We start from the raw sequence: 287,899 nt of genomic DNA on the forward strand, positions 1-287,899 counted from the left end.
TGTACTGTGTGTGCGCTAGTGTGTGCGCTGCATGCATGTGTGTGTATGTGTGCGTGTGCGTGTACACTGTATGTACGTGTAACGGCTTCTATCTTGTTCTTAACTGTATTTATTTTCATTTGCTAGACTGACGAATCCAAGTAACTCAACATTAGTTTATGTCCAAGTTAATGTAGTTCTTCGTCTCATCTTACCAAGTTCTGATATTTTAGGTTTTATTTCATGCCGTTGCCTTGCCGAAATTTGTTTAAAATGTCAACCAAATACAGCCCATTTATAATATCTGCTGGCAGTCACATAATTCATGAAAAGAATAGCCGCTGAATTTTTAACAGACGTTTATATACACGTTACTCATTTCGGTATTATAATGAGCGGCGGTAAATTGGTGACATTTGTCATGTTATGATCTTATTTTAGGAGAGGTCATAGGACCTAGTAAATTACCTTTCATACTACTGTGTGGAATATTCTGTGAAAAATTAACAATTACGAGGGAACAGGTTGTGGAATGTTCACTGCGAAATACATATGATCAGTTTATTATTAACAGTACGTCTTCTAAAATAGAATTTTTACGTATAATATTTTGTTCTGACAATGTATTGTGTTGAAATTTACGCGGCTTTATTTTCTATTTGATGATATTACTATGGAGAAAATCATGGATTTTTTAGCTGTCCATTTCCTAAAAAAAAAAGACCAAGATAAGAAATAAAATTCATAAGGTCGAATGAAGAATCCCACTGAAGTCGGGATTGTGGTAAAGAAGACCGCCTGCTACCACGTGACTGTTTAGTTCAGGGACGAATGAAGGAACTGTGCAAATATTTGTAAAGTAAAGAAAAAATACAAGTCTTAGATTAATCTCTCTCTTTCTCTCTTATATAATTATTTATTTATTTATTTGTTATTGCCGTTGTGCATTTACATCCGTATGGCAGTAAATCAATGTAGAAAAAGATGATTTAAATGATTTTGCAAATTTTTCTTTTTTCTTTTTTTTTATTTATTTATTTATTATTATTATTTTTTTTTTTACTTCTGCCCTAACGACAAAATGATCAAAAAAGATCTGTTAGACACACTCCGATACAAATAATCGTGGCAGAGTTTGGCATGACGAGAAAAACATCTAAAACGTGAGTTAAATCCGCTGCATTGATCATGGAGTGTTTTATGTAAACTAAATTATCGCGTTTCTTTCAGTCGTTGCTGCTTGTGAATAATGGACTGCGATTAGTCAAGGAAGCATTGAGGGCTATGCATACAACACAAAAGAGGCACACCTTCGCAAGAGCTTTTCATTGAAACCCACCCAAGGCTATAGCCTATTGTTCGTAAGAAGACCTCATTATATTAAACCTATCGATTTCACACCAATAAGTGCGCATGTCATGTCATGTCATGTGCGGCATGTCATAGTTCACAAGCCGCGATGCTGTTAAAGACGTTAAAAAGAAAGTCTAGTTAACGTTGGGCACACACGCCTAGGTAACGGGTTTGTATAACCTCTCTCTCTCTCTCACTCACATGCGCGCGCGCACACTCTCTCTCTCTCTCCCTCTCTCTCTCTCTCAACACATGCAGACACATACACAATCCACACACACGAACAAACACATTTACATGCAAATACTCACACGCACCTGTAGGCACACATGATCGCAGTTGTTTTGTACGTCTCTGATTAAGATATTGAATATTCCAAAAACAAGGGATAAAACATGGATTCACATTTCAGAGATGTCCCGCTTTCTGCTGTTAAACAACCAAGTTCGTCTGCAGAGGAAATGGCACGAGCTGTGTGACGGACTGGCCGGCGGTTTCGCCCTGTCCCTGGGGCAGCTGCTTGTCCAGAAGGGGGTACTGACGGTCCAGGAAAAAGACCAGATAAACCCAAAATGGACGACACTACAACAGAACGAGAAGCTGTTAAAGTTTATTCTGTATTCAGATGATGAGACGTATGAGAGGTTTCTGCAGGTGCTTGAGGACCACCTTCCTTGGATGGCGGATGAGTTGCATGAAGATGTACCAGAAGAAGAACTCCAAAGACACCAAGGTTGCTCTCTCTCTCTCTCTCTCTCTCTCTCTCTCTCTCATATACTGGTATATTAATTCTGTCATCCCTCTTCTGCTCTATAAACATGACATTCAGGAGTTAGGCGCATAATTTGAAAGGCCTTAAAATGCTTGTAAGTCGTTTTTCTGCAGTTTACATAGTAAAGTTTGATCGACCGATATAAATATTGAAAGCCTTTTATAAGATATGAAAGAGTCATTGTTGATTCACGCTTCACCAATGCTTATTCAAGTCTAGCTTTTTATTCGTTTTCTAAGAAGTGTTTATTCAACGCTGCATTGTTTAACACATATCGAATGTTCTGATTTTTTAATAATTTGTTTTCAACAGACGCTGTAAAGAGGACTTGCACGCTGCCATCAAAATTAAGCCATTTCACCGACCGAGAGGAGGAAAGACGACAGATAACAACCTGGCTAACGGACTCACGGAATACACGCACAGTGATAGTACAGGGTCATGGCGGCTTGGGGAAGACGGCTATCGCAATCCAAGTCGGCTATGAGCTCCTCCAATCATACGGTGTCCGAGTAGTGAGGGCAAGGTTGCAAAATGTCAAGACCACGTTCGACATCTTGTATTCCGTTCTCTCCAGTTTCAATGACGTCACCCTTGACCTTGCTGAAATTGGGTCACGGAACTCCATCCTGGAAGGAAAACTTCGTAATCTGCTTGTGGATTTCAGGGGAAATATTTTGTTAATCCTCGACGGATGTGAAGCGGTTGTAGAAAATGAAGAATGCAGTAAAGGATTTTGGGGCATCATTGCAATGCTTCAAGAGCAATGTCAAAATGCATTAATTCTCTGCACAACGCAGCGCGATATTCGCCCCCCTCCCTCACTCCCTACAAAAGTCCTTGTACTGACTGCACTATTAGAGAGAGACGCAAAGGTTGTCATTAATAAACTATGCCCGAGACTTAACGACGACCAGGCCCTCCAGATTGCAAAAGCGTGTGGGTGCATTCCGTCAATTCTCGAGTCGGCGTGTGATTTGCCCATAAACGCAAACATGGAGCCCACTAAATTAGTCGAGATCCTTTCGGTAAAGTTATCCCAAAAGTTCGACGCCTGCTTTGAGCTCGCTTATCAAAGCCTGTCCATTGAAGAAAAGCATTGCCTTCAGTACCTCTCCATTTTTCCGATTGGTTTCACGTGTAATGACGCTGAGCCGTTTCTGACCGATTCGGGCAAAACGCCTAGCGAGCTCTTGCAGTTTTACCAAAGAAGGACATTCATCAGTTTTGATGGCAGCAACGCCGAGCCTTTTTATACCATGCACGGAATCCTGAGATCCTTTATAAAGAACAAACTAACGGACCAGGAGATGGGGAGTATTGAGAAACACTTTATCCTTCATCTTCAGATCAAAATTCAGGAATTAAACACTCTTTGTGAATCTGATGAGCTTAGAAAAGCTAGTGAGCTCTTCAGCACGCAGCGAGAGAATCTCATGGAGGCTGTCGCCATATTTTGTAAACCGAGTTTCCAATACAAGCCACTGGTTGCAGAGACCGTTTCCACTCTTGCTCACGTCTTGTATACACTTGCCATCTATCGGGTGTCCCTGCAGGCATACTACGCCCTACTGTCCTTCAAGACTGAAGCCAGGGCTGTGAAGAATGAGAGGGAAGTGGCACACATCCGCAGGATGCTTGGGTGTATACATTACAAACTTGCTGAGTACAAAGAAGCCACAGAAAATGTTCTCAAAGCGCTCGAGTGGTATCACCAAGACCAAGGATCTTCCATTAATATCCCTCTGTGTTTTCACACCCTAGGGTTAATCCACGGAGAGAGCGGCAATTTGCCCCGCGCCCTCGAGATGTTTCAGAATACACTCCAATGGTGTGAAGCCCACGGCGACGAAGAAATCAAGATGGTTTGTTTCTTCAGTATCGAGATGGCCAAACTGCTCTGTGCTGCGTCAGATTTCGACAAGGCAGACGAAGAGTTCACGGCGTCCGTTCAGCAGCACCTTACCTTGTGTGACGAAAAGGTGGAACGCAACCAGGCCGGGGTCGGAATAGACTTTAACATCGGCAGAGCGAGACGGATGTCACGTGATTGTGACACCAGGGGGGCGGTGTTGGAGATGAGGAGGGGCTTTCGTAGAATTTTAGGAGATTATCCATACACGTCTCTAAACTTGATCGTGCTTGTCGAACTACTGTTTTTGCGACCAGAACATTCGGATTTTCACTCTCTTCTGGATTCTGCGTGCAAAGTGTTTCAAGAAGTATGCGACAACGAGGATACCGCCATCATGTTCTTGTTTAAGGCGCTCCATGCTGGCAAAGATGAAGCAATGTCGTACTACAACTACGCACTGGAGATTCTCCGGCAAATTTTGGGAGACCATCTGCTGACTGTGATTACGCTTCGCAACAAGGCTCAGTTTCTTCAAGGCATAAGGATGTTGGACGAATCCTGCTCAGCTTACAGGGAGTCTTTGTCAATGGTGTCCAGGTTCGTCTGCGATCACCCGCTCCACGCGACCGTACTTCACGAGCTGGGGCTCGTGATGGCCGACTTGGGGCTGAAAGACGATGGCCTCTGGCACTGCGAGCGAGCATTGGAAATGAGACAAAGAATCCTTGGAGAGGACCACAAGAGCACCATAGAATCTAAGAAGGCCGTCAGAAGTTTAGCTGATACATTTGAAGGTAAAAACAAAGATTATCACAGAGTTCTGTTCAAATCTCTGGATTTTCTTTTTAGCGTTTTCTTTTCCAAGAATGAAAACGTCACTTTTTGGTTATTATGAAACTTAACATGTAATTGCTTCTCGTGGATGTCAACAAAATAAATATCTGGGTAAAAATTTGAACGAATAAAACGTTATAGTCGTCCAAAATATTGGCAACAGTTGTAAGCTTTTTTGTTCTAATTTTGATTTAAAATGTAGTGTGCTGTCTTCTTACACAGGATAGCTTAGTAAAAGGAGCACATTAGAGAGCCATCATCGTTTCAAGTTCTTATTTCATTCTATGATTAATTTTTATGATAAATTATTCACCTGGCTTTTTTTCCATCTGCACTTGTCTTCCAGAGCTAGACCTTTGTGGTGACAGTGAAGACGAGTGATGAGACGCGGGTCTTACAGGAGCAGCTGACGTCTGAGACGCGGGTCCTGCAGGAGCAGCTGACGTCTGAAACGCGGGTCCTACAGGACCAGCTGACATCTGAAACGCGCTCAAGTTGTATTAAGACTTATTTTAATGGCTAATGATTGAATAGAACATGTTGATGCACACTTCAGATTAGTTGAAGCTTTTAAGAGAATGACAATAACATTGCCAGTCTGTGTGGCCTGGCTACAGTCCACAGAAAACCTGAAACTTCCTTCATTATTGTTTGTACGTATACGTACAGTTTGTATTAAGGCTGAAGGTTTTTAAAGTATGGTAATTTGGACAACGGCAGTCCTTGTGAACCAGAACACAAATTTTTGGTCCAAAGGAAACTTTAAACTTCAATCAATGTTTGTACTTTTGTATCAATACTTCACTTCAACACTTTAATGAACAATGAGGACATTTACAAGACGGAGTAGGCGGACGAGACTGGTCGGGACTAAAACCGTGAGTACCACCAACGCCAAGGCTGGTGGTGTATTCTAATAAAAACATTACCCAAACGCATGTGTGAGATGAAGAGGAATTCTATGTTATGGATAAAAATCCATTCAATATTTGTTAACCTGCTTTATACTAGTAGAGTGTTAGTTTATTAATGAGTGTCCTTAGAGTGTCGTTATATCTAGATAACATGTAAATAAAGCTGACGTAAGGGCATTGGCAGATGTTTTCTTGTGTAATATTGCCTTGTCATTAATATTCAATTGTGACAGTAAAGTTTCTGGCAGCTTTGAATTGAACATTCGTTACGGGAATACTTCATGCGAAACATCGAGAGGTGAGTACGATTATCAAAATTGGGATATATTATAGGATTTATACAAAACATCATAAATATGACTAGGAGTAGTTATGCCGGTTGTAAAAATACAAGAACAAAATAAATACATTGTGAAAAAAACTTAATAAGAAAATCTCTCTCTCTCTAAAGCCCGGTCAATTTTATCAGAAACCCAAGGAAAATATTTTAAAATCTGCATTTTCGGCGCAATTTATAGACACAAAATGTTCCATGAACTGATTTCGATAACATTTTACAGTTGTTAGTTTTTCCTTGATTTTAATCGAATTAATCTCAACTCTTATATCCATATCTTATATGAAATACTGTATCTAAACGGATTCACCTCATAATTTGCTTTTTTTATGGTCAGCATCGCAATTTATAATCTTTTCTCGCCGTGATTAGATCCGATCTCATCATGCCCTTCCTTCACATCAAGTTTAACAGATAAAACCAAGGAATACCTCGGTCTTTTGATAGTTAGCAATAAGAAAACGTACTGTTTTTTAAATATAAAATTTAGAGTACACGAAGAACTTGATCCTGTAAAAAAAATCTTCACTCCTAATATTATATAATGAGACGTTAAGAACCGTCTTCAATCAATATAATGAAGTGGACAGGCTTACATACCCCCTCCCCCTAATATATACTAAAACACGTATCATTACCATCTTTTATTTGAACCCTATCTGCAATAGCACTTATTCAACTTGGGTCGCTTCGTGGTTTACAACTCCTAACTCTTCCCCACATCTATTGCCAGCCTTTCTAATTTTTTCAGCACATTTCATGTCCATATTCCAGGGCATTGACCAGACACTTGTATACAAAACGATTTCTTCACAATATTTAATATTTTTTTGTCTGTAACAGTTTTTAGCAGAAGTAATGAGTTTTCATAAGAAGTAAACGTGTCTATCTGCACTGTATTTTTTATATCTCATTCTGACTATATTTTAGAAGAAATTTATTGTTAAGCTGTAGTATCTTTCAATATTGAAGGAAAGTTCATCACTGTGCTTCTATTAGAACATCCTCTAGTTTTCCCGACGTCTTCTCTGTACACGTCACATGGAGCGAACCTTCCCTGAAAATATACAGAAACTTCTACATAGCCAGACGCAAAATACTTTCATCAAAAAGTTGCCAGCAGCAAAATACTGAAAAAATTCAAATCTGATACTTCAGCCTCTAAAGAATGTATCGGAATAATACTAAAATATTTGCTAAAATTCATGCTAATTTCACTGATTTCAAATTTAAATCCACATATTAAATATGGTAACATCAAACTGAAATTCACATTCCAAATATAGTGATATTCTTATTAAAATCAAATTCATGCCTGATTACTTATATTCCAATATCTGAATTCATATGCCTATTGCAACATTTTTTAAAATTCTGATTTACAAGTCAAATAGACTGACATACATGCATTGATCTCTGGTTGTTAAAGTTTTGCTGGGCATGGGACCAATTTCAAGTTTTTATATATTTTATTTATGGGGTCATTTAGAATGAATAAGGTCACAACACCTATTGTGCACTACCTCCAGAGGGACACTCGCTGAATACAATCAGATTATGAGACTAACACACCTCCTTCTGGTATTGAGTAGGATACAGAAAAGCTGGTGGTTATACAAGTTAGTGTTTTGGAAACAAGAAGCATGTTAATGTGGAGTTAGTGCACACTGCCCCTATGATATTGTGTATGTACCCAGGCCCTCACCTCCTGATGTGGAAGACAGCTGTTATCTGACCATTCTCAGGCACCTCCTGCATTACCACCTAGAAACAAAGAGACAGAGAGACAATGATTATATTATACCCACAGACGTGTTTGTGTGTGTGTGTGTGAGAGAGAGGGGGGAAGGAGTTGGACATTACTGTTATCCACCATTTTGATTATCACTTAATTTGTTTTAAGTCTTCATTTAGGAAGGACATTTAAGTGTCTGAAATTGAGTAATTATCTATCAACCTAAATCCAGTGTTTGCTACTCATTACAATATATTAGGTTCTTGAATCTGAGCAGTAAAATATTACACTATCACAATATGTGTGTTTGCTTGTGTGTATGTGTGAGCATGCACGTATGCTAGTGTGAGTGAATCTCCATAAACACACACACACACAACATCATGTTCTCACAATTTTACTGTAATGATCAGGAGAAAATATTAATTTCAACTGGAATTGTTCATGGTAATGAATTCATACTTATGTTTTCCTTTGAACAATTTCAGAATTTCACGAAAATTAAATCTAAAATGAAATAATTAGATCCCCAGTCTAACATTAGCAAATAACACAACATAAAAGAAAATAAATATAAGTCAATATCTTTTATTCAAATGCAGAATCTTCTTTCCAACAAAGCAAAAGTACTCACCCTGCCTAGCAATACTCTATCGTTTATACTGTCATCTGCTTCAAAGATTTCCACACAAAATGTCGTCTGCTCTTGAGAGAGGTCAAATACGTGTTGCCGCCTCACTGGGATAGGAGTGAAGGCTGGAAATAGCACCTGAAGCTTGTCTTGGTCACTGTTGCTAGGCAACACCTATCAACATAAGCCAGGAAGAAATATCTTGAAATAATGGAAATTAAGTGGATGATACAGAACTTCATAGGTTATTTCTTTCTATTTTTTTTTCTTTTTGTTACAATTAAATGATTGTTAGTATTGTGGTATGATGATTTAGTTTCCAAATATCAGCATTTTTTTTATCTACATTTGCCCTCAAAAGAAACTAAATTCTAGTTTTTTCATTTTTGAATTGGACATATCACTGATATATTATCTTGAAATAATGTGGATGCTACTTTAAACACAACTGCAAAAACAGTCTTTAAAATTGACATCTGATCAACATGTACCTTGATGAGAATCTGTTTAGACAGACATTCCACTTCATTTTCCTGTTCATGTAATTTTGATTCTTCCTCATTCCCAGTTAATATGGCTGCCTGGAAAAGAAGCATGCACATGCAATAGGATTTGGTATAGATTTTAGACACTTTCTTCTTTTAACACTTCAGTTGAACAAATATTATGAACAGTTTTTAATTAATCTGAAATTTACCTAAAATAAATAACATAGAAAGAGACAAACACAGAGACCATAAACTTTGAAGTAGTCAACAGTATTAATATTTACATACACTGTCTTACACTCACAGAGAACACACACACAAAACAATCTCTCTTTTCTCTCTCTCAACCACACACACACACACACACACACACACACACACACACATGCTCAGATGCACACACAGCTGCATGCACCCTCTCTCTCTCTCTCACAGACACACACACACCTCAAAAAACAATACCTCTCTCTCTCTCTCTCTCACACACACACACATTCACACACACACACAACTAAAAGTTCATCCACCTGTTTGGCTGCCCCCAGTGCCACCACTTCATCAGGCACTATACTGTTTAGAAACTCAGCCTCGTTAAAGTAATCTTTTAAGGAACGTTGTAGAGCAGGAATCTTGGTGGTTCCTCCACACACGATGACCTAAATTATAGACAAGCATGGCTTATTAAGCACTGCCTCCATGTTTCAAAATAGTAACTTATTTGTTAGATACTTAGAAATCCAGTCTTTTAAATTCATGATTTTACCTATTATAAGGTTATTTGATTTATAATTATAATTTTTCAAATACCAGTAAATTTCTAAGGCAAATTGAAAATTGAATGGAATGAGCTGTTAGAATTAGCATTATTATTATCATTATAATAACAGTCCAGGGGTAAAAATCAATAAGAAAATTATTTTTAATTTCACTCTTTAAAAATCTTAAAATCCTTAGCTGAACACCTCTGTAAAAGACTACTGTACTTTCTTTAGATGCTAGCAATTCATGTAAGTAATAAGGCAAGAAATAAACTCACTTTGTGTATGTTCTCTTTGGTGAGTTGGGCCTCCGTCAGTACCTGCTCTACTGGCTGCAGACATTGCTGGAGAAGACTAGACACAAGACTTTCAAACCGCGCTCTGGAAGCAGACATGACTTGAAAGATATCAATATTTCAGAGGATTTTCCATAGTTTTTTTTTTTTTTTTTTTTTTTTTTTTTTTTACCTAATCAACATATCCTTGGTTATATTGAATAATACCTGTAGGTTTTTAAAATGCTTTAGACATTTCTTCATTTGTATCTCTGGCATAAAACTTGGTCAATGTACCCTTATCAAAACACTGGATTGAAATTCAATCTCTTATATTCCCTTTCATTTACAATCCCAAACCTCCTCCTCACATCCCATTTCAGGGGCGGATTCAGAGATATTTTCTGACAGTCTTCCAAATTATCTCTGTTGATCCGTCCTCCATTTTTGACCGTCTTCCAACAGAAAAAATTAGATACCCGTCAATGTAAACTTGAAAATCTGACCGTCTTCTGGAAGACCCAGAAGACGGCCTAAATCTGCCCCTGCCTTTCTAAAAACATTTCAATTCTTTATCAAAACTGATATCTGAGGTCTCATTTTTTCTTCATTTCTTAGCAACTCTTCAAGCCCTCCACCCTCTCATATCTTCATATATTTCTTTTCCAACAACATAACTTTTCTGAAGAAATCACATTCAAATTACTTCTAATTTTAAAATACCTCCTCCATTCTCATACTTTTCAATAACTAAACTGTAATTTAAATATCAAGCATCTCATCTTATATCACCCAATCCCTTCCCATGATACATCTTCCAATCAAATACCTTGGTCCTCACCTGGAGACACTTGACTGAAAATCGATCCCTTCGTGAAGAGACTCCACAGAGCACTGTGCTGTCGGCATGGTTGATAAAACATGTTTACAGTTCTCTGCGGCGTTCTTTAACTTGGCTACAGCACGCTTGTTTTCATGCACATCTGACTTCCACTGTCTGTAAGATGAAAAAAAAAAAAAAAAACATGAATTATTTTCATTTAAGAATGTAAAATATTTTGTCTGGAAAAAGAAAAAACCTTGCATTATTTCCAACAGTTACAGTGCTCCAGAGGGCATACACCAAGAAAAAGGCAATGCCATGCAATTACTGAAATGGATAACAGAAAATCACATTCCTTTTTATAATATTATATTAGATTCAGTTGAAATTTTAATCATTTCTTTGTAGTTAAAATTCAGATATTTTGGTTCATCAGATGCATCTTGTGGGCAATTAATGCATATCTGGATTGAATGTGTGCTATTATAAGAAAAACACTGAAATGAAGTACATAAAATTGAAAAATATCACTTGTAACTGAAATATTGTAGTACTAGTTTCCTATTGTTGCTTATTTCTGCTGCAATTTTTAAGTAGCAATGACAAGGAGACATCTTTTGGGCTAGAAGAAGTTGCTGAGAGGATGTGATGAGGTTGTGGTTTAACTAAAAAGTCCATGACAGTGGTGTTAATCTGAGAGTTTATGACACATGTCCCTTTGTCAACAGAGACAGCGAGTTTCTGTCAACAAAGAACCACTTAGTGATTGAGGAATGACATAATCACCAACTGACCATGCATTATTTATTATAATTAAGGTCTTGAACAAGGTGAAATATCCAAATATTTGTAAGACCATCATGACTGTGTTGTGTACATGTTATGGTGAATACTCACAAAGTTTGAATGAAAAAAGAATAATAAAAATGATAGAATTTTCCAAAAAATAATGTTTTATGGATGACACCTGAAAAGGATGTTTTTCAAGTTAATATAAAAAGTGCGACTTCATAAGGGAAATGGAACTGAGATCTTTGAAAAAATGAAATATTGGAATTTCTGGAGTATGCAAGTTGTGAGTGACTACCATATATCCAGCAAGGTGTTAACTCATTGCAGCCTGCTATAGAATCAGACTGTGAATTGTGTACACCTTCAACAAATCATGCTATGTTTCTAGAAATAACTAAAACTAGACAGCAAAGCTGGAAAATATACAGAAGCTTAACAGAAAAAAAGCCAATAAGCAATAACTTTTGTAAAGAAAAAATCCTAACATGCTAATTTTTTGAGGGGAACTTTTTACCAAACAAAGCCACTCAGTAAATTTAAAATTAAACAAAAACTTGGTTTAGCAGAAATAGGGTGAGCCAAAGATATGCTAGGAGGCAATGACATAGACATCCACATTGATCAAAATATAAATAAACATATGCAGTGTCTGTACATAAAACTCCTATCAGCCCCATGCACATCAACTTGTCTCTGTCCTGCCCCACCTCTTATCTTTAAGTAATCCTTTTGTTTAGACAACTATGATATCTCATCAACAGGTGCTTTGTTGCAGACAGTGGAATTCAGTGACAAAGGAGACCACCTAGTCAACGCAGACAAAATGGCCGTCTCTGCAATCAGATGCTCTCTTTTCTTGGGGATTGTTTTTGGTGCTTTTGTCACAGGACAAATTCATCCAGACACTGTTACTGAGCCAACAGGAAACCAGTGCACTCTTTCCTTCACAATACCCGAGGAGAGCTTTGGCGCCTCCTGCGACAAATATGATGACCAAATTGCCCTCCTTTCCTCTCAGCTGAAGAGTGCCACAGAAGAATATCAGACACAACTGAACCTGGAGTCAGACAAGAGGAGAGATCTGGAGACCCTGCTGCAGACAGAAATGAGCAAACGACAGGCGCTGGAGAACAAGACACTCATTCTGGAACAGAGGCTGCAACAGGAGGTTCTAAATCGGCTGACGTTGGAGAACCAGCAGCTGACAGACTCCAGTACGGTCAGATCAGAGCTGACTCAGCTACAGACGCAGCTTTCTAACTTCATCTGTGAGTACAGTACTGTTATGACTGCCATTTTTTATGATCATTCTGCTCAACTTTATATTTTCTTCTTTGATGCAATGTAACATATAACTATAAAATGAACGAATTAAAATTTAATCATAATGAATACATATGGATTATATGAAAACAAAGCATTGATACAGATACAAGAAATAAGCCAAAAAGATCATTACTTTAATAAATATTTTATGACAAACTTATGTCAGAATCAGAAAGAAATTTTGTAACTGATACTTTAAACTTTTGTCAAGGCGTACAAATGAAAACAAAAATGCCTTTTTTTTAAAAACAAATTTCTTAATATCTGACTGTAAAGTGTGACCCGAAAAATGACACCTCATGAAATGAGGCACCATTCAGATCTACAGATCTTCACGTCTTTTAGCATCACAATCAAAATGGACGCTGATGTTCAAGGCTGTCAAAGGTGCAGGTGGCGACCTCTATAGTCTGTGGACTTCCAACCAAGTACTGAATGAGGGTAACACTCTAGCTCAGTCATTGGAGCCAACCTTATTGGAGCACTACAAGACGTCTGTTGTCAATGACTGGGCCAAACATAACATCAAATATGTACGCATTTTTTTCTTTTTTTTTTTTTCCAAAAAGTATAAAAAGTACCAACATGGGCATGAATGTTATTTTTAAAAATTGGATATTATTTTCAAATGGATTTTGCAACACTATTACATACAGACTCTTTTAACATTGCTCTATGGGTACAAAATTGCAGTGATCCCCATAAACTACTGATGTCAGTGTGTCCATTTTCTAAAGTTAACTAGTGCTTTTATTCAATAAATTAATTTTAAGTCAAAACAGAAAGAAATATGAAAATTCAAAATGGTGATAATCTCCATTTGGCCTCTACAAATGCTTTCACATCAAATATGTCAACAAAATCATAAACAAGTGACGGGACTAACAATAATCTGTAACATAATATGAAACAAATTTGTACACTGAATCTCACCTCTTTTTCACAGGTAAAACTTGCTCTCTACCAGGGTGGCATTGAGCGTCTCACCCTGATTTTTAATGCTGTTGGAAGTGACAAGATGAACTGGTTTGCCAAAGACCGACTGATTTCTTCTCCTTATGTTGACATCTATACCTCCTCCATTAACTTCTTTAGCATCAGGGGAACTCCCAGCAGGTAGGGAGACCACTTCAGACATAATTTTATATATATTTTTTTTATATGAAGAGTGTTACCACAGATAAAATAACAGATCACCAACACTGACATGCAAGTTCAAATGAAAATGTCAGCTTAATAGATATACAGCCTTCAAAGTCTAAAAAAAATGTCCAATCAGCAGCTGAGTTTGAAGACTTCCAAGTCTTTGCTGTTAGCTGACGAATATTATAATTCTTTCAAGTATTCAAAATTAAAATCAGAATAATTTTAAATGTTTGCAGTGTAACAAAATTTAGTGTACGTGAAGTTGAATCAAAATCTAAATCTTGACTATGTTATTTTTTCAGCGTCAGTGGTCAATATGGCCGCTACTTCTACATCAGCCAGTCTCATAACGGCTGTCCCAAGGATTACGGCTGGCTGGCTGTACCTAACAATGCTTTTGTTTGTGCCTACGAGAAGTATCCTGCATATCCAGTCTTCCTGTATGCTCCCGGACACACAGCCATTAACTGGGCCAAAGGTCAGAGGTCACCAATGATAGTACCAAAAATAATACTGATAATTATTATTCATAATTAACTGAACCAATACCCTTGGGGCATTCATGTTGATGAAATCAAAAAGAGTGAAATTGTAGCTGCTTTATAAAAATTCTGTTCTAATTTTAAAGTAAATGCCTCTTTCTCTCCGATTCTCATCACCAAAATGTTACTAAATTCAATATATAAGAACCACTGTTTCACAGAAAGTATACTGAACCATTATAGTTATCCCTCCCCTCCACAAGTAGCAGGTCTTGGCAAATTCCAAGCTTCAGCAATCAGGAGATTAAGGGTATATGGAAAAACAATGCAGTTATAAATATTCAAACGTTATCCTGATATTATCAATATCTGTATTGTAGGAAAACATGGAGAGGCTGATGTGCTGGCCATTTTCATGGCAACAGAGTAAAAACCAGAGAGGGAATGATGTCGTTCTTCAGAGAAAATTGTGCACCCAAGGAAAGAAAGAGAACAATGGATCCAATGAAATAAGGAACAACTCTTTGTATGAGATTCATATTTCACAATAAATACACTGTAAACAACTCATTGGACCATGATACCTCCAAAGATGGCTATACTCTAACCGATCTTTAAAAAAGAAAAAAAAATGGACTAAATTTGAATGTCTGAACAGATTTATTAACTATTAATAAGTATCATTAATGGGAAAATTGTTGTTAACCCCATGATATCCAATTTTTGGCTAAAATGAACAGTTAACATCTCTTTAAATGCTGATTACAATAGCTGGTGTATTCAATGAACATGCAGGATAAAAAGTTTTCTTTCAAAAATCATAGCACTTCTCAGTATTGCTCCATCAGAGACAATTCTGTAATGATTTTATTTAAAAAAAGCAATTAATCTTGAGACAAATTACATTCTTAGCATAAAAACCTACAATGAGAATTTTATTATTTACGGTAATGACTTGGATGTTTTCAATGGGGGAAAATTGTGAATTTTTATTGATACTATTTTTCAAGTCTTAATTTTCTAAAATAAGAGCAATCCTATTGAGTGGTAGGAACAAAATTGAAAAGTAGACAACCTTATAGTTCTATTCTATGTATTAAAAGCACCACAAATGCTATACACAAATATAATTTTTATAATTTTAAAATGATGTATCTGAAAGTTTGATCATTTTTGCCCCTTGAAAAGATTGAGACATTACCTTAATAATGCATTTATCATCATGCATCTGATTAAATACAATTAAAATCGTTATCAAAATATAAAATATTGTCGTTCAAATTTTTTGTTGCTAAGCTTTAGCATAAGCACCTCAGAGTTTATCGTCATTTTAACAGCTTTTTAACATCATCCCCAAACAAGATCACAAAAATTGGCACAGGCGAAGACAGATGTATGGGGTTTAATCGTGTGGTCATTTTGGTTTACATGTTTTGTCATAGAGTAATGAGCCCCTAATTACAATGATTCATTGATCAAAGGCATTATTTTGACTTTTTGACGATAAAATTTGAACTAAAGCTTTGTAAGAAAAATCAATGGCAGGGTTTTAAAGAATTCAATGGTGTCATTAAATTAATGTTAAAATGGTGTTCATGGCTGCTCAGGTAAAAACTTGTCAATTTCTCAAATCATGTGCCTCAGAAGGCGTACAGACTATATCACTAAGACCCCATTCCCATAGATATTTAGATCGATCTATCCCCGCGGGGAGTCTCACTACAAGCTTTAAGGGGGTAATTAACTTTCGTGCCTGCTCGGCTGACAGCTATTTAGCATGAACCCCCAGGGAGTTAGGTCGATCTAAAGTAGATCGATATAATCTTTGGGAATGGGGTGTTACTATACCACTCAATGTGTAAAGGGCCTACTACTGCTAGTTCTAAAGGTTTGATTACAGTATTTGCATAGTTGTATATTAGCAGATGATAAGATAGGACTATTCAATTTTGAGAATACTATTTGATGCCTGTAAAAAGGTGAAGAAGACTATCATCAAAATAAATAAACATTAAGGGTTCCAGACAACAACCTTTAATCTAAATAAAAATTACTTACACCATATTAACCAAACTTCTCCTCAGAAATGTATGGTTATTGTTAGGGAATCAGTTGGGAGGGGAGGGAAGGGGGTACGGGAGGAGCAGGAAAGAAAAAAAATTGAACAGACTGAAATTGTCACCCCTTGTCTTGATAGCTTATAAACTCTTCTTATACAAACAAGCAAAAGTCCAAAGTCTCAGATAAGCTACATTTAAAAAGCATACTGAGGGATATTCAACGAAGGTGACCAAACTCAACATGAAGTCCACGCTTCCCACAGTTTTGGTCATTACTGTATTATGGTCAGCAAGGGTACACTGCCTGCCCCCTATACTTCTAAATGCCTCAGCACCAATACTCGGCTGTACCTGCCCAAAATATGAGGCACGTGCCACGGAAATGTCTCAAAAACTGCTAGATGTCAGCAACAAGTTCCACACACAAATATCCACCATGCAGACGTTATTGATGCAGGAAACACTGGCAAGTCAGACGCTTGAAAATAAGTATGCAGGGTTGGAGAAAAAAATGACTGAAGCCATTCAGAAGTTGAGCGCCATGATTTCTAGTCAACAGCAAAATATTACCATATTAAATGAGCTGATGGGTAAGTCCAATAACTGTTATATTTCTTTTTTATCATCATCTTCTTAAAATATCTCTCTCTTTTGTGAAACTATCATTATTTTTTGGATAAGAAACAGAAACACCAGTTATAGTTATACTTCAGTATAAGTTGATAGCATGGAAGTCTATGGTCTTAAAGCATTTCCAACCAGAAATAGGAAATATGTTTCTTTTCAAAGTAAAGAAAGAAAGAAAGTAAGGAAGGAAGAAAGGAAGAAATAACAACAAAGGTCCTTTTGTTACAGCTACCCTGAACAAGTGGACGTTGGTTTTCAAGGCAGTGGCGGGTGGCGGGGAAGACATGTATCAGCTATGGAGCTCAGATAGAACTCTGAATGAAAACATTCCCCAAGCCAAGTCCTTGACAAGCTCACTGAAAGTACACTACAAGTCTCACCTGGTCAACAACTGGAAGAATGAGAAGATTAAATATGTAAAATAATATTATTCCTTTTTAATTATTTAGTACCCATTTTACTTAAGTTGTCATTTAATAGATAGGAACTCCTTGTTCATCAACGTACCAGGTATTAAAATAAATAAATCACTAATGTGATATTTCATTCAAATATTTTATTCAACTGTGTGGATTTGAATATGGAATGACATTTCTTCCTCAGGTAAAAGTGGCCTTCTACAAGGGTGGTGTGGAGCGCATTGTTCTGATATTTGATGCTATTGGCAGCGACAAGATGTCATGGTTTGACAAAGGCAGATTGATATCTTCCCCATATTCAGACATTGACACTGCTTCCCCATCTACATTTGGCTACTATTTCAGCATTCAAGGCTTTGTCAGGTATTATGATCTGTGTAACTGTATATCATTTTATCAACTCCACAAAACATCAGTAAACTACAGTTCATATACCAGAAACAAAATATGCTGTAGATTAGTGTCAGAACAAATTGTTTTGTAAAGGTAAATTCACAATTCACAAATGTATGCTTTTTAAAAGTATATATACTTTTTAGGATCACTTCACTGATATCTGAATCCATCTTATTTTCTTCATTTCAGGCCACCATACGCCCGTCATTTTCACATCAATAAGTCCCACAATGGGTGCAGCAATGACATAGGATGGATAGCAGCTATCAACAAGCCTGGATGTGACTACGAAGCCTTCGACCGATATCCCGCCTTCCTGTATGCACCAGGTCACAATGCTGTTGTTTTTTCAAGACGTAGGTTTCTTTTTTTTATATTATTTATTCTGTCAATGAAGTACCATGGGTCAGTTTCACAAGCTTGATAATTAGCTTCAATTTTTTGACCAAAATATGGTCCATCTCTCTTAAAGAGAAACTAAAATTTTGTAAATGTGGTCATTTACTATCCACTAGCCATTTCATAATAATGATATTTATGAATCTGTCCAGAAAACTATCTTTCATGTTTACCTTACAGGTATGAAGAAATGGGTACATATTTTTATTTTATTTTATCAATCATTTAAAAGTCTTCAAATTTCCATTTTCAGAAAACCTTGAAGAGGCTGATGTTTTAGCCATCTTTACAGCAACAGAGTAACATAATACAGTAATACAATACAGTAATACAATACAGTATTACAATATTTTTCTTTCTTAGAATTCTTAGGATTCTTAGAATAGAGATTACAGCACTATATTGTGTGTACAGACTATAAATGTATATTGACTGATCTGAGAAATAATATGAAAAGGTAATTCACTAAATAAATTTAACTTTATTTTATCAAAATAAATCCTTAGTTTACTTATTCACTTTAGCACCTTGTCCCAATGACATTGTTTCAATTCTAAAAGGCTTTGAATTAAGTTTTATTTTGGTTAATTCCAATTCTTCTCAACATATGCACTAAGCGTAATAATTACTGTTCTGCAAGTAGTGTTTAGAATCATTCAGACAGGAAAATATCAGACAATTACATGAGACAATTATACATAGTACATATAAAGCACAGAAGTATATTAGTTTAGTATTTAAAGCTTCAAATTATGATTACAGTCAGGATTACAGCAGTTGCACTGACAGAACAGTTGCTAAAGAGTCAGTAGTAACAAATTAAAGTTAATCAGGAGTAGTACGTGCAACTACCTAAGCAGAAGATGGAAGAAACAAATGTTGTTGTTTAGAGATAAATTTATGGGAACTTGTTTTAAAGATAAACTTATACAGAAATGTAATTTAGCCAATCAATAAAAGAGAGTCAAAAAGAAAGAAATGTTGTTTCTGGTATTCAAAAAGGTGTTAAATAAAGTGCTTTCACAGCATTGATATCTACCAGAAAGAGGACAGTCAGGCACAAATAAAATCTCTCTATGATAAATTAATAATCATAAAAGAATATATATTTTCCTTTAAATATTTCAGTATGATGCTACCAGTATGTACATGTACGAGACAAGAAAATGTCCTCACGACTCTGTCATTATTTCTAATCTGCTGTCCTCCAAATCCTGTAAAGTCTCACTTGATTATAAGGTTATGTAAGTCTAATTAATAAACACTTTGTGCTATCTCAAATGATCCTGAGTAAAAACCCCTTACCTTTTGAATTCCCCAGCAAAATGCTCTGCTAGAACATCGGTGAAGCTGCTGCCCCCTATATCTGGTCTGGAGATGTTTGCCAGTATCCTGTACATACCACAGTTCACACTTATTACAGTGCAGTCACATGATGTGCCCCCAAGTCTGTAGACTAATACATTGCTGGAATAGAAACAGAGGCCTCATTCAGATTAGGGAACTAACTAGTCCGAGAGTCAAATATGGCAACCCACTACAAAACTTGACGTCTAATCCTCCATAGACACTGAATAGATATCCCATGGGGAAGTACTCAAGTGAGTCAGCCGTATTTGACTCTCGGACTAGTTACTTCTCTATTCTGAATGGGGCCAGAGGAATGTGACAGAAATAACAATATGATAAAACAATGAAATATAAACAGAAGTCAGTATGGTGTAAACATTTTAAAAAATGTCAAAATTCAAAGCAGATATTTTACAGCACACCCAAAGCATAGAAACTGACATTTTCATTTTGACACTTATAAAACAGTTTCTGGGGTAGCGCTAACACTCGCCAATTTGGCCAAATGCTAAAACTGACTTAAATTGGCTAAAGAAAAAGGGCTTGATTTGGCATGTTTTAGCGAAATTATAACCATTTTGATACCAAATTGACAAAAATGTGATGATTTGGCCAAGCGAAAAAAATTGCTAGCGCTACCCCAGAGTTTCTTATTATTATCTTTCTATTCTTATTTTGGAAAAAAACAGAAAGAAATGCATTTGTAGATGCTAATCTTACCAATATTCATGGATGTCTTTCTGTCCGAGGTCGTAAGCCAGTGCCGCGGCAGTTGGCTCATTTATCACTCGTAATACATGAAAACCTGCCGCCTCAGCGGACTGACTGAAATTTAATTGCAAAATTAAATAATAATAATAATAATAATAATAATAATAATAATAATAAATCCTCTTGTAGATCAGATGAGATTTTGAAAAGTATATCATTATAAATTATTCCAGTTTGATAAAAGATACTTGTCTCATGTAAATTATACTTAAAAATCAATATTTACCTCACTGGAAGTCAACTATATTGATATCCTAACATTCATTAATAATAACAACCCCTAATCCAATGTCAAGCTTATCTGATCATTTTCTTTTTATCTCCTCTGTGCTTTTCTGCCGTCTGGTTGGACTTTTGCTTAGAACATACCTTAGTGCGTTCCTCTGCTGTGGATTGTAATCGACAGGGCAAGTCACCACTGTGTCGTGTATCTCTCCATCTCCATGACTCTGAGCTATTTCTGAACACCAACATAAAAATACATTTTATAAAGAAAACTACGTATGCTGCGATCATATCTTTATCACTTTGCAGTTAAGACAGCATAAGGAGCAAAATATGTGCAGTCATATTATAAATTAATTACAATTCACAGACCTTGGAGTCACTTCAAAGGGGTGACATCAGTCAGAGGTGCTGGGAATTCGGGAACAGCATACTCCTGCATAACCTCAAAGTCCTGCTGACTAAGTGGGTGGGGGGTGGGGCTTCAAGATTTTGTCAATAGGGGGCACAACTGGTGTTGATTAGTAGACATGACAAATGCTGGTAAAATCTGCACAACATAAAATTGTCTGCAAATACCTTGCTGCTTATTACTTTTGTCTTTTCAACATAAACATGGGCATTGGAATTATGTGCCATATTTCACATAATTTAAACCAAATATATATACATACACCACTTATCCTGCACAAGTAAAAATTATACCAATTTAATTAATGTGGTAATTATATCACCGGGGGTTGGCTATAATATGAAGTGTTTTTTTCTTCTTAATATCAATACTCATATCTGAATGAGATTATGAAATACATAAAAAACTGCAACATAAATTGTAAAAGAAATGACTGAAATTTCACACACCTCTCATATTCTTGTAGACCAGTTCTGCTATTTGAACTGGAGTAAAAGTTGCCCTTTTTTCTTGAAACTCCACTTCATATGCTGGTTTTCCGTCTTTTTCAACAATCTGAGTAACAATATTGAAAGAAAGGCATCCTGAGTTATTTAATTTGGATGAAATAATAAACTCTTTTGATAGTCTACCTTGTCAACAAAATGACAAAAAGAAAGTAAATTTACGTAAATCAAATAAATTAAAAATCAAACAAATCTACCATTATAACATATATCTACAAGACAGTGTTATATGTCTTACCTTTACAGGAGAGCTTGCTGTTATTTGTTGAACAGCAGGATCTGTGAATTCTCTGCCCAAAGTTTGCTTCACATTGCATACAGTATTCTGTGCATTTCTTATGATACCTTGCTTAGCAGCCAAACCAACTGCCTACATATTAGCAAAGGAACAAGAAAGAAATCAATAAAATGCAATGATTTTTTTAAAAAAAATGCCCATACAAGACAAAGTATAATCATATATGACTGTCTTTATTTGTTTGTGATTATATATAACTAGAAATATAATTAGTGTATAATTTTTGGCGTTAAGTCTTATGTTTTTCTGTTTATTGTATGCAAACTTCAACTTAATGAGTTATAGAAATATAAAGTATCGATACATACTGTATGTTCCCAGACAGCCTCAGTAATCTGGCCCACGTCTGGCCCAGATCTGGCAACGTCTGGCAATATCTGGGCCAGATTTTGCCAGACACTTGCCAGATCTGGGCCAAGTCTGGCAAAGTCTGGCATTTATGCCACATTTTGCCAGACACTTGCCAGATCTGGGCCAAGTCTGGCAAAGTCTGGCATTTATGCCACATTTTGCCAGATGCTGCTCAGACTTGGGCCAGATATGGTACTTTCATTTTCAATATTTATTTATTTATTTTTTATTGACCAGTGAGCTGAATGCATTGAACTGACGTCATTTGATAAATTTTGATTTAATTTATCTCTCTCTCTTTTCTTCAAAGTCCCCTCATAAGTGTGCTATTTGTTTAATTTGACTTGACATTTGAATGAATTCACTGTTCTAAAACTTTTTTGAACTACTCGTTCCGCTGTTGTAAGATTCCGCTTTTTATGCTAAGCCGGTCAAGGACCCGGATGTAGCGTTTCTTAGAGTTATGGATGTGAAAAAAGCACAAGTGTATCAAACTGATACAATTCGTTGAGTGATTTGATTCGTGATGCGATTTATTTCGAAGGCATCAACACTGGTGACGAGGATTAACACTAGTGCAAAACTGTGAGCCAACTTTCTTTAAAAAAATGGAAGAAAAATGTGAAATTACGGAATTCGAACCGTACAGAAGTCCGGAGACATTAGGGTCACGCTCGACGCGATGGCTAGACAGTTTTAACCTCTTCGCTGACGGAAAAGATTGATCTTTTCAAAACCAACGGACGGCATGAATAATGAACAAAGATAGAAAATTAAAAATACATGACAGAGGAGACGCGCGCTTATGTTGTATTCAGCAGGGACAGGTGTACAAGATATTTTCAGGACTCTCCCAAACACAGGTTAGAAACATGAATATACATTAGACAGTTAACGCTTTGAATGAAATTGGAACACCAGAAACTGTGAGTATGATGAAACCGAAGTCATTTGACAAACCAAGCCAGTCTAAACATTACGAGTTTAGACATGAAAAACGAAGTAGAAACTCCCTGACTGAGAAAACATAGAACGTTGGATCACTTTGCAAAAGTCTGCAAAACTGAAACTATTATTCATGTAAATGACAGCTTTGAACATGATAATCCAGGAGTGCATATACATTTGGTGTGGGAACCAATGCAATATACACAGAAGACATGGAGGCAATAGAGGCGGTGTTAATCCCAGTGTATTACCAGATTCAGGTGCATATTGTAATATCATTGATGAAAATACATGGAGAATGCTGAAATCCAAGAAAAATAAATGTGGCTCTTGTGGAGGACTAGAAAACAAACAGTATTATTCATACACGTCTGAGAAACCTTTAAAAGTGAAGGGAACATTTGAATGTGACGTAAAGGAAGAGACCAGTAGTAGTGAAAGGACATGGGATTTGATGAGTTGATAAGTTTTGAGAATTTTCAGTGTGGTTTAAGGAATAAAAGTTGGAGTTCATATGCTATTCTGCAAATGTTTGAAAGGACATTTTAAAGACTGAACTGTCAATAAACATGTTTTGAAAGGACCGTTTCTGTCCAAGAAAGGAAGGGATGTTGTGTTTTGACTTGACATTTGAATGAACTGTTGTTAACTTGGTAGAGTTACTTGTTCCATATTGTTGATTCCATTAATAATTATAAGCTTGTCAAGGAGCCGGATGTATCATTTCTTAGTGTTGATCTTATGGATTTGAAAAAAGCGCAAACATTGCAAACTGGTTCAATTCATTGAGTGATTTGATTCATGATGTGATTTAATTCAAAAGCATTGATACTGGGGTTTGTTTTTGTGCACATGTAATTCTCTTTTAATTGTACATCTATATCTGTGCTGGAGTATACATATTTTTTTTTCAGAATTTACATGTATGTACAGTACTGTAGCCAGCATGCAAGTTGAATTACAGTTACTGCATGGTTATTTATAATTTTGTTATAACTCACCATCATCTAAAAAAACAATGTTTTTTCATTCATTATTCAAGATTTATTCATTACAAAACTATATTCATTAGTGATTATTATTATTATTAATGATATGTTTGAATTAGTTTAAAAATGACAGTGTGTGCAAAAATATTTCCCCCTCAAACCCCTCCCCCATGTACATGCATAATTAATTACAATTTTTGTAATTTGTGTTAATTCAGATTCGATGAGCAGCTTTGTGTTGAAAAAAAAATTGTTGTTATAACTGTTTTCTTTACATGTATGTAAGTGACATTTCCTCCTGTTAAGTGTCTGTATATTTACCTTTTTGCAGTGTAGTTTTTTTGTTTTTTTTCAAATATACATTGTTTTGTACAAAAAGACAAGAAGTGACCCTTAATTTGTTACATGTTAGTTGCCAGCAAGGTTATATAATGTGTAATAATTTTGTTTAGGGTTTTAGCACAGAATAAATACTTGAATCTTGAATCTTGTATGTCTTTTTTATAGTAATCTTATTGAATAATTAAAAATAATTAAAAAAAAGAAAAAAAAAAAAAACATTCTGGGCCATATGTGGTCCATGTCTGGCCCTAATCTGGCCCATTTGAATATGATCTGGCCCACATCTGGCCCACATCTGGCATGCCATACATTTGCCAGATATTGCCAGATCTGGGCCGACATCTGGCCATATGAGCAAATGTGGACTGGCAGACTGCCAGATCTGGCCCAAACATTGCCACATCTGGCCCACATGTGGCAAGCCATACGTGGGCCATACCTTTTGCCAGACATTGCCAGACGTTGCCAGATCTGGGCCAGACGTGGGCCAGATCACTGAGGCTGTCTGGGTTGTTTATATATTTTATACTTCTTTTAAGTTTAATATTGAGTATATAATTATGAGAGCTTTGTTCCTACTTTGTCATGGTCAGTAAATGCTACTATTGCAGGTGTCACTCGGTCTCCTGCTTCATTAGCAACCACGTCTGTTTTTCCATCCTAAATGAAGAAAAAATTATATATAATAATCATTTAATAATACATGAATATATAAATACAACTACATGCAATTCATTGGTACTTCAGTTGAAGGTTGACATTTTCATGAAATAAGGCAGTGGTCCTCATATACAAAATATGATGAAATGTTTTTTTTTTTTTTAATTTCATTACAATCATTACCAAAAATGTGATTAAAAATTTAACAAGGCAAAAATCATTCTTCTTTCATGCTGGCTGCTGACAGTCCAGAATTATAAAATCAATGTTGTTATAATATCCAAAATCGGTCTTAAACGTAAGACGGACTTAGAAATAACAACACTATATATTTATTAAAGGTTGTGTTTGACACTGTGATCGACTTTTATGTTTGAAAGCGTACAGGGAGACAACATTCTTCACATGACCTAGATTTTATTTTTGCTATTTTTAGTAACAGATACACGTGAAGTTGTCAGTCGCTTTGTTTATCAATTTACTTGTGTGAGCAGATCCCAAAATCTTAAGTGAAAATCAAGCGAGATGAGTCTCAAAGACACATGGGATAATTTCCTTCGGTCTGATCAATTTGAATTATTCCAGTGCTGACCTTATACACGGCTAAACAGGCTGAAGTTGAGCCGAAATGAACCCCAAAGGCAGCGGCCATTATGGTATCGCAATTTCTCGTTTCCAGACGAGAGGAATTTCAACCAATCAGAAGCCGACAACTCGCTTTCTTGAGCAACGTGGATGAATGACAAATCCTCATAGCAGTACCAAAAAGTTTAATTAGACGTGTGTGTTTCTCTCGACAGAACAAGCAAAAACGACTGTGATACAATCCAAAGGGAAAAGAAAAGAGAATTAGAAACAGACAGTACATTGTCTTGTGATAATGGATTTAAATATGACTTTACTGTACGTATGTGCCGGCGCTCTAGGAATCCTGGCTTTGACAAGTACGACAAATGCTCTAAAGGAAGAAGATTGCCCAGGTAAATAAAACTTCACAAGAATGATTAAGGACTGTGTGATTGAAATGAGAGGTATTTAGTTCATCAGGGTTTATTAAGTTAATCTAAGAGGTAAAATGCCCCTGTTAACACTAAACATCTAAAGACGAAAGTGGCATTTCATACAATATACCAGTACTTGAGTTCAGTTAGCCAAGTCAGAAGAATGACCTCGAAACAGTGTTATTGGAATGATGTGTGACATTAATATGAGAAAAGTGGCTTGTGTGATTATTTAGATATAAAAAGAATCATTTAGATCGAATGTCATTGTTGTCTATTAGAACAGTCTACCTCTACCATTCATTTCTGTTATTTATTAACTGTACGTATTGTTAAAAGTGTACTAAACTAAGTAAAGAAGCGTAATGGGTATTTATGTTTTATAAGAATCTGCTAACATGTTATATACAATTTTCAGTGACAAGATTACTGCTGTGCTAAACATTTTTCTTTAAATTTGTTGTAGAAATTTTTGGAATGGAATGGTTATCTTATACATTACTTTGAAAAAGCTTAGGCTCAACTATTTCTGTTTCATTAATTTTACATTTTTGTTTAGTTTAAACTACAAAAAGTTTTTATCTTTATTTTAGTCTGTATCAAGTTTCTAACAAAGTTTATGAACACACTGGAAGGTGAAGAAAAAACGGTTGAAAACATTGAGAAAAAGTTCAGGAAGTTTTGTAAATCTGCCAAGAACAAAGATGAAAGATTGGTGAGTACACTGCATTGTTAAACACAGTTTTATTATTAATGAAAAAACAAATTGGTTAAAATACACCCTTGTAGTAACATTAAATGTCTTCTCTATTTAAACCCTCATATGTTTACTAGTAAGTAACAAGTTTGTTTTAAGTTTATTTTGCTGCATTTCATAACAGGTGTCTGATTCTTCAGGGTATAATATCAATAAACAATTAACAACAATCAAGTGAAAAAGATTTAACCGGGGTTTATTATTATATACAATAATCCTTCTGTATTATATTTCAGTGTTACTATATTGGGGCCCTAGAAACCTCCGCCACTGGTATCCTTGGAGAGATGTCTAAACCCATGAGTTGGGGAGTACCTGCCGATAAAGTTTGTGAAAAACTGAACAGAAAAGATAGCCAAATATGTGAACTAAGATATCGTAAGTTATTTTCCTTTGTTTCATCTGAAAATAGATCAGCGTAATATGTAGAATAATGTAAGGATGATATGTAAATGTTTACATTAAGAGTATTCTCTTCAGTTATATTGCAGTGTTTTTCACTACCATAATGGGATTATTTCCACAAAATTTAATGAAAGCAATTAAACATTATGTCCTTTAAAAAAGGGAAATTTTTATGACATTTAACAATTTCTCCTTTTTTATTTCAGCAAAAGTAGTAGACCTGGCAACAGTAAACCTTAAAAAATTGAAAGTAAAAGATTTGAAAAACATCTTAAACAACTGGGGAGAGGAGTGCAAGGGATGTGCCGAGAAATCTGATTTTATTCGTAAGATTGAGGAGTTAATGCCAGAGCATGCCCCAGAGGCTCATGCTGCCAGAACGAAAGAGGAGTTATGAGAACATTTTGTTTAGGCGACATTAATAAATTATTTACAGCATCCAAATCTCGTTGACTTTGTTACAATCCATTGCAATAATTTTTTTTTTAAGGAAGGAAAAAACGATTTAGCTTTAACTGGTGCAGATCATATAAAGAACATTCATTGTGGCGTTTTCCATCGATTAGCAAATTCTCCCTTGTATAATTGGAGATGTTTATATTTTGTAACCATGTTCATATTGTACATATAATTATTACACGTTTCAACTTTTGTCATGATTACTGTTTTACTAGCTAAGTAAAATGGACCATTATTCTTGAATATTTGTTCGAGTTATGACTTCAATTATATAACCAAAAGAAAAATTGTAAATTATAGCTAAATAACCCTCATTTGCCTGCAATCCTGATTTGCTACTGTGAAATAAAAATCAAGAACAATGTACTATAAAAAGTTTTATTTTGGAACTGCTGGGTGACAAGTTAAAAGCAATGTCTACCCTAATTATTGTATTTTACAACAATGCTGTAATACCAGGTCAACAATACAGACTTGCCAATTAAGCAATTTCTCAGGTTTATATCCTTGATATTCCTAAGGAAATTTGCTTCACAGAACACTGTCATTTGACGCAATCTTGACTGTTAGTCAAACTGTTCAGCTCACTTGTCTTTACAATACACCAGGACTTAAGAATGTGCAGAAACGGGAAAATCTTAACAACCCATTAAAAGTTTCTCAGGTTTTTTTGAAAACTACCATCCACAAGCAGGCTTCTGCTGTCCAATAGGAATAGGAATGAATGCTTACCAATTTGCCCCTAGACTTGCATACACACTTCGGTGTGGCTCCATTGTCACTTTCAAAGCACATGATCATTATGAAGTACCCACTTTGAATCAATTAAGCAGAATATTTACAGTAACATACAGATGACAATGCTTTTGCCATTAATTTTAGTTCATCAATATCAATAATCCAACTTTTCAACTAATAACCATGAAATTGGTTTCAATCTGTCTATATAGAAGACTGTGTCAACTACAGTTCTGAATTCATGGAATGCAAACATTTTGCTTTAAGGAAGTCTTTGAAAATTAACAAAGAAAAATGAAATGACTATACTGCATGGGACGAATTTTGTAAAACAATTGTAATGTGTACATTTTTCAATTAAAAATGCCACTGCTGGAGCATCATGAAATAGATGCCTAAAACAATCAGCACACTAAGTTGAACATTCTGCTCTTTTTTTCTTTGACGTTTAATGAAATGATGTTTCCAGCAGATAAAGAGCAACTTTCAGAACATGAGTCTTTGGTAAAAATAAAAAAAACTTTTGCTAGTCTTTCATCTCTCCCTCTTCATCTTCTTCCTCTACACCTCTGATGTATAATACATTATTACACCTGAAATTGAGATAATAGTTTATATAATTATACATAAATTTCACTATTCAAAGGCCTACTCTGTTGCAGATGTGAAGCTTTTTTTATTATAAATGAAATGAAATAATTAAAATTTCTATTTTTACTAAAATGGGTTTCTGAAAACAAAATTCTGTTTTTTAAATTACACAGCTGTAATCGACTACTGATAACATTAAAATTACAAATAACAATTTTGCCACATTAAGAAAAAACATCTGATTTTATATTAAGCACAAGACCTATTTGCTAAAACAAAAATAATGCAAAAGGTATGTATTAGTATGAGAGTTACATCAAGGCCCACCTAATGAGAACTTCTCCAAGATTGCCTGATAAAGCTCCATCAATATATTCTTCTGTATTTGCAAGCTGAAATCAAATCAAACAAAAAATCTTATGTTTAAGTTCCTTTTTAAAAATAAAAAGACCAGGTTGCATGCAAATTTTCAAATGCACATTTTGGTATTTGTATTTTCTACATGTTACCCAAACTTCTCTGATAACTCACTTATTTTAAAACAATTTTCATTATCTTATCACTCAAAAATGGCAAACAAACTGTATATTGTTGTGACAAAAAAAAAAAAAAAAAAAAATTAAAACTACATAAATCCAAGAATGTTATTATCAAAGCAAAGCTGACACAAACACAGGGTCCACTCTAACCTGAAGATTCATGTATCCGTCTACTGAAACTAAGTATCCTTTATACTCCATTCCCCACTTTAGTTTCACCATGACTGGTTTTCCTGTTAACCCATTCAGGAAGGGTTTAGGGTTCATGGGAAGTGTCTGAAAAATAACAGAAAGGAGTAGGACATTTAAACAAATAGACAAGTAAGACCACCAGTGATTTGTCAATATATGTTATATATAATTGTTTCAATTTAGGGTTTGATAGAGAGCATACCTCACATAAAGTTACGCTGAGAACACAAACTTCTAGTAAAATGACTAGCGCCCAAAACAAATTTCATTCTATTTTATAAAAATTATTTTTAAAATTATTTCGTACTAGTAAAAAACCCAAATTTGTATGCTTTAGTGGGTGTTTAAGTGCCTCAGCATAATCATCGGATACCGTCATGTGTGCGACAATCTAAATTACCTCCAGTTTATGGATGGAGACATTGAGTAGAAATGAAAGAAAATGGATCATGCTACCATAACGTCAAGTGACTCGTGAACAACCGAGTCATATTCTGTCATCGGGAAAGCAACTTTAGCCAATATTTTTAAACACAGGGATGCACACCGATCTAAAGTGACTAATGCGATTACTCTTATTGAGTTCATAACTGAACTAGCATGCGAATTTCTCTTACCGAAGCCATCTCTTTCTCTTGCCGGTTCCTTTTTCGCACGCTTTCCACACGTTCTGCGCACGCGCAACACCGACTTCCGCGTAAACAAAAGTGCATTGTGGGACTTTATTCCAGCATGTGAATGAGAGAAGAAACTGTGTTTTTATATTTTTACTATGAATTTCTGAAAAATTAGGATACAATGGGGGTTGTATGGTATGTAAATGTGATTCAGTTGAATGAATATATATGTTAATAGTAGAATTTGAAGAGGCTTATTTGCTCTTGTATCGCGATTCACGAACTAAAAAACTGAAAGAAACATAAAGACAAACACGACATGCTGATGAAGCTTGCTTCTTTAAATAATGACCAGTTTTCTATCAGATACCATTGGGTGTCATCATTTCTAATACTTACAGACACTAACCCAACTTGCAAGAGTTGCCATTTTGGTAAGGATCTTATTTTAGGAAAAGTTGACAACATTCTTCATTGCTATTTTTGTGCGAAGAGTGAATATAAGTACATGAAATTAAATAAATTATGATAATATAATTTTGCGAGGCTATTTTTACGCAAAAGTGATACAAATTTTTTTATATAATACTTTAACAATATAGCTTTATATTCAATACTATATATGCAGAAGAGCAGGCCAACATACTGGTACCATAATTACTAGTTAGATTGATTATGATATTAAAAATGATAGAAAATATTTTACTTTATTCCATGTCAGTTATGCCTCCTCTATAATCTCACAAAAGGAGATTGACCATCAGTTATTGTATGTATTGTAATTTAGGAAACCCTCTGTAATGAAAATTAAAATATTTCTGTAATATATTTCCAGTGTTGCCTCCTATCCTGTACCAGAGGGCAAGAGTGGACAGCAGATAGTAGACGTGTTGCAGTCGAGATTGGAACAACTGGGCGCTGAAAAGAGTGGACAGTTTAATGTGGATTGTGAAACTTATCAATCTCAAGTTCCTTCAGGTAAAAAATTATTTCTGTTATTGTAAACTTAACAGTTTTGATGAAAAGTCTTACGAGACCTCACAGTCTGACTTAAATGTACCAGTATTGTAATCTGTTCTTAAAATAACTTTTAAGTGTGGTCAGACTTTTCATTAAGAGGCTTTATTCAGGCTGCAAATCACTTATTCTGAATGTAGGTTTTTATAGACTTTTGATTCCTATTTCACTCCAGATTTTGTTAACATATCGCAGGTGTATTTTACTCTTATTTCAGCTCAGAATAGACTGGTGCACCTCCTACACAACAGCGAGCAACCCGCGACGTGTTTTGCTGTCCTCGACACGGGCACCTGCTTAGTTGCAGACAATCTCTTCAATCTGCTCATGTTGAAGCTGAAAAATTTTTACCCCACAAGGAAAGGTTTTAAGATAGAATCCAAAGGACAGAGATATTCCCTGGGGGATTTTATCATTAAAATTGGATCTGTTACTTTTGGACAGAATATAAGCTTTAAGGGAATTTTGGTTGAGGTAAGTTTTACCTCTTATTTGTTGCTCGATTTTGCATAAGCAAATTTATTTTTACAGGTGCATATTAAAATATTAATGAGCTTAATTAAGTGGTAAATTTGTGATATTTAGGTATCGATTTGTCTTACCTGCTGTGCAGCAAAATTGTTCTTAATGTTACTGTAGTAAAATGAATCTTCTTTATCTACTTAGAAAACATTTTGCAAATTGAGACTACAATCATGTCAGAGACTTCAGACCTTTTTCTTGTATATTAAATTATCCAAGATCAGTGGGAAGTAGGGAACATAATAAATTATTGTTTGGATTGAATTATGTCATATATTATTTCAGTATTTTTGTATAATACATTGTACAAAATTAAATTGAAGTACTATTTGTGTTGCCTGCAGGTAGAGTATTGTCCGTGTATGGTCCCCGGGGACTGCTGGGACCTGATGAAGGAATTCATGCAGGGATTTATGGGCAACTGTGTGGAAAATCCCTCCAATTATCTCAAAACCAAGATGGACATAATGTACACCCCAGCAGATACCATACAGCAGTATTTAGAACACTTCAAAACTTTCAGGAAGGAATCCCTGGCAGTGACACGGTGAATGGTAGTCCTGTTCCACTGGATGTTCTTTTTTTCCTAGAAACTTTTATCTTTGAAAGAGTCATGCCATATTTCAGCTGTCACGGGTGCAGGGGTACTGCTACCTCTGTAGTTGAACAGTTTGGTGGCTGTGGTATAATGAACTTGATAATGATTGGAAACTTTACAAGCGGGAACAAATAATAAATTTGCTTACAAAAAGGGTTTTTGAAATTCAAGCAAACTCTAGTCTAACATTACAAAAAAAAATTCTGTGTTACAACACATCAGTTGACAGCCACCTTCAAATCCAATGACCTGTTATATTAGACAGTAAGGTTTGAAAGAAGGAGTTGAGATTTCAGACAAATAAATGTTATCACAAATACATGTGTAATGAATTAAATACCTTTATTACCATAACCATAACAACGGTCAACAATGATTTGCCCTGATGATTTGTTTTTGTCTTTGAAAAAAGTTAAAGTTAATACAAAAGTTAAACTATATATTTATGTTAAAGGGGTAAAAATTTCATTTTGGTCAAAAAATTATTTTCCTGGGATAAACAACGGCTTTCCCATACTAACCAATGGTTTATGCATCCATTCCGACATTCAAAGTTAGAACAACCGATGACCTTCTGATTCTTATCATGCCAATATTTTTTCTTGAAATTATACCTTTTGACACCAAAGAAAAGTTTAAATCCTTCTGAGCCCAATGTTTCATGTATCAACTGTGATGTAAACATGTTCACCTGAGACACTCAGTAAAATAAAAGTAACTGCAGTCAATTCATTAAGTCAGACTCTGTATTAAAATATACCCAGCTATGATAAATGATGTATATTCGTCAGCTTTTTGGCATTATCTTTCTACTGTTGTGTAAATGCTCAGCTTTGGCTTTTAGTTCTAAAAATTCTTCTTGAATAACATCTGTTATTGCCTTTCTGATTTCCATCTGGAAAAAAATTGAGCTTTCAAAATGAATTTATCCCAGGATATTCTCACCTCCCCCTCCCCCCCCCCCCCAAAAAAAATGGTTTAATCGGTGTATAAAAATGACTTCCATAGTCACTGTAATAAAAAAAATTAAACACTTGGTGGTTATGTCAAACTTTTGTTCTAAGACTTGTAATAAATATACTTACTGGGGACTTTTTAGCTATCTTCAACTGTTCCAACAATGTCTTGAACTCCAGGGGGTTTCCAACATATATAGTCAGTTCCTTGACAACAGAAAAAAAATCTGTTTAACCACGTCATTCTGTTGCAAAAGTTGTAATTTGGACATTTAATCTACAACTCTGCATGCCTTATGCCAAGAATTGTATCGTGTTGGAGGTGACAATGCAATTGTGAGAGGGACACGTGTCCCTCTAGTGAGGAAAATTACAAGGGAGTAGTTGTTGCATTGTGTGGAACGTGGCGGTCTCCATGTTTTTCCTGTGGGTGAGACCATGATGTTTCCAATTGTTACTTGTGTTGTAAAACTGTAAAACTAATTTAAAAAAAAAAAAGGAACCAGCGACTTATCGACTTGTCAACTTATTTTGAACACCTTATATTTATAGATTATCAGATAAAACGGTTCTCTATGGGAAATGCCATCATAAGATTGCAATTTATGACCTCAAGAAAGTCATATATGTATTTTAGTCAGGAAAGAGATATTTCACCTTCAATATTCTGGGTGGAAAATAGGGCTTTCTATTTGGCAATATATCATCTGCCCCTAAAATATTAAAAATAACAATAATTATAAAATATATATAATAAAAATAAAATAAAAATAATAATAATAATAATAACAATGATTACATTGTTTCAAAATGACACAGTGGCATCACAATAAAGCTCTACAGACCAAATTTGTTTATTTATTTAACAACAGTTCCAACTCTTGTAATCCTTGACATAACAACAGACATGTTCCCCAAATCACTTAATTAATTAACCATTTGATTCAGTTAAAAAAACTCTGAATATATACCGTCTGATATTTAAGGAGTGGGACTACAGGCTCTTTTTCAGTCCGACTAACAATTAGTTCCATTTCCGGTCTAAAATTGATCTTGTCTGCACTGGACTCCTAACTGTTCTCCAGTCATACTTACCTAAGTGCCATATTGGAATGACCAGTGGATCAATCTTACACTCCGCTATCAGTCTTCCAACACCTGAATGAACAATATACAAATGTCTGTACATATATGATAATATACAGCATGGCAGGGTTAAAATGTTGCTGCCCTCTTTTTCTTTTTTGTATTTAGATCTGTGCAAATAACTTCATTTTTATTTACACAAGCAGCAACAAAAAACCTCTTGCCCCAACAACAATTATGTTTATGCAGCCATTAAAATTCAAAGCAAAGATCTAAAACTGCAAATTCACAAAAATAGTCATATCATTCAAAATTAATTATGTATATTCACTTACCCCATTTCAGCCTCATTGGTTCTTTTGTTACGTTGATTTTACCTGACGATTAAAAGAAACAACAGCAAATGTGTTAAATGACATGTGCATACATATACATCTCATTATGTTGTGACATCTTTCATCATATTTCATATATCTGGGTAATAAATTAAGAGAGAGAATGGGCTATGATTTACTCATCATCAATAAGTAATAATTTTTAAACAAGTATGAATTTAAGCCAATTGTTTATGCCAAAACAAAACAACAAAGGAAAAAAAAACATTCTGTGGGATACTGTTATTATCATTATTATTTTTGGAGGGGAGGGGGCAAAAGGACAAGTGATGAAGACATGGTTCCAGAACACAGCCAATGGACAGTCAGAGGACAGACAATGGAAGTTGTCCGAGACAGAGAATACATGATTTACTCACCTTCAGGAAACACGTGCACCCAGTTGCCCCTGTTGAGTTCATCAACCAAAAAGTTCATGGTGTGCTGGAAGACACCGTCCCCTCTGCGTATAGGGACCACCTTGCCCCAGGAACAAAGGCGGTTCGTCAACGGCCATTTACTGATGACATCTTCAGCACCCGGATCCCAGCGCATTAACTCTGTGTTCAGTAGGTGGCGCCACTTCAGCACACCTGGTACAAAATATCTTTTTATACTTATTAACATGAAGGCTAGGTGTGTATTCTGATATATATATACTAGTGTGTGTGTGTGTGTGTGTATATATATATTATATATTACTTTGACTGAAAAAATAAAATCATTTAAAAAAAGATGAAGGGTAGTTAATTTACCTACATTTTAATTGAATCAGTAACATATAAAAAAGGGGGTTTGGGGGGGGGGGTAATCCAACAAGATATTTGAATATGATTTTTTTTTCAGTGATCTTGAAAATTACTTCTGTCAAGAACTTTGACAACCAGCATAATTGTCAACTGATCTTTAAGAACCAATTTTTCTTTACCACCTTTTTCCTTACCAATATGTAATATATATTTGCAATAAAACACTTATCTTGTAAATGGTTTTCTTAATCATTTCCAGGTTACCTTGAATGTTTTAGGCCAAGGTATGACATCTATTTATGCTTTACAGACACTCACCCCAAATAAGTGGATCATCTATACACGAGGCGTGGTTGCTAACTGTGATTAAAGGACGTCCTTGACGGGATTCAAGAGCACTTTGTAGAATTTCTAGGTTATGTGTCTGTACATAGGTAATCTCTGAAAGGATAAAAAAGTTTTGTTTGAAATTTGTCTGAGTTTAATTTTGAAAAACTCAGTTAGACAATAGTTTGGTAACTGGTGCAGAATTTAAAATCCTTAAGAAAAATTCCTACAGCAGAGCCTGTAGGAATTTTTTCGTAAGGGAAGTTATTATGACTTTATCAGATATGCAAAGAATGAAGACTTATGGCCAACATATTAATATAGAAAAACTAACCAGCACACTCTCACCAGGGGTTGAATTAAATATAAAGGGCATATAAAGGGGGGGAGAAGAGGAGGGGTCCAGTCTTCTGTAATTCATGGCAATGTAATTAAACTTCAAAAGCAAAGAAAAGCTCAGTCTACCCCTGACCTTCTGAACAACGTAGTATTTTCGTCCAAGACTCAAGAGGTCTGATTTGATTTTGGATAAATTTTTATGTGGTTATGGGGCTAAAAAGCGCATAGGCTGCATCATACATACACTAGCAATTATAAAAACATAATAAAAATCACAATAAGTTCGAGCCTTACTGGACCACATTTTGCTGATCATGTTAAAGAAGGACAAGGTCATCCAGCTCGGCATCCGCCATCGCAGTGGAAACCTTCCATCAGCATTCCTTGGAGGGACGAGCCACTTTAATTTGGAGTCCCCTGGTTTTTGAGTCATTTTATTTTGTAATAGTTGTCCACTTAATGCAGTGTATACAAATGGTTAACAAATATCAAAATACACGTTTATTAAACTTCATACAAGCTACTTCGACGGTGCCCGGGTTGAGAGTCGCGGTTTCATGGGCGCAGACATCTTGTTCGATGACGTCACTGAATCCAGGAAGTGATTAAGAAATCAAGTTTGTCCCAAAATAGACAAACACCAAGCTTTTGCGAAAAAAAATGGTTATAACTCAGTTTGGTTTGGGGTGTAACCGTTTGCAGGCAGCCAAAGTCAAATTTTTACATCGTAATACAAATTTGGCCAAATTGTGCTAGTTGTGACAAGTTGAGTTGTGCAACTACAGTCACAACTAGCACAATTAAGGCGCTCACAGCCTTTTGCAGCAAGATGATTACATTGATGCCGACTACTTTCGTTTACTGAAGAGCTTTCTCGTTTTTTTTTTTATGGTAATTAAATTTTTTTTACACCATGACGTGATCTGAAATACATTTCTAAAAACATATATCTTTTTTCCCTAAAGCCATGACAGTTTTTAATTCCCTATAAAATGTTGGTAAAGATATTTAGACCCAAGAAGCACTAAATGTTGTTTACTTAGTAAAAACTAAGTAAATGACTGTTTTATCACAATTCAGTATTTGTAAATTTATACAGATAAATACGTTATTTTAATGTTTTGTAAACATTTTATTGAGTGCCAAGACCACATTCCACTACTGACAGTGAAAACTTCATTTCGACCAAATTTAACAGAAAGTTTTCCAGGTATTTAAAAAACACCCAAGTGATTCAGTGTGTCTGATACAATGTATGATCTCTTTTCATTTATCTCTAAAGATGTCATGAACAAAAAACCTAAATATATGATTATAAATAAGAAAGGGGAAATATTAAATATTTTTGGACATCTGAAATAATATGAAAACATATTGCATCAACAGGTGGCATGTACCTGTAAAATATATATTATTTAACGGAGATACATTTTACGCTGTTGGATTAGACAAGACTGTTGACTGCTGGGGAAAAGTTAGTAATCACATTAGTTTGGTCAGTCAATTAATATGATATAAGGCATTATCATGGCAGAATTGTGGAGCTTTTGAAAAATATCTTAAACTCTTTCTTGTAACTTTATCAAATAGACTTCAATAAAATTATACAATCCTTTTATCTGTTTATATTACGCACTGTACATTTTAGAAACCATTACTTCTTCAAAATATGATCTTCACCATCTCATGGTTCATATGTGTCTACTTATGGCATCATTTTCAAAAGAAATGTTTAACAAAATATCACTTATTAATTAATTCTTAGCAACAATGATATGTACAGTTAAACTCAACAAATTGGAAACATTCTCCTCAGCTGTGTAATTAATATATCTAGAAATTGATGAGGTCACAAATTTTAAAAATCTTTAATAGGATTAGACTTTTTTCAGAATAAATAAATAAATAGGCTGACAAGCTTTAAGCAATTTTTAAGTAAAAACTAAGTATGACTGTTATAATTATTTGTGAATTGCACTGTTATTACTAGTAGTGAAAATATTTTCATCTGTCCATTTACAAATAAAAATCTGCCAGTCTGTTTAGATTTCATCATCTTACAACTCAGAGCTACTAGAACTGAGTCACAATTATTCTTCCATTACTAACCACAGATCTGCATCCAGCTTTCCACAGTTGTAGAAACAAAGATACAATTATAAATTCTTGCTTCTAGTGGACTTGTAGTTTAAACTAACAATGTCAAACACACTGTACAGCATCACAGTTTGTACGACTAATATGTATATACCGTATATATTCTTGTATAAGAAGTACTCATCTGTCCACAGTGCATTGAACTTCAAAAATATCAACCACAATAGGCTTTAAGCTGAATATGTCTCTGCTTCTGGCTGTATCTCCTGTTAATTCTCTCAGTTTTCTTGGATATAAAGAATAATATGTACTGTATTTCTCTATGTAAAGAGGGAAGTTCATATTTAATTTGCCAATTTGTTCTTAATGTAACAGAAATAATAATCCCTGCCATTTCTTTGTTTCAACTGAGAAGATGCAGAGAAACAAGGAACAATCAGCTGACGTTTCAAGTAAAAGGCCTCTTTTGGCCTTAGACTCATTCTGCCCGTTAGTGGTTGATAATGAAACTAGACCGAGTGACTTGATGTTGTTTCTCCTCTCTCTCTCAGAACTCGGAAAGAGTTCATGTCAATTCTGCCTTGCTTGCCTCAAATCCAGACGGAATATCGGCATTGATGCTATAGTCTCCAGAGTCGAGCACAGTGAAGTCCTCAGAATGGTCGTACAACGGGTTCTTACTCGGACCGATGTCAAAATCCTCCTCCCCACTTCCTGTTGCACTGTTTGTGTCGAAAGGCGTGCTATCGTAGCCGGACGTCATGGAGGCATCGATGCGAGGCGTCTGATAGGGCAGGCTGACCTGGTCGTCTTCGACGCCCCCCTCGTCCATGTGAGATTTGTATGAAAACAAAAGATTCAACCTCGGAGTTCTGAAAAAGGAAACAAAATATTTCTTAATTTTGGAACAATAAGTTATTTTGAAAGTGTTTCATCAGATGTACTTTGTAAAATAGACAGAAGATATTGAGTGAAATAAATAGAATATATCTTGAGAAGAATGTTCATCTACAAAACTTCTTTTCTAAAAACACTATTATGCTATTTATTAGTTCTATGCAAGGAAACATTTCAGAGTATATGAAGGAAGTAAGCAAGAATTAAAATAATCAAACAACTCGTTTTATGAAGCAAAATACAGATATCGAAAAACTATGACCAATGTTATATTTCAAATGGACTTAATTTCTCACCCAAAAAATTTCCACAAAAATGTACAAAACACAAGCGGTGCAAACATGGAAAAGTAAAGATAGGCGGCGACGTCCACCACACACATGCCTTCGATTGCACCCATTTCTAAAGCCGCGCTGCCAATAACTTCACCCAGATTTAGCAATGCTAGTATGCCGCAGTAGATATAGAAACTCTTCTTAGCTGTAATGTGTAAAAAAAATGTGACATAAGTTTAATATTTGTATTGGTTTTAAAACACGCACATAATTTATATAATATATAAATTTAAATATATCAGTATGCTAAAAATTTGATGTTATTGAAGCAAACTTAAATGCTTTGCACGTCACTTTTGAGATGCTTTCAATATGACATTCCCGGCAGAGAGTTTCACCCTTATTGCTGAAAAATTAACCCCGCCTCATGACATTCTGAAAAATGTTCTAGTCACATTTAAAGTCATGCAGTATCAAAGGACTTATTTTAGATAATCCTATGATTCTCATTGTGTTGCTTGAACATGATCTGTTACTTACATGGCAAGTTGAGCTTGTCCTTGAGTGGGGTATACGGCAAGACAAGTACCGTGATGTACACCTTTATATATAGTTGAAATACACAAGTATTATCATCAAGTAAAACATGCGTCTGTATAATTGTACAAGTAAATATAATAAGTCATTCCATTTCAAATCTTTTCTAACAGTAAAAATATTACTGCAGGTACCATTATATCTTGTTAGGTTTCTAGTGTGCCTAAATTAGTAAAATGCGAAATAAATAATTTAAAAGAGTCTCAAAAGGCTTTTATATATTAAAACAATTCTTATAAAAACACATCTTAGTTAATACAGTCAAGCCTTGGTGATCTTGGCAAACTTACCACTAAGAAGAATGCCGCACTGGCACACAAAAAGATCATTCCTCCATGAGCAAAAATATCATAATTTTCTCCCTCCAAGTAATATTTCTTGTCATGGTAATGGAACTCCAATACACCCTGAAAAAAGAGGAAAAAAATCATAAATATTATTAGTGAAGATATTACTGGTTGTAAAGAATAAGTGAATAATTTTGGAAATATTACACATTTTTTCTACTGTCACAAAAGTCCATGAAAATGACCCAAAAAATTTTAAGATATTACTGGCAAATATATCATTTCAAATGGAGACAAATATCTTTTAAGCATGTAGTGGGGGTAAAAATCTGTCACAAATTCAACCCAAAATCAAACTCTTTAAACAATTTGAAACTAAACAAACAGGAAAAAACTCACACCTACCTGTGTTATTGAATAGATTGCTGCAAGGAAACAAGTAATTGCCAGGACTCTCCTGATACTGGTTCTGCTGTCCAGGTGACCTGGAATAGAACAGCGGTCAGGTGATTATCATGACACTGGGAGATACACATGACACTGGGAGGTAAACATGACGCTAGGAGGTAGACATGACACTTGGAGATAAACATGAGACTGGGAGATAAACATGACACTGGGAGCGCTGGGAGATAAACATGAAACTGGAAGACAAACATGGCACTCGGAGACAAAAATGATGCTGAGAAATGAACATGACACTAGGAGATGTCCATGACACTGAGAACCCAATATACATTAATGTAAGCAATTATTTTGTATGACTATTCAAGTTGACAACAGTACACTGCAAACTTACCAAACAACAGTCCAAAAATGACAACAGACATTTCTGTAGCTAACAAGAAAAATCTCAGCACCAACCATAATATCTGGAAAAGAATGACCAAAATTTTATCAACTGGAAATTTAAAACAATAATGTGTTAAAAGCAACAAACTTGTGGAAAATTCTATTCTTACATATCAAAAGATTCTCCATCTCAAGCATGTCTGCTTGCGTGTCTTTTGGTTTCATTTGTTTGTTTGCATTTTTGTTTGTCTGCTATTTGCTAACTTGCCCACTTCCTGTATTATTTTGTCTTTCTGTTTCTTTGTCTATCTGGCTACCTGTTAGTTTGCCTGCATGTTAGTTTTCCCGCCTGTCTGTCTTTCTGTCTCACTATAAAGAAACCTCACCTTATCTGCTATATTATGGTGACTCACTATCATGGCTATTACTGCACGGATCACTCCAATTATACAGATCACCCACACCTGGAGAGATGGAAAATTTTTAATAAAATATACATTAAATTTAATTCATATTCAATTTATTTATTGAAAAAAAAAGCCCAATGAAATCATCAAGTTAAAATAACAAGACTTCTGTATCTCCTTACACTATGATCTCTGGACAACTTCAATAAAATCTTCCTTCAAGTACTTCCTTCTCTCCATGAGTCTCATCCAGAGACAATCCTGTTGTACTGCAATTGTGTCTTTTGTCCCCTTCAGCAGTTCTTAACCCTTGTCTTTTAAACCTCTCCTCAAACCATCATTTTGAACTGGTATGCAAGGCATTTTTTTTCTCCACCTACTTTATATTTTTCTCGAAACTTGCCAATAAATTAACCCAGTACAAGCTTTAGTATCAATTTTGTTCTCATGGCACGTCCAAGCAATCACCAAAGTGTAAATACTGAGCAGAAAACAACTAACCGAGGGTATATCACAGCGTAATCTAAACAAAAACATCCCACAGGGAGTAGTACTGACCAGAGTGTAAAAAGCTGTGAAGATAGGGCTGCCTGTGGTGCCGAGTTTCTGTAGCGCTGTTCGTATCCTCAGTAGCATGAAGATGGCAAATATCACGTTGGGAACCAGGATCATCAAGTCCCAGATACGGACACTGATTTGAAAAAAAAAAAAAAACTTACACAGAGGATATAGTAGAGGTGTTAGGTGAATAACAATCAAGATTTTAAAAAATACAAAACAGAAATATTAACTTTTAAAAAGACTTCAAAGCACTAAGAAAATGACTAAATTAAAGAAAATATTAAGCATCAAACTGTCTTTATCTTTAAACAATCAAAATCACTTAAAATAACTGGTGGTGAACATTTTTCAGCTCTAAAAAATTCTGAATGTTATTCTACTTTTCAAGGTTTACAAGTATTAAGAATGTAAATCTATTCATATATGTTTACACCTTTTTAACTGTGTATTCCATAAATTCATATCAATGTCGTCAAATCTTTATATCAATAAGGGGTTCTCAATCAATTAAATTTCAATTCATCAATAAATTAAATGTGATTAACAAAAGAGATATACATTTCAATAAAATTTTATGACAGCATTACTTACTGTGAGTCGTTGATATCTTCGTACAGAATCCATTGGCATGGTGGCAGTGTGATTATAGAGGGCGCTGGTAGTGGTGTGGAGGCGTTGGGAGGCCGTGCTGTGCTAAGGTTGCCTGGAAAGATGGTGAATTCAGTGCTGGTGTTGTGATATTTGCTGCTGCACTTCTGATTACTTCATAAATCAAAGATGAGGAAAAAGCTTAAGATCTGAACCTTGAAGAACCTGCAGCTTAACCCAACTCAGTGTGTGAAATATCAGAAAAAGAAAAAGGATTATCTATACAGGGGTGGATCCAGAGATACTTTCTGACTAATAATCTTTGTTGAACCATCCTCCAGTTTTGACAATTTTCTGACGGTAAAAAATGAGATATTCCCCAGTGTAAATTTGAAAATCTGACCATTTTCTAGAGGACCCAGAAGACGGCCTCAGTCTGCATCTGCTATTGGCTTTCTTGTAGACATAGAGAAGAAACCCAACCCCCCTGCCTCCTGAATTCCTCCATTTTTTTATCATTGTACACAAAATCCAGCCACTTAGTAAACTTGACCCTTTTTGATCCATGAAGTGACATTCAGCAAGCAATTATACTATAATAATAAATGAAGAAGAAGTCTATATCATATCTCCATGTTATCTAGCTTTGATGCTCTATCAATGCCCAGATAGCAGTTTTAATTACATGTCATTGTGGGTAACAGTTACAGATTAGATAAGCTGATTATGTAAACACAATAGTGATAAGGGCAGTCCAGACTGTTATTCTTCAGTTTACATATTGACTTTGTAACTATTATTCTAATTTGATTACTCTTCATCATAACAATTGAAACTAGAGGATCAGAGAGGCGATACCGCCTCCGAATATTGTACCACCAGCTGGAGCAAGCGCATTCGTATAGACCCCCACATACACAAAATAAGGGACACAGCCACCAGTTTTGTGCTTGACAAGCTGTAAAAATGCAATCAACAAGAATTTTTAAACTATTGCAAAAAACATATATGGTACAATCAAATTTAAGTTCTTCGTAAGGTAGGTCCAGGGTCAATTTCAAGGTCACAGTAAATTGCCAGTATATGACTTCATATTCAAGTTCAAGAATAACTATGAACCTATCTCTGTCAAGTTTGAAGTTAAAAGAGAAAAAAAGTTCAGTTCATGATAAAAAGTAGGTCAAAGGTCAATTTCAAGGTCACACTTATATTGCCAGTATAGGACTTCCTATTCAAGTTTAATAATAACTATGGACCTATCTCTGTCAGTTTTGGAGATAAAACGGAAGCAAAATTTGCAAAATTCAGTTCATGGTGAAAAGTAGGTCAAAGGTCAATTTCAAGGTCACATTTAGATTGCCAGTATATGACTTTCTATTCAAGTTCAATAGTAACGATGGACCTATCTCTGCCAGTTTTGGAGATAAAAGGAAAGCAAAATTTGCAAAGTTCAGTTCATGGTGAAAAGTAGGTCAAAGGTCAATATTAAGGTCACATTTATATTGCCAGTATATGACTTCCTATTCAAGTTCAATAGTAACTATGGACCTATCTCTGCTATTTTGGAGATATAAGGGACTAAATGTTATTATTTTGGAGTTACCATAATGTGCCTTAAATTTCGTACAGAAAAAATTAATTAAACAAAGAAAATGTCATTTTGGTCAAAATTCTTGAAATAGGAGGTGCTCTGAAGTTTCAGAAGTTCAAGTTTGATGAAATAATGTCATTTTTGAACACAAGTTGTCTGCTTTGCCAAGCCTTATGTTTTATTTTTCCAGAGTTCAAAATTTATTATCCATTACCGTACTGCACATTTTGCTTTTACCACCAATATGTACTTTTTGATACAGCGTAACTCGAAAACCGTATGGAATACAAAAAAACCGAGACCACCTCCAGTATTGGGCTTTACATGCAAAGTTCAGTTCATGGTGAAAAGTAGGTCAAAGGTCAATTTTAAGGTCACATTTATATTGCCAGTATATGACTTCCTATTCAAGTTCAATAGTAACTATGGACCTATCTCTGCCAGTTTTGGAGATAAAAGGGAAGCAAAATTTGCAAAGTTAAGTTCATGGTGAAAAGTAGGTCAAAGGTCAATTTTAAGGTCACATTTAGATTGCCAGTATATGACTTCCTATTCAAGTTCAATAGTAACTATGGACCTATCTCTGCCAGTTTTGGAGATAAAAGGGAAGCAAAATTTGCAAAGTTCAGTTCATGGTGAAAAGTAGGTCAAAGGTCAATTTTAAGGTCACATTTAGATTGCCAGTATATGACTTCCTATTCAATTTCAATAGTAACTATGGACCTATCTCTGCCAGTTTTGGAGATAAAAGGGAAGCAAAATTTGCAAAGTTCAGTTCATGGTGAAAAGTAGGTCAAAGGTCAATTTTAAGGTCACATTTAGATTGCCAGTATATGACTTCCTATTCAAGTTCAATAGTAACTATGAACCTATCTCTGCCAGTTTTGGAGATATAAGGGACTAAATGTTATAATTTTGGAGTTACCATAATGTGCCTTAAATTTCGTACAGAAAAAATTAATTAAAATAAAGAAAATGTCATTTTGGTCAAAATTCTTGAAATAGGAGGTGCTCTGAAGTTTCAGAAGTTCAAGTTTGATGAAATAATGTCATTTTTGAACACAAGTTGTCTGCTTTGCCAAGCCTTATGTTTTATTTTTCCAGAGTTCAAAATTTATTATCCATTACCGTACTGCACATTTTGCTTTTACCACCAATATGTACTTTTTGATACAGCGTAACTCGAAAACCGTATGGAATACAAAAAAACCGAGACCACCTCCAGTATTGGGCTTTACATGCAAAGTTCAGTTCATGGTGAAAAGTAGGTCAAAGGTCAATTTTAAGGTCACATTTAGATTGCCAGTATATGACTTCCTATTCAAGTTCAATAGTAACTATGGACCTATCTCTGCCAGTTTTGGAGATAAAAGGGAAGCAAAATTTGCAAAGTTCAGTTCATGGTGAAAAGTAGGTCAAAGGTCAATTTTAAGGTCACATTTAGATTGCCAGTATATGACTTCCTATTCAAGTTCAATAGTAACTATGGACCTATCTCTGCCAGTTTTGGAGATATAAGGGACTAAATGTTATTATTTTGGAGTTACCATAATGTGCCTTAAATTTCGTACAGAAAAAATTAATTAAAATAAAGAAAATGTCATTTTGGTCAAAATTCTTGAAATAGGAGGTGCTCTGAAGTTTCAGAAGTTCAAGTTTGATGAAATAATGTCATTTTTGAACACAAGTTGTCTGCTTTGCCAAGCCTTATGTTTTATTTTTCCAGAGTTCAAAATTTATTATCCATTACCGTACTGCACATTTTGCTTTTACCACCAATATGTACTTTTTGATACAGCGTAACTCGAAAACCGTATGGAATACAAAAAAACCCGAGACCACCTCCAGTATTGGGCTTTACATGCAAAGTTCAGTTCATGGTGAAAAGTAGGTCAAAGGTCAATTTTAAGGTCACATTTAATTGCCAGTATATGACTTCCTATTCAAGTTCAGTAGTAACTATGGACCTATCTCTGCCAGTTTTGGAGATAAAAGGGAAGCAAAATTTGCAAAGTTCAGTTCATGGTGAAAAGTAGGTCAAAGGTCAATTTTAAGGTCACATTTAGATTGCCAGTATATGACTTCCTATTCAAGTTCAATAGTAACTATGGACCTATCTCTGCCAGTTTTGGAGATATAAGGGACTAAATGTTATAATTTTGGAGTTACCATAATGTGCCTTAAATTTCGTACAGAAAAAATTAATTAAAATAAAGAAAATGTCATTTTGGTCAAAATTCTTGAAATAGGAGGTGCTCTGAAGTTTCAGAAGTTCAAGTTTGATGAAATAATGTCATTTTTGAACACAAGTTGTCTGCTTTGCCAAGCCTTATGTTTTATTTTTCCAGAGTTCAAAATTTATTATCCATTACCGTACTGCACATTTTGCTTTTACCACCAATATGTACTTTTTGATACAGCGTAACTCGAAAACCGTATGGAATACAAAAAAACCCGAGACCACCTCCAGTATTGGGCTTTACATGCAAAGTTCAGTTCATGGTGAAAAGTAGGTCAAAGGTCAATTTTAAGGTCACATTTAATTGCCAGTATATGACTTCCTATTCAAGTTCAGTAGTAACTATGGACCTATCTCTGCCAGTTTTGGAGATAAAAGGGAAGCAAAATTTGCAAAGTTCAGTTCATGGTGAAAAGTAGGTCAAAGGTCAATTTTAAGGTCACATTTAGATTGCCAGTATATGACTTCCTATTCAAGTTCAATAGTAACTATGAACCTATCTCTGCCAGTTTTGGAGATAAAACGGAAGCAAATTTTGCAAAGTTCAGTTTATGGTGAAAAGTAGGTCAAAGGTCAATTTTAAGGTCACATTTAGATTGCCAGTATATGACTTCCTATTCAAGTTCAATAGTAACTACAGACCTATCTCAGCCAGTTTTGGAGATAAAAGGAAAGCAAAATTTGCAAAGTTCAGTTCATGGTGAAAAGTAGGTCAAAGGTCAATTTTAAGGTCACATTTAGATTGCCAGTATATGACTTCCTATTCAAGTTCAATAGTAACTATGGACCTATCAGTTCATGGTGAAAAGTAGGTCAAAGGTCAATTTTAAGGTCACATTTATATTGCCAGTATATGACTTCCTATTCAAGTTCAATAGTAACTATGGACCTATCTCTGCCAGTTTTGGAGATAAAAGGGAAGCAAAATTTGCAAAGTTCAGTTCATGGTGAAAAGTAAGTCAAAGGTCAATTTTAAGGTCACATTTAGATTGCCAGTATATGACTTCCTATTCAAGTTCAATAGTAACTATGGACCTATCTCTGCCAGTTTTGGAGATAAAAGGGAAGCAAAATTTGCAAAGTTCAGTTTATGGTGAAAAGTAGGTCAAAGGTCAATTTTAAGGTCACATTTATATTGCCAGTATATGACTTCCTATTCAAGTTCAATAGTAACTATGGACCTATCTCTGCCAGTTTTGGAGATAAAAGGGAAGCAAAATTTGCAAAGTTCAGTTCATGGTGAAAAGTAGGTCAAAGGTCAATTTTAAGGTCACATTTAGATTGCCAGTATATGACTTCCTATTCAATTTCAATAGTAACTATAGACCTATCTCTGCCAGTTTTGGAGATAAAAGGGAAGCAAAATTTGCAAAGTTCAGTTCATGGTGAAAAGTAGGTCAAAGGTCAATTTTAAGGTCACATTTATATTGCCAGTATATGACTTCCTATTCAAGTTCAATAGTAACTATGAACCTATCTCTGCCAGTTTTGGAGATATAAGGGACTAAATGTTATAATTTTGGAGTTACCATAATGTGCCTTAAATTTCGTACAGAAAAAATTAATTAAAATAAAGAAAATGTCATTTTGGTCAAAATTCTTGAAATAGGAGGTGCTCTGAAGTTTCAGAAGTTCAAGTTTGATGAAATAATGTCATTTTTGAACACATTGTCTGCTTTGCCAAGCCTTATGTTTTATTTTTCCAGAGTTCAAAATTTATTATCCATTACCGTACTGCACATTTTGCTTTTACCACCAATATGTACTTTTTGATACAGCGTAACTCGAAAACCGTATGGAATACAAAAAAACCGAGACCACCTCCAGTATTAGGCTTTACATGCAAAGTTCAGTTCATGGTGAAAAGTAGGTCAAAGGTCAATTTTAAGGTCACATTTAGATTGCCAGTATATGACTTCCTATTCAAGTTCAATAGTAACTATGGACCTATCTCTGCCAGTTTTGGAGATAAAAGGGAAGCAAAATTTGCAAAGTTCAGTTCATGGTGAAAAGTAGGTCAAAGGTCAATTTTAAGGTCACATTTAGATTGCCAGTATATGACTTCCTATTCAAGTTCAATAGTAACTATGGACCTATCTCTGCCAGTTTTGGAGATATAAGGGACTAAATGTTATAATTTTGGAGTTACCATAATGTGCCTTAAATTTCGTACAGAAAAAATTAATTAAAATAAAGAAAATGTCATTTTGGTCAAAATTCTTGAAATAGGAGGTGCTCTGAAGTTTCAGAAGTTCAAGTTTGATGAAATAATGTCATTTTTGAACACATTGTCTGCTTTGCCAAGCCTTATGTTTTATTTTTCCAGAGTTCAAAATTTATTATCCATTACCGTACTGCACATTTTGCTTTTACCACCAATATGTACTTTTTGATACAGCGTAACTCGAAAACCGTATGGAATACAAAAAAACCCGAGACCACCTCCAGTATTGGGCTTTACATGCAAAGTTCAGTTCATGGTGAAAAGTAGGTCAAAGGTCAATTTTAAGGTCACATTTAATTGCCAGTATATGACTTCCTATTCAAGTTCAGTAGTAACTATGGACCTATCTCTGCCAGTTTTGGAGATAAAAGGGAAGCAAAATTTGCAAAGTTCAGTTCATGGTGAAAAGTAGGTCAAAGGTCAATTTTAAGGTCACATTTAGATTGCCAGTATATGACTTCCTATTCAAGTTCAATAGTAACTATGGACCTATCTCTGCCAGTTTTGGAGATAAAACGGAAGCAAATTTTGCAAAGTTCAGTTTATGGTGAAAAGTAGGTCAAAGGTCAATTTTAAGGTCACATTTAGATTGCCAGTATATGACTTCCTATTCAAGTTCAATAGTAACTACGGACCTATCTCAGCCAGTTTTGGAGATAAAAGGAAAGCAAAATTTGCAAAGTTCAGTTTATGGTGAAAAGTAGGTCAAAGGTCAATTTTAAGGTCACATATAGATTGCCAGTATATGACTTCCTATTCAAGTTCAATAGTAACTATGGGCCTATCTCTGCCAGTTTTGGAGATAAAAGGGAAGAAAAATTTGCAAAGTTCAGTTCATGGTGAAAAGTAGGTCAAAGGTCAATTTTAAGGTCACATATAGATTGCCAGTATATGACTTCCTATCCAACTTCAATAGTAACTATAGACCTATCTCTGCCAGTTTTGGAGATATAAGGGACTAAATGCTATAATTTTGGAGTTACCATAATGTGCCTTAAATTTCGTACAGAAAAAATTAATTAAAATAAAGAAAATGTCATTTTGGTCAAAATTCTTGAAATAGGAGGTGCTCTGAAGTTTCAGAAGTTCAAATTTGATGAAATTATGTCATTTTTGAACACAAGTTGTCTGCTTTGCCAAGCCTAATGTTTTATTTTTCCAGAGTTCAAAATTTATTATCCATTACCGTACTGCACATTTTGCTTTTACCACCAATATGTACTTTTTGATACAGCGTAACTCGAAAACCGTATGGAATACAAAAAAACCGAGACCACCTCCAGTGTTGGGCTTTACATGCTCTACAAAATGCAAAAAAGAATGGGTCTCTAGCATTAACGGTTCCCGAATTAGAGACAGTTTTCAGTTTCGGTATCTTATGGCCGCTACTCCCGTGAAAATGCACCGATTGACCCTAAATTCATGGAGATGAAAGATGACCTGAAGGGTAACACTTTCGGTCACTTTAAGGCTGTATTCCCAGAGCTTTTAGATTGATCTATCCCCGCGGGGAGTCACTAGATTACTGTCAGAAAATCCGGCTTAAATGTCTGTCCCACCTACTACAAGCTGTAAGGGGGTAATTAACTTTTGTGTCCACTCGGCTGACAGCTATTTAGCGTGAACCCCCAGAGAGTTAGGTCGATCTAAAGTAGATCGATCTAATCTCTGGAAATGGGGTCTAAGACAAAACAGGATACAGCTTATCAAAGATTAAGTGATAAAATAATTATTAAATTTAGACTAATTCCATTTGCCTGAAGTAAATCTTTATTTTCACATGCAAAGCAGTGAGCAGATTGTGAATGGTCTGAAAAGGGCAAATTGTGCTTTTAAATACAGGAAATATTGAGAACCCAGTGAGAGGTTAAATGAAGCTCAACATAAGCTCCACAGGTACTTGTGACAAACTGACCTCTGTAAAAATGCCTCTAAGCCTTACTGTAATTTTAATTTAAGTTTCCTAAATTCATATTGATACATTCATAATGTAAAAAACAAATGAATTCAAAATTGAGTTAAAAATTATCTGTGCACACTATGGATAACTCTTTTTCCCATTTCAGTTTCTTTCTTTACCTTTGCCAAAGTAAACTGCTTGAACCCTCACTGTGCAGACACCAGTTTGATTACAATAAGGCCAGACGACATCATGTCAGTTACACAGTTTACCACAGAGATGAAAGTGGACCATTAAAAACATCAGGAAAGGGTAAGCACCAAAGGTATGTACCAGTACCTCATCTTTTTTTTTTTTTTTTTTAAGGGGGAGGGGAAGGGGGGGGGGGGCAAGGCAACTGAAAATTTTTTAATCATTTTCTTAAGTTTACAAATATCTTAATTTCTGAATAAATCTGGACGGCTTTCATCTCTGCTACCATAACTGTTCTGAATGCTAGTCATGTACCTCTTCTGACAACCATAAGTATCAACAGACATTGTTAGTATGTATTCACAAAATGGAAGGTCAGCAATGCTCGACCCATTACTGGACATTCCACCTGTTGTCATGGTTGCCATGGGAACTACAGAGGGATAAAGGAGTAAAAAGTACAATTGCTGAAATTAAAGACAAACTTAAGAAATTTACTTTTACTTTTTCGAAAAAAAAAAGTGGATTGGACGGAGTATAGTGGTACTGACAAGACAGTTTACATCATTTTTTTAAACAAGGGTTCATTGGTCCTAAGGTTCTACAGTAAAGTGAACATTCGGACCAATGAACCTTCGAACTATTGCTACGGCCCCGAGCAAGATATAGCAGAATACAAGGTATTTATCACATTAAGTGCAAGCATTGAAGTAGAATATCAGAACATATAAATGTAGATAGTATTTACATATTATGAAAGACTGGTCCATTGTGGAGTTTTGAAATCAATACATAAATAAACAAATGTGTCAGGTACGCACCTTGTGAAGTGTTTCCTACCAGAGCTGCAGTATGGGTCTCTATCAGGGTGTCATCTGGGAGAAAGAAAGCTTTCTTCAGCCCCATCTTGATGCTACTTCAGTGAAAACCTGTGTAAACCTGATAATAATAATAATAATAATAATAATAATAATAATAATAATATTAATAATAACTGCTACTTCAATTCTGTGAAAACCTGTATAATCTAAATTACAGCTGCATAATAATTGTGATGATCAATTTAAGTTCAATTGTTGTTTTTTCATAACAATTTATTAACTTTACTGGTACAATATGATATGATTTATCTAGCATTTAAGATGTAAAATATACATACATACATATATACTATAAACATGATACAGTAAATATGTGGACAAAAAAAAGAGGTCGTAACTTGACACTGAATACAGTAACACAACGCAATACTTAACATTTGGATTAGCATAATTAAGAAATAAATTTCTAAACCTTTATATCCCCAACTGTAATCGACTGAAATTTGTAAAAATGTGAAAATGAAAATGAACATTTTGATTGCGCACTTTCGTAAACAGTTTCCTTCGCCGACATCTACCGCCCACACTTTTCCTACTATAGGCAGTCTAACAGTCAATTACAACAACTTTGACAGAAGATTGGCCAGTACCTGTATTGATAAAAAGAAAATCCGCGAGGTAATTTTCCGAGGAAAGTCTGAAATTAAAGCAAGTTATTTCAATAACAAATACCTGACATTTTCTTTCCTTCTAGTTCCTTCAAAGTGTAACAAATAGTGGTCGATGCTATGCGGATGTAAATCTAGTGATATTATCCAAGACAGCCTTTTATTATTTGCACGGACACTGCGAGCCGTGCTCGTTAGTGAAATGGCGCTCATTAAAGCTCCTAAGTGTTTTTTTTTCTTTCAAAGTAACAAATGAAAGTAACAGCTTTCAAGTGTGTTATAGTTACCAAAATTGTATATGAATGTTTGGTAATATTATTTCAACTTCCATGAGACACACTATAGTCTTAAAACAATATCTTGACTGTGCCATTTACTTTCAGTTGAAACTTGTTGCAAGTCACTCTTTCACTTCCTTTACTGTTCTTCGGAAAATCATTTTCAAACAAAATTCTAAAATTTCTCTCACCATTACATCATTGACAAAACCACATTTATCTTAATAAAAACAAAATACAAACAATACAGAATGGACATATATATATTTATTTATTGATATTCACCATCAGTTTTTTTATAATATACAAGATGATGTCTGTAAGATCTTCAGCGAGTCCCGTCTCTCCATGGGATTACAACATTTCACAAGTGAATATATTCCTAAATGCCGACAAGAACATCTTCAAACTCGCATCAACCTGTTAATGAACCAGCAACCTGGCTTCAAAACCTGCTGCACAGCAAAGAATCAAAACATTTGTGCCACTGACGTTTAAGAGTCACAATATTTTGTTCAAAAGCAGAGAAAAATGTTGACTTTTCAAACAATCATATATAGATCAGGGACTCCTAGAATGCACTTAGTGACAAGGTCCCCTTTTTAATGTGCATGAAAATACACAGCAAACAAGGCAGACAATGTTTTCTGTTGCTGTAAAGTTTGAAGAATTTTGGAGAAAGATGCAGAAACAGGCCAGATAATTATGAAATCAGGCACATTTCAGATGTTTAAAATCGCTGTAAGGGCTTGATCAATTTTGGAAAAAAGATGCTGAAACAGGTGAGATCATTATGAAATCTGAAGCATTTCAATATTTTATTTTTTTCCAATACTCATTATTTTCTAGTAACTAGTAAATATCTGGGGAAAATATTAACAAATTCAAGTTTCTGTTAAGCACCACCAACACTTTTAACCATGTCAATATTTACACAGACATATATGACATTTAAATTATTTACCAAACAGAAAATGCCCTTTTTTTCTTTTCCAACCGTTTACACGAGTTAAAGACCCGATAAATTAAAAAAAAAAAACCTTGGTCAACTTCATGAAACTTGGTTTCACCCCCAGACCTGTGTGTCTTTTGTCAAAGCTTTTAAGTTATTTATCACAAACAAAAACTTTCTAACCAGTTGGCCATAAATGAGAGGTAGAACTTTTTTTCAGTTGCCTGCACTGACATGAGATAAAATATGCAAACCTTCAGACACCAAATACACAATTTTACCATTATGCAGTAATTTTTCCTCAAGCAACAGCTATTAACACTTATTTGCCATTTATTGAAGAAAAAAATATAGCTTTTTTTCTTCGCCTCATGAGACACTTTTAAACTTAGTCTTCAATTCACTTGGCTTCAAATCCAGGACTGCAAGGTTGATAGATCATAAATAATGAATAGCCATATTACAATACCAAGACTGCTTACCTCTTGGTTTGATTAAAAATATACTGACCTTTCCTATGTAGCAGACAGCAGGATGCCCTATACAACCACCCAATATAAATGGGTTTACAAATATACTGTGTACATGTTGTACACACAAAATAAATAAATAAAAATTGTTTAAAATGATAATAATAACAGTGTTGGAATAAAATGTTATATACAAATGTACAGCTATGCACAACTGGGATCGATACAATGTGTTGATATTCATATATAATGACTTGTGTATATCATTAAGTAGATGTGCCCACTATGGCATGATAATATTACCAAAACCATCTGGACATCACTAAACTTGTAAAAGAAATGTTCTCAACTGCTTAAAAGAAATACACAGGACTAGCAGACAAATGCTAAGATCTGCAGGGAGTCCAAAGATTCTGATCCAATATGAAACAGCCAAGTCTAAATACCCAACCTTTCTGTCCATGGAAGGAGCAGATACAGTTATTATTATTTTTTTCATTAATTCAAAATATTAATTTCAGCTATTAAATATTATCTTCATTGCTTTTTTTTGTCACATAGGAACAAAGCAATTTGATCTTATGGCTGATAAAATTGGTAGAAAAGCAAAAACAAAATTTATCTCGCAGAAAGTCGAAGCATTGAGGTCAACCTCTCAGCAGACTCGGCCGGAAATGTTGGTACCACATGCTGTGCAGAACAGAAAAATAAATAAAATTTCCCCTCCAGTTACGGATATAAGTTTTCATAAAGCGATGAGCTTGCATGGAGTACAACACCACTAACTGGGAGCCTGAAGGATAACTCGTCAATGATTTTATGCACAGGAACATAAAATTACGGCAACACGCAAGGTTTTTATGACTATGTGATGAAATTTTTAGAGATTAGTTTGTCTGTAGGGAGTGAACCATGACCTTGGATATTTTCCATATCTACAATTTTCAAAAATGTTCTAGAACAGCAGTCTGTCAAAACTTTGAAGCAATGGAGGCACTGCATTTTGCCCACCACATGAAAATAATCCAAAAATGAACTATTCCAAGCTTTCCTCTTGCCTTTCTTTATACAATTAATTAAAACTGTGGAATAAGGCAGGACCTACACTCCAAAGTGGACCAATAATTCACTGAACTTGGAAAATCTTTTTTAAGACAGCCTTCAGTTTGTCTCTTACACATAAAAGCGCATAATTCCTAAAAATAATAATTATTTCACTGAAGGTTAAAATACAGATTCCAAAATTAGAGAGAGGTAATAGCCTTGCTGATCCAGATGATAATTTTGGGAGTATAATTATTTTCATAAGGGCGTTTTTGATGTAGTCACCAGCAAATAAAATATATCTTAAACCACACCAGTAGTGAACAACAGCAAATTTTTGTGAATTACCGAGACCAACAATGAAAATTAAATGACAACTTGTTTAAAATTACAATTTCCCAAATGAATTACTTAGTGTATAAAGCTAAGTGTATTCCAAATGCAACAGCTAAACTGCTGGTGAAAATTTTGGCAAAATCAAAATTATGAACCAATTTCAAGACAAACTGGGCAAAAAAATAGTACACTCATATCAGCATTCAGAATTTGCCTTAAATGTGCTATTTGAGAATGAGCAAATGATAGCACACCAGTACTCATACATTTAAAATCAACAACAGATTCCTTTGATGGAAAATCTAATCCAAGTAGATGACTTCCTCATAGAGCACAAGTTCCTCTTCTGTACTACTATCAGAGGTGATTTCCCCATCCTCCTCCGCAGAAACCAATGGAGATATCCTCTGACCTTGACCTCCAAAGTTGACCTTGACCTTACCATCTGAAGTCCTGGTATATCCTCTACTGTTACTGTTATTGTTGTTACTGTTTTGTTTACTGAATCGCATCCAGTGTTTATTCCCCGACTTGGACTGAAGTTTTTTTCTGAGTGCGCTGGATGTAACCCTTCCTGTTCTCGGAGGACCTTGCTTCTGCTGAATTCCTGTGACCTTGTTCACTCTTGAGAGCGATGACCTCGTCTTTAGTCTGCCTTCATTATCTTTAAATTAAAGCACAAAAATGCTTTTATCATAAACATTGTGATAATTATTTCACTTTGGTTCAATAAAAAAATATGAGAATTATCAATAAAAAAAAATGTGATTATTTGTTGGAGTGACTGAAGTGCAAGCAAGTACATCAGATATGAGGCACACGACTGTAAAAATGCAATTGTATGTTTAAGTAACAGCCCCGAGTAGAATATTATTATGTAAAGATTTATTCTTAAACTATTTGCACATAAAACAATATCATACATTATTAACACACACCAACTCTCCAATTACTTGCATAGTAAGATAACATGCTGGCACCTGCCCATGCAACCGCAACCCTCACCTTTCCTCCTGTTGCTTCCCTTGCTTTCCCGGCGGTCCTGTCTTGCGCTGCTGACCCACTCAATGCACATATCACTGCTATCGCCTTCCAGGGAACATTTCCAATTCTCGATAGCCTCCCAGAAATTCGGTTTATCCAGACGGAGGCTGCTCCCGTCAGCTTCCAGTCGGGTAGATTTGCCGTTTTGTCTGACACTTTCATGTAATTTTCTCTTGCTGGCAGTCGAGCCAGTAGAAGAGGTTGGTGAATGAGTCCACGACCTGGTCCGCCTGTGACTAGCGCTACTACTGATAGTAATTCCAGAATCTTTATCATCATTTTTCTCACTGGTCTTCTTAGCATGTTGATTTGAATGGACAGGGGACTGTTTTGATTTGAACGTCTCTGTGCTCTCAGGGGAAGACGAGAGACTGATGGTGAGAGGTTCATGAAAGGCCACCGTCTCAGGATCGAGAGAGCGATTCTGTCTGGTTCTTCCTCCACTACCCCAATGTGATGAAGACAATGGAATGCCATCCATGACAGAATTCATATCCTCTCGACTGATCCTGAAAGAAATTTCGGAGTCTACTGACATCTCAGAACATGAAGAAGATGAGCTACTTTTTCTGCCTCGTCCTACACCCTCCATTGTTCTTTTGTTGGATCTTAGGGGTCTCCATTGCTGATTGCCTGTAGCTTTACTCTGCTGCTGTACATTTCTCCCTTGTTCAGCTGTGATTGTCCCTTTACTGCTCTGGTGTACTGAAGAGGAAACCGCGGCAGATCCAGATCTGTGAGTTTTACAAGGAGAAGGGTCTCTTGATTTTTGCTTCAGCTTCTCGCTGCGAGATATACCTCTGGTACTGGACCTCTGATTTCTCCTCTGTGGCTCCTGACTGAACGAAGACTCTGAATCCACACTACATATTTCCAAAGACCAGTCTGACTCAGAGAGGGTTTGGTCGACCTCAGTGTTGGTACCACCAGCATGGGGTGCGGCAACAACTGGAATGTCTTCCAGCACAATGATGGAACTGCTTGAGGAATCCGAACTTGAAGACGCTGATCTCCTGCGGGTGAATCTTGGACAAGGCTCTTCCCATATGGAGATTTGTTTGGGCGAACTGTTTGTTTGCGTTCCCACAGCAACAGCTTTGCGAGATGATGGACATGTTCTTTTACTTGTCCTTTGAACCAAATCTTTGTTGTTGTTAGCACTGACGTGTTGTGGGAATTTTCCACCTGGAGATCCGTGTGAAGTAATCCTATTGTTTGGCACTTGACAGGTCTGACTGAAATATTCGCCTGAAGTCACTGGTGCTGGTGATTTGTCCAACAAACTGGCTAAAGTTGGCAACTTATTCTGTGGCGATTTATTTGGTGACTGTGACCTTGACCTACATTGACCTACTTTAGATCCCGAACTCTTTTCCTGATTGGTAGAGGTTGGATGAACTATGAGATGACCTCTGCTGATAGAGTTCCCAATCCTGCCCCTGGACCCGCTTCCTCCCTCTAACTCAGACAGCAGACTTCGGTACACATGGACCCCTGGTTCTCTGAACGCGACATCAAGTTCCCCAGGAGGCAGTCGTGCCGCAGCAAGCCACCCATCTCTTGGTGAGGTCCCATTCATTTTTGGGACAGCGTCCTTGTCTGGGGTTTTTACCCAGAGGGCGATCTCTGTTGTCGACAACGGTTTTAGGTCGATGACAGGGACCTTCACTGGCTTCACCCACTTTTTAATGTCCTCTTTTTTAAGTCTCTGTAGCACCACTTTACATTTAGGTAAACTTCTGGCCAGTTTCCTTCCCCTTTTATCAAGTCCTGTGACAAGTCTTTTGTACTGTTCTCTTCGTTGTCTGGTGGAGAAGGTATACATGTGATAATACTTAGGGTTAGTCCTTCGTGTCTTTTTAAAAGTGATTGGAAAATTGGCGTTCCTTTCACGGAGTTTCCCCATGACTGCACTCTTAGTGGGCGTGTGACAGAAGCGATTGTAATCGAGAATAACACTTCCGGTGCCCTCGCTGCCAGGCTGCACCAAGCGCTTCACGCGTTTACCCAGTGGAGAGCTCACGTCAATTGTCAGTAGATTCCCTCGACCCATATACCCACTCTGCCTCTCGTCTGCCTCACTAATATCTGACGATGCATCCGAAACGCTCTCCAAATCAGCCGGCCGGTCTTCCTTGCAAACACTTAGTCTGCGCCAACTTGGGGTGTGTGGAGTGTGGGGGGTGTCGGGAGGTTCTCGTGTGAGCTGTGACAGCAGTGACTTTGGGGTGCGGGGGGTGGTGGGGGACCTAGGCGTCTGGGGTTCCTCCACCTCCAGAGCTTTGTCATCAATGACAATGTCCTTCTTTTTCTTCTTCAGTTCCTCTGCTTTGTACTGGGGCAACAGGCCTAACCCTACGAATAAATATATAATTAATCAACCCAATTCACAAGCTCTTGATATTTTATAAATTTTATTTATATTTATTTCTCATGTCAATATCTAGAAGATATAGTTTCCAGGCACTGTCTATGATAACTAGTGACATCTTTCTAAATATCTTATTAGGGTTTTCAACACCTACCTAATTTCTCCTGTAATTTTAATGACTTTTTCCTTCTACATTTACTATGCAATGCATTTTCCTTTAACTCCCATTTCCACAAACATTTGGTACCTGACAAAAATTTATCCTTTGGAGGCCGTTTCCCAGACTCTCGTCTCTGAACAATCTTCAGAGGCGTCAGCTCCGGAATGTGTCGATTGCGCAACATTTTGTGAGGAGGTGTCTGAAGCTGCTGATGAAAACTTGAGGGCCGCTGCTCACAAATGTTCTGATGATTTAAAAGCTCCGTCTTTGAGCAGTATTCCTTTTCACAGTGAAAACAGATAAACACTTCCACAAAGGTTTTATCTCTGTGATCTGAAAAGATCAAACATTTGTTTTAAACAGAGTAGAGAATGCCCACCATGCTCTGTAACAGGTATATATTTGTTGTATAAGGTGTTTTGATCAAAATTTAATAAGACTATGAAGTTAGAAACCTGCATATTGATGATGCTAGCTTAAAATCCCATTTTTAGTAGCTCTGCCAGGAAGGCTTTGATCGTTTATTGATTTGTTAATTAACAACAAATCTGCTGATAGCCGATAATGATCTCATCCCTGTTTATTTCAGGATTTACCTTCTGACAAAGATGTACTCCTTGTATTTCTGGCGGGGGAGTCCCCCGGGACAGGAATGTAGGCACTGGCACTGGTTAGAGATGGATCAGCAAACTGAATCGCAATGAACAGGGTAAAATAATTTCATGATATGACACTTTATTTGATTTTATCACATCTCAGTGTCTGCTGAATCTGACAATAATTAATTGATTAATTAATTATTTGACAAACATCCTTTGCATTTTTCCAAGTCAATTTCCTCAAATTAAGCCTTCAGACCATTTCAATTTCAAACTTCACTGATCAGTAAAATGATCCTCAGAATCAACCTCAAGCACCTGTGTATTTCTGCTGTCTCCCAGCGTATGACCTTTCTCTCCACCAAGAAAACTCAGGGCTCCGTTTGGCTTGGTAACCACCTGCACATTGGGGCCCAGACACAGGAGATCCTGGCGGCCGTGATATAAATAACAGTGGACAATGACGTTACGCAGGGCATCAGTGAGAGACAGCTGGAAAGAGAAAGACATATTATCATGAAGTAGAGATTGTGCCAATTCATATGAGGCAGTGATTTTATCACAGAGAGATGGATTTAACAAAGGGGAAATACAGTTTTTTTGTTTGGTTTATTTGGCTTTTTTTTTTGCCCAAACTTGCCCTACGACTGCCACCTCTGTGACACAACATAGGTAAACTGCGAAACCCTCTCATTTTTTAAAAGATGTTACTTTTCTGTCTTTCTTAAAACAAAAATACAACCACACCTGTTACCACACGATCCCCTACAAGCCGAACTCCAGAGAATTATTCAACACAAGCCAATCATGTGAAGATATTTTTCTCCTCTGGCCACCACCACTAAATATAGCATCAGGCAACAGAGGAAATGAAATGGCAAAAGAAAATCCTTGATCCATGCTGAAGCTTTACAAGTACTGACACACTGCACCCATACTTCTCAGCATGGAAATTATTGATCTTCTTTTGCTCTCACAAAATTAGGATAGAAAAATAAATGGCATGGAAAAACCGTAAGGTCAAGATTATGATGGTTGTTCCCTTGAAAACAGATTTTTTTGTCAAAAAAAAAATGTTGAATAAATTTCTATTGCACACAGCTAAGGTTTAGAAGTGTGACATGCCAAGGGAAAAACTGAATTAATCACTCAGTCAAAAAAAAAAAAAAAAAAAAAAAAACACCTTCTTCAATTTCAACAGTTTCCCTCCAATATTGAGTTGTCTGTCGGAGCATCTTCTAGCTATTCATCAGGGAGGCTCTGAAGATGCGCTGACAGAAATTGAAATGTCTAAGTCTATGTAAGTCTACAAACCTACAGCCTGTCTTAGTCTACTAACTTGCAGCCTGTCTATCTTAGTCTACTAACCTGCAGCCTGTCTATCTTGCCATCTTTATTGATGTCCACCCAGGGCACCTGCTCTGGCCACCACTCTGGCCGTGCGGACTCCAGACCATAGCCAGGGTTCTTCTTGCCTGTCACACACTGGAGCATCTTAGTGATGAATGCTTGCATTTCTCTCTACAGACACAAATGATATATAGCTAATAGATAAAGACATTTAGAGGCACCAAGATTATTCCATTAGCCAAATACAGGCCAAGATGACCCCCAATTATCACATAAGTAAAATGACTTAAATTCTTCACTTTGACCCAATTGTCACGTAGATAAAGGTGAACCAATTACTTGTCATAAATAGGTCAAGATGACCCAATTACTTCTCATAAATAGGTCAAGATGACACAATTACTTCTCATAAATAGGTCAAGATGACGCAATTACATGTCACATAGATCAAGATGATCCCGTTTCCTACCCACCTTACTCATATGCTGGAGATTGGTGACAGGTGGAAGCTGTGTCAGATCAGGAGCACATCCCTTGGACCTGGTGGCCATGTTGTCACAGGCTGCAGGCATCTTACAGCCTGGAGCAATAACAGTAACAGGACTTAAAGGTACATACGAACCCAGCATAGGTGGAGCGTGGATTCCCAGTAACACATGTAAACCACTTCTACTAGATTCTTATATGACTCAAATAAATTCGACATGCCAAGGGATAAACTGAATAGATCACTCGATCAGCCATAAAAGACCTTTAGACTGCTCCTTTCTTTAAATTTTTGGTTGTAAATTTAACCTACTTTTGTGACCTACTTTCCTGCCCCATTAACATACAGTTTAGAATGCCAGCAAACATCATTTTTGGGTAAAATTAAACAATGCCTTTTGGCAATTCTCTTAGTTATACTACTTGAAACTATATGCAGGCATTTGGTTGGTTTTTATGACAAAAAATTGACTTTGTATGCATCTTTAAATGAAGACTCAAGGCATTAATGAAATTTAACCACGACATCAAGTTGGATGCAGCAGATAGAGTAAATACCAACACTAAAATGAAACGAACTAACAGCTGTAGCCATAGGTCTTTAAAGAATCTATAGGTGGCATTAGTCAATTTAATGCTATTTGTTTTCCATTCTTGAAGGACCATGTATCAATAGCTAGAACTGTCTAATCTTGATATAGAGCTTTTTATTGAGTAAAATACACTACACCCATCATATGACGGCCATGTTGGAAAAGCTTCCAGGCAGCCTTTGGCTTGAGCAAAATCCTCTGCTAACCTTTTCCAGCAGAGTCAATCTGCTCCATTCTGACAGATACCCATCACAGAGAATCCATGTCTGAGCTTTCACCTTTCATCACATACTTCCCATACAAAAACTCTCTCATATTTCAGCTGCCATACTGACATAACTGCTTTCCTGTTAGGACTGAAATTATGCTCTTTTCCAGAAATGAAACTCCCACTGTTCATATATCAGACTGTATTGATCACAGAGTTAATCCAAGGGTCTCTTTTCTCATAGGCCGCATTCAGAACAGTGGACTAACTAGCCCAAGGTCAAATATGGCGACCCACTAAAAAGCTTGCCGTCTAATCTGCTAATAGACACTGAAAAGATTCCCTGTGGGAAAGTATTCAAGTGGGTTGGCCATATTTGACCCTCGAACTACTTCACTGTTCCTAATGCAGGCATATACTGGCCAAACATTAATAAAGACATCCAGCCAAACTGAACTCAAAGAGTTTTAACAGCACAATGACCTTGATGTAGGTCAGTGGTCAATACTCATAATTGCCAGAATCCTATCTCTTACTAGTAACTTTATGATAATAAGGCCATGCGAAAGGCACTTTAATACATGTTTACCAATACAGTGACAGCAAGTTACCGACAGGTTATGGTCTGAGAGGTTGGCCATTTCTGCTTCATTCCCCCCGATTTCAGAGTACTAGTAGATAATTTGTTCAAAAGTCCAACAAAAGAACAGCACATTAATAATTTAGCAAATGTATAAATAATAGGTATATATTTTTTAATTTTTTTTTCAGAATCTCCACTTTAAAAAATACAAAACTTAATAAGAACTCGGCATTTACTCGCCCCATAATAGCCTCGAAATGAAAGGTGATATCGCCATGGCAATTCGCGATACTTTCGAGTTACGGAACCAATATTAAGCCTGGAGGTTGCCACAGATATATATATTACCATTCTACTAAACTGATATGCAGACCCTCCGGCACTGAATTAGCTCTCTTTTTCCTTAATGAGCCCAACAGTGAGCACAATTACTCAATATCTAATGAGGTCAAGCTATGGCTAAAGAGGTGAAAATTAATACCTGGGTGACTAATAGGCTGTGTGGGCTTAGGAGGATTATTTCAATAGACCATACATTACCATTGTCATATATTTCCATAATTTACTGCAGTATTGTAAAACAGTTACATACAAATCCTGATTACTTGTACAGACTTTTTTCACATGTAAATGTACAGTATGCTAGTAGGTTGATCTGTCTTAGGCCCCATTCAGAATAAGGGGACTAAATAGTGAGAGTCAAATACGGCCAACCCACTTGAATATTTCCCCATGAGATATCTAATCAGTGTGTCTTAGCAGATTAAACAGCAAGCTTTGTAGTGGGTCGCCATTTTTGACCCTCGGACTAGTTAGTCCCCTATTCTGAATGGCGCCTTACTTGGAATAAGTAGTGCCTTAATGGCCAAAACCACATTTCCAAAATGGCGGAAAGATGCCCAAGATGCCCAAGTTGGCCTTTGCCCTCATCAAGTGTGGTTTTCTGTATCCCATCAGATTGACTGGTTTTATGCTACAGGAAGCGTTAGTACCTTTCACAAACCTCCAAAACCAATCAAAATAAGTCAAGATGCCATGTAGCGCGCGCGCGCGCGCGTGTGTGTGTGTGGGGGGGGGGGGGGGGGGGAGGGGGGGCATTAAGTCAACTCTATCACTTTAAAGCCAGACTTCTCTCAATACAGAAAAATGTAATAGATATTCAAATCTATTGGTACGATTTTCTGTGTTGCAAGATTTGAGAGATGAGAAAAGGCCTTCACCTGGCAGCACTGCCCCACTCTACCTTGTGGGTTCAACCCAATTTGCATGCTAATATGCCCCTGGCAAAGGATCCACAAGGCAACAGGATTTGTTTCTCCTTGTAGCTGCTAATGGGCTGTATTATGGGCCATGAAGTAATTTGAGTCCCATATAATAACAAGCTGCTAGATCAGCCAATGTGTTCTCATTTAAAGAATGAGACTCAGAATATTGAAAAAAAAAATTATTAAAAACAAAAAAGCCACATTAAACAGTATTTTCATTTTGCAGCTGCTGCGTAGCTGTAGAAAAAAATACTTAGGCAGCATGCAATTTTCAATAAAAAGATTAAACAAATTTGTTTGACTGAAGCAATTACTTGGAACCACACTTTAAAGTTCCAGTTTTAGCACGCTCGGACTTCAAGAATAACTCACTAGTACCTACTTGACTTAAAACAATTGGTGGGTTTTTTGCAAGCTTTTGTCAGGGTTCTCGCTATTTGCATCTTTTTCTAGACTGCAGACAAAATGGCCAAAGATGTCAGGTATTGTACCCAGGAGTCATATGTATATTCTAAACTGAAAAAGAGCAATATTTCTCCTCTTTCTTTATAGTTTAATGAAAAAAGGGATAAGGTTCTTGATTTTATCATATCCCAGTAATACAGCTTGGGCGTTACTGCCAGAATTCAAAGGGCAAGTAATATAAGCGGCCATTAAAGGTACACAAAAGAGGATCTTGGCTCAAAATTTCATACTTAAGCTTGGGGGAAATCCAACCTTTAATCTTCCTTATTTGACACTCTCCATAACTCTGTAACAATTTTGGAAGAAGCCAAACATCAAAACCCATGGGTTGGTGGAGATTCTTAACTTTTGTCATTCATTTCCGCTCAACTTCAACATATCAGGGGTGGGGAATGTGATATTTTTAAAACGATATTAAAGAAGGCCATATTTCTGTCATTTCATAATTTAAAAGTTTTAATTGCCCTCAGATAAGTTCAACAAGGTGCAATCCATGTACTAAGAATGCATTTTTATCCTTATTTTGTGTGGGATAATGTCTGTACTTCGTTAAATATGTGAGGAATGTATTCTTGATTATATCCTGGACAAAGCAGAAGATTCAAACAGGAATGTGAGAGGACTTGCAGTAATGTCAGTTTTGCAGTAAATAACATGACATACAAACAGACCACAGATTATAAATTGGAACAATTGTACTGGATGCGATGATCGAATTTGAAAAATCCACAATAAAGCAGGGGTAAATTACTTTTTTATCTATCAAGATTTGTGGGTAAAATTATACACTGCACTTTTTTTTATTTCTGTATTCAGTGATCAAGACACCTGTTTTCTTTTTCAATTTATCTATACTGCGACACTGAATAAAAGACCAAAGATAGTCTCTAAAGACAGCATCAACGACATGATTGTCTAAATTCGGTAAATACGTAATGCCATAACTAATTAAAAGTTCAACAAATTATCATAAATTTAACAAAATATTTCATATCAAAATTCTTGCTTTTATCTGTGTAAATGTTAGCAGAATATAATATTGACAGGTTTGCATCTAACAACACGTGTGAGAGTGCTAACTGTCAATGTCGTATGTCAAACAGCCCAAAGCGACCAAACTATGAAATTGCGGGTCTTGATAAAATCACGAACAAACCGTCGTGTTTTGGATCAAAATCTGAAACTAAATCCCATACGAATCACGCAATCTGTATTCATAGATAAATCTTAATTAAATATTAATGTTTACATTCCAAGAGCAAGTCATGAATCGATAAAGAATTCCAATGACCTACTTTTTAAATATCATATGGTGGCTCGCAAGCTTTCAGAGCCCATTGTCCAAAATCGGTCTTTACTTACACTCAAATCAAAATTTCAGCCCTAATTTCCATAACTTACCGGTAAAAATGTAAATAAAGGCAACTTGTTCTGATCATCTCGCCACCTTCTGTCTAAAGAGCAATCGACCGGCCAGTATTAGTACATAAGCTTTGAGTTATCAATAATGCTTTTGTGTCTCTCTGTCTGAAAGAGCCCAAAATGGCGGTTGATCGTTGGACACCTTACATCCGGGAACTTCGGTGGTGAAAACTGGAAGCAAGTTTTGGGTGGTGGAAATAATTAAATAAAATGAGAAAACTGGGTGAGAATTTCGGGATAATGGTTTAATAACATTCCCAATGAAATCGGATAAAATCATAAACAGTTTGATCCTGGATATAAATATTTTTTACATTTGTGATTAAGCGATAGTTGTCCAATGGAAAAGGTTTCTGTTACCTGCATGTATGAGCACGTAACTGATTCTTATAACTTTCATTTCTAAATTCGAATGCGGAAGGCAAGGCTGATTTTAATTTCATATATATTACGTATATGAAATAAATAATGTTGAATTATTGGCAATTAAAATATTATCACTATATATTATTTTTTTCTTTTTTGTCCAACTGTATGCCAATTAAATAGGCATACATATTAATTAAATAGGCATCTACCAGAATAGGCCTAATGAGGAAATGTATTTTTGCGTAAAGTATTATAGAGGCAACATTGTTAGTACATTTTGTCCCGAAAGAAAGGCAAATGTGATAAGACTAGAAATGCAAAACTATTTAACTAGTCTACGTATACGCCCTTAAATAATGTCAACGCGATAGGTACAGTAGGCTAATTAACGTAATTAGGCCTATATATATGGTTCCACTCCAAGAATTTAGCAAGACCGACGAGAAAGCACAAAAGAGTGTACTTCGTTCTACGACGATAAGACAACATGCAGCTGGGTTTTACCATAGAAGTAACCTAGTAGATCTACAGCGAATCTAGGAGCGTGCGATCTTATTATTACATCAATTGCACACCGGTTGTTTCATATCGACATGTGTGCTCGATATGAGCATTATATACATATATGTATACGCCTGTTAAATGTCAGGCATGCAAATAGTTTTACTTTATCAACGGTCCCTCAGCGGCCTTAATGCGTCACAGTTCAGACGATTAGGCGTGGCAGAATCTCAATGACGTCATGGGCACACATCTAAAAATAGACAATGACGTCACCGTGATAACATTTGTATTTGGCTTTGAGAGGCATACATGATGGCAATTTACGTCACGTTTTGTATTCCTCCATCTTCAAATTAGGCCGAAATATATTCAGACAGGGTCGCGGCTTATATATATTCATGTACATCAGACCGCATTCTTTGTTTGTAATGCACATACGCTGACGTTCTTTTATTTACAGAGATTTTTATTTCAAGACTCGAAACCATTCACCATACCGTGTTAGTGTATTCACACTGAAAATATTGTTTATGTTCGACGGCAGCCAAGAAACGACCCCAAAGTAAAGACATATTTAACTGTAGGAGCCTACATGTAGGCCTAATTAGTACCATAAAAAGGATTTTGATTTTAAATGCAAGTAAGATAGCTGCTCTTTAAATGATTTGTACTGTTCAAAAGGAATTGTTCGTTAAAAAGATATATGTCTGATATGTGGATGTAATATAAGTCAAATGATTTTAGTGCAAGAAGCTCTATATATTTTCTTTCACTTCAGTGATAATAGCCCAAAGGCCTAGACAAAGAAGCCCATCGCGTCGGTCAAGGTCGGACGTCCAAGGTCAGTCGCTCCTTTGCTGCCGGCCCATTGATTTGTCATACAATGTCGGGATAAATGCTGGCCTCTCTATCAGTTATACATATGAGGGGAATGTTCAATATGGAGTGCTGTGATCTAAAAACATTTCTCTCCCCCCCTTTAATCTCTTTATTGTGTCTGTGAAACCGGTCAAAAAATAGATCCTTGATTATACTTACAGGTATATTCTATCATTTTTATTCGTAGCCGCACCGAACTCTAAAGTTTGCAATTTTTTACAATACGTTCGATCATTCTCTCTATAACGGTACCTTTGAAGAAAAAAAAGCGAAAAATGACGTTTAAGATACATTCGCGAATTCTCTTTTTTCTAAAACTCGGGTGACAGAAAATGATAAATCTGGCCTTTTGTGCAAATCATGGACAATTTTAAAAATCGTGCCTTGCTAGTAAGGGGAGTTTTTGTTTTCAGTAACGTAACGAAGGTTTTAGCAACGCAAGTTTTAAAAATAAAAACCTTTTGGACGATTATCGCACGTTATTAATACTAACAAAAATTACATTGTGCAACATGTTGCCCTCAATATATCATTCACACTTTACACAATGCCCAGCCTGGTAACCAAGCATATGTGTGTGTGTGTGTGTGTGTGTGTGTCTCTGTGTGTGTGCATTCGCAAGCGTATCTTATACGCCAAATAATTTCAATTCCACCAAATAGTGAAATGAATATAAGTTATTAGAAATATTATTTATACTGTAATTTAGCTCAATACTTCGAGCCAAGATTTTTTTTACCGTTATTTTTGGCATTTTCTTGGTATATCGTCGGGTGCACAGCGGTCGTTTTAAATTAGTCACACGGTGACGTCGTTGGTGTTTACGATGCCCGGATGTTGCTTGTTCATATGCATGCCAAGGGCAGACATGAATTATACGAGTAACAAAATCTAACACAAACTAACGCACAGAATTGCCTGCGGTTTACAAACCAAAAATCCCGTATATAAACGCATAGGCCAGACTTCGTTAATATTTCGTTCAACGGTCCCATCGGTCCCATGTTTTTCTTCATATATGAATGTAGGCCTAAAAGTAAAGTAGGACTGAAATCATAGGTTTTTGCCGCTAAATTAATGAAGACAGATTTCTACTTCATGTGTTGATAAAAGACTGATAACTGAGATCTGTATTTTGCTTACACAGCTGTTATGTATACCTGATAACAGAGCTAATATAGCATATTGGCACTGAGGAACAACGATGCCGTTAAAGAATGTTTTAACAAGGCAGCAAAGCTGTCAAATGTACAGACAAAAAGCAGGAAATAACTATGCACAAAATAGGCTACTGTCAATTCTGATGCAAAAGTACATATGTTAAACTGCAAATTCAACATCAAATTTTAATTATGCTCAACAGGTAATACCAATGTAAGTAAAATGTGTAACAAGCATAAGGCTTCAGGCCCATGGCAGTTCAAGTTCACACTTTGAAAATGTATAACTTCCAGAAAAAGAAGCCAATTAGACTGCTTTTCCAACTCAGGCTGCATTTTAGTCCTGTATTTCTTTTCTGAACGTTTGGCAATCATCAGTAACATGGTTTTCCCATAATGGTCATCATGGCAGCAGCACCCAAAATTGTGTTTTCTTCTATTCTGATGCAATATTACATAGTGGTTAACAGCATAATGACCGTCAGTTTTTAATAATAAAATATACGTATCATGGATTTTCAGAAAATGTGACTAGCATGGGTCTTCAAGCCCATGGAACTTCAAAGTCACACCTTGAAAATGCCAATATGTGAAAAATTAAATTTTCACAAAAAAAAACTGTTTAACTAGCAGAAAGAATTACCAAACAGACTGCATTGCCTACCGAAGCTGTATCTTAGTCCCATGTTTCTTTCCTGTAAGTTTGAGAACAGTAAGTGACATGATTTTTCTTAAATGGTCATCATGGGAGCAGTGCCCAAAATATTTTTTTCCAAATTTTGATGCAATATTACATAACGTTTAACAGCATAATGACCATCAATTTTTAATAATAAAATATTAGTATTATGGATATTCAGAAAATGTGACTAGCAAAGGTCTTCAGGCCCATGGAACTTCAAAGTCACAACTTGAAAATGCCAAAATGTAAACAAGACAGCACTGTTCTGAAATGTTTTTTTTTTTTTTCCATTTTTAACACTTTTTTAACATAAAACAAAATTAACAGCTTACTGCCATTTTTATATGATCAACTAAGAAAATTGATGAGATGTGAAAAATATCAATAAAACGGTGTCAAATGTCCAATTTCCTCCATTCTGAGTTTCTGAACATAGTGAATGATTGAATCTTACAAACTGCAATGATATGAGTTTATTTCCATTTTTGAAACTTTATTACACAATACACGATTACAAGTTTACCATCATTTTTACGTTATCAACTAACAGTGTTGTAAAGATGCAGGAAATGTCAAACAAACACTTTTACGTATCTTATCAATTAAATAATGAAACTGTTAACATGCCTAAAAATTGAATCTGAGGAAATGTGAAACAAGACAGCACTATTCTGAAATGGGTTTATTTCCATTTTTAACACTTTTTTAACATAAAACAAAATTAACAGTTTACTGCCATTTTTATATGATCAACTAAGAAAATTGATGAGATGTGAAAAATATCAATAGAACAGTGTCAAATGTCCAATTTCCTCCATTCTGAGTTTCTGAACATAGTGAATGATTGAATCTTACAAACTGCAATGATATGAGTTTATTTCCATTTTTGACACCTTATTACACAATACACGATTACAAGTTTACCATCATTTTTACGTTATCAACTAACAATGTTGTAAAGATACAGGAAATGTCAAACAAACACTTTTACGTATCTTATTAATTAAATAATGAGACTGTTAACATGCCTAAGAATTGAATCTGAGGAAATGTGAAAAAACAGCATAACTTATAAAATAATGGTCCGATTATGCTGATTTTCGAACTTGACCTGCGTTTTAGTAAGATTGATTACTCCTGTGAGTTTCATGACAACAGGCCTATGGGTTTTCCTTGAAATGTGTTAACAGTGTTGCATATATGCTGAAAAGTGAAAAAACAGCATAACTACTAAAATAGTGGCCCGATCATGCCGATTTTCGAACTTGATCTGCGTTTAAGTAAGATTGATTACTCCTGTGAGTTTTATGACAACAGGCCTATCAGTTTTCCTTGAAACGTGTTAACAGTGTTGTATATATGCTGAAAAGTGAAGAAACAGCATAAATTCTACAATAATGGCCCGATCATGCTGATTTTCGAACTTGACCTGTGTTTTATGAATATTCATCAGCTCTGTAAATATAAAGCCAAAAAGTAAAACTGTCTTCCACTTATGGTGTTAACGCTGAAAGTGCACGGCGACGGCGACGGCGACATGATCGGCGACGGCGACGGCGACGACAGACGCAGGTGATGGCAATATGTACAGACACATCTGTGTCTGTACATAAAAATTACAGTCCGACAGTCAACGTTGCAGTTCAGATTTAAAAAAAAGACAAAGATAGAAATAAAAACACCAAGTAAATACTTATTTAAAAGCCAGGAGAGTGACCCAGTGGATCTAGAGCATTTGCTTATTCATAATAGACCCGCGCCTTTCATTCTAATCTCTTTTCAAAAACATAACGAACATGTGATCGTTAAAACAGAACAGAATTGAAAAAAACTTAATATAAACTTTCAAGATAATAAACAACGATGTTTTGCGATCTTTGTTTGGCGGTATCAAAATAAATAAATAAATAAATAAAACATGTAAACCATTCGAGTCTATGACTGAACTGAAACGTTCACATTTCGTTAAAGCGAGAATAATTTCCCAGTTTAGAATGAAATGGAAACCGTAACGCACATGTTAACGTTTCAGGAAATGGTCCCACTGCCATAACCACGAAGTAAACACGAGGAACCGGTTCTGTCACTGTGACCTCGAGGAAATTAATGTTCAATTTAGGGGCATAGTTTGGATATATGTCCTTTTGAAAAGGTGGATTACTTGAGATAGAAAATGGATGCCAATCAAGACATAGTGACCGGCTTCAAATACCAGGCTTTAGGTACCATGATTTTTCTCACAGTTACTGTAAGCTAAGATAAATTGAATATTTTTCCTATGTCAAAGAATATCGATGTGGAATAAGACATCAAATGTGCCAGTAACATATTTAGAGGAATGGAGAAATGTTACAATTTTTTTAATCCTTTAAAATGCGAGCGCCAATAATAGAGCGCAGCTCTCTTAGGAAGGTTACAGGTTTTACGTCATCACTTTCACAAGTTCTCCATAGGTTCGTTATACCCCCTTTACACTGGACGGCGTCCTTTCTGCGAGTTTCAAAAGGCTGTGAAAAGTCATCCATAACCCCTACATGCACTCTTTTCTACGGCTCTTTCCGCCCGACTGGCAATGTAAGAAACTACATATATGCGACTTGCCCAAAGAGGGTGTTCCGAAACCCATGGTCTTACTCGTTTTATACAAAAGGTAATTATTTAAGCTAAAGAGAATAAAAGATAGTTTACTTTTATTTTATTCATTCATTTATCATTTATTTAGTTTTTGTTGAAAGATACAGATTTTGGTTCAAGATTAATTGACTAATTTTCCCCATATTTAGCAACAATAAAACATGGAGGGACCAGTCCATATAATGTTTAACATATTTATTTTATAAAGACCGTTTTCAGTGTATAAATGCCCAGGAGATGTGAAGGGCATTGTTATTATATCCAGATTTTTACAGAAGCTATACATTTTAGGTTACACAGCACTGTTGGCTGCCACTGAAATAATAAGTGATGGAAAATGTCATTAGCAGAGGAGTTTACTTGTTAACCTTGACTGAGGAAAATTCAAATTGATATTGTCCTCGCTTATAGACAATTCTTCAAGTGCAAGGCTGAATTTTTTTACATCAATACACGTGGATAAACGACACATTAATGCCTTCATACAATTACTGAAGGATGGTATTATAATTTACAGTTTTGATTTTCTGATATGTACAATACCTTACAAAGTGGTAAAAACAATCTTTAAAGTTTTCTCAATAAAATTGTATATGGTATGATATATACACACTATCAATGGATCATGTCACCAAAGACCCGGGTGAAGAGAGATTATGTATTATGCATCCAAACAAGGTCAAAAAGGTCACTAATATTCCAAGAAAACATTTGTTAAAATACTCCTATCTTAACAATCTTTGTAAACACTGAATATACAGTTTTGTGCAGAGAAGATGCCATTACGGATACGCTTACTTCAAAAACTATTAACTTGTCTTACGTACGCCCCTTAAGAGGACAAAAGAATTGTGTGAAAATCCGTAGGCTAAAGGACAATGCCGACTTACGTACATCTTACTCACATCTTACGTACATCTTACACACATGCAGCGATGAGTAAGAAGGGGTGGGCTTACGCAAATAGGGTGACGGCGGGGTGTTTCTCGCCTTTCGGCAACACACAATCATGTGTGAAAACAGGCGTGATATATGATCTCGCTTAATTGTGGGTTATTAAATCGTCCTGTGTTACGCTGCGACGCGACCCTTTGCTCTGGTTAGAATGGGATGATTAAGAGTTATTCACATTGATTTACTGATTTCTTGTAAATGATACCTTTGTCAACGTGTCGATGATACGTCACTGTGTTGTGGTCTATAATACTGCAGGTCCAGTTTCCCGCTAACTGTGATGCAACCCAGGCATAACTTTGACTAAGTGAGTCAGTGAGCCGACTTTAAAATGTCCAAAAAAATAAATAAATAAATAACATTTAAACCCAAAATAATTTCCCTTTTTTTCACCGACGTCAGACTAATCATACTGTTCAATCGGAGTAACATAAATGCGAAAACTCGTAATAAGTTTCACGGCACTTTCACGTCACATAACTGCGTACAAATTTAACGAAGGCCATTTGTGCCAAGGTAAACGCTTGGTTCATTTCCTCTAGCTTCCGGTTTTTAAGCCAATCAGTACTTCGTTGACATTTTACACTACACCTACGACTACATGTGTCAAATTAATGCAAAATGGCGGGAAAGTGGGCTGGAATAGCCGTCTTGATTTAAGCAGGAATTTGATCACTGTTGTGAGGCTCAGTTTATAGTGAAGGAGGTTTTATATCTTCTTCTGCTTGCTTGACTATCGCCAGAGGCTTAAGGTGTGAATATCACTGTAACACTACCTTTGTTAAACGCACAATTACAGGCCAGTCATTATCGGTGGGGTGAGGGGGGAGTTAAACGCTACATCTATTGTATTACAATATATAGAGCCTGTGTCGGCTTTGACAAGAGTCAGTATGGTGAACAATTCTAGATAGTAAAGAGGTGCTAATAGTAATCCGTAATTATGCCGTTTCTGTAGCACATCCCTCCATCCTTGATTTTAGTTTGCTAACTAGTCGATACCCTATTTAGCGCAGTCTAATTTTAAGAGTATTGTTTTTTTTTTTTTTTTTTTTTTTACCCGTAAAAGCAACGTCCAATCCTATGTAATGAACATCAAACTTACAGATCACACCAACAACATAACATCTTAACGGAATCTCTTTCTGTAATGTTTGAGTTAATTGATGGTGGGAAAAGTCTTATTATTCAATGATTATAATAATTGTAGAAATAGGGCTACATGTAGTCGCACAAAAGCACATTCCTTAATACTGTGATCAATTCCAGGGTGTAGGGTTTCGTATATTTTGAAACTGCACTATTAACTTACCAACTTTGGACAGCTGGCTTGCAGACAGCTCTGTGCTTTAGATTTCCTCTTGGGATGATAATTTCACTGTTGTCAGGTGCTGGTTTCGTATCGGCAGTTGCCGCAGGGAGCGTGATTGAAATCAAACTTGGCACATCTTGAAAGTTTAAGTCGGACAAAAGATTTTCAGGTGACACTTTGAATCAGAGCTGCCACGTAAGCTAACTGTTTAATTACTGCAACGTACAGGTAAATTGAGAGCTCCGATAAGATCGCCATCTTCCTATCTCTCCATCAACATATTTCTTGAGACTGCCTTTATTTTCGTTCACTGTTCAACAAGGATAATTATCAAACGAAGAACATTGTATGAAGAAGGGATTTTTATTTATTATTTTATTCATGAAACAATAAGAAATCTGCTCGTTTCAGCAGAAGAACGGGAATATAAAACTATTAATTTAAAATAAAGTTCTTTGAAAATTGCAATTTAAAATAAAGGTATTAAAAAACTGCTTGCTTAAATCATTCCATCAAGATACACGTGAACTAAGTCTGGATCGAATAAGTTGTATGGATAATGTCATATAAGAATATTTGCTATATAAATATATGCCAGACATTTCCTTTATTGCGATAAATAAAATATTCTGATATAAATTCGAAAAAGAAAACACAAAAGAAACATCCGTCGCCAGTAATAGGTGCTGGTGACAGTCCGTATCGGTAACGTATAATGTGACAGAACGAGCTTGCATGCACCAAACCAAGCAAAGTTCAACCAAAAAAATTGTAACATTTATTGGTAATGATAGCCGGTCAGATTTCATGAAAACATTATATAACCATGCTGTAGTCTTTGATCATTGTGTGGACACATATAAATTATTGTGATGTACAATTATGTTGCCTGCAAGTTCCTTCAGTTAAGAAAAACCCTTATCTATGGTGAATTTTAATGGCTTAATACAAGAGCATTTTTTATATGCTCGCTTTCGACCTGTTTTAAAGTTGTGGTTCATTAGTAAGACGTTGGTACCAAAGAAAACAGCTTAATTCAAATGAAGGTCTTCAAACTAATATGTAGAAGTGTTATATCCAGTTGCCGTTAGGATATTTCTGGTAACAAAATTGTAATGACGGTAAGCGAGCGTCGATATTCGTCAGAAACCAGGTGAGATCGTTGATTAGGGATGGTGGGTATAAATAATGGAAAAATGGTGCTTGGGTACAGCCATAATTTGACGTACGAGTCACTGGATATTATCGTCGTCGTCTTAATCTCCGATTGAATACTCCGCGCCGCTTCATAATTAAAAGTAAAGAAAAAAAACGCGTTTGGATAGATTACCCGGTCCCTGTTGTTTTTCGTGATCGAAAAGGTTGGGGCAAAGCCAGGTTAAACTGCAATCAATTATATTCTCAAAATTTATAATAATGTGAGCATTTCAATGTAATAATTTGAGCTGAAATTGATACCTCTAGGAAAAACGTAAAATACACCGTCTTATTTGGGTTATTGTTCCTTTATTTTCAATATTCAGAATCAACAACACATGGGAATTTCAAAATCTACAACACAATTTACAGCAAAAAAAAAAAAAAAAAAAAACAAACTGTAACTATGTGCGCAGCAAAAACGCCTGTTGAAACAATTTTAGGAGTGACATTAATTTGTAACCGAGCCTTGAGAACCAAGACATCGTGAAGAGAGAAAATGCTATCTTAAACCTAGGTCCCAACTACGTTTTGGACGCACGGTTTTTAGGCTCCTTGCGTCCGTCTAGGGCGTAGCTAAATCGCAGGGAGGGAATCAAATAAAGCCTAGATCCCAACCGAAAGTATGGGCTGCTATGCGTGGTCTACGGCCAAAAAATGGGGGAAAACGTGGGAGTTCGTGCGTGAGGAGCACGTCCATCGTGCGACTTTTGGAGGACGCAAACAGCACGTAGAAACTTTTCGACATGATCAACAGCCGCTTCGTGCGATCTTGCTACGTCCTAGCCGGACGCAAGGAACCTAAAAGCCGTGCGTGGAAAACGTAATTGGGACCTAAGCTTAACTTTTCGACATGATCAACAGCCGCTACGTGCGATCTTGCTACGTCCTAGCCGGACGCAAGGAACCTAAAATACCGTGCGTGGAAAACGTATTTGGGACCTAGGCTTTAAATACTAACTGAAGGACGAATACGATGAAAGCGTGCCACATATAGATAAACAATGATTGTGTGCAGTCGGGCAGATAATCAGATAAGCGGTTGGGACTTGGGAGATGACAATTAAAGCTGTCACTCAGCAGCATCGGTAGAGGGAGAGGTGGCAATTAAGGCTGTCACTCATCACCTAAAACGAGGCCAACTCAACTAACTTCCCTTACCCCAGCTGACTTACTCTAAGCATTGTGTTCTATTGTGTTTACCCTGTAATTATGTGCAATTTGCGATACGTAAGTTTATCCATATCCGTAATGTCACCTTCTCTGCACAAAACTGTACCACTAGTCAAAATCACTGTAAAACTCCCCCTCATTTTGTATATTTATATAAGCAAAATCCCTATAACTTAAAAGGCCAAAGCCAATGTTGGTTATTATTTCACAGAAATAGTATTTTTAAAGTTGGCAATTGTAAAAAGGCAGATATAGCATATTGAGTATAATTTTATCTGCCAGAGATTGCAGGCATGAACTACCAGAAGAGGGCGCTATGCATTCCATATCAAGACAAGCTCTCCTGGTATGGATTTATGTTATTAAATGTACAGTGTATCATAAGAAGTTCTGATAAAGGTGCATCAAAATTGGGCAGAAGACTACACTGCAAATAGCACTAATATAATCCTATATTGAACTGAAGATGGCAGCACCTTATGCAACTGCATACTGTAGATGGCACCACTGCTCTCTGGAGATGTTTGAGGGACAATCCTTCCTGTGTTTATGTTATGGCAGGTACAAAGATTTCACTGTCATCATTAAGTAATTGTAATACTCCTAGCAAATGTCTCTTTGCACATAGCATCTTCACATATTTGGATTTCCCAATAATAATCAAACATCTCTTGTAAATTTCATAGCAGGCAAACTATGGAATATATCTGGTGTCATAACTATTTCTGTTGACACAAATTCCTTTTGCATTTCATAAGATACAGGTATGAATTCATCCATTAGAAGAGCCTTGGTAAGTTTATTTGACTGTAGAAGGCAGCACAATTCAATCCTTCAAGTATAGGTGTCAGCACTTTACAATCCAGGCCACAACCATCAGTTATCAAAACCTTCCAAGTATATGAAACTAATTATACTAAAACTGGTAGAAGGCAGATTTAAAACATTCTGAACAGGAAACATTGTGGCACTAGAACACTATGAAGAAGGCACAGCCATGAGAATTACGACTGGTTACACTGTCTCCCATCTTCTTTTGGCCATAAGAGGAGAGAAAATGTCAGCTACAATGCAGTGGGCCCCCCTGTTGGAGAACTGGAACTCCCATCAGCAGGAGATGATGGGGATTCCCCTCTCAGTTTCAAGTAGCCTGGTTTGGGTGGTTTCTTCATGACAGGAGGTCTTGCTTTGATGGAGGGTTTAGGGGCCACAGCAGGGCCGGGACTGGAGGCTTTCTCCATTGAAGGGGTAGGCGACGGCACTGAGCGCTCAGGGCTTTCACGATAGGCAGGCGGGAGGGATCTGCCTGTGCGTGCACTTATCGTGGCACTGGTGCTGACGCTTCGTTTGACCACACCTCCTTCCCGAACATCTCCTTGTTCTCCCACCACGTCCATGCCTGCCCTGAAGGTACTGGTGTGGGTGAGACTGCGCGGCATGGAGTTACTCATGCCTTTCTTCAGCGTACACTGGTTGGACTTGGCGAAGGTCTCCGCACCACTGGTGGGACTATCTGGGTCACTTTGGTCTTGTGGGGGTGAGGGGGACTCTGTGTCTTTTGCATCAGGGGGCAAGTCCAACACCAAATCTGGAGTGTGTTTAGGATTGGGAGGAATAGTGAACTTTCGGTTGGCCTGGGGGCCAAAAGACGAAGACGTTCCACTTTCAGACCGAGTCCTCTCAGAATTTTTACCCAGGGGCATCACATCCCCTCTGCCTCCACTATCTCTTCGACCACCTTCTAACCCTTCCTCTTGTTTGCCTAATGATTCCACCTGGGTCATGACCTCTGACAGCGCGTGATCCAGGTCTCTTTCAAGGTCGTCCGTACTGTTATCCTTGGAGTCTCCTGAAGTCAGGCTCAGCTCACTGAGAGAAACGCTGTCTGTACTCTTACTCGTGATCGACCCTAAACTCTGATCAGAGCTGTCTTGGCGGGAATGATGGTGCTGCCTCCTATCTGTCCTGTCCACTGATATGTTTGGCTGTGAGACGGACTTGTCCAGTGGCCCAACGGTCAGAGGTTCGTCCACTTTGGGGCCGCTTGCACTGTACGTCTTTGCAGGAAGAGACTCGGTTGACCGTCGTTTATCATTTTGAGACACTTGTCTGGTTAATTCAAAGTCCCTATACGGTAAAAGAAAAAACATGTCATTAGAAAAGATTTGATAACACAGGCTTTATCAAAATAAATTTTGGAAAGGAAAAACTGTTAGTAAAATACATATTGTATTAGTACTAAACCTTGATAAATGAATAAAAAAAAAGGCCCCTGCATAGTGTGACTAGGAAGTAACACACCTCAAAAGACTTCTTTATTTAGTTTCAGTATTACTTTTTTGTTTAAATACCTAATAATGTATAACTGTTTATGTTAACAACGTATCTGAATAACAAATTAAAAATGATCTGAAATTTATATTTTGTGTTGTGTCACAAGCATTAAAGGAGGTGAAAAAGCAATGAAACCATCACTGTTGGGTTTGTAATATTTTCATGGGATGTGAAATGTTAACTATCTTTAAGTGACACAATCACACAAAACTCGAGAAAGCTTAAGTAATCCTTAGATCAAAGATTTTGCCAAAATAGTGCTGTTTATTGGTAAGGTGCATAATTAAGCAGAAATATCAATAATTCTCTCTCTGTTAAGTGTTTCAGTGTAGGGAGATCTTTGTGAAAGTTAACAAAATGATAACTTACATTAGATTTCTGGTTTACCTACATCAAGACAACTAAACATCAACAAGACAAACCAAGTAAAAGAATCCAAACATACTCAAACTAGTACAGCTGTAAGATTTAAGGAGGGTTTACATTTAAGATGGATAGAGCATTCTCAGTGAAAAATTATAAATAAATAAAAATATAAGAAGAAAGCACAGTAGAAGAGAACATAATACTGACTGGTTTCTTGTCTGACTAGTAATGTTAGAAAAGCTTTACATGTCAGTATTTCTTGAGCTGAGGTTAGGGTCATTACTATTAACTTATCACATACACACATGCACAAACACACACATAAAAAAAAAAAAAAAAAATAAATAAAAAATCCACACACACAAATGCACACACACACAAGATTCTATACGTGATCCCTACCTTGGAGTTTGAGCAATTTTGATATATTTGTCTGGTATGAGCCCTTCTTTTCCATTGAAGTAACCGTCCCACCAGTCACTGGACACTTGGCTGTACAATAACAACTGGTCTCCTTTCTTAAATGACAGTTCCCTTCCTGTGCGCCCCTCAAAGTCATACAATGCCACTGCCTCTGTGACCTCTGGTTCTGGAAAGAAGAAAGAGAAAATTTTTGTCTACTACATAATTATATGTTCTATAGTGGCATGAAGAAACTGGTGGAGCTTGTTATTCAATGTTTTCATTAATGTTTTCAATTTGGGAATTTTTAAAATAGAAATTGTCCGAGTTGGAAGGTGTAACTTTCAACTGGCATTTTTCCTCCTACAGAAAATGTTTTTTATATTGCCCTTTGAATCTTGCATAATTAGGTTTCTCAGTGTTTGAAATTTCTTTGACTTCTTTGTTAAATGTAATAACTTTCAAATATTGAAAATTTTCAACATTTATGATATTTAAATGAAATATAAAAAAATTATATATTTTCATGAAATGTGATGGAAAAGGTCCCAATAATTTCATGAATATATCTAACATCAATTTTAATAAAATAAATTCTGAATGAGAGTTAAGACAAACTGAGAACTCTTCATACATTTAAGTGTCTTAAAATGTTATTACAAGGCTAGACAAATACAATTAAAAAATGACTTACATTACTTTTAACAAAAATGATCAATTAACATTTAATGAAACAGGATATACAAACAAATAACAATGTCAACCAACAAAACATATAATCAAACACTACCAACAGTAACATATAATACAAGTTCTAAGACATTTATTTCACTATGCTAAAGAAATTTATCAATATTACACTTACTTAACAACAATAACAAGAAACTACAACAAAAGTGCATTAAAACAAATCAAATGCAAAATTATTACAATACTAGTAGGATGCCTATTAAAATCCACTTCTTCAAATATGACTGAGCCATGCATATAATATAACATTTAAAACAAAACTGAACATGGGTTTTCTTCCTTTTTTTTAAATTATTGATAAACATAAAAAATGCATGTTATTCAGTAGTGAAAGTATGTTTGATATTTAAATATCCAAAAGTATATCATACTCAGAGCCAAGAGCAAACAACAGTTCTTTTTTCTCTTCCACCAGGTTTTTGTATTCCAAACAAGCCAAAACAGCCTACAGATGCTGTGAACTGCAGGTTATGCAGGCTCAGTCATGTAACAAACCCCTAAAGCATTCTGTGAACAATAGAACTCAGCATCAGTGTAATAACATGCATGTCAGGCAGAGAAAGCATGCATCATTGTCTGTGTGTGCAGTACTGTGTTGAACAAGGCACCATGTGTGGCTAACAAAATAACCAGCTGATACAAATGAACACTAATGTACCAGCGAGCTGTTGGCATACCAAGATGTTCATGTCACCCCATACCATGAAGGTGTACCATGAATCTTTTGGTACAGCATGAAACTTCCTGTACCACAATACAATAATGGTGACCCATTAAACCATCGGGATACTATAAAATGTTGGTGCACCATAAGTCTGCTGGTTTACATTGATTAAACTGCCAATAATAACATGCACATTGACTGATCTGTGAGCAAATTTCACAAAACACTTCTGGTTTCCAAAGATACTATTAATTAGAACTCTTTTCAAAGATGACTTTCTGAAATTTGGGTAAGGTAGCGATTTCTCCATCTTCTTCTACAAGGCCAATGGATTCTATGTTTATCAAAACAGCTAAAGCTGCAACTGCAAGCATTCCTGCAAGAAGACCATCAGCCAAACTAGAAAAGGAGAGTTTCCAAGCATTAAAATGCCAAAAGCATTGTCTAAAACCGTGTGCTCTCAAGGAAACTTTCTTGTTACAAGTTTTGAAATAAGTAACCATATTTCCCAATTTTTTGGATTTTAAAATTGAAATCTGGTTAATTGCCCCCAATAGCAAGGCATACTAGTGCATGGAACACCAACTTAGTTTCAATACAAAATAACGAAATCAGCTTTTAGAACTGGAACATAGATGGCATGAAAGCAGAGTTTGAATTCCATGCACTAAATCCATGTGACCATATTTCAGGATCTGCAGAAATGCTGAGTTGCAGTCACCAATTACGATACAACAGCAGGTCATTTCATACCTATAGGTCAGTATATGATCTGTGTATACACATAAGTCGATGTGTCACCTATATCTACACGCAGATCAATGACTGACCTATATCCAGCAGATGGTCGATGAAAGACCTTAAAAATATCCCTAAGGCATATCCTGAGCTTCATATTTTGTATGAACCTGTTTCTTCATGTTCTTAAGCCTTATAAGTTTACAGCTCCAGTCACAAATGCAAATTTGGTAATCCAGATTTGGGTGATTTTTACAGACGGTCATGTGATATTCAACAAAGGAGAAAAATATGATGGACTAATGCTTGACATAAGAAGCAATGAAGCATTGTGCCTGGTACCACCAGTTTTCACCCGGGTTAATGAGTGTCCTTGACCCCATGGTGGTTCTCGTGGCAACATTTGCTCAACGCTTTATTACTTCATAAGTCCAGTATTAGTATTTGAACTCTTATGTGACATCACACCACTGTTTGAATCTGAAGATCCACTCCTGTGACATAGTCAAAAGACCTGTGACTGGCAAAGACGTAAATAAAAAGTTGCTGAAGTTCAGTCGCAATAAGCGCGCATGTCTGATAATGTCTGGAGACTAGTAGATGAAGAAGCTGGTCCAGAACAGTTCTGAAACTCAAGCTACTGGTACGCTGAGCACATTGAAAACCCTTACTGTCTGGTGTAACAAGTACCTGTGATGGTCCAGAGTTTGTTCAGAAAGGCTTGGACTATGAGAGGCATGCAGAATAAAAAGAGACAGGGTGCAGTGAAGCAGTTGGTGTCTTTATGTGACCTGGAGCTAGGTCACTTATGTGGCATACTAGGTCATATCTAGGGCAACTAGGTCATATGTGGCCAATGAGCAACTAGGTCACGTGACCAACTACGTCACATAATTGCATCATAATGTAATATATGTTTCACATGCAAATTAAATCTTCAGTATAGTGAAGAATGTCTTACTTTATAATCTATCATCCTATAAATATTATGTGGTACAATACTGTTCTAATCACTGTACTTTATTGTAACATGTCTTACATGCAGAATGAAAAATTGCCAGTGGGACTGAATGACACTGGTTTCATTTTATGAAACTTCAATTCATATTAAATCAAATGATATTGCAGAAAGCTAGTGACGGAAATAACTTATTTTTGATCAATAATTACTGAAGTTTGGACTAATCTCAGATTTAAGATGAAGATGACCAATATTATTGATCTTTACAGATGTCTGGACCAAGTGCAACTAAAAGAATTTAATGATCTTTCTTTTGCTTAATATGATGGATTGGTCTGGATATTTATAAATATCAAGTGCATATGCCATGTTAAAGAAAAGAAAAATCATTTAAAAAGCATGCAAAATCTTTACTGATTTCAGAACATCAGGAAACTTGATCAAAATGTCTACATGATCTGATTTTATGTAAAAGTACTAAATTTTTTAGCACTGCTTTTTGTCACTTATAAAAAAATGCTTCGCAAAGTCTGGTAATTACTCTATCTTTTCAATGTGGGGAAATTGTGAATTTTACAGATACTATACATTTTTATTAATTTTTTAAAGTCATTAATTCTTAAAACTAGAACATTCTTATTGAGTGGTAGCAAAAATTTAAAAGCAGGCTACTCTATAGTTGTATACTATGCGGTAAAAGCACCACAAACGCTATACAGAAATATATGATTTTTGTGATAATATAATCATGTATCTGAAAGTGTGATGATTTTTTTGGTAATATTTTTAATTGTCCATTGAAAAGATGGAGTCATTACCACATATCTAAATCTAGTCTAATCAGTCACTCTGAATATCAACTGCAGGACAGTGACAAATAATCAGTATTCCACTAACTGTATAACTGTCAGTTCTTTGAACATCAGAGTGATTTTGTCTACTTTGATGACATTTGTCATCTACTACTGAAGATATATATGTATATAATATATACAAGCTGCAAGCAAGCTATTAACTGGTAGAAAACGCAAGCACCCTTACCTAACAAGTGATCTGCAGGACAGAAGAGAAAAGGAGAAAATACAGTGAGATACAAGACAACATGAAGTAACCTTTCAAATAGATATTGATATTGATATATGAAATAGGATACATATGCTTCATAATGTAAGATATATGTATGCAGTGGTTTGGGGTAATCCAATTTTAAGATGTGCTTTTTTTTTTACGATCAAGTACCTGTCCAACATAATAATTAACTGACATTTGTTGGTCCCCAAATCCCATACAGATATTATCTTTGCTTATGCTAAGAGTCAATTTAACTGCTGATTGTAGCTTTCAAAAAGAAATATGGTGTTAATATGTGTGTGTGATAACTGTGGTATATAACACCATGCTAAATGATTTCTAATTAACTGTATATTAAGTTATTCCATGTAATTATTCAAAACAATTCATAAAAGAATAATGTATATGCAGCAATCAAATACAGGGTCATACGTATACCATACCATACTCACTTGATACAAATGCATTTTCATCAAAAAAAATAAGATACTACATATACCCAAAAAATATTTATGCAATAATAATATCAAATGTTACTTTGGGAAACTCTTACTGCAGGGAGCTCTTCTTGGTACTATGCTGCCATCTACAGTGCATAAGACGGTAACACACCAATGATATCAGAGCTTTCATCATCGAGGTTTCTCATTGTAACAGACCAATGAAATGAGAGCTTCCATCAATAAGTTTTCCCACTGTAACATATTCTATCACAATCCCAATGTACAATGTAAATGACTAGCTATAGACAAGCAAATTGTGTAAACTAGCACATGCCGTCCTCACCAAAGATATATAGCTACAGGGTTAGGGTATCGGATTGTGCACCTAAAGTCAAAGGAAGTTTTCTCTTCGTAAAACATTCAGTGATATGAATTGTTACTATAAATTATTTCAGTATTCTGTATAAATTCAGCATTGTGAGGAAAATTTGGTGTGGTCTTCTGTTGCAAATTATAGTTATCTTATAAATAAACAATATTTCTAATACAGCAGAAATAATGACACAATAATAGGATTATCATGGTGCTTATTTTCAATTTTGGTTTGGTGACTTTCATTTGGATGAATTTACTTGTTTTTAGAAAATGTTAAAAGCAAAAGCAAAAACCAATTCTTAAAACAGTGATTTGCAATAGTGTAGCATTTCAGCCATTTTTCTCACAGTTCAAAACAGCATCACAACATACAAATACATTATGTTGAACAAAAGAAACACAAAAATGAAAGCATTTCAAACAGAATAAATATATCCTTATTTTTGGGAGTGCATAGCATAATTTGCAAATACAGGAATTCAAAGGGGGGGGGGGGGGGGGGAGAGACCCTTTTGTAATCTCCGCTGTTTTTGGTGGGTATTTTGCAATATAACTTTTATTGCTTTCTTTATTTCTTTTCTTTCATTTTTTTGTGGGGGGTGGGGGTGGGGGCAGTGCTGGATTGCACTCTTTGTTTTGACAAATGGGGTGAGTGAGGGGTTGGTTGGGTGCATCTGCCTTTTCACAGGAACATAAGAATCACTTTTGTCTTCAAATTTGAGCTAGGAAACAATTATCTTTTGCCAAGCGTTTAGTTTGCCATTTAGTTTTCATTTAAAAGTGAGTCTACACTGAAGCAATTCTAAAGACACTGAGATACACAAAACCATGGAAAATGTTTAAGACAGAGACTGAAAACAATTGCACAATTGTGACAGATGAGACAAGGCCAATTGTGACAGAAATGACATGAAGATGCTCTGAGGAGGAGCACCTGAAAAATAAACTTACCGTCTTCACTGACAACATCATCATCCACTTCATCCTCTTCGTCCGATAATTCTGCCAACTCACGATCACTAGAAAGAAATAACATTTTATTTAATACTTAAAGAGCATGAAGTTAGTTTTTTTTGTGAACTGTTTTATGTGATAAAATATCTAAAATTACAAAATCATGATAATATTTCCCCTTCTCCAACCTCCTTGGATTCTGCTCTAAATTTTGAGAGCACTTTCAAAATATAAAATTCAACCCCTGATTCTCAGGGCACATGCCTTCATGCTGATATGGTATTAACAGCACTCTCAGGACATCAAACCTATATGATATTCAAGGTACACGCTTTGAAAATGCAGCACAACAGCTTGGTTCCCCAGGGTGCATCAACTGCCTAGTACCATATATCATATAACACACTATAATCTGCCCATCAAATATACCAAAGCTAGGATCTGTTATCTGCCACTGATTGGACACTCACAGGGTCCTTGTCATGCCTGTATAGGACTGGAACTTCTCTATACCAACTTGTTCCTTGTCATTTTCGGATGATCTGTTTTTTTTAAATTATAATAATTTCTTAACTTCAGTGGAAGGTGGGTTACTGGAATATCATATACTGAATTTGTTGATTCACTGCCACACTTAGGCCCAGGCCCTATCAAATCAGTTTGAGGAAGGTCAGGGTATAAAGTACCAAAATAAAATCAGCACAGATGCAAGGGCTAAATCTACAAGCTGAGATTCAGTTCAATTAACAAATGTTATCAAACCTGTCATCATCAATGCTTGGACTCACTCTCAGGTTATGTTATTATAGCCAAAATAACTTGACAGTTTCAGGCACATACAAATCTAAACTGTCAAGGATAATTTCTTAAATGCAGTCCACTCAACAGAAATAAGACCAAAATATTTGTTCAAGGTATGCAGGAATTTTAGACTTTAAAATTTGTTTTAAAAGATATGTTGGAGATAAACTTCGATTTTTGTTATGCAGAATTTCCTGTATCTTTTAAGTCCCTTCTCAGTTTTTGGCTATAACCAAGCATATTTGAGAGACTCCAGAGACAAGCATTTAATGTAGTTATGCAGAGCTATATTGTCCAATCAAGTCTGAAAACTTTTAAGGTGCAATTAGTGAAAATCACCCAATTGAAGAAAAGTTTTTTTTTAATTTTCTGGACTTTTGAGTGTTAAAAGGTGAACAACACTGCAATCTCATCATAAAGATTTCATCAACTCCTATAATAAGTAATTCTGAAAACTGATGAAGATGCAGCATTGTCTCCTCAGCAACAAATGTCCAGGAATGTTTCTACAAACTTTTCTCAATATATTATTAGCATAAAACTTCAGTGAAATTATTGTAAGGTATTCTAACAATGGGTTAAGATAAAAACATGTCAACAAGTGCATTTCCAACATCTAGAGCATACTTGTGAAAGTGGATCTCACCCTAAATACTGTGAGCACCTATGAGAACTGAAAGCCAAGAGAACGTTGACTTAAAAAATAAACATATACACCAAGTGCCACTACGTGTTTAGAACAGTTTAAGGAAAATGTTTTGCCACAACTAAAAGCTGATAGCAATGTGAATATGCTGAAGCAGTGACAAAATTATTTATGTGTTTATTGGAATGCTGTAAAATAATTGCACTATAAGCAAGAGAGGCAATTTTTTTTCTCTCATATTGATTTTAATCTATTAATTTCATACTGGTTTCATGGTAGAGGCAGTTTCAATTTAGTTGGGCTAGTATGAAGTAAGTATGAATAAGCATATTATTATACTACTAATGCTAAGTATTATATAAATTTAACTGTTAAAGATATGCAAGAGAAACAATTTTCTGCTATCTGGCAGGTTTATTTTGGCATAAGTACAATAAATAGGTAGAAAGCATTTAGAAGTATTTGAAATTTCTCATCTGTTCTGTGGATTATTTCCAATGAAAAACACTGTATATAGCAATTCATGAATAATAAAAAAATAACTAAATAAAATAAATAAATAAATAAATAAATAAATAAATAAAATAAAATGAACAAATAAATAAAAATTGTCCTGCTAAAAATTCTCAACCTGCCGTAAGCCTGAAGTCAAAACTGAGATCAATTTATTTTCAAGGTCAAAGATAATGTCAGAGGTCAATGTCAGGTCAAAGATAATGTCAGGTCAAGGTTACATCAACTCACCCTTCCTCCATCATCATCCTCTCATAGACAGTTCCACCGTCATCGTTGGGGAAGATCTCCTCCTGGTGGCTGAGGATGAGTTTAATGAGGTCGTTGACGTAGCTCTGGTAGGTGACGGGGTCCTTGTCCCCAGGGACAGGAAGGAGGGTGGGGCCAAAACATATGGCCAGGTTATACGGATCCATCATGTTTTCATCACTGAACTCGGATAAACTGGAAAGGGAAGTTTAAATGCTGGTTGGACATGTTGGAACTGGGGTAAAGTTTACTCTTAATCTAAAGCAACAATGCCAATGTGAGGGTTTTTAATCTGAAATTGTTGGAAATTGTTGGAAAATACTTACTGATTTAGGAAGGAAAAGAGATATCTTAGCACCACAAAAACTGGACGTGGAAGTTGTGTGATCAGTTCTCGGAGTCGCGTTATGGAATCTTTGACGTTGTCTATCCCTGAAAAATATTATGTAGTCACTGTATTAAGGTTTTTGTCTTAACAAATTGGAATGTTAGGCACTACGAAATATTTTACAAATGCCAAACAAAACTGTATTGTCTGTGTGAGAGAGAGAGAGAGAGAGAGAGAGAGAGAGAGAGAGAGAGTATACATACTTGTACAGTCTATAAGAGCATCAAACATTTGTGTGGGGAAGATGGGTTCTCGTAATTCCCGGAAGTAAAGTTTCAGAACACCTGCCACGGAGTTGATACTGATATTGTCTGTCATTTCTATCAGCGGGTCTTCTCCTAGGAGACAATGGAACAGCTGTTATGATTGGCCAAAATAATGAATAGGACAAATACCATGTTGGTGCTGAACTCGACAGAAAAGCTCAACATAACTTTAATTACTTTGCAATTCCTACAAAGCTTCATAGGTACATTGCTGTTTGTTCTCTTAATTTAGCAAAAATTTTTTGTGAAAATTAGACATTTTTGTTACTTTGCCCAAAAACTCTACAAAGTCCTGTCAATTTTTAAAACTCTTGCGAGATAATAACCCTGATATAAAAGTCCTCAGTGAAGAAGTTACAAACAATTATTAGCCTAAGTCTGGTTACTTACCTTTTTCAAAGGCTGCCTTGAACTCATTGATTTCTAACTGTGATCCGGACACACGGAACACCCCCTGATTATGCATACCTGAAATAAAACATACAGAATCTTTTCCCATTACTGTAATTACTCATAAATTTTAAAGAAAAAAAAAAAAGAAAAAGAAAAAAAAATGGCAAGGACTGGTCATGCAATAATTCACAAGTAAGAGAAAATTGCTCTTTACCCCAGGAAAATAAATATTGGCAGGACAATCCCTTGAAATGGCCCTTTACACTTTTTAAAAATTTATTTTATTATTATTTTTTTTTGGTATAAACCATGTGTAAAGAAATTGATTGAGATTTTTGTTCTTGATAGAAAGTGAAATATGAAGTGCTACCCACCATATAAATTGATGATTCGAACACAACTCCTGATGATGAGAGGGACATCAACGCCTGTCACCTGAAAGAAACAGCAACAGAGACACTGAGACAGGCCTCCATAGCTTGGTCATATAAGAGAGAAAGAGAGAGGCCCTTGCTGGAGAAGCCATAGCAAAACATTCATATACCACATTGGTCATGTGCATCCATCTGCATGTGTCACCACAGGTGCACAGAAAACTTTTCATTTTTAGGAAAAATTACTTCAAGTGCTCGGCGTTAAATTCAACTACTAGCTTGAGCAAAGGTATATGAGTCCCAGGAATGTTATTTTTTACCTCTGCATATTCCTCAATGCTGCCTCCAAATAACTTAGGCTGTCCTACAGTTGGAGCTTTCCCTATGCGACGTTTCCTTGGCTTTGGCGGGAGCGATGGAGGTCTGAAGGAAATACTATGTGTTTAACTGTAGGATATGCAAGGAAAACTAACAGGTACACCTCAATTTATTTTGAGTTTATTTTCCCCTTTACCACATCTTTCCTGTTCTTTTGATGGGTTCTTTATTTTACACACCATGTAAATGTAGCCGAGTAACACATAACAAAATCGACCATATTTCATAAGGATCAGCTTCTTTATTCCTTCCTAAGTCCTGTATACTTATACATGCACACTCACGTGGAATTGCGAACACTGACAAAGAATAGTGTTGAGCGGTGATTTTATACTACCCTCTCACGTGACTGCCAATATCAATGCTTTATGTAATACTGTACTGAAATTTTGTAACCCTATTACATAAACAACATATACATAATAAACATACATTGAAACTAAAAATAAAATAAAAAATAAAAATTCCATATCTACCTTGTTGTCTGTCCTATTTTGACGCCCTCGCCCAGTGCCTTCTGTATTGAAGTGTGTTGAGCCTGAAGACGAGCCACTTTATTGCTGCCTAGCACATATTCTTTAAATTTCTGGAGAAATAAGGAAAAATTCTTTGAACTTGACTTAAAACTTGACTGTAATCTCACCAGTTGAGGTTATAAAAATATTCTGCTCAGGATGATCTACTTGTGTTAAGGATATCAAAATCCTTTTTAATATATCATGAAAATTTTAATTGGGATGATTTTTTTTTCCATTTATCAGTCTAAAACATAATTCCTGCTTACGTAATTCAGCCAATATAGAGTACTATACACAGCGTCACATCTGACACAAAGTCATATCAAATACTTCAAATCTGTCATATTGCTGCATTAAAACCTAACACACTGTCACACCTATCATACTTTCTCACACTTAACACACTGTCACAGCAAATCCGCAGTGCCTTACCTCTAAATAATAAACCTCAATGTCACTTCTGTTGGACTTCAGTTTGGCCACTTCACTGGGAGACTTGGGAGGCACTTTCTGTGGATCTTGGAAATATGGCGTGACATCGTACTCCTGACTTGTGATCATTTCCATGAGAGTTTTATCAGCAGCTTCTAGTGACTTCCACACCTGGAAATATCACACGTAATGACAGCTTTAAATAGGATTCTAAATTCACTATTACATCCAGCACAATCAACTGCATCAGAAAACCAATTTTACCACTGTATCCAAAATAATTCATGGTCTCACCAATCACAATTGTTGACACACTTGTCACAATCCAATAGCTCTCCTATACAATTTCACTGGCAGAACCATAAACTTATCAAATATGGTGTAACCTAGCACACTGTCTCACCTAACACAATGCACTCTCACTTAACATAATTTCCTCTCTCACCTAACACAATCCACTGTCTCACCAAACGCAATTCCATGCCTCACCTCATCATTCTCTAGTTTCAGCTCCTCTAATCTCTTGGAGAGCTGGTCGTATCTCTGGACTAACTCATCTTGCACAGACTTCTGAGCACTGACTTGAATCACCTGTAGGATGTACAGAATCTTATTACGTCTTTGTATTCCATTCACTTTGTTATTATGTCCTGTCCAGTTAAAGAAATCCAGCTCTGACACAAACAACAGATTTGTTAATATTTTTCAATTACTCCATGTGTGAACCTTAAACTGATTATTTTGGTCAGTCACCCTAACTAGAAACAGTCCTTTAGACTAATAAAATTGGTTTTGCAAGGAATCGTTTCTCACCTCGTCCCCTTTATGTGCCTGAAACTCAAATTTCTTCGGTAGAGCAAATATCGTGCTATTGCTCTCCAGAAATTTTTTCTTGTCCAGTCTGGCATCTCCCACATCGGTGATACCCTTATTGAGCAGATCTATGGCAAACTTGTGCGAGTTTTTCACATTTTCTTCAACCGACAGAGTTGTCATCATGAGCCTCGCCATTGCAGCGTGATAGCCGTAATCCATGCCCTGAGGGAATAATAATAATAATAATAATAATAATAATAATAATAATAATAATAATATGATTAATGACTGGTTATATAAACAAAAATGAATACCCAGACAATGCAGTAATAAGAAATGTCAACTCAGCAAGTGAGTATTTCCAACAACGCAGCTCAGTTGTCATTTTGATCAATTATTTACTGGATCACAACCAAAATCTGACCAATTTCAGGTCATCATGCTCCAATGAACTTACATCTAATAAATCTGACAGGTCATCCACAGAATATTTGTGTAAAGCTGCATTAGCAGCGTCTATGGTGAGAAGGTATTCATTTCTGGACTTTAGTGCCTTCAGCTTGTTTTCTTGATACTTATTTTGCCTCTGAAAAAAAATATGTACATGAATGCTTATCTTAGTAAATATGTAAAGACCCAGAAATAGTATATTATAAATAATGCCCATTTCTTTAAATATTTCATGTATTCAAAAGTATCAGTTTAGACATAAAATGCACTTTAAGATGAAGCTTTCATTCAGATTCAATGAAACCGTCCTTGTAACAATTTTTTGTCATTAAAAAAAATAAAAAAAAGACCTGACACATTATGAAACTGAAATAACATACAGGGCAGCCAGGGTTATCAAGTAAACCAACATTTCCTCCTTAATTCCTGTTACATATAGCATTTCCTACCACCATTCAAACCTTCCCATTTCCCCTGACACTCTGACAGGTACCCTGAGGTTCAAAACTTTGACAGTGAGAGCAGAGAATGAGCTGCTACTCTGATGTGATGAAGTTATGAAGCCTTGTGTATCCAAATGCTAAGTTACTTGAACTATCAGGATTGTTTCCTACTTTTTTTAACTTTTGTTCCCAGGTATCATGCCAGAAGCAGGAGAATTTGTTGAAACGTGGTCAGATTCTTTTCAGCATTCTTGATAAAATTTCTCAATTTCATAAGTAAGAGTAGGTGAGTGAGGCCGAGTTTGATCTATCTTTAAAAAAATACTAATAAATAAATAAATAAATAAAAATTCAAATCACCTTTTCCGCCTGTTTTTCTATGGACCTGTACTTCCTACTGGGGAGCCCACTCTTCCCAGCATGCTGTTCAACCTTCACTTTTTGACTCTCCGCCGTCTTCAGTTTGTTCTCCGCCTGTTTACTTTCATTGTAGTAAATGTGGTAGGTTTTCATTGCCTGTCAGAGAAAAAAAAAGCAATTCTGTTAGAGGACACAGTGGATTGCGTTTGGTGAGACTAAATTGCTGGGTGTGATGGTGAAACGTGTTTGGTGAGACAAAGAATTGTGCTGGGTTGGATGGTGAATTGTGTTAGGTGAGATGTTGACAGTTATTCATCAAGGTTTACTTAGCAATGCTTTAATCCAGATTAGAAGTCCATCTCCATGGTAAGACCTCAAAACCTGTGGTTGTTTGACATATTTTGCAGAAAATTATTCACAAACCTTTACACAGGAATTGAAGAATACTACCAAATCATTCTGTAAGCATAATTATTTTCAACAATTTTTTTCATGTTAACCATCAAATTAGGAGTAAAAAGTATTAAAAAATTTAAATATTCAAAATTTAAAATTGAAAACAAATTAATTTTATCAAAAAACTGCAGAACATGGCACAAGTATTAACTTACAGTTTGTAGTTTGTTCAGCATACTAAGGATTTCTTCGTGACTGTCAACTCCAATATCTCGGTACTAGAAGAAAAAACAACACCAAGACATCACAAGATATCAGACTAAAATAATATTATCATAGAAAAAAATTGTTTATTTTCTGAGCTAATTTTGAGCAGAAGAACAATTTCACCAACTGACTCCCCAAAGTATCCCCCTGGACTCCCTTAAGCGTCCCCCTTTGGACTCCCCTAAGTGAACCCCTCTTGACTCTCTAAGTGTCCTTCCTAATGCCTTCTGACCTCTCCGTGCCCATACCCTGGGGCTCTCCTCACCCAGTGGTAGACAATAATTATTGACTATTCCTAACAGACAACTGGTTACACGTAGCTTAACTGTATCAAAGTTCTCCTGAGACTAGAGAAGGACAGGAAATGGGGGATAGAGAAGTAGGAAATGCTGTGCTTTGATCTGTTGATTTGGTAATTAAATGGTTTTTAAATCTAGGGAAAAATGAAAGAAGATAGATAAGGATGGGAAGACAAAGCTAGAAGTATTTTATGCTTTGATAAATGAATTATGGGCTAAATGTGTAAGGTGCAGTGGAAATAAATAAAATTAATTAATTAAAATAAAATCAGAAAAATGAATAACTAAATGTGCAGACCTACGAATAAATACATAAGCCTATAAAAACAAACATATTGAATCTAAAAACAATTATTTCTGACAAATCTTTAAATTTCACAACTGGACTTGACACGTGCCATGCATAAACCTTATCAAGTTTTGGCAGATCTGTAAAAAATGTTGAATAAAGATAAACCAAGCCACACAAGGTCACAAATATTGCATGCAGCTGAATTATAATGCCAAATTTGTTCATAAGTAAAATATATACATATGGTTAAATGATCCAAATCTTAAAGCCCCCTTTACACTGGACGGCGTCCTTTCTGCGTTCAGCAGTCCCGCCCAATTTGAGAGTTAAAAAATTATAATACTTTTCGTGCCGACAACTGGCTGATCATTGAGCATTCATTCTGATACAAAATCAATGCTTGTGCCTCCTTATTAAGACCACAGCGTTGCCAAATTTCATGGTCGCAGAGAGGACGCAGAAAGGACGCTGTCCAGTGTAAAGGGGGTATAAGCAGCAGTGGGGTGGGGGTTGAAAAAAGGGGGGGTCTGATTGATATGTCATTGCAGAGAGAGAGAGAGAGAGAGAGAGAGAGAAAGAGAGAGAGAGAGAGAGAGAAATCCTGCTATTCCTTGGATCATATATCACTGTCCAATTGATTTAACAGACTGGTGACATTTTTACCCTGAAGTCTGTCTCAGGGAAAAAATTGTATGAATGTGTCTAAATGTTTGATATCATCTAATGGGAAATGTCCTGCAGGGTTTTCAACTCAACAGCTGTGGTCTGTTGAAAACAAAAAACCTCAAAAAGAACAACTCCATTCTTCCAGTATATCCATTTAAAATTCAGCAACCTCCATAAAAACCAAAAACCCTTTTTGGGGGGGAGGGGGAGGGGACATTCAGTAAAACAAATAGGTAGTTTTTTTTTGATTTTTTGAAATTGCACAAATGGAGACAGATTTCATGTCTGCAAAAGAGTCTAACTACTAGTTTTTTAACTTCAGTTTTGAATTGAAAACAAAGAGCACACAGAGTCTTCATGACAGCAAGACACGCCATGTTGGTCTAACACCTGCCCTATCTCTGCCATGTGGTTACAACAAACAAATGTTGTCTGTTTTTATGGTATCATATAAAACAAGGAACCAGTTGATTTTTTTGTGTGTGTGCTTTTGTTGGTGTCAAAGACATCCTTTGGTCTAAAGACAAAAATATGAAATCTCTCAACAGTCGTAAATCAATCTGTTCATCAATCTGTCTGGGGCTAAATTTCCCATCCAAAATCTTAGAAATTGGATTAGCTTGTGTGATCTCTATGAGTGTCTGCAGAAAAAGATCAATGAATCCTGAAAGATGCAAAATTGCTGGAGCAAAAATCTTATCTAGTAAACCAGACAGGCTACTTATAAGGTTTCTCATAATATAGCTCTTGAAAATTGTATCCATGACGTCTATACCCTCCAACCCACCCTCTTAAATTATTTCATACAAAAAATGAGAAATATAATCAAACACCAAATATGGGCCTAGGTTTTTTAAAAAAACCTCTGAACATTTATCATAGGACCCAACACCTATTTTATTTTATTGCAGATCTTGACCATCAGAATTGAATTAAAAAAACACCAAATTATGAGTTTTCACTGAAAAAATCATGTCTGAAATATCATAATTCTCCTTCAACCAAGGGATAACATTCCCTTAAAAACTTGATTTTCTGTGGCATTTCACATAAAATTCATACACTAGTATGAGTCTAGAAGGTTTGGCTTATCTCATGTCATCCACATGAATGGCATCTGAAAAAGGCAATCAATACTTAAAACTGAACAGATTATTTTGAACTAAGGAGATTCGGCAGCTGTGATTAAACATTCCATCTAAAACAGGCAGCAGTAGGGTTAATACAATGGGGATTTGAAGGGGGTGGGGTGGGGTGGGGTGGGGTTTGATGAGGGGGGGGAGGGGGCATGTGCCTACCCATTGGCTTCTAGGATACCTTCTTCTCCCTCCACAAAAAAAAAAAGCAAGGAACACAATCAGAAATCTCTCTACCATCTATATTCCACGGATATAATACTAAAATTGCAAAATTCTTGTAACTCCCCCCCCCCCCCCCCAAAAAAAAAAAAATCTCAATCAACCAATGTAGTCTAAGACCAGATTATAAAACCATTTGGTAAATGTCACGATGTCTCCATCTTTCTAATCAGATCTCTCTGGGATTAATTTTATATTATGATGAACCTAAGACAAATATCACACCAGGGATATCATCTTCTCCGCAAATCTTCCTCAAAATTGCATAATGAAAGTCATCATCAGGACTTCCTATCTTTTTTTGTTTGTTTTGTTTGTTTTGTTTTTTTTGTTAGTCCACATTTTGTGTCTTAAAAGTCCTAGTCATCTGGAAACTCTGACGAGATGTTCTCAGAAAAATATCTAACAAAAATCAAAATGATCTCATCCACAGATAAAATGTCTAAAAATAATGGGAAAATAATCTAAAACAACTGTCAAAATTCCCACTAATTGGACTCCACTATTAAGATTGAAAAATCCATTTTTTACATGCCCAATATGATGTTAAGACTGTTAACAGACACAAAGGAAGCTTTGTGGACATGCCATTTGAAGGCCACAACCAAGAAATACTCAATAATGGATGTAAACCAAGTGAAACATTCCTCTCCTAATATCTTAAACTTATAAGGGAGGTAAAGCTTGTGAAACACTTTCCTAAAACTGCCCTAATATGGCAAAAGTCTTGTTTGGATTTATATGTCTTTGATAATCTGATACTTTGTTACAACGTCTTTGATAATCTGATATTTTGTTACAACTTTAGGTCACAATACAAACACTAGGACTAACTTTCACTTTTACCTTCTCTGTTATACCTTTCAGGGCCTAACACCAGCTAACAAGGCCAGGAATGGGATATCCTAACAATACACAGATTCCTGGCACTATGGTCCTGACTGGGACCATAAACTGGATATTCAGTGTAAAGATGATGTGAAATATTGTTGTGTTAGAAAACACAGGGAAAATCAAATTTGGTCAGAGTAGGTATTTGATCTTTTTTAAATCAAGTTTTTGTCAAGAAGTATGTCTGTTTGTTTGGATGTAGGCGGGGAGCCTTTTTTTCTTGTGACCTTTGACCTGTGACCTCTGACCTCTGATTCAGAAGAAAAGGCATCCTAAGTTTGATGTAAGGTAATAATACTAAAAATCATGTGGCAATTACTTAAAAATTCTAACACCTCACCCCCTCCTATCATATTACTTGATGACATGCCCCTTTTATTTCCTCACATACAGGTCTTTCCCTCACTCAGTTACATAAATACTGTTCTGTGAAAATTAATAATTTATTTTATTCGAATATTAAGAGATTTTACCGTAATGAATTTGTTCATTGAATTTGTATTCTCTGAGTTACCTGCTACGTTTTTACTCCAAATATTTTTTTGTTTCTTCTTCTGTTGCAAGAACTGTTAAATATATCAAAATGAGGTTTATCTTATGTCTAGCAGCACAAAGAATACACAAGAAAGAAATCAATTTTTCCAATTAATTTTCTGCGAATCACCACAAGATAAAGAAAGTGGTTTGAAGAGAATGGAATAAGGCTGCACCGTATGATGTGAGAAAATACTCAGCTTTCATCTATTAAGGAGGGAATGAGATTAAAGAGTAGATTTAATTGGAAAAGGAACAGTGAATTAACTCCTTAATATGGTTTAATGATCCAGTCTTCACCATGGACTGGTCAAATTATACCCAAATACAAGAATGGTGTCCCCTGTAAATGTTAGCAAATGTTTCACCCACCTTATCAAGACCTTTGCTTCAGAAAACTGCTTTTATTACAAATGCAATCAATGCCAGTTGCATTAAAATAACAATGTATTTCTCCAAAATTAGTAGGACAATTTTTAGGTAACACAGCTGAAATAACCACAATTCTCATTACTCAACATCTAGAACAATTTCTCTCCAAAAATATGCCTTATTCTGCCACTACACAAAAACTTTTTCTTTAAATAATTCAAGAAGATTGAAAGAAGTGATTTATTAGGAACAATTCTTTCATTCCAAGCCTAATAATCACTGGAAAAGTTCAATCTGAAAGGCATTCTGAATTCTTACAGATGATAAAAACTCAAGGTCAAAGGTCAAGGGTCAGAGGGTCAAATATCTTAAACTCCCAGAATTCCAGGAGCATTTCTCAGGTTCAGAGAGTATAATACCTGAAATACCACATGCATTCTGCACCTGCTTGGAGGATAGACCTGTGTAAAAAGACACATACTGCAGGCATGAGTGGAGTACAATGACTGATATGATCTTGACTTGACTGAGGCCACTTCATTGAGTCAACTTTATGACTTATTACCTTAGAATTGCTGACACATATCTGAGAATTGAGAGAGAGAGAAAGAGAGAGAGAGAGAGAGAGAGAGAGAGAGAGAGGGAGGGATGGGAAGAAAATGTGTGCATGAGAGAGAGGGAGAGAGGGCAGAGAAAGTGTGTTTGTGTGTGTGCGCATGTGAGAAAGAGAGAGAAAGAGAAAGAGAGGGAAGGGGAGAACTGGCAAATACAGAAAGTAACCCTCAGTACTCACAGCTTTATACATCCTCTGTGCATCCTCCATAACCTCTGACAGCCTTTGTACCATGATATTCCCGTAGATGTCGCCCACTGTCCCGTGGTCCTTACTCTGCTTCTTCGTCATAGCCAAGAGATGCTGCCAGCACGTGTATGTGGAATACAGGTGCCATGACTCTCGCCTGAATGAGTGATTTGAATTTATTTTCTATTTTAAAATATTATTGGAATTTATAATTTCAAGTATTCAGTTCAAGTATTCAGTTGTGCATGGAATTTTAAAGATAGCGATAGTTTTGATTTATTCTTATGTCATTTAATAGTCAATTGTACTTACACTATCAATAAAAACTTTTAGGTTGTACTTTCATAAAAATAACCCATATGATCTTAGCTGAACTGAATATATATAAGTCCAACTTTCTCTGGAGATATGCTACAAATCTTTGATTCCATTCTGTGTTTGAAAGTGCATGTGAACCCAACAGCCCAAACACCAGCAGAGTTTTACACAAGTGTCTGGACAACAATGAAATGCCTTAAAATTCAGGCTTTTCCAGAATGTTCTCCCGATAAGGGTTTGAAATTTATTTCATGTCTGAAGCACTAGTGAGAATATAAGTGTGATGGGGTGATTTCTCTTCAAAGTTAGATTTTTCAAGATTCTGGTGGAAAAACCATATTTCATGCGAGTGTTTTTCGAATTTTTCAAGTGTATCGACTCAATGTAATTCTTTGAACTGTATTGGAGCACGTGTCCCTGCCTGCCTGGAGTTCTGCCTTAGCCACGATTTACTAGGCAGCTGGTAGAAACCCTTCAAAACATAAATCAGGTTCAAAAATTCAATTTGTTAATAAAAAAGGTAGGAATTTAACTGGCACGCAGCTGGTTTGATAAGCATCATATCTTTTCTTTTTTCATTTTTTTTAATTGATGACATATTTTGTGGTATTTATCCCATTTCATTGCACTCTGTGTTCTACCAGAAAGCCTCACAATAACTAGATGTCAAGACAACCCTCTACATTTCTCTTACTTCATTTGCTCAAATTGCTTGGTATGGAAATACAGATATACCACATGATATTAACAAGAGGAGAACAAACACAAAAACACACACACACACACACACACACACACACACAGAAGCTATGAGGACATTCAATACCAGACCAAAAACTAAGATAATCCATCAAATCCAACATTTCACACAATATGAGGATTGGGTTTTGATCAACATTTATCTCAGTTATAATGGAGATAGATACTACTAAATGAAATTCAGGGGTCTGGAACTCTGAAAAACCATCTTAACTGTCTACGTCATCTGTGAATGATTCTTGACTCATGTCAAAATATAGAAAACAGGTAAGGTACTAATGTTTCCAACAGAGAAAGGCCTTCATAGTACATTCCTCAAATCAAACACTGAAAAGTTTGGGGTGAAAGTCAAATTATAATTTTAATCTGAGTTGTTTCATTAAGATCAGTTGGCAAATTACTTCATAAAAATATGTAAATTAAACTTTTAAAATTAAAAAAAAAAAAAAAAGGAATCAAATTAACAATGACAACATTACTGTGATATGGAACATCTGCCTTAGCTGACCTTGTTGGTGGTCTCTCAATTTGATCATCTCTGAACATCTACATTACATCTTTTACAGGTAAAGCAAATATTTCAATCTGTGTAAAATTAACATGGCAGGTACAGTCAGAAATCTGCTGGCATGAGATATCTCTTTATACACATTAAACCTGTCAGTTCTTATGGATATCACCCATTAAAATGTTGAGGACTGGTAGAAAATTGTGATCAGCGAGTCCATGGGATAGACAACAATTTTGAACACATTTTGAATTGAAAGCCAGTCCAACAAATTTTTCTTAAATGCCAGTCGAACTCCAGCAGCCGTGTGTGTTTTTTAAAATTTATTTAGTTTTCAGCATGCCAGTGTTTTGATGGCATTCACATGTCACATCTAACACACTGTCACATCTAACACACTGTCACATCTAACACACTATCACACTTAACATGTTACATCTAACACATTGTCACATCTAACACATTGTCACATCTTGCCAACTATCACAACTAACACAATCCCCCACATATTATACTCTAACTCACACCACAAACCTCCTCTCACCTCTGTTTGTCAGCCTTGTGGCGTACCATCACTTGTTTCACCAGGCGGTCCAGATTTCGGGAGTATTCCTGCTCCACCTCCGCCCTCTTCTTGAAAAAATCCTGTATCTCGGCCACCATGGCCATTTGGTTCTCCAGCCTCAAGTCCAGGCATTTTAACTGTTCATTTAATTGCTGTCTGATATCTGTAAGAAATACATAGCAATATGATATAATGATATCAATCTCATTTTTCTTTCTCTCTAATGGGAATCAGCTGGGAATGCATTTGACACTTTATGAGGTCACATGAGACAAGAACACATCCTGACACCCTCCCCCCCCCCCCCCCCAGCCCTGCAACTGCTTTCTTTTTTCAATATCTGGACATACATCTATAGACTGAAATAAAAATTGCATGAAGGTTTTTTTTTTTTTTGGGGGGGGGGGGGGGGGGAGGGGGGAGGAATTACATCTAAATGCATCATGTCAATATTCTACTTCTCGTATATTGTAAATCAATGGTCTTTCGTTTATTTATCATTTCATTATTTTTACTTTCAAATATCTTTAATTCTATCCTGGGAGTAATCTAGACTTAACCACTCAAGACCTTCTCGTTGTCCTATCTGAATGAAAATCTATGATTAATTATCGATTTGTCGGTACAATTCACTGAGAGAAAAAAAAATATCAAAGCTTTAGTCAATTCTGAAAGTAAGAAGGAAGTTTGTGCCTAGATAGCAAAGAATAATTTTTTTCTAACACCACCTTCATGACTCACTGTGTACAACGTAACTGTGGGAAAGCATATGAATTACATGGTTCAGTTGCATCAGAAATAGTATGTGACACCATAGACTATGATGTCATGGTATGTGAACATCGTTTAGTTTTTTGGCCTAAAAAAGTTGAAATAGTTTGTTATCCTTCATGAAATGTGCACATGCTCTTCTCACCACTCAGTCCGTCTCTTTTTGTCTCCCCCTCTCTCTCTCTCTCTCGGAATGTGAATACATTACACAGTAGTAAATTAGACTAAACATATTCATGATGTGCTACATCTTAATTTCCATTTCTATTCCACTGAAAGCCACAAATGTGCTCTTAGCTCTAACCACAAAAACATTTCTCAAACAAAGGGCCAATTCTAATGTCATTTAAATAATAAACTAATTGCACATCATATAAAGGTTGCCAAGCAGCTGTTATAGTTCAAGGTCTGCAATTTCAGACTCATTTCATCCACTTTCCAGATAGAAAACAAAAGGCCTGTTTCCACTGTTCAAATTGGTGCAACCTTGGTTCGAACATGGACTGACACAACTTGGCAACAAGACTTGCGTTTAACTTGAAAAGGAACAGGTTCACTGCATTAACCTGCACAGAGATATTTATAGATACCAAAAAGTGACACACAAAATATGATCCTACAAAATGTAAAAATAATTTGTTTTAAACCACTACCATTATAAATCTTTTTTAAAAACCACTCCAGAGTTACTTTGCTAGTACACTGGTCTGTGATTTCTGGGTTTTAAGTTGTGACCAACTTTTGAGAAAAGGAATTAATATCATAAAACTAGCCATAGGTTACTGTGAACAGAACATCTGGACACCTACCTATCAACAGTGGCGTGTAAAATGTAAAATCCTCTTCTGAGAAAGTGCAGCGCCAGAGAAAACTTCCTCTTGGCATCCTGGCTTATTATTATTATTATTATATTTTTCAGAAAAAAAAACTCTAGCTTTACAATACTGTTAGTTTCAGTCCACTAGACACTAATTCCAGGATAAAACCTTCAACAGTCTGACAAAGTTTTCCACAGATTATCTTAACAATCCAAATTCCACAGACATACACATCTCTCCATTCACATTTCATCAAATCTTGGCTCCAATTTGATAAAGTATCATAATCCGCACATGGACACTGTTTGTTTTGAGTAAGGATAATTCAGGTCAATAAAAGTGGTCCACAATTTCTTCCTGGCGAGCTGGTTGTCCTTGTCAAAGTTTCCTCTCCTTGGTGTGCTGTCACTGTGTTCTTCACCCAGTTATGACATTATAACACCGCAGTTTCCCTTTACTTCAAAATAATTAGATTTCAGCGACTTCACACGAGTATCACACACATTTTGTACCCAGTATCTCACATTTTGTGCCGTTACTCCATTATTATTACAGCGCGGGGACCTAATACACATAATCCTTTGTACAAATGACAGCAATTAAGTAACAGGGCGTGCAGGGCAATACAGCTCATATCCAGTCTCAAATAACAGCTCCTGTATGTACTAGTATACATCTACTGGGACATCTATCAATATACCCAATGTGGCCTATATCATATGTGATTTTTTTGTCAAAAACATCAGCCAAGAAATAAACTGTTGAGCCACAGGTGTCTCTCCAGTGATCTTTCAGTGCATAAACATGCTTCATTCTTCCATAATTAAGTTGTTGTCTTTTTCCAACAGATAAATCCAGATGGTTATATCTCTATTAAAGATTGGGAATGGCATATACTGCCTCTATAAAGTTGAACTGTTCTTTCCCACCTGTTAGAGAGGGAACAAGTCAAAGATAGTCCTCTCAGTGCCTCCGCCAGTAGGGAGTTAACAACCTAGCCCCTCTCTTTAACACCTTTGGTGGGATATACAGCTGGGATTTAGGGACACCGTTACATAATAACTCATTAAGTTTAACAGTACCCTTAATTGCCTTGTGTAATAATAGTCAGTCTTGATTAAAACCCCAGGTGAGTGATTCTTGAACACTGACAGTTTCTTGATTTATGATCCTCAGGGTTATAGCTTAGATACAAGGTGTGAGAGTGACCTCCGACGGCAATGTGATCCAGGTACAGCATTCTTTCCAGGGAAAATAAAATCCACCACACTTGGAATACTCAAGAATAATTATCCTCTCTTGTCAAACCGTGATAAATGGAAAATAACTTTATTCAAAGTAATGCTTTACCCTCTTGAAGTTATTCTGCAATATGTTAATAGTGAAGTCTGGGAACACTCTCTCAGACAGCTGAAGTACTTTTTTTCTTTTACTTTTCCAACTTCTTAAATCCTGCCACTTGTCACTTAGGATGTTAAGCACATTACGGAATTTATTGTAAAAGCACTCTTGAATTGTTTTATAAATATTCTGCTAAGAACAGAGCAATAAACAACAAGGTCCATGCTGCGGAAAAATTCTACATAAATGATCTCTCCCTGTGGTGAGTCTTGTTGGGCATCCCTTTCCCCCTAATTTGTAGCGTTTTAAGTGGCCTATATATAGCCACACACATGATAGGTTATATACAAATCCATGGGCTTCTCTCTCTCAGGTTATTACACTTCTAACAAAACCAGAGGCTGAAACTGTTCAATCTTTTTTTTTTTTTGCCTAGTTCAGCCTTGGTACTTTTGTTCTTGAAAAGAAAAAAGCACTGAAATCTCTCATGGCATATACAGAACAGCCGACAGAACAACCCAATCTTAGCTGTCCCTGATTTCTTAAGTAAGTCTCCTGCCTTAAAATGTCACTTGAGAGATTTGAAGTCCAAGTCACAAACTACAGACATGCTTGCTGCGATGTTTCCAGAACTGTCACCAGCAATTTCTGTCTCCTATGTAGACCTTATGTCGTAGCACCGACTTCTAAAACAGCACAGTGCTGTGAATCTCCACTATAACCTTTCCTCATCTAAAGGTCCTGTTGATGTAAACTTTAGTCCACCTCCTTTTCTTTCATCACTAACAAACTTTAACTAACTTGGATGTTCTCCAAACTGTGCCAAGCACTCTGTCACCCCCAATGGAGTGGTCTGCCACTCTCACCCCCTCTGGTGGGAAAAAAAAACTGTCGCAAAAGGGAAATTATAACAACTGCCAAGTGACACTACAAGGAAAAATATAAATTTCTATTTTGTCCTAAGCTTTGGCTCAAAAATCCATGTTAGAATACTTTTCTGCATCCTGTTTAGAATACTATTCAGCATCCTGTTTTCCAGTTCTGAGTTAAATTTTTTCACTGTTTTAATCCTTTTGTCTTGGGCAATATGAGTGCAACAGAACCATAAACTTTTGATGAGCCCAGTGTCCCCAAAAAGTCAACAAGTCACCAGTGTCTCCAACATTAAGTATAATTCAGTGAGCGTTGAGCGACCAGCTGACAGCATATTTCACTGACCACAAACAAAGTTTAAAAAGTTTTTCAATATCTCAGTCACACTATTTTCTCTTCTCTTCTGAACTTCACTCCACACTCAGAGCACGTCCAATTCACCGACAGCTGCAAGAACTTGTATCTGTCAGTAACACAACACAGAGATATTCACAGAGCTCCAAAACTGCTGCAAACAAGTGTCCATGAAAAGAAAAGTGTGAGTATGAAGATCACAACTCTACCACCGACTACAACTCCCAGCAAACTGTCTACAAGTGCAATGATCAGTTACAGACTGATACGCGTTAACCCGAAACCATTTTTCCCCTGTTAAGTACATTCATAAAAGGAGTTAACTAAATTGCATTGGTAGATTACAAGTCGATCTGTGATCCCGTTGTGTAATTTCCACTGATGTCATTTGTCACGTATTCTGGAGCACACTTCTCCCTTTGTTACTCTGGACAGCCTCTACACTGTTACTGTTACGCTGAATACATTAAGATACAATGGATGCCAAATGTCACACTAACAGACTTAAACAGTTATCATTTAACTCGCTGATACCAGTAAGTTGATTTCAACATGTTAAAAATTGCTTCCAGGTAGAGTTTAATGCCATCATGAAAGTGGAGCTAGGTGAGTTCCACAATGAAGGGGACAACTTTGTCAAGTGTATGATAAAATGGGAGGGGGGGGGGTGTCTTTGGTACTTTCTTTGAACACTGGAGGCACGTTTTCATATTAAGCTAAAAATACTTTCTTATAACTTCATGTTAATCGCAAGTCCACATGGTTTACACTCTAGCACCCAAGTGTCAAGGGAAAAACCCTTCCACAGTCCTGCAGTTATATGCCATAGGCATGGCTGTCTCCATGGTTACACATAAACTGTCTAGAAATCACTGGTGAACAGTGAATGCACCTCTGCCTTGGATGACAAGTGAACCCTCTGGGTTTTTACTGCATTGAAAAATATTTCTCAAGGTTCAATTGCTGCCTGTCCTATAGATAAAGCATCCCAATCCTGCTTTTCTTCACTGCCTTGTGCCTCCGTTAAAATCCCTTCCACATGTGACACTTGTTTTTTTCACAACAGGACTGTCACCCCACAGTGACACTTGCCATTAACACGGAAAAACTCTGCCTTGCTTGTGAGAGAGCTGCAGAATCAACAGGCAGTTGTCTAAAGCTTCCAAAAAGCAGTGTGTGTCACAGTATTGTATGACAAAAAAACTTCTCAATTCTCACACCTCTTTATCATAGCACTTGTTGGAAAGCTATCAAGTCCCGATTTCTTCACCCCCCTGTTGCTGGGATGGGATGTGAGGTATTTCCTTCTCTGAAGGTCCGTTTTTTCCAGAGCCACGAAGAGATTGTTTTCACTTGATAGTCACATATATATTTCTCTGATTAATTCTCTGCACATTTCTGTACTGCTCAGTAAGAATACTTGTACAAAACTTCAGCTATCATCACCCATGCAGATGGACTCTGATGGCAAGTAGTTTGTCCCCACAATACAGATCTACTTGTATAAAGTTTGACCGTGGGATCTCACTGCCCAGACAAGCAGGCAGACTGGCGTGTGTGTTTCTTTCCCCACTCTCTCTCTCCTCTTATAATCCATACATTCATAAGTTCGCAGCTGTCGCTCCCTGGACGGTGTTTGAATTGAATGCAAAGGTCCAGTGAATCATGATCAACATATCTTGATCCATACATCGCCTCTAGGAACGTGTGGTTCAGAAATGGGGGAAGGAGTATTGAATTTCTGAATTTTTTTTTTTTTTTTTTTTTTTTTGACAGCATTTTTGGATTGGTGCTGAGATGTAGTGGCTTATTACAGGGGTATAAGAAGTATATTATCACTATATAATTATGTAACATAATATTAGATTCCATTTTATATGAAATAAGTGTAATCATAATATCAAAAAGTTAACAAAGACTCTCTTATTGCTACATATTGGCAGTTTTAAAGCAATCTAAAGGTTATTTTTTTATCCCTTCCTCCCCTCTCGGTAAGTTGACTACTGGTATGTCCCTGGTTTTGAAGGAACATTGAATGTCATATTCTAACGCCTGTCAGGCATTCCACAAAGACCACTACATATCTGTCACCAGAGTTGACATCACCCTGCTAGCACCTCTGGCATCTCACTAAGCCTGTCTCCCGGTCATCTGTCTTCACCCCTGACAAACTTGGACAATTTATCAAGTCATTTGTCATTGAAAACAGCTCCCAGTAATTAACTGACTGTGGTTTCATTCACATTGTTTTAGGAGTATTTCTTGTTTCAGAACCAAGCAATTTCTCGGCTGAAATATGCCAAATGAGAACAGACTGCAAAATATCATACATTAGGCGTATGTAGTGCTCCTATTTTGTTCTCCTTCATTTTGTGATTGTTTCTATTCATAACGCAGGAACTCATTAGTCAGAGGACCTAAGTATACCTGTTGCTAGTTCAACTTCATTTCCCTGCTTAATGGAAAATGAATGGCATGAATCACATGATGTCAATTTGTATTTTTGGTGTCCTTAGTACAATCAAAACTCCGTACTAGATTATAAGTCTGTAGAAAATATTAGATATAAGTTGAGATATATATATAAACTTTTCATATTTTTCTTTGTGATGAGGACAATGCATTGCCTGTTTTAAAAACCGTGCTATTTGTAAAGTTAATACACTAATCTCAGCCACAGCACTGTTTGCAATATGAACATCAACGGCTAAAAAAATTCACTCTTGTTTTCTCCCCTCCTGCTTCAATTATAAGGCCTATTCACCAACACATGGCTCTGTCATTACAATAAATGTCTGTCATCAATCAACAGCAGCATTTCTGTGTTACTTTACAAACCTTCTCACACATACTAGTACACTGGAGTGCTCGGCTCTAAGAAAGAACCCAAAGACGAGAGAAGTTTGCATGCACGCACATACATTTAAAAGCAAGAATGCTTTATCATGCAATATGATAAATCGTTTTGACTTACTTGTACTATTTTATTCTATTTTGGATAAGTTGTAAGTTATTGTTGGTTCGTTGGTCTCAAGTATTTCCCTTCAGATAATTTTGCTTCAACAATTGGCAATTTTGTTCAAAAATTTAGATATATACATGCATGCAAACCCGCACGTGTATGAGTCATTTACACAAAATATATAACAAGCTATCACTCCCAAAAAAGTCCTAAACCCATAAGAGTTCTAAAAAAAGTTCTAAATTGAAAACATAAATAGTGGTTTGCCTTTGATTCTGCTGCATACCACTGTTCAATCTCAATATAGGAAAATAAAGTGAAAGTGGTTCAATTTGTCCTGCAGTGAAATCCGATAAAGTCTTTGAAGGCAACACACTGGGGCAGCTGTCCACAGAAAATAAGACAATACCGCTTCAAAGAGACTGGGGTTAAACAGATAATATGTGCAGAAAGGGGTTAAGTTCAGGACAAAAAGGGGGGTGGGGTTCATCAAATTATGATATGTAGAAAAATTGAGTGAAATCAAATCAAGCACACAATGAAGCACATACTGATCACTTTACCCCTCCCCCCCAATTCTCAATCTCCCATACATGTACTCCCTATTTAACTCAGTATTTTATCTCCTGTCCTCAATACCATTTGCTTTCATAAGCTCTCCCCCCCCCCACACACAAACATAAACTCCTTCACCAAATCCATCTATTTCTTACACACACCCACACAAACACCAAAACACACACATCTATGACCCTGAATATTCTCTCTATTCCCCCCCCCCCCCAAGGACACACTCCATATTAAAACGCACACACACACACACCTATATCCCTATATATATATATTCTTCCCCCCCCCTCCCCCCCCCCCCCCCCCCCCCCCCCAAATCAATAATTCCCATCTTAGCATTAAGTACACATTTGTCTATATCCCAGTAGTTAACAACAAACATGGACATTAAGGAGCTGATCATTGACTGGCTGTGATGGGGCTGCCAATAATACAGAACTCACTGTCCACTGAACCACTCATACATTGGCTGCTTTCACAACAGTGGACTAACTAGTCCGTGGGCCAAATTAGGTAACCGACAAAAAAGCTTGCCCTCTAATCTGCTAATGGACACTGAATAGATTCCCCGTGGGGAAGTATTTGACCCGTGGACTAGTTAGTCCGCAGTTCTGAATGTGGTCAATGAAGCCTTGTGTGTGTCAGACATATGTAGTGGCTGTAAAAACCCTATCCATCATATAACCCAGTCTACATACAGCAAGGAACAGGGTTTTATGGCACTCTTTAAATATTTCTTATGATAGTATATTAGAATCATGTTCATGTGGACTGCCTGTCTATTCAAATCACCCAATATTTTAAAAAGCCCTATAGTACTCTAAAAATAAGTTTTTTTCCTATCATACTTTTTTCCTCTTTTTTTACAAGTACCTCAATGTTCCAAATCTTGGAAACATAATATTATGATATGAGGTAATAATGAGGGGGTACAGGATAAAATGAAGGATATCATGAAGAACCATTCCGTTCCATTTTTTCCCTTGAGTGAACACACCTAGGCCCTCACCTCTCCAGGGAAGTACACATGTCAGGATTGAACACGGGTCAGTTTCACCCAGTGTAAATAATAAACAGACATCTTCACCTGGTAGTACTAGTACTTCAGCCTGGTATGCCACTACTGCTGGCTGTAGAACCAAGGTGCAGGTACCCTATGTAGGTGTATAGTCTACAACTATATGTATAAAACACAACCTGCTGGACTGCTAGAAAGGACTATTTTGCTATATACCTTTAAATACCTCCAATGACACACATACATGCATGTGCGCACACTCATACACACACACACACACACAAGAAAAAAAAACATGATGAAAACTTTTTAAAACGTTGGATGCTTGGATCGACAGTAATGGTAAATTTCCAGGCCAAAGAACTGCAAGCCCAAAATGGAAGAGCTTCACTGAAACCAACTGAACACAATTTTGTAGCTTCTTAATTTAAGTTGTATTGGTCTTGGCTGATAGGACTGCCACCATGCCTCATATATCTGACATATTCTTACCTTTCAAGTCACTCCATCCCATTTCCCTTTCTCTCTCTCTCTCTCTCTCTCTCCCCCCACACACACACTTTCATTTTCTTATCAATTTCTTTCTCTTTAACTTCAAGCTACATTTTCCTACCCTCCGTCCTTCTCTCCCCTTCATTTCTCTGCACACTGTTATCATGGTTCCTGACAAATTCCTGACTAACTAACCACATAAAGTAGAGGAAGAACTGAGGAAGGCTATCTAGGAGATAATCTACAGCCTAGAGAACATCATGGTTAGCCAGACTCAGTTAGCCTGCTACTTACCTTTCATCTATCTCTGGTTTACTACGACAACCTTTGCACCTAAAGTTTATCGCATTCATCTTGTGTGGGAGAATGTGCGTGCATGCACACTTTTATGCCTGTGTGCCTTTTCTGCTTTTCATTTCTTTTATACATGATACATGATTTTACTGAATGGTGTAACTTACCAAAACAGCCATTCCATATTATGTTTCTGACATGTTTCTGAGCACAAGTATTTATAGCAAGAGTGTCAGAAAAAAAAATGGCAAAAAAAAAAAACAATAAAATAAATAAATAATAATAACAATAAAATTATACCAAAAAATTACAATAAAGACATCAATAAAACAAGAGGCCAATATTCATCTGTTGACCTATTAATCAACATATCTGTTCACCACAATCATCAGGTTGACATTATGACTATGGTGCATGTCTACATTATAATCTGATGTGAGTGAGCTATTAGAGCTAGACTACATTCCACAGGATTAAGTCATTAAGTTCTGTGGTCAATGACAGCACTGTTATAGGGACCATTCCCAGATCCTATCATACTAACTGTGGATCAATCTATCTACTAGTATTCTCGCTAATTAAATTGCAATCAACTTAAGCAGCTTAGATGTCTGCCATGTCTACTGACGCTGTAAGGGGGGGTAATTAATTGACCCCACTTTAATGACTGGTTTTAGATGTCTATATCATATGTACAGGTGATCTGACTTGATGAGTGCATTAAGTTGCAGGGGGGGGGGGGGAGAGCATCCAGATAAATTTGCAACAAAATCTTTCATTTAGCAAACTCTGATCCAGAGAGAGAGAGAGAGAGAGAGAGAGAGAGAGAGAGAGAGAGAGAGAGAGAGAGAGAGAGAGAGAGAGAGAGAGAGAGAGAGAGAGAGAGAGAGAGAGAGAGAGAGAGAGAGAGAGAGAGAGATTTGCACAATGCATAGTTAAGGCAAGTAATATAAGATCTGGCTGACTGTAGCTTCCTAAGTTACAGTGCTAAGAGTGTCTCCCTACATTTACCAACACACAACTAGAGCCGATACTGCAAACATTGGGTTAATAACAACAAACGCTCTCAGCAGTCATTGCATGAAAATTCGACCTTGCTGACAAACTGCACACAAAGTACTCTAGCCAGACGGTCAAATAATGTCCAGTCTAATCCTTGGCTATGTCCACTGACATGACTGGACGTCACTTAATGGCATGTTTACACTTTCACCCCATTTCCATAGATTTTTAGATCGATCTATCCCTGTGGGGAGTCTCACTAGATTACTGTCAGCTTGGCCGGCTTAAGCTCCTGTCCTGCCTACTAAAAGCTGTAAGGGGGTAATTAACTATGGTGCCCGCTCGGCTGACTGCAATTTAGCCTGAACCCCCAGGGAGTTAGGTAGATCTAAAACTTAATCTCGATCTAAATCTCTGGGAAAGCACCCTTTGTCATATGAGATCAGTATGTTCTAACATGGTACAAAAGGAAAATGGGTTGGTGAATTTCTTTACTACATGTGTAGTACAGTGTCGTGTGTGCAAACATATGAGAGAAGGAGAAGGAGTGGTCCCATCTCTGGTATATTCAAACCCCATACATAATATATTCATGTCTTCCTGACTCTAACCACTCTAGTTTAAATCCTGCTTCAGTTAAAAGAGATATAATTTTGTGTCGAGAGAAAAAATGTAGGAAGAAATCACCCAGTGCACTGAGGACTGATATATGGAGCAGCTTAAATGGGAAAACTACTAATAGTATTAAATTAGCCAGAGAGACACTATTTCTAAGAACTGCTGATCAACATTTATGATACAAACTAATGTGACTTATTCATGAATGAAAATCTATAGCACAGTCGGACTACAGAATGCCCAACTCAAGCATCTAGACAAAGGTTAATCCTACCATCACCAGATTAAATCAGTGGAAAAGACCAGCACTGGGCATTAGATGAAATGTTTCTTAAGTAAAAATCTATAACGTACCAGTGGTACCAAATCTAAACAATATAAAGATAACACACACAAACACAAACATACACATAGACACGCACGCACGCACACACACACGCAGGCATCATATTATAACTAAGACACATAATGAATTTGTCTTTAACAAGATTTCAATACATGCAAATGAAATCAACATTTATCATCTTCCCTGAACCAGCCCTAAGTAAAAATCTATACTCTGAAATTCACAGGCTCTCTCCTCGTCCAAGAGAAACCGCAGGAAGAATATTGTCATCGTTATGGAGGAATCAATATTTGCCCCTTACAATTAGAAGGTCTGGAGATAATGAAGAGGTGTTGTAGTGTTCCACAGAGTTGGTGGCTGGATAGGAGATCAGAGAGAACTGTGGCTGGCTGAGCAGTGACGATTTGGAACACACTGAACCATGTGTAGATTAGAAAGAGCACATGTCATTGTAATATATGCCTTCAGTGCTTGGTGAACTTACTAGCACTGTTGTTATTATTATGTAATTCAGACACAAACAAGCCTAATGCAGAGTTGTGAATTTGAAAGAATGGGAAACTCTAAATCTATGGAATATATAACATATTTTAGTCACAGTTCATAAGTTGGGAACAGAGAGAGAGAGAGAGAGAGAGAGAGAGAGAGAGAGAGAGAGAGAGAGAGAGAGAGAGAGAGAGAGAGAGAGAGAGAGAGAGAGAGAGTTCATATGGACTGCAGTGGTCACTGGGTCAGTTATGTGATGTATTGATTATGTAAACAAACAGATGGACATCATTATTTCCATGTCAAAGTCTTCAGCTGTCAAATACTAACTGGAGGATATAAATATGTCAGAGTTTGAAATATTAGCAAACAGATAAGCACTGGATTCATCTTACACCATTCAAAAACATACATACAGCAAATAAACTAAAATGGATCATGTTCATTCAACAGTTTTCCCAATCATCCTATTGATGAACCCCCCCACCATTTCTCCTTGGTACATTGTACTCAATCATAAGAACAGATATATATTTTGAAGAGACTGAATGAAAAACATCTAATCTTATTTGACAAGTATCAATATCTGTGTTAAAGCCACAATGGTATATCTACCAATGGTAAGTTATAATGTATGAATCAAAACTACATTTCAGTATAATGTGTCTTACATGAGCAAGCACTTCTTTATTAAAATAAATAAATATTCACCCATAATAATGTAATGAGTCTGTATTCTAAACATTTGACAAAAAGTTATCCAAAATGATTCTACAAATTAACCACTTCCAGACTACCAGACAGATAATAACCACAGTAAAAAACCCATTTTTCCCCATCAATATTTATTTGCCATTTGATCAAATCTCCATTCAGCATTTCATCAGCAAATTTACCTCATCAGTACTGGTTTTGAGGGGGAATGATAAGCTCTCTTGGGTATTGAACTTAGGATAAAGGTGACTGGATGAAAATGGCAATTTTCATCAAACATTCTAATTACCCAGGCTTTGAATAAATAAAGACTGACTGTCAGAGCTACACTTAGATAAGTAGCAAAATAAAACAAATGTTTTTCACATAACCTACATACCATTATGCTGACACGAGTCAGCTATCATCATATGACAAATGTCATAAATAATAAATTTGAAGTGAACAAGTCAAAAAGTGTACGGTACTTAATAAGAGTTTTCAAGCAGACTATATTTATTTTTATAACTAATTTAACAGTAACTGAAACTAAATAATTTTAGTGATGAAATCAATGTTCTTAGAAACAATACATTTCTTACCTTCCTAACAAAATGTCTCTATGAGAAATTTGTAAAAACTATCAAGTTTGTTTGAAAACATTGCTACCTCTTTGCACATATTAAGTGGTTTGTTTCTAAATGTATCAACATAACTGTCTATTATAAAAAAGTGTTTGTGCATACGTGTACCGTGTAAGCATGTGCATGCATGCATTAAGGACCAATGTTGCATATTCAATTGTACTCCAAACCCTAGACATCGTTTCAGTTAAACACGAGTACTGAAGCAGAAAAATGATGATAATCTAAACATCCATGCTCTGTCAATAATACCTGTTTGTTTCTTCCAGTTCTGTACAAAGAGGCAGGTTTATTAATGAAGTAGATCTATATTTGACCACAACTAACTCTTTGTATTAAATAAGCAGTCCTTGTATATATCTTAAATCTCAAAACATCTTCATTATAAGAGACATGAACAGGGACACAGGCCTCCGACATAAATCAATGCCTAAGTGACAGAGCTATTTTCATGTCTAAAAAAGAGGGTTTTTAATCAATAAACATAAGCAGATGTCGCATACAGCAAGCAAATATGTTTGAATTAATCAGTGTAGAAATTGTGTAACAGTATCACCTTAATGGTTTCATTTTTAGTTTAATTATAAAGCAGAGAATTAACATGAATTCTAGACAACACAGAAAAAAGTGCCAGCATGAAAATTCTCGTGCTCCTAAAGCAAGCCATACAGGCTAAATCGATAACCAGTTCAAATGTAATACTTCATCACCAGACAGACTGATCACTGGTGTAATTGACGATTTTCGAGGAACAAAACAGAGCTGTACATAAATCATCTCATTTGTCTCTTTGCCATTCAACGTATACAAGTACTAAACACACCAGCGAAGGCGATACAGACTGACGACATCCATTATATATGTGTCATATACACATATGCCTGTACAATGACACTGACAGTTGTTCATGCATGACGCTATTAGACACCTACAGTGTAGTTTACCATATAAAAGAGGAAAACATGCCTGAAACCATGACCACTTAATCCACATCTCAGACACCTCCAGATATTCCTATGATGGAAAAAAAACAACACACACTTACGTGTGGCGAGGTCTTGTTTTTGTGTGCGAGTGCGTTTGGACACGCGTAGGGACGTGTTGCGCGCGAGTCCCTTAGGCCTGCTAATTTCGATGCTACCACCCTCCATCTTCCCTGCTGCTATCCTATCACCTCCACTCTGTGGACAATACACACAAAGCAGCCTGAAGGGTGGTCAGTGAAATCTTCAGGGAGAGACGGAGGAAAAGCAGCAGTCTTATTTTGAATTTTGATGCCTTCGCCACTTTTGTTGTCCTTTTATTATCTTCAGCAATATTTCAGTAGACTGCAAGGTTTAATTCTCCTAATTGTTATTAATGTTTTAGCAGATATTAAAATAGTTAATACATCCAAAGGAGACAAGCACTACTTTTAAAACAATTATTCCAAGTGATAAGAATCAATTTTCATTCATTTTGCTCTTACTCAAACTCAGCATCAACAAACTTTATCCATCTTAATCACATTTATTTATTTCACATTTCTTATCCATTATTTATAACCAAGTGAGCAATCAGCCTGTGCATTATCTTCCCCTCTCCCTCTCCCCCTGATCTCTGTGGTCACCCCCATGTTGCACTATGAAAGTTCAGTGATGTGAGACAGCAAACTGGCAGCTGGTCCACAGAACAACAAAGGGAGAGGCAGATGGAAATGACAGGTGCAAGGTGGAAAGCAAACAAGACCTTTCAAAGAGTATTACTTCACACTGGCAAAGAGATGAATGAATCACTGGCAGATTGACTTGCATTTGACGGCTGCATTTTTTCTCAGTTATGTAAGCATGATAGGTGTGTGTGTGTGTGTGTGTGTGTGTGTGTGTTTGTGTGTGTGTGTGTGGGGGGGGGGTAAATGAGATTATCAATCAACAAATAAGTTTAGTATCTTGCACCCCCCCCCACCTTCTATAAATATGTTTTATGATAACAAAAATGGAAATAAAATTCCAATTCTTGTTTCAGAGTGAATGAAAGGAGCTGAAAATAATGCGAGAAGCTAATTAAATTCGCCTGACAACCTTTGCAAATATGTTTAATATTGTTTGATAATACTTACCCCACAACTACCCTACCATTTTCACATTTTCCTATATTATCCATGATTTTTCTTTCTTTTTTTCTAATGTTTAAGCTGTCCTATTTTTATATTTTAATCTTAGATAGTAATATAACTTCTGGTGTGTGTGTGTGTGCATGTGCGTGTGTGTGCGTACGTGCGTGTGTTATAAATGTGATGGCTGAATATTGAACCTTATCTTTTTTAATTATCTGCATCTTATCACAAGTATTCAAAGAAAACAGCAGTAACTGATACACAGCATATGCCGGATTTCCTACAACACTAATCATTTTTGCTAAATCTCTTTCCGATTCCACCTTCCGTTAAAAATTTTTATTTCTTTAATCTTAAAGTACGGATGACAATTAATATGTAAAACATTTGGGTCTAATTCTTGCGCCTGGTGTTTATAATCAACAAGGAAACTGATATGATAAGCTATTTCCTGGTGTAAGGTACTTGCTCAATAAATTTGAGTAACATGAATTCAGGGTTATTTCTTCAAAATTGTTTATGTAATTAGTGAATTCAAAATCTGGCTGGCTAGCTTTATGTCAGACAGTCCATTATTGTGGGAATCTAAAAATGATAATTATTGGAAAAAGTGAAGGAATAAGAAAACGGTATAGTGTTTGAAGATTCTAAGCCATTACCATATATTCAAGTAATGTAAAGTGTACAAGGCAGGTGTCATACTAAGTTCCTTCAACACAAATTATATAAAATAGGTGTAACTCTTGCCAAATAGAATCAAGATAAGACATATCACATAAGCAATATAAATAGATAATTAAAAGCCTTGCCAACAGGGATGTATTGAAAATGCACAGAATATCCAGGCTCTTAAGCAGGGATGGTTTGGTGGGGTTCCGGAAAATTTCTGCTCAGAATCTAAATGACAACTATGTTTAATGCCATTTCTCAAAGTGGGTCAATTAAAACAATAAAAATGTCCAGTTTTTCAGAAAAAAAGCCCCTCCCCTCTATCCACCCTCTGGACACAAACCTGATATAAAAGGTAAAATAAAAATGTGCTTGTGACACTGTATCATACTTCCTTCTTAGACGCAGAGAGTACGCCGTCCAGTGTAAAAAGGCCTTTAGACAGTAAACTTTATAGGTGTGACTCTTGCTTAAATAGAAACTAAATAGGCTATAACATTGGAATGATGACGCATCTTAATACAAGTGACAACACACAGATAGAAAACTAAGCATCTTAACTGCAGGATTTGACATTGTGCGACCATGGCAACCGCGGTGATAATGTACCAACGATAGACGAGTTTAACTTTCCCATCCCACAGCGGTAGATTCCAGGTATATGGAGGGAATCATAAATAACAGCACCCAGCTGAATACAATATCATTCACTCCGCCAGCTATGAACTATGGTACATTACCAGGGCCCCTCACTAAATCAAACCATTTCACAACACAGCGATAAGAGCAAACGGTTGAAGTATTTGCATCGTAATTTTTTATAAAGACTTCTATTCTGCTTCACTGAAAGAAAATCATCTGTTTTGTACCAAATAAAAAAGAAGAATGTTTCAATATCATATTTCACCAACAAGAGGGCTTAGGAAGACCTCAAGGTTGCTGACAGCCAGTGGATATTGCATCTCTAATAAAAATCATAACCAATTTCTCCATTAACGCAAAGGTCACTGACATTAGAGGCACTCTGAAGTTGAAATACATGCACTCGCCTGCCTGTACACAGGCATAATGGAATCACATTAGCCAGAAAATTGGGTTTGATACTAAAAAGCACTTGGTATTTAGCTGTTAAATGTGCAATAAAAGCAGGCTCAGTTGGACTGAAAAGTTAGATATGTATTTTGCAGTGAAAAATATATTATTTAAGCTACTGAGTAAAGCAAAAAAAAAAAAAAAAAAAAAAAAAATTGATAATGGAGCCAGCCAAGCTTGGGTCCCACTGTTCTTTGTTCTATAACATAAAGCTTAGCATGTGCAGAGAACAACCAATAAAGAAAAGACCAGGAACGCTGCATATCAATCATAGTGCTGAAACTCAAGCTGGTACGGAGTGATGAAATTGATGTATTTCCTTTGTATAGAGGAGAAAAAAAATAAAACTCGTGGGATGTGAACTAGGTCAACTAAATAAGTTATAATGTTACGTATTTCCCGTATAAGTGGGTTACAGGCTTTCTTGTGATGTTAAAAAACAGGAAGGCTTTCTCGTCACATAAATGTGTACATGTATTTCAGCACAAGTTACTGCCATTTCTGCTATAAGTCTTATCCCAATTCTTAAGCTGCAATGCTCACAATTTTGAAAAGAAACAGTGTACAGTATGCTCAGAATAATAATAATAATAATAATAATAATAATAATAATAATAATAATATTTTTTAAAATAATAAAAAGGGTATCTCCCTTATGTAGCATATACATCAGCAATGTATTCAGTGATTCTTTCCCCATCCAGAGCAAGTAAAATATAGACACAATGCCTTTGAAGGTCTAATTTCTCTACCACCCCCTGCCCAATATCCCCACCCTTAGATATGGTACACAACTTAAGGGGTCTAGGATATTAAAAATACGTCTAAAACTCGATTTTTAGTTTTTTATACGTTAGAAATAATCAATTTTGTATCTAATACTCAATTAAGTTATATTTGTGAAACACGGACTAAAAATAAACATTTGGACGAGTTTTTCTACCTGTCCTGACTGGTACGGGTGGCAGGCTTTAGGCTCCGCCTCCATTGTCAAGCACCGTTACTATGGTGAGGCGGGGCAGGAATGGTTGTCTAACTTCTCAAGCTGTTACGCGTGCCCTGGCAGCTCATAAGTCTTACGTCAGCTAAGCAGAACACAGTTATATAAACAGTCATGGGAAGAAAGAAAGTCGTGAGAAAACGGATGAGCGAGGAAAGCAAGAGAATTTTGAAAGAGAGTGTACGATATATTAAATTTTCTCCTATAGCGTCTAAATCACGTCTAGGTAAAGACTCGAGATCACACTTGAACTGCTGAGTATTCGTACAACGTCTGGGGTTGTCAGAAAAAAAATCGTTAGGCAATCATTTTATGCACAATAAAGATTGTAATAGCAAGCAAGTTTTTTAGTAATATTGCCACCCAAAACATTATCAAATTCGCATATTACGGTCTTGGCACTCTGTGGCATCATGGCATATGCGTACCCACATTCGGCCATTTCTCGGAGTAAATCTTGCTTTGCTTTCTCAATTTTCGCGTCTTGGCGTGTAGAGCGGCGTCCACGCACGACGGGTGGCAAATTTCCTCTGCTGGCACACCAAGTGATCCTCTTTTTGTTTGTAAGCGCTTCCTTAGACACTTCCTAGACAGTGCACAGACTCCTACTGCGTCAGGCACAATTATGATTAATTACGTCAGTGAAACGAGAGAAGGTAGACCTACTCAGCTGTCAATCATTTCTCAGCGAAGAGCGGCTTTCGTGGTACGAATAAGTTTGCGTACAAAAGTAAGATTTTCTGGCATCTAGATAGAAACAAACAACCCAATTTTAACACGTAATGGTGTATAGACCTTCCCGATCAACAAGATGATAACAGGTAAGGTGGAGGTGCAATTATTTTGCTTAAATAGCCCAATTACCTGAGCAAAATGGTTTAGGAGCGATTTCTCAGCTTTGAAGATTGATAACATAGTCTAAACTTCAATACCCATACCTCATTCTGTAACTGTCAGATTGACATGAAATTTGATGTGTCTCTGTTTCAGTATAATATCTAGTCGACTGAGTCTTGGTTTTTGGATTGACCTTTTATTTTTGAAGTTATTAATACTGAAATTGGAAGGTCCATATATATTTCGTAAAATTCACGTTTTATCAAAATAAAATCAAAAGCAAAAATAAAAAGAGAAAATCCTGACAGAGATCACTGGAGTTTGTGCTAACTTTTAGATAGCTATTTCAATCGTATTAATAGGGCTTTTTGTTTAAGAGAAATTCTTGATTAAAAAAAGGACAATTTTAGCCTCAAAACGCTGATATTACGTCACTCGTGTTACACTGTGACTACAAACTTTGAAAAATTGTTTGGCTTGCCAGACCTTATCTTTAAGTTAATAGGAAATTTCATTAGCTGCATTAGTTTTGGAGTTTTTTGTTAATATCCAAGATCCCTTAACAACTTTTCTGGTATCTGGAACCTAGACATTTTATTGTACACATACACTCCAGTACCTACTTTTGTACCTTCTCATCTAATTAGTATTATGAACCTTATGCAATTATTTTTTTTTTCAGTCCAAAGTCCACTAGTCCAAAGAACTTTTATTCCAAAAGCCCATTTTTTTGCTTAATTAGTTGTAAAATGAATACACGTACAAAATGCTAAAGATACCTGCTGCCATTCTCCAGATATTTTCAACATTGTGCATTTCCTCTCTGAGCGTTTATTGCAATTATTTAACAATTTCAAATACTTCACTACCCTAAACACTTGAATTTTTCAAATGTTATCTTTTCTGCTTTTCATAAAAATATACGTATAATCATGGGTTTACTACTATTTATAAATTTTTTCAGGTACTGCCAGCAAAAGATAAAAACTTAGGAAATTCCACTTGTTACTTTTGTTCAAAACTGTAGAGTGATTACCGTAACACTTTTGGTATTTGGTATCTTCAAAGGTTCAGGAAACAGGGCAGAAGTTTCAAGATGCTTCCACTTGTTACTTTTCTAAGAAGGTTACGAGGCCAGATTCTGGTTATCTCATCTGCGGGCCACACTTATCCAACACCTTCAAAGATTAGCACAAGAGGAAGAAACCAACAGAGCGCACCTCATAGTTGAACTCTGAAGACAGGTTACATCAACATTTTCATCCTAATCTCAGAAAATAATTACACTTTTGTTATTTTGTTTACCCTGTTTGCTGCTGATCCTGAGGGGAAGTGTGTCTTATTAGAGTTTTTCCTGTTTCTGATTATTCTCTCTGGGTCTGTCAGGTGTTTCAATACAATTCTTAATTATGGCCAGCTAACTCTACAGATTTCAACTGTAATATTGCAGTTTCAAAGCAAAGGGGTTGTGTTTGAAAACCTACTCAGTGTTCAAATGTGCACCAGAAACTTTGAGAAAATAAGAAAGTGCAAGTTATTGTGGTGGACTTTTTGTTTCCCATTTGCATACATAGGCTTATAGAGAAACATGGTTAAAAAGATATTTATCAATTTATATACCTGGCTAAATGTAAAAAATTACACAGAAATGTCAGATTATTTCCTCTTTAAAACTACTTGAAGAGACAAATATGGCAATGGATGCATTTTCTTTCTACAACCTTCTTGATGTTGCTCCCTTCTTAAAGATCAACTCAAGTTAGGGAAATAAAAAATAATTCAAAAGACAATGGACTGCTTGATCATTAACATGTTACCATGTATGCATTACTAATTAGCACTTACTTGAGGACTCTATCTTATCAATACACCACTCAAAGATAATGCTGTGTCTGCTTCTATTGTTGTGCCTGTGACTTATTAAAAACAGTGTTGCTATTGTTAAGACCACTTTACAAAGACAAATATAAATACAAGGCCAAATGACAACTTAAAGACATTAATACCTGAAAACAACATAATATTTAAGCCAAAAGTAATGCGATAAAATATGAATATATTGTGCACCTGCTGATAAATAAATGATGACCCCCATGGTTTTACCCATCAAGCACATAGAGGGCAACTTACAAAGAGTATTGTTAGGCGCTCCACTCAAGTATGGATAAAATTGGACCTAAATGATGAGTCACAATTCTGCATTCAGAGCGATGATAAAGACCATCAACATCATAAGAACCTATATAATGGGGAGGGGCTTATTTTGATTTGATAAAAAACGACCAAGTTAAATAAATTCGTGAGGCAGGAATGCAATACATTGATAACGAATGAATGAAAATGATAAAAATAATAAACGAAGTCTGCTATATAATACTGAAAATAACCGTCGATTTTACATAACAATACACTTTTGCTTTCACAAAATATACATGGTTAATGTTCTCAGACAAGAAAGTGGTGAAACTGCCGTAAGAAAGCTACATGACATCGAGGTTATAACAGTAATACAGCGGTGTGTTGATAAAAGATAAGACACCCCAATCTTCAACTTCAAAGCGGAAGGGATAAATTCAACACGAAAGATCTTACCTTTAACGTGCGTCTCCACGCCAAACATCATTTCCTTCTCTTTCTTCAGTCTCTTATCCATTGCCATGATTGGAATCCAGACCACCGTCTATCAATGTTTTCTACGAAGACTTCATTTCTTTTGGATAGAAGATCGTGATTTCCAAGTCAGGAAGCCAGAGAGTGGAAGTCTTTTGATTTGGGAGGAAGATCATTGACATCACCTGGCCGCAATGCATCATGGGTGTGACGTCAGATTTAAAGGTCCATTTTGTTTTAAATCTTTCCATAACTACAACCAATCATATCAGCCGTTACAACAGCTCATCCAATCAGAACTCTCGTAGGATTTGAATGCTGAAACGAAAATACACTAAACACGGAAGCAGACGTTCTAGAAACACAGAAGAAGAGAATTATTTTGTGGAATTTGCTCTTTTTGGTGGATGAGGATTGCCTGAATAGGAGAGTGGTGTAGTTTTATTACCCATACACCGTTTTAGCGTTTCACAAGGAGGAAAAAATGCCACTGAAGCAGATGCACCCGACATTTCAGAAAATGAATGTTGTCAGTCTTTCCTGTAGATTTTGTGATAATTTAGTTTGTCAACGTGGAATGAAGGCAATATTATTAGCTGATACAAAAGTAGAACTATATTCTACAGATTTTCAACCTCAAGGGTAAGTTTATGTAAGAATTTTGATCCATCGATGGAATGCTTTCAAATAACTTTTGATTTATCATTTAATGCTGTGGAATGTTTGAAAAATTTTCATAAACTTAGACACATACTTCATTTACACTGACATAAAGAGTTTTCCAGGAAGATGAAACTATTGAGACATTTTTGTTTATTTTTCAGTGCTATCTGCTCAGTAGGAAATGAATACTCTACAGCAAACTGCAAATGCATGATTCAGGACACTGCTTGTTTAAAATGGTAAATAAAACCTTTTCTATGTAGACATGCCTGCATTGTTGTAGTTAGCCCCCATACTTTATAATACATCATTCATTTTTAAAAATTCCCTTAGTTCGGTTACATGGTGTCTTTGATCAATGCCTCTGCCAGTCAGATACAATATTTTGGCAATTAAATTAACTCATCAATTTTATCTCTCTCTTATTATATATTTTTATAGCCCATTCAAATACAGCTAGTACTGAGCCCATTTCAGAGGTTAAATTTGTTGTAATCCCACTGTTCAAAGAGTTTAAATTTCCTTGTTAAAATATCGCAGTAATAACAATAAAGAGAAGAAGAAATAAATAATAATGATAAGTTTTAGTTGACAAATACTTGAAACCCACCCAGCATGCAGATACAGTCTTTATTAAACCCCATGTATTTCTCTCCTCTCCAGTGGCAATGTGGTGGGTTATCATGTGATATCTGCTTGTAAACCTTGTCTACAGTCCTGTAATAATGGACACTACTGGATGTTTCACAGCTCCTCTGTGGTAGGAATGGAGAGAGTGGACTTCACAGGTCAGTATATAGAGTAGTAGGCTGTGTGTGGTAGGAATGGAGAGAGTGGACTTCACAGGTCAGTATATAGAGTAGGAGGCTGTATGTGGTAGGAATGGAGAGAGTGGACTTCACAGGTCAGTATATAGAGTAGGAGGCTGTATGTGGTAGGAATGGAGAAAGTGGACTTCACAGGTCAGTGTATAGAGTAAGAGGCTGTGTGTGGTAGGAATGGAGAGAGTGGACTTCACAGGTCAGTATATAGAGTAGGAGGCTGTGTGTGGTAGGAATGGAGAGAATGGACTTCACAGGTCAGTATATAGAGTAGGAGGCTGTGTGCAAGATGCCATCACAAGAGCGATAGATGCCAGAACACACCTAGTGTCAACATGAGATGTTTAAGGGGTATGTCCCAGAAAGGTGGCAGTCTGTTATTTATCATTCTTGTGTATATTTTTTTATATGTTATTAACATCTACAATAAAATTAATGGGGGATATCTCCCCAATTTGATGATATCATAAAAGACAGTTCTAATGGAAAAAACAACAAAACAAATTTTGGGGGATCCCAACATCCAGCAAAATCTCTTTTTAAATACTTACCTAGCAAAATTAAACTCTGACTTCAAAAGGCAGTAAATATTTTTTTAGCAGTTTTTATCCCTATGCTGTATCTAATATTAATTTCACTCCTTGCCTTGCTATAAATATTTCAATGTTTAGTTGTTAATTTCTGTTTTATCTCTCAAAGGAGAACAATTTCCAATACTTAACGTTTTAAAATACATAGTGGGTGAATAAATTGTTGTCCTTATCTTAAATTCTGCAGGTTCCCACATACTTCTCTGGAGTGATCTTCCCAGTTCAATGGCAGAGGAGGAGAGGCTGCTAGAAGACTACTACAATTCCCTGGAAGAATGCTGTAGATGAGACAGGAAGTCCAGGAAAATGCTACAGTTGAGATGTGGTGATTGCTCTATGTGCCAGTGCCTGCTGTGAGATGTGTTCAACTGCAGACTCCAATATTACAATATTCCAAGGAGAAATTCAGTGGGGTCTTTGGGATAACAGACCCCTCCCCCCTGCCTCTTCCACCTCCTCTCTGATTGCTGAAGCTGAATATGTTTTTTCTTTTGCAATGTGATCAAATGCATGGAAGCTTTGTTTGAATGTGATCATAAGTTGTGAGAGTGTGAGAGAAACATAAATGTAGATCTATATATAATAAAGTAAGCCTTGTGAATTGAATGTCCATCTTGTGTGATATGATGCCACATGTATCTGTATTCATAAAGACAGTCAGACAGCAAGGCTGTTATAATCATTAAAATTTGCGTTGACTCTCCCAGTGCCTTGAAAAGAGAGGGTGTGAACAAGATTATTAAAATTGCTGATGTCCTGACTTTGTTGGTTGGCATTATGTAAAGTGTTAAAATTGCTGATGTCCTGCCTTTTTGGTTGGCATTATGTAAAGTATGTGTTACAGTTTTGCTAGTGTTATGCAATATGTTTGTCTTTAAAATAAGATGCAATGCTGCCACAGCTTGGTTCATGTTTTCCTGTATTTTACAATGCATACAAAGCAAGGCGCAGTGGTTGTAGAAATAGAAGTTGATATTTATGTCACAAAGGTGCTGTTGAAGCAGTTGTCAAATTAGCTTTCATCCAGACTCACCTGTCAAATTAATCAGAATGGAAAATAGGTCTCATGTTGTTTTTAGAACAGTCCTGCCTTCTTGAACTAAAGGCTGCTGTAACAACAGAAAAATCGGAGGAAGTGGTGGAAAGATTTTCTGTGCATTTATTCTAAAGTGGCTACTCAATAACCTCTGTATTTATGTGATGACTCTTTGTTTTGAGTACACCACAAGCTTCTTGTTGATGAGGTGTATGAGACCAGCAGTGTAACCTCATTACTTTAATGCTCTTTGTTTCTTTTGTTAAGGATACATCTTTATTTGTCATGAACTAAGGAGTTTGGGGCAAATGAAGAGCACAGAAAATGACTGTGCATTTTGCCTTTTGGCTGTCATACAATTTATTTTTATATATTTAAAAAATATAAATAAAATAACAAAGTGTATGAAGTAATTTTAATAGAATGTTTTCTGCAGTTGTAAAGAGAAAAATGTATTTACAATATTGTTGAAATATACTTTTCCTTGAGACGGGTGTGTTGTGTTTATGTTGTCCACAGGTCTGATTATTTAAGTCTGGGGTACTTATCACTTTTATCACATATAAATTTTATCACCTATTGTTTTATCATATATCACTTTCATTTTCAAGATTTTTGGTCAGTCATTGATAGCAACGTATGTGGGTTCCTATGTAACCCAATTTGCCAAGACAACTGTAACTATAGTGTTGTTGAATGGGATTTATACCCAGACATGATTTTGGGGTTATGAGAAACAAATTTTTAAAAATGGCTCTGTGCCCTACCACCAGGATTTTGGGGGCTACTTTAGATCGGAAAATTACCAAAAATTATTGATTCTCATAAAATTTCAGTGCTTGGTAAGTGGATAGTTTACTCTACTACATGTACATTGTCAAAATTTAAGATGATTAAGAAAAAGCCAAATGCCAAAATTTCCTGCAATCATTTGAATATTAACCAAACAGTCGTAGAGCATGTTGATAGATTTTCCAGATGTTATGAAATTGCTAACAGGTACAATGTTTTCATTATTTTACAATAAAAAGTCTTCCAAGTGTATTTTAAGTCCAGGGCCAGTTTACACTAATTGTTTCCACATCTCTACTAAGAAGCTATGCATTAACCCGACAAGATAATATAGATACAATATTTTATTGACAAAAAACATCACACACAGATGTGTTGGCTTCAAACAAATTAATAATTTACAGAATTAACATTTCCCCATTACTTATCTTACAATGAATAATATATATCACCTCCATGTTGCTACTGTGTCATTTCTCCAGATATACTGCTGACCTTCATACACTTCTACTAAGTTTTATTTGTACTAAGCGTCTTCTCTACTCTTTTCTAATCAACTGGGCCCCCCAATGAATCCACTGTGAACAAAAATAAATAATAAATAAATAAATAAAATAAAAAACTGACAGCTATAAACTGTCATACTGATTACACCAATCAACAATTTCCGTATTCACCGAATTCTTAAAAGAAAAAAGGGCTTTTTTATGCCCATATTTGATCCAAGTGCTATGCTTGAGAAACAGCAAATAAATTTTGATGTATAGTAGACCTTTTTTAACTAAAAAGAGCATTTCTCCCAACTCAAAAAAAAAAAAAAAAAAAAAAAAAAAAAAAAAAAAAAAAAAATGTGTCTATATGATAGGCCTTGCATATGTTTTCATCTGGTATCCTGTAAGATGCACATATATCTCATAATCACATTATTTGGACATAGGCACTTAGGAGCCTTGCATACATATAACATATTCTTTACATATATGTATGATATTTTATAGAACAATAAACTGTCAAACATTTGCCATATATTGAGATAGCAATGCAAGCACATGGAGCTTTTCAAGAAAAAAACAAAAAAAAACAAAAACAAATTAAAGAGTTGTCAACTTTACTTATTTGTGAGTATTCTACGCATGTTTTAACTATGAAAATGTTCTCTATCTCTCAGTATACAAAGAAAGTCCCATTTCTACTCATTTAAACAGCCGACTCATCTGACTACTGATACAGTCACAATTATGATACTGCATTTATTTGGAATGTGACTCAATAAATGAATTATATACATTTTATTGTTCTGTTTGTTATCTGTTTCATCTCATACTTCACAATAAATTTTGAATTAAAACAATTAACATTTCCTGAAAAAAAAAAAAAAAACTTAAAGAGTTTCTAATTTTTCAGATATATATTTTGGAAATCTACATATTTTTCATGATCAAATGTTGGCAACCCTGCAAGTACGTGGAATACCAGTACACAAGTCAGTGAATTAGAAACACTGATATTCTCATAATTTTTACAGGATGCTTGACAGTATTACCTCGATTTTCAACTTAAATTTTCAAGTCACCATCTTGTTACATACTGTTGGTTATTCAGCCTTCACTTGTTGGGCTAAAACAAATGAAAACCTAATACTTTGCTTGTTAAACTGGTACAGTAATTACCTAAAATATTCATACATCACACTTTTGTTTTTCAAAAGGTTCATCACTTCTAAACCCTTACAAATTTGTCCCTCAAGACAACCACCTATCTTTTCAAAAACATAAAATCACAGTTTTTAAGTATTACTAATTAAGTATTTTAGGGGTAAATGACTAATTCATGGTGTTTGAATTCAAAGAGTAATTACCGTACCAAGACAGACTGGCCTAACATGTCAAATTCAATGTACAAAATGTGCAGGTATTTTTTACATGTATCTCTTCACCATCAGCTTTACACTGTTTTTATACATCATCTTATTTGTACATAATATCAGAAATCTAGAGAGTCACTTTTTAAATGACCAATGGCCATTGGCCCCTTACTGACCACACCCTCATTATCTCTCCTGTCCAACAAGATTTTTGGCAGAACTTAAAATTATTTTGCTGTTAAATAAAACCCAGACAGTGATTATTTGAAATCTCTACAGTGCTGCCACCTGCAATGTTAATAGCTACTGACTCCACACCAAATGTCAGTAAAATTGAATCTGAGCTGAATTTTGGTAAAACTGTTCAGCTGCAGGTCATGGTTTCTGCTCTGAGGCAGTAGATTCTGAACCCTCACGTCCTGAAGCACCTTAGGCTGGGTCCAGGAGGCTATTAGAGTTATTGGAACAGACTGGGTATGGTAGTTTGAACTGGATATAACCACTATAAGAGCCAGGACCGCATCTGATTCCTTGAGAGTAACAGAACCAACACAGACTGTATCAAAGACAGACATGATTTTGGGTTGGAAGAAAAAAGTAGAAAGAAATGGCTCTATGATCTTCCCATTTGAGGGCCCTGGGGCCCCTTTCAAATATTCGATTTGAATTGGAAGAAAATCATGTTTGCAAAGAGCACCTAATCAGATGATATCTTTGCACAACTACCAGTAATTGCCTTCTTTTTGTGCTATAAATCAGAATGAGAAATCCAACGTGTACTTATATACAGCTTTTAGTGTTGTGCTATTAATTTAGACAAATGGAATGGTTCTGGTAACGAGCCAGGAATGCCAAGGGCCAGCCTGGCATTAAAACAGTGTGATCACCAGAATTTGTGTAAACAGTCCACCAGGTCAGTACTATCCAGGGTCAGGTCCATACAGCAATTGTTCAATATTGATCGTGATTTCAGTCACTCCAGCTCCACGTTTTTTAAACAGTTAACACCACAGCAGTTTTTGAGAAGCAAAGCCTTGAACCTTACACGCATACATGCTTGTGTGTAGCTTTTCTTCTCGTAAGCCAGATCTACGTGGCAACCACGTGCGCTTCACGCACATGCATATGGCAAACACCTGACTGATCTGACTGATCGTTATAATAGTTTGTATTTGAAACAGACATCACACAGACACCGTAAGAAGGGGGTGAGTAGATAACGCAGGCCTTGTGTGTTAACTCCTATAGATTGGTGCTCAACAGTTTATGCAAAGCTTTACTGTTTGGTGCCATGTGGGCCGCGGGGGAGATCTTAAACCGTTCCAAGATGGCCTTCAGCTGCGGCTCAACATCTCCCAACAGAGGGCGCTTGTTCTGGTCACCTGCCCAACACGCTTGCATCAGTTCCCAGCATTCCTCATCAAAATGGGGGAGCTTTTCTGGGCGCATGCCTGAAATGAGATGGTATGGAGGTGATTTATTATCATCAAATGAAAATTAATTAACAAAATACATATTATCTGGTCTTGAGGGACATCACACAGTTCTTCCTAACACTCACAGAAGTTTATTTTCATTGACACGCTACAGCAGAAATAATCACCATCAGAACAATCAATAGTCGTTTTTCATAATTTGAGCAGAAAATGACACTTTTGTTTTCATGAGTATTAATGAGAAATGCTTTCCAATAACTCTAAAAGCAATTTACATTGCTTAATGGCCCCAAACTAAAAAGCGAACAGTTCATAAAATGGCCACAAAAAGTGGAAAGAAACAGGCATTTATCTACCATCAATTGTGGGTTATTGCAACATCAAAGGGTAATCAATCACCATGAGGTGACATCATTTTGACTTTCCCTTCTCCTTCTCTTTCATATAGGTAAACGTAATATGATGTCAAACTATTCTCCATACATACTATTAAATATGGCTTCACAAAGCAACAGTCATTCATTCATTCATTCATTCATTCATTCATTCATTTATTTATTCAGTCATCCATTGGTTTATTTATTTATTTATGAAACAACCAAATGCTCTACCATACCTTTCGTACAAATGAAAACGTGTGTCAAGAAATTTTACTTTGACCGTTACCATGACTCTCCCTTTAATCTGAACAGTAAAGTTCCTGTTCTATTATTAATAGCAAAATGTAAACTGTCTGTAAAGTTTTAAGTAATCTAAGACGGAAAAATAATTTGATACCTAATGTAATCTGAATACAGCAATCATAACAAAGCAAAATTCCTATCAGGGCACCAAGGAAATAAGAAATAGTGTGACTTGATTCATAACTCTTACCTAAAAAAATTTAGAAAAAAAAAAAAAAGATGAAATATTAAAAGGAAAATAATAAAAGGAAAAAGTAGGTCTTGGATACATAAGCCACTGATCTGACCTTTGCTGTAAATAAAACTTGGCAGGAACTAGGAAATTACTGTCAACACTCAAAGATAGCCCTAAGTTTGGCAACTTGGTGTAAAATGAAGCGAGATTTCAAGGGATTTACACCCCATTTCCATAGATTAGATCGACCTACTTTAGATCGACCTAACTCCCTGGGGGTTCACGCTAAATAGCTGTCAGCCGGGCGGACAGGAAAGTTAATTAGCCCCTTACAGCTTGAAGTTTGCGGGACGGACATTTAAGTCGGATTATCTGAAAGTAATCTAGTGAGACTCCCCACGGGGATAGATCGATCTAAAATCTATGGGAATAGAGCCTTAGAGCAGTATGAGGCCAGCAAAAATGGCTGACTAGAGTGTGGTGCAGCAAGAAATAAAAGCTGACAGAACTTTTCCACAGGCAGTTTCCTGTTTGTTTTCTCTTTTGTTGTTAATTGCATTTATCAGGTTTTGCATCTTTTATTTTATTTTGCTTTTTAAAGACAATATTCATGGTGTAAACAGTTTCACCCTTATTGCTTAAAAGTTAACCCCACCTCAAGCGAAATCTCGCACATTTTCTAATCTCTTATGACATCACACAGAGTTGACAGCCTCGTTTTGAGACCATCTCGGATGATTTCCAGTGTCCCTCAGACCACTGGCTAACCTCACACTGACACTGTAAACCACTTCAACCATAAAAACACCCATGAAATGAGTGATGGCACTGGATGCCACATATTGTGTGTTGTTACCACTGAACCTATTTACTCATCTCAAATGTCTTTATAGATAACGGGAATGATGTAAATAAGACTCCTGATTGGTCAACAGCAGTCTTACAAGGAAGGAATGAGCTAGGTACCATAAGCTAATTGATCATAGATGAAAAGACTGTGTGATCCAAATACCTTCAGAGGAATTTTACATTAAACTTCAGCCTTCACATATGAATAAGTTAGACAAAATATTAAGTGTCGAAAAGAAGGAAAGTGTAAGAAAAACAATATAATTGGTTTTCTAAAGGCTATAAATCAGGATTTTAAAAATGGATAAAAACAGCTACAAGGATATGTTGACATGAATACCCTCATTTAATCATATCCATCTATTAAAAAAGGGGTCTTAATAACAGGCTAACTTGTAAACATATATCAAACTGTTTTGCGACATAAGAGCACTTTCGAAACCAGATCACTAAGCTGAGCTGATTGGTTGATACAAAAAAGAAGGAAGATAACATAAATCTATAAATACCTATCCAAATTGCTACTCCAGTAAATATTATGATTCATTTTCAAAGTACATAAGCACTTCAACTCTATCCTACTGACACCTTTTATCAGTCAGAAGTGATAACCACTAAAAGATTTCAACGGATCTTTGTCTGTAATCAGAGAGAGCGGCCCAGTATAGCAGCGTTGAGGAGATAAGAAGCAACACAACTTTGTCTGCACACAGTTCTGGGGGCCATTTTGCATATTGGATGATGGTCATCTATTGGTCATCTTGAAATTAGTGATCAATATATATTATAGAATATAATACAAAACAGAATAGCTGAAGATAACCTAGAGAGTTTGACATTGAACATGTAAGTACAAGGTACAAATAGCAGGGGGCAAATACCAGTCAGATTATTGATCAGTAACATAATAAGATTGTTAATCTGTCATCAGTTTTTCTGTTATTAAAGGGATAATAACTCTTCGTTTCGGCCAAAAAATGAATTTTCCTGAAGTAAACAACAATTTTCCCATACTCACCAATGGTTAATGAATCCATTTTTACATTCAAAGTAAGTCCCTGGTTTTTTTTCTAAAAAGTTAATTTTTTTGTTAAAATCTCTTAAGAGATTTTAACAGAGTATAGCCATCAATGGAGGTCACGTGGTCTGAAGACAAGCTCAGATATCAGAATAATAGCTATAGCTGCCATTTTTGTGTTAAAACAGTATATATTATATTTCTATGAGTTATTCACAAATGTTTTAATGTGCAATATAGATCTCATACGAAAAGTTATTATCCCTTTAAGCAATATTTTAGTTAAACATTTTGTAAATAAATATCTTTTGTATATTGAAGAATAGTTTTAAAAGCAGATCCTATTTTTATTTTTTCACTCCAATACTGATTTCATAACAAAATAGGTATTTAGGGTTTGTAAAATGTTTGTTTTACAAGGTCTACCCTAACTAACAATACACTGTTTTTCTCCCCAGGAGTATCACTATGAAATGTTCTCTGCTACTGCTGGTCATAGTCTGTACTCTACTGTCTCATACCACAGGGAAACCAAACCCAAAGTGTACCTATAAACCTGATGGTGACAACCAGTTGTCCATAGATGTCACCTGCAAGAACCTTGACCTTCCCAGGGGAGTCCAGTTAAGAGAAGTCCTGGGCGAGGTGGACATCGCTCACCTCACTGTCACTCACTCCAACATCCAGCTCCTATCAGCAGATCTGTTCACAAAACTGGCAACCACCTTGGAAACACTTACAATAAGACACTGTGCAGACCTTACCACCATTGAAAATAACACATTTGTTGAGTTTGGTGCCTTAAAATCTCTCGACTTGTCAAAGAATAACATCAGTATCACCCTGGATGGGGAAGAATTCCGCAGCCTGAAAAACTCGCCATTAGAGTCAATTGACCTCAGCGGGAATGCCATCTCGCTTCTTCCATCTCAAATGTTCCGTGGTTTGAATGCTTTAGAAAATATCGATTTGTCCAATAGTAAAATATCACAGATACAAGACACAGTGTTTGATCACCTTATCAACCTAAAATCACTCGACCTGTCACACAACCAGATTGCACAAGTTGGCACCAACATCAACGGTTTCCCTTTTAGCTGGAACCAGCGCCTGCAACTCCTAGACCTCTCCTACAACAAGATGGCGGCTGTGCAAGTTGGTATTTCCATCCAGCAAAGCCTGACCACTCTAAACCTCAGCCACAATGAAATATCCAGCTTCAATCGCAAACCGTTTACTGTTCCACCAATGTTACAGCCGTTACAGTTCATGGACAACCTCAAGGACCTCGACCTGTCCCATAACAATCTTACCGACCTTCCTCTGGATATTTTCTATCAGCCAGTAAATACGTTGTTTGTAAAAGACTTTGGGATATCATCTACAAGCAAAGTGGCAGTCAATCTGGCTGGGAACCCATTGCACTGTGACTGTGGATTTTATACATTTTGGGAATTTCTGCAAAGTGCAGAATGTCGACTGAAATTCAGCTTTAAGAATGGTGTTTGTGATCAGCCAATGGGAGTGAAGGGTGTAAAAGCAGCAGCAGTTGACATGACTCATTGCGCACCAAAAACAGGACAGTCCGTCAAAGTGAACTAAAAACTTTTTATAACTATGTTTTGCCTGAAGGCCCGTTAGATCATATCAGGTTCTGAGCTTATAGTTAGTAACAGAAGATTTTATGTACAAAGAATAAGCACATCACGAGAGATCTCACTGAGGCAAAATCATATCTGCTGCTTGTAATTTTATGTACACAGAGCTTTATATTTAAATGAAATAAGACTTTTAGCAAAATCTGCAAATCTCACCAAACAGGTGAATTGTCTGTTAAAAGAGGGAAAAATCACAGAAAACATGTATTAAAAGTTTATCAATTCAGAGTATATAAAAAGATTACAATATAACTTTAAAAATTTAGTGAAATATTTGAGCAAAATAAAATAGTTTAAATCACAAAACCCTTTTTTTCTGTTTGTTATACCTTCAATTATACACTTAATGTTGCATTGTCCATCAATTATGTTAAACACTGGTCCCCCCACCATAAAAAAAGATTAGAGTGAAAGACCAATTTGTTTCCTCATAAATTCCACTATTATGAATTTTACATGGAATCTTCCATCTATTTCACTTAATTTTCTCTCTCTCTCTCTCTCTCTCTCTCTCTCTCTCTCTCTCTCTCTCTCTCTCTCTCTCTCTCTCTCTCTCACACACACACACACACACAAAGACTTTTTCTTTTCCATTTTTTAAAATAAACCAGGGGGCAGCGCCCTTATCCTTTTCATCACCCCACCTCTGGTAACACTCCCATGTAGCCACTCAAACACATGATGATACCAGGAAATAGGACTGGCTCCCATTCAGCCAGCTCTCACAGAGCACTACAACCATGGACAATGTCAGAGTTATTGGATAACAACCTGGAGATCAGAAATCATAATCTGTATGTTTAGGGATAGGCTGAGGTGGGGTGGGGGATAGGGAAGTCATGCCTGTACATGGGTAAAATCTTTACCTCTCTCTCTCTCTCTATACACAAACAAGCAGATGTAGGGACCATTCCCACATGTATTTGAATCGGTCTAACTCCCTGGGGAGTCTCACTAAATTTCTATTAATTTAACTGGCTTAAATGTTTATCACGCCTAGTAAAACTGTTAGGGGGTAATTATCTTTACCCACTAGCCGATTAGGTAGGCGTGACAGACATTTAAGCTGGTATGTTGACAGCAATTTGGTGAGACTCCCCAGGGAGTTATAGCGATCCAGATGGATCGATCTAGGCATGGGAACCCAGTCATATACATACAAATCCCCAAACACATCACAATTTTTTTCATGTAAAACGAGGAGCTACATCACTAATCTTTTAAGCACACAGACATGATGTTACAGGTCTTAGTTTTGTAATCATTATCTGCTGGTGGCTTTATCTGAATAAGTAGAGTTACACAATTTCTATTTACCTTCTTGGATATGTATAAGGAAATATAAAATAGGGATCTGGGATACAGAGTGATTACAGGGGCGGATTGAGGCCGTCTTCTAGGTCTTCCGGAAGACAGTCAGATTTTCAAGTTTACATTGATGGGTATCTGATTTTATATGTTGGAAGTCAAAAATGGAGGATGGATCAACAAAGATAATTTGGAAGACTGTCAAAAAATATCTGTGAATCCACACCTGTGATTGTATCTCCCCCCCCCCCCCCCCCGGCACACCCTTCTCCAGGTACTATCTCCTAAAAAAAAAAAATTCCTTGTGGCAAATCATAAATGGACCTGTATCTTTTTAATAGCATTGTAATTACTTCCTTGTAGACATCATGAAGATTTAAATGTCTTCTGAAACAAACCATCTATTCATTTTAAATTTTAAAGGAAGATATCAGGAAAGTGAATATTTCATATATGATGAAATTCTCTGATGGATCCTTATACTGGATATCAGAGGCCCAGCTGGCCTTGTCATGGAAAACAAACAAACAACAAATAACAACTAACAAGTAACAACTAACATTTCATAATATTTGTCTGAGAAAAACTGATTCCAAAATAAATTAATAAATTAATGAAATGAAAAAGTTGTCCCAAACTATATAAGTGGGCTGCATTATCTCATGCAGACATTTGTAAAATGAATCACTATTTGCTAATACAAATACTAATCAATAACAACACACATCAGAAGAACTCTACACTACAGCTTGGCGCAATTCTAACAAAAGCTGTACAGTTCTCCAGGCACATCCCAACCAAGCCTGAGACATAAATTAGCAGAATATTAAGATTTTAACCTGCCTCCACTGCTACCTATATTCTGTGAAAGTACATTAACACCAAGCACTTCAAATCAGGATATTAACCTGGCTAATTAGTATTTTTCCGTCACTTTAACATCGTTATCTCTTTTCAGACTGGCATTTTCTGCAATCAACAAACGTGGAAACGAACACACCTCTTTCCTGATACTAACAGATCAATTAAACCAAGGGGAATTCTTATTCTGTCCTTTATTTTTTACTTCTGTTTTTACATCACTTTATTTTAACCACACGGCACTGTTATCATAGCAACTTTTAGTTTATCTTTGACAATCTGATATTTTTTTTTACATTTTGGATTAAATTGGTTCTCTAAATCAACATTTCTGGTGTCTGAATCATCGTTACAGGATCTAGCTCTATCAGACTGAGCTGAACAACTGAACTGGTAAGCAGTGTATTTTACTTTAGTTTATACTTTCTTATTTCATCACCAAAAAGGCTTTTGTAAGAACGTCATAATGGGATGGATTTTTTTGTCACTGTAGTACACAAAAATCATTAGATTTTCACTTTGTAATAATTATAGTGATATATTTCTTATATAAAGCTCTTTAAACTACTATCTAATATCAACATACAGGAGTAGAAGGTCAATTTTCATATTGGCGCTGACTGCTTTACTGGGTTATTAATCACAGAGAGCAAGAACAATTACAACAAACGGAACTGAATGTCAAGACAGAGTAGAGTATTGTAAACAAGTGAAGAGGGCGCTGTGCTGACCACAGCCAGGTAGTCCAAACAGGAAACAATCTTTATACTGGCTTAACATGCACTAGGTAGGCAGAACATTACCAACTGTTAGAGACATTGGGGTTAAAGTAAGGAGATGTGCTACTTGAGTATAGACGGGCTTAGGATCCCGCTGACTAGGAATTACTGGTACATGAGGAATAATTATACAAGAGAAACCAGGTTTCAGTCAATATAGTCTAATAGTGAGTATTCAGAGGTTGAATAGTTCAAGAAGTTCAGACAAGTGACTAGGATGAATTTGTTTAGAAAAGAAAAAACTTTGGGTGGAAAGTTTTTAACAAAAATTCTGTCTTGTAATTAGTTTGATAAAAAAAGTGCAAGGAGCACAAAGAAACTGAAAAGAAGAGAAAAAGTTAAAAGATATATATAAAATCTATTATTAGAAGTTGCCCTTCCGGAACAGGTCAACACTCCTTACAGGAAAATGAATACATTCGGTACAACTTAACTGCCATCACAACAAAGCATAACTGTACACAGCTAACAATATAGCTGTTTCGACTGCGTGTCTAAAAACTGTTACAGTTAAAAGTTGCTGTCTCATAGCATGCCTTCAGGTCATCAGTTATTTTCCATAAAACATATATAAATATTATGTAGACTTTTCAAGAGAGTGAGAGAGAGAGAGTGTGTGTGTGTGTGTGTTAATTTGTGCATACATCCTAAGGCTTCCATATATCACTGTCATGCCAGATAATAATAATATAACACAGAATATAAATATAAAAGAAACCAACCAAAGTAAAAAGTAAAACATTGAAAGCAACTGCCACAGGTACTTAATGACCTACTAAGCTAAGTGATGCATATATATACCTACTAGTATAGCTATTTACAAGATGATTTGCCTACTCTATGCCATATAAAAGAGTCAAAGTTTTTAAAGGACAAAAGCAGTTACTACAGGTATTGTAACAGTTACTACAGGTATTGTAACAGTCAGTAATAACTGGAGTACCATCCTGTTATCTGTACCTGGATATCCTGTTGTTGGACATCCTGTTGTTGGACATCCGGTTCTTATCTCTCCTTGTGTAATAATTATATCAATCCAGACTACTGTCTTTACTGAAGAAGGCTGGGCCAGAAGTTAGGCCATAGTTTGGGCTACAATTTTGTTCCAAATTTTGGGGCTAAAATAACTCGATCTGTGAGATCGACCTACCCATGCAGTAAGGCATAAGGTGAGTAAAATATCAGAATGCATGGGCATCAGATCTTTTAAGACAAGTTGTTTGCCGCATCATTTTTATAAAGAGGAAAAGTTTTTTTGTATGATAAAGTAGGTATTGACGTGTTGAAATATATGACAGGAGGCGGGTGACTTAAGCCACACAAGGAGATGGCAACACACTTGAGACCTAAACCGGTTCAGGTTTATCTTCCGTGTCTAAACACACCTTTAGCGAGAGGAAACAATGACAAGAATTTAGCTGTAAGGTGAGGGTACAGTAGTGCCAAGACCACAATGTAGACATTTCAAGACCAAAGCAGTCACCCTGAACTTCTATGTGGAAGTCATTATAGTGCTAATATATGTCACCTTGATTTATTTAAAACTATATATTACTCATTTGTACGCATGGTTTCAAAACTGGGTGAAAACCAAGGGGTTTGGGCTTGTCCTTTTATATTGTGGGTGAGTTTTCTATTGGCCGGGTCAAAAACCACAATGTTTTGATAAAATAGTCCACAGAATGGGTGGGTGAAAGCAATCCCTAGTGTTGTGTTAATGTCAGTCATAAGACAGCAGGGTGGAAACAGAGAGAGAGAGAAAAATGATTGTTGTGATAAACAATGAGGTGAGTGAAGAGCATATTGCACTTGCTATATAACATATCTTAATTGTACTTAAGTTTTTTGCCATATCATTTTCTCTGAAGGTAAAAAGGATTATTTATGTCTCCTCCATCCCAGTGTACCCCAAATTTTCATAGTCCCATGCATAACAAGAGAGAAGGGAACAAAGAATATCGATTGTTCAAGATTTGGCCAAACAAGGTTGCTTTTATTATATAACCCCATTTGTTTGATGAAGCTAGGTGGGTGTTTAATTGCTGGTTAAAATATATCAGTGAAAGAAAGCAAACATTATTTTACAATTAAGAGCTTTTACGTTTACACTCTTCTGTATATATTCACGTTAGTTTTTTACACAACCATACATCCATCTACAACCCAATTTAGGTCAACTTCCATCAATTTCCTCCATCCATCAATTGTAGTGTGTAAAGAGTGTGAAGTGGTTTCCTAAGCCATCAACTATACATATCTGCAGTAAATGGTGCTACGTGTTGACATTATTGCTCATAAGGAGACAGAAAATCACTTTTTTCTTAAACCTTTTTTATTGCTCTGGATTAGACCTGACTTCATGCACCATATGGCACCCGGGGCCTATTCAACTCAAATACCTAAGGGCTCATTCCCAATGTATTTACTGTATGTAGATCTAGCCAACTACACTGGGACTCTCGTTGAATAAAATCAGACCAACAATTTAACATTCCTCCCAACATTGAATAAAATACAGAAAAGCTGGTAATTATTACGAGTATGTTTGAGACAAGAGGAGGCGTGCAAATCTGTTATCTGACTGCATTGTTTTCAACTTGTCACTTAAAGACTGACACCCTTTTATAATTTTTCTTCAGACTTGTCCAGCATTTTAAATTCTAATTTCCTGGTGAGGGCTTATCAGTCATCCCTTAACCCTCGCCTACCTAATTACTTGTAACCTAATAAAAAGAAATAAAGAGACATTAAAAACAGGTTTATTAAACTGAAAAACTTTTTGAAATTTGAAATTCTCTTAAAACCAGCTATCATAATAGGCCATAATGGATATGGCCAAGGTGGGCTATACCAAAATAAATCAACTCCAATTTTAGTGGAAACACGTCTTTAGCAGAGTGCTTGCATCATCCAGAAATGCTGTGATGGTTTTTTACCATTCAGTGCAAGTTTACCTCCGTATCTTAGAGTTTCCTTACCATTTATTGACAGTGTTTGTACACATCCATATCTTTTACATTGTGATTACATTGTAATTCATGTTTTATCCTTTTCTATATTCACTGGTAAGTACTATGCATAAAATGGAAATCGAGGATTTTTTTTTCTTCTTTTTATACTCCTTAGTGCTATAAAATTTTATAATCTATTTCAGACAGCCAGTTCTCTGGGGGGCTTTTGAGGACATCATACCACCAGATATTGTGGCAAGCAAATGACCGAGTAGTAAGAATTTGGCAACAGAACAGACAGACTCATGAGGGCCTGAAAAGGACGTCTGTTTGGCACTAGAGATATGCAAATTATCATTACTGAAAGCAGGAAGTCAGTTTATAAACATTCTAAAATGCATATGTTAAGACTATTAAGTGAGGCAACATGTGCTGAATACTACAAGACTCATTGGCATTTGAACCTGGATACTGTAACCAGTTTTCTCTCCCTTCCAGGAATGGTATATGGTGAGGTTCTGAGAGCTCTGATTGAAAGAAAACTGAGCTGCACAATTCTACTGCAAATTTAAAGACACTGGAACTTTATAAGCAAACTGCATATAAACATAACACACCCAGAAATGAGTTCTATCATTCCCATTGCTGTGATAGCTGTATTCCTGCTGCTGAAAATACAATCTTGTGCTGGAGTATCCCATGTAAGTGACAACTGTCCCGCTGGCTGTGAGTGCACAGGTGTTGAGAAAACGGGATGGATAAACCAACTGAGCTGTGCAAAGCTCAATATTTTCAACGCCTCTATACAAGACAACAGAATACTACAGGTCGACTGCAGAAAATCACAAAATTTCCATTTTTTCGGAGATATGTTTCAGCCTTACGTTTCCACGCTGGTTCCCCTCGTGTCAGGTTTGCACTTGAAGTTTTGCTCACTTCGAGGCATCGCACCAGAAGCTTTGTTTTCTTCATTGCAGACACTAATTCTTGAGGCAATTTCAGATACTGAACTTCAAGATGGAATTCTTGACGAATTAAGTCAGTTAAACCTGGAAGCTGTTGAAATAAGGAGAACTAGACTCCAAAGTTTAACAAGAAGACTTCTTCGAGGCCTTAAACAGGTCAAATCACTGACTGTTTCTGGGAACCCTCAGTTGACATCAGTTCAGGATCACTTTCTTGAAGGATTTTACAGCCTTTCCTCACTAAGCCTCACAGACAATGCCCTTGTTTCCATAACCAATCATACCTTGAGCGGACTCCGTAACCTGCACATTCTTGACCTCAGCTGGAATCGTCTTCGGACAATACCAGGTGGCATTTTCAGAAATCTCACCAGCTTGACACGAGTAGACCTCAGTCACAACTTTCTCAGTAAAATTGAGGATGGTACATTTGAATATCGAATCGACTTACTACGTCTGGACCTCAGCCATAATTTGCTGGCCAAAGTGGGTGATAAAGAAGAGCATCCATTTGCCTGGAATCAGTTCCTGACGTACTTGGATCTGTCATATAACAAATACCAACGAATCCAGAGTGGTATCTCCTATTTACAATCGCTCCAGTACCTTGATCTATCCCATAATTCCATTAGTGGGTTGGAGCTCGGATTCCAAGATTCCACCAGTGGAATGTGGGTCGGTAATGCACTAGAAAACATGCCAAGTTTGCACACGCTGAAACTTTCTCACAACCAGATGCCTTCCATAGACTTCGCCTTCTTTCACAGACTGGTGGACCTTCCGCCTGCCCTTGAAGACTTTGATCCAGACTTTGCTATAGGTCCGTCCAAGGGGCATGTTCTTACTATATACATAGGCAACAACCCTATGCACTGTGACTGCCTTCTCTATGATTTCCTGAGTTTTATCCAAAAAAACAGTCACGCTAATGATAATCTGAGGTTCTATTACGAAAACAGCTTAAAGTGTCACGGTCCTCCTTCTCTAAATGGTACGGACCTTGCTGCAGTGGACGCCAAAAATCTGGTTTGTCCTGTCAGTGATGGAAATACTGCTTGCAGCACCATCTATAGGAGATATGATGATGCAACGATCACAAACTGCTCGTGGCAGGGTCTCATTCACATGTCTCAGAAAATTGACCAGAACACGACCATTCTGGATGTCAGTAATAACTATCTGGAGACCATCCCTGACATGTCTGAGACAATGTACAGAGAAGTTTATCTGGATAATAACTCTATTTCTACTTTCCCTACCTCACAGGTACTTCCACACAACTTGACTACACTATCTCTGAGATACAATTCCATTCAGACCATTTCCACCAGACAAACTGAGAAAGATTTGATGCTGAATGATCTTTATCTCGGTGGGAACCCTTGGCACTGTGACTGCTCTGCAAAAGGTATCAAACACTGGCTTTTGAACAATTCCAATATCATCAAAGACCTTGACGACATCACGTGTGTTTCAGGTGAGCCAGGAACTCTGGGAAAATCAATAAAAAATGTCCCAGATAACAATTTTGGCTGCCCCATCGAAAAGGCAGATATTGCTGCCATTGTTGGAGGTCTCGTTGGCAGTTTTGTGGTCATCATCGCCTGTATGCTTCTTCTCTACAAATGCAATCTCAAGGTCAGAATATGGCTATACTACAAATTTCGTTTTCGATTTTTCTCCAAATCAGATAAACAAGATTCTGACAAAATCTACGATGCTTTCATTTCGTACAGCAGCCTGGATGAGAAATATGTCGTGCAAACTCTTGTGCCTGGGCTGGAAAATCAAACTCCGCCTTTCAAAGTCTGCGTCCACTACAAACATTTCATCCCAGGCGCGTCTATTGCAGAATCTATCGTGGAGGCTGTAGAGAACAGCAAGCGTACAATCATGCTTCTTTCTCAGAACTTCATCCACAGTGAGTGGTGCACTTACGAGTTTAAGACGGCCCACCATCAAGTTTTGAAAGACCGCAGCAACCATCTTATTGTGGTTGTATTGGGTGATATTCCCAGTGACCTTGACTCTGACCTTAAACTTTATCTGTCTACAAACACATACCTGAGAGCAGACGACAGCTGGTTTTGGGAAAAACTATTGTACGCCATGCCAAAATTAGAAAATGGTCGAGAGAGACATGGACATGGACACAACCATGAACACTGCCCAGCCTCCCCCGGGGGAACTCCCGACACACCTTTCATTACATTGCAATCATCAAATTCAGCAGACATCACTTCATCAGAACAACTGCTGTCAACCAATCAGCAACAATCATCGCAATCTGAAGGTGTTTCATCTTGTGCAGAATCAGCACCTGCCATCACAGACCTGTCTTCAGAGCTCAGAGAGATTTCCCCATGCTGATGTGATTATATCAACTCGTACCAAATTCATAACAAATTTACTTTTCTCATATCATTCAAATTAAACTTTATATCAATTTATTTCCATTCAGACATTCCTCAATCTGTTACAATACAGATATCATTCAATATTTTCAGATAAGCAGATCTACATATTTTACTTAGAGAAGTAGTTTTGTAGAAGTTGTATAATTTTGTTTGAAAAAATGGTGGGTCAATAAACTCAGTTATTAATATGTATCTCAATATGTTAGTTTTCTATGGATTCTGTCTTACAGTCACACATTATAAAATTAGAGACTTGTTTTTCTATATGCATACACATCATTCAGACTGTCACCTGATAACCAATGTTGTCACCAATCTCAAATCTTGCAGAGTGCATTTGTTGTCACGTGGTATTACCTGAAACTCATATGTTCAACGAAACTTAAACATAACGTAAAAACTGTCCCCAAGACAAGCCTGCTAGTGCTGCCACCTACCTTTCTTCACAGACATCCACAGCTGGTCCTTACTCGTACACTGCTCAAATGCAAACGGCAGTCGGACATGTCCCGCACAGACGTACCAGAACAAGATCCCAAAGGCGTAGACATCCACACTGTTATCGTACCTCCCACTGAAGAGTTCAGGCGCCATGTGGATAGGCGTTCCTACGATACTTCCACTCATCATAGCCTCAGGTTTACAGAAACCCAGGTCTGTGATTTTACCTCGATTCTGTTTGTCCATCTGAAATAAAGGCCACAATTAGATAACAGCACTTGTATATAAGCCAAAAGGTTGGTATTACTTGACACCAGCCTACAATACATGTTCCTAGGGATAAAATATAATTTACTGCACCACTTAGATAGGGTAGAACTTGGTGATAAAGGTTAGTTGGCAGAAACATCTATAATTTCTATTTTTACTTTATTAAGGTCTAACATGCATTTTATCCCTTTATTTCTTTCTTGGTGTCTAATTGTGTTAGGTGAGATAAGATGTCTTACCAGCACATTCTTCAGTTTGATGTCTCTGTGGACAAGTCCCTGACTGTGGAGAAACCTCATCCCTTCTACAACATCTATGGCTACCTGTAACCTGAAACACAAAATCATTGTAATAATTTATTATCTGTGGAGAAACCTCATCCCTTCTACAACATCTATAGCTACCTGTAGCCTGAAACACAATATCATTGTAATAATTTATTATCTGTGGAGAAACCTCATCCCTTCTACTACATCTACGGCTACCTGTAACCTGAAACACAATATCTTTATAACATTACTGTCTTAATGACTGTTATATATTGTAATGGCCAAGTAACATCCTAACAAGTGTTAAAAGGAACAACCGATATCCATCCTGTATCCATAATACCCATACCCATCCTTCCCATCATACTCATATCCATCATATTCACCATACTCATACTGACATACACATCATACCTATACCAAACCATATCCACAAACCTATACCCACATATCCATCAAATCATACCTATTAATTCCAATCATACCTATACCAACCACACCCATCATCCCCACATCCCCTTACCTGCTCTGCCAGTCCAGTCCAGTCTTAATGGCAGCATACAGATCTCTGTGCATTCTATCCATAATGAGGTAGACAGCGGGAGAGGAGCCCCCGCCATAACTGTAGTCAATCACTGAGCCACGTAAACCGGCTACACGAGGGTGCTCTGGGACATTTCTGTGGACAAAAAAAAATAAATGAAAATAAAAAAAATAAGATCATGATTTCTCTACATCAGGTTTTTTCTTTAATTTCTTCTCTTCTTAAATTTATCTTATTTATCTATTTTTCATTTATTTATTTTTTCAATCTTGCTTTTTCTAAGTATCTGTATCTTGGCAGTAACACACCTACTCAAAACTGCTCCATAATTTTTTCCATAATAATAACAACAACAATATGTAAATCCTACTTTGTATAGAAAAACTCCAGCGCCAGATCATTCCAGTGTTTCTCGTCAGGTGGCACCACTGACTTGATGGCACAGTTGTGGATTCCGGCCCAGTTCTCGCAGGAGTACACCACACCATACTGACCTCGGCCAATCTCACGACCTAGCTGAGGCATGCCTGGAATGATAGGATGTGGATATTGTCACGCTTATATATAATATTTAACGAGAAAGACTCCAAGACTCATGTTTGGGGTTCTAAATGGCCATCATATCAATATAGGTACACTTTTATTATCATCTGATTTGCCAATATTACACAACCATAAATAAACTGATCATGACGTAATGAACATGACAGATATGAAGTAGAGATGTTAAAAAGATGTGAAAACTTTCATGTCTGTCATCATGTATATCATAATTGCATGTTCCTATAGACATTACCCAAAGATCAATGTTTTGAAACATTCTGGATTTGTTAGTCTGAGTTTTAAATATCCATATGTGCCAGCTTATCATACATTCTTGTCAGCAGAATCTAACTGATGTTTTAAAATTATCTATGTTACAAGGTTCTTATAACTTCCTCACATGGCTTTCTTTGTAACCACAAAATCTAGATGACTAAATCTTTGTTTCTGATTGGTGCTGATAAGATGCACAGATGGAGATTAGAAAATGAAGCTAAGGATAGAATACACACCTGCCTTAAACTCACCAAATGAGATAAAATCCTTCATTGATATACTTTCAAGGGCTAGTTTAGCAACTTTTGGAGCGTGGATCTTCCTCACTTTCAGTCGCTGTTCCTCTGTCTTCTCCAGTCTCCCAGAATGCTTTGCTTCAAGCTGTTTAAGGGCAGCAGAGAACTGCTCGTGGGAGTTCTTGAGCCGCTCCTTGAATTGTGCACAGATGCTTTTGGCAAGTCTGAAATAAAGTGAATTTTTTTCATGTTAATAAGTGCCATAAAAATAAAACATTCATATAAAATGATAAATGTTCATAATAAGATCACAGCATGTTACTTGTTGGTTTAGCAGTTGTAAAAAATTTAAGTAATGGCCCCTTTACACTGGACGGCTTCCTTTCTGCGTCCAGCAGTACGGCCCCATTTGAGAGTTAAAAATTTTTAATACTTTACTTGGCGACAACTGGCCGATCATTGAGCATTCATTCTGATACAAAATCAATGCTCTTGCCTCCTTATTTAGACCACAGTGATGCCAAATTTCATGGTCGCAGTAAGGACGTAGAGAGGACGCCGTCCAGTGTAAAGGGGGTAAAACTATATTTGCTTTGAGTGTCACAACTATGTTACTCTGATAGTTTTCATCAATTTAAAATTGACATTTTGTTTCCTTTTTCAACTACTTTGCTGATCAGACCACAAAATTCAGTATTTATCTTCCTATATTTGAAACTAAACTTTTCTTGGAGTAATCATGCCTTTTGATAAATATGAGCAATGACTGAAACCTGTGACTAAAGTGATGCATGACTAAGAAAACAAACAGACAGACATTACAAATTGTAAGGTCTTAAACTGTAAGATCACAGTGTTTTGCTCTATGAATTTGAAGGTGTTCACATAATATAAAATATGTCATACAAGGTAATTCACAACAGATGCTGCTAAGATCAGCAGCAAAGGGGGAGGGGGGGGGGGAGAAATAGGGAAAAACATTAATGCCACAAAAAGTGTGACAAAACTGGAAAATAATTATCTATTACAAAAATTTTCTCGGTTGGTTGAAGGTGGTCATGTGTTTGTGGAGGGGAGGGAGGGGGCAGACTTTTTTTAACAATTACCATATAAAAACTATGATCAGAGAGAAGGATATAAACCTTGACATGTAGAAACCAATTAGGACGTGGTTTGTCACATGGCTTTTGAATTGGTAAAGGCTCTGATTACTTCTTAATTTGATATATTTCATAGTCCAGGGAATACAAAGGAACACAAAAAAGTCTTACTTCAGAAAACATATGATGGATAAGAAACTGAAGTTGTGTTTATTTGACTGGGGGTGAAGGATCACAAACAAATAACTGTATTTATATAGGTTGCCAGGCTAAGACTGTCAGGGCCAGTTCCACAAAAAATTAAAGACCGAATTTGGTCTGTACTACTATTCAGAACAAACCTGTCATATTCTGCTAAAATGGATGTTACCATTGATCCAAAGCAGTGTCCATTTCTTTCTCAGTATAAAACAGGTGAAATATTTGATCACACTGGACAATTACTGCAATCAATCTTGAGACAAACAGACTAAGATTTGGGTCTTAAAACGTTAGACCAATTTTGAGTCTAAATTCCCCTGTGAAAACATGCAATGAACTCAGATATTCAAAACATGATGACAGGACCTTTAATAAAATGACTGGGTCCTGTTTATTGTGGATAACATACCTGAACAGCTTAGAGTCATCACTGTAAGTAGAGTTCACAGTAAACATTATCAGAAATTGTTTTGGGGGTTTACTTCTCAGACAAGTAGGGGAAAAGGGGAAAGAAGAAAGGGTTTGATCAAATTCTTTTTGAAGTGCATCTTCACAAAGAAGTTCGTGTTGTTTTGCAATCTTAGCTAAGCCCTATTTTCTTTTGTGAAACTGGGACAAGGCAGAGAGAGAGAGACTCTTTTTCTTTCAATGTTTACACATAATCTCACTTCCTGTTACGTATTCATCTTACCTCACTGGAGCAGCATTCCTGAAAACATTGCTCTTTTAGTTTCAACTCTTAATACATACAAAGATCTCAGCAGACACAAGGCTTTGGGGTTATTGTTAATAGAATAAAAGTAATTCAGTAGAGTGGGTAACTGTGTTACGTGGGACTCTGTATATAATAAAACTGACTACTATCAACAGAGTAAGTGAGAGACATGTATCTTGAAGAAATATCTCCAAAACAAGAACACATTCTAGAAATAAGAAGAGATTTAAAAGATTGAACAAGAATATATATCATTTGTCTGAAAATTAGAGTGTTGCAAAGCTAATTAAGTATTCATAAACTTAAAATAAAATACATAATCCAAAAAATGATAAAAGTAACACTATCAACCTCATCATAACTGAGGCTTCAGATTCTTTTCATATTATGCCACGACCTAGGATTACCTTGACCTCAATCTTTTGACCTTGACCTTACCTTGCTTCACTAAGGCTTTTGATCATGTCCTGAGCCATCTTTTTCCTCCAATTCTCGTCGACTCTTGGTGGTGTCTTCCAGGGCATGGACTGAATGAGCTGAAGAAATAACAAGGCAGCAAAGCTGTCAAATGTACAGGCAAAAAGCAGAAAACAAAGAAAAATTAAAAAGAATGCTCAACAGTTTCAATTGCCCGTAGTTATGTTTACCCTAAGTTTTGTGCCAGCTATTACACAGGTGATTTTGTCAATTCAACCTAAAAAGGCTCTATCCTTAAAGGTACATACGAACCGAGCAGCGGTGGAGCGTGGATTCCCAGTAACACATGTAAACCACTTCTACTAGATTCTTATATGACTAAAATAAATTCGACATGCCAAGGGATAAACTGAATAGATCACTCGATCAGCCATGAAAGACCTTTAGACTGCTCCTTTCTTTAAATTTGTGGTTGTAAATTTAACCTACTTTCGTGACCTACTTTCCTGCCCCTTTGACATACAGCTTAGAATGCCAGCAGAAAAATCCATTCAAACATCATTTTCGGGTAAAATTAAACAATGCATTTTGGTAATTCTCTTAGTTATACTACTTGGAACTATATGCTGGCATTTGGTTGGTTTTTGTGACAAAAAATGGACTTTGTATGCATCTTTAAACTTGAAAGATCTTTTTTTCTCTAATTCTTATTCTATTTTTCATTTTTTTTTTATTCGTAACTTTAAATGAACTTGGTTTAGGGCAGTTGTATTGTACTGGTCAAGAAAACTAGTATGTTCAATTTCTACAGCTCACAAATGTTAAAGGGTTCAAAGAATAAATCAATCTTGACATATCGTTCCATTTACTACTAGCTATCCAACCTGTTTCATCTTCTCTAGAAGTATTCTGACAAAGGAGGAGCTGGTTCTGATTGTGATTTCCACCTGGTACGCTGCATTGATGATCTGAAGAATACAGCATGAGGTGCATTGAATAATAACATATCTAATCTGCATGAACATATGAAGGCAGTATCTCTCTCTCTCTCTCTCTCTGAGTGTGTGTGTGTGTGTGTGTGCGTGTGTGTGCATGTGCGTGCCTGTGTACGCACTATAGTATGTGTGTGTATATATATATATGCGTGTGCACCCTACAAATCAATACAATACAATACAATACAATACAATACAATACACCAGTGGTCTATATAAATAACATGAAAAGGGCAGACTTCAACTTGCCTAAGCATGACATGAACAACCAACATACTGTACATCTATGTAAGCAAGCACTCTACACTGCCATCTTCACTGGGATTGTAATAATTCATAAATCTCAACATCCACTTTTAAACCACAATATTACTCTAATATGGTAAATGAAATATTATGCTGATTATCTAACAGGAAAGACATTGTGAATATCTTGGACCAATACTTATATATATTTAGGAGGACTGCTTATTCTATTAACTTATTTTGAACATAAGTTCAGACCAATTTTCTAGTGATAGCTGTATTGTGATATTCTGTATGCCTGCATGTCTAGTTATCATTTTACCTGCTTGAGTGCCTCTGTTGTTGAAGCATGTTCATTGTTGTCCCTGTCAGCCTTCTCTAAACTCTCCAAACACCTGGTGAGTGTCCCTGAAATAATTATATATACATTTTTCTCACTTTGAATGCAATAAAACTGTGTGGCAAATGTTTGGAATGAAATCACTTGCTCTAATTTATTTTGTGGTTAAAACAAACTTTATCTGACCATAAAACCCACTATACAACTGTGACTTTAAGTAGATATATTTTGTATGGGTAAAAAAAGTAATTTATTTCCAAAGAGACTACACACATTTTTCATCTGTGACACAAGATGCGTCATCATAAAAACATGTATAGTTTAATTCAGAAACAATTCATATTTTAATCACCATCAAACAAGAGACAATTAAAAACCAAATTCACCATGTATGTTTCACTCTACTGAAATAACCTTCACCTAATCACTATATGATACTCAGATTGTCTAAATATTTAAAACATGGAACATGGTGACAGTTAAGGCCAAGCACGGATTATATCTATGGTCTTGCCATCCTGTAGGCCATCACAGGACTTCTGATGACAGGCACTTACTCCCTGTAGATCTGTATCATGAGACTTATGATTTATTACTCATGACCTGCGTATATAGAGTACAGTAATATCCTCTTCACACCAAGGCTGCATTCACAACCAAGTTAATCCAAGGACTAACTAGTCCATGGATCAAATATGGCGTGCACTTGACAATGGATTCCCACCTCCAATGCATGCCGTCCAGCAGGAGAAGAGCAATTAAATCTTACCATGCTTTTAAGTGGATCACAACATATTTGATCCAGCGACTACTTAGTCCGCGGATCAACTGGTTCTGAATGTGCCCCAAGTAGAACACTAATTAGGATCAGTCCATTTTAGAGAGATTGGCAATTAACTTAACGGCCTGGCTATTAGGGTAAGAGTCACCTAAACTACATGTAACAGGCAGCTCTTTGAAAACATAGACCACGTTAAATATATGTTGAGTTTATTGCACGTCAGTTTTGCCCCTAGTTAACAAGTGTCTTACACAGGTAAGTGTCAGGGAAGAGTTTAATTTAGGGTGGAGGGAGGTGAAAAAAAGTTTGCTGATGTTGGGTCACCTTGGTTGCCACTCACCAGCCAGCCTATTGCAAAGGTTGTTCATCAGTCACCATGATCAAAACAGCACCAGTTCTAACACAACAGTGGCAAAGGACCCAACCACTTCGTAGTGGACAGCCCATTGAAGACAACAAAATAAATGGCAGAACAAAAATAAAACAGTAGAAAAATGACAAAAGAGCAAATGTGTTAAGAGACACAAGGCCTAAGCTATACCTGTATAACTGTCTCGTAGTATGTCCACAGATTCTACCAGTTTGCCCGCGATGGCGTTATTCAGGGCTCCAAGCAGCAGCTCTTCTACCTGCCCCGTGCAGATTTTCAGGTCCCGCGCTGTACGAATCTCTGCGGAATCACTGATGTCTACCCCTGAATATATACACACATGTAAATAAATAAATAAATAAATAAATAAATAAATAAATAAATAAATAAATAAATAGTTAAACATTTCTTATATGTAATTAATTGCATATATTACATGTACTGATTCATTAGTATTTCATAAGTCAATGCATACATAAATCAATGTAATTCAATTCAAGAAATAAAATTCCTCTAGCTGCAGATTAGATGACACAGCAAATGCTTCTGGAGGCTAAAAGAGTGACTCAAAAATCTGTAACCCTCAAGCTGATTTCAAAGTTATACAATTCCTAAACTGCTATCATTAGAAAAATCAAAGACCACGAGGCCAAATACGCTCAGCTTTCTCTTAGACTACAGATTTATCTACAAGGCCTTATGCTTTATTTCCCATGGTGCAGTAATAGATAAGATTGAGGGAGATTTCAAAACGGTCATGTGACAGGGTGACTAACCTGTGATTGTGCACCCATTGACCCCAAGGTCAAGAATTTCTATGAGAACAACACACTATAATATAAATGTATTGGTCCATGTAGTTTATGAAAAGTAGCAACAACTTTTTTGTTTTAAAAGTTATGTAAAACCCATTTAATTAGACCATTCCTGATTTAACTTGGATTCAAGTAGATTAAAATTAATGTCTAAAAGTTCGGACCAATTTCAGTTCAAAAGTTCTTTAGGGCAGTAGGCTCAAGGTCAAGGTCAAGGTCAAACCTAAGATGCCCAGCATTGATGGTGCAACATTTTCTGAGCTCTTGTCAGCATACAATATATATCACCAGCTGCTGAAGATCCTACACATTGCCTTCAGCAAGGGCAATACTGCCATTTAGTGAAAAAGAAAGTCCGAAAATATGGCCTAATGTCCAAACCTTACTCCTCCTCCCCCTCAATCTTCTCTACATACACACACATTTTTATTGCACACTTGCATGGACCTCAAGAATGACAGCAGAAATCTGCCAGAAGTTGAAAAAATCTCTTCCCTGCTATACACTACTTTATTTGAAATATGCCACAGTGCACTATTTTGCTACTACCTCAGATTGAGTGAAAGTTGGTAATTTGGATAAAACTGATAAAATAAGTCAGAGGTTCAGTGCCATAGCATTGTCTGGCCTAGATATCACATGTCATATATCTATATATATATATATATAAACAGTATCTGAATAATATCTCAGCTGAGAGTAAACAGTTGACAGTGTAAATAAGTAAACATACAGAGTCTTTAGATGACTGAAGGTAATACAGGTACTATCATAGAGACAGCACTGCTTATAAAATCTACAGAGTACACCAAGAGTTCAGACCAATGTCATGGGAAAATGGTAATGAAATATGGTATAAAAATAAAATAAAGAAATGTTTTTAAAATATAAGGAGACCTGGATTCAGCTGAAACTGTACTGATGTATTTCCCTCCTGATAAACTGTTTATCCTGAAAATTTCAGCAAAATTTGCAATAAAACATTTGAGGTACCTTGGCCACTTACAAACAAACAAGCAGACACTGATGACAATACAACCTCCTTCATATCAATTGGCAGAGGAAATTACAACAACCTTTTAAAACCAGACAGTCAAAATATATTGGCCCAATACATGATGAGACTGTCTGTGTTTGGCAGTTAATTTCCTATTCAGGCTAGAATCAGCAAGGAAGGGATGATGCTTATTGATTTCAACAAGAATGCAAAACCAACTGAAGGATGTTCAACCCAAATGTCCAAATCAACTTAGAAAAATCCACTCTAAAGTCAACTGAGACAAAGTTCTTTTTTGGTACCTGTGAACTTCTGGGAACAGTTTCATCACCCTTATAGAAATTTCCTATAAGACCAGATAAAATTCCTATATGATCCTACAGACTCCTGTACAGTCCCACAGGAATCCTAGAGAAGATTTCCGTGAGGGCAACTGGGACAAGAGGTTTTTCCTGAGGAAAGCAACCATTTTCACCACTGTCAACACAGAAATATCAGAGACAAAAAATAGGTATCTACTGTTTAGGAAACACTACCTACAGAACACCTGACATGAGAATAAAACTTTTATCTACAATGAATAGTGTCATCTATAAGATACCCCTATTCATTGTTGATAAAGCTGGGTCCAGAAAGTTCAATCTTTCAACAGGCAGGTAAGCTGACACTGTTTTATTGTTTTTAAAATCTGCATGAAAGCAATGTTTGAAAATGCCTCCAAACCTCCACAGCCACATCTGTGATTCAAACTCTAAGGTCAAAAGACAATGTTCATATGAATCAGTGGTGTAATCTGGTTCACAAAACTCCATCTTGAATCAGTATAGAGGTGATAGAATTCGAACTAGAAGGCCAAAATACAATGGTCAATTATCTATAATTATATGTAAGTCTATGTTTGACCCTGACCCTTACCAACAGTTCTGACCATGTGTACTGACGTACTGGCTCAATTCAACATCATATTCAAAACATAGAGATCAAATCCATGCCTGTCAGAATCTGAAATTTGATTCTCGCAGAAAGTATTATCCAAGAGATGTTCTGGCACCTTGCTTAAGTGCACAGTCAAAAGACAACAGTTAAATAACTGTTATTATAGAGCTTGGACACTCTATTTTACACCAGAAAAGAGACAAAAAACAGGCTGAATGTAGTTTTCTAACCCTCCTTCATTATTACAGCGCATTCAGGACCTTTATGTCAAACTCATCAGTTCTAAAATGTTCATTATCACTGTGTGAATTCAATTTGATAGTTGAGCATGTTAAAAGACACCCAACACACCTTAGCTTATATAGCAAGAACATAGCAATATCAATACCTATGAAATCATATTCTGCAGCTTTCGCTACCAATTTTTCCTTCATGTCCTGAACTGTCTCTGCGATGATCGTCTTTATCTCGTCCTGCTTCTTCATGGCAATGTCCATAAGTGAGTTGTATAACTCACACTCCTTTTCACGCGCAAACTCCAATCTGCGCGGTGTCACCATCATGTCTCTCTGCATGTCAAACGCCGTCATGATAATCATTTTCAAGCAGCGTCCATGTATTTGGTTCATCACCCCGGCAACGGCCACTAACATCTGCCGTAGTACACGCTGAGTGTATTGCACTAACGAAGGCGTAAACTGATCAAAGTTCTCCAACAATTCGCTCTCCATGATAACGTGCTCTCCTGAGCCACTAGATGTGGACGAGCTCAGGGTTTGGAGCACCTGTTCTGTGGACGTTGGAAGCATACTAAGGAAACCTATATCACAAAGTTGCTGGAAAAGATTCAGTCCTATCTTGTATTCAGCAGAGTTTCTCTTGGAATTACGTTTACTGTTACTGTTACGGTAATCATTGGTTGGGCCGACGCCATTTACCCTACTTGGTCCATCCGTCAGGTCCAGGGGGAGCGGCGGTGGTACCCGGACAAAGAATACAGGCAGTTCCGGTTCTGCTTCATGCAATTCCTTCAGCTCTTCTAGATCCTGAAAACAAAGAACATTTTCATTATAAAATACTAATGCTAATTTACATTCAATGAAGAAATCTTCATTGCCGTTCACACCGAGTTCCTATGGACAATGTCAAAGCCATATGCTTCAGCTCATACATTGCAGTTGCACTCAATTGCACTCAGCAAGAATCCCCACCAGGTTGGATCCATCTACCTTCATTGTGAACTCATCCATATTTGCTTAATGCCAGTGGAAACAACCACTTCCTCTTCTTAAAGAAAATATATTTCAAATCAGTTCTGTCATTACTTGCAAGTTAATGATTGACACAAGTGTATTACAATGACCCAGACAACTTGTGTCATCTGTGAGACAAGTATGGTCCATAAACTCACTAAACAAAATGTCAGTGATATCTTATATCAACTCAACTGAAGTTCTTGTTCACTAGGAGTTTCTTTGGACTTGTAAGTTACAAATACTGCAAGAGTAACGGGAGCTACAGGACTGAAATCCTTGCCAGTGTTTTTCATTGGCAAGTGATCTTATAGCTTCAATAAATTCATAACTGGGAAAAAGTGATTTTTTGAGATGGGTCATTTTGGACTAGTTTATAAAGTGTGTGGTTTGCCTGGTTACCAACAAGGCACTCAACATAGCTATCCTGTCAATCTGATTGCAGACCCCTTGGAGTTGGATCCATCTAGGTAGAGAGATAATTTCATAGGGAATGAGCCCTTAGGTATGACATATACAAAAGTGTGACAATGAACTCAGGGGAAAACACAAGGGCTACCTCCCCATGCTCCATACCGCCAGAGGCACATCAAATAACAAAACAATAAATAAAATTCTGTGATGTACCCCTATTCACAACTTTGCCATAAGGATTATCACGCAGTATCTTTAAAACATAGGTTTCCTATCCCTGAAATATGACATGTTATCTTCCCCATTACATCACTTCTAACTTTAGGCTATCAGTGGCTGCTATCTCTCCTATATCACAGTGTATGCCATGCTGAACCCCAGATAACACACTGCTTCTGGCACACTGTTCACAACTCTACACCCGCTCCTGGCTATCAGAACTGTTCTAAATTAATCACTACTATCATTATTACTCAATTATTAACATGTTAGTATTAATCATAGTAGCAGTTCACATCTAAAACTGTATAATTATATTTGTGAGCCCCCCAATACATTGTCTCCATGTTTGCACTAAGTTTACATGGAAAATTGCAGTTACAGTCATATTATGAGGACATCTTAATTTCAGATAATGCATGCTAATGAAATATTACACGTGTTTTGGAAAAGATGTCCAGTTGATAAGCACGTGTCTGTGTATGACAGCATTCCCAACAAAGTTGATCCGTGGACTAACTAGTCTCCCTATCAAATATGGCATGCACTTGACAATGGATTCCCATCTCCAACGCACACCCTCCCAGCAGCTCGGCATGTTTTCAAGTGGATGGCGCCATATTTGATCCGTGGATCAGTTAGTCCAAGGATCAACTTGTTCTGAGTGCTCCGTATGTATGTGCATATGCAAATGCCTGTGCATGTTTATATGTCTGAACATGTGTATGCTAATATCAGGGCTTGAAACTAACTTTTATCGATACTGGCCCGAGATATCGGTAAATATTGCAAGGGTTATTTTGCACATGGCATTTTACTTGCTCTTTGGGCCAGTGACCCCAGTGATTCAATGGCCCTAGGTTGGTTTTCAGTGGCCCAGGGCCAGTGGGCCACCCTTAATGTCAAGCCCTGAATATGTGTGTGTATCTACCTTCTCTGTCAGCTGATCAGCACCAATAGCATACATCACAATAGGTAAGACATCTTCCTTGTACAAAGCCACCATTTCACTGAGAGAGGCTGAACAGTTGGTCGGGGATAAAATCACCTGAACGTCATCCTTCAGCACGTTATGTTTGAGGTTCACCTCTAAGCAAGGCAGAGTTCCCACCGGTTCCCTGGCCTCAGAATCACGCAGTACTAAATCCTGACTGGGGATTGTTCGCCATGAATGATAATTGTCAGTTAAATTATCTACAAGTTCGTAACTCCCTGGTATCGATCGACTGATAGTTCTTTGTTCACCGTATTTGAATCGTGCCATCCGCCATTTTGTGTCAAAGTCTTCATCGTCAATAGGAGGCAGCACTGTTTGGTTAAATACTTCATTAACTACGCTAGCTTTTGCGTAGCAAGTTTGGCCAAGGATGATAAAACATGGCGGGTCACTTAAAACGTGCTCCAATTCCCCGCGTTCCTCAGCAAGGATCTCGGCAACAACGGTTTGTTCTAAAAACATAAGAAACTCATGTTAAAAGACCTTTCAGAATATCATTGTATAACTTCAACCTTGACTTACATACACGTACAAATCTATTAAATTCTGTATAAAAAACTCTCTGCTATAATTTATTTATGCTTTTACCATGACACAAATAGCATCTAAATTGTGGTACAATTTTGTTGACCAGTACCCACATTAAATTTCTTATCAAAAATTTTAAGTTGGGTGGGAGGCGGCGAGTAGGGCTAGATGAGGTGTCATTTTCCCCTCAATATCATAATAATAATTATTATCATTATAATAATATTTATTTACAGTGTAAAATCCATTTACAATGCTCATTAGACTTTACAAGGGTAAATTAACAGAATAACATGAATAAGACCAATCCATAGATAAACAGCTAAAATATTAAGGTAATAAACAGTTCATTGGAACACAATGGAAAAGAGACAGACATAAATCTCCCCCAGAGATGTCCACCTACACCAGGTTGTAATGATCACTATCTCTGTCACATATCTCTGCCACATGTTGACTGGCTGACTAAGTGACCCATGATTGGAACTTACCCTGTGCCACTTTTATATCATAAATAAACAAAGGACACATACATTTGGAGTGTACAGAAGTCAAAGCAGACAGTCTACGCAAACATAGAACAGATTTTTTTCCCAGGTATCATCATCTTCTAAGTATCAGATAAAAATTTACCTTTCAAAAACAAATTACAGATATCTTTTCTTGTCTAACCAGTTCCGCATGGGGAAAGTGTTCTAAGAGAATACCAAGAGTACAGAAACAAACGTTACTTGATTGAAATATAAAAATTCCTAAAAAGTCTTTCATATGGGAATGGAAATACTTAACAACATTAATCATTGTTTGTTGCTGGATAACATGGAAATATGTTCTTACTTCCTCCATCAAACGTGGCCGAGTTTATTTCTTAGTGGAGAAAATATCCCTAAAATTTTGTCATAAATTTTGGTTGAATTTTCAGGATAGAAAGAAGGTGATTACAATCACAGCTGAGCCCAGCTCTCCTTATCAGGGTGTTTTCATGCCAACAAAATCAGCAGCAGCAATAATAATAATAATAATAATAATAATAATAATAATAATAATAATAATAATAATAATAATAAATACATTATATGCTTAAACAGTACCTCAACACTATATACTTAGGCTTGCTATCCAACAAATTTTGTCTTTTTTTATTATTATCTTAACCTGTGTAATTTCTTACTTTCAACTTTTTGTTTTCCTGTGTTATTGTGCAGTCAAAATAAATCACTTTGTTACCCTCTATTTAAACAGTCCAAAACCCACAGTATGACAAATATGATTTGCGAGTTCTTATTCTGGATAAAATTAGTCACTGCTATGCAAAACTGACAGCTTTCTTTTTTATTTTTTCCTTCTTTATTTTTCATTGTTTTGACAATGAAAACAAGACTGACTGTAAAGAATGAAAGCATGAAATGAAACTTCCTGTTTCAAGTTGTTTTGAAAAGTTTTATGCATGGCAGATGCAACTTGCACTTTTAGTTTACTTCCTTTTCTTTTTTTTTCTCTTAAATTGTGAAAAAAAAACTGGGTCAAACTTTTCTATTTCCTGCTTGATGAATCATAAAATATTGTACTTGACCCTCTCTGACGCATGAAAAAAAATCTACTTTGACTAGCACAGTCTTTTAAATCCAAATCTATGCTCCAGTCCGATTTGCTCTCAATATAAGACGGCTTCAACACTAATTTTTCTGACATGGAACAACAACCGATTTCTGTCAACAAAACAAGAGTCACCACAAACACAGGCAACATTGCCGGGTCTTTTTATCACGGGACTTTGACAGTTTCCGTTCTTACCTTGGTCGAAGTTCCCACACGTATTGATGTCTTTAAACATACTTTCCGTCTCTGACAGCACACCCCTGAGCCTGTGGGCGTTTTTCACGAAGTTGTGCACTTCGTGCGCCAAACTCTGTTGATGCACAGCCATTTCGTTTCCTTCTCTACATTGCCAGTGACCGAGAACCGGAAGTATCGGAAAAGAGCAGACACCTCCGAGGCCACTTCCTAGAGATGTTGCGATTGGTTAATTTAGGGTAATATAAAATTACGCCCTTCAAATTGCACTTTGTGCAACAAATATGCTTATTTGATAGAATTTCAAAATAATTTGAATAAAAATCGCCTTATCTTTTGTTAATTTCCTAGCATTCGTTTTCTTCTGAGAAAGAATGAAGGTATGTTGTAAATATAGTTGTATTTTATTCCCGACTTTGATCTCCGTTACCTGCGTGTCTTGTGTCAATATCGTTAAGAGGAAGGAAGAAGATGGGAGCTTTTGCTGTTCATTTAAATCTGTGCCATGGTATTGAGCAAAAATGTGAGTATGTGTGATGTAAAGTTTGAGAAAAGGTGATTGTGTAACAAGAAATTATATATGTAAGACGAAAAAGGATGCAATTTACCTTTGGCTGTCCGACACGTTTACTGTATATATCTCCCATTGTAGTTGTACCCATATCATCAACCCAAAAGTTCCACCTAAAATGCGTTATGCAGCGGGATACAGGGCAATACACTAGCAAAAATTAATCCGGTTGCAAATAAACACAGGAAATTGTCATTCCCAAGGAAATAGGGTGGTATGAAAGCAGAATAATACTAGGTAATAAATATCATAGTTATTCAATTGATACAACTTAACAAATTGGTGCTATTTGTTTGTCGGGTCATCCACCATATTGCCAGGCAGAGCCACCCACCGACTTAGCAGACGACCCAGAAATAAGCAAGTCTTGCTGATTTATTCAGTTGCACAATGTCAATGTGCCATCCCCATGCACTGTGAGCAGAGACTCAGTGTATAGATCAACCCTGGCAAATTAGTGATGAACTATTCTATGTATTATGCTCATATTTAACTATTTATGTAATTATGACAGACATGCTGAAAACTTTTCAGAGTGGCCAGACATTTGGACTGGCAGTAGTGAACAATTTGCCAGACCAAATGGATTTTTGTCGGACCGAAAATTACCCTATTCGTTTGAGACAGATACTACCAGTACGATTAGGTAGCTTACTTTGTTTGTGAATGTGATAGGTTTGAAATGGAAGGGAAAAAAACGCTTTGTGTTTTATGTAATTTTATTAGGGAAGTACATGTATGTCAAATGATGAGTCGTAATTTAAAAGTGTGGCTCTTAAAACTCTTGTCGGTCCTTTGGACCGACCACGTCCAATTTTTGACTGGTCCAGACAAATTTTCCCGGTCATGACCGATCGGACAGACAGTTTCAGCATGTCTGTTATGATGTTCATATATATATATATATATATATATGTTTATTTATTGATACATTGATATAGTTAGTTGTGATGTCCATGATTGTACCTTTTGCATGAGGTGTGTATCAATAAAGAATCTGAGTCTGTACTATTTGTCATAGTGGCACTAACTGTTTGGGGCGGTAGCATTAGTCCGAAGGTTCATTGGTCCGAATGTTCTCTATGGAACCTTTGGACCAATTAACCCTTGATTAAAAAAAAACGATGAAGATGTTACTATTTTTTGGACCAATGAACCTTTTGAGTCGCCCCACCTGGTTACTACTAGTACTACCATCATTTAGACAGATGGTTCATCAGTTTTACTTTCTTTTTAACTAAGTAGCCCTCCACTGCTTTGGAAAGAAGTTGGTTTGATGTATATGCACATTTTTGACATTTATTAAAATTTTTTGGAAGGCAAAGATGCATTTATTTCTGACGTAAATCCAGATCATCCTGTAGATTTTTTAGTACTTTGTAGCACTTTCCAGCTCACCAGGCAGTTATGTTATGTACGACACTTTAGAAAGTCAACATTTTGATTCAAATTACTGGAAATTTACCATTATACGTCATAGGCTTTATTTTAACTCAGGCAGATTCTTTATCTGCACAGACCTTGTTCTTTAAGGTTCATAGCACAGTTGTTCAAATTTCAAATTGTATACTTAGGTAGATAAGAAAATGGGGTATTGGGATCGGGAATTCTTTTGTGCCTAAACTTCATATGTCCTTATCTTTCAGTAAACATATCATGAAGTGAAGAAGACAAAACCAGCAGCCATGTTTTCCCTCAGGCGTGCGATAATACGAAACTTTGGGGGTAGGTTGAATTGAATAGAAAAAAACACACACTTCAGTGCTAACACAATTGATAGCCTAAAGCGGTTGAACTGAATTGTAAAAATAAGTGTAATAAGCTACAATTATGGTAAGAAATATAGTGTTCACTTAGTCCAAAGTTACTTCCTGATAACCTGTCTTTCAATGATTGTGACCAATGTATTATGTTCAACTAAAAAAAAGTCTATACAGGTATTTGTAATAAATGCTAAGATGTCTGACAGACACTGAAGCATGGACGTTATATTTTATTATATCGTTTCATATCATTTTGTATCACATTATATTATATTATATTATATTATATTATATTATATTATATTATATTATATTATATTATATTATATTATATTATATTATATTATATTATATTACGTTATATTCAGGATGGAAGTATTTTATCATGTGGATCGTGGCGCTCTCAGTGGCTATCTACCTCATTGACAGCTATTTGATGCCAAGCAGACCCGTCTCCAAGCTACTGAAAGGTAAGATGGCTTAATTGGTCATTATATGTATTTTTTTGTTTATTTATCTATATTTATTTTTATATGATTATTATGTTTTTAGATCAAATAATTGTCTAGAAAATGACATTTAACCATGAAAGATTTGAATTTGAAAGCTCTTCTATTCTTTCCTAAATGCTTTGTGAATAATTACCTGCTGTGGAAGTGCTTTCTTTTGATTTATAGTGGATAAGGGTGTTGAATATACTGGAAAGTAGAAAAAGATAATGAAATTTTGAATTATTTCTTCTTTTTTTTATCAGACAATGGAAGATATACTGTGTTTTTCTAAATTTCCAAAATCAGCATTAAGATATGTATATATTTGATAGTTATTCATTATGACTGGTAGTTTGCTTATACAAGAATGTTGAAGAGAGTTAGGATAATACCATGAAAAATATCAATAAATTGTCCCCAATGGGAGATGTTCATAGATTTTCTGTGTTTATGTGCAGCGTGAGTGACAGGGTTGTTGACATATTTGATGCGTGCAGTGTTTGCCTCTTAGGAAAATTAGTTGCTGAACCGAAAGTTCAGCCATCTTGAGAAGTAGCTGGTCGAATGTCTGCCGGGTGGGAAAACTTCTCAGCCCGTTCTGAAAGTTTTCAGCCCCAGGCAGACGGTCCAGCCTTAATTTCTAACACTGGATGCGTGTCACACACCTAACAATGCACTGAACTTGCTGTAGAAACATAGGAAGTAAAAGAGTAAACTTCAGTGTTAGGAGACTTCCACGGATTAATGCAGTTAATTTGATGACCCAAAAGGTTTTATAAATAAGGCTCTGCTTTCAGTCAAATTAGGTCATGAGTACTAGTACTAACTTTGTATGTAGAATCATTCCTTACTTGTAAATTCATTTGCAGAAAAATAAGTTTAAGAAAATACAAAAAAAAAAAGAAAAAAAATACCTAAGATGATCATTGTGGTATAAATATCGTAAAAGAAAATTTGTTACTTGAAAATTATGAAGTCTAATAATTACAAGTTTCATAGTCTATCTTAGCAGGTTGGAAGATAGGGATGTCTAAGACCCCATTTCCATAGATTTTAGATCGATCTACCCCTGTGGGGAGTCTCACTAGATTACTGTCAGCTTAGCCGGCTTAAGCGTCTGTCCCGCCTACTGAAACATGTAAGGGGGTAATTAACTATGGTGCGTGCTCGGCTGACTGCAATTTAGCTTGAACCCCCAGGGAGTTAGGTCGATCTAAATCTTAATCTTTAGATCGATGTAAATCTCTGGGAAAACACCCTAACTGTTAAGAGACCAGGTTATTAGTAGCATGGGCTCTGGGTGGTGTAACAGACAGATAAGAATGTCTTTCTGTGGTGAGCTTATCATAATTAGATAAATATATAATACTGTTAAACATATATATATATATAACACAGTTAGCAGTAGGTGAGACAACAAAGGGATTAGATTGTCCTACTTTGGTGAGGCAATCAGATCACGCTGTTTGTTGGGGTCATAAGTGGAAAGTTAAGCAGTTCCATCTTGAATGGAAATTGGCCTTTACAGCATGCAGTGACCTGTTCAGACAAATCTATTTTGGACTGAAATTAAGCCTTACCTACTGGTATGTATTAGAAGACTAAGTTAATTTGATCCTGGTCTGAATTCATACATACAGCTCAAAGACAGAAAGCCTACTGGCAATATATACTGTGTACTGAATAGTTTGTAGTTTTTTGTTTTTTAGTTCTTGGCAAGTGTCTGATTAGTTTTGATTTACAAATGTTAGAAAAACAAAGTCCACATAATGGTATTTGAATAGGTTTCAAACATGCGAAATTAGAAAGTATTATTTTGCAGCTGTTTGACCTTTTTCACAAATCTTGTTGTCTCAGGAGACTCTCCTGGTTGTATTTTGAATACAGCTGGTAGATTCAATAAAAGACCAAGGGAACAAAAGTGAATTAATCAATAATGAATTTTGCTTAGTAAAAAATTCCCAGAAGTCCCATTTTGTCCAGTTCTTTAGAACAGCAACACTAGCAGAATTTGAGACGCTTCTTATTTTTCAGATGCTTCTTTTTCACTAACTATAAATCTCATGAGTTTTTGCTGCTTTTAATTTCAGATGCTTCCGCCACTCCTGGCACTGTGCATGTGTTGAAAACGGGGGCCGCCCCCTTACAAAGTGTCCCCACTGCTGTCCTTAAAGTAGACAAACCCAAAGGCAAATATCACGTTTTATTGTCATGCATGTTCTCTTCTTTTTATCTGGGCTTATTTTAACAAACTATCATCAGAGGATGTGCTGAAAATCGGTTTTATTTGCTACTTAATAGATTTAGATTCTATTTGAAATTTTTGAATAGAAACAGCAAATTTTATATATTTTGTAAAATAACAACATGGGGCAATGCAGAAATCTTTTTTTTTTTTAATTATTAACATGCAAGTTGGGCATAAAAATATCATATATTTATATATTGTTAAAAGAAATATACAAAGATGTACTTGCTCAGTGATGTTTAGCATTGGCCTGTGATTTTACCATAAAAAAAGGAAATGAAATGATATAAAAAAGATGAATTATTTAAATGACGATTAGTATAAATACTGAATTAAATGTCAAAATAAGCTCAGGTTTTGCATTTTAATACAAATAACCTCTAATTTCTTCCAGCTCTGCTGTCTGTTATTGATCTACTACTAACTGCTGACATGAAGATAAAACCACACTAGTTCTACTCTGAAATGTCACAAAAAAAGAAAAAGAAACAAAAGCAAAAAATGCTGGTTTAGCTGTATTGCTGAGATATAACACTTCATGTAAAAAGGTCTGTACTGGTGGTGTAATTTTAGACCAAAACTGGATGGGTTATCTTCATGTGTAAACATGCCTTCTGTTTTTCTTATCTTAAATTTATCTTTCTTTTCAGTTGCATATATACAGTTTGAATAAACACATCATTACACTTTTAGTTTATATTAGTTTTACTAAAAATAGAAATAAATCTTATGCAGCAAATCAGAATTATGCCAATATAATGCAGAATGTGAGGGTCAGCCTTTGCATGAGTCAGAAAGCTCTTTTTTGGCAGAATGATCCTTATGACTAATTGAGTAATAGTCACAGTGACTGTTACAGTTGTAGTTTCTAGTATTGGGGAAACAGTTGGTGTTCTGTGGTTGGCTTCCCAAGTTGTTATTAACAAATGATTTAATTTTTGCATGACTGAAGTTATACTATATAGCATTTTCATAGACACAACACAGATCAAAGGAATTGGAATTAAATTGATTTGGTATTGATTTTTTTTTTTTTGTATTTATATTTTTCATAATTTATGCCTTTATCGTGTATCTTTGTTTTTTTTTTTCGCATGAATATTGGCATTTAAATATTGCTGATAAAAAGTATTCATGAGATATTTAGTATTTGGCAAATGTTTGTGGAAATCTATTAAATTTTTACAATCTCATGTGTTCATTATTTTCAAAAAATGAAAGGTACGGTTGTCATAGGTACTGATGTGTTAGTATGTAATTTTTTAAACAAAACTTGTAAAATTTTACTCCTCATAAACTAAATTAAACATTATCATGAGTTATTCACCCCTAGGCTGTTGCTGACTTCTGTTTTTACAAAATGCTCAAAATAATATAAATTTAATTTGGCTGACAAAAAAAACTTATATATCAGTTTGTAAGTGGTTTGTAAAGCATCACATCACTAAAATATATGACTTAGGTCGCATTCAGATGATCCAAGGAGTAAATATGACTGATCCCACTTAAAAGCAAGCCACCTAATCCACTGTTGGTCTATCCACCTCCACATGCGCCATTTAACCAATTAAATCTCAGCCTCAAGTTTCAATTGCTGGGCCCCTGCAGCAACAGCATGTGTGGAGGCGGGGACACCATTAGGAGATTAGTCTGCATTGCTTATAAATGGGTCGGCCATATTTGATCTCCAGATCTGTTAGTCCTTGGATGAACTTGCTCTGGATGCTCTCTTGGTTGTGTACTGTGTGTTAAGCGTATTGTCTCCCCCATTCAGAGGGTCCCAAATCTACCCCTGCCCCCAAGGCCAGACCACCAGAGGAACCGGCCAAACTGGAGCACCATGATAATGCTCCTAAGAAAGGTAGTATCCTATGTTAATGATATATGATATAATACTCACCATGGTTTTTATACTTTGACTGCATGATGGTATCTTTGCTGGAGGTGCTTCTGTGAAAATACAAATATTTCCTTTTAGAGTATAATATATTTTAGCCTGGTGCCAAATTGGAACCCTTCAGAATTATTTATTTTCAATTACAAATTTTGAAATAGAAAATGGGAGACGTGTTTGTCTGCCGTTAAGTAACAGGCGAAGAATTCTTCATCATCATCCTCACCTTCTAACCCCTCACTGCATGTACAAACACACACATGCACACACGCACGCACATGTTTTATGTAGGTCCAGACATTGTTCTTGTTTATCTTGGACAATACATGGAAACATTTTTTAAATTTGGCATTGAAATGCAGCTGTAGCTTACCAGTTACAAAGAAGTCATGTTAAAGTTGTGATAATTAACTAATTAAAGGCAGTCATTGTTTTGTCTGGTGCTCTAACAGTTTATAGCCTGAGTTCAATTTAGTGGTAGATGATAAGATGTCTAGAAAGTGTTTGCTGTTGCTTGTTTTAGTGATGAATTTTCTTCTTTAACTTTCTGTTTCAAGTTAATTGTACAGATGTTTCCTTGTCTGATTTTCTAAGATAATTCTTTGATGATAGTATTACCTCCCCCCCCCCTCAAAAAAAAAAAAAAAAAAAAAAAAGAATAAATAAATAAATAAAAAAGTATCCCAAGTTCTGGGAGCTAACCAGTGGAGATATTGTGAAAGGGAGTATACACTGTGTAGTATAAAAATGAACTGATACAGATCATATAATATCATGGAATATGAAGAGTGCCTCTGATAAACAGGTAGATAGATTTTGTATAGTAAAGGAGTTACATGTATGCATATTGTTTAGGGGCATCCTTCTTTTCTCTGTGGCAAACTAAATTAATGTAAAACTATTTTTTATATATAATAGTACCATTATGATGCTCTCACAGCCGAAGAATTCTTATTACGTATGACTTCTAATGGAAGCCTTTAAATGTGATACAGTTCTGTTATATTATTATACAGGTGTTGGTGAGCAGCAGTGGTGTTTATTTGATTTAAGATGTTTTTATTGGCTGCCATATTGAATTTTGCCAATTGAATGTGTTTCTAAGGATTTCAACTTGGCATCAAGCTGTTATATTGTCAGTGATTTAATTTCTAAGAAACTATCTTCAGTATCTGTATTTTCACAAGGCAATTGAGCAATTTTCACCAAACTTTTAAACCTTATTTAACATTTCTGCTTAGCATTTTGTACTGTCATCTGCTTTGTGCTACTAACATGTGTGTCTTCTTGCACTTAGCCCTGCTGTTTGTGAAGAAATTTATATCACCTATCCTTTCCCATCATCACATAAAATCAGACATCCAATATTTTTAATTGTCAGTTTGATAACTATATTCCATATTTTTCATATATAGACATATTGTTTTACAGCTGGCGTTTTAAAATACTTCTAGAATTGGCTGGCAGTGCAATGACATTGTTTTCATTATATTTGTTTAACCTTAATTGTTTAATGTCCTTAAATATCATTTAATAAACAATGTTTGTTTTTGACTTTCTTCATTTATTATAAATTGTAATACTAAATAGATGCACTTTACACTCCATGTCTCCTAAGAGCTAACAACACTCATGTATTCCATGTCTAACACCAGTTCTGTACTAAAGCTTTAACAATAGATGCACTTATCCCACAGCAGGCTCTTCCAACAGTAGGATAACAGCCCTTATATTTTGATTGCAAGGTGTATGTATGTCTGTATATCAATATTCTTCAGTCAGTTACAAGTGAAATAGAAGTAGAGTTATCCTACATTGTTCAAAAGACCAGTAGTGGGATAAGTCAGTATAGTTACAAGCACCCATCGCCATCTTTATGCAATAAACAAGAGCGTAATAGTCGAGGTGTCGGCACAAATTGCATAAAATGGACGAATTGTGCTGTAACTAGCACTAACTATTACATATAGAAATGCTCATTCTTTATTATTCCTCTTTTGTGTCCTGCATTTTCAACAGATTGAATTTGACAAAAGGAGGGAAGGGTACATTTGTTTGAGATAAGAGAAATAAGTTCAAAAGTGGTACAGGGTTCCCAGTTTCAATGTTTGCTGGAAACTGACCTATGTTACCAGCGACCTCTGCCCTTTCCAATAACCTTTACTCTTGCAAGTGACCTCTGCCCTTGCCAGTGACCCTTGTCCTTTCCAGTGACCTCTGCCCTTTCCAGTGACCCTTGTCCTTTCCAGTGACCTCTGAAACTCAGAGTTGTCAGGGAGTCCATTTTAAAAGTGGGAACTGTCTTTTCCTTTGGTTTTTAAGGAGAGAAAGCCCTTGCTTTGTCACTATATTAAATTTGATTGTATCACCTAGCCTGTATGTGACCTGTGTCCTCTGCATGACCTTTGACATGACCTTTGACATGTGCACAACCATCATATGATTTGACTTTATTTTACAAAATTCGTACAGACTAAATATTGCATGCTTTATATTTCATTTGTTTACAACACGTTTTAATAATAGCCATGCATGTACCTCTATGCCATTTATATAGTTATATGCGTTATATTTTTTATACTTGTAACATGCCACTTAATTTGATGTTAACTTCATTTTTTGATTAAACTGCGACACATGTAAAAAACTGTGAAGTTGTTTAGAATTGCTTAATAATTTATTGTGATTCCTTTTGTGAAAGAAAATTTTAATATATTTTTTCTGTGTATTGTTTATTACTTGATGTCATGTAAGAACCAAAGCATGTATCTTATGACGTAGAGTACAGCAATTGCCAGAGGTGATTCACTTTCTGAGTCCACCTATCGTTTTTCACATATTTTTATGTACAGACACAGATGTGTCTGTACATATAGCCATCATCTGCGTCTGTCGTCGCCGTCGCCGTCGTCGCTGTCGTTGCCGTCGTCGCCGTGCACTTTTACCGATAACACGATAAGTGGAAAACCATTTTACCTTTTGACTTGAAACTTACAGAATTGATGAATATTCATAATACGCAGGTCAAGTTCGAAAATCAGCATGATAGGGTCATTATTAGGGAATTTATGCTGTTTTTGCACTTTTTTCAGCATATATGCAGCACCGATAACACGATAAGTGGAAAACCATTTTACCTTTTGACTTGCAACTTGCAGAACTGATGAATGTTCATAATACGCAGGTCAAGTTCGAAAATCAGCATGATCGGGTCACTTTTAGGGAATTTATGCAGTTTTTTCACTTTTTTCAGCATATATGCAGCACCGATAACATGATAAGTGGAAAACCATTTTACCTTTTGGCTTGAAACTTACAGATCTGATGAATATTCATAATACGCAGGTTAAGTTTGAAAATCAGCTTGATCGGGCCATTTTTATGGAAGTTATGCTATTTTTTCATTTTTTTAGCATATATGCAGCACCGATAACATGATAAGTGAAAAACTGTTTTACCTTTTGGCTTGAAACTTACAGAACTGATGAATATTCATATTACATAGGCAAAGTTTGAAAATCAGCGTGATCGGACCAATTTTATGGAAGTTATGCTGTTTTTTTCACTTTTTTCAGCATGTATGCAATACCGCTAACGCATTTCAAGAAAAATCAATTGGCCAATTGTCTTGAAATTTACAGGGGAGATCAGTCTTACTGAAATACAGATGGAGTTTGAAAATGGTTTAGTTTTGGAGAAGTTGTGCCTTTTTTTGTATATAAGTGGGTTTTTTTTCCTTTGATTTAATTCTTAGGCATGTTAACAATCTTCTCTGTGAACTAATTAAATATGTAAAGGTGTTCTTTTGACATTTTCTGCATCTTAACAATATTGTTAGTTGATTATATAAAAAAGATGGTTAATCTGTTATTGTGTATTATGTAACAAAGTGTCAAAAATGGAAATAATAATAAACTCATATCTTTACAGTTTGTCAGATTCAATCATTCACCATGTTCAGAATCTCAGAATGGAGCAAAATGGACATTTAAAATTGTTCTATTGATATTTTTCCTATGTCAGCAATTTTCTTAGTTGTTCATTTAAAAATGACAGTAAATTGATTATTTTGTTGTATGAAAAAAAGATGTTGAAAATGGAAAGAAAATCAATTCAATACAGTTATCTTTTGTTTACATTTTAGCATTTTGAAAGTGTGACTCTGAACTTCCATGGCCTTGAAGACATTTCCATGTCACATTTTCTGTAAATCCATGATACTTTTATTTTATTATTAAAAATTGATGGTCATTATGTTATATTGCATAAAAGTTGAAGAAAACCTTAATTTTGGAAATGGCTGCCGGAATGACCATCAAGGAAAAACCATGTTACTTATGATACTCAAACTGAAAAGTTTCGTAAGACTGATGTGCAGTTTGTGTTGGAAAATCAGTGTGATTGTTTTCTGTTTTGGAAGCAATGTAGCTCTATAGAGTGCTATATGGGGCTACTGCGTATGGATGGTGGTAATTGCCCCTTGGGGTAGTCACAAGCTAAATTCAGAGCTATAAAATCATTTGCCTAATTGATTTCCAAGTGCCCATTAAATAAGATTACCTAAAACACACGCTGAGACTTCCCAGTAAAGTCCCATAGGTTAAGCTCTCTTAACTGTGTCACATAATTAGGAGTCTATTATAGTTATGCAGGTAAATGTTGTTTAATATTGCAAATAAGTTAACAAAACAAAACAAAAAAAATAGATGAATAACAGTGTCTTATTATCCTCAAACACATTGGGGTTATTCATATCATGTTATTACAGCAACATTAAAAGTTTGAATAGCAGCTTTAATGGGATATTTTTGTGTTTTCTTTTTAATTTTTTTTTTTAAACACTGGCATTTTCAGCTCCCATCCACCTGAAGCTCTTCACATTTTCTGTATTTCCACATAAGCAGTTGCATTGGTTTTTATGTCTTTAAACATTATGTAATATTATTTTATGCACTGTCATCATTATTTAGATATTGGGATTTTCATTATGTGAATTTGGTCCTGAAACTGTAATCTTATTGCAGGGGTGGATTGAGGCCATCTTCTGGGTCTTTCAGATTTTAAAGTTCACATTGATGGGTATCTCTTTTTTCTGTTGGAAGACCATCAAAAATGTAGGATGGATCAACAAAGATAATTTAGAATACTGTCAGAAAATATCTCTGGATCAGCTCCTGTTATTGACGATGTCACCTGTTGTGCATGATTAAATTTCAGTGTTGATTGACAGTGCTATTGTAGGCATCAAAATTGACAAAATGAACCATTTTCTGCATTTTTATTTTGTGTTTTTGTCTGTACATTTGACAGCTTTGCTGCCTTGTTAACTAATTGCTGCCCTCATACATTCCAAATTTTGCATTAAAAACCATCTCACACTAGGCAGATATAAAATCAAGGCATGTGCGCTCTTGGTTCTAGAATTGAAGTTGGTCTCCAAGTGCCACTTACGGACCCCCTGCGAGGCTGGAAAGTTCTCGTTTTACATCGGGTCAGGCCACGGGAAGGAAGACAGCGGGGAGCAGCCAGTGATCTGTATCGAGGATAATTTGTGAGTATTTTTTACCCCGTTTGATTCGAGTGATTATTATAATTTTTTTTTCATTAATATGGAGACTTGAGTTAAATAACTTTTTCTTGATGGATTGTTCACAATAGAATAATAATATTAATAATGAAATAGCAACTGAATAAATAAACTTGATGAAATAAGAATTTTTGAAAGATTATTTATATATGAATCATACTTATTATTAATAATTGTGTCAATATTCTACAAAGGTTGGCACACTGGAAAACCATTTTGTAAAAATTATTTTTCATAACCACTGTCAATATGTCCTCTTGACTTCAGTGTCATTAACAGAGAGAATAAGAAGGGGACGCGTGGCTTGACAGTGGTGGTGGTGGACAGTAAGTAGGAGGAGATATTAGGAGGCAGAGATCCCCTTTTTCCCTCTTTCCACCCTTTAAATGTAAAGAGTTAGATAAAATAACAAAGTGGTTATACATTCAGGAATTGCTTTGTTTTTCATCTTTCTGTCTTCTGTCTGTCCATCTTTGTACCTGTCGTGGTATCGACATTTGGTTTTTGTAATCTGTTTCGTAACATCAGCTTTTTTTTTTTTCAATTTCAAAATAGTGCTGCCAGGAGATACTTTGAACTGTTATATTGAACCAAGTAATGGCTTGTCCAGTTTTTCAAAAAAAAAAATATATTTTTTTTTTTGAGTTGATTAGTCTCTTACTGTCAAAGTAAGCATCTATGATTTTATTGTAAACTGACAATGTGTTTTCTCCATATTTTAGATAAGACAGGGAAAGTTCTGGAAGATAAGGTTTTTGACACTTACTCTGATGGTATGTATCCCAATTCTTAATATATCCCATTTCTTAATATTTAAGTGTTTTATTTATTTATTTATTTATTTGTTTATTTTAATACACTGTATATCAAATAACTGAACAGACTTTTTGCTACTATTTATTTGTTTGTTTGATTATTTATTAATGATACATAGAAGCATAGATTATACTATTCACCAAAATCTCTCAGAATGTAGCAGAACCATTTGTTATCCCAAAAATGAATTATTTGTCTGATCAGAAGTGATTACCCATTCTCATTTGTTGTTTTTCCACCAATCAGATGCCCCACTGGTCCGTTTCCTAAAGTACGATGTTCCTGATGATGCTTTCATCCTGGTGGCAAGCTACGATGACGCCTCAACTAGGTGAGTTTTATGACCTAATTTTCAAATTTATGGACTTGATCTTGAACAATTGAAAAGGTTAGGAAAAAAGTGAAAGAAAGTAGCTATATGGTGAATAAAGGGATAGATAGATATTACTAATATGAGTCTGCACTTTTTTAATAATTATAACTTAATATCTTTTTATCTTTTGGTGTATTCAGATGATATTTCAATTTTTTTCAAACCTATAACTGAAATGAAAATAATGGGATTCCACATGCAAATGGTGTGAAATTTTATCATTATGAAAATTATTTTCTTTCTCTTTAAAAGACTGAAAGATGAATCTCGGTTTCTGCTGAAGAAGTACGGCAGTCAGCACATAGACAAGTTGAGCTTCAGAGACAGCTTTGCGATGTTGGGCCAGAAGGGTCTGGAGACGGGAAAGGCTGTAGAGAAGGTTTGTCAGAATATTAATAATAATTATAATAATAATAAATGATAAAAGCAGTAGTAGTGTGCAGGTCTACACCAGGGAAACTAATCCTTATCATGAATTTATTAAATAATGTTGGTGCACAATTTAAAAAGCAATTATTATTCAGCTGTTCAATACATCTTTTGTTATAAGACTAAATCCTGAAAGATGTATGGATGAGATGAGTAGCTGCATTTGTGTTTGTTGATGTTCTTCATATTATTATGTAGATTATGTATATTATGTATTAATACATCTCAGGTAGTAAACAGAGGAGGTGGAGAGAATTTTACTATATATAGATCATATAGATTATGTATATTATGTATTAATACATCTCAGGTAGTAAACAGAGGAGGTGGAGAGAATTTTACTATATATAGATCATATAGATTATGTATATTATGTATTAATACATCTCAGGTAGTAAACAGAGGAGGTGGAGAGGATTTTACTATATATAGATCATATAGATTATGTATATTATGTATTAATACATCTCAGGTAGTAAACAGAGGAGGTGGAGAGGATTTTACTATATATAGATCATATAGATTATGTATATTATGTATTATGTATTAATACATAATATAGATCATATAGATTATGTATATTATGTATTAATACATCTCAGGTAGTAAACAGAGGAGGTGGAGAGAATTTTACTATATATAGATCATATAGATTATGTATATTATGTATTAATACATCTCAGGTAGTGAACAGAGGAGGTGGAGAGGATTTTACTATATATAGATCATATAGATTATGTATATTATGTATTAATACATCTCAGGTAGTAAACAGAGGAGGTGGAAAGAATTTTACTATATATAGATCATATAGATTATGTATATTATGTATTAATACATCTCAGGTAGTGAACAGAGGAGGTGGAGAGGATTTTACTATATATAGATCATATAGATTATGTATTAATACATCTCAGGTAGTGAACAGAGGAGGTGGAGAGGATTTTACTATATATAGATCATATAGATTATGTATTAATACATCTCAGGTAGTGAACAGAGGAGGTGGAGAGGATTTTACTATATATAGATCATATAGATTATGTATATTATGTATTAATACATCTCAGGTGGTGAACAGAGGAGGTGGAGAGGATTTTGCCAAGGTGGCAGAAGTCGGAGGATGTTTCACTTCACCAAGTAAGTCATTTGCACCGAGATCTCCCTGGTTTATGAATATATTGGGGAAATTATTAGAATAATGCATTTTTACCAGTATGGTGAACATGGACAATTGCTGCAGTTATTTTTAGTCACTACAAATATACGTTTTAAACAACTTCTTGTTGAGATATCTAATAGCCTTGTTATGATTTTTTTTTTTTTTTTGTTTTCAAAAGAAAATAATAATAATAAAATAAATAAATAAAAAAAATAATAATTATAATAATAATAGTAAAAAGAAAAATAAATGTCTAAATTCAAGAGTGAAATAGTCATTCTTTAATTTGAACTTTTTATATTAGAAAAAAAAAGTATCCCAGTCATAACTAATTTAAATTAAAGACAAGTAAGCAGTGGTAACATATATCTTCCAGTGGGGTCCATCTCCAAGCTGGAATTTAAGAAGCCATATTTCCTGAACAACGGGACTATTCAGGTGGCAGAGGAGGTGGAGAACTGCGGCCTGGAGAAGGCATGTCCTGAAGACCATATTGCAATCCACGCGTACACAGGGTACCAGAATAAAGTGGGACCCAAAATATGTGTGAATGGCAAATAGTAAGTGTCTAAGTGTAAAGATTTTATTAAAAATTTAAGTTGGACCCAGGAATTGTGTATAATAAATGTATAATATCAAATCAATCTGGTATAAATCATAGTCGTTCATTTTTGTGAGTAAGATATTTTTCCCAGTGGCTTAATATTCTGATATTGGCATTTTTTGATATAGAACCAGCACCTAGTGACACCTGGTGGCCTTTTTTTTTTCTTTTTTTTTTTTTTTTTTTTTTTGCAAGATGGCCATCAAAAGCATATTTTAGGCATAGAATAATTTCCCAAATGTGATTTTAATTCTTCCATTGTATTTCTCCAGTATTGTGTACCCTGGTTACAATGACAATGGACGTGGGTTTAACTTGGTTGCCATCAACCCCAAGACTAAGGATGCCTATAGAGTAGGCCACTTTGACACTTATGCTGAAGGTAAAGTCTGGAATAGATCAGGGTTTTCACAGTTATACTAACAGCATGAATTTTAATAGAAATATTATACATTATCAATATTATCTTTTAAGATATTGGCACTGTAGATATATTCAGCGATGAGATTTTTCTGACTAATGGCAGATTTCTGACTTTTTGGGGGCCAAAAATATCATTGACCTCATCGGCCCCCTGGACCCTGTGCCATGTTTTCTGACTTTTTCACAAAATAATTGGAATATGAAAGAAAAGAATAATATAAAAATGTAATAAGTTTTTTAAATGGGTGGTTTCAAGGCAGTTGTTATTGGATTTCAGACAGCAGTACACTGGAGATCTTCTTAGAGATGATGAAGGATGATGATATTCTGGTGGCCGTCACTTTTGATGATGCTTCAACTAAGTGAGTGGCCAAGTAGGCTAAAGAAAGCTAACTTTAGATCACCCTTGCTTGTTTATTTTTTTTTGTCCTATCATATTTTGGTTTGGAGTCAATACAAAAGTGATAAATTGGTTTAAGACCTTGAAAATTTTGAATCTTGTGATAATTTTTATTATTTGATCTCAGCTTTTATTGAAACCGGTAGATATTCACACAGAGAGCATGATATTTTGTCTAAATCATGTGAAGTTTTGTTAATTTTGTAAAGCTTTATGAATCATATTTGTAAGATATGTGCTTTTGTTAAATATGCTATATATATTTTATGTTTGCTTCTTAGAACCTGCATAGTGCAATTGTTAACTCATTGACAACGGATTGAAAAAAAAGTAGTCATTATATAATAACAAGATAGTGCAGATAAAATACATAAGCAATAACTTAAGTCTTGACGGGAGCTGAAAATATAGTTGTGCATCCAGGCGATGGTGTGATGCTTATGTTGTTTTGTTTGTACCCCCTCCCCCTCCCCCATCCCCTCCCCCTCCCCCCCCCCACCCCCTCCTCCTCCTCCTCCATCTCCCCTATTGATGTGTGGTATATTATTTTTCTTCAAAAGCTCCATGTTCACACATACTTGCACACACACACACACACACACACACACACACACACTTTATTTTCATTTGCATATTTTAATTACTATTATTTATTTATTTATTTTATATAAACCCGCACAATTTCATCTCTTCCCCACAAACAGTAAATTTCTAGGCCAGCCAGTGACAGGCTGTCTTTAATCATGTTAAAATTAAATAAATTAAAGCAGACCCCTTACAAGGTTTATTTATGGCTTTTCATTATTTAATAGTTAAACATTCCAGTCAAATTATCTTATTTTTCACTATATATCTTCTAGAAATTATCCTCAATAAACAGTTTTAGCAATTTGTGCAGGTGACATTAGGTTGAACTCCAACATTTTATCAGTTTATTTATTTGTTTATTATTTTTTTCTCCCCATGGTTTAGTTTGAAGTTGCTAGCCAAGAAGATACTCCAAGAAATGGGCAGCAGTTTAGTTGACACACTGGGGCTTCGTGATGCTTATTTCTTTATAGGGCAAAAAAGCATCTCAGGGGGCAAGTCTGAACACGAACAGGTGCTTTGATAAGTGATGGTGCAGTGATGTGCTTCTCTCTGTGTGAAATGAGGTGTCCTTTGTCTTCTTTGTCTGAAGGTTTTTAAGCTTGTTTGTGAGTTTGTTTGGAAGTATTATCTAAATTGCGAGAAGAGGGGTCTTTTGAGCTGTTTGAGAAATGTTTGTTTCCATTTGTGATTAGATAAATGTGTGTTTGCATGTTTCTACAAGGTGTGTGTGTTTGTGTGAGAGAGAGAGAGAGAAGTGTAGAATATCATGAATAAAAGAGACATCACCAAAAGTGAGCAATGCCGGTGACTGTAAATTATTACATGATTGTTGTTATGGAGATGAATTAAAGGCCTTATTGGGCATGGGAGGGGGGGGCTATTGTAAGATTTGATTTGCTAATGCTTGATGATTCAGTAGTTGAGATTTTAAAATTGAGACCTGCAGGTTTTAATAGAAGTTTATGCACTCTGTGTGAAGTTAATGTTCAGAAAGTGCTAAATTTCATATAAATTTCTTAATAGCTGTTAGTGGCCTTGGGATAGAATATTATTGATCTGTATACAGTTGGGGGCTGTTGTCACTACTAACACAAACTTCAGTTACTGAATATTTCCCAACTAATATTAGTTTTATTTGCAACTTTGTGACCCTCTGTGCTTCTCAGTTTTTTTGTGAAATGTCCAGTTTAAAGTGTTTTCTTCAAGTGTCATTCACAATGAAATAATATATATATTTTTTACAAATTAGTTCTTGCTTTTCACTTAACATTTGGTATAACTTACTAAAGGGGCCTAGGATATTGTAATAAACTGCTTGGGTATAAACACTCCTTGAAGAATAACCCCTGTAGATTGAGTATTAATCTATACTACTTTAGGTGCACCGACATTTCTTAGCTGTCTTGTTTAGTGGCTTGTGGTGAAATTGTTTTGTAAATTTTAGTCTTCAATAACTTATATCAGAAATCACTGTTTACTCACCATTTTTGGGACAAAAAATCAGATTTTATCAGGGTTATGGACAAAGGCTTGAATCTATTTATTTTATTTTATTTTTTATGGGGGGCAGGAGTTCAAATTTTTGGCAATGATGATCAGATTATTAAGCCAGTAAAATATTTAGAAATACAAACATGAATGGAGGTAATACTCTCCTGTCTTGGTGTTTATCTACTTGGGAGGGGAGGAAAGAACATAAATGCTTTGAATATATCCACATCCAGTGTATGTCCATTGTCATTGTGTGCACCTCTTGCTTTTACATCTTTCTTTGTTCTGTCACCAGTTTTTTATGTTGTAACTATCTACTGGCAGACTGCCCTGATGTCTGTCATGGTTTTTATTCATGAAAACCAACTTTTTACTTTGCCAACTATGTGATTGTAGTTTCATCTATTTTAACAAAAAATCTGTTCTATTTTGCTCACTTTCCTGCCTACAGGCTCTCCGACCATGCCAAAAGTTTATTCAATGAGGTCGGCAGTGGCCACATACAAAACCTTAAGCTGCGCGATCTATGGGTGTTTGTGGGCCAGAAAGGCATTGTGGGATACAGTGAATTTGAACAGGTGACTTGCATGGTGTTACTGACGTAGCTCAATAATTGTTTAGGCTAGAAAGGTGTTAGTGGGTAATAATTTAAATGTTCTTTTCAATACCCTTAAAATTTGGACATTTTGACTTCAGCAATGTTTGTCCTGTCACGGCAGACAGACTTGATTTTAAGGCCCCTTTTCACATTGAATGGTATACTTTAAGAAGACTACTGTACAGACACACTGTGGCAGGACCTAATATAATTACTTGCTTTCACAGTTTACTCCCTTCTTCAAGTTTTTCACAATTAAGCTTCCTTCTGTTAATTAGCTGTGTGTCTGTGTCAATTACAGGGGCTTCATTTCAGTGAACTGAATTATATTAAAATTAATTTGCCATAATGAGTGTGTGTGGGGGGGGGGGGGGGGGGGTCCATTAAGATGACTATGTGACAAAGAAGCCATACTGTTTATTTGTTGATCCTCAAAGTAGACCAGCACATTTGTATCAATAAAGTATACCATGCAATGTGCAAAGGACCAGAGAGTACCTTGACTAGCAGGCTAGTGTGAACCCATTACCAACTAGTTTCTGTACATTATTTTCTCTACTGTGTAGCTATAATTAACAAGAGATAAATATATAATATTATCCAGTTGTACTTTCATGGTGTTGGTATTTTCCTTGCATTAGTAGCAGTGTTTGTTCAGTGGAGGACATTTGTTCCAATAGAGGCATGACATGCCTTACACTGCTTTTTATGTTTCTGCATGAAATGTGTGTGGTTTGGCTTTTACACAGTATATATTTTAGGCATGAGACTATGAATGGGGATGAGATAGTCTTCAGTCTAGTAAAGTCCATCTCTAAATAGGTGTCTCTGATCAATGAACTGAGGTGGGCTAATGCTGAGCTGAAGACTTTGACGAAATTCTACAGATTAGATACATAGTACAGCAGGATTTTTGATATGATACAGGCATGTCTTTTATTTTAATTCAGAAAGTTTTTCTGTTTGGTGTCTTGTTAGCCTCAGACCGCCTTCAAACTCCCAGCCACAGAGCCATTTCTTCCTACTTTTTCTAACAAACGTGTCTGATGAAATGATCTCAGTATTATATTACTGTTATTTAATGTTACCATGCATGTCTTTTATCAGTTATCTCCGCCACTTTGTGACACATGTTCATTGGTTTGCCTTCCCACAATTCAGTTTTTGGAAACTATAGATGTCACCACTTGAAGTAGAGGAGTGCCAGTTACTCACTTTGGCCTTTTCAGAAAGTATCCAAAAGAAAACCAAATTGAACTATCATATGAAATAATATTGTTGTGGCAAAAATGAAGTAAATATTATGAATTTAACAAAAGTCTTTTGGACAGGTCTTGGGTGGGTCTCCTTTTATTTTCCTCATAAGCTTGGTGTAAATGTTCCTAACTTTGTTCAGCTTCCAGTGGATGGCATGCTCAGGGTTGGTAGGATGGTGTTCGCGTATTTACTTGCAGTGTCACTTGTTACGTGTCACATTGGTTTGTGAAGCATGTTCACGGGTATGTCTGATTATGACTGGATTGGAGCACTTTATTAAACTGGCTGGTGATGTGCAATCGAGTTCACTTGAGAGATGAAGGAAGGTTTTGTACTTTGTGAATGTTTATCAAGATCTTTTCTAACTGTGCAGCTTGCTCATGGGAAAGGGAAAATGGTGTGTACTTTTATTTATTTATTTATTTATTTATTTATTTTTGCTTGGGAATGGCATATTTGGGTGAATGTACTTTTGAATCAGTTTTGAGAGTGCTTCCATCGTTTGGTTTCGGCTGTCAGGTGGATACATCTGGTTTTTTTGGTTTTGCGCAGAGAGTTGACTTTTGAGTTTGATTTCTTAGTGTGTTTATGTTTTCTGGAGCGTTACAAATCATGTTCACGATCACTACACTAGTTAAAGAATGAGATGTTGAATGCATTGTAATTTGTTCCACTTTGCTTCATTCACATTCACCAATATGTTGCATAGCAAACCATTTTAAACAAATATAATAATTGAATACTAAATGTCAAAGTAGCATCAAAGAGATTTGAGCATTTTACTACTAGTATTACTGACAATCAGAAAAAGGATAAATGGATTTAAAATAATTCAAGTATCAAGGTGGGGGATGCTCAGTAATCTTGCTTTTATGTTAAACAGGCACCAAAACACATTTTGATAAAGCTTTCCTCCTGTGAGTTGTACTGTGTGTTATGTGATATGATAACAAGGTACCTCTCTGGTTCCAGGTGAGCTATGTGACCCCGCCCAGTGAGTGGCCCACACCCATTGAAAAGAAACTGTGTATACCCAAAAAATGTGAGTGTTTTTATCGCATAGGAATCATCACACTGACATGTAGGCAACACAATTTCAGTGACATCTAACACAATGTCAAAACTTGGTTTTGCAGTTACAGTAGCACAACTCAGATAATCATGGCAAATGCAATTTCAAAACTTGGTGTTGCAGTTACAAGTTGCAACTTGAGTGATATTACATCTTGTGCAAAATGTCACATCTAGCATGTTGTCAACCATGACACTGACATCTGGCTCTCTATCACTACTAACACACTGTCACACCTAACACACTGTGATATTAAAATTTAATCTTTATTTCTCCCTACTCTTGCAGTGGAGGGCAAGACCATCAAAATCGACCCAGTGGCCAGGAGGAATGATAAGCGCAGGGAATTTTGCAAGAAATATGAAGGCTACGGGGATTTCTGTGAAGGTAGGTGAAAACTGAAATCTGCTGGCAAATATTTATATATTTATAATGTATGTGTTTATTTTTGCTAAGTTGTTATATCAGTGAATCACCACTTAGATCCAGGGTATTGAAGGTACTGTCACTAAGGTGGATGCCCTTTTGTCATATTCTTTTTCTCTGTATGCATACTAACAATTATTTTTTTCATGAAAAAGTGAATATATTAACTATGCTTCGTCTCCTCAAGTTGCTGTGGCCTGTGTATGTATTGTTGAGGACTTTTGGGCTCATACATTTTGACCACCCAAACATGTCTTATATTTGTATGTATGCTGTATGGATTTCAGGGAATCACTTGGATGAAGCCCTCACGCCAGCACCCCTGTCAGATAAGGCGTTGGAAGGAAGTGCAATATTTAAAGTGCCAATTATAATAGTACCAGGTAAGTTGTTGCTTTTTACATTGAGTACAAGTTGTTGAAAGTAGTGAAGTATTTCTGAGCCAGAATTATACCTTATGCACATTTTATAGTAATTTGTCTTTGACATTATATTGTATTACACTTCATATCGTATCATATCGTATTTTGTAACATGCTCACTGAGCGGTCATAAACGGACATGTGCTGGTCAGTATCAGCCCAAATTTACCTCTTAATAGATCAATATTGGTTGGATATCTGAAGGAATATGCACACACACACACGCATGTACACACACACACACACACACACACACACACACACACACACACACACACACACACACACACACACACACACACACACACCTATTGACTCCTCACTCTGTAAGTAGACAATCCATCTATTAGGCCATCAGGTCATACCTTCCCAATGTGCGTGTCAGTCAATGTCAACCCAAATTCAATTGTAATTGTAGTAAGTAATTATATAATATTATTATTGACTGTGTTATGTTTTAGGGCTGAGTCCAGTTTCCCTGAGAAAACTGCTGGACACTGTCCTGTTATAATATTATTATTGACTGTGTTATGTTTCAGGACTAAGTCCAGTTTCCCTGAGAAAACTGCTGGACACTGTCTTAATGCAGCCTGGGCTCAACCCCCAGTATGTGGTGGTGAGTAGTTTGACCCCCCCCCCCCCTCCCCCCCCCCCCCCCCCCCCCCCCCCCCCCCCCCCCCCGAAAGATTGTCAGGGTTTTGCCTTTGTTAACTTGTTTGTTAATACCATAGTCAAAAAGTAATGGATAGATTTTGATGAATTTTTCACGATAGGTCATAAATGGGCTAAATCAAATATTTTGTTTTATTTTTTTATATATTTAATAATTTGTCATTTTATTTATTTGGTGATACATTAATTAATCAAAAAATAAAGCATCGAGCCGCCTTTGCGGTGATCTTTGTTCTGTGAGTGTTTTTCAGTATTTCACCAATTTTCTTCCACAGGTGATGTGTGATGAGAAATTCCCAGAACAGGAAGCCCTGGGGGCACTGTATGGGTTCAAAGTACAAAGACTGTCCAGTAGCACAAAGTATGCAGGTATGGAGTGTTCTGAGAGGATCTTATACACATACACATATTTGAACACACGCACAAGATAACACAGATTACCAAACACATGCACAAGCATGCACACACCTGCAGTAAGGCATGCACTTGTTGGTGCAGAAATACAAGTATGCAAATATACCATTTGACCTCTAAACACAGATACAAGATATGAATATGGGTTTATTTGATACTTTGTGACCATTACTTGCTCTAATTTCTTTCAGAGCAAATAGGGAAGGCCTTAGAGAGACAAGAAGGCTTATATGATGTAAATGTAAGTACTGGGGGTCTGTCACAGTTGTTATCAGTCCACTTGATCTGGAATTTTAAGTATAGGGGCACTTTTAAAAACTTGCTTTTTTCAGCTCTTCATTTTCATACAAGTGATTTTTTTTATTAAATGATTACTTTTGTTTCTCAAGTTAAAACAATGGAAAACTTCACCTAATTGTATTTCAAAGTGTTAAAAATGATGCTTTTGTAAAACATATTTCAATCATTTTTGAGAGATTTTGACCATTTCCTATAGCATTAAACTGTTGATTTCAGAAATATATCATTCTCCTAGAAGAAGACTTGCTGCTCTCAGCAGATTTTTTGAGTTTCATGGCTCAACTACTCCCAGTGCTGGAAAAAGATCAAAGTTTATCTGGAGTGTCGGCCTGGAATGATAATGGTAAGACAAGGTTCCCATACCTAGAACGATCTAACAGAATCGATCCATCTCCGAGAGGTTTCTGGCAAAATTGCTTTCAGCTTAAGCGGTTTATATGTCTGACACACCTACTGAAGCTTCTAAACGAGGGTTAATTTCCCCCTGGCAGCTTCATTGGGCACGCCAGACATCTAAGCCGCTTAAGTTGATTGCAGTTTAGCGAGAACCCCCTTGGAGATAGATTGATCCACAGTTAGTACAATAGGGTCTGGGAAGGGTCCCTAATACACAGAGATTTATAATAATAATAATAATAATAATAATAATTATTATTATTATTATTATTATTATTATTATTATTATTATTATTATTATTATGACAATAACTATGGCTTTTCTATATATCAGGTTATAAAGAAATTCTAACCTTGAGTTCACTATATTCTATATATCAGTATATAAAGAAGTTCTAACCTTGAGTTCACTATATTCTATATATCAGGTTATAAAGAAGTTCTAACCTTGAGTTCACTATATTCTATATATCAGGTTATAAAGAAGTAGGGGGAGATGCTCAGACTGTGATGAGAGTGGAGACATTTCCAGGACGAGGTTCTCTGATCAGGAAGTCCTTCTATCAGACACACATGAAGGGGAAGATGAAGGACTGTTGTATCAAGGGGTAAGTGTGTGTGTGTGTGTGTGCATGTGTGTGTGTGTGTGTGTGTGTGTACATGTGTGTGTACATGTGTGTGTGTGTGTGTATGTGTGTGTGCATGGTGTGTGCATGGTGTGTGTGTGTGTGTGAATGGAAGTGATGTGTTAGTAGTGTCTTTTACATCCATTTTCTCAATAACTAAACAATAACATTTAAGACATTTATTTTTACAATTGTGATTTTCTCTAACTTGTATGTTATATTGTGAAGTCTATTAAACATATTTAACATTTTTAGACTAGATAAATATTATTATTATTATTATTATTATTATTCCTGCAGTACATGGCATGGCTGGCTGGCTCAGCTGTGGGGGGACAGTGAGATGCTAATATTTATTATTATTATTATTATTATTATTATTATTATTATTCCTGCAGTACGTGGCATGGCTGGCTGGCTCAGCTGTGGGGGGACAGTGAGATGCTAATATTTATTATTATTATTATTATTATTATTATTATTATTATTTTTATTTTTATTATTCCTGCAGTACGTGGCATGGCTGGCTAGCACAGCTGTGGGGAGACAGTGAGATGTTGGTTCCAGAGGTCTCCAGGGTGTTCAGGCAGCAATATGAAGGGTCCGCAGAAGATGCAGAACTTATGCAAGCTCTATTTAATAAACCTAGACTAACTAACTTGTAAGTACTCCACTGTGTTTTTATGGTATGTGTATGTTCATTCAAGAACACAGTTTTTTGCTTGGTTATTTGAAGTATCCATTTCAGAACAACATATTGTAAAGTATTTACTCTTTTTTCCCCATTCTTTGTTTTAGAGATGCCAATGTAAAGGTCAAAGGTCAGGAAGCACTTACAAAGGACCAATATGAGCAGTTGTTACAAAATCTTATCAAGACAGCTGAGTTTGTAGAGGGCAGCACTGTGACAGACTGTCTGAATGCCAAGTCAGATACTGTCAAGTTAGCTGATACCACAAAGTAAGTGACTGGTAATGGTTGACATGATGGTCATGTTTAATGATTTTAGCTAACTAAAGTGAAATTCATGGTCTGGCCTGTAAACAGGGGGAGGGAGTCAGGAAGCACATTTTTGGCTCCACAAAGTTCCTCTCTTAATAAAGACTTAATCAAAATTCTATAAATGCATCTTATCCACTTTTCTTTTCAGAAAAAGACATCCATTTTACATCCATCCTACCCATAAATATATGATATCTATATTATCACTCCAGGGGGAGCCATGTGCTAGTCTACCACCAGGAGAGTTAACACTTTATTAATATATGATATATCTATATTATTATCAATCCTCACTATTTCCACTCCAGGGGGAGCTATGTACTGGTCTTCCACCAGGAGAGTTTAACACTTTATTAATATATGATATATCTATATTATTATCAATCCTTACTATTCCCACTCCAGGGGGAGCTATGTAGTAGTCTACCACCAGGGCAGTGCTACAGACTACCAAACACTGCAGGTGCTGGCCAAGTGTTTTCACCTGTTCTGGTACCCCAAGGCAAGCCCCAGGGGTCTACACAAGGGGGTGTTGAGGTGAGTCACCATGGAGTGGAATATGAAGTAAATGACTAAGGGTGAAGGTCACAGTCCCCTGTGAGAGAGAGGGGGGGGGGGGGTGAGAGAGAATGTAGTCACACAGGAGGACTTCTGTTGCTCTCCAGTATCACTGGAATGGTAACAGGACATAATGTGTAAAATTCTGAGTAGATAAACCAAGTGTCTTCTTCAAAGTTGCTCATATTTTCCTGTATTTACTCCATTTGATAGCATTCCAAAAATCCATTTTGATTCGAGTCCTAGGTGCTCAGTGAAATTTAGATTATTATTGTTGGCCAATGTTAAAACTGCAGGCAAAATGAGTGCTGGGAATATGGAGATAAGAAAACCACTAAATAGATCAATGACCATTGTGAGTAGTTTAAGACTCACTTAAAGCAATAATAACTCTTCGTTTCGGCCAAAAAATGAATTTTCCTGGAGTAAACAACAATTTTCCCATGCATACCAATGGTTAATGAATCCATTTTTACATTCAAAGTTAGTCCCTGGTTTTTTTCTAAAAAGTTTAGTTTTTTGTTAAAATCTCTTAAGAGATTTTAACAGAGTATAGACATCACTGGATGTCACGTGGTCTAAAGACAAGTTCAAATATCAGAATAAAAGCTATAACTGCTGTTTTTATGGTAAAACAGAATATATTATATTTCTATGAGTTATTCACAAGGTTTTTATTGTGAAATATAGGTCTCATACAAAGAGTTATTATGCCTTTAAGGTAAAGTTAATAGGGTGTGTGGGTATCTTCATTTATACTGAATTGTGGACACTTTGTAACACTTATTGATCCATTAAAAAGCAATTTGAGAAATTGTTTTTCCTTAAAAGCACTTTACTTTTACCATCTCTGAATTTTAGATGGGGTTGGGCTTTTCATATAAGTAGTAAAATCTGTGGTTTCAGTAATTAATAAATAATCTAAAACTTAAGTGTACTCTGTTATTCCTAAATTGACAGTTTCATCTCATACTGCAGTATTTGAAGGTTTCTTTTCCAGAATTTACCCAACAAATCAAATTTTTTCTTGAAAAAAAAAAAAAACAATTTTCTCCTAAACTGGTCATGAATAGACCCTTCCCTGATCTTACATATTGATGTATATCATTTCTAATAATTAATTTAGTTCTAAATGACAGGCCAGTCACTTAGACTGACATGCCTTCGTGTAAATTTCAGAGGGAAATAGTGGCATTACATACTTTTATTTGATTGGTACATTTTAAAGCTCTGAATTAGGAAAGATAATCAGTTTTTGCAGGATATGAAACCATAAAAAATATGACTTTGAGGACATTTTCAAATGTTGTTAATGTAACTTTAAGAATTTAAGGCGTACATGTTCATTGAAACAGATCAGGTAGTAGACTCATGAAGAAAAAATATAAGATATGCTCATGTTGAAAATAATTCTGTCTTCTTTAGGTTCAGCAATAAGGGGAAGCCGGTACTCCTGGTGGGATCTGAGGGCCCGTATAGATCATTGATCCCAACCACTTATAAACTCATCAAGGCACCGTGATATAGCGGAGAAAGGGGGGATGGCACGCTGATAATGAAACTGAGATCAGTCCAGAAGACTGAAAATGAGAGAGAGAAGAGACGAGAGTGATTGGTGATGATTTGAGGGAGATCTTTTTTATCATTCCTTACTCAGGAACAGGTCACATATAATTAACACAGGTCCACGTCAACTAGTCACTGCTGGGCTCAGAATTGGCTGATAGCAATTTGTCCTGTTATGACCATAACATGTTTAATCTGTTACAGCTAACAGTCAGAAATGATGGCAATTAACAAGGTGGAAGGGTTTTGTGTTAGGCTCTGTTCTCACAACTTTTAGATCGATCTATCACCGCGGGGAGTCTCACTAGATAACTGTCAGATAATCCCCCTTAAGTGTCCATCCCCGCCTACTACAAGCTTTAAGGGGTAATTAACTTTCGTGTCCGCCCGGCTGACAGCTATTTAGCGTGAACCCCCAGGGAGTTAGGTCGATCTAAAGTAGGTCGATCTAATCTATGAGAATGGGGTGTTAGGGAGAATCACCTGATGAATTGTAATTATACCAGTGTGATGCTAGTCCAAATAACAGCTTTGAATGATATCTAGTGTCATTGAGAGAAGGTTTATTTTGAATATATTCTACCTGTACTAGATTGATGACTGTTTTGTACATCCAGTCTGCTCAGCTGATCACATGGTTAATACTGAACCAAGTGACCCAGTCTGCAGAATGTGGAGGTCTTTCTGTGGCAGTTATTGGAAAAAGATGTTATTAAAAAGGTGTCTTGGGATTTGGTGTCATTGGAATTGGTGAGATATTAACTGTCACAGTGGGATGAAAATGTTGACGTTCATATTGCATGAAATAGTATTGGCCTGTTCATTTGCTTGTACACACACACACACACACACACACACGTACACGCACACACGCGTCAAGAGAAAGAGAGAGAGAGAACATCAAATCATTAAAAAACTATTTTGATCACTGGAAGTGGTCTCAAAATATGTGTAACAAAGATCACTTTAGAAAATCATTACTCCAACTATCCTGAAATGTCTTCATTTGTCCCAGTCAGGAAAGATAATTGCTTTGCTTCTTAAATCTCCCGAACAGTGAAACTGTAATGTGATCAGCAGTACTTAATAGTACTGGACCACAGTGTTTATCACATCAGGGAGGTCTCACAGCAGTTGCCATTCTAAAATTGACTCTGCCATATGGTAAAATTGACTCTCCGTCGTGGACTAAAAAGTCTTCCTAGAGTTGGACAGTGGAAATATTGCAGAGCAGTTACACGTAGTTATTAAGTGTGTATGTAAAGCGTCAGCTTGTCCTTTGAGATTGCTTAGTAGTATTAAGTATATGGACTGATCTTAACAATTGTGGTGTAATATTGCTATATATCCATGAAAGGAAGCTTGGGAAATTGGGGTTAAAATTATGAGTTTTACTATTGAAGAGAAAAATATGCTTTTTTTTATTAATATTGCTTTTGTGAGAAACATTAATTGCAGCTTTGAAAAAATCATGGATCAGTTACCTTTTAAAGATAAGCTTTCATTTATGTCATAAACCTAATGATTATTTCATCATGAACCTAATAATAATGCTTAAAAGCATAAGTAGCTTGCTGTGCAGATCTATAAGTGATTTAAGCACATAACAAACTCATGAAGGCTAAATGTTAAAATGCATGCTCACTCATGGTAAATCCGTCTCACGTCTATTTATATAATTACTTAATGGCTTGATAATATAGCATAGTTTATAGTTATACCTGGTGCAGTTAGACTTGAACATGTGCAACACCTTGTCTTTTGGTGGACAGGACATGCTGTACTTATTACCTGCACATGTACTTTTTATGTCATTAAATTTTATAACCTTTATCTTAGCATAGGAACATGGAGGCCCAATCTTTATTTTATATTGCACCAGGCATGATGAGTATGCTATGGTTGGTAGTAAAACAGAGACCTTGTGGAACAAAATTTGCCTTCAGAATAAATGTTCCAATGTAGTTGCTAAATTCAGATTGGGTCTCATATACCTGGACATTACTTTATATTTTTTTAATTTTTAGTACTGTGTGCAGGTAGTTAAATGTGTTATAAATAATATGTTTCAGTATATTTAGATCATCTATATGTCACATCTGTAATTATCAATGAAATCAGAATTGTCAATGAAATCGCAAGGTCATTTTTAGTTTTTGTTTTTTTTTTGTTTTTTTTTTCGATTGGGGATGTTTTATCCTCTCCATATTTACACATGATTTGTTTAGAGGTTATGGAAATACAGAAGACTTACTGATGTAGTTGTTCCCATATTTTGATATTTGTAATATTTATTGTATATCACATGTGCAAAAAGAGCAGCATAAAATCTCATTTAAAACTAGTTGTTTGCAATATAGACAATGTTGTTACTTGAGAAAATGGAATTTAAACTGTATTTAAAGATTTAGGTACTTCTTTTTTTTTTAAATCAAATCTTTAAAGGATCTGTAACGCAAACATCATGTTACATTTAGTCGGAACTGGGCTTAATAGAGGGCTTGTTGATATGCGGAAAAATTTTATACAATACTTATATATATGTAGTTTTTGCCTGGCATTGTCAATGCTCACCCAGTCTTGTAATATTTGCATGTACCGTATTTTTTAATTTTTTGGCGGTAGTGGTTTTTCATTAGTTTAGGGGATTTTGCTAGTAGGGTGCATTTGCCATGACTAAATAGTCACAACTTGATAATTTGTCTTCAGGTGTTGGTACCGTGAAACAATTTCATTCATTTCATAATTGTTGTAAAACGAGGTTGTGATATGTTTTTTGACAGCAAATTGCGTTTCTTGTTGTTGTTGTGTTTTTATAATGTTTTAGCAAACATAGTTTAATTGGAAATTTGTTACTTGGTTTTCATTATATCAAAGTGAAGTATTGACATGATGCTGCAGAAAAGTGGGTATTTTGGTGTAAATTGGAAGTCTGTAACAAGATGATGATTTGTTTGAAATGACCTCGTCTTGGGTGTCAGGTCTTTTAGGCCAGTCAAAGTTGATCAGTTGGTTAACTAGGGGTTCCTCAGAATATATACACGAAGCTTGTTAAGCATTCTTTTTCTTTTTTCCCTTTTTTTTTTTTTTTTTTTTTTTTGGGGGGGGGGGGTGTCAGATCTACCGTCAAAGTGATAAGATCTTATAAACAGCATTAAGGATCTTCCAAGGGTCATTTGTAAATATCTCCCACTTACTGAACATAACCCAGTACTTCTTCCCCATTAAAAATTTATATATATATTTACATATATATCTGATTTCCTCAAAGTTGGGATCTGTTCCACCTGTGAAGCAACTGATCAGTTTTGCCTGGTGTTGTGGTCGCCCAGAGTTCACTGTGGTAGCGGTGTGACAGGAATGGAAGTCCAGGGTCCCATATGATCAGTACAGGTTAGGGTTAGTTGGAGTATTGGGGTTAGTATATGGAACAAATGTCACCTGTACAAAGTAACTGGAAGCTGACTACAGTTCTCAGAGGACTTCTATTCCTGTTACAGCTGAACAGAAGTGTGCGCAGAGTTCGCCAGACAAATATCTGTGAATCTCTAGTGAAAAGCTTTCTCTGTGTTCCTGGTAGAGCAGAGAGGACAAAATGCAGCCCACTCCATTGTTCACACCACTTTTGTCATGAATATTCATCATGCCAGATGTTTGTCATGAATATTTATCATGCCAGATGTTTGTCATGAATATTCATCACACCAGATGTTTGTCATGAATATTCATCATGCCAGATGTTTGTCATGAATATTCATCACACCGGCTTCTATTGGATACAAAATATGTAGATTTTAGAACATTAAGAAAAGTATGGATCAAAATTGAAGAGAAATAAAAATATTATCAATTGTTAAAATATTATGCGGTTATGTTATATCAGATTGATAATGTTATTGTATGTAATGTAAATCCATACGTCTAGTTTAATGTACAAATATCCAGATGTGTTTTAGTTCAATCTCAAAGTATGATCGAGACGTGTTTAAAGGTCGTCTTACCTGGTGCACGGATTCTGGGGATGCACTTAATATGTTTGCTTGAAACCAAATGCCAAGGAATTCGGGGCACAAAGAAGACAGATTTTGCCATCTTATGAAATCGCCCCCCCCCCCCCTCCCATCTTAGTGTAACGAACTGGCTATTGTGACGCCGGTATAACGTGTCAGAGAGTCCCCCGTGGTAGATAGTCCGCTTATGTATAGGTAAGCTTCCACCTAGATTTTGATCCACTTCTGCCAGGCTAACCCTAACCAAAACAACTAAGTGGAGGACGGACTTTCTGTTACTCGGACCCTCAGTTTCGTTACATTTGTTTGCAATTGGGAAGTGGAAGAAATTACAATCGAACCTAGGTAAACCTTAATGAAGTTGTTTTAAGCCTTTAAAATGTCCCAGACTTTTGACTAGCACCCCAAAATTTAAAATTGAAAGTTTGTCTGCTCTGCTCGTTAAATTTCATATTTGAACAAAATGAATGGATTTCGTCTACCTACCCTGTTTACAAAGAATAGCCACTCGTTATTATTAGCAAACTAAACAGTTTTGTCTTTCCTTAGCCTGCTACTTGCGTCTTCCTCCCGAATATAAACTCCCACACAATGGAACCAACGGTCACTCCTTACTTTAAATTATGAAATTCGGCCATATTAACACTCTTTTTATTTACTTTACCTTATAAGTAAGGACAGAATAGATGCATTTTCATAGGTTTGGCATTCACGATCGTCTATTTAGTCACTTTAGCCTTGATTACATTTGAAATGCGTTATACCCTTTTCGTACGGCGTCTGAGCGGAAGTAGACGGTGGCCGTGCGAAATCGCACAGAATCGTACTGATATAAGGCCATGTAATGTAGACATACTCGGCGTAGCCCGTAGCTCCTTACGATTTCAAAAAGAAAAAAAAAATCGTACGGACAATTTCATCGCACGGCGCCCGTGTAAATGTAATCTAGGCTTTAGTTATAAACATGCAGGACATCACTCAAGGACACCTAACTTTTGGCGCATTTGTAATATCAGCTTTTGAAAGTAGGACGATTTAAGCAAACAAAATCAATAATATAATACATATTTTTTTTTTATTTCATAGCGTCACGTAATGTTTAATACACACCTAGCTGAGTTTACCATATTTTTATTGCTTGATTCAATGTACAAATACATAGTAGCCCGTTTTAAATTTCAAATTCTGATACCACCCGCATTCACTTTTTTGCAATATCTGCAATATTGTTGCCTTTCGATCATGATTCTAATCTAAATACAGCATGTATATGCCGTAATTCGACAACACTCAAAGATCTAATTTATATCCGAGGAAGCTTGCCTCTTCTTTGTAAATATCCCAGATTTTTTGAAACAGTTTTCTACCTATCCCGCTGTAATATTTTTGTATGAGAGTCTCGTTGCGGTAGGACTCGATCTTGCGATGAGATGACGGGAATTGTGCTATCAAGTGTTCGGCGCCAAGTAGACGCATGACATTAGGCGCGTCGGTTGTAAGATCTTCATGATGAACGATGACGTCATACTGGACGTCACAGGGTTTGCAAAAATCCTCGACCAAAGCCCAGTGGCTATTGTTTGGTCCGTTGTCTGCTATATACTGCAGGAAATCCGAAAAGGAAATATGTTTTTGCAAAGTAATGTTCCTCTCATATTGCTGGTTCATATAAGTTTTCACTCTGGGACCTAAATGCCTAAACAAAACTTGTTCCTTGTAGGCCGACACGAGTCTCTCTAGTGGGTGTCGCACCACTAAGACCTTCAGATAATTTGCTAAGCGCATGCTGTTGTTCTTGCTGCCGTAGGAATGTAGCCGTGTAAAGTATTTCTTTGTGCCCTTGAAGACAACATCCTGACGGCCAGACAGAATCTGATACACATTTCTCCAGTTACGACTTGCTGCTTTGAACATAGTGCACAATATCAGTTTATATTTGTCCTCCACTATAATCCATCTCGGTTTCTTCAAATAGTTGAAGGGAGTAGTTTTGCGGGCGCTGCATCTGTCTAGTAACCTTTGTTTTCGCCTGATTACGGAAGATACCCAATTCTGAGGTACCTTGTCCCAACCGAATGACTGAAAGATGTGTTTCAAAAAGTTCTCTTAACGTTTTTAAACGTTTTATGCAAAATGGTTCCTCAAAAATATAACACCAGTAAAAAATAGGGACAATAAAAAGGTCAATAAAAAGATAAGGTCAACATGAGTAACGTCAGCAAAAAAGCTGTGAATATTGAACAAGTCAAAATTGTAATTTGCCTGGCAATTTCAACCCTGAGAACGCCGCGGGAGATTAAATGGAGTAGACAGAGAGAAAAAGAGAGAAGGCAACTGGAAATCAATAAACAAATAATATGAAAGAACATAAAGGTCTTGTGATTTCTACCTAGTGTAAGAAATGCAGTAGTTGTAAGTCAGTACCATGGTAAAAAAAAAAAAAAACGTTACTCTAAATACCTCCCAGATCCGTTTATCTATGGCGTCGTGTTCTTTGCTGAGTTTGGGAAAGTTGTCAGTGGTTCGAAGAGAAGTGCCATTAATTACTCTCTCTTCTTGAACAATTGACATGGGTTTGTAAATTCCTGCAAGATATGTATCTCATAAAAGCTTTGTCGTCCTAATGTCTTTATAAATGCCACTATGAACTCAATTTTCGTCAAAAATCTTCCGTCAATGTCTTTAAATGCTGATGAAAAGTATAAGGGAATACGGTCGTTGCTACATGCATCGACGTTTACGAGTCACTCAAAAGAAAAGACTCGAGCTATTTTTACTAGGAATACAATCATTGATTGCTTGATAAGATGGCCTAGTTTATGGTGAAAAGTTGTCAAACTTTTACGTTTAACTTCGTGAAATTTGATGTTTAATAACTTATAATTATTGCTGAAAACCAACACTTTTCAAACACATGCATTGCTTATATTTGAGTATTCTAGATTTTTTATAATTCCATGAACAAGCCCTATTTATGTCGCAAAGATGGTTGTTTTTATAAATTTTTATTTTGTAATTTTTTACCAAAAAATAAGAGTTAAAGACAATAGTTACCTGTAAAATAGAGCAGCACCAACAGCGTTAATACGCAGGCTGTCGTGGTGGTGAGGAAGATCGCTTTCTTTTTCATTACACTTGTAACCACTTCCTCGTTCTCAGAGATCTTCTAAGTAATAAATGTTTAGGTGTTTCACACAGGGAGTGACTACTCGTGCAGTTGTGGATTCTTTTAAGCTACTATTTTATGGTAAATAAAGGATGAGAAAGATACAGCAACGAGTAAAGATGCGGGCAAATTATTACATCACTTCATTGCAGCTGACATGAACATTTCATATTTTTTAAGCCATTGTTTCTTAAAATTAGGCCATTTCTATTGAGTGGTAGCAACAAAATTGAAAAGCAAAGCGCGCAATAGTTTTATCCCATTTTGTGAAAGCACCGCAAATGCTGTGTAAAATATAATTTACAATGATTCCATATTTATGTACTTGAGAAAAGACAGTGATTGTTTCTCCCACTGAACAGATCGAGTCTTAAGCGTGATAGGAACACATCAAACTGGTATGCAAGTTACCAATTGTACGTCCTCAAAAAATAAATAAATAAATAAATAAATAAATAAATAAATAAATAATAAAATAAAACTAAAAATAAAAAACGTTTGCAGTTTTCATATTTTTGTTTCATTTTCTGGTTTTGTGTCTCATTTATCGGGTTCAGTGTCTCTAATTTTGGTTTTGGTGTTTCAGTTTTGCCAGTTTTGCTTGGTTTCCATGGAGACGTGGTAACTAAAACTAATAGCCAGTGCTGTAAAGCGGAAGTGGAATATGGAAAAACTCAACCCTGGCCTTGACCTTAAAAGATAAGCGCAATTCCACACAACCCTACAATATGCCCTTACAATGCCTGTGCAATTTTGAGCTCATCTTAATTGGTGCACGGATTCTGGGGATGCATTTTACATTTGAGCTTGTAACCAAATGCCGAGGAATTCGGGGCACAAAGAAGACGAATTTTACCATCTTATGAAATCGCTCCCCCCCTCCCATCTTAGTGTAACGAACTGGCTATTGTGACGCCGGTATAAGAGGTCAGAGAGTCCCCCGCGGTAGATAGTCCGCTTATGTATGGGTAAGCCTCCACCTAGATTTTGATCCACTTAGGTCGGGCTAACCCTAACCAAAATAACTAAATTTTCTTTCACTCGGACCCTCCGTTTCGTTACATTTTTTTTTTTTTTTTTTTTTTTTTTTTTTTTTTTTTGTTATTGGGAAGTGGAAGAAATTACAATCGAACCTAGGTAAACCTTAATGAAGTTGTTTTAAGCCTTTAAAATGTCCCAGACTTTTGACTTGCACCTCCAAAATTTAAAATTGAAAGTTTGACTGCTCTGCTCGTTAAATTTCATATTTGAACAAAATGAATGGATTTCGTCTCCCTACCCTGTTTACAAAGAATAGCCACTCGTTATTAGCAAACTAAACAGTTTTGTCTTTCCTTAGCCTGCTACTTGCATCTTCCTCCCGAATATAAACTCCCACACAATGGAACCAACGGTCACTCCTTACTTTAAATTATAAAATTCGGCCATATTAACACTCTTTTTATTTACTTTACCTGATAAGTAAGGACAGAATAGATGCATTTTCATAGGTTTGGCATTCACTATCGTCTATTTAGTCACTTTAGCCTTGATTACATTTGAAATGCGTAATACCGTTTTCGTACGGCGTCTGAGCGGAAGTAGACGGTGGCCGTGCGAAATCGCACAGAATCGTACTGATATAAGGCCACGTAATGTAGACATACTCGGCGTAGCCCGTAGCTCCTTACGATTAAACAAAAATCGTACGGACAATTTCATCGCACGGCGCCCGTGTAAATATAATCCAGGCTTTAGTTATAAACATGCAGGACATCACTCAAGGACACCTAACTTTTGGCGCATTTGTAATATCAGCTTTCCAAAGTAGGACGATTTAAGCAAACAAAATCAATAATATAATACATATTTTTTATTTCATAGCGTCACGGAATATTTAATACACACCTAGCTGAGTTTACCATATTTTTATTGCTTGATTCAATGTACAAATACATAGTAGCCCGTTTTAAATTTCAAATTCTGATACCACCCGCATTTACTTTTATGCAATGTCTGCAATATTGTTGCCTTTCGATCATGATTCTAATCTAAATACAGCATATATATATGCCGTAATTCGACAACACTCAAAGATCTAATTTATATCCGAGGAAGCTTGCCTCTTCTTTGTAAATATCCCAGATTTTTTGAAACAGTTTTCTACCTATCCCGCTGTAATATTTTTGTATGAGAGTCTCGTTGCGGTAGGACTCGATCGCGCGATGAGATGACGGGAATTGTGCTATCAAGTGTTCGGCGCCAAGTAGACGCATGACATTAAGCGCGTCGGTTGTAAGATCTTCATGATGAACGATTACATCATATTGAACGTCACAGGGTTTGCAAAAATCCTCGACCAAAGCCCAGTGGGCATTGTTTGGTCCGTTGTCTGCTATATACTGCAGGAAATCCGAAAAGGAAATATGTTTTTTCAAAGTAATGTTCCTTTTATATTGATGGTTCATATAAGTTTGCACTCTGGGACCTAAATGCCTAAACAAAACTTGTTCCTTGTAGGCCGACACGAGTCTCTCTAGTGGGTGTCGCACCACTAAGACCTTCAGATAATTTGCTAAGTGCATGCTGTCGTTCTTGCTGCCGTAGGAATATAGCCGTATATAGTATTTCTTTGTGCCCTTGGAGACAACAGTGGCAGGATCCTGACGACCGGAAAGAATTTGATACACATTTCTCCAATTACGACTTGCTGCTTTGAACATAGTGCACAATATTAGTTTATATTTGTCCTCCACTATAATCCATTTTGGTTTCTTCAAATAGTTGAACGGAGCAGTTTTGCGGGCGCTGCATCTGTCTTGTAGCCTTTGTTTTCGCCTGATTACGGAAGATACCCAATTCTGAGGTACCTTGTCCCAACCGAATGACTGAAAGATGTGTTTCAAAAAGTTCTCTTAACGTTTTTAAACGTTTTATGCAAAATGGGTCAACAAAAATATAACACCAGTAAAAAATAGGGACAAAAAAAGGTCAATAAAAAGATAAGGTCAACATGAGTAACGTCAGCAAAAAAGCTGTGAATATTGAACAAGTCAAAATTGTAATTTGCCTGGCAATTTCAACCCTGAGAACGCCGCGGGAGATTAAATAGAGTAGACAGAGAGAAAAAGAGAGAAGGCAACTGGAAATCAATAAACAAATAATATGAAAGAACATAAAGTTCTTGTGATTTGTAAGAAATTCAGTAGTTGTAAGTCAGTACCATGGTAAAAAAAAAAAAAAAAACGTTACACTAAATACCTCCCAGATCCGTTTATCTATGGCGTCGTGTTCTTTACTGAGTTTGGGAAAGTTGTCAGTGGTTCGAAGAGAAGTGCCATTAATTACTCCCTTTTCTTGAACAATTGACATGGGTTTGTAAATTCCTGCAAGATACGTACATGTATCTCATAAAAGCTTTGTCGTCCTAATGTCTTTATAAATGCCGCTATGAACTCAATTTTCGTCAAAAATCTTCCGTCAATGTCTTTAAATGCTGATGAAAAGTATAAGGGAATACGGTCGTTGCTACATGCATCGACGTTTACGAGTCACTCAAAAGAAAAGACTCGAGCTATTTTTACTTGGAATACAATCATTGATTGCTTGATAAGATGGCCTAGTTTATGGTGAAAAGTTGTCAAACTTTTACGTTTAACTTCGTGAAATTTGATGTTTAATAACTTATAATTATTGCTGAAAACCAACACTTTTCAAACACATGCATTGCTTATATTTGTGTATTCTAGAATTTTTATAATTCCATGAACAAGCCCTATTTATGTCGCAAAGATGGTTGTTTTTATAAATTTTAATTTTGTAATTTTTTACCAAAAAATAAGAGTTAAAGACAATAGTTACCTGTAAAATAGAGCAGCACCAACAGCGTTAATACGCAGGCTGTCGTGGTGGTGAGGAAGATCGCTTTCTTTTTCATTACACTTATAAACACTTCCTCGTTCTCAGAGATCTTCTAAGTAATAAATGTTTAGGTGTTTCACACAGGGAGTGACTAATCGTGCAGTTGTGGATTCTTTTAAGCTACTATGTTATGGTAAATAAAGGATGAGAAAGATACAGCAACGAGTAAAGATGCGGGCAAATTATTACATCACTTCATTGCAGCTGACATGAACATTGTTCATATTTTTTAAGCCATTGTTTCTTAAAATTAGGCCATTTCTATTGAGTGGTAGCAACAAAATTAAAAAGCAAAGCGCGCAATAGTTTTATCCCATTTTGTGAAAGCACCGCAAATGCTGTGTAAAATATAATTTACAATGATTCCATATTTATGTACTTGAGAAAAGACTGATTGATTGATTCTCCCACTGAACAGATCGAGTCTTAAGCGTGATAGGAACACATCAAACTGGTATGTAAGTTACCAATTGTACGTCCTCAAAAAATAAATAAATAAATAAATAAAAATAATAATAATAAAATAAAACTAAAAATAAAAAACGTTTGCAGTTTTCATATTTTTGTATCATTTTCTGGTTTTGTGTCTCACTTATCGGGTTCAGTGTCTCTATTTTTGGTCTTGGTGTTTCAGTTTTGCCAGTTTTGCTTGGTTTCCATGGAGACGTGGTAACTAAAACTAATAGCCAGTGGTGTAAAGCGGAAGTGGAATATGGAAAAACTCAACCCTGGCCTTGACCTTAAAAGATAAGCGCAATTCCACACAACCCTACAATATGCCCTTACAATGCCTGTGCAATTTTGAGCTCATCTTAATTGGTGCACGGATTCTGGGGATGCATTTTACATTTGAGCTTGTAACCAAATGCCGAGGAATTCGGGGCACAAAGAAGACGAATTTTACCATCTTATGAAATCGCTCCCCCCCTCCCATCTTAGTGTAACGAACTGGCTATTGTGACGCCGGCATAAGAGGTCAGAGAGTCCCCCGTGGTAGATAGTCCGCTTATGTATGGGTAAGCCTCCACCTAGATTTTGATCCACTTAGGTCGGGCTAACCCTAACCAAAATAACTAAATTTTCTGTCATTCGAACCCTCCGTTTCGTTACATTTTTTTTTTTTTTTTTTTTTTTTTTTTTTTTTTTTTTGTTATTGGGAAGTGGAAGAAATTTCAATCGAACCTAGGTAAACCTTAATGAAGTTGTTTTAAGCCTTAAAAATGTCCCAGACTTTTGACTAGCACCCCCAAAATTTAAAATTGACAGTTTGTCTGCTCTGCTCGTTAAATTTCATATTTGAACAAAATGAATGGATTTCGTCTCCCTACCCTGTTTACAAAGAATAGCCACTCGTTATTAGCAAACTAAACAGTTTTGTCTTTCCTTAGTCTGCTACTTGCATCTTCCTCCCGAATATAAACTCCCACACAATGGAACCAACGAACACTCCTTACTTTAAAGTATGAAATTCGGCCATATTAACACTCTTTTTATTTACTTTACCTGATAAGTAAGGACAGAATAGATGCATTTTCATAGGTTTGGCATTCACTATCGTCTATTTAGTCACTTTAGCCTTGATTACATTTGAAATGCGTAATACCGTTTTCGTACGGCGTCTGAGCGGAAGTAGACGGTGGCCGTGCGAAATCGCACAGAATCGTACTGATATAAGGCCATGTAATATAGACATACTCGGCATAGCCCGTAGCTCCTTACGATTTCAAAAAAAAAGAAAAAAAAAATCGCACGGACAATTTCATCGCACGGCGCCCGTGTAAGTGTAATCTAGGCATTAGTTATAAACATGCAGGACATCACTCAAGGACACCTAACTTTTGGCACATTTGTGAAATAAGATTTTGAAAGTAGGGCGGTTTAAGCAAACAAAATCAATTATATAATACATTGCATTTTTATGCCAAAGCGTCACGGAATGTTTAATGTCCTACATCTAGCTGAGTTTACCAAATTTTTATTGCTTGGTTCAATATACAAATACATCGTAGCCCGTTTTTAATTTTAAATTCTGATACCACCCGCATTTACTTTTTTTGCAATATTGTTGCCGTTCGATTATGATTCTAATGTAAATTCAGTATGTGTGTGCCGTATTACGACATACATTCAAAGATCTAATTTATATCCGAGGAAGCTTGCCTCTTCTTTGTAAATATCCCAGACCTTTTTCAGCAGTTTTCTGTCTATCCCGCTATAATATTTTTGTATGAGAGTCTCGTTGCGGTAGGACTCGATCGCGCGATGAGATGACGGGAATTGTGCTATCAAGTGTTCGGCGCCAAGTAGACGCATGACATTAGGCGCGTCGGTGGTAAGATCTTCATGATGAACGATGACGTCATATTGAACGTCACAGGGTTTGCAAAAGTCCTCGACCAAAGCCCAGTGGCTATTGTTTGGTCCATTGTCTGCTATATACTGGAGGAAATCCGAAAAGGAAATATGTTTTTGCAAAGTAATGTTCCTCTTATATTGCTGGTTCATATAAGTTTTCACGCTAGGACCTAAAAACCGAAACAAAACCTGTTCCTTGTACGCCGACACGAGTCTCTCTAGTGGGTGTCGCACCACTAAGACCTTCAGATAACTTGCTAAGCGCATGCTGTTGTTCTTGTAGTCATTAGAATATAACTGTGTATAGTATTCTTTTCCGGCCTTGAAGACAACAGTTGAAGGATCCTGACGGCCGGAAAGAATTTGATACACATTTCTCCAATTACGACTTGCGGCTTTCAACATAGTGCACAAAATTAGTTTATGTTTGTCATCCACTATAATCCATTTTGATTTCTTCAAATATTTGATCGGAGTAGTTTTGCGGGTGCTGCATCTGTCTTGTAACCTTTGTTTTCGCCTGATTACGGAAGATACCCAATTCTGAGGTACCTTGTCCCAACCGAATGACTGAAAGATGTGTTTCAAAAAGTTCTCTTAACGTTTTTAAACGTTTTATGCAAAATGGGTCAACAAAAATATAACACCAGTAAAAAATAGGGACAAAAAAAGGTCAATAAAAAGATAAGGTCAACATGAGTAACGTCAGCAAAAAAGCTGTGAATATTGAACAAGTCAAAATTGTAATTTGCCTGGCAATTTCAACCCTGAGAACGCCGCGGGAGATTAAATAGAGTAGACAGAGAGAAAAAGAGAGAAGGCAACTGGAAATCAATAAACAAATAATATGAAAGAACATAAAGTTCTTGTGATTTGTAAGAAATTCAGTAGTTGTAAGTCAGTACCATGGTAAAAAAAAAAAAAAAAACGTTACACTAAATACCTCCCAGATCCGTTTATCTATGGCGTCGTGTTCTTTACTGAGTTTGGGAAAGTTGTCAGTGGTTCGAAGAGAAGTGCCATTAATTACTCCCTTTTCTTGAACAATTGACATGGGTTTGTAAATTCCTGCAAGATACGTACATGTATCTCATAAAAGCTTTGTCGTCCTAATGTCTTTATAAATGCCGCTATGAACTCAATTTTCGTCAAAAATCTTCCGTCAATGTCTTTAAATGCTGATGAAAAGTATAAGGGAATACGGTCGTTGCTACATGCATCGACGTTTACGAGTCACTCAAAAGAAAAGACTCGAGCTATTTTTACTTGGAATACAATCATTGATTGCTTGATAAGATGGCCTAGTTTATGGTGAAAAGTTGTCAAACTTTTACGTTTAACTTCGTGAAATTTGATGTTTAATAACTTATAATTATTGCTGAAAACCAACACTTTTCAAACACATGCATTGCTTATATTTGTGTATTCTAGAATTTTTATAATTCCATGAACAAGCCCTATTTATGTCGCAAAGATGGTTGTTTTTATAAATTTTAATTTTGTAATTTTTTACCAAAAAATAAGAGTTAAAGACAATAGTTACCTGTAAAATAGAGCAGCACCAACAGCGTTAATACGCAGGCTGTCGTGGTGGTGAGGAAGATCGCTTTCTTTTTCATTACACTTATAAACACTTCCTCGTTCTCAGAGATCTTCTAAGTAATAAATGTTTAGGTGTTTCACACAGGGAGTGACTAATCGTGCAGTTGTGGATTCTTTTAAGCTACTATGTTATGGTAAATAAAGGATGAGAAAGATACAGCAACGAGTAAAGATGCGGGCAAATTATTACATCACTTCATTGCAGCTGACATGAACATTGTTCATATTTTTTAAGCCATTGTTTCTTAAAATTAGGCCATTTCTATTGAGTGGTAGCAACAAAATTAAAAAGCAAAGCGCGCAATAGTTTTATCCCATTTTGTGAAAGCACCGCAAATGCTGTGTAAAATATAATTTACAATGATTCCATATTTATGTACTTGAGAAAAGACTGATTGATTGATTCTCCCACTGAACAGATCGAGTCTTAAGCGTGATAGGAACACATCAAACTGGTATGTAAGTTACCAATTGTACGTCCTCAAAAAATAAATAAATAAATAAATAAAAATAATAATAATAAAATAAAACTAAAAATAAAAAACGTTTGCAGTTTTCATATTTTTGTATCATTTTCTGGTTTTGTGTCTCACTTATCGGGTTCAGTGTCTCTATTTTTGGTCTTGGTGTTTCAGTTTTGCCAGTTTTGCTTGGTTTCCATGGAGACGTGGTAACTAAAACTAATAGCCAGTGGTGTAAAGCGGAAGTGGAATATGGAAAAACTCAACCCTGGCCTTGACCTTAAAAGATAAGCGCAATTCCACACAACCCTACAATATGCCCTTACAATGCCTGTGCAATTTTGAGCTCATCTTAATTGGTGCACGGATTCTGGGGATGCATTTTACATTTGAGCTTGTAACCAAATGCCGAGGAATTCGGGGCACAAAGAAGACGAATTTTACCATCTTATGAAATCGCTCCCCCCCTCCCATCTTAGTGTAACGAACTGGCTATTGTGACGCCGGCATAAGAGGTCAGAGAGTCCCCCGTGGTAGATAGTCCGCTTATGTATGGGTAAGCCTCCACCTAGATTTTGATCCACTTAGGTCGGGCTAACCCTAACCAAAATAACTAAATTTTCTGTCATTCGAACCCTCCGTTTCGTTACATTTTTTTTTTTTTTTTTTTTTTTTTTTTTTTTTTTTTTGTTATTGGGAAGTGGAAGAAATTTCAATCGAACCTAGGTAAACCTTAATGAAGTTGTTTTAAGCCTTAAAAATGTCCCAGACTTTTGACTAGCACCCCCAAAATTTAAAATTGACAGTTTGTCTGCTCTGCTCGTTAAATTTCATATTTGAACAAAATGAATGGATTTCGTCTCCCTACCCTGTTTACAAAGAATAGCCACTCGTTATTAGCAAACTAAACAGTTTTGTCTTTCCTTAGTCTGCTACTTGCATCTTCCTCCCGAATATAAACTCCCACACAATGGAACCAACGAACACTCCTTACTTTAAAGTATGAAATTCGGCCATATTAACACTCTTTTTATTTACTTTACCTGATAAGTAAGGACAGAATAGATGCATTTTCATAGGTTTGGCATTCACTATCGTCTATTTAGTCACTTTAGCCTTGATTACATTTGAAATGCGTAATACCGTTTTCGTACGGCGTCTGAGCGGAAGTAGACGGTGGCCGTGCGAAATCGCACAGAATCGTACTGATATAAGGCCATGTAATATAGACATACTCGGCATAGCCCGTAGCTCCTTACGATTTCAAAAAAAAAGAAAAAAAAAATCGCACGGACAATTTCATCGCACGGCGCCCGTGTAAGTGTAATCTAGGCATTAGTTATAAACATGCAGGACATCACTCAAGGACACCTAACTTTTGGCACATTTGTGAAATAAGATTTTGAAAGTAGGGCGGTTTAAGCAAACAAAATCAATTATATAATACATTGCATTTTTATGCCAAAGCGTCACGGAATGTTTAATGTCCTACATCTAGCTGAGTTTACCAAATTTTTATTGCTTGGTTCAATATACAAATACATCGTAGCCCGTTTTTAATTTTAAATTCTGATACCACCCGCATTTACTTTTTTTGCAATATTGTTGCCGTTCGATTATGATTCTAATGTAAATTCAGTATGTGTGTGCCGTATTACGACATACATTCAAAGATCTAATTTATATCCGAGGAAGCTTGCCTCTTCTTTGTAAATATCCCAGACCTTTTTCAGCAGTTTTCTGTCTATCCCGCTATAATATTTTTGTATGAGAGTCTCGTTGCGGTAGGACTCGATCGCGCGATGAGATGACGGGAATTGTGCTATCAAGTGTTCGGCGCCAAGTAGACGCATGACATTAGGCGCGTCGGTGGTAAGATCTTCATGATGAACGATGACGTCATATTGAACGTCACAGGGTTTGCAAAAGTCCTCGACCAAAGCCCAGTGGCTATTGTTTGGTCCATTGTCTGCTATATACTGGAGGAAATCCGAAAAGGAAATATGTTTTTGCAAAGTAATGTTCCTCTTATATTGCTGGTTCATATAAGTTTTCACGCTAGGACCTAAAAACCGAAACAAAACCTGTTCCTTGTACGCCGACACGAGTCTCTCTAGTGGGTGTCGCACCACTAAGACCTTCAGATAACTTGCTAAGCGCATGCTGTTGTTCTTGTAGTCATTAGAATATAACTGTGTATAGTATTCTTTTCCGGCCTTGAAGACAACAGTTGAAGGATCCTGACGGCCGGAAAGAATTTGATACACATTTCTCCAATTACGACTTGCGGCTTTCAACATAGTGCACAAAATTAGTTTATGTTTGTCATCCACTATAATCCATTTTGATTTCTTCAAATATTTGATCGGAGTAGTTTTGCGGGTGCTGCATCTGTCTTGTAACCTTTGTTTTCGCCTGATCATGGAAGACACCCAATTATGAGGTACCTTGTCCCAACCGAACGACTGAAAAATGTGTTTCAAAAAGTTCTCAGAGCTTTTAAAACGTTTTGTGCAGAAGATAACGCCAATAAAAGAATAAGGTTAACAAAAAAGATAAGGTCAATAAAAAGATGTGGTCAACAAAAGTAATGTCAGCAAAAAAGTTGTGAGTAATGAACCTTTACAAGTCAAAATTGTAATTTGCCTAGCAATTCCAACCATTTCCCCTTGAGGGTAAAATAAACCATATCCAAACCATTTCAAAGAGCTACGTTTTTCAAGGTCTTAGGAATAAAATTCCTTAGGGGAGGAGCACAGGTAAGTCTTAACTCCCAAGAAGGTTGGGTTGAGAGGGATGGGATGAGAACCATTGAGAGGGATGGACAACAACATGTACATACAAACACATGGGCAAGATTGCCTGGGTAAGGGCGCCCGAGGGAAACCACACCGAGAGAAAAGAGAATGTCAATACGCCTTCCTCTTAGAAAACGACATTTTGGAACTTGACTGCAACATCCACAAGAACAGGGCACACCGTGTTTCTGAGTTAACCGTCAGAAGACGTCTGCACAGTCGACGTTATTTTGGCAGGATTTGCGTTAGGAGACCAGTGATCACTGCCAGAAACCATCTACGTCGAGTCAGATGGTATACTGGAATGCATGAACACCAGCCAATAACTGGGGATTGATACGGTTCTTAAGGGATTCTTAGGGGCCATGATCACCCATTAGTTTCAATATGATAATGCAACTTCACGTACTAACTGGCAGCCTGTTTATATGTCTGTCTGTCTGTCTGTTTAAATGAATGGATGAATAACGACTAAATTTATTCCAATGTAATGTTGGTAATTAAAATGAGTAAAGAGCGGGGAGTGTTCTGTACAATTGGTTGACATGCTGTCATAATGTGCGATGCTTCAATAACAGCCAAGTTTAACGTAAACGCAGATAGAACGCAGATAGAATGGAATACACAGAGAGAAATGGATAGAAGGGAACACTGGAAAGCAGTATATAAATAATATGAAAAAACATAAAGTTCTTGTGGGGTTTACCTCTAGTTTCTACAGTAGTTCTAATTCAATACCATATTAAGGTAAACCCTTATTGTCTAATAAACGTTAAACTACATGTAAATACCTCCCAGATCCGTTTATCTATGGAGTCGTGTTCTTCACTTTTTTGGGGCAAATTGTTACTGGTTCGGAGAGAAGTGCCACTGCCATATGTTACTTCCTTTTCTCGATGAATTGAAATGGGTTTGTAAATTCCTGTAAGATTCGTACCCATAAAAGCTTTGTCGTCTTAGTGTCTTTATAAATGCCACTATGAAATCAATATCAATACCTTACAATGCTGGTGAAAACTATAATGGAATATGATCGGTGGTACATGTACATGCATCGACTGTTACGAATTGCACTAGTTCAAGAAATATAGCTAAAATAACTAGGCATCCAATCGTCAATTGCCTGATAGGATGGCCTAATTTACTGTAAAAAGTTTTGTCAAAACATTTGCGTTTAACTTCATTAAGTTTGATGTTTAATAATTTGATTATTGCTAAAAACAAACACTTTTCAAACACATGTATTTCTAATTTTTCTGTATTCTAGAACTTTTATAATTCCACGAATCAGCCCTATTTATGTTGCAAAGATGGTTGTTTTTATAAATTAAAATTTTGTAATATTTTACAAAAATTAAGAGTTAAAGATAATAGTTACCTGTAAAAAAGAGCCGCGCCAACAGCGTTAATACGCAGGCGGTCGTGGTGGTGAGGAAGATCGCTTTCTTTTTCATTACACTTGTAACCACTTCCTCGTTCAAGAGATCTAGGTAAAATATATTTAGGTGTTTCACGTAGGGAGTGACTACTCGTGCAGATGTCAATTCTCTTTAGTTGCTATTTCATGGTAAATAAAGGATGAGAATGATACAGCAACGAGTAAAGATGCGGGCAAATTATTACTTCACTTTATCGCAGCTTACATGAAAATTGTGCGTCTTTTTTAAGCCATTGTTTCTTAAAATTAGGCCACTCCTATTTTAAAGTGGTAGCAACATAATTGAAAAACAAAGGGCCCGATAGTTTTATTCCATTTAGTAAAAGCACCACAAATGTTATTTAAAATATAATTTACAATGATTTCATATGGAGTCACTAGCGTGATAGGAACACATCAAACTGATACAGGCTGACATGCACGTGTTCAATTAAATACGTCCCCCAAAAAAGAAAAATAAAGAACGTTTGCAGTTTTCATTAAATATCATTTTTGAAAATAAATAAAAAAATAGATATCGTCTGCCTACCCTATTTACAAAGAATAGCCACTCGTTATTAGCAAACTAAACAGTTTTGTCTTTCCTTAGCCTGCTACTTGCGTCTTCCTCCCGAATATAAACTCCCACACAGTGGTACCAACGTCAATTGCCTGATAGGATGGCCTAATTTACTGTAAAAAGTTTGTGGTCAAAATAGTTACGTGTAGATCGCTTTGAGGAAATCCAACGCTGACAACAATAACCAGTTTCAATCATTTAATGGTCACTCGTCGCTTGCTCAGGTACATTCAGACGATATGTTGAATATTACACCCTACAGTAACTAAAAGAAGACAATGGCTTCATGAACTTCCTAATCAATGGCTTCATAATCAGAATGGCCTTTTAAGACTTTACCTAACGTATTATGAGGAGTTACAGCCTACAGTAAAAAGTTTTTACGTGAAGTTACCAAAATTGCCTGTGAATTTCAATAATAATTTCAACGCATGGCGCCCGTGTAAACGTAATCTAGGCTTTAGTTATAAACATGCAGGACATCACTGAAAGACACGTAACTTTTGGCACATTTGTAAAATTAGATTTTGAAAGAAGGGCGGTTTAAGCAAACAAAATCAATACTATAATACATAGCATTTTTATGTTATAGCGTCACGGAATGTTTACTGTACATCTAGCTGAGTTTACCAAATTTTTATTGCTTGATTCAATGTACAAATACATCGTATCCCGTTTTTAATTTAAAATTCTGATACCCTCCGCATTAACTTTGTTTTGCAATGTCTTTAATATTGTCGCCTTTCGATCATGATTCTAATCTAAATTCAGCATGTATGTGCCGCATTATGATATACGTTCAAAGATATATCCGAGGAAGCTCGCCTCTTCTTTGTAAATATCCCAGACCTTTTTAAGTAGTTTTCTATCTATCCCGCTATAGTACTTATCTATTAGAGTTTGGTTGTGGTAGAACTCAATCTCGCGGTGAGATGACGGGAATTGTGCTATCAAGTGTTCAGCGCCAAGTAGACGCATGACATTAGGCGCGTCGATCGTAAGATCTTCATGATGAACGATGACGTCATACTGAACGTCACAGGGTTTGCAAAAATCCTCGACCAAAGCCCAGTGGGTATTGTTTGGTCCGTTGTCTGCTATATACTGCAGGAAATCCGAAAAGGAAATATGTTTTTGCAAAGTAATGTTCCTCTTATATTGCTGGTTCATATAAGTTTTCACTCTGGGACCTATATGCCTAAACAAAACTTGCTCCTTGTACGCCGACACGAGTCTCTCTAGTGGGTGTCGCACCACTAAGACCTTCAGATAATTTGCTAAGCGCATGCTGTTGTTCTTGTTGTCATTAGAATATAACCGTTTAAAGTATTTCTTTGTGCCCTTGAAGACAACAGTGGCAGGATCCTGACGGCCGGAAAGAATCTGATACACATTTCTCCAATTACGACTTGCCGCTTTGAACATAGTGCACAATATTAGTTTATATTTGTCCTCCACTACAATCCATCTTGGTTTCTTTAAATAGTTGAACGGAGCAGTTTTGCGGGCGCTGCATCGGTCTTGTAACCTTTGTTTTCGCCTGATTATAGAAGATACCCAATTCTGAGGTACCTTGTCCCAACCGAATGACTGAAAATGTGTGTTCAAAAAGTACTCTTAACGTTTTAAACGTTTTGTGCAAAAATATAACGCCAATAAAAAAAGAAGGACAACAAAAACACAAGATCAACAGAAAGATGTAGTCAACATAAGTAACGTCAGCAAAAAGCTGTAAGTATTGAACAAATAAAATTTGTAATTTGCTTGGCAATTTCAACCCTGAGAATGCCGCGGGGGATTGAATGCAGTAGAAAAAGAGGGAAGGCAACTGGAAAGCAGTAAATATACTAGAGGTTCAGAGAGGCGATACTGCCTCCAAGTATTGTACCACCAGCTGGGTCAAGCGAATTCACGAGAAAACAAAAAAGGGGACACCACCCCCAGTGTTGTACTTGACAAACTCTACAAAATGTAGTTAACAAGAGTTCTCGAATTTTTTTGTTGAAAACTACAATTTATAACAAAATCATGGGGAAACGTAAAAGGTCAATTCTAAATTTGTGAATGTGATGTTCAGTTCATAGTGAAAATAAGCTCAAAGGTCAATTTCAAGGTCACATTTAGATTGCCAGTATATACATGTATCTTCCTATTCAAGTTCAATAATAACTATGGGCGTATCTCTGCCAGTTTTGGAGATATAAGGGATAGAAAAGCTGCAAAAGTTAGTTCATGTTGTAAAGTAGGCCAAAGGTCAATTTTAAGGTCACAGTTAATTCGCAAGTATATGACTTCCTTTTCAAGTTCAATATTAACTTTGACTATGTCTCTGCCATTTTTGGAGATATAAGGGACAGAAAAGTTGCATCACATGTTGAAAAGTAGGTCAAAGGTCAATTTCAAGGTCAGAGTAAGATTGCCAGTATATGACTTCCTATTCAACTTCAATAGTAACTATAGCCATATCTCTGCCAGTTTTGGAGATATAAAGGACTAATATGTTGCAAAGTTAAGTTCATGGTGAAAAGTAGGACAAAGGTCAATTTTAAGGTCACAGTTAAATGGCCTATATATATATATATATATATATATATATATATATATATATATATATATATATATATATATATATATATATTCAACTTCAGTAGTAACTATCGACCTATCTCTACCAGTTTGGGAGATATAAGGGATTTAAATGTTGCAATTTTGGAGTTACAGTAATGTGCCATAAATTTCGTACAGACGAAATTAAAGGTCATTAAAAGGTCATTTTGGTATAATATTATAGGTAAGGTCTGTGTAGTTTCTGAAAATCGGCACAAATAATTTTTTTTTCAAAAAATTCCCATTTTATTTTTTTAGAAAATATTGGCACATTTCACCTTGAAATAAAGGTCAAAGGCCAAATTCAGTGGCATATCTTAAGTCTTCACATATGACTTTCGGTCAGCCATCTACAGAAATTTTTCCCTTTATTCCTTCGGTTTGGTAGATATTTAGTATTTAATTTTGCCAATTTTGGATAAAGGTGCATTGCGGCGAGCGCCACACCTAGACCACTTTCGGTCAGCCATCTACAGAAATTTTTCCCTTTATTCCTTCGGTTTGGTAGATATTTAGAATTTAATTTTGCCAATTTTGGATAAAGGTGCATTGCGGCGAGCGCCACACCTAGACCCAAATACCGACAAAGCCCAAAACTCACATGGATCAAGTTGAGATTATATTGACGTACACGAGATGGATACAGAGGCTCTTGTAGTGTAGGAGGAGAAGCGGTAGTACGCGATGGTGGTACAATAATATGAAAGAACAGAAAGGTCTTGTGGTTTCTGTAAGAACTATAGTACTTGTAAGTCAGTATCATGGTAAAGTAAACAATGAATGCACAATAAACGTTAACTAAATACCTCCCAGATCCGTTTATCTATGGCGTCGTGTTCTTTACTGAGTTTGGGCAAGTTGTCAATCGTTCGGAGAGAAGTGCCACTGCCATTTATTACTTCCTTTTTTCGATTAATTAACATGGGTTTGTTAATTCCTGCAAGATACGTATCTCATAAAAGATTTGTCGTCTTAGTGTCTTTTTAAGTGCCACTGCTAACTCAATTTTCGTCAAAAAAAAAAAAAATAATAAAAAAATAAAAATAAAAATAAAAAAAAATAGAACTCCGTCATTGTGTTTAAATACTATCAATTGGCATGGGTTTAAAAATTCCTGCAAGAGTCCCATCTCATAAAAGCTTTGTCGTCTTGGTGACTTTATAAATGCCACTATAAACTTAATTTTCGACAAAATTTTTCCGTCAAAAGATTAAAATGCTGATGAAAAGAATAAGGGAATAAGGTCGTTGCTACATGCTTCGTAGGTTACCAATCACACTAAAGCTCAAAAGAAAAAAAAAACTCTGCTATAATTACTTGGAATACAACCGTCGATTGCCTGATAAGTTGGCCTAGCTCATGGTGAAAAGTTATGTCAAAACACTTACGTTTAACTTCCTGAAATTTGATGTTTAATAACTTGATTATTGCTAAAATCAAACACTTTTCAAACACATGCATTTCTAATATTTCTGTATTCCAGTATTTTTATAATTCCATGAAACAGCCCTGTTTATATCGCAAGAAGGGTTATCTTTATAAATTAAATTTTTTTACAATAAATAAGCGTTAAATATTAAAGTTACCTGTAAAATAGCCCAGCGACAACAGCGTTAATACACAGGCTGTCGTGGTGGTGAGGAAGATCGCTTTCTTTTTCATAACTAGTACACTTCCAACGCTATTCTCGCTCAGGAGATATTTCAGGTAATGTATGTCGATGTGTTTCGCACATGGAATGACAGCCCATGCAGTTGTAAATTCTCTTGAGTTGCTATTTCATGTTAAATAAAGAATGAGAATAGTACCTTAACTAGTAAAAGGCGTGGGCTAATTTCCATGTCAATTTATCGGATCTGTCATGCGGTAACGCCACAGTATCATGTAATTTGGAGGTGTCTATACTCTATGTATATACTTTACCTGATTAGTAAGGACGGAATAGATTAATTTTCATAGGTGTGGCATTCGCGATCGTCGTTTAGTCGTGCAGTTGTAATGCCCCTATTTCTTATGCAAGGCTGACACTTGCACGACTTTTGGCCCCGATTTTGTCGTGGCAAGTCGTGCCATTTTGGGACACGAAGTGGGAGGCTCTCGCACTGTTCCCTACTAGTTCACGCATAGATTACGACGAGTTCACGACGAGCTAACGAATAGTTTACGAATGCGTGTCCACATTGACACGAACTGGCATGACAAGTTCACGCATAGTTTGCACATAGTTTACGCACTTCCCGCATTGGCACGACGAGTTTGCGCAATTCGGATGGTGTCGTGCCGACTTGGGCACGCAATATACGTGAGCTGTTCGTGAACTATTCGTGGGAGTTCGTAACAGTCGTAGCATGGCGCGCACTGCGTGGGATTCGTGGTCTGTAAGTCCCCTATTTCACACAGACCACGAATCCCACGAATCGCCAGGAATTGACAAATTTTAGGATTCGTGAGGATTCGTGAGATTTTGCCAATTTTCTGGTCTTATTCGACACGCTCACGATTCACTTACGATACAGGTACGATAATGTTACGAATATTCGTGGGATTCGGCTGGAATCGTGAGATTTTGCCAATTTTCTGGTCTAATTCGACACGCTCTACGATTCAGTTACGATACAAGTGCGATAGTGTTACGAATATTCGTGGGATTCGGCTGGAATCGCACGAATATTGTCCAGAAATTCACTACGATTTTTTGGAATCGGGAGTTCGTGGCCAAAACTATGAACAGCTCAAAATTTTTGCCACGATTTCCCGATTGATCAAGAATTGCAAGAACTAACTACGATTATATACGAATCTGTTAATTAAGAACTTCACGAACTGATTACGATTCAACCAAATTTTCAATTCCTGGCGATTCGTGGGATGCGTGGTCTGTGTGAAATAGGGGCATCAAAGTTTTTGCCACCCATTCCTGTTGGTCAAGAAGTGCAAGAACTGACTAGGAATATATACGAATCTATTAAGAACTTCACGAACTGATTACGATTCAACCACGAATCGTGAAATTTGTCAATTCATGGCCATTCGTGGGATTCGTGGTCTGTGTGAAATAGGGGCATTAAGTACTTCACGAACTGATAACGATTCAACCACGAATCCTGAAATTTGTCAATTCATGGCGATTCGTGGGATCCGTGGTCTGTGTAATAGGGGCATAAACATGTAGGATCTCACTAAAAGACACCTGACTTTTGCCGCATTTGTAAAATCAGATTTTGAAAGTAGGGCGGTTTAAGCAAGTAAAATAAACATTTTACATAAAATACATATCATTTTAATGTTATAGCGTCACGGAATGTTTAATGTGCATCTAGCTGAGTTTACCAAATTTTTATTGCTTGGTGCAATATACAAATAGCCCGTTTTTAATTTGAAACTCTGATACCACCCCCAGTAGCGTTCTTGCAATGTCTGTAATATTATCGCCTTTAGATCATGATTCTATGTGCCGTATAAAGACAACACTCAAAGATCTAATTTATATCCGAGGAAGCTTGCCTCTTCTTTGTAAATACCCCAGACCTTTTGAAGCAGTTTTCTATCTATCCCGCTGTAGTATTTTTGTATGAGAGTCTCGTTGTGGTAGACCTCGATCTCTCGATGAGATGACGGGAATTGTGCTATCAAGTGTTCGGCGCCAAGTAGACGCATGACATTAGGCGCGTCGGTCGAAAGATCTTCATGATGAACGATGACATCATACTGGACGTCACAGGGTTTGCAAAAATCCTCGACCAAAGCCCAGTGGGCATTGTTTGGTCCATTGTCCGCTATATACTGCAGGAAATCCGAAAAGGAAATATGTTTTTGCAAAGTAATGTTCCTTTTATATTGCTGGTTCATATAAGTTTGCACTCTGGGACCTAAATGCCTAAACAAAACTTGTTCCTTGTAGGCCGACACAAGTCTCTCTAGTGGGTGTCGCACCACTAAGACCTTCAGATAATTTGCTAAGCGCATGCTGTTGTTCATGCTGCCGTAGGAATATAACTGTATATAGTATTCCTTTGTGCCCTTGAAGACAACAGTTGAAGGATCCTGACGACCGGAAAGAATCTGATACACATTTCTCCAATTACGACTTGCCGCTTTGAACATAGTGCACAATATTAGTTTATATTTGTCATCCACTAAAATCCAGTTCAATTTCTTCAAATAGTTGAACGGAGCAGTTTTGCGGGCACTGCATCGGGCTTGTAACCTTTGTTTTCGCCTGATTACGGAAGATACCCAATTCTGAGATACCTTGTGCCAACCGAATGACTGAAAGATGTGTTTCAAAAAGTTCTCTTAACGTTTTTAAACGTTTTATGCAAAATGGGTCAACAAAAATATAACACCAGTAAAAAATAGGGACAAAATAAAAAGGTCAATAAAAAGATAAGGTCAACATGAGTAACGTCAGCAAAAAAGCTGTGAATATTGAACAAGACAAAATTGTAATTTGCCTGGCAATTTCAACCCTGAGATCGCCGCGGAAGATTGATTGGAGTAGACAGCGAGAAAAAGAGAGAAGGCAATTGGAAATCAGTAAATAAATAATATGAAAGAACAGAAAGGTCTTGTGATTTCTACCTCACTTAAGAACTATAGTACTTGTAAGTCAGTATCTTGGTAAGGTAAACAATGACTGCACAAAAAACGTTAAACTAAATACCTCCCAGATCCCTTTATCTATGGCGTCGTGTTCTTTACTGAGTTTGGGCAAGTTGTTAGTGGTTCGAAGAGAAGCGCCTCTGCCATTTATTGCTCCCTTTTCTCGATCAATTGGCATGGGTTTGTAAATTCCTGCAAGATTCGTACCCATTAAATCTTTGTCGTCTTGGTGTCTTCATAACTGCCACTGTAAACTTAATTTTCGTCAAAAATTTTCCGTCAATATCTTAAAATGCCGATAAAAAGTTTCAGGGAATAAGGTCTTTGCTACATGCTTCAAAAGCTGCGAATCACACCAATGCCCAAAAGAAAATAATTCTAGCTAAAATAACTAGGAATACAATCGTCCTTTGCCTGATAAGATGTCCTTGTTTATGGTGAAAAGTTATGTCAAAACATTTGCGTTTAACTTCGTGAAATTAGATTTTTAATAATTTGATTATTGCTAAAAACCAACACTTTTTAAACACATGCATTTCTAATATACAGACTTGACATTTAATATGGAATATTTCAGTTTCGAAGGTGTGCCTAGGTAGAAAAGCGTTCTTTTTTCAAAATACTAATACCTCATATAAGATATGTGAATGGAGAAGTGTGTAGTCAAGTGTGTCGCTTCCAATTAACTGAATACCAGGTTTGTTACGCTGCTGCATTATGTAATATGAAGTAATTTAATTGGGTAGTGCTCCTTTGGGCAGGTCAAACCTTGGCTTTGACAAAGCACGGTTCTGTCAAAAAAGTATCCATATGTCAGCAACTACTGCATAGAGGAATTTGAAATTTTGCATGCAAGTGGTCGGTTTTGCAGTGTGTAAAATGAGCTATGCAGTGCTTTGCAAGTTTGTTAATCTGTGGCAAAATGGCGCGAAAAAGACAGACATTGCCAGACAGTTAATTGCGCCAAACGAAACGGTCCGCACAGTTTTATAGAGTAATGCCCAGACTGATGTACCTACATAGAGGCCACACCCAATGTATTAAAATCTTACCACCAGAGTACAGGACCCACTGTCTTTCAGGATATGTCGTTGCAACTAAACAAAAACCACCCAGTCCGTTCAGAATGAGGGGTAAATTGCCACCAAAACGCATTTTTCAAGGCCCTTAGCGAACACCAAACTGGTTTTTGCAGGTTAGAATACCAGACGACCTCCGAGGAACCCACTGTAAACAGCAAAACATCGTTGTATGTTTCTCTAATGAATTAGGGACCATGACCGTTTCTGGGTTGAACACTGAAACCTCGTGGCTTTCTTTAGTGAGGTCAGATTTCACCTGTACCGCTCAACTAGTCAAAACAGAGTTTACAGACATCCAGAAGAGGCCAACGACGAAGTGTGTGCAGCCTCTAAAGTGACTTAGGTAATTAACAGCGTCAGTATTTGAAGTGGATACCACATTGGTGCCAAAACACCAATGGCAGTCATCGACGAAAACCTGAACCAGATTAAATAAAGGAATAATCTGGGAACCACTTGACTATCATTTGATAGGGGGCACCTTAAGAACAATTTTAGGTTGTAGGGTGGGATTGCCGGTTCACACAGAGCACTTTTAATAACATATTACTTAGAGAACCAAGGGAATGAACAGCTACCTTGGTCATCAAAACCGCCATATTTGAACCACGTAGACAATATGTGGGTAGACCATTACTCGCCAAATGAATGGCCTACATGTCCTACAACAAAACTGGGCCAAATTGAACAGATTTCGACCGATGCCTGGAATGTTATTCCAGATTGAACTCTAAAAACATATCCCAAGGAATGCCTTGCCGCTTGAGAGCGCTGGTAGCAGCCAGAAGAGGTCAGGCGTAACAGCGACTGTTACTGTGACTAGACACTGATATGAGGGTCCTTTGTGGAGCGTGTAACTCTTTTACAGACAATAATTTAGAAAATATGGAGATCTAAAATATCTCATTTAATGGTTGCCGTATGAAGTAGAAAAGGCAATGTGTTTTTGTTTGCTTCTCTGGCGAATTCCATTAATGAACTGATGTCACAATGACATCAAAGAGATAATTAAAAGTTATTAGAACACGATTTCAATCCTTATTTTCATTTATCAGTCAGTAAAATAGGAAAAAAAATGATGAAAAATGATTTGGAAAAAATATTCCATATTAAATGTCAAGTCTGTATCTGATATTTATTTCTAGAACTTTTATAGTTGCACAAACCAGTCCTGTATATGTTGCAAGGTTGGTTGTTTTTATAGATTTTAATTTTAATTTTTGTTTACAAAAAATATGATTTAAAGATAATAGTTACCTGTAAAATAGCCCATCGACCACAGCGTTAATACACAGGCTGTCGTGGTGGTGAGGAAGATCGCTTTCTTTTTCATTACTAGTACACTTCTAACGCTATTCTCGCTCAGGAGATATTCGAGGTAGTGTATGTCGATGTGTTTCGCATATGGAATGACAGCCCATGCAGTTGTAAATTCTCTTTAGTTGATATTTCATGGTAAATAAAAGATGAGAATGGTACCTTAACTAGTAAAAGGTGCGAGCTTATTTCCATGTCAATTTATCGCATCTGTCAAGTGGTAACGCCTCAATTTTATATAATTTGGCCATGTCCATACGCTTTTTATATACTTTTCCTGATTAGTAAGGACGGAATAGATGCATTTTCGTAGGTTTGGCGATCGTCTTTTAGTCGTGTAGTTGTAAGCATGTAGGACCCCACTAGGGGACATATAACTTTTGCGGCATTGGTAATATCAGATTTTGAAGGTAGGGCGGTTTAAGCAAATAAAAAATTACATATAATACATATCATTTTTATGTTATAGGGTCACGTAATGTTTAATGTGCATCTAGCTGAGTTTACCATATTTGTATTGCTTGGTTCAATGTACAAATAACCCATTTTTTTTTTTTTTTTTTTTTTTTTTTTTTTTTTTTTTATTGAAAAATTTCAGTATAAGAAAGTACTGTACATATACCCAAGTATGGTAAATGCACACTGCACACTCACTCACTCTCTTACCCACACTCTCTCTCACACACACACGAATATAAGTTTATAATCTCATGAACAATAGGTGTAATAATAATAATAATAATAATAATAATAATAATAATAAAGATCGATACCACAATGTATTCATCCATAACTACAACATATTATTAAGCAAAAAGTGCAAAATATTATTTTGCTGAAGCTAATTAAATTCAAACATGTCTGACCAATTTTCCCATTTTTTTTCAAAGTTTGTTAAATTTAGCTTTTTTAATGCATTGACTTTTTCTATTACAAATTGATCCTTTATGTAATTTATGAGTGAAGAAAGACGCATACTTTCTTTCTTTTTGAAACTTTTGTAAATATAAAATTTCGTACAAAGAATAACAAAATTAATTGGGCTGTTTGGGTTTGTTGGATAGCCGAAAAGGATGCATTTTTCATTAAAGGTTATGTTTTAAATAACCCATTTTTAATTTGGAATTCTGATACCACTCCCATAAACTTTCTTGCAATGTAATATTGTTGCTTTTCGATCATGATTCTAATCTAAATTCAGCATGTATGTGCCGTATTACGACATTATTCAAAGATCTAATTTATATTCGAGGAAGCTTGCCTCTTCTTAATAAATACCCCAGACCGCTGTAGTATGTTTGTATGAGAGTCTTATTGTGGTAGACCTCAATCTCACGAAGACATGACGGGAATTGTGCTATCAAGTGTTCGGCGAAAAGAAGACTCATGACATTATGCGCGTTGGTCGTAAGATCTTCATAATGAAGATGACTTCATACTGAACGTCACAAGGTTTGCAAAAATCCTCGACCAAAGCCCAGTGGGTATTGTTTGGTCCATTGTTTGCTATATACTACAAGAAGTCCGAAAAGGATGTTTTTTGCAAAGTAATGTTCCTCTTATGTTGCTGGTTTATATAATTTTTCACTGTGGGACCTAAATGCTTGAACAAAACTTGTTCCTTGTACACCGACACGAGTCTATCTACTGGGTGTCGCACCACTAAGACCTTCAGATAACTTGCTAAGCGCATGCTGTTGTTCATGCTGCCATAGGAATATAACTGTATATAGTATTCCTTTGTACGTAAAACTAAAAACCTCCCAGATCAGTTTATCTATGGCGTCGTGTTCTTTACTGAGTTTGGGCAAGTTGTTAGTGGTTCGGAGTGAAGTTCCACTGCCATTTTCTCGATCAATTGACATGGGTTTGTACATTCCTGCAAGATTCGTACCCATAAAATCTTTGTCTTCTTGGTGTCTTTATAAATACCACTATAAACGCAATTTTCGTCAAAAATCTTCCATCAATATCTAATAATGCTAATGAAAAGTATAAGGGACATAATCGTTGCTACATGCTTCGACGTTTACGAATCACACAAAAGCCCAAAGGAAAAAAAAACTGTATCTAAATCTACTAGGAATAGAGTCGTTGTCTAATAAGATGGCCAAGTTTATGGTGAAAAGTGTCAAAACAAGTGTGAAAACGTTTATTTTTGTGAAATTTGATGTTAAATTACGTGATTATTGCTAAAAACCAACACTTTTCAAACACATGCATTTCTAATTTTTCTGTATTCTAGAATTTTTATTACTGCATGAACCAGCCCTATTTGTGTCGCAAGGATGAATATTTTTATAAATTTAAATTTTGTAATATTTTACAAAATATAAGAGTTAAATATAATAGTTACCCGTAAAATAGTGCAGCGCCAACAGCGTTAATATGCTGGCGGTGGTGGTGGTGAGGAAGATCGCTTTCTTTTTTATTACTAGTACCATTTTAACCCTATTCTCGCTCAGGAGACCTTCAAGGTAATATATTTCGATGTGCTTAGGTATTGTAAAATCTCTTTAGTTGCTATTTTGATGGTAAATATAGGATGAGAATGGTTCCTAAACTAATAAGTGCTGGATAATTATCATGTCAATTTATCGCATCTGTCATGTGGTAACGCCTCAATATTTTCAATCGAGTGTGGTGTGTAAAATATAATTTACAATGATTCCATATTTACATACCTGAAAGATTGATTGATTGTAAATCAGGCTGACGTCCTCAAAAAAAAAAAAAAAAAAAAATAATAATAATAATAAAATAAAAATAAAAATAAAAATAAATAAATAAATAAAATAATAAAAAAATTAAAAAAAAAAAAAAACGTTTGCAGTTTTCATATTTTTGCCTCATGTTTCTGGTTTTGTGTCTCATTTATCGGGTTCAGTGTCTCTATTCTTGGATTTTGTGTTTCGGTTTTGCTGGTTTTGCTTCGGTTCCATGGAGACGTGGTAACTAACACTTAAAGCCAGAGCTGTAAAGCAGAAGTTGAATATGGAAAAACTCAACCCTGACCTCGACCTGGAAAGACTGTAAAGACTAGCTAAGAATGGGAACTTTTCAGTATATATCGTTGTGTTTTCCGTCTCCAACTGCTTACGCTGCTCCTGATTGATAAAAAATAACCAAAGTTAACATGAAATGTTGGCGTTCATATACCAATACAACGCAAAACCAAACGCTGCCGAAATGCTTAAGATTTTTAAACAATTTTTCATGATAATTGTGTTTTTGAAATTTAAAGGGTATAAATATCTCAACATCGGGGCTCGCTAAGTCCCATATCGGCGGGTTTTTCAGAAATTGTGTGACGGGGGAAGGAGTAAATGTGATTTTTTAACAGCAGTAATGCTTACAGTCACATAGTATTTTATTTTTTATATATAAAATAGATGTTGAACTTAAATCTTGCATGCTGCCAAGGATTTTATGTTTACTGCAATTAATTAAAGATCAAGCTAGTTTTTTATGTTGGGAATAATGCTGTCAATAATTAAGGAGGATCTCTCATATTTGAGAATCACTATTTTCGCCGTAGCAATTTGGATAAAAATTGTAAAACAAAATCTAGAGAATATAAGGGTAAAAACATGAAAAGAAATTGGGCTTGTTTTCGAGAGGCAGCGTCCCCGAAAAATCACTTTTATTTCATTGTACCATATGGGATTTTATCAAAATAGCCCTAAAATGGCAGAAAAATGCCAAAATGACAAAAATTCGGCGCATTTTTTAACAATTTTTGAAAGTAGGGTAGTTTAAACAAGCAAAATAAAATATTTACACATAATACATACTTTATTTACGTTATAGCGTCACGGAATGTTTAATATACACCTAGCTGAGTTCACTATATTTTTATTGCTTGGTTCAATGTACAAATACATAGTAGCCCGTTTTTAATTTAAATTCTGATGCCACCCGCATTTAATTTTTTTGCAATATTGTTGCCGTTCGATTATGATTCTAATGGAAATTCAGCATGCATGTGCCGTATTATGACATGCATTCAAAGATCTAATTTATATCCGAGGAAGCTTGCCTCTTCTTTGTAAATATCCCAGACCTTTTGAAACAGTTTTTTACCTATCCCGCTATAATATTTTTGTATGAGAGTCTCGTTGCGGTAGACCTCAATCTCGCGATGAGATGACGGGAATTGTGCTATCAAGTGTTCGGCGCCAAGTAGACGCATGACATAAAGCGCGTCGGTGGTAAGATCTTCATGATGAACGATGACGTCATACTGAACGTCACAGGGTTTGCAAAAATCCTCGACCAAAGCCCAGTGGGCATTCTTTGGTCCATTGTCTGCTATATACTGCAGGAAATCCGAAAAGGAAATATGTTTTTGCAAAGTAATGTTCCTCTTATATTGCTGGTTTATATAAGTTTTCACTCTGGGACCTAAACGCTTGAACAAAACCTGTTCCTTGTACGCCGACACGAGTCTCTCTAGTGGGTGTCGCACCACTAAGACCTTCAGATAACTTGCTAAGCGCATGCTGTCGTTCTTGCTGACATTGGAATATAAATGGGTATAGTATTTTTTTCCGGCCTTGAAAACAACCGTGGCAGGATCCTGACGACCGGAAAGAATCTGATACACATTTCTCCAATTACGACTTGCTGCTTTGAACATAGTGCACAATATTAGGTTATATTTGTCCTCCACTATAATCCATCTTGGTCTCTTTAAATAGTTGAACGGAGCAGTTTTGCGGGCGCTGCATCTGTCTTGTAACCTTTGTTTTCGCCTGATTACGGAAGATACCCAATTCTGAGGTACCTTGTGCCAACCGAACGACTGAAAGATGTTTCAAAAAAGTTCTCTTAACCATTTTCAACGTTTAGTAAAATTGGTCAACAAAAATAAAACGCAGATAAAAAGATGAGATAACATAAGTAACGTCAGCAAAAAAGCTGCGAATATAGAGCAAGTTAAAATTGAAATTTGCCTAGTAATTTCAACCCTGAGAACACCGAGAGATTGAATGGAGATTGAATGGAGTAGACAGAGAGAAATTGGAAATCAGTAAATAAATAGTATGAATGAACTTAAATGCCTTGTGGTTTTTACCTAGTGTAAGAACTACAGTAGTTGTAAGTCAGTACCATGGTTAAGTTAACAATGACTGTATAATAAACGTTAAACTAATTACCTCCCAGATTCCTTTATCTATGGCGTCGTGTTTTTGATTGCGTTTGGGCAAGTTGTTAGGGGTTCGCAGAGAAGTTCCACTACCATTTATTACTCCCTTTTCTCCATCAATTGACATGGCTTTGTAAATTCCTGCAAGATTCGTACCCATTAAATCTTTGTCGTCTTCGTGTCTTCATAAATGCCACAATAAACTGATTTTTCGTCAAAAATTTTCCGTCAATATCTTAAAATGCTGATGGGAATAAGGACTTTGCTACATGCTTTGAAAGTTACGATTCACACTAAAGCTCAAAAGAAAACATTTCTGGTAAAATTTGCCAGGAATACAATAGTCCATTGCCTGATAAGATGTCCTTGTTTATGGTGAAAAGTTATGTCAAAACATTTGCGTTTAACTTTGTGAAGTTTGATGCTTAATAATTTGATTATTGCTAAAACCAACGCTTTTGAAACACGTTTTTCTAATATTTGTGAATTCTAGAATTTTTAAAATTGCATGAATCAGACCTATTTATGTCGCAAGGATGAATGTTTTTATGAATTTAAATTTTGTAATTTTTTTTACAAAAAATAAGAGTTAAATATAATAGTTACCTGTAAAATAGGCCAGCGCAATCAGCGTTACTACGCAGGCTGTCGTGATGGTGAGGAAGATCGCTTTCTTTTTCATCACTAGTGAACTTTTAATCCTATTCTCGCTCAGGAGATCTTCGAGGTAATATATGTCGATGTGTTTGCGTATTGTAAAATCACTTTAGTTGCTATTTTCATGGTAAATAAAGGATGGGAATGGTACCTGAATTAAAAAAGGTGCTGGCTGATTATCAAGTCAATTTATCGCATCTGTCATGTGGTAACGCCTCAATGTTTTTAATCGAGAAAATTGCATGTATTTTTAAAAGCCATTGATTATTAAAATTAGGCCATTCCTATTGTGTGGTTGTTACAATATCGAAAAGCAAAGCGCCTAATAGTTGTCCCATTTAGTAAAAGCACCATAAATGGTGTAAAAAATATAATTTACAATGATTCCATATTTACAGTACGTACCTGAAAGATTGATTGATTGTCAATCAAGTCATGGAGTCATAAGCGAGACAGGAACACCAGAGGCCAAACCAGAATCATTTAAAGGAGGGGGGGGTCTGGTACAACAGGCCTAGCTTGGACGCGAGGCCGACCATCGGCAGCTTGGCGTGGGGTTCGGACCTGCTCAAGGGCCCGGAAAATATTTGCTCTTATGGAGGGCAAACGGTGCCCTTTGGTACGGTTTAGAACTATATAGTCGACATTTTAATTTCAAGAGCAGAATATATTTTTCAGAAACATCTAAATTGGACACTGAACGGATCAAACTGGTACAGGCTGAAATGAAAGTAACCAATGTACACGGCATAAAAAAAAAGGTTTGCAGTTTTCATACTTTGGTCTCTCTTTTTTGGTTTTGTGTCTCATTTATCGGGTTAAGTGTCTCTATTTTTGGTGTGTGTGTGTTTCGGTTTTGCCGGTTTTGCTTCGGTTCCATGGAGACGTGGTAACTAAAACTGTAAAGCCAGAGCTGTAAAGCGGAATTTGAATATGGATAAAAATCAACCCTGACCTAGACCTTAAAGATGAGGGTGTAATGACTATCTAAGAATGGGAACATTTCAATAAATATCGTTATGTTTTCCGACTCCAACTGCTTACGCTGCTCCTGATTGATAAAAACTAACCAAAGTCAACAAGAAATGTTGGCATTCAAGTACTAATAGAATGCAAAACCAAACGCTGTCAAAATGCTAAAGATTTTTTTTACAATTTCATCATGATAAGTGTGTTTTTGAAATTTAAAGGGTATAAATATCTCAACATCGGGGATCGCTAACTCCCATATCGGAGGGTTTTTTTAGAAATTGTGAGGTGGGGGTAACGGCAGTAAATGTGTGATTATTTTTTAACAGCAGTAATGCTTACAATCACATTAGTGTTTTACTGTTATATATATGTCATAGATGATGAACTTAAATCTTGCATGCTGCCACGTTAGGATTTTATACTAACTGCAATGAATTAGACATTAAGGTAGATTTTTATGTTGGGAATAATGCTGTCGATAATTAAGGAGGCTCTCTCATATTTCAGAATCACTATTCCCGCCGTAGCGTTTTGGATAAAAATTGTTAAACAAAATCTAGAGAATATAAGAGTAAAAAAAAAAAAAAACATGAAAAAAAATTGGGCTTGTTTTCGAGAGGCAACGTCCCCAAAAAAGTCACTTTTATTTTATTGTGCCATATGGAATTTGATCAAAATAGACCTTAAATGGCAAAAACGCCAAGATGAAAAAAATTCGGCGCATTTGTTTTATCAATTTTTGAAAGTAGGGCGGTTTAAGCAAGCAAAATAAAATATTTACACATAATACATACCATATTTATGCCATAGCGTCACGGAATGTTTAATACACATCTAGCTGATTTTACCATATTTTTATTGCTTGGTTCAATGTACAAATACATAGTAGCCCGTTTTTAATTTTAAACTCTGATACCACCCGCATTTAATTTTTTTGCAATATTGTTGCCGTTCGATTATGATTCTAATTGATATTTAGCATGCATGTGCCATATTATGTCATACATTCAAAGATCTAATTTATATCCGAGGAAGTTTGCCTCTTCTTTGTAAATATCCCAGACCTTTTCCAGCAGTTCTCTATCTATCTCGCTATAATATTTTTGTATGAGAGTTTCGTTGCGGTAGGACTCGATCTTGCGGTGAGATAAAGGGAATTGTGCAATCAAGTATTCGGCACCAAGTAGACGCATGACATTAGGCGCGTCAGTGGTAAGATCTTCATGATGAACGATGACGTCATACTGAACGTCACAGGGTTTGCAAAAATCCTCGACCAAAGCCCAGTGGATATTGTTTGGTCCATTGTCTGCTATATACTGCAGGAAATCCGAAAAGGAAATATGTTTTTGCAAAGTAATGTTCCTCTTATATTGCTGGTTCATATAAGTTTTCACTCTGGGACCTATATGCCTAAACAAAACTTGCTCCTTTTACGCCGACATGAGTCTCTCTAGTGGGTGTCGCACCACTAAGACCTTCAGATAACTTGCTAAGCGCATGCTGTCGTTCTTGTAGTCATTAGAATATAACTGTGTATAGTATTCTTTTCTGCCCTTGAAGACAACAGTGGCAGGATCCTGACGACCGGAAAGAATCTGATACACATTTCTCCAATTACGACTTGCCGCTTTCAACATAGTGCACAATATTAGTTTATATTTGTCTTCCACTATTATCCAGCTAGGTTTCTTCAAATAGTTGAACGGAGCAGTTTTGCGGGCGCTGCATCTGTCTTGTAACCTTTGTTTTCGCCTGATTACGGAAGATACCCAATTCTGAGGTACCTTGTCCCAACCGAAGGACTGAAAGATGTTTCAAAAAGGTTCTCTTAACGTTTTTAAACGTTTAGTAAAATTGGTCAACAAAAATATAACGCAGATAAAAAGATGAGATAACTTAAGTAACGTCAGCAAAAAAGCTGCGAATATTGAACAAGTCAAAATTGTAATGTGCCTGGCAATTTCAACCCTGAGAACACCGCGGGAGATTGAATGGAGTAGACAGAGAGAAAAAGAGAGAAGGCAATTGGAAATCAGTAAATAAACAGTATGAATGAACATAAATGCCTTGTGGTTTGTATCTCGTGTAAGAACTACAGTAGTTGTAAATCAGTACCATGGTAAAGTAAACAATGACTGCACAATAAACGTTAAACTAATTACCTCCCAGATTCCTTTATCTATGGCGTGGTGTTTTTGATTGCGTTTGGGCAAGTTGTTAGTGGTTCGCAGAGAAGTTCCACTACCATTTATTACTCCCTTTTCTCGATCAATTGACATGGGTTTGTAAATTCCTGCAAGATTCGTACCCATTAAATCTTTGTCGTCTTGGTGTCTTCATAAATGCCAGAATAAACTGATTTTTCGTCAAACATTTTCCGTCAATATCTTAAAATGCTGATAAAAAGTATAAGGGAATAAGGACTTTGCTGCATGCTTTAAAAGTTACGAATCACACTAAAGCTCAAAAGAAAACATTTCTGGTTAAATTTACCAGGAATACAATCGTCCATTGCCTGATAAGATGTCCTTGTTTATGGTGAAAAGTTATGTCAAAACATTTGCGTTTAACTTTGTGAAATTGATGCTTAATAACTTGATTATTGCTAAATTTTACGCTTTTCAAACACGTTTCTTTAATATTTGTGAATTCTAGAATTTTTAAAATTGCATGAATCAGACCTATTTATGTCGCAAGGATGAATGTTTTTATGAATTTAAATTTTCTAATTTTTTTTACAAAAAATAAGAGTTGAATATAATAGTTACCTGTAAAATAGGCCAGCGCAATCAGCGTTACTACGCAGGCTGTCGTGATGGTGAGGAAGATCGCTTGCTTTTTCATCACTAGTGCACTTTTAACCCTATTCTCGCTCAGGAGATCTTCGAGGTAATATATGTCGATGTGTTTGCGTTTTGTAAAATCTCTTTAGTCGCTATTTTCATGGTAAATAAAGAATGAGAATGGTACCTGAATTAAAAAAGGTGCTGGCTGATCATCAAGTCAATTTATCGCATCTGTCATGTGTTAACGCCTCAATGTTTTCAATCCAGAAAATTGCATGTATTTTTAAAAGCCATTGATTATTAAAATTAGGCCATTCCTATTGTGTGGTTGTTACAAAATCGAAAAGCAAAGCGCCTAATAGTTGTCCCATTTAGTAAAAGCACCATAAATGGTGTAAAAAATATAATTTACAATGATTCCATATTTACAGTACGTACCTGAAAGATTGATTGATTGTCAATCAAGTCATGGAGTCATAAGCGAGATAAGAACACCAGAGGCCAATCCAGAATCATTTAAAGGAGGGGGGGGGGGGGTCTGGTACAACAGGCCTAGCTTGGACGCGAGGCCGACCATCGGCAGCTTGGCGTGGGGTTTGGGCCTGCTCAAGGGCCCGGAAAATATTTGCTGTTATAGAGGGCAAACGGTGCCCTTTGGTACGGTTTAGAACTTTGTAGTCGACATTTCAATTTCAAGAGCAAAATATATTTTTCAGTTACATCTAAATTGGCCACTGAACGGATCAAACTGGTACAGGCTGAAATGAAAGTTACCAATTTACACGGCATACAAAAATGGTTTGCAGTTTTCATACTTTTGTCTCTCTTTTCTGGTTTTGTGTCTCATTTATCGGGTTAAGTGTCTCTATTTTTGGTGTGTGTGTGTTTCGGTTTTGCCAGTTTTGCTTCGGTTCCATGGAGACGTGGTAACTAAAACTGTAAAGCCAGAGCTGTAAAGCGGAAGTTGAATATGGATAAAACTCAACCCTGACCTAGACCTTAAAGATGAGGGTGTAATGACTAGCTAAGAATGGGAACATTTCAATAAATATCGTTATGTTTTCCGACTCCAACTGCTTACGCTGCTCCTGATTGATAAAAACTAACCAAAGTTAACAAGAAATGTTGGCATTCAAGTACCAATAGAATGCAAAACCAAACGCTGTCAAAATGCTAAAGATTTTTTTTTTACGATTTCATCATGATAAGTGTGTTTTTGAAATTTAAAGGTATAAATATCTCAACATCGGGGATCGCTAACTCCCATATCGGCGGTTTTTTTTAGAAATTGTGAGGCGGGGGTAACGGCAGTAAATGTGTGATTATTTTTTAACAGCAGTAATGCTTACAATCACATTAGTATTTTATTTTTATATATATGTCATAGATGATGAACTTAAATCTTGCATGCTGCCAGGTTAGGATTTTATACTAACTGCAATGAATTAGACATTAAGGTAGATGTTTATGTTTGGAATAATGCTGTCGATAATTAAGGAGGATCTCTCATATTTCAGAATCACTATTCCCGCCGTAGCGTTTTGGATAAAAATTGTAAAACAAAATCTATAGAATATAAGAGTAAAAAAAAAAAACATGAAAAGAAATTGAGCTTGTTTTCGAGAGGCAGCGTCCCCAAAAAAGTCACTTTTATTTTATTGTGCCATATGGAATTTGATCAAAATAGACCTTTAATGGCAAAAACGCCAAGATGAAAAAAATTCGGCGCATTTGTTTTATCAATTTTTGAAAGTAGGGCGGTTTAAGCAAGCAAAATAAAATATTTACACATAATACATACCATATTTATGTCATAGCGTCACGGAATGTTTAATACACACCTAGCTGATTTTACCATATTTTTATTGCTTGGTTCAATGTACAAATACATAGTAGTCCGTTTTTAATTTTAAACTCTGATACCATCCGCATTTACTTTTTTTTTTTTTTGCAATATTGTTGCCGTTCGATTATGATTCTAATAGAAATTAAGCATGTATGTGCCGTATTACGACATACATTCAAAGATCTAATTTATATCCGAGGAAGCTTGCCTCTTCTTTGTAAATATCCCAGACCTTTTTCAGCAGTTCTCTATCTATCCCGCTATAATATTTTTGTATGAGAGTCTCGTTGCGGTAGGACTCGATCTTGAGGTGAGATAAAGGGAATTGTGCTATCAAGTATTCGGCACCAAGTAGACGCATGACATTAGGCGCGTCAGTGGTAAGATCTTCATGATGAACGATGACGTCATACTGAACGTCACAGGGTTTGCAAAAATCCTCGACCAAAGCCCAGTGGATATTGTTTGGTCCATTGTCTGCTATATACTGCAGGAAATCCGAAAAGGATATATGTTTTTGCAAAATAATGTTCCTCTTATATTGCTGGTTTATATAAGTTTTCACTCTGGGACCTAAAAACCGAAACAAAACTTGTTCCTTGTACACCGACACGAGTCTCTCTAGTGGGTGTCGCACCACTAAGACCTTCAGATAACTTGCTAAGCGCATGCTGTTGTTCTTGTTGTCATTAGAATATAACTGTGTATAGTATTCTTTTCTGCCCTTGAAGACAACAGTGGCAGGATCCTGACGACCGGAAAGAATCTGATACACATTTCTCCAGTTACGACTTGCCGCTTTCAACATAGTGCACAATATTAGTTTATATTTGTCATCCACTATAATCCATCTTGGTTTCTTCAAATAGTTGAACGGAGCAGTTTTGCGGGCGCTGCATCTTTCTTGTAACATTTGTTTTCGCCTGATTACGGAAGATACCCAATTCTGAGGTACCTTGTCCCAACCGAATGACTGAAAGATGTGTTTCAAAAAGTTCTCTAAACGTTTTTAAAACGTTTTATGCAAAATGGGGCAACAAAAATATAACACCAGTAAAAAATAGGGACAAAAAAGGTCAATAAAAAGATAAGGTCAACATGAGTAACGTCAGCAAAAAAAGCTGTGAATATTGAACAAGACAAAATTGTAATTTGCCTGGCAATTTCAACCCTGAGAACGCCGCGGGAGATTGAATGGAGTAGACAGCGAGAAAAAGAGAGAAGGCAATTGGAAATCAGTAAATAAATGATATGAAAGAACAGAAAGGTCTTGTGATTTCTACCTCACTTAAGAACTATAGTACTTGTAAGTCAGTATATTGGTAAGGTAAACAATGACTGCACAAAAAACGTTAAACTAAATACCTCCCAGATCCCTTTATCTATGGCGTCGTGTTCCTTACTGAGTTTGGGCAAGTTGTAAGTGGTTCGAAGAGAAGCGCCTCTGCCATTTATTGCTCCCTTTTCTCGATCAATTGGCATGGGTTTGTAAATTCCTGCAAGATTCGTACCCATTAAATCTTTGTCATCTTGGTGTCTTCATAAATGCCACTGTAAACTTAATTTTCGTCAAAAATTTTCCGTCAATATCTTAAAATGCCGATAAAAAGTATAAGGGAATAAGGTCTTTGCTACATGCTTTGAAAGCTGCGAATCACACCAATGCCGAAAAGAAAAAAATCTAGCTAAAATTACTAGGAATACAATCGTCCTTTGCCTGATAAGATGTCCTTGTTTATGGTGAAAAGTTATGTCAAAACATTTGCGTTTAACTTCGTGAAATTAGATTTTTAATAATTTGATTATTGCTAAAAACCAACACTTTTCAAACACATGCATTTCTAATATATCTGATATTTATTTCTAGAACTTTTATAATTGCACAAACCAGTCCTGTATATGTTGCAAGGTTGGTTGTTTTTATAGATTTTAATTTTAATTTTTTTTACCAAAAATATGATTTAAAGATAATAGTTACCTGTAAAATAGCCCAGCGACCACAGCGTTAATATGCAGGCTGTCGTGGTGGTGAGGAAGATCGTTTTCTTTTTCATTACTAGTACACTTCTAACGCTATTCTCGCTCAGGAGATATTCGAGGTAGTGTATGTTGATGTGTTTCACATATGGAATGACAGCCCATGCAGTTGCTAATTCTCTTTAGTTGATATTTCATGGTAAATAAAAGATGAGAATGGTACCTTAACTAGAAAAGGTGCGAGCTTATTTCCATGTCAATTTATCGCATCTTTTCTCGATCAATTGACATGGGTTTGTAAATTCCTGCAAGATTCGTACCCATAAAATCTTTGTCTTCTTGGTGTCTTTATAAATACCACTATAAACCCAATTTTCGTCAAAAATCTCCCATCAATATCTTATAATGCTGATGAAAAGTATAAGGGAACATAATCGTTGCTACATGCTTCGACGGTTACGAATCATACCTAAAGCCCAAAAGAAAAAAAAAAACTATATCTAAATCTACTAGGAATACAGTCGTTGTCTAATAAGTTGGCCTAGCTTATGGTGAATATTTACGTTTATTTTTGTGAAATTTGATGTTTTATTACCTGATTATTGCTAAAAACCAACACTTTTCAAATACATGTATTTCTAATTTTTCTGTATTCTAGAATTTTTATAACTGCATGAACCAGCCCTATTTGTGTCGCAAGGATGAATATTTTTATAGATTTAAATTTTGTAATATTTTACAAAAGATAAGAGTTAAATATAATAGTTACTCGTAAAATAGGGCAGCGCCAACAGCGTTAATATGCAGGCGGTGGTGGTGGTGAGGAAGATCGCTTTCTTTTTTATTACTAGTACCATTTTAACCCTATTCTCGCTCAGGAGACCTTCTAGGTTATATATTTCGATGTGTTTAGATATTGTAAAATCTCTTTAGTTGCTATTTTGATGGTAAATATAGGATGAGAATGGTTCTTAAAGTAATAAAAGTGCTGGATAATTATCATGTCAATTTATCGCATCTGTCATGTGGTAACGCCTCAATATTTTCAATCGAGAAAATTGCATGTATTTTTAAATGCCATTGATTATTAAAATTAGGCCATTCCTATTGTGTGGTTGTTACAAAATCGAAAAGCAACGCGCCTAATAGTTGTCCCATTTAGTGAAAGCATATTTATATTTATCATAGATGTTGAACTTAAATCTTGCATGCTGCCAAGTTAGGATTTTATGTTTACTGCAATTAATTAGACATCAAGATAGTTTTTTATGTTGGGAATTATGCTGTCGATAATTAAGGAGGATCTCTCATATTTGGGAATAACTATTTTCGCCGTAGCAATTTGGATAAAAATTGTAAAACAAAATCTAGAGAATATAAGAGTAAAAAACATGAAAAGAAATTGGGCTTGATTTCGAGAGGCAGCGTCCCCCAAAAATCACTTTTATTTCATTGTACCATATGGGATCCTATCAAAATAGCCCTAAAATGGCAAAAAAATGCCAAAATGACAAAAATTCGGCGCATTTTTTAAATCAATTTTTGAAATTAGGGAAGTTTAAGCAAGCAAAATAAAATATTTACACATACTACATACTATATTTACGTTTTAGCGTCACGGGATGTTTAATATACACTTAGCTGATTTTACCATATTTTTATTGCTTGGTTCAATGTACAAATACATAGTAGCCCATTTTTAATTTTATATTCTGATACCACCCGCATTTAATTTTTTTGCAATATTGTTGCCGTTCGATTATGATTCTAATGGAAATTCAGCATGCATGTGCCGTATTATGACATACATTCAAAGATCTAATTTATATCCGAGGAAGCTTGCCTCTTCTTTGTAAATATCCCAGACCTTTTTCAGCAGTTCTCTATCTATCTCACTATAATATTTTTGTATGAGAGTCTCGTTGTGGTAGACCTCAATCTCGCGATGAGATGACGGGAATTGTGCTATCAAGTGTTCGGCGCCAAGTAGACGCATGACATTAGGCGCGTCAGTGGTAAGATCTTCATGATGAACGATGACGTCATACTGAACGTCACAGGGTTTGCAAAAATCCTCGACCAAAGCCCAGTGGATATTCTTTGGTCCATTGTCTGCTATATACTGCAGGAAATCCGAAAAGGAAATATGTTTTTGCAAAGTAATGTTCGTCTCATATTGCTGGTTTATATAAGTTTTCACTCTGGGACCTAAACGCTTGAACAAAACTTGTTCCTTGTACGCCGACACGAGTCTCTCTAGTGGGTGTCGCACCACTAAGACCTTCAGATAACTTGCTAAGCGCATGCTGTCGTTCTTGCTGACATCGGAATAAAAATGGGTATAGTATTTTTTTCAGGCCTTGAAGACAACAGTGGCAGGATCCTGACGGCCGGAAAGAATCTGATACACATTTCTCCAATTACGACTTGCTGCTTTGAACATAGTGCACAATATTAGTTTATATTTGTCCTTCACTATTATCCAGTCTAATTTCTTCAAATAGTTGAACGGAGCAGTTTTGCGGGCGCTGCATCTGTCTTGTAACCTTTGTTTTCGCCTGATTACGGAAGATACCCAATTCTGAGGTACCTTGTCCCAACCGAAGGACTGAAAGATGTTTCAAAAAAGTTATCTTAACGTTTTTAAACGTTTAGTAAAATTGGTCAACAAAAATATAACGCAGATAAAAAGATGAGATAACTTACGTAACGTCAGCAAAAAAGCTGCGAATATTGAACAAGTCAAAATTGTAATTTGCCTGGCAATTTCAACCTTGAGAACACCGCGGGAGATTGAATGGAGTAGACAGAGAGAAAAAGAGAGAAGGCAATTGGAAATCAGTAAATAAATAATATGAATGAACATAAATGCCTTGTGGTTTGTACCTCGTGTAAGAACTACAGTAGTTGTAAGTCAGTACCATGGTAAAGTAAACAATGACTGCACAATAAACGTTGAACTAATTACCTCCCAGATTCCTTTATCTATGGCGTGGTGTTTTTGATTGCGTTTGGGCAAGTTGTTAGTGGTTCGCAGAGAAGTTCCACTACCATTTATTACTCCCTTTTCTCGATCAATTGACATGGGTTTGTAAATTCCTGCAAGATTCGTACCCATTAAATCTTTGTCGTCTTGGTGTCTTCATAAATGCCACAATAAACTGATTTTTCGTCAAAAATTTTCCGTCAATATCTTAAAATGCTGATAAAAAGTATAAGGGAATAAGGACTTTGCTGCATGCTTTGGAAGTTACGAATCACACTAAAGCTCAAAAGAAAACATTTCAGGTTAAATTTACCAGGAATACAATCGTCCATTGCCTGATAAGATGTCCTTGTTTATGTTGAAAAGTTATGTCAAAACATTTGCGTTTAACTTTGTGAAGTTTGATGCTTAATAACTTGATTATTGCTAAAACTAACGCTTTTCAAACACGTTTTTCTAATATTTGTGAATTCTAGAATTTTTAAAATTGCATGAATCAGACCTATTTATGTCGCAAGGATGAATGTTTTTATGAATTGTAAATTTTTTTACAAAAAATAAGAGTTAAATATAATAGTTACCTGTAAAATAGGCCAGCGCAATCAGCGTTACTACGCAGGCTGTCGTGATGGTTAGGAAGATCGCTTTCTTTTTCATCACTAGTGCACTTTTAACCCTATTCTCGCTCAGGATATCTTCGAGGTAATATATGTCGATGTGTTTGCGTATTGTAAAATCTCTTTAGTCGCTATTTTCATGGTAAATAAAGGATGAGAATGGTACCTGAATTAAACAAGGTGCTGGCTGATTATTAAGTCAATTTATCGCATCTGTCATGTGGTAACGCCTTAATGTTTTCAATCGAGAAAATTGCATGTATTTTTAAAAGCCATTGATTATTAAAATTAGGCCATTCCTATTGTGTGGTTGTTACAAAATCGAAAACCAAAGCGCCTAATAGTTGTCCCATTTAGTAAAAGCACCATAAATGGTGTATAAAATATAATTTACAATGATTCCATATTTACGTACCTGAAAGATTGATTGATTGTCAATCAAGTCATGGAGTCATAAGCGAGATAAGAACACCAGAGGCCAATCCAGAATCATTTAAAGGAGGGGGGGGGGTCTGGTACGACAGGCCTAGCTTGGACGCGAGGCCGACCATCGGCAGCTTGGCGTGGGGTTCGGGCCTGCTCAAGGGCCCGGAAAATATTTGCTGTTATGGAAGGCAAACGGTGCCCTTTGGTACGGTTTAGAACTATATAGTCGACATTTTAATTTCAAGAGCAAAATATATTTTTCAGAAACATCTAAATTGGCCACTGATCGGATCAAACTGGTACAGGCTGAAATTAAAGTAACCAATGTACACGGCATACAAAAATGGTTTGCAGTTTTCATACTTTTGTCTCTCTTTTCTGGTTTTGTGTCTCATTTATCGGGTTCAGTGTCTCTATTTTTGGTGTGTGTGTGTTTCGGTTTTGCCGGTTTTGCTTCGGTTCCATGGAGACGTGGTAACTAAAACTGTAAATCCAGAGCTGTAAAGCGGAAGTTGAATATGGATAAAACTCAACCCTGACCTCGACCTTAAAGATGAGTGTGTAATGACTAGCTAAGAATGGGAACATTTCAATAAATATCGTTATGTTTTCCGACTCCAACTGCTTACGCTGCTCCTGATTGATAAAAACTAACCAAAGTTAACAAGAAATGTTGGCATTCAAGTACCAATAGAATGCAAAACCAAACGCTGTCAAAATGCTAAAGATTTTTTTTACAATTTCATCATGATAAGTGTGTTTTTGAAACTTAAAGGGTATAAATATCTCAACATCGGGGCTCGCTAAGTCCCATATCGGCGGGTTTTTCAGAAATTGTGTGACGGGGGAAGGAGTAAATGTGATTTTTTAACAGCAGTAATGCTTACAGTCACATAGTATTTTATTTTTTATATTTAAAATAGATGTTGAACTTAAATCTTGCATGCTGCCAAGGATTTTATGTTTACTGCAATTAATTAAAGATCAAGCTAGTTTTTTGTGTTGGGAATAATGCTGTCAATAATTAAGGAGGATCTCTCATATTTGAGAATCACTATTTTCGACGTAGCAATTTGGATAAAAATTGTAAAACAAAATCTAGAGAATATAAGGGTAAAAACATGAAAAGAAATTGAGCTTGTTTTCGAGAGGCAGCGTCCCCGAAAAATCACTTTTATTTCATTGTACCATATGGGATTTTATCAAAATAGCCCTAAAGTGGCAGAAAAATGCCAAAATGACAAAAAATTTTTCGCATTTGTAATATAAGATTTTGAAATTAGGGTAGTTTAAACAAGCAAAATAAAATATTTACACATAATACATACTTTATTTACGTTATAGCGTCACGGAATGTTTAATATACACCTAGCTGAGTTCACTATATTTTTATTGCTTGGTTCAATGTACAAATACATAGTAGCCCGTTTTTAATTTAAATTCTGATACCACCCGCATTTAATTTTTTTGCAATATTGTTGCCGTTCGATTATGATTCTAATGGAAATTCAGCATGCATGTGCCGTATTATGACATGCATTCAAAGATCTAATTTATATCCGAGGAAGCTTGCCTCTTCTTTGTAAATATCCCAGACCTTTTGAAACAGTTTTTTACCTATCCCGCTATAATATTTTTGTATGAGAGTCTCGTTGCGGTAGACCTCAATCTCGCGATGAGATGACGGGAATTGTGCTATCAAGTGTTCGGCGCCAAGTAGACGCATGACATAAAGCGCGTCGGTGGTAAGATCTTCATGATGAACGATGACGTCATAATGAACGTCACAGGGTTTGCAAAAATCTTCGACCAAAGCCCAGTGGGCATTCTTTGGTCCATTGTCTGCTATATACTGCAGGAAATCCGAAAAGGAAATATGTTTTTGCAAAGTAATGTTCCTCTTATATTGCTGGTTTATATAAGATTTCACTCTGGGACCTAAACGCTTGAACAAAACCTGTTCCTTGTACGCCGACACGAGTCTCTCTAGTGGGTGTCGCACCACTAAGACCTTCAGATAACTTGCTAAGCGCATGCTGTCGTTCTTGCTGACATTGGAATATAAATGGGTATAGTATTTTTTTCCGGCCTTGAAAACAACAGTGGCAGGATCCTGACGGCCGGAAAGAATCTGATACACATTTCTCCAATTACGACTTGCTGCTTTGAACATAGTGCACAATATTAGTTTATATTTGTCCTCCACTATAATCCATCTTGGTCTCTTTAAATAGTTGAACGGAGCAGTTTTGCGGGCGCTGCATCTGTCTTGTAACCTTTGTTTTCGCCTGATTACGGAAGATACCCAATTCTGAGGTACCTTGTGCCAACCGAACGACTGAAAGATGTTTCAAAAAAGTTCTCTTAACCTTTTTAAACGTTTAGTAAAATTGGTCAACAAAAATATAACGCAGATAAAAAGATGAGATAACATAAGTAACGTCAGCAAAAAAGCTGCGAATATAGAGTAAGTTAAAATTGAAATTTGCCTAGTAATTTCAACCCTGAGAACACCGCGGGAGATGGAATGGAGTAGACAGAGAGAAAAAGAGAGAAGGCAATTGGAAATCAGTAAATAAATAGTATGAATGAACTTAAATGCCTTGTGGTTTTTACCTCGTGTAAGAACTACAGTAGTTGTAAGTCAGTACCATGGTTAAGTTAACAATGACTGCATAATAAACGTTAAACTGATTACCTCCCAGATTCCTTTATCTATGGCGTCGTGTTTTTGATTGCGTTTGGGCAAGTTGTTAGGGGTTCGCAGAGAAGTTCCAGTACCATTTATTACTCCCTTTTCTCCATCAATTGACATGGCTTTGTAAATTCCTGCAAGATTCGTACCCATTAAATCTTTGTCGTCTTGGTGTCTTCATAAATGCCACAATAAACTGATTTTTCGTCAAAAATTTTCCGTCAATATCTTAAAATGCTAATAAAAAGTATAAGGGAATAAGGACTTTGCTTCATGCTTTGAAAGTTACGATTCACACTAAAGCTCAAAAGAAAACATTTCTGGTTAAATTTGCCAGGAATACAATAGTCCATTGCCTGATAAGATGTCCTTGTTTATGGTGAAAAGTTATGTCAAAACATTTGCGTTTAACTTTGTGAAGTTTGATGCTTAATAACTTGATTATTGCTAAAACCAACGCTTTTGAAACACTTTTTTCTAATATTTGTGAATTCTAGAATTTTTAAAATTGCATGAATCAGACCTATTTATGTCGCAAGGATGAATGTTTTTATGAATTTAAATTTTGTTATTTTTTTACAAAAAATAAGAGTTAAATATAATAATTACCTGTAAAATAGGCCAGCGCAATCAGCGTTACTACGCAGGCTGTCGTGATGGTGAGGAAGATCGTTTTCTTTTTCATCACTAGTGAACTTTTAATCCTATTCTCGCTCAGGAGATCTTCGAGGTAATATATGTCGATGTGTTTGCGTATTGTAAAATCACTTTAGATGCTATTTTCATGGTAAATAAAGGATGGGAATGGTACCTGAATTAAAAAAGGTGCTGGCTGATTATCAAGTCAATTTATCGCATCTGTCATGTGGTAACGCCTCAATGTTTTTAATCGAGAAAATTGCATGTATTTTTAAAAGCCATTGATTATTAAAATTAGGCCATTCCTATTGTGTGGTTGTTACAATATCGAAAAGCAAAGCGCCTAATAGTTGTCCCATTTAGTAAAAGCACCATAAATGGTGTAAAAAATATAATTTACAATGATTCCATATTAACAGTACGTACCTGAAAGATTGATTGATTGTCAATCAAGTCATGGAGTCATAAGCGAGACAGGAACACCAGAGGCCAAACCAGAATCATTTAAAGGAGAGGGGGGGGGGGGTCTGGTACGACAGGCCTAGCTTGGACGCGAGGCCGACCATCGGCAGCTTGGCGTGGGGTTCGGGCCTGCTCAAGGGCCCGGAAAATATTTGCTCTTATGGAGGGCAAACGGTGCCCTTTGGTACGGTTTAGAACTATGTAGTCGACATTTTAATTTCAAGAGCATTTTTCATAATATATTTTTCAGAAACATCTAAATTGGCCACTGAACGGATCAAACTGGTACAGGCTGAAATGAAAGTAACCAATGTACACGGCATACAAAAATGGTTTGCAGTTTTCGTACTTTTGTCTCTCTTTTCTGGTTTTGTGTCTCATTTATCGCGTTGAGTGTCTCTATTTTTTTTGTGTGTGTGTTTCGGTTTTGCCGGTTTTGCTTCGGTTCCATGGAGACGTGGTAACTAAAACTGTAAAGCCAGAGCTGTAAAGCGGAAGTTGAATATGGATAAAACTCAACCCTGACCTCGACCTTAAAGATGAGGGTGTAATAACTAGCTAAGAATGGGAACATTTCAATAAATATCGTTATGTTTTCCGACTCCAACTGCTTACGCTGCTCCTGATTGATAAAAACTAACCAAAGTTAACAAGAAATGTTGGCATTCAAGTACCAATAGAATGCAAAACCAAACGCTGTCAAAATGCTAAAGATTTTTTTTTTACGATTTCATCATGATAAGTGTGTTTTTGAAATTTAAAGGGTATAAATATCTCAACATCGGGGATCGCTAACTCCCATATCGGCGTTTTTTTTTAGAAATTGTGAGGCGGGGGTAACGGCAGTAAATGTGTGATTATTTTTTAACAGCAGTAATGCTTACAATCACATTAGTATTTTACTTTTATATATATGTCATAGATGATGAACTTAAATCTTGCATGCTGCCAGGTTAGGATTTTATACTAACTGCAATGAATTAGACATTAAGGTAGATGTTTATGTTTGGAATAATGCTGTCGATAATTAAGGAGGATCTCTCATATTTCAGAATCACTATTCCCGCAGTAGCGTTTTGGATAAAAATTGTAAAACAAAATCTAGAGAATATAAGAGTAAAAAAAAAACATGAAAAGAAATTGAGCTTGTTTTCGAGAGGCAGCGTCCCCCAAAAAAGTCACTTTTATTTTATTGTGCCATATGGAATTTGATCAAAATAGACCTTTAATGGCAAAAACGCCAAGATGAAAAAAATCCGGCGCATTTGTTTTATCAATTTTTGAAAGTAGGCCGGTTTAAGCAAGCAAAATAAAATATTTACACATAATACATACCATATTTATGTCATAGCGTCACGGAATGTTTAATACACACCTAGCTGATTTTACCATATTCTTATTGCTTGGTTCAATGTACAAATACATAGTAGTCCGTTTTTAATTTTAAACTCTGATACCATCCGCATTTACTTTTTTTTTGCAATATTGTTGCCGTTCGATTATGATTCTAATAGAAATTCAGCATGTATGTGCCGTATTACGACATACATTCAAAGATCTAATTTATATCCGAGGAAGCTTGCCTCTTCTTTGTAAATATCCCAGACCTTTTTCAGCAGTTCTCTATCTATCCCGCTATAATATTTTTGTATGAGAGTCTCGTTGCGGTAGGACTCGATCTTGAGGTGAGATAAAGGGAATTGTGCTATCAAGTGTTCGGCACCAAGTAGACGCATGACATTAGGCGCGTCAGTGGTAAGATCTTCATGATGAACGATGACGTCATACTGAACGTCACAGGGTTTGCAAAAATCCTCGACCAAAGCCCAGTGGATATTGTTTGGTCCATTGTCTGCTATATACTGCAGGAAATCCGAAAAGGATATATGTTTTTGCAAAGTAATGTTCCTCTTATATTGCTGGTTTATATAAGTTTTCACTCTGGGACCTAAAAACCGAAACAAAACTTGTTCCTTGTACACCGACACGAGTCTCTCTAGTGGGTGTCGCACCACTAAGACCTTCAGATAACTTGCTAAGCGCATGCTGTTGTTCTTGTTGTCATTAGAATATAACTGTGTATAGTATTCTTTTCTGCCCTTGAAGACAACAGTGGCAGGATCCTGATGACCAGAAAGAATCTGATACACATTTCTCCAATTACGACTTGCCGCTTTCAACATAGTGCACAATATTAGTTTATATTTGTCATCCACTATAATCCATCTTGGTCTCTTTAAATAGTTGAACGGAGCAGTTTTGCGGGCGCTGCATCTGTCTTGTAACCTTTGTTTTCGCCTGATTACGGAAGATACCCAATTCTGAGGTACCTTGTGCCAACCGAATGACTGAAAGATGTGTTTCAAAAAGTTCTCTTAACGTTTTTAAACGTTTTATGCAAAATGGGATAACAAAAATATAACACCAGTAAAAAATAGGGACAAAAAAGGTCAATAAAAAGATAAGGTCAACATGAGTAACGTCAGCAAAAAAGCTGTGAATATTGAACAAGACAAAATTGTAATTTGCCTGGCAATTTCAACCCTGAGAACGCCGCGGGAGATTGAATGGAGTAGACAGCGTGAAAAAGAGAGAAGGCAATTGGAAATCAGTAAATAAATAATATGAAAGAACAGAAAGGTCTTGTGATTTCTACCTCACTTAAGAACTATAGTACTTGTAAGTCAGTAAGGTAAACAATGACTGCACAAAAAACGTTAAACTAAATACCTCCCAGATCCCTTTATCTATGGCGTCGTGTTCTTTACTAAGTTTGGGCAAGTTGTAAGTGGTTCGAAGAGAAGCGCCTCTGCCATTTATTGCTCCCTTTTCTCGATCAATTGGCATGGGTTTGTAAATTCCTGCAAGATTCGTACCCATTAAATCTTTGTCATCTTGGTGTCTTCATAAATGCCACTGTAAACTTAATTTTCGTCAAAATTTTTCCGTCAATATCTTAAAATGCCGATAAAAAGTATAAGGGAATAAGGTCTTTGCTACATGCTTCGAAAGCTGCAAATCACACCAATGCCCAAAAGAAAAAAAAATCTAGCTAAAATTACTAGGAATACAATCGTCCTTTGCCTGATAAGATGTCCTTGTTTATGGTGAAAAGTTATGTCAAAACATTTGCGTTTAACTTCGTGAAATTAGATTTTTAATAATTTGATTATTGTTAAAAACCAACACTTTTCAAACACATGCATTTCTAATATTTCTGATATTTATTTCTAGAACTTTTATAATTGCACAAACCAGTCCTGTATATGTTGCAAGGTTGGTTGTTTTTATAGATTTTAATTTTAATTTTTTTTTACCAAAAATATGATTTAAAGATAATAGTTACCTGTAAAATAGCCCAGCGACCACAGCGTTAATATGCAGGCTGTCGTGGTGGTGATGAAGATCGTTTTCTTTTTCATTACTAGTACACTTCTAACGCTATTCTCGCTCAGGAGATATTCGAGGTAGTGTATGTTGATGTGTTTCACATATGGAATGACAGCCCATGCAGTTGCTAATTCTCTTTAGTTGATATTTCATGGTAAATAAAAGATGAGAATGGTACCTTAACTAGAAAAGGTGCGAGCTTATTTCCATGTCAATTTATCGCATCTTTTCTCGATCAATTGACATGGGTTTGTAAATTCCTGCAAGATTCGTACCCATAAAATCTTTGTCTTCTTGGTGTCTTTATAAATACCACTATAAACCCAATTTTCGTCAAAAATCTCCCATCAATATCTTATAATGCTGATGAAAAGTATAAGGGAACATAATCGTTGCTACATGCTTCGACGGTTACGAATCATACCTAAAGCCCAAAAGAAAAAAAAAACTATATCTAAATCTACTAGGAATACAGTCGTTGTCTAATAAGTTGGCCTAGCTTATGGTGAAAAGTTATGTCAAAATATTTACGTTTATTTTTGTGAAATTTGATGTTTAATTACCTGATTATTGCTAAAAACCAACACTTTTCAAATACATGTATTTCTAATTTTTCTGTATTCTAGAATTTTTATAACTGCATGAACCAGCCCTATTTGTGTCGCAAGGATGAATATTTTTATAAATTTAAATTTTGTAATATTTTACAAAAGATAAGAGTTAAATATAATAGTTACTCGTAAAATAGGGCAGCGCCAACAGCGTTAATATGCAGGCGGTGGTGGTGGTGAGGAAGATCGCTTTCTTTTTTATTACTAGTACCATTTTAACCCTATTCTTGCTCAGGAGACCTTCTAGGTTATATATTTCGATGTGTTAAGATATTGTAAAATCTATTTAGTTGCTATTTTGATGGTAAATAAAGGATGAGAATGGTTCTTAAAGTAATAAAAGTGCTGGATAATTATCATGTCAATTTATCGCATCTGTCATGTGGTAACGCCTCAATATTTTCAATTGAGAAAATTGCATGTATTTTTAAATGCCATTGATTATTAAAATTAGGCCATTCCTATTGTGTGGTTGTTACAAAATCGAAAAGCAACGCGCCAAATAGTTGTCCCATTTAGTGAAAGCATATTTATATTTATCATAGATGTTGAACTTAAATCTTGCATGCTGCCAAGTTAGGATTTTATGTTTACTGCAATTAATTAGACATCAAGATAGTATTTTATGTTGGGAATAATGCTGTCGATAATTAAGGAGGATCTCTCATATTTGGGAATAACTATTTTCGCCGTAGCAATTTGGATAAAAATTGTAAAACAAAATCTAAAGAATATAAGAGTAAAAAACATGACAAGAAATTGGGCTTGATTTCGAGAGGCAGCGTCCCCCAAAAATCACTTTTATTTCATTGTACCATATGGAATTCTATCAAAATAGCCCTAAAATGGCAGAAAAATGCCAAAATGACAAAAATTCGGCGCATTTTTTTTTATCAATTTTTGAAAGTAGGCCGGTTTAAGCAAGCAAAATAAAATATTTACACATACTACATACTATATTTACGTTTTAGCGTCACGGGATGTTTAATATACACCTAGCTGATTTTACCATATTTTTATTGCTTGGTTCAATGTACAAATACATAGTAGCCCGTTTTTAATTTTATATTCTGATACCACCCGCATTTAATTTTTTTGCAATATTGTTGCCGTTCGATTATGATTCTAATGGAAATTCAGCATGCATGTGCCGTATTATGACATACATTCAAAGATCTAATTTATATCCGAGGAAGCTTGCCTCTTCTTTGTAAATATCCCAGACCTTTTTCAGCAGTTCTCTATCTATCCCGCTATAATATTTTTGTATGAGAGTCTCGTTGCGGTAGGACTCGATCTTGCGGTGAGATAAAGGGAATTGTGCTATCAAGTGTTCGGCGCCAAGTAGACGCATGACATTAGGCGCGTCAGTGGTAAGATCTTCATGATGAACGATGACGTCATACTGGACGTCACAGGGTTTGCAAAAATCCTCGACCAAAGCCCAGTGGATATTGTTTGGTCCATTGTCTGCTATATACTGCAGGAAATCCGAAAAGGAAATATGTTTTTGCAAAGTAATGTTCCTCTTATATTGCTGGTTTATATAAGTTTTCACTCTGGGACCTAAAAACCGAAACAAAACTTGTTCCTTGTACGCCGACACGAGTCTCTCTAGTGGGTGTCGCACCACTAAGACCTTCAGATAACTTGCTAAGCGCATGCTGTTGTTCTTGTAGTCATTAGAATATAACTGTGTATAGTATTCTTTTCTGCCCTTGAAGACAACAGTGGCAGGATCCTGACGACCAGAAAGAATCTGATACACATTTCTCCAATTACGACTTGCGGCTTTCAACATAGTGCACAATATTAGTTTATATTTGTCATCCACTAAAATCCAGTTCAATTTCTTCAAATAGTTGAACGGAGCAGTTTTGCGGGCTCTGCATCTGTCTTGTAACCTTTGTTTTCGTCTGATTACGGAAGATACCCAATTCTGAGGTACCTTGTCCCAACCGAAGGACTGAAAGATGTTTCAAAAAAGTTCTCTTAACATTTTTAAACGTTTTATGCAAAATAGGTTAACAAAAATATAACGTAACAACAAAAAGATGAGATAACATATGTAACGTCAGCAACAAAAACTGCGAATATTGAACAAGTTAAAATTGAAATTTGCCTGGCAATTTCAACCCTGAGAACGCCGCGGGAGATTGAATGGAGTAGAGGGAGAGAAAAAGAGAGAAGGCAACTGGATATCAGTAAATAAATATTATGAATGAACATAAATGCCTTGTGGTTTGTAGCTCGTGTGAGACCTACAGTAGTTGTAAGTCAGTACCATGGTAAAACAAACAATGACATCACAATAAACGTTGAACTAAATACCTCCCAGATCCGTTTATCTATGGAGTTGTGTTCTTGATTGCGTTTGGGCAAGTTGTTAGTGGTTTGAAGAGAAGTTCCACTGCCATTTATTACTCCCTTTTCTCGATCAATTGACATGGGTTTGTAAATTCCTGCAGGATTCGTACCCATAAAATCTGATAATATGTTCTTGTTTATGGTGAAAAGTTATGTCAAAACATTTGCGTTTAACTTTTTGAAGTTTGATGCTTAATAACTTGATTATTGCTAAAACCAACACTTTTCAAGCACATGTATTTCTAATATTTGTGAATTCTAGAATTTTTACAATTCCATGAACCAGTCTATTTATGTTGCCAGGATGGTGGTTTTATTAATTTAAATTTTGTAATTTTTTTACAAAAAATAAGAGTTATAAATAATAGTTACCTGTAAAATAGGCCAGCGCCCATAGCGTTAATACGCAGGCTGTCGTCTTGGTGAGGAAGATCGCTTTCATTTTCATTACTAGTATCCTTTTTACCTTATTCTCGCTCAGGAGATCTTCCAGGTAATATATGTCGATGTGTTTTGCATGTTGTTAAATCTCTTTAGTAGCTATTTTCATGGTAAATAAAGGATGTGAATGGTACCTAAACTAAAAAGCTACTGGCTGATTATCACATCAATTTATCGCATCTGTCATGTAGTAACGCCTCGACATTTTTATTCGAGAAAATTGTGTGTATTTTTTAAAAGCCATTGATTCTTCAAATTAATCCATTCCTATTGAGTGGTTGTTATAAAATCGAGAAGTAAAGCTCCTAATAGTTGTCCCATTTAGTAAAAGCACCCCAAATGGTGTGTAAAATATAATTTACAATGATTCCATATTTATGTACCTGAAAGAGTGATTGATTTTCCCCTTGAAAAGATGGAGACATAAGCGATATAGGAACACCAGAGGCGGAGCCAGGTTTATTTGAAGTGGGGGGGGGGGGTGGAATGACAGGCCTAGCTCGGATGCGAAGCTGACCAGCGCCACCTTGGCGTGGGGTTCGGGGTTGCTCAAGGGCCTTTGGTTCGGTTTAGAAGTATGTAGTCAAAATTTTAATTTCAATGGCAGAATTTTTTTTTAGAAACATCTAAATCAGGCACTGATTTTTTATGTCATAGCGTCACAGAATGTTTAATGCACATCTACACTCTAAAGTAAATGAACGCAACGACGCGCAGCATATGTTCTATTATCTGTCGCTGTGTTCTATTTAAGAACACTATGTGTTCTCGTCAAAATGCCTGTCTGTTCTTATCAGAATACTTGGCGTTCTTTATTGTTCATTTTGAGAACATGTGTGATGTTTATATCCATAGTGGTATAAATTTGTTATATGCTCCATGTAAGAAAATGCCTTTTTATAGTGTACTGGAATTTTTTAGGACATTTAATGTTTTGGAATTGAGTGCTGTCCCCTCGTAGTTACCCCCACTGCTATTTATTACTCCCTTTTCTCGATCAATAGACATGGGTTTGTAAATTCCTGCAAGATTCCTATCTCAGAAAAGCTTTGCCTTCTTGGTGTCTTCATAAATGCCCCTATAAACCCAATTTTCGTCAAAAATCTTCTATCAATATCTTAAAATGCTGATGAAAAGTATAAGGGAATACAATCGTTGCTACATGCTTCAAATGTTATGAATCACACTAAATTGTAACTATGTAAATTGTATGTATGTAAATTGTATGTATTTTTAAAAGCCATTGATTCTTAAAATAAGGCCATACCTAGCGAGTGCTTGTTACAAAATTGAAAAGCAAAGCACCCAATAGTTCTATGCCATTCAGTTAAAGCAGCACAAATGCTGTATAAAATATAATTTACAGTGATTCCATATTTACATTATGTACCTAAAAGTTTGATTAATTCTCCCATTGGAAAGATGAAGTCTTAAGCGAGTTAGGAACACCACCAGAGGCGGATCCAGGATTATTTGGAAAGAGGGGGGGGGGGGGGGGGGGGCGAAGCCGACCATCACCCCCTTGGCGTGGGGTTCGAGACCTCTCAAGGGCCCCGAAAAATATTTGGTTTTTTGAAGGGCAAACGGTTCCCTTTGGTAGGGTTTAGAATATTAGAATTTGACTAAGCTAGTCAAGATTTCAATTTCAAGAGGGGAATTTTGGTGTGATATATTTTTCAGAAACCTCTTAATCTGCCACTGAATACATCAAATTTTACAGGCTGACATGTAAGTAACCAATTATACGTCCTCAAAAAATAAAACAAAAAGTTTTCATATTTTTGTCCCACTTTTCGGGTTTTGTGTCTCATTTATCGGGTTCAGTGTCTCTATTTTTGGTTTTTGTGTTTCGGTTTTGTTTAGGTTCCATAATAACTAAAACTGTAAAGCCAGTGCTGTAAAGCGGAAGTGTAATATGGAACACTCAACCCTGACCTCGACCTTAAAGATAAGGGTCTAATGACTAGCTAAGTATAGGACCTTTTCAGTACATATGGTTGTGTTGTCCCACTCCAACTGCATGCGCTGCTCATGATTGGTTTTAAAAATTAACCAAAGTTAACAAGAAATGGCGTTCCAATACGCTGCCAAAATGCAAAAGATTGTTTTAAACAAGTTCATCATGATAAGAGTGTTTTTAAACTTAGAGGGTATAAATATCTGAATATCGGGGCTCGCTAACTACCACCATTGTGGGAAATATCGGCGGGTTTTTCAGAAATTGTGAGGCGGGGGAAACGGCAGCAAATGTGTGATTATTTTTTAAGAGCAGTAATGCTTAAAATCACGTAGTATTTTAGTAACTTTTATATATCATAGATGATGAACTTAAATCTTGCATGCTGCCATATGAGGATTTTATACTAACTGCAATGAATTAGACATTAAGGTAGATTTTTATGTTGGGAATAATGCTGTCGATAATTAAGGAGGCTCTCTCATATTTCAGAAGCATTATTTTCGTCGTATTTATTTGAATAAAATTTGTAAAACAAAATCTAGAGAATATATGAATAAAAAAAGTCGCATTTATTTGGATAAAATTTGTAAAACAAAATTTAGAGATTATATGAGTAAAAAACATGAAAAGAAATTGGGCTTGTTTTCGAGAGGCAGCGTCCCAAAAATAAAACGTCACTTTTTTTTCATTGTGCCATATGGGATTTTATCAAAATAGCCCTAAAATGGCAGAAAAAAATGCCAAAATGAAAAGAAAATTTAGTCCTGGCGATTTCAGTCTAACGTGGATATGTTATAGGCATTGGTAGAAGCCAGATAAATTTGTAAAACAATAAATGCCATGTTCAGTTTGTTTGCGGCACCAAAGATGCATTTCTTAAAGATCATTTCTCAGGCGTGGAAGCTATTTTATGCTTTTGCAATACCAAGGATTTATACAGGAGGTGTCCCTCTTCAGAAAAAGCGATTGTTACAATTGTCTTACGACAGTTGATCAATATAATGCGGTCTCTTTTTCGGCCACCTAGGATATATTGCTGTGTTTATAACGCCCCCCTCCTGGCCTCTACGCCTGTGTCACGTGCAGTCACCGTACTAAGAGCTAGAAACGCTTTTAATGTCGCCATATCACATGCATGCATGCATGCACGCACACGACACGTACGGATACTTGAAAATAAGCCTAAAACTAGTTTGGGAATTGTTTTTATTCTTATTTATTGGTAAAGGTGACGTTTTACCTAAATACCTTTCTAACAGGCGTCCAATAAAACGTTATTACATTATTTCTAACTTGTTAATTCTTAAAGAGAATGAGTATTAACGGAAAGGCTTTTTAAATAATTCAAAACACCACCAATTATGAAAAAGTGGCCATTTGTCGTGACAGAGTTCTTTTCGACTAGAACGTCAACCTCGGCCAAACCACATTTTGGTAAACAAAACGAACAATAATTGGCGCTAGGATATAGTGCAGTGAAAAAACGTATTAAATATTAAAACGAATGTGGGTTTTGAAAGTTTCGGGGGGTTTTGTGAGATCTTGAAGTGCAATTATATCGACGAAACTGTAATGATGGCTTGATGCGTCTATCGTCTGCCGAGACGACCATGTAAAAATTCCCTTTTTATCAACCGCGCGTGGGTCGGGAGAGCTCGGCCGTGCAGCCATTCCAAGTTTCTCTCTCGGCTGTCCCCGTCCAAGGCTTTTACAACGCCCTCTTTTGGGCGATTTGACATCACGAGACTGAAGAAGGAATCTGGATCTACCCGTTTACCTGTAACATAAACCATAAAACATATCATAAATAATACATGCACCGCATGATCTCAATAATTTGGAAAATAATTATTGCCTAACCTACATACACCTATACATTAGAACATCTCAGTGAATGGATTTTTGACGGCCAAAAGTCGTGCCGATCATCGGGTAAGTCCGTCGACTGGATTTTAATAAGGAGGTGAGAAAGCTCTTTATCTTATCAACTCGAGGAAAAATAAAACTATAAATCTATGTTAAAAGGAAAAAGTACTTTAAGGACGAAAACACAGGATAACTGTGAGTTCTTATTTTCATCTGCAAGCAAAACGATTTGATTTACCTGAGCCGTGAAGAAAAAGCCTTTTATCGTCGCCATTGGATTCGTATAACCTCTTCCCACCGTGCAGAAACAACCTCTTTTCGCCCTCCGGCACTAACGGCCATTCGTCGACTTCTAAAAAACAGACAGCATGGTCATAACGTGGCAACATCACGGCGAAATGAATGCTATTAAACCAACAGAGCTCCAGGCTTCGATGCGGGCTGTCTTGATTATTTTGAGACTTGCGTCATTCTGCAAAGTTCGTCTGCGGTAAAAAGGGTATTCTGCTTTTCTTATTTTATGGTAATGCGATTTGAGGAGTGCACGTTTGGATGCAAGATGAGGACTTGGGAGGGGAGGACAGCAATCGTTTTGTGTTCGATATAAAAAAAGCTCACCTAAGCCGTCTGTGGGTAACAAAACTGCCTGTGTTTGATGCTTAGACAACAGTAACGTCGTCCACACAGCCGCCAGTATCCAGGGAACGATTTGTGACATCTTTGCTGGCATTCTCACCAGATATGGTTAGCACCTTCTGAAACATCAAGAAACCGGCTGAGTTTGCTATTTTAACAAGCTAGACAATACGAGTAAAAGCATGTGATTAATTGTTTACTTGATTATAAAACCTGGTTTTAGAACCGACGAAGGCCAGCTTTTTCATATCCAAATTCCCATGTCTGCTAGTCGATTAGCGTGCCTAGCGTCTTTGAAAATAGAGAGGCCCTCACTCATAGGACTCAAAGCCTAGGGTAATCCAAATGTATCAAGAGTCAGAAAATTTAAAGCTTTGAAAATTACAAGAGAATAATTTTATTCCTTTTAAAACACAATACGCTTTTTGTGTGTAACGTTTCTTATTGCTCATGGGCACCGGAAACCCTCCTATATACCATTGTTTCTTATTAAAGTTATGAACATAGAATAGACCAGCCATTTCCAACTTTATGAAATGAACGCTAAGTGAAATGACTTTTTCGCTTCAACGCTTCAACACGACAAACGCCGTGTCTTTAAGGTGATTATATGTATTAGCTCCCCTCGCTCTGTCCTTTAGCCGTGAAAAATTACACTTATCAGATGTTTACAGTACAAATGAAGAGCGCACCACCCATGTGGTGACTTATATGTGATACACCTAGGGTCTAAAGATTAAGACTTAGATCGACCTAACTCCCTGAGGGTTCACGCTAAATTGCAGTCAGCCGAGCGGGCACCATAGTTAATTACCCCCTTACAGCTTTTAGTAGGCGGGACAGACGCTTAAACCGGCCAAGCTGAAAGTAATCTAGTGAGACTCCCCACAGGGATAGATCGATCTAAAAATCTATGGAAATGGGGTGCTACATGACATGAAATAGGAATTCAGGTAAGAAACGATGTCAATACCGTATACTGAACCCGCAATTATTTCTCTCGAACTAAATTGTTATTATTGGTTGACGATGCTGCGATGTGTGAAATTGTATTGTTCCAGTTCATCGGTGATTTCTCGGAGCAAGTGCAACAAGCGTTTCTTCCTTTTTTTTTTTTTTTTTTTTTTTTTTTTTTTTGAATGATGACAAGTCTGTTTTACTTGTTTGATATGCTGGCTGCCCGCAACAGGTATTGCTTCTTCCTGTACTTATGTTCATGGACCAATGTCGTGAAACAAATCGTTCGATACTTGTTCTCAGATGATAAGCAATTCCATTTTGTTAAGCACAAGAACGCGTGCTGCCTAGGCCTTAACTACGTCCGGAAATGATGGCAATTTAATGCCGCTAAGTATATAAGTATGATTATAAACAAATTAGGAAGGTGGTGATCGTCATTCCTGGGAACCGCAAGGGGATTTATCATTTCAATTTACTGAATTATAACCTGACGTTGAGAAGATAGTCACGTAATTGTTATGTTACATATCTTTGTGTTTTCTTTGGTTGAATGTATGCGCGTAGCTACATGTGGGCGGTGATTTGTGCGTGCTCCCGTGTGTGTGTGCGTGAGCTTTTTGTGACTAAGTTTTCCGGATCGTAACACTGTTACGGGGCAAATTTAGCAAACGCCGACACTGGGATCGAATACGCTGCATGATAAAGCTTATTTGTTTTCCTGTCGTTTTGAAATATGGACGCCATCATTGTGAAATAGTTAAATAATGTATTAATTTACGTTGAACAGCTCTGTCTAAGAAATATAATGAGTATTTTGGTAAATTAGTGTTTGATTAGAAATCATCATGGCATATGGTTTTTTGCAATTGTTATGTAATGTATGATAAAAAACAAAGTATGGGTATCTGCTTTACTGCCAATGGGATGTGCTATTTCATTAATGATATTGCTCCCCTTTACTTTCATCCATTTTTTCCTGCATCTAATTATTCAATAATGCATCTATCTTTGTGTTGATTAAAACAATGAAAAAGCCCTCGAAAATATAAAATATCGGCATTTATATTTTTCGTTGCAATGTATAAGCATAGGCAACTCAAAGCTTTAATTGCCAATTTAACAACCTTGTATTTTGAGGTGAGATAGCAATCGGTTTGGGGCGTAATTTCATCCCTGAACAAGATTTTTTTCACGAAAATTGGCAGAGTGGACCACGAGTGAATGGGCTACAATCCCGTGCCGTCATTTTGGTTTAAATTTTTTTGTTATGGAGTTATGAGCCCCTAATTACAGATTTTCATTAAACAAAGGTATTATTTTGTTTTATGTAAACCTCAAGAGGAACACAAAACCTGAAATGGCAGAAATCAGTAATTATTCGACCGAAAAGTGGCAGAACAGTTAGAGGTGATATTCAGATCTTTCCCAACATCTGTGTTCCCTTTCTGAAACATTGCTCTGCGCGAACACCCCGACAACACGAAGGAAAGCGTTGAACAGTATTTGGCTTCATTGCAAGATCAAGCCTTAATACGAAACTACGGCATGGGTAATGGAAAGTGTAGACATTTTGCCCAGCTTCGAGGGTTAGATACTGAGCCAAAGAAGCAAATGGCTTTGCCCTTGCCTTAACCAGAGACGTGTTCCGAAAAAGATTTATGTCGGGATTTGGTTCTAATTTTCAGAGCAAAAGATTTTGCTTCTGTTGACGCGTAAAGATTTGCAGTGGCCCGACAGGGTAACGAAATTATCAATCTCTGTCAACTATCAGGGGCGGATTAAGGCCGTCTTCTGGGTCTTCCGGAAGACGGTCAGATTTTCAAGTTTACATTGACGGGTATCTAATTTTTTTTCTGTTGGAAGACGGTCAAAATTGGAGGATAAATCAACAAAGATAATTTGGAAGACTGTCATTAAATAGCTCTGAATCCGCCCCTGAACTATTGACCATTTTATATGCACATTTACATACATGCGCAATCCACGTATTATACTGGTATGTATACCCTTGGTGAGAGAACACCTTTTTCGTTTTTAAAAAAGTTATCCAACTTAAATGTTAGCAACATTTTATGAAATACGCCGAATACATTACACTTATCTCAAGGGACTGCACAAATATACACCAAAAGAGACTGCGCAATGCAGAGAAGCCATGGGATTTACCCACCATTATGGAAATTTTACGGGAAAATAAGCAATTTTGCGTACTCATGAATCAATTATCTGTCACTCTCTTCACTTGAATTCCACCTTTAATTAAATTTTTTAAAGGTTGATTTAGTGTAAAATGACTGACTGACTAGCCAGATGCCAGCTTCTTAAGGTCCAGTGACATATCAACATCAGGTACGCCCCAGAAGAAAATTCATTAAGGTGTTAAATCGTTTTTGAGGTGTATGTAAGGTTTTATAAGAAGCTGTTGATCTCAAAAATAGGCATATGGGAGATTTTTTAGAATTGTTTAGATTGTTTAGAATTTAACGTGTGAAAAAAAATCACAGTTTATTATAAATTTTCAAATTCATTACTTTTTGGGATCAAAATGTAAATTACAAAGCTTATTGTTGAAAGAATCAAATGGACGTAAGACAAAATTGTGTGTGCGTGCGTATGAGCAATGCGTGACTAAGTTTACCGGATCATAAGACTGTTACAGGGCTAATTATGCCAACACCAACATGATCATCACGATAAAGCTTATTTGTTTTTCCTGTCATTGTGGAATATGGAAACCAGCGTTGTGAAATAGTCAAAAAACTTTTTCCTAGTGAAAAAAAAGAACTTTTTAATTCAAAAGGTTTTAAACACAAAAAGGTTTTAAAATCATGTAGCCCATTAGAGTCTACATGAAATGTCGCTGACTAATGAATCCCTTTATATAGACGAAAACGAAAAAAGGAAAAATATCTTACCTTTAGTAGTCCCACTTAGAGCTAACGTTTTATGAGGCAGGCCCTGGTTCTGCGAACGCGTCGCCCTCGAAATGATCGTTTTGTTAAACCCTGGCTGCGTCCACGCCGTATTTCCTGATACTCAGACTCGCGCTTTCTGCTCTGCAAATTTGACACGATACCTAAGTATTTATAAGAAATTACTGACGTGAGTGGTAGGCTTGATAAGCTACATTATCATCGTGTGACAGAATGAAACCACGATCTTAATGCCTCTTAAGGATCAATCAAGTCATAAGAACGGCCGGCAAAGTGACATTAGAGCCGCCCCTAGCGGGAAGACAGCGAAAAATAAAAGTGGCTAAGGGGAGACGTATAGCACTCCAATGAAATTACGCGCCAAATTACTGGTACGAACTTAAGTGCACTTTGATAGAACAACCCTCTCGGCGAAGTAAATGCTTTCTTTTTTGAATTTTTTCTGACAAATAACGATATATGAATTTCGGTGCATCTCACTGCAATACCCGGGACAGATTCATTGCGGTTTCTGATAGCATTTCGATTCCTTCTTGAATTTAAGTCCAGTAACAGAACTCGAAACAGTCTTTTATCGTGTTGCGTAACAATTTTTTTTTTTTTGCATATTTAACCCTATTTCCGTGGTAGCTGTGTTAGTTATTCAATATACGCATCACTTTGTAAAATGGAAATGGACCTTGGAGCAAAAAAGCACCACTGCCCTCATCACTATAACGCAAGACGATGGCCCAGCGCAATTGGTGAGGGACAAGCAAGCACATTAAAGGCAGCCAATGATGATAACCAGTCATGTGAAAGAGAAGAACTTAATAAAGTCAAAACACCACCAAGCAAGGGATATTGATGACTGAAATCAGTTTACCAGCACGGAACGGGTCATTAGTTGACTTATAATGGTTCGTAATTCGCATTTTTCTCAACTGATGTGATGTTATACGGGCTGTTTCAGAATATTGGTACAGTCGCTGACATGACCTGCAAGTATGGCACGGCAAGGATCCTATAGTGTCAAGCACCATGGAGCAATAATGTTTAAAAAGAAGAGCTGATTGAATTATTTTTTACGAACTGACTTAGGAAAAAACTGGCAAAGGAAGACCCCTACCATACCAAATTGTTTGTGCCGCCTTAAACGAAGACAACAAGCTTTTGCTGTGCGAGGAATGCTCCAGCAAAATCTAAGATTTGTCAGGGGGTAGGAGAAAATAATCTCTGCTTTAATTCGTAAATATACGGCAATAGTCAGGAAAGATTTTACTGTTTTACTGTAACACACGTATGTAGGGCATAGGGACTCGCTATCCTAGCGTCACTTGCGATGTTAACAATATCATGGTGGTTATATTAGCGAAAGTATGGCAGCTTGCTAGGTATATTGCCTCTGTCGCAGCCTAGGTCTGCGCCGAAGACAAATGGCCGAAATTAATGTGCTTTTAATATAATGTAATATATTATTAGTTCTGATCACTATAATTTGGAACAATTACCAGGTACAGCTACCATTTTACGGTATGACCTATGCGCACGCACATGGAAAGGGCGAAGTGTCTCTTCCAACCGGGTGAAGCTTTATTAACAGATCTTGATAAGGTGGCCTGAATGCAGTTACAACCTCGCTGATCCATTACAAAGTCTTTGGCCTTAAATTTTTCTTTCTTTCTTTCTTTCTATATCCATTTATTTATTTAATATTATTTTCTCCTCGACATCTTCAGGTAAACAGACCCTTTCATACGCTCACATTCTGATCAAGAAAAATATCATGCTTCTACAAAATTTAAATGAAAGCCTTTACTGTATTTGTGTGCTTGGGTAACCCGTTAATAACACCCACAACTTGAGAGGCAGCAATTCATGTACGCCCTCAGCAACCAACACGACAATTCCATTTCCGGTCGTCCCTTGCGGCGGCCATCTTGGAGGTTTTGCGGTTCGAATCTATAGCTACCTTCATGGCTGAAAGGTTTTCTCGGCTTCTGTGACTGAATTGCAAATAAGAATTTCAGAAGAAGTGTACAGTCATCTAAATTAAGTTTTTCTTGTCCCAGGCGATATTTTCGTTGCACACATTCGTACTTTTTAATGAGAAAGTTTTTTGGTGAGCAAAATTGCTTTTATTAATTTTGTTTTATTTCATTGTTTTTTTTTAATGTTTTAATGTTGTAAATAAAATATCACTTTCTTGCAGATGATGGTAAAATTGTTTCGTTCTTCATCCATTACAAAAAGGGACGGTAAACACACCCTATAGGTCAAGAATCATTTCTACCCATCTGAAACAGAAAAATATATTTATACTGCACCTTTGATATTCGCAAAGGGCGCAATAGCTATTTAAAGTCTTTGTCCTTTCGATTTTTGTCTTGATTTTGTGAAAAAAGTTATTTTGGTTTAATATATTTAGAGTGACCGGCCTTTGATTTATACGCCTTAGTAAAATGGTGTTAACTTACGAAAGCGATTATTAAGAAAACGACCTCAAGTGATTTACGTAAACATCACTTTTCATAACAGTAAATTCAAGCCACTATCAGACGCAATTTTTGACAATTATTCAGATATTAAACGAATAAATACCACAAAATTACCTCAGCAACAAAAGATAACCCGAGCAAGATATACATGTAAAAGACCTGAGCTGAAGTACGTCAGTGCCGCTCAGATATTCCTTCTTACCACAATTCTGAACAATTGTGTTGTGATATTGGTTTGCTTCAGCACGCGTGCGCGTGCGTGTGTGTGTGTGCGTGTGTGTACATGTATGTGTGTATGTGTGTGCTTGTGTTTGTGTGTGTGTGTGTGTGTGTGAGAGAGAGAGAGAGAGAGAGAGAGATCGGATCTCACTCTCAAACAGCAGATCTCTCTTGGGAGAAGTTGGGGCAATAAAAAGAAAAAAAAAACAACAACAGACACTTCTGACGCCATATGCAGCCTTCTTTTATAATTTGCTTGTGTCTACTTTCCCCTTCTTTTTACTCTTTTTCATCTCGAGAGCAAGTTCCTTCTGATCCGGGATGTAAGAATCGTCACCGGTGACATTTCTTCCTTGCTTTTCATACACTCAAATGACACATCAGTTCGCGATAATGCAACGTAGGAAGAGGTCACTTTCTTTACTGTCAGAGGGGTGTAAAATAGGTTTAAATATAAGTAAAGGCTATAAAAACAACTTTAAAATACATCGACAAAAATGCCGAAAGGCGGGCATTCTGTCGGTTGATGATCTAAGGAATTTTGTTATGTTCTTGATTATCCCTAGCATGGTCTTTCATTTGTTGGACATTAAAATGTGTTTTTACCACCTTCAGAGATAAGATAAGGTGGGGCAGATTTTTTGACAACCAGACTATAAATACCACAAAATAATCTCACTGAATATTCCATTAAATGATTATTAAATACTCAGTGCCCGTTTCGACCTTCTTATCCTTTCAAAACATTGCTCTCAGACACGTTTAATGAATCATTTTGGGACCATCTTTCTGTCTGAGCGACTTTTTTTGTACATCACCTTATGCAGTTTAAATAAGTAATGGTTGGTTAAATGCTAGACGGCTGTAGAAGACATTTGGGAAATTAATTAATTATATCCCATCTACTGTCCTTGTAAAGGAGAACAGAGCGACAAATGGGTTGATCAATACTTTGGCCAGACATTTTCTGCGAGCACCATAGAGAATATGGTATATATATATTGCATGATAGCCTTGCCAACATCTTAGCCACAATTCGTTATTTTCAGACAATGTTCGTGAAGAGAGTGATGTAAGTGACGCAATAGGAAGATTTAATACAAATAATGCAATATTTGTCTATCACAATCACGAAATTGTCATACTTAACTGAAATTGACCACTTAGTTGCCTGCCAAATGCAAGCGTTTCTTATACAGACAATTATCCCAAGTCACAAAGTTAAAGTCCCTTTATAAGGTCCGAGGTACAATGTGGCAAGTATAAACGAGTAAAATTTTAGCACTGGTGTTGAGAAACAATAATTGTGCTTTGTACTTTATTAGCATCTCTATCGCAATCTATGGCACTGACACAGAGTTCAAAGGTCAGTTCCTAATCCAGTGAAAATAGCTGTCTTTTCTGGAATACAGTTCAAACCAGCATGAAGACATTTGGGAACGGCAAAGCGGGTAAAAGCACGAATTAAATTGGTCCTTATCTTGTTTCTTATGCCTCCAGTCAAATTGCCCTCCATTCTAGTGGGCAGGCATAAAGCTCCTGTCGTATAAGTAATTGCAAATCAAATCTATTGTCTATTTCTTTCTTTTCTTTTGTTTTTTCTTATTGCATCACTTAGATTTTTATTATATAAATGTGTTTGCACCTGTGTGTGTGTGTGTGTGTGTGTGTGTGTGTGTGTGTGTGTGTGTGTGTGTGCGCGCGCGCGCGCTTGGGTCCAGCTTTGTCAGCAAAATATTCTGTGAAATTTGAGAAAAGGCTAGCGCCTCTCTTGCCTCGCACTGGCTTCGGCCATGAAGTTGGTAAGCAATGCTGGAAATGTATGGAAATGTTACCGACTTTTGTTTTTTGTTTCCAGTGTCTAAAACGGTAGAAGGTAGATCAGCGTTTAGTTTTTGATCAACTGCGTATAAATACTCTTCTTTGGTACCTAGTTGTGGGGGAATATTTTTACGATTTTTTTCATCGAAAATACCAAAAATAACCGTTATGCATGGCGAGACATTTCTTTAATACCTTTTGTGGCTAGGATTTGACGCTCTGCGAAAATGACCTTTTCTGTGTTGATAATGATTTTATTTGCATGTTATTTACATATGTATACATGACACTGAATGAACATCTGTGATCCATGTGTGTATTTCTAACACGTTTTTTCGTCTTAATGAAGTTTTCATATAATTGATCAAAATAGTCTTACAGTTAACAAACCTGTGTGTCAAAAATTTCTTGTACACTCAATGATAATGAAATATCTTAATACTAAAAATCATAAAAATAAGACTTACGTGTTAGAATGAATATTTTGATAAAACTTGTTGGTCTGATAATTTTTAGAATAAAATAACCCGGAATGATAATGGAAACAGAATACCAAAAATAACACCCGAATTTTTTGTGGAGATAAACAGAAATACACGTCTAAACTATCCTAGCGATTTTAAAATGTCATATATAATTAATATAAAACTATATACTTTCAAGTCTATTTTGCTGCAATACACTTTTTTTTAAAGTGTGATTACTTTTAAAGGTGGCAACAGGCTGTATGAATGTACGAGATATGTTCTCCTAATCAAATCAAGATTGGCTGGAAAATGCCAAATTCTTGTGATACAAATTGTTACTGTCAATGTCACCGCCCAACAAATCATTTTTCGAAACGCACTTCCTTAGAGTAGCGTTTCTCGTCCAACTTGTTCCCCCATAAAAGCAATTTCAGATCCCTTTTGTAAACAAGTGTTGAATGCAGACGATCATAGACTAAATCCAATATGGCGGCGTTCCCCTGTATGCCACCGTCGTGCGGGTGAAGTTGGGACATCGGCGCACGACGCTCTGAGCGTCCGATCTCGTTAAAGCACAACTTTAAAGTGCTGAGACAAGTGTTGTTGTCCAAAGCCTCAAGGAGATCCAGGAATCCTTGTTTTCCAATACCACACATGTTCAGACAAAGTGTTTTAAGGGAACTGTTATGTGACAACATGGCAGCAAGAGCCTCGGCGCCAGAATCTCCTAAGTGATTCATTCCTAAATCTAGCGACAGCAGAGTTTTATTCTCCGTTAATGATTGCGCAATGGCACCAGCGGCTTCCTTCGTGAAGCCACATTTCTCTAAATTGAGAAACTGAAGAGTCGTGTTTCTTGACAACATCGTACCAATATGGAACGCTGCGTTGTCACCAATATCGTTGGACGATAAGTCCAGAACAAGGAGGCCAGTGTTTCTCTCCAGTGCCCTAGAAAGTGCTCTACACCCTAGAAATGCGATATTATTTCCACGCAAGCGTAATTTTTTCAGCGCAGATCTATTTCCTAACAGCTGTGCTATGTGATCGCAGTCTCTGTCGTCCAACTCGTTAAATCCTAAATCCAACTCTCGCAGGGTGCCGTTTCCCACGAGATTTTGAACTATATCGCTGCAACCATCGTGCGAGATTCTCGTGTCCGTCAGATTTAGAGACTTCAGCGACGTGTTTTTATGCAGCGCATTCGAGAAGGCACGCGCTGCCTCGTTGGTCATGGGATTCATTCGAACGTCCAACTTCAGTAAACTCTTATTTACTTGCAACGCTGACGCCAATCTTTCCATCCCATCACTGTCGATGCAGTTTTTAGGGATGCTGAGTTCTGATACACACCCGTATTTCTCCAACACGGACGCCAACACGGACGCTCCATCGTCGCCTAGGTTTTGGTCGTATATATCCAGTGATATAACTGGGACGTATTTTTCCGGACTTTCACAGCTGTCCGTCAGACAACCATCCATCTGGAGATTTTGCTCGATCATGTCAGTGAATTCCCGCGCTAATGCCACCGAAGCGCGTGGATTATCGCAGCTGGTCAGACGCGGGAAATAGCCTGGCGGAGTCGGGAGGGTGATGATCGGCAGGACCTCTCCGGTTTCCCGGTCGTAATAACTGATATCACAGTGCATGTGCGCGGCGTCTAGAGCCGGTGGCTGAGAGTGGTGGGCCCTGAGGACCTCCCCCACAAGCTCATACGGATCCTCCTCCAGCGGATCCACATCCGCCTCCGTGCCACTATCCACTTCCGGATCCAAGGGCTTATTTGGGTTGTGTTTTTCCAGAGTTTTGAAAACAGTTTCTAAAACTTCCAAAATGTCCGCCAAAGCCTCGTGATCCTCGTTAAGACGCAGTATGTATTTAAATGCCTCGAACTCCGCCTCTCCTTTTGTGAATAGTTCATCAACAATGAAAATGTTCATTGTTTTCTTTCTCTCCTCCTGCAGAACAATTTCCTTCTCCTGCTCCGTTATAACTCCTTTACGAAACAAGTGGTGCAGTACATCTGGGGCGTTCAGTCGGTCTATCAGCAAGTAACGCATGATTTCTAGTATCTGACGATGCTGAGCGAAGAGAAACTCGTCCGTCAACATCCGGGAGTCCCGAGACTCGATGGCCTTGTACCGACTACTCCGCGGATACGTTCTGCTCATGGGGGAGAGTTCGGGGGCCACATCAGTGCTCTGCAGGGATTTCAAGTCCGGGATGTTCTCGTAATTGCCGAAATATCCAGAGATACGCTTTTTCCGCAAGGGGGCGGGGGCGGTATTGACGTATAGACGTGGGGGTTTGGGTGGTGGGTTGGAATTCGAGTTGGCGCTGCTGAAGGAGGGGCTGGGAGAGGGGTCGCCGCCAGGCTGAGAGGTCCAGCTCTCCGGAGAAGAAATTTGCGGGGAACGGGAGGGGAAAGAGGGAAGCAGATCCACGGTGTGAGCAGCGTTCGGGTTCTCAGGGGGCAACAAGTCCAGATTACTCGGGCGGCCAGGGCGAGAGAAGAGAGGCGACGGTTGGATGTCATCTGGCGCGGAAATCATGGTCTTTGGGTTGTCTAGCATTGAGCCTGATTTCCGCTTGGACATGGTGGACCATCTCTTCTGATCCCCTTGTCTCAACCGACCTGGAATGAGAAAAGATAATTATTACTCATTGATTCTAATTGGACGTTAAACTCCTGCTTAAAGTGGCCGGAAAATATAAAAAATGACCTGTTAACATCAATCTGTGCTATGTATTTTAATAAAGGCACTGGCTGCAAATATTTAACGGAATTTATGGACATTGAGGAAAAAATGACTCTTCAACAAACTGAATAACATACAATTTACGTGAATGATAAAACAAGTTAACATTTTCAAATGTGCCAGCTGCTTCCTCAACGTGTGCGATCTTTATACAGAGTTGAGAAGAGACCATCGCTACAGACTGTCTGCGGAAAATTAGTCTTATTTTGGTAGTTACTGAAGACTGCCCAATTATCTGTGCCTGTTTTCGTTGTGTGTGATCTCAAAATACAGTTAGGCGAAAATTACTGACACAGAAGAACTGTGCAATCCAATCTGGGGAAATATAAGTTTCATATTTTGTGGTTACAGTATATACAATACTGAAGACTAGAAAATTACTGCGGGTCCTAACAGAAATACAAAAGTGATCTATTCAGGGTGAAGAGGTCCCACTTCGAGCAGGGTACATTACCACAAACGCCTACCTTTCAGACCGCAGAGAAAAGACATCGAAATAAGTACAAATTCAGACTAAACCATCCACGCCTGCCAGCAACGAAGACCGAATATATTATTCTGTTTTCTCTGTCATAAGATGATTCTACACGGCAGTGCTCTGTTCTCGTCGACTGATGTAAGCCTGCAGTAACACATAATGGCTCAATCCTGTGATTTTTTTCACCTCTTAATCTCGCCGTGTTCTGCAGTCCTCTCTCTAGGTGATCGGTCTACCACAACGCGCTGTAACACTCCAAATGACCACAGAAAAAGTCGTCTTCACACACAGTAGCAGCTGGCGACAAGTCTGTTACACGTTCAGTCCCAAGAAAGCGTCAATTCACACGGCTTCTTTTGTCACAACACCTCCTTAACGTCTCCTGACACAAGGGGCTTGTTATCAGGTAATGTCCCCGTCGCCTGACACCCAGCGTCCAGGTGGCTATTACGGCCCACCTTTATCCTGGTCAACAAGCTACTTTAACAACCTGCTGGTCCGTGATTGCAGTCCACATGCTATATTTTATAAGTTAAGGATCTGTATATGGTGGTGTTGTGGTGCTAGTATAGATCTGCATTGGAGGATTTCTTTTGTTGTTTAAAATGTATAGATAGAGGTGTGTAGTTTGTTTTGAGCTAAAAAAGACGACAGTGATGAGAGAGAGAGAGAGAGAGAGAGAGAGAGAGAGAGAGAGAGAGAGAGAGGGAGGGGGGTAATATGTATTCTATTGTTTCAAGGACCGAAAACGCACATAAGCTTATGTTTGAACGGGATTTTCATTTGAAAAAAAAATTATCAGATAGCACCGAGCCCTTAGCCAACCGTAATAATAGAGAGGAAGACATACAATGGTAAACTGGTAAACCACAATGGGAATCGTTTTTTCCGTTTGTCAACTGGTAAAAATAATAAATGAAAAAAAAAAATAATAAAACAGCCAATGGTAGTAATCATAAAGTGCTCACACTAAGTATCTCCAGTGTTTATTGTTATATTTCCATCTAAAATCACTGGAACACGGAGGGAAATCACAGCCCTGAATTAGTTGAAGGGGCGTTTGTATCTAATAGGGTACCTTGGGCACCTCTGGCTTCATTTTGACATTTTCTTTTTAACTACGTGATAAATCGTGTCTGGCCAAAACTGTGCGATATGTTTATCGGGCACGAGTATGACGTCACTTTAAAATGTCCGATCTTGAGAACAAGTATTTCAAAAACTTCCTGACAATTTTGATGTATTTGGTCATGCTATTTACCGGCTCGTGTTGCCTTCATTTATGCTAGTTTTATGTTTGACGAGGTTTGATAACTTTTGTTAGAGGGGAATACGTATTCGGATATAAAATCGCGACACTTTAATACAATGCCAACCACAGTGGACTAAATATATGTTTGCCATCTTATTATTTCAATATTGATTCAAGTTTATCATCAATCTGCCTTTTACATTCTAGAATAATCTCATTACTTCTCATAACTTAACGCTATTTTTTGTAAATCTCCAAATAATCTCTTACTTTGTTATGGATCTGTGCTGATGTTGTGGCGACTCAGGAATCACAAATAAAAAACTTATTATTGATATTTATTATATAGCGATATTAAACTGAGAAGACTTTGAAAATGGTCACAATCATGGATTCAATAGGCAAACAAAAATACCTAGGCCTGTGCGTCAACATAATTAAATCAATGCAGAAAAAAAGGACATCGCCATGCCACCAAAAACAGTATAGCGCGTCTTTTATATTAATACGTCGGCCTAATATATATTAACATTCATGTCTATAGTATCACAGTTCACCCTCTGTATTCTCTGTGTCTGCTATCTGTGCTGGTTGGAATTCTATACTAAGCGACTTTTCAGGTCGTTAAATCACGCCGATGCGTGACGTTACCAATAGCGCGTGCTGTGTGACGTCATTTGGAGACTGAAGTCCCAGTAATAACTCGTGTGTATCTGGGACCATTATCAAATGACATTGTCACAGTGTCTTGTTAATCACAGCATTAACTATGTGGTCGTGTATTAGCCGCTCTGTCCTACATAGATCTTAACTATGGAAAACAACCTCGCAGAAACAACGCCGCTTTTTCTCTGTTATCTACCCTGCATACCTGGGCCGCCATTAAAGAACGTTTCTCACAACTCATAAATCATGAAGCTTGTTGTAAGCGACACGCTGCAGCTTGAGCCTCCCGCGCAGGTTCAAGCGCGATGTTATTTTATTTCATGGGCAGATCAGCTGTCCGTTGTAATGTAAAACAATCTAGCTTCAACTAATATAGATAGAAAATAAGGAGCTCTGCGGTACACGTATGAATAATTCTGTATTCAGCCGCTATAGTTTGATCTATATTCATTTTAGTTATATTATGCATATTTATATTAAATCACAAAAAAGGATAATACCGTCGTCATCAAAGTAGAAACACAATTGATAGGAATATTATCATATGATAAAAATAGGTTTTACTATGAGATTTTCACCTCTCCTTGTACAAAATTTATGGAGTCGATTTTTTAAAATGAAGTCTAGTGAATCCTGGTCCGGCAATCCCTCACTATCACAAGTCTATGAATACTGGAAATGGGCGAGGAGGGGGGGGGGGGGGGGGGGGAGGGGGGGTCCTAGTAATCTGCTACTTCTGTAACTCAGGCGCTATCCAGTGTCCCAGAAACTCGTCCTCTAAAAGAGAGGGTGACACCGAACTCTTTATTAATATGTTATTTTCCCTCGCTTTGTTCCTCGCAGTAAGTTATCATAAAATTGCAATTTACGTTCATTACACACTTTGCTTTACGGTGGAAGATGACCCACTGGACATTCCTGGACAGATAGAGATCGGCATTCCTGCAGCTCCACGTGTGTTATAAGATCTATGTCGCGATACGGTACAACCCTGGGAATATTTTTGAGATATTAATTTACATACTGTTTGTAACATATTTTTTTGCTTCATCAATTATTTACTTTTTAATTCCCCATTTTTTTTTGTGTCGCACGTGATTTTTAAATGACATAATGGCGATGAGATGATGGGGGTGGGGTGGATGGGCTCTGCACGGACTCTGCCACAACTACAAAAAAAATTTCCACACTCCATAAACAAAGTTTTCAATCAATAAATTATATGGAATTGGATTAAACCGCACTAACTTCAAAATTCTTCCTACATCTCCACCATGCCTTGTTCATGTTCCTGTCTGATGTACAACATGTATCTTTTTAAACAAGAATCGTAAGTCAATATCTTCCCCCCCCCCCCCCAAAAAAAAACACGTGCGCATATACCGTCATATCTCTCTCTCTCCCCCCCCCTCCCCTCCCCAACTCACCGTCGTTTTCTAGAGAGCGGAGATTCAGACCCTCAAATCAGGACTTCACGCCTTGGTGAATCAGGAAGGGGGAAGGTGGGAGGGGGGGGGTGTAACGATGCTTTATCCGCCTCATGTTAAAACCGAATCGATATATTTTCTTAAAGCACGACCTCTTGCCTACCTTCGTCTATTCTGTCATTTTAGTTACATCGAAGGCATCCTGTTTGATGTAAAACATGCATCTTTTTAAACCAGAATCGTAAGTCAATATTTTAACCCCCCCCCCTCCCCGAAACACGTTCTTGTCCACCGTCTACCGTCACTACGATAGTATTTTTTAATTTTGTATTGATCATTGAACTAACAGAATCTTCTGGTTGAAGTTGTCATAAAATCGAGTGGGAATTTCCTGTTCCCGTTTGTTTGAAGTTTTTCATAACAGAGAGCTTAAGTTTTTATACCTTTTGATTCTGCAATGAATACAGCTTACCAACGCCATATACAGAACGTGTACCAGCATTTCCTTACTTCTATTTTCAGATTGTTTTATCACATTACATCGGCACAGTTTTCGTTTTTTATGTTCTCAAGGCGTGATAAAAGCAATATATAGGAGGCAATATTATCAGTGTTAATCTATGGAGTGTGTGGGTAGTCTTAAGAAAAAATATCTCTACTATATTTTTAGAATCATGTGATTAGAATGTTATGTTATTAGAATTGAAAACTCTTATACTAAATTGTTTTACTCTCTCTCTCTCTCCCCTCTCTCTCTCTCTCTCTCTCTCTCTCTCTCTCTCTCTCTCCCCACTCACCGCCGTAAGGGTTCTCGTCCTGGAGAGCCGAGCTGCGCGCTGAATGGCAACTTGACAGCGTGTCTCCCATCAAGCCGCCTTGGACCCTCACAGACGCCAGAGAGAACGCATCCCAGTGCTGCTGCACCCGGCTAGCTTCTGGGAACGAAAATAAAACATGTGTCAACTGCGTGGAAAAATTAGGCGTACACTCCATTTGTTTTCACTTTTGTTGGTAATGAAAATATAATTGATCAATTTCAGCCAGTAGACAGATATTACATAGATTATAAACATGATAAAAGCGTCCCAATTCACATCAGCTATGCCATTAATAGTTTTATCTGGCGATGTCAGTGACGAATAACTTGACAAATTTTGAATTTTTTCACCAGGTCGACTTTTTTCTAAGCAGACTCATCACTCTGTGGACTCAGAAGGACGAGATGATGTAACCACACTCAGCTGACAGCGAAAACAGATTCCAAATAAACGATAATAGAAAGTGAACATTACAGCGTCTGTGAAGTTTTTCTTGAATGTCAAAGGTGACAAAAGCGAATATCAGACTTAAAAAACGAGATCCGATTAAATGATTCATGCAGTAAGAATAATCCATATTCATCTGTCTAGAAATTACATGTGTTCAGACACGGAGGACATTGGAATGGTAATCGGTCTAATTCGCGTCATTACGCTACCAGAATGTTTTTAATGTGGGACCTCTTTTTCGTTGGTAAACTGGTGACGCAATATGATTCAAGTTCATGTTTAAGCAAGAACAGTGTTATCTTTTAAAAGAAATCCTTTGCCTGGTGAAACATCCATCTTATTTTTTTTTGTTTAATTATACCACAGACATAATAAACGGTATTTGTCAGATGTCCCGAAGAAATCGGTCCAAAAATAAGACAAAGGAAATGTAGAATATGTCTGTATAAAGCAACAAGGGCATTATTATATTGAAAGCTTTGATATCCTGCGTAACAAAAACGCAATTGTCGTGAATCTATCACTAATGCGTTCCCAATTCCAGACACAGACGCTGCTACGCCACCAACTCGTTTATACACGGAGATTAAATAACTTTCGTTCAAGGACAAATAGAGTGAAGCATCTATTTTACACTTCAAAGGATAATTTTGCGTCCTCAAATCCCCATGAAGATGAGCCACGAAATGTGTGTTATCTATCATTTTGAAAAAAAAAACGTGGATCTTTCTTGAAACAAGAACTGAATGTTCTGCACAACGTCTCCTTACATAAGCTTGTTGTAGAACAGTAGGTATGGGAGGTTGATCTATCCGCTAATATACAGAAAATATACGGGATTCTCTCTCAGGCACACGCACAACGCACACGCACACGCACGCACGCACGCAATACATTGCACTTAGAACACTGCAAACAAAATCCGAATTACAGTCCACATGTTTCCCTCATATTCACGAGAAGAAAGATGCAGCTGAAACGAAGCCCGTTTTCTCCTTTCTATACATGTAGCCCCCCCCCCCCCCCCCAAAAAAAAAAGGATTAATCTTATCCCGGTGGCGTAATGTCACTTAAGTTGATGAATGACACTGTTGACGCGGCAATTAATAGTGAACGCATTTATCAGTGGCACCTTCTTTTGTCATCGAAATAAAAGAGAAAAGTTCACTTTCATCACAAAAGAAGAAGAAATAGAACCACACTTTGTAGGAAATGTTGTAGGAAATGTCACATTGACTTACGTAATCTTCATACGCGTCCCAGTTTTGCTGATACAAGTATTTTTTTAATGGAAAGGAAAGTCACTAATATTTACATTTGAGAAAGGCCGTATTTGCGTTTGTTTACCTTTGAAATTTGTTTTCAAGGTGACATAATTGAACAAAGAAAAAAAGTGGAGTGACAGCCGTGGGAAGAAATAATACAGACGTGTTAGTAGACAGTGGCGGCCTCTCGTGGTGCTCTTAATGTCGTCTGCTGTGACTTTGCGTGTTTAAAACACAACCATATTGAATTCAACTTCTGTCGTCCGATACTGAGTCATTGACAGATAAAATGTTCCTTGATATGCCAGGAATAAAACCAGGTATTTAGAAATAAAACGGCATCCTATTTTATTTCCTACCACACAAAGATGGAAATATCAGTGTTTTAGAAATTTAGTCTTGACTGAGAGCCCTTACTTTAGAGAAATTAAAATAATAATGATTGCAACAAGTGCCATAAGAGTGTATTTAGAGCAGAGATTGTTAAATGCAATTTATACACGATGAGTAGTGATAAAGGATGAACTCTCACTCTAGACAGTTCTATAAAACCGACCAAATGAAGGCCATTATTAAGATAGGTATAAAAAGGTGACAAGTGTAGACGGCCCTTTACATGCAATAAAACCCACCTAATATATGTAATGGGGACACAATGGCACAGCGTAGTATGCAGCTAAGGTCACGTAGGGTCAAAACTTCACGCATATATATTACTTTCTTGGTCATATATGTGTGGAGCGGTGTGTGTGTGTGTGTGTGTGTGTGTGTGTGTGTGTGTGTGAGAGAGAGAGAGAGAGAGAGAGAGAGAGAGAGAGAGACAGAGTAGAGAGAAAGTAAGAAAGAGAGAGAGAGAGAGAGTGTGTGTGTGTGTGAGAAAGAGAGAGAGAGAGACGGAAAGATGACCTACAGATGTACGTTTAAATGTAACGAGTTGCCACCAAAACTTAATATCGCTTTTTGCACATATATCAAATACTACTACCGTGTATGTATCACGTCCCACACGTTCGACAGAGTGACATTGATTCATCCACTTACACGATGCTGCAGGTATATAAATATCTGCTCGAATTTAATATGTCTGTGTCTCCATCGTGCAATGTTATGGTGGATGACATCAATATTGAGGCAAATAACAAGAGAAGATTTACCTGTGAAATTTTGATTGTGCTGTTAGGTATTGCGGTTTTATTTGAACATATTTTGTAGATTTTAGAACATATTCACATGCCTATGAATCCAAAGTATCTGTGTGTGAGTGTGTGTCTTCGAGAGAGAGAGAGAGAGAGAGAGAGAGAGAGAGAGAGAGAGAGAGATGTGCCGTGTACCTACTATAAGAAACTCTCCGGTGTTCAAAATGTCGTCCGTTTCTCACAATTATCGTCTGCTAATAATTCGATAAAAGTGTTACCCCATACAATGCTGGCAATCTTTCCAATCGGAAACCTTAAAAAACTGTCGTCTGATGAATAAACCTGTCGTCTGCCAAAGTAGGATTAATAATCATTACGAACAAAATGTTCCCTCAGTTTTGTGAACACTGACACAACTCCGTCCTCACTGTCTCTGTGAAATGAGATTTACGTCTGTTGTCTGCGACTAAATCCTAACTTCAGTGGACTTAACCCGTCGTCATTTACTTCAATGAACGCGCAGAGAGCGCTTAATAAAACGCAACATCATATCGACGGCTGACCTTACTTGAATGACGCCAGCTTCCATTAAGAATTAAAACCATGCGACCGCAGATGTTTAAAAATCCTCCCACTCAATGCGGGGATGTCACTCTCATAAGGTGAGGTAAGTGTGAGTTAAATTCACAAGTCAAGATGGTAAATTGCCCGAAGTCAACCTGTCAACATTCTTAAAATACAGTTGGCTGATTTTTTTTTACCTTGCCAAATCGCCTGATAGTCTGAATAAAGTTGAAGAGAAAGAAGAAATGAAAGAGAATTTTTCGAACATTTATCAAGTCATAGAGACCAAAAGAAAAGAGGAAAGAAAATAAAAAAAGAAATTGTTTGACTGGGGACTATAAGATTATTGACCATTAGTTATAATTCCTGGAAAAGAGGGGCGTTGGGGGGCATGCTTTTGCTTTTTTATTGGGTAAGGGAGCTCAGGGTATTCAGCTTTGTAACTATCGTACATGCACAAGGACCTTACCTAACAACGGTAGATATTCTAGATATTAACAGATACGTCTCTAGTTAATTGATGGAACTTTTCTGCACTGTGAGTTTGGGAAAAGTGCGCATAATTAAGCTGCGGCCCTGGTAGAGGCCCAGTGGGTGGGTAAAATGGACGTCAAGCTGCCAACTCGGCTTTTCATGTCAAAAGACGGCAAGTGTTTTATCCTTAATGCAGCTTACATCATGACCACTAAACAGACACACTATATACAATGTACTCCTATATTTTGTTGATTTTTTTTTTGCGTGTGATACCAAGGAGAAAAGAAGTGTGAAATAAACCCACGGGTCACAAATATATCACACGAGGCAAAATGGTAATGGTGCAACTTTTTTTAACGAAGCGCGACTCTGCAGCCCAAAATCTGACTCATTATCTTGAGAATCCGCATGATTTATGCCCCAATCTTTATTTTCCTACGTATCAGATTATATTTTAAGTTACCAAGGCAGTGCCAAAAGTCAGTCAAAGGTAATTTGAGAAGGGCGTGGACTTTTTCATACTTTAAATTAATAAATGCTTTTAGGCGAAACTCCATTGACATTTTAGTTTTACGGGCGACCAAGGGCGAACTCTAGGTGTACACAACTAGATGCCAACAAAAAAGCTTGTTTACTTCTGTATTTCATTTGATATAATTGCACACTAAATATGCTTCGCACGTGTTAATTCTATGTAGCTTATCCGCCCATCGCCTTAAGAATATCTTGCATTCTGAAGACCGACCCCTTTCAGAAAATAATGCAATTGAAATAAGAAAGTAAATACTATTTGTTAGGTTATATGGGGACATGTTGTTGAAAATTGACGTTGATGGAATTTGTAGAACAATACTAGGGGCAATACTAGGATCTGTATCGGGTCCTCGTTAAATGGTAGAGGCCTGGACTTCTCTCTTCTTGTCTGTCCAGATCAATCTCTTAAATCTCTTGTTATAACAGGGTCGAATGGGACCAGAGAACGTCACTTTTGATATCGTATGCAACGGAAAAGCTGTAGTGTGTAACGTCCTGTCGGATTGATCTTTATCCGAATTTTTGTTGGATAGCCGGAAGTGGCTAGTGGTCGGCAGCATGAAGCACTTAACTATTTGCTAAGATTCTTTCCTATTTTGTGTTATCAGATGGAAGGAAGTGCCGTTCTTTATGTAACAGTGGAGAGAACAACATAGAACTCGATTATGTGCTGTTGTTGTCTCCAGAAAGTCGTCTAACTGAAGGAAGCCGTCTTACTCAAGCCGTCTAACTTGTGTCTCATCGTGTCGCCAAGACTTGTCATATGTCATCACTGCGACACAGCGTGTTGTGACTCGAATGTTATATGTGATCAGACCGTTAACTTCAACCTTTTTATGAATTAAATACTGTTTTGAGTGTGGAAACTTCTGAATAATTAAATTTTGATGGGTATTTGTTTTTTTACGTCTAACCCCCCCCCCCATATGTCACCATCGCACATTTGTCGGTTCTTCTGAAAGCCGTGTCACAGGTACTTTGTCGCTAACACGTTATATACACCAACCATCATACACACTGTATATACACTATGACCGCGGTGCAGTACGACACAAAACATTAAGTCCAGAAAAGCTGCAACTGCCCTACCTGACACTCGTATGCAAGGATTAATGTTATGCCATGGCCTAATGTAGCTGTAGCCTCCAAAAAGAAGAAAAAAAAAAGAACCCATGTGGCCTTGTCCCAAACACGTATCTCTTCAATAAGATACCTGTGGTGGCTCGGATCTACCATAGAACCCAAAATTATTGCCTCCCTAGATTAAGTTTTCTGTTTCTAGCACTCGGACTCTTATTCACATTTTAAATCAATCGAGTTAGCACAAATAATAAAATAAATAAATAAATAAATAAATAAATAAATAAATAAATAAATAAATAAATAAACAGGAATACTAGAGGGTTATATTCTGTTCTACGTTGCCCAATGTCAGGTGTAAAAAAGACATTGGGAAACATAAAAGGGGATAATAACACAACCTACCATGTGTACATACCTGTTCCCACCCTCTACCAGGCGTCACAGAGATATTTTTCACTAGATATCCACCGGTATTCCTCTGGCCTATTCTGTGCACTTTGTACTGCTCAGCCAAAAATTTTACACAGAAATGACGCCCTCACTCTGATAGAGACAGTTTAGAATCTAATCTAAGATAACACCTGTTCCAAGGTAATACTAGATTCTCACGTCCTCTCCTGTGTGTCCGACAGCATGGCCGGCCATTTCTTGTCCAATTTTAATGTTTGCTGTCCTATTTACAGCCAAAATTCCTCAACTTGGCAACTTATCAGAGACAGAAGTCGTAGTATTTGTTAACAATCTAGCACATATACACCTAAATCTCACTCAAGTTGTGAGTCGTACTCTCAACGTGTCTTATCAGACATGAACGGTGTAGTAGCAGTCGTTAGCAGTCAAGCGCCAGCGTTTTCTACTGCCAGTTACACGCGGGAAGGAGTCTCCTACCAGCGGCTTATCTCGGAGTCGGCGGAGCACGAGCTGTAAACAAGAACTCGGAGATTCCAATCGCATGAATGATAGAGCTCGGGTGGAAGTTCCCCTCAAACTAAAGGCGCACAATTAACCCTAGCCCGCGGCAACTTCCGCCAGTGCTTTACCAGCCGTGTGTGACAATGTTATTAATGTCGTCCTTTATGACTGTGTCACAAAAATAAGTCGACTCACTGTATGAAGTAGTCGGACTTGATACGCCGTCTGCCGCACTGTGACATATGAGAGAGAGAGAGAGACAGCTGGGGTAACGGCCTTCATGGCCAGTAGTGATAAAAAACAAGAGGATTCATTTAAGTGTTTGTATCCTTTCCTATATCAGTCTAGATCGTACTGCAGCTTCTTTAACAGACTGCAAATAATGTCCCAAGAGCAGGTCTTTGAATATTTAATGTAATCTGTATACCGGTTGAAATAAAATAAAGTTGTAACAGGGAGTCTACCCCACATTAGGTTCATATGGGTTATGTATAACGTGTCGTAAAAGTGGTCAAAATCTAGGATGGGATTTACCTGTACAAATCAGTGGTCAAATATATCTTAGATTTAGAGCTAACCTTTGTTTGGTGATTTGGTGGAAGATCGTGAGTAATGGTCGTATTTTACACGAGGTCCGCTGCCCTTTACTGAACATTTTTCCCTTATGTCGCCTGGACCATCTCTTGATCTTTTATGAGGACAAATATGTTTGAAAAAAAGTCATTTCTCCGATTGTATGTGACATACAGAAATAGCATGAGCACCTTTTAAGGTTTTAATAGTTCACACGCGGGGATGCACTTTAAAAGGTAGCTATATAGCTTTTTTTCTGTGCTCTTTTCTTTGTACCACTATCTAATTCATCAGCCAGTGGGCGTGCATGTTACTTTAAGCGCTAGACATTCAAATCGTGTTTTTTTTTCAAAGATCTTTTTTAGTTTACATTCTCCGCGTTCTGTTTTCCTGTTAAGCGACGTTATGTGATCCCCAGGTAATTATCCCCGGAAGGCCAGGTAAAACAGCAGCCCGCCATCTTGTCTTATCAATGTGACAAATCGCTATTAAATAGCGTGTATCACCTTCCCGTTATTGTACACTGTAAATGATACCGTGCGACACACTCATAAAGAACCCCCCCCCAAATAAATAAATAAATAAATAAATAAATAAATAAATAAATAAATAAATAATGTATGTTTTATATTATATACTACTATAAAACAATTCACCTTTTCAGATTAAAAATAAACCCTCATATTAAAGTTTACTAGTCTGTTTAATTTGATATCTGTATATTTTATATTTTGCAATTCAGGATTTATCCTAATTTTCGTGAACATTTCCGGCATATTCCACTGTTTGATTTTTATCTACCTGTAGCTGCGCCCAACGACGTGCATGAAGAGGATTTAAGTTTAACCAAGGCAAACACTTTCTGCAAATCTGGGACCCATTATTAGTAGTACTAAACCACACAATGAACAGAGAACTTCCAAAGGTAAACACAGATTGCATATAATGCCTTAACTTAAAACCCTGTAATAATATGGATCTACGGCATTCAGATAATTGCAGGTATGATATAAATTACCCTCTGTTATGCCACCGTTGATTTCAATTAAGATAAGATTTAGGGCTCGTCATCTTATTCTACCTTAAGTTTAAATGTATTGGACGAAATGGTCATCTTGGATTTCAGATGACATTGACAGAGATGACAAGGAGTGGTCACTGAGTATGTGACAAGTGCGTGTGTGTGTGTGTGTGTGCGTGTGCGTGTGTGTGCGCGCGCATCCCCTCCTTGAAAGGTCTTGATTCACACCTGTTGTAGACCTACATATTTTAATAACTCACCTGTCAGTAATACACGACCCCCTGTGCTAAATCATCCAACACCTGCCGACTGAAGAAGAGTCCTTAATGTCGTGCAATTCTATTTCCACTCATGAAGAACATGTGAGTGCAGCAACTTCAATTTTCTGTACCAAAGAGTGTTCATATGGAACGTTAAACACTCACGAATACCTGTGCGACTTAGGCTACCATAGCGTCTTCACCCAGGTAGATAACAAATTGTCTAACAGGCTGTGGAAGACTCTCGCTTGGCGTACTTAAAAACCATCTACTGGAATAGCAAATGTACATGTACGGTGAGGAGAGTTTTACGCTGTTACGGCGAACTGCCGCCACCTCTTTGTGTTAAACGTGTTCAGCGCGTCCCTGTGTAACACATCCCCTGTCTTCAGCGTCTTGGGCAGCAACTCTGTTTTCAAAACCTGCCAAGAAGTGTCTGATGTAAAGCTAACACTCTGGCCAGGATGACCAGTCTCGCGTTAGCTGACCGCTCGTGAATTCCACCCAACTGTTAAAACGGCATTAAATACGTGTAAGCAGTATTAACACCGTCAGGTAGGCGTTCATTGTTTGCGTCAGAGGGATCAAACTTAATCCCTGTTCTGGTATGCGACAATACCTCCTGCTTCCTCTGCCGCTGCTACGACTCTGTGGACGTCGTCCGCGTTCTTGTGTGTCGCCGTCCTGTACAGTGTATTTGTATGTGTGCAGAGCTAATATAGTGTAATATGAACACAGTGTTAAAACCCTCCAGCGTTGACTGGCTTCCAAAGGCTCGAGGCTTTCATACGACTCCACAGAAAGACCCCAGGCACAAAAGTCTGTTTATTTGGCGTTATGCGCATGGGGAGAGAGCACAGGTCCAAATAAATAACAAAAATTGAAGAAGCGTGGCCAAAGCACAATATGGCTGTGTGATGCTATTTTGTTAGGAAATCGCGATAAGGACGACCTGACAACATTTGCTCTCCAAGCAGTTACATTTGGCTTCCAAAACTTGATTTAACTTTGTGTCACTGGTATTCAGGGCTGTTTTATTGTTGTTTATTTTATTTAACCTCTGTTGACCCTTGTAAACTAGACAACAAACAAGGTTAACTCAACTATATTTCACCAGGTACATGTGCCTGTAGTGCCCCCCCATAATGCTTTGTTGAGATAATCTGGTTGTATGTATTCCTCAAATATTCCGAACAATAAGTCACGTCATTAACCAAACGCCCATATTATGCAACATCGGGAGGGCGGATATGGCAATTATACTGACCATGATCATAAAAATATAAAGGGAAAAATCACTAAAACGCACTCGTACAAGCATTTCTTACAAGCATTTCTTCTTGCACGCATGCTAGCTAGAACGCACTCAAGAACGTGCACTCACCCCCAACCTCACGCTCTCTAAATCTGGATCGCTAAAGAAACTGTAACATTAACTTTCTCTGGAGCGTTTTCCTACGCTTTTCCAGTGTCCATCATTCATTCAGTGTGCCGTAAGTATGGAGAAATCACAATTGTTATGGAAAATGGAGTAAGACCTTATTAAAAGCTAGTCTGCGTCCACTTTCTGTTGGCTTATGAAAACACGGGGCCATTCAGAAACGTCGGTCACTTAATTTGTTGGTGTTTGGACAAAGCTGACCCTATGGCGTTAGGGGGCTATACTGGAAGTAGTGGGTGTTGATTTATAGGTGGACAGGTAAATCTAGTCACGTCTGAAAATTTATTTTCCTTAATTAGATTCATATCTATTTTATCTAATTCAATTTAAACTAATTTCTTTTCGTTTATCTATCTATCTATTTATATCTATTTATGAAGTGGGGCTGGCATGACAGTAACAGGGGCAAGTGAAGTTTTTATTTAACTTGAAAACGACTTTCAAACCAGAAGTTGGTGCCCGTTCAGGAAATTCGAGTGTAAAATTTCTAAAACATAAAATCCGACTTTAAATAACAGACATTAGTGATATCTCGGAATATTTCACGTCGTTTTTGGATATTAAAAGGTACGCGTTAGATATATGACGATATTTCATGCAAGTCAGAAGCAGTTAAAAAGGCAGGCCTGAAAACATTCTTTCGCTCTAACTCGGCATTGTCAAGGCACTAACTTCGATTGGAATTTTTGGCACACGGGGTACGAACGCCGCGCGGAATTTCATGGATTTCTTTTCCTGGCACGAGTTGTTCAAGGAAGTGCTCCGGCCGCTGAGCAGGAGGCGGATTCCCTAGTCTCTCTTCAATTGGATGTAGGGAGCAGACGACATCTACTACAGGCGTAGTAGTATTTATTCAAAGCTATTAACACATGTAGCTCGCTATAAATATTTGTAAAAATCTATATAGCAGGAGACGTTTTTTTTTTCAAACATGTGCTGTGTATTTTACATAAGACGCCAATGCTCTCTCTCTCTCTCTCTCTCTCTCACACACACACACACACACACACACTCAAACGCGTTCGCCTCCCGGTGTTAAATATCTCACAATGTGTCCAACATGCTCGCTTCAATTCCCTCTGTTGTTCAACTGCAGTGTTGTTTTACGAAATTAGACCCCCTACTGTTTCGACCACGCGGACAAACAGAGAACCAAAATATAAAAGAGAAACTCTATCCTCAACCCACAACTGTTGTTTTACCATTGTATTCTCCAGGAGAAATATTTTGAAGTTTTACCACCACAGGTAGAGACGAGTTGTTCTGAACCACGTAGTGGTTACGCAGTGCTGGTCTCTTTCTTTGGAAACATTATAGTTTTTCCTTATTCTTTTACCTCGGGGAGAGAAGAATATAGAGCTGACCTGCAAATATTGACTTTCGGCAATGGCGTTGATATCGTGTGACAGAGTCAATAATGACGGAGAATGAATGAAAAAGAAAGCATGCAAAGAGCGAAAGTTAAGCTGGATGGCGGGTGACGGGCAGAAATGAAGTCAAGAAAAGACTACAATGTAGATGCTCTGTCTTCACACACACACACACACACACACACACACAGAGAGAGAGAGAGAGAGAGAGAGAGAGAGAGAGAGAGAGAGAGAGAGAGAGAGAGAGAGAGAGAGAGAGATTTACAATCCCACGTTAAATCATATTTCCATGGCATAGATTAGTAAATCATAAATAAGAGCAACCTTCAATAAGATCACCCCTATCACCAAAGATAATGGAATAATTAAGAAACCGAGCGTTTTCGCCCAGCTGATGTCAACAACGTTCTAAATGTCACAGTCATATGGTAACGCCGCACTCTTCAACAGCAATCTGGTTAATACACATAACAGATAGATCGGGAACAACTCACCACGTTGTCCCGCACGCGTGCAGCGAGCATACTCCTACGCGCTCAGGGCCAGCCCTTTACACCCCTTACCTCTCTGACAACGCTCCTTCCCTTGGTGTTCTGCAGCCTAGGAAAGGGTCAGCGTCCAAGGAACCACTAGCCTCTAGGATGGCCCGCGTCCAAGTCAGAAGTGAGAGGGATCGGAGTGGTGTACGGTAGCCAGAGCAGAGGGTCAATAAAAACGGTGGTCGTAAGTGTTTTCACTGTTGTACGAGTTAAACCAATGTGTAAACACGGAAAGACCTGCAGAGGATTGAGTTTCTTTCTCCAGTGGACTCTCCTCCGCTTTTTAGCCTCGTTTTCTGCACACCACCTGTGTGCGTGATCTGTTTTCATTTTATTGTACTTAAGCCGTGCAACTGATACTGTGAGAAGGAAGGCATTTTGAAAGTGTTAGTTGACTCTAGTTACAGCACCAACTAAATTATTTTGCATGTTTCACCATTGTTTAATTTTTGTTAATATGAATACCTCTATTTTTTTCCTTATAAGTTATTATCATATCATTCTCTCACACCAATTTCGTTTGATCCATAGAAAAGAGGATTGAATCCATCAGCTTCTTAGGACAGGTTAGTGTTTGATACAGCCGTGTGGGGGCAGCACGTTACAACGAAGTCGGTCATTGCTTCGCTGCAACTGGATAATAAATTCTTGAGGTGTCTCGAACTTTATACATTTTCTTGGGCTTTGGGTTTTATTGCTTTGAAACACGGACAACATTTAATGAAAAATGTGTCTCTTAGTGAAAACAAATGGCTGATATTACAGTGTATGGCGGCTTTGGGAAAAACACCACCTATGGTCAGTAAATCGCACCATTTACTTAGAGTATTAAATATATGTTTGAAATATTCTGTGCGCGATTCTGAGTTAATTTTGCACTTTAAACGAATTAAAATATGCAGTATAGTAGTATTCGTTTTGACGGGGCCTTTCCGTATAGATTACATTTTTAAAATGCTACACTAATACACGATGCCCTATAGCACTGAAGTTTATCGATAAAATATGATATCAGAAAAATCTTCATGTACGCAAAAAATTATGTCAGTAATAAAACCAGAATTATAACAAACATATTTTTTGACAAATTATGGAAAAATTTAAGAAAAAAATACTAATTTGAAATTTCTAAGCGTCGATAAATACATTTATATTCTAGAATAATGTGCCGTTTGTAAGGAGCTTCAGCAAACCCATAATTATTCTAATTACTCTCAAATTAAGCAAGTGCTACGAATACGGCGACTTGTATTCGAAACGACAGTATTGTTTGGAGTCCACCACCCCCTTTCAGTATCCAGGTGGACCACTAATTGAATTATTATGTACAACCCACCCCCAGACGATAGTATATCAGACCTTCTTTATCTGATGTGTGTTATCTATCGAAACGTTTATGACAAATCTATCGGGCTAGTTAGGCTTCATTCACATGCAATGTCTATTTTCTAAATTCTATTTTCTATTCGCGGTATATCTTATGATCACGGTCTGTGCCCTGAATATCCCGCGGCGTAATTACTAGCAGCGCGAGCCAGTTACTGTAAGTTACTATAAGTAACTGGCTCGCGCTGCCAGTAATTACGCGACGGGATATTCAGGGCACAGACCGTGATCATAAGAAAATAGAATTTAGAAAATAGACATTGCATGTGAACGAAGCCTTAGTGGATGCCCCTTGATTCCAACTAGCTGGTACGATCACTACCCTCTACCAGAGCAACAGATTATATATGTGGGTCTTTTTCCCCAACGCAAGTGGAAAAATGTCCCATTAATTAGCCAGAGACGCATCTGTAAATATCAAGTGAAAAACCAATCTGTAGCCCTGACAGAGGGTATATATTTTTCTCTTTTTCATAATCCGCCATCTGATATCTGTGCATGTTACGCTAAAAGCAAGTTTGATTTTTTTTATCCTAGAAGCAGGCAACGGTGAAGAATTGGTGTTGTTCTTCTATGACGGTGTGCAATTCGCATTCGAAGATTGTATAAAAGGCCTTCCGTACACGTTGGAATATGACCTTGAGACATTTTTTCTATTACAACATGTACCATTATTCTCTAAATGTAGCTCAAAAATGTGTATTTAAAATTAATCAAATTAATAATATAAACAAGTCAGTTGCAAAAACATAAAATATATCTCAAAGTGTTTTCTCCTTTAATATTTAAATATCAACATGTATATGTATATGTATTCACAGTCAGCCATTCGATAGGTATTACTACATACAGATAAGTTTTCTCAAACACAAAATCTATTAGCGGTAACGGTAGCGAATTTTATATTCGTGACGTACGAGATTTTGTGGAGCCCACCTGCCCTTTCCTCCGGTGGGTAATGTTCAAATAAAATGTCTCTTCAAAGTCCACTCTTGACGCATTCACTGTGGTCATAAGTGGAGTACTGACAGTGACTTCAACTGTTACACAACGCATTTAAATCGAGTTAGACTCTAAATGAACCCACTTATGCCAGATTGCTGTTCCCTGAAGACTATGGCAGAATAGTGTGTCTTAAATAACAGCGTTATTTAGGAGGTTCATCATTTGAACACAACTAGCAACACCAACGGCGTACCACAACGGAACCGTATTTGTCCACTTATTATCATAAAAAGCATACAAATATAAATATTTTTAATATCAGAATTATAATTTATCTAAATTAAATATAACAACATAAAGACATAGTATTTGCAAGCATGAATAAATGTATTTATAAATAAGCACTGACCGCCACGTTTAATCTTCTAGCTTTTAGTAGCTTTAATCTTCTAGCTATTATCACGAAGCGCATATAGTATATGTGTCCAGTAATTATATGAATTTCATGCGATAAATAACTGGTCATTGCACGAGCGACCAACTATTTTTACAAAAAAGGAATTTCTATTTTCATTCTAGAAGCAGACACCAGCTTAGAAGTGTTATTTGGTAGGAGTTATTTTGTGCAGCATGTAGGTCAACTTGGGTGATATTACCGATAATGATTTTCATTATACATATATTTATTATTACAATTATCTTATCTTTGTACCTAGAGTAAAAACGTGGAACATATTGCAAATTGAACTTAAATAGAATTTATAAGCCTGAAGAAATGCAGTCATAAATAAGCACATTCCGCCACGCTGAATGAACTTGAGTCAACATAAATAGCATCATTGACCCTGATGAAAGGGTGCGGTTTTATGCGAACTTTGTAGTTCGCAAACGGTGATTATTTTTTAGAATGCCCACTTCTCAAGGTCAAGGTGGGCATGAGATATTAAAATAATGAAGCATCTTGCAAACAACTCCAAGCACTCAAACAACGTATCCTAGGAATTCTTATCAGACATTAGTTTTATTCTGTATCTAATTATGCAGACATGATTAATTAATTTATTTCACGCGATACCTAACTGGTTTTGCACGACCGAGCAACTATTTTCACAGAATGGGAATTTCTATTTTAATTCTAGAAGCAGACACAGTTCAGTAAGTATTGTTCGGTAGGAGTTATTTTGTACAGTGTGCAGGTGGCACACTTGGTTGATATTACGGATAATGATATTTGTAATAAATATATTTATTATAACAATTATTTAATCTTTGTATCTAATGTAAAAACCTATAGAATATCGCAAATTGAACTTTTATAAAATTTATAAGCATGGATAAATACAGTCGTAAATAAGACAATCCGCCACGCTGGAAGAACTTGAATAAATATCAGTATCGTTAATATTGCGTCACTGACGCTCTATTAAGCTTTATTTGTCGAAAAGGAATATTATCATTTTTAGAATGTCCGCTCCCCAATCAATAGGTGGACATACGATATAAAAGTAATGAAACGATCATCCATTCTACTCTACCTAAACACACGACGCCTTTGAGGCAGTAGCTTTATGTATCTACAGCCAGTAATTATATTAATGCCATGTCATAATTAACTGATGTTTGCACGAACAAGCAACCATTTTTGCATAGGGAATTGTTACAATTATAATATTTTTGTATCTAATGCTAAAACGTAAAAAGTATTGCAAACTGAGGTTTGATTAAATTTATAAGTATCAATAAACAAAGTTATATTCTCAAACAACCCGCCATTACGCAAGGGTTTCTGCATATGATAATTAGTTTGCAACCTACATCTAGCAGCGACGAACGACGATTACGAATCTTTATATTCGTAAACAGACGATATTATTTGGAGCCCACACCCCTTGTTTTGTCGGTGGGCAATTAAGCTAATATAATTCCTTCAATGCTAAAACTGTATCTTTCAACATAACAATAAATTTTCCTTATAGTAAGGTACCCTCTACCATGGAGACAGATTGATTTTCCATAGATATTCACAGACATGTCTATAGACAAATAGACAGTCATTTTGGCTCTCAAGAAAAAAATGTCCACAATAATAACTTTGGCCCTGGTAGTGGGTAATTGATAGGCACATTCTCGGCTAAGAGCTCTTCATCTAATACACAGGGCAGGCCCGTAGCCAGCAAATCAAAAAGGGGGGGGGGGTCTCTTCTGAAAAAGTGGACCTTATGAAACTTATGTGTACCAAGATAAAATTTTTTTCTTTCGAACCCCCCGAACCCTCCGCTGGCTACGGGCCTGCAGGGTTTTAGTACATAATAATACCCTGCCCTCGAGCCTGATATAACTATATAGCATGCTGAACGATAGCAAGGTATAGCAGGATAGGAGGTAGCAGTGCATTATTTGTCATAATACAAAGGGAAATCGTAAATGTTTTCTATCCAAAACACCCAACTTCGAATGGGATTCGCTGATATCACCGCTGTCTATAGGAACGACGGTTACAACTACTTTTCGTCCACAGTATGCGGAAATAGACTACTTTCACTTCTTACCAAGACCGTGCCACAAATTAACTAATTTATGTACTTAAATAAAAATACAAATAATAATTTAAATTATAAATTGCAATTAATTTCAGAATCATCACATGTATCAAGGTAATGCAGAATCACATTGCATATTCTAAAATGAACTTTTGTTGAAATTATAAACATCGATAAACGTAATTACATTCTGTTACAATCCGCCATTACGCAGGGCCTTGAGCAATGAATAGCCGATCGCAACCTTTTTCTGCTCTATAACGGACGACGATTACGAATCTCTGAATTCGTAAACAGACGATATTCTTTGGAGCCCACACCCCATGTCATTTCGGTGGGCAATGTAAGTAATAAACATCTCTTTTTTCCACGAAGACATGCTGTTGAATAATAGTCTAATGATGTGTTATCCACTGTTACAGCACGTCCAGAAAATGAAAGAAAATTTATTTTAAGACTGGGTTCCCGTATATTAAGATCGACCTAACTCCCTGGGGGTTCACGCTGAATTGCTGTCAACTTCCGGGAATCGAGCGCGCACAAAAGTTAATTACCCCCTTACAGCTTTTAGAAGGCGGGACAGACATTTAAGCCAGTCAAGCTGACAGCAATTTAGTGAGACTCCCCAGGGTGATAGATCGATTTCAATATCTGTGGGAATGGTCTCTAAGACTGGGTTCCCACAGATCTGCCACAAGTAAGGAGACGGAAGAAATCACACAAATAATAATAATAATAACAATTATTATTATTATTATTATTATTATTATTAGGGGAGCGTTCCCATAAACTCATCGAAGTAACTGGATCGATCTAACTCTGCAAGAATTCTAGATTCCTGCTTTAGTAAATAAGGGGTAATTGACTATTGTGCCAGATAATTATACTAATTACACTAAAAGCACTTCAGTAAGAAGCTCCGATGAGTTAGATCGATACAGCTAGCATTGTTATATGGGAACGCAGATACTCGTGTGGTGGCAGTATGATACACTGACTCCGGTAACTATAACTGAACCTATATTTCGAGGTCACTTGGATTTTATACTTTTACTTGTGCATGAGAAAAAGGCTTTAACCTAAGTTAATTGCTTTAATTACCCCCAACGTGGAATTAATGTTTTCGTTTTCGTTTGTTTGTCTTTTAGCAACTTAAAGCAAAGGTAATGATAGGATATTGATCATAAGTTTTTTGAATGGATAACCTTACTTCTCTGCAGCGACGCATAGTAGCTTATTGTTACAATTATACACGGTACATAAAAAATGATACCACCAAAATTTACAAATAAGTACATTTGAAACATATCATTTATTATATATTATTAGAATTATAATAAAAATAAGTTAAAGACAGTTGATTAAAATCTGTACATAATATACCTCTTACAAAATTTTAAGTGTCGAGTATTACTTTTATATTCAATCACTGTCTGCCATTTCAAAAGAGCTTAAGCAAATATACAAGTATTCCTTATCGTCATAGTTTCTCTGCAATGGCTACGAATTTTCTATTCGTACCGGACAGTATTCTTTGGAGCCCACTCCCCTTGTTTCCAAGTGGGCAAATAACGTATTCAAAAATTTTACTCAAATGCATTCGTGTACACAAGTTACCCCTTTGGTCGTTCACTCCCCTTTTTCGTTCAAGTCTCAAACCAAGTTAAATCTCAGGACTCTGCTCAAAGCACATGCTATTTTTATACAATTAATTGTCTTGTCGTGAAATATTTGGTCAATAATTTAATTTCAGAATTATTTTTTATATTTTTTAAGTTAAAAATTATGTGACATTTTGTAAATTGAACTCTGCCTGAATTTATAAACATCAATCTATATATATTTATTCTTAGACGGTCCACCATAACACAGGGACTCGAGAACGTAGTTGACATCTGGGCTGCAATACTGATTTTGGAAACGAAAACTGAATTACTTATTTTTGGCGCCCACTGTGTGCGGTGTTACAGTTAGTGGGCAATTATAGATTGGAAGAATTTATTATAAGATATTAACTTGTTAAGTTTCAGAAAGGTGGTGCCCGGACAAACTGTTGTTAGGCCTTGGTGAACGTTCATAAATTGACAAGAACTGCACTCAAAATACGTACAATAACCGGGTAATGTATTTTTGTGTTTTATAAATATTACCTGTATTCACCAAATTTACTCCGCAGATATTTGCGCAACCTAGGAACCTGGAGAGAAATTCCGATTCTTTCTTCCGATTGAAGAACTGGACGACAGAAAAATAAAAAAACTTGAATTTTCCTGAGCAACGTCTGGGTAATGACGTGATTTCCCACTGCACAAATTTAGATATTTGCACATAATTAGCGGGAATTGTATATGTGAACATTAAGTGGAGCAAAAAACTAGCAGATGAATGTTCATATTGGGCAACGAGTCAATATTTTATGATTGCGTTTGTTGAGAACAGCGGTAACAAGAATGTGTTATTGTCCATGCGTATTTAGAATCTAATAATCCTGCATAGTGGAATGCGTGGACGTTCTCAAGATAGCTGATAACAAAGACAAAGTGAGCTGTCTGAAGGGACTTGATGCCTCCCCCCCCCCCCCCGAATACATATAATAAAAATGTAATAATTATTAAAGAAGAATGATTAAAATTTGTTTATAAAAGCCTGTTCCTGTCCAGTGGTTTCATCCGGGAACCATCAAGATCAATGGCTTTTGTTTCAAGTGTACAAATGGGTGTTATACTTATGTGTGAATCGGGGGTCTTTTATCCTAAAGGTTTATGAAGAATGTATTGAATGAGTGTTGCTTGTTGAAAATGTGTCTTTTATACGGAGCTTGGACAGAGGTTTGAGTTGGATGCTTTTTGTGGAGTTAGTAGAACCGTATAATTAAATATGGTTTGGCAGAGAGAGAGAGAGAGAGAGAGAGAGAGAGAGAGAGAGAGCAAAACAGAACCAGAATAGAAAGAATTCAAGGCCATGTTGCTGGGACCCCTGTACCTATTTAGTCTCTCAATTTGTTACTCACAATAAGCACTGTCGTCATTTATGTCGCAACTCCCACGTCAGAGAATGCCCTGTATATAACATTGTTCTCTGTCTATAAAACCTTATTATTTTGATTGACAGCTGTGACAGGTGTCTCTGAATACTATCTCGCATCTTCTTCATTTTACACGATATAATCTGACACTGGAAATAAATAACTTCCCGTCACCTGCACGTCAAAATAAATATCCTACTTGTCAATTTTTTTTATCTTTTATCACAGAGGGTTAAAAAATAACAACCTCTGAATGCAGTGTGGATATTTCTGATACAGTATGGCTGTCACATGCATTAAAATTCCTTTCAAATCTTTAGTATGTGACAGTACAAGTCATTGGGTTTGGTATAATGGAATTGTTTGAGGTTTACAATCGTCTAAATTTATATAAAAACCTTAGACATGCATCTTGCCACCCGTGACCCTGAATCTTATCTTGTCCCAGTTCGACAGTGCTGTCACAAGGAGCCCTGGTAAGTCACTGCGAGATGAGCACACGGTGGAGGACGGGTTCACAGGTTTTCGGTTGTCTTATGTGCTGCTGGCTGCGCTATTCTCATCTCATACCGGATCAGAGAGAGAGAGAGAGAGAGAGAGAGAGAAAGAGAGAGAGAGAGAGAGAGAGAGAGAGAGAGAGAGAGAGAGAGAGAGAGAGAGTCTTTTTTCACAAGATATTCATAGATATTTCTCTGGTTATTCTCTGGTTATTCTCTGTATTGTGAGAATTTTGTAGGTAAAAAATTAACCGACAACACCACCCTCCCAGACCTTGAAAGAGAGTATCTACGCAGCACAAATACGTTCTACTGGACACGGATTCCAATTTGTAACCAGACTGTCGCTTTATGTCAGTTTTGACAAACCTGGTCTTTCCGAACCTCAGTTACATCTTAATCGAACCTGCCCCCCCCCCCCCAACACACACACACACACACACACACACACACACACACACACACACACACACACACACACACACAGTTCCAATTCAGGGGTTTAAAAAGAGCGAGATCTTTCTCAGTTACACGGTATTTGCCTTGTCACCAGTGTTTGTCTTCAGTACCAGTGATGTTGGCAAGGGAGACCCAGTTTTGGGGCACAGAAAGGGGTGGGTCAGTTTGTCACTTACCTGTACACATGTAAAGTGTCACACAATACAGTTTGTATGGTCCAAATGTCAGAAGAGGACGAGGCTGTGGAATGAGTTGTCCAATATTGAGCAATATCTTACGAGAAGATTGTTACCTGGGGGAATTGGGAAATTATTTACTTCGGGTCATTTAAGGGGGTGAAAAGATCCACTTTTTCAGACAAAGAACCCCCGTTTTGAGTGCAGGCCTGAAACTCTTTAACGTTATTAGCATTAAATCAGTACAGACTTGAACACTTAAAATGATGAACTGATTTTTTGGGACAGTAGAATCTTAAACCCTTTCCCATGGCCCCATTGGAATACGTGGATCGGCCAAACTCTGCGGGGACTCTTGCTGAGTGCAATCAGCTGGCGTGAATTAGAATACAGAAAAGCTGGTGACTATGGACGTTGGATACAAGAAGAGGCGCGTCATTCAGGTTAACTGATTGTACTCAGCAAGAGTCCATGCAGAGTTGGGTCGATAAACGTAGACCGATAGTATCTATGTGAATGTGGTCTTGATCTGTAGAGACAATGAAAAAACTCTGTGGGCCCCTTCAGCCCACAACAATCCACCATTTTGTCCCCAGTACCAGTCAATTCCGATAACCCACTCAAAATATTCATCAGGTGGCAAGAACACGCCCATACGATATCGTTAAACACAGTTTAACATTTCATGGTATGGCGTACATTCCTTTCAACGCAGGTGCACCTAAAAATGTCCTCATATTCATTACAGGATAAAATGATATCAAAAATCTACTGTTTCAAAAATAGCTCCTTTAAATTTGCGCTTGGCGTGCCAGCCAGGCTTTTAATAGAAGTCGGGTTGATTTTTTCCTCGAAACTGTCGCAGCGAAGGTTATGAACGGTAGACGCCTTGAATAAGGTCAATCACTCCAAAGCTGTACCCAACAAGTTTATAAGGAAGTTTTTCGTGGTCCTGCCTGAACCTTCTAACTCGACACGAAACTAAATGGCTCAATTTCGTGTTATTTGAGTAAAATATACCAAAA

The 287,899-nt window shown here is 36.6% G+C and overlaps 19 protein-coding genes and 1 long non-coding RNA gene across 38 annotated transcripts; 9 read left to right on the forward strand and 11 right to left on the reverse strand.

The window, feature by feature from the left end:
- The first annotated feature begins 1,395 nt into the window (after nt 1–1,395).
- Nucleotides 1,396–5,884, forward strand: LOC106175481 (uncharacterized). The gene is made up of 4 exons (XM_087015599.1): nt 1,396–1,494; nt 1,745–2,065; nt 2,417–4,753; nt 5,140–5,884. Exons 2-4 carry the CDS (start codon nt 1,747–1,749, stop codon nt 5,172–5,174), a joined length of 2,691 nt encoding a protein of 896 aa, XP_086871725.1. The 5' UTR covers nt 1,396–1,494; nt 1,745–1,746; the 3' UTR covers nt 5,175–5,884.
- A 789-nt stretch (nt 5,885–6,673) lies between these two features.
- On the reverse strand, nt 6,674–25,944 carry LOC106175487 (heat shock 70 kDa protein 14). The gene is made up of 14 exons (XM_013557517.2): nt 25,846–25,944; nt 25,173–25,253; nt 21,904–22,035; nt 21,609–21,714; nt 20,892–20,982; nt 20,472–20,576; nt 19,707–19,868; nt 10,773–10,928; nt 9,935–10,037; nt 9,426–9,554; nt 8,902–8,991; nt 8,414–8,584; nt 7,750–7,808; nt 6,674–7,101 (listed from the first exon to the last, which is right to left on the reverse strand). Exons 1-14 carry the CDS (start codon nt 25,903–25,905, stop codon nt 7,026–7,028), a joined length of 1,521 nt encoding a protein of 506 aa, XP_013412971.1. The 5' UTR covers nt 25,906–25,944; the 3' UTR covers nt 6,674–7,025.
- On the forward strand, nt 12,266–15,321 carry LOC106162557 (uncharacterized). The gene is made up of 5 exons (XM_013539871.2): nt 12,266–12,814; nt 13,218–13,405; nt 13,819–13,988; nt 14,321–14,496; nt 14,881–15,321. Exons 1-5 carry the CDS (start codon nt 12,370–12,372, stop codon nt 14,928–14,930), a joined length of 1,029 nt encoding a protein of 342 aa, XP_013395325.2. The 5' UTR covers nt 12,266–12,369; the 3' UTR covers nt 14,931–15,321.
- LOC106175492 (uncharacterized) lies at nt 16,759–19,645 on the forward strand. The gene is made up of 5 exons (XM_087015611.1): nt 16,759–17,150; nt 17,416–17,603; nt 17,791–17,969; nt 18,192–18,358; nt 18,655–19,645. The coding sequence occupies exons 1-5, from the start codon at nt 16,802–16,804 to the stop codon at nt 18,702–18,704; spliced, it is 933 nt and encodes a 310-aa protein (XP_086871737.1). The 5' UTR covers nt 16,759–16,801; the 3' UTR covers nt 18,705–19,645.
- A 115-nt stretch (nt 25,945–26,059) lies between the features above and the next one.
- On the forward strand, nt 26,060–28,118 carry LOC106175495 (mesencephalic astrocyte-derived neurotrophic factor homolog). The gene is made up of 4 exons (XM_013557526.2): nt 26,060–26,233; nt 26,848–26,969; nt 27,248–27,389; nt 27,623–28,118. Exons 1-4 carry the CDS (start codon nt 26,134–26,136, stop codon nt 27,811–27,813), a joined length of 555 nt encoding a protein of 184 aa, XP_013412980.2. The 5' UTR covers nt 26,060–26,133; the 3' UTR covers nt 27,814–28,118.
- A 121-nt stretch (nt 28,119–28,239) lies between these two features.
- On the reverse strand, nt 28,240–30,687 carry LOC106175496 (small nuclear ribonucleoprotein F). Its single transcript, XM_013557527.2, has 4 exons — nt 30,553–30,687; nt 29,894–30,019; nt 29,532–29,596; nt 28,240–29,206 (listed from the first exon to the last, which is right to left on the reverse strand). Exons 1-4 carry the CDS (start codon nt 30,646–30,648, stop codon nt 29,140–29,142), a joined length of 354 nt encoding a protein of 117 aa, XP_013412981.1. The 5' UTR covers nt 30,649–30,687; the 3' UTR covers nt 28,240–29,139.
- LOC106175494 (mediator of RNA polymerase II transcription subunit 20-like) lies at nt 30,620–33,008 on the forward strand. The gene is made up of 4 exons (XM_013557525.2): nt 30,620–30,747; nt 31,388–31,530; nt 31,787–32,043; nt 32,436–33,008. Exons 1-4 carry the CDS (start codon nt 30,734–30,736, stop codon nt 32,640–32,642), a joined length of 621 nt encoding a protein of 206 aa, XP_013412979.1. The 5' UTR covers nt 30,620–30,733; the 3' UTR covers nt 32,643–33,008.
- Nucleotides 33,009–33,014: 6 nt separating this feature from the next.
- LOC106162563 (tafazzin-like) lies at nt 33,015–37,115 on the reverse strand. Its single transcript, XM_013539878.3, has 8 exons — nt 36,815–37,115; nt 36,173–36,295; nt 35,486–35,698; nt 35,067–35,108; nt 34,741–34,803; nt 34,303–34,358; nt 33,775–33,852; nt 33,015–33,584 (listed from the first exon to the last, which is right to left on the reverse strand). The coding sequence occupies exons 1-8, from the start codon at nt 36,951–36,953 to the stop codon at nt 33,477–33,479; spliced, it is 822 nt and encodes a 273-aa protein (XP_013395332.2). The 5' UTR covers nt 36,954–37,115; the 3' UTR covers nt 33,015–33,476.
- Nucleotides 37,116–37,914: 799 nt separating this feature from the next.
- On the reverse strand, nt 37,915–52,810 carry LOC106162562 (transmembrane protein adipocyte-associated 1 homolog). Of its 3 annotated transcripts, none has more exons than XM_087015609.1 (11): nt 52,721–52,810; nt 51,989–52,096; nt 43,025–43,136; nt 42,431–42,563; nt 41,852–41,929; nt 41,473–41,545; nt 41,079–41,158; nt 40,677–40,793; nt 40,330–40,390; nt 39,811–39,994; nt 37,915–39,489 (listed from the first exon to the last, which is right to left on the reverse strand). In XM_087015609.1, the coding sequence occupies exons 2-11, from the start codon at nt 52,071–52,073 to the stop codon at nt 39,183–39,185; spliced, it is 1,230 nt and encodes a 409-aa protein (XP_086871735.1). In that variant the 5' UTR covers nt 52,074–52,096; nt 52,721–52,810; the 3' UTR covers nt 37,915–39,182. The 3 variants fall into 3 exon arrangements, with proteins under 3 accessions (XP_086871735.1, XP_086871733.1, XP_086871734.1); XM_087015607.1 differs by having other exon boundaries at nt 51,989–52,106; nt 52,721–52,778; XM_087015608.1 differs by lacking the exon at nt 52,721–52,810 and adding an exon at nt 52,639–52,659 and having other exon boundaries at nt 51,989–52,106.
- A 376-nt stretch (nt 52,811–53,186) lies between these two features.
- On the reverse strand, nt 53,187–66,444 carry LOC106162561 (uncharacterized). The gene is made up of 8 exons (XM_087015589.1): nt 66,262–66,444; nt 61,734–61,840; nt 61,279–61,431; nt 60,229–60,402; nt 59,908–60,001; nt 59,399–59,644; nt 56,742–59,135; nt 53,187–56,400 (listed from the first exon to the last, which is right to left on the reverse strand). The coding sequence occupies exons 2-8, from the start codon at nt 61,830–61,832 to the stop codon at nt 56,039–56,041; spliced, it is 3,522 nt and encodes a 1,173-aa protein (XP_086871715.1). The 5' UTR covers nt 61,833–61,840; nt 66,262–66,444; the 3' UTR covers nt 53,187–56,038.
- Nucleotides 66,445–75,531: 9,087 nt separating this feature from the next.
- LOC147760958 (uncharacterized) lies at nt 75,532–77,246 on the reverse strand. Its single transcript, XR_015335083.1, has 2 exons — nt 76,882–77,246; nt 75,532–76,774 (listed from the first exon to the last, which is right to left on the reverse strand). It is a non-coding gene; the product is annotated as an uncharacterized LOC147760958 (long non-coding RNA).
- A 69-nt stretch (nt 77,247–77,315) lies between these two features.
- Nucleotides 77,316–123,032, reverse strand: LOC106175501 (SLIT-ROBO Rho GTPase-activating protein 1). Of its 6 annotated transcripts, none has more exons than XM_087015593.1 (21): nt 122,826–123,032; nt 101,238–101,421; nt 99,100–99,265; nt 93,843–93,905; nt 93,232–93,387; nt 92,436–92,564; nt 91,976–92,200; nt 91,652–91,753; nt 91,163–91,333; nt 90,689–90,798; nt 90,155–90,257; nt 89,835–89,895; nt 89,458–89,535; nt 89,005–89,139; nt 88,740–88,845; nt 88,396–88,608; nt 87,652–87,678; nt 86,202–86,269; nt 83,091–83,126; nt 80,249–80,435; nt 77,316–79,273 (listed from the first exon to the last, which is right to left on the reverse strand). In XM_087015593.1, the coding sequence occupies exons 1-21, from the start codon at nt 122,890–122,892 to the stop codon at nt 78,211–78,213; spliced, it is 3,450 nt and encodes a 1,149-aa protein (XP_086871719.1). In that variant the 5' UTR covers nt 122,893–123,032; the 3' UTR covers nt 77,316–78,210. The 6 variants fall into 6 exon arrangements, with proteins under 6 accessions (XP_086871719.1, XP_086871716.1, XP_086871718.1 ...); XM_087015590.1 differs by lacking the exon at nt 122,826–123,032 and adding an exon at nt 115,586–115,743; XM_087015592.1 differs by lacking the exon at nt 122,826–123,032 and adding an exon at nt 102,839–103,526.
- A 109-nt stretch (nt 123,033–123,141) lies between these two features.
- On the forward strand, nt 123,142–126,443 carry LOC106175502 (protein FAM72A). Its single transcript, XM_013557547.2, has 4 exons — nt 123,142–123,485; nt 123,668–123,745; nt 124,170–124,294; nt 125,105–126,443. Exons 1-4 carry the CDS (start codon nt 123,328–123,330, stop codon nt 125,203–125,205), a joined length of 462 nt encoding a protein of 153 aa, XP_013413001.2. The 5' UTR covers nt 123,142–123,327; the 3' UTR covers nt 125,206–126,443.
- Nucleotides 126,444–127,809: 1,366 nt separating this feature from the next.
- Nucleotides 127,810–159,600, reverse strand: LOC106175497 (dual serine/threonine and tyrosine protein kinase). Of its 2 annotated transcripts, XM_087015596.1 has the most exons (14): nt 159,407–159,600; nt 157,019–157,536; nt 154,590–155,247; nt 151,625–151,777; nt 150,285–150,370; nt 149,606–149,689; nt 148,743–148,840; nt 146,304–146,512; nt 145,604–145,760; nt 145,213–145,368; nt 144,796–144,831; nt 144,660–144,714; nt 144,147–144,396; nt 127,810–130,060 (listed from the first exon to the last, which is right to left on the reverse strand). In XM_087015596.1, the coding sequence occupies exons 1-14, from the start codon at nt 159,537–159,539 to the stop codon at nt 129,852–129,854; spliced, it is 2,802 nt and encodes a 933-aa protein (XP_086871722.1). In that variant the 5' UTR covers nt 159,540–159,600; the 3' UTR covers nt 127,810–129,851. The 2 variants fall into 2 exon arrangements, with proteins under 2 accessions (XP_086871722.1, XP_013412982.1); XM_013557528.2 differs by lacking the exon at nt 144,796–144,831 and having other exon boundaries at nt 144,660–144,750.
- Nucleotides 132,277–134,734, forward strand: LOC106175500 (uncharacterized). Its single transcript, XM_087015610.1, has 2 exons — nt 132,277–132,598; nt 133,229–134,734. Coding segments are annotated over exons 1-2 (1,146 nt in total). The 5' UTR covers nt 132,277–132,596; the 3' UTR covers nt 134,373–134,734.
- On the forward strand, nt 136,834–143,901 carry LOC106175499 (protein toll). Of its 6 annotated transcripts, none has more exons than XM_087015597.1 (2): nt 136,834–136,990; nt 140,531–143,901. In XM_087015597.1, the coding sequence occupies exon 2, from the start codon at nt 140,951–140,953 to the stop codon at nt 143,660–143,662; it is 2,712 nt and encodes a 903-aa protein (XP_086871723.1). In that variant the 5' UTR covers nt 136,834–136,990; nt 140,531–140,950; the 3' UTR covers nt 143,663–143,901. The 6 variants fall into 6 exon arrangements, with proteins under 6 accessions (XP_086871723.1, XP_013412987.2, XP_013412983.2 ...); XM_013557533.2 differs by lacking the exon at nt 136,834–136,990 and adding an exon at nt 137,171–137,384; XM_013557529.2 differs by lacking the exon at nt 136,834–136,990 and adding an exon at nt 137,381–137,543.
- Nucleotides 159,601–159,752: 152 nt separating the features above from the next.
- Nucleotides 159,753–191,419, forward strand: LOC106162449 (protein O-linked-mannose beta-1,2-N-acetylglucosaminyltransferase 1). 6 transcript variants are annotated; one of them, XR_015335081.1, is made up of 28 exons: nt 159,753–159,929; nt 161,624–161,702; nt 162,109–162,210; nt 164,322–164,420; nt 166,254–166,340; nt 171,795–171,924; nt 172,228–172,286; nt 172,683–172,733; nt 173,023–173,107; nt 173,402–173,528; nt 174,649–174,718; nt 175,117–175,300; nt 175,617–175,726; nt 176,045–176,129; nt 177,140–177,269; nt 181,077–181,146; nt 181,465–181,563; nt 181,890–181,985; nt 182,564–182,640; nt 182,972–183,065; nt 183,302–183,351; nt 183,627–183,753; nt 184,282–184,414; nt 184,944–185,093; nt 185,231–185,392; nt 185,840–185,971; nt 187,418–187,813; nt 188,032–191,419. XR_015335081.1 is itself a non-coding variant. In XM_087015600.1 (27 exons), the coding sequence occupies exons 2-27, from the start codon at nt 161,663–161,665 to the stop codon at nt 187,512–187,514; spliced, it is 2,646 nt and encodes an 881-aa protein (XP_086871726.1). In that variant the 5' UTR covers nt 159,753–159,929; nt 161,624–161,662; the 3' UTR covers nt 187,515–191,419. The 6 variants fall into 6 exon arrangements, 5 of the variants coding, with proteins under 5 accessions (XP_086871726.1, XP_086871727.1, XP_086871728.1 ...); XM_087015600.1 differs by having other exon boundaries at nt 187,418–191,419; XM_087015601.1 differs by lacking the exon at nt 177,140–177,269 and adding an exon at nt 178,701–178,827 and having other exon boundaries at nt 187,418–191,419.
- Nucleotides 191,420–192,679: 1,260 nt separating this feature from the next.
- Nucleotides 192,680–194,651, reverse strand: LOC106162442 (carbohydrate sulfotransferase 10-like). The gene is made up of 2 exons (XM_087016046.1): nt 194,029–194,651; nt 192,680–193,647 (listed from the first exon to the last, which is right to left on the reverse strand). Exons 1-2 carry the CDS (start codon nt 194,137–194,139, stop codon nt 192,859–192,861), a joined length of 900 nt encoding a protein of 299 aa, XP_086872172.1. The 5' UTR covers nt 194,140–194,651; the 3' UTR covers nt 192,680–192,858.
- Nucleotides 194,652–196,594: 1,943 nt separating this feature from the next.
- Nucleotides 196,595–208,356, reverse strand: LOC106162435 (carbohydrate sulfotransferase 10-like). Its single transcript, XM_087016120.1, has 7 exons — nt 207,818–208,356; nt 207,229–207,336; nt 206,642–206,772; nt 201,933–205,517; nt 198,575–201,559; nt 197,975–198,099; nt 196,595–197,601 (listed from the first exon to the last, which is right to left on the reverse strand). Exons 5-7 carry the CDS (start codon nt 198,648–198,650, stop codon nt 196,804–196,806), a joined length of 999 nt encoding a protein of 332 aa, XP_086872246.1. The 5' UTR covers nt 198,651–201,559; nt 201,933–205,517; nt 206,642–206,772; nt 207,229–207,336; nt 207,818–208,356; the 3' UTR covers nt 196,595–196,803.
- A 50,223-nt stretch (nt 208,357–258,579) lies between these two features.
- On the reverse strand, nt 258,580–269,286 carry LOC106162433 (uncharacterized). The gene is made up of 3 exons (XM_087015343.1): nt 269,268–269,286; nt 266,201–266,338; nt 258,580–261,456 (listed from the first exon to the last, which is right to left on the reverse strand). Exons 2-3 carry the CDS (start codon nt 266,268–266,270, stop codon nt 259,181–259,183), a joined length of 2,346 nt encoding a protein of 781 aa, XP_086871469.1. The 5' UTR covers nt 266,271–266,338; nt 269,268–269,286; the 3' UTR covers nt 258,580–259,180.
- Between the last annotated feature and the right edge of the window lie 18,613 nt (nt 269,287–287,899).

The sequence above is a fragment of the Lingula anatina genome, chromosome 6 (assembly GCF_051362555.1).
Source record: "Lingula anatina isolate TDL-2025a chromosome 6, LinAna3.0, whole genome shotgun sequence".
Taxonomy (NCBI): Eukaryota; Metazoa; Brachiopoda; class Lingulata; order Lingulida; family Lingulidae; genus Lingula; species Lingula anatina.

Excerpts from the sequence above, each read along its gene's own strand:
- LOC106175481 (XM_087015599.1), top strand. The coding sequence starts at position 1,747 with ATGTCCCGCTTTCTGCTGTTAAACAACCAAGTTCGTCTGCAGAGGAAA. Across the intron at positions 2,066-2,416 it reads AGAACTCCAAAGACACCAAG|ACGCTGTAAAGAGGACTTGC; the intron begins GTTGCTCTCTCT and ends TGTTTTCAACAG. Across the intron at positions 4,754-5,139 it reads TTTAGCTGATACATTTGAAG|AGCTAGACCTTTGTGGTGAC; the intron begins GTAAAAACAAAG and ends CTTGTCTTCCAG.
- LOC106162557 (XM_013539871.2), top strand. The coding sequence starts at position 12,370 with ATGGCCGTCTCTGCAATCAGATGCTCTCTTTTCTTGGGGATTGTTTTT. Across the intron at positions 13,406-13,818 it reads CCAAACATAACATCAAATAT|GTAAAACTTGCTCTCTACCA; the intron begins GTACGCATTTTT and ends TCTTTTTCACAG. Across the intron at positions 14,497-14,880 it reads AGCCATTAACTGGGCCAAAG|GAAAACATGGAGAGGCTGAT; the intron begins GTCAGAGGTCAC and ends TCTGTATTGTAG.
- LOC106175492 (XM_087015611.1), top strand. The coding sequence starts at position 16,802 with ATGAAGTCCACGCTTCCCACAGTTTTGGTCATTACTGTATTATGGTCA. Across the intron at positions 17,151-17,415 it reads CATATTAAATGAGCTGATGG|CTACCCTGAACAAGTGGACG; the intron begins GTAAGTCCAATA and ends CTTTTGTTACAG. Across the intron at positions 18,359-18,654 it reads TGCTGTTGTTTTTTCAAGAC|AAAACCTTGAAGAGGCTGAT; the intron begins GTAGGTTTCTTT and ends TTCCATTTTCAG.
- LOC106175487 (XM_013557517.2), bottom strand. The coding sequence starts at position 25,905 with ATGGCCGCTGCCTTTGGGGTTCATTTCGGCTCAACTTCAGCCTGTTTA. Across the intron at positions 8,992-9,425 it reads CACTGGGGGCAGCCAAACAG|GCAGCCATATTAACTGGGAA; the intron begins GTGGATGAACTT and ends CTTCTTTTCCAG. Across the intron at positions 8,585-8,901 it reads CTAAACAGATTCTCATCAAG|GTGTTGCCTAGCAACAGTGA; the intron begins GTACATGTTGAT and ends TTATGTTGATAG.
- LOC106175495 (XM_013557526.2), top strand. The coding sequence starts at position 26,134 with ATGGATTTAAATATGACTTTACTGTACGTATGTGCCGGCGCTCTAGGA. Across the intron at positions 26,970-27,247 it reads AGAACAAAGATGAAAGATTG|TGTTACTATATTGGGGCCCT; the intron begins GTGAGTACACTG and ends ATTATATTTCAG. Across the intron at positions 27,390-27,622 it reads AATATGTGAACTAAGATATC|CAAAAGTAGTAGACCTGGCA; the intron begins GTAAGTTATTTT and ends TTTTTATTTCAG.
- LOC106175496 (XM_013557527.2), bottom strand. The coding sequence starts at position 30,648 with ATGCACTTTTGTTTACGCGGAAGTCGGTGTTGCGCGTGCGCAGAACGT. Across the intron at positions 30,020-30,552 it reads AAGAGAAAGAGATGGCTTCG|ACACTTCCCATGAACCCTAA; the intron begins GTAAGAGAAATT and ends GTTATTTTTCAG. Across the intron at positions 29,597-29,893 it reads ACGGATACATGAATCTTCAG|CTTGCAAATACAGAAGAATA; the intron begins GTTAGAGTGGAC and ends ATTTGATTTCAG.
- LOC106175494 (XM_013557525.2), top strand. Across the intron at positions 31,531-31,786 it reads TCAATCTCAAGTTCCTTCAG|CTCAGAATAGACTGGTGCAC; the intron begins GTAAAAAATTAT and ends CTCTTATTTCAG. Across the intron at positions 32,044-32,435 it reads TTAAGGGAATTTTGGTTGAG|GTAGAGTATTGTCCGTGTAT; the intron begins GTAAGTTTTACC and ends TGTTGCCTGCAG.
- LOC106162563 (XM_013539878.3), bottom strand. The coding sequence starts at position 36,953 with ATGACTCAAAAACCAGGGGACTCCAAATTAAAGTGGCTCGTCCCTCCA. Across the intron at positions 34,359-34,740 it reads CATTCCAATATGGCACTTAG|GGGCAGATGATATATTGCCA; the intron begins GTAAGTATGACT and ends TTAATATTTTAG. Across the intron at positions 33,853-34,302 it reads TTCCACCCAGAATATTGAAG|GAACTGACTATATATGTTGG; the intron begins GTGAAATATCTC and ends TCTGTTGTCAAG.
- LOC106162562 (XM_087015609.1), bottom strand. The coding sequence starts at position 52,073 with ATGGGGCTGAAGAAAGCTTTCTTTCTCCCAGATGACACCCTGATAGAG. Across the intron at positions 42,564-43,024 it reads GAAGATATCAACGACTCACA|TGTCCGTATCTGGGACTTGA; the intron begins GTAAGTAATGCT and ends TTTTCAAATCAG. Across the intron at positions 41,546-41,851 it reads ACCATAATATAGCAGATAAG|ATATTATGGTTGGTGCTGAG; the intron begins GTGAGGTTTCTT and ends ATTCTTTTCCAG.
- LOC106162561 (XM_087015589.1), bottom strand. The coding sequence starts at position 61,832 with ATGCCTGCAGCCTGTGACAACATGGCCACCAGGTCCAAGGGATGTGCT. Across the intron at positions 61,432-61,733 it reads ATCTCCAGCATATGAGTAAG|AGAGAAATGCAAGCATTCAT; the intron begins GTGGGTAGGAAA and ends TTGTGTCTGTAG. Across the intron at positions 60,403-61,278 it reads GCAAGATAGACAGGCTGCAG|CTGTCTCTCACTGATGCCCT; the intron begins GTTAGTAGACTA and ends TTCTCTTTCCAG.
- LOC106175501 (XM_087015590.1), bottom strand. The coding sequence starts at position 115,691 with ATGGAGGGTGGTAGCATCGAAATTAGCAGGCCTAAGGGACTCGCGCGC. Across the intron at positions 93,388-93,842 it reads TGCTGAACAAACTACAAACT|GCAATGAAAACCTACCACAT; the intron begins GTAAGTTAATAC and ends TTTCTCTGACAG. Across the intron at positions 92,565-93,231 it reads TAGAAAAACAGGCGGAAAAG|AGGCAAAATAAGTATCAAGA; the intron begins GTGATTTGAATT and ends ATTTTTTTTCAG.
- LOC106175502 (XM_013557547.2), top strand. The coding sequence starts at position 123,328 with ATGCCACTGAAGCAGATGCACCCGACATTTCAGAAAATGAATGTTGTC. Across the intron at positions 123,746-124,169 it reads GACACTGCTTGTTTAAAATG|TGGCAATGTGGTGGGTTATC; the intron begins GTAAATAAAACC and ends TCTCCTCTCCAG. Across the intron at positions 124,295-125,104 it reads GGAGAGAGTGGACTTCACAG|GTTCCCACATACTTCTCTGG; the intron begins GTCAGTATATAG and ends TAAATTCTGCAG.
- LOC106175499 (XM_087015597.1), top strand. The coding sequence starts at position 140,951 with ATGAGTTCTATCATTCCCATTGCTGTGATAGCTGTATTCCTGCTGCTG.
- LOC106175497 (XM_013557528.2), bottom strand. The coding sequence starts at position 159,539 with ATGGCTGTGCATCAACAGAGTTTGGCGCACGAAGTGCACAACTTCGTG. Across the intron at positions 157,537-159,406 it reads GTGTGGGAACTTCGACCAAG|AACAAACCGTTGTTGCCGAG; the intron begins GTAAGAACGGAA and ends TTATGTTTTTAG. Across the intron at positions 148,841-149,605 it reads TTCTAGAGAAGATGAAACAG|CTCATTCAGTCCATGCCCTG; the intron begins GTTGGATAGCTA and ends TTATTTCTTCAG.
- LOC106162449 (XM_087015600.1), top strand. The coding sequence starts at position 161,663 with ATGTTTTCCCTCAGGCGTGCGATAATACGAAACTTTGGGG. Across the intron at positions 176,130-177,139 it reads TTTGATGATGCTTCAACTAA|TTTGAAGTTGCTAGCCAAGA; the intron begins GTGAGTGGCCAA and ends CCCATGGTTTAG. Across the intron at positions 185,094-185,230 it reads AAACCTAGACTAACTAACTT|AGATGCCAATGTAAAGGTCA; the intron begins GTAAGTACTCCA and ends TCTTTGTTTTAG.
- LOC106162442 (XM_087016046.1), bottom strand. The coding sequence starts at position 194,139 with ATGTCAATTGTTCAAGAAGAGAGAGTAATTAATGGCACTTCTCTTCGA. Across the intron at positions 193,648-194,028 it reads TAGATAAACGGATCTGGGAG|TCATTCGGTTGGGACAAGGT; the intron begins GTATTTAGAGTA and ends CACATCTTTCAG.
- LOC106162435 (XM_087016120.1), bottom strand. The coding sequence starts at position 198,650 with ATGAAAAAGAAAGCGATCTTCCTCACCACCACGACAGCCTGCGTATTA. Across the intron at positions 198,100-198,574 it reads GGTGCTGCTCTATTTTACAG|GAATTTACAAACCCATGTCA; the intron begins GTAACTATTGTC and ends CGTATCTTGCAG. Across the intron at positions 197,602-197,974 it reads TAGATAAACGGATCTGGGAG|TCATTCGGTTGGGACAAGGT; the intron begins GTATTTAGTGTA and ends CACATCTTTCAG.
- LOC106162433 (XM_087015343.1), bottom strand. The coding sequence starts at position 266,270 with ATGGGAGACACGCTGTCAAGTTGCCATTCAGCGCGCAGCTCGGCTCTC. Across the intron at positions 261,457-266,200 it reads GGACGAGAACCCTTACGGCG|GTCGGTTGAGACAAGGGGAT; the intron begins GTGAGTGGGGAG and ends TTCTCATTCCAG.